This window comes from Mytilus edulis, chromosome 10 (assembly GCF_963676685.1).
Source record: "Mytilus edulis chromosome 10, xbMytEdul2.2, whole genome shotgun sequence".
In the NCBI taxonomy this organism is placed as follows: domain Eukaryota; kingdom Metazoa; phylum Mollusca; class Bivalvia; order Mytilida; family Mytilidae; genus Mytilus; species Mytilus edulis.
Window position 1 is genome coordinate 44,274,553 of NC_092353.1, and position 229,938 is coordinate 44,504,490.

Genomic DNA, 229,938 nt, shown 5'->3' on the forward strand with positions numbered 1-229,938 from the left:
TAATTTGAATGTGAGAACTCAGGGGATAGGTTCGTTGGCGTGATATATGCGTTGGTTGCAGAGAAAGGATATCGAAAACAATCATTTAAATGTCTGATAAAATAGTTATTAGACATAAATAACATATAGTTCGGAAGGGTGCAAATGCACTAAAAAAATGTTTAATTTAGAGTTCAATGCATTTTTATCGTCTTTTAGAGATTCTACAGAACAGTAGTTTTGCCCAGTAGACGTCATTTTGTTCTTAAAGGACGTAACAAACATTATTAAAGTATCATCTCGTCTGTACATTTTCAGGAAAGAAAATTAGACAGAATTAATACACTTGGAAATACACTATTATAACCTTTATTAGATTTGTACAGAGATCACTGCCACCATTGTTTCATAGGAGACTGAAAAAGCGTTGAAGTTGCAGAGTATATTTTTAATCTGCTGAACAGAATATTACACCAATAGACTTTTAGATATACTGTTTGTTGGTTAGTTTTCGACTGGAATAACAAGATTTTCAGTAGATGATGCGAAAGATAAGTTCTTGCTTGTTATATTTTAGAGCCATACCTCTTACTTTATATATACCTAGGTATATGTATTAAACAATCGCACCTGATACCTTTTTGATAGTATTCTAAGCATAGAATATCTACACACTCTTTTATTTGAGAGACTATTTCAATTGTTAACAACTATAGCTCAGCTGCAGTAGTTCATTAAATTATTTACTAATATATATTGTGATTGTGGTAAAAGCACATATTTTTTTTTATATCATTTCTGTTATAAATATTAACAGTGCCACAAGAACAATAATGAAGTAGATCAGCTGCAACAGATGTATGACCTATAGACATTAGCATAACGACCTAAAGGTAATTCAATGTATCATTTCTGGGTATCATTTGTCAACACATTAAGGCTTTGACTTAGTTGATGTCACATTTCTAAAACTGTTTGTCATTGTTGGCCTACAGTAAAATTGCCAGATGCCAACTACGATTTCAGTAAAAGCAACATTTTCATCATGATTTATAAATAAAACCTAAACCTTTGTATAGACAAAACCAGTAGTTTTTTTTTAGCACATCGTTGTTACGTATTATAGATAATTCAAGTATGTTTTTGCCATCATAATTATTATAAAACTGAGATTACTATAACAATCATGTTAAGGTTATAGCAATACCGATAAACTATTGCCTTTAACGAAGAGGGGTCATCACTTCCTGCTTATTAACTTGATAAATATTTAGTGTGAAGTCTTTCCTTTAAAATACTGGTAAATTCAGCCAAAGGGGGTAAATATTAATTCAACTTGATTTTGAAAACACATTTAATTTGGATGTTAATTCGGAAACAATGCGTTTCGTTACGAACATGTAGCTGGTTCGGCCTTCCGCGGCCTTTTATTTGTCATTTTTCGCATGTTTTGATTATGGTCCTCATAACACCTTTAGAAATGTGTTTTTGTCTGTACAATAAAACGTAGGGATAGAAATTCCATGATCAGAATAACACATGATCTCTGAAGATTTAGACCATTCTTAAAGAGACAACGATATCATATCAAACACCTTGAAATGTTTCATTTGATTCCATTAAACAATTCTGAAAGACACTATCATGACAGAAAAAAGCACAATTTTGAATTCTAAAATATATTAATTTTCAACATGCTGGATGTAACATGTGTAATTGATATCCCTAAAACTATTTATCTAAAATGTACAATTTTGCCTTCAGCTCTTCGAAATCGAAGTTGCCTGACCAAAATACCGTTGAAACAAATGTAATTCCTTGCAGCAACTTTGATAACTTAATTAACAAGTTTGGTGCTAAAAAGTATATAAACTGGACATATTGTTTTTCGTTGCATTGAGATTTTAGCATATCAGGTATTTTGTTATATCAGTTATTTTTGTATATTTTAATTTAATAAGATAGAACTTGTGTATTGTTCTTTTAAGCCAGGAATTAAATTTATATGCACCTTCATGGTTGTAAGTACTAAAGTAATTAAAATCATTTAAATATCTATGTTTTTCCATAAAATATTATCATATACTACATGTCTGTGTCACAAATGATTACGAATACTTTCCAACCGTCGTACGTAAATTCACTGATTGCTTCTGATTGCCGCATTATTCCATTCTACGAAAAACACGAGGGTTGACACAAGTGGATTCGGAACTACGTTACCCTTCGATTTTATGGCACTTGTTTTTCAATCTTTGTTTGTAAGCTGTTTTGCCTTTTTTGTCGTTTTTCTCTTGACCATGCTGTTATGAATAAAAAAAAATGTGGTATGCTTTATGAAGGTATTCGACTTATTATCATTTTTTATTGACGTGGTCCTTTTGGTGTCTTCTCATATAACGGATGTTTTTTTCTCCGAAGCAAGTTACAAGTATCATAATTTGATTTAATCAAATTTAGAAAATAATTCATTTTATGCTTTAATCTTCTTTTATCTTAAAAAAATATACAATATTCCAAGCACTTATAAGTCAGCAGATATGAATAATTGATGGTCTAGATGAGAGTCATTCATTTCTGTATTCTTTAATATTTTTGGGTCGTTTTTCTCTATTCTTTATATTTTTTGCCCATTATTCTCTATTCTGTATAATTTTACAATCCCTTGTTCTTTATTTTTTTAACCTATTTTCCCGAATTCTTTATATTTTTTGCCCATTATTCTGCACCAGTTGCGCATTCTTCTCTATTCTGTAACCCCTTCTAGACCCTCATAATTTCCTACTCTACAAATATAAACAATATTAAAGGTATTTTAGGAAATAGGTTGCTGTCAACCTGACGAGCAACCGGATATCTTTGACAACATGGAAAATGGCTTCCGTTACCGGCAACCGACGGTCATATAATCTAATATAAACATAAATAGAGATATACATAGATAGGAAACACGTGCAATTGTATTTTGTTAGTTTTGGTTTGAGTTCATATTATAGCTTAAAGAAATATGTTAATCGTCGTATTTACCTGTATAAGAATGATTTTTTTGTGGATCAAATCAATGAACCAAATGGTTAACCCTTGTTTCACTTTCAGTGTTGACATTCATTTTCTTTTAGTAGCTGAAAACACATACTCCATGCGTAACCCATCTGAAGCTAAGGAGGTGATTAGAACATTGTAGAAGTCACATGAATACGGATTTCATGAGGTCGAATTATTCACTTGCAAGTAAATAATTCATCAGCAATGTTTCTTGGCTTACATCGAAAAAAAAAATAACCAAAATGGTTGCTAAAAACGAAGGATTATTTCACTTTTTCATTTTAAATGATTTTTTTATATTTTCCCTTTAAGGATTTTTATATAAGGTTTTAGTTAACTTCATGTCAGAAATATGAAAATAACAGAATTATGATATCATTTACTTTTAACATTTTGTGGTTATATTGTTAAACACCAGACTGGCAGTATAAATTTATAGGTACCTATTATCATACGTTTATTACAGAATGTTATGAATTTTAGCTAAAAAATTCTGACATATCAATGTGAAATGATAAATGCTATTTTTAGAATAATACCTGATTATTTTAGGAATAGAAATGAAATCTGTAACATTTGTTTGCTTACTACTGATGTCTACAGTGTGCATTTATAGTGACGAAGATATTGGAGGTAAATTGAACAATTCTCTTATGTTAATCGATGAACCAGCATACAGTTATTTCAAGTTGTACCACGCCATCATAGAATCTAAATTGAGACAAATGTTGTAATCATGTCCTACAAGCTTTGAAAAAATTATATTAAAATTGGTTGTGTCCTGTAAGCACCATTTGGGATTTACAGTCACTATGAATATCCAAAATATTGAAAAGGAACTCATCATAGATACTTTAATTGAAATGTTGTACAATAAAGGCAACAGTAGTATACCGCTGTTTAATAGTCATTCGATTACCTTAAGCAAAATACAAATGCAGGTAACAAACTAAAAGCGAAGGAAACATCGACAACAAAACAACGAAAAAACAGCACTCTGAAATACACATTAAGTAAACGCCAACATACAAAGAAACGGACTGTCAATAACAACGACTTCTGGACATTTTAACAAAAAAAAATGGTGGGTTTAACCTGTACGTCAGACCAGTGACGCTAGAATCAAAAAAATAAAAACACCAAATAAAGTATGAGGTCACGGTTTAAAAAAGTACCTTAACATATGAAAACAATGTTGAAGAGGGTCATACTGATTAAATTCTTGTCCATACCTTTAACAAGTTAACCCCACATGTATTTTTTTTTGTTATGTACGTTTTATGTTATGTAAGCTAAAATATGAACAATCAACCAGTTATTTGGATGCCCAGGATGTAAATGTTTTGTTATATGAAGATTTACTATATGGTGTCTTGAAGACGATACTTCTGTTTGTCACACTATTGAAAGACGGCCAGATTGTATTTGCAGCAGTAGTAACCAATCGGTCTTAGAGGATTTAACTGATCCCTTGAACATTAGTACAGGTTATTTACAAGACTAGCTTGTTTCAACGCTCACATATTTGTCCAGTTTGTATATCAAACAGGAGACAGCAGCTAACAAGGCAATAATTTATGAATAACAAAAAAACAAGTGTGTTTTTCGAGGGGTAACATTCTGCGCTGTAGTTATCTTAGCAGGGACCAATAAATGAATGTATTTATTAGTCTCAGCTCTCAGCTATACGTTAGTTATGAATCTAACACACATAATCTTCTGTTATTGACCCTCCGTATTTAAAATAGCACTCAAATGATAAAGCGTCTCCTTGCAGTGCAATACTAATGAACGCCATGTAAAACTACCTCGTATTTACCAATCACAATATGACATTTTGCGTGAACCCTGGTAAAAAAATGATAAGTAAAAAAAATTAGACAATATCTAACCACCCCAAAAATAAACAACGAAAAGACAAACACCAGTCTATGAAACAATTAAGTAAAACCCTGTGTTCTGTTGTAAAGGAATTATTCATAAATACTATTCTTTTCAAATTTTCAGTTTGTTTCGTTATTCCTGGACCTGGATCCTGTTACAAAGAAAGTAATATCATGGAAACTAAAATCCGATATTCCACTGTACTTGGACGTTGTATATCATTTCTCAGATCGCCTTGTCCTGGAGACGACAACCGTAATGTGTTCAATGATGAAGATTCATGTATGAAAGCATGTGAACATGTGGGAAAAGTATAAACTTGAATATAATATGTGAATTCTATCATTTATTGAAGGGACAAAATCAAATAAATTGAAGAACACTAAAATGCAAAAGTAATTGAGGCTTTACTTCTGGGTTCAATGCACAATACAATACTTGTCTTTTCGTTCGTTCTACAAATATATTTCCTGTCCCTGCCCCTAGGCTACAGATATTAAATATGTACAGATGTATGATGGCGACTTACACATATTGAAGTTATTTTCCATTCCAGTTGTCTTAGTTTTGAATGAAATAAAACTTCTTACTAGTATTCCAACGTTTTCTTTAGAGATGATATTTATATATCGCTGTTAAATATTGGATGTCAGATTATGACGTCGTTTGATATGATTGGTGTTCTTTTGAACTGGATTCCACTTGTATACTATACACTCAAACAAACAAAGTATAGTTGTCAGCCGAGAACCTGCTTAGTGTTAATTTTCACATCTTATTTTCGGAAGACGAATGCATTCGTGTGGTCACCATTTATATGTATCTTTTTAAACTATAGAAATAATATAGACAGAATAGATAGTCCCAGGCTTGAACAAACCTGATCATCGGTATGTATACAGTATACGGAATAAGACATAAGTCTCCAGTCTCCGAAATCAATTGAACGATGATTTCTTTACCATAACTTTAATAACAACTGCTGTCATTCTTCTGTTTTAACAACAGTTATTTTTGTGAAGTATTTGCATTTTGGTTTGAGGTAGAAGATTTCTTACTATGACATTGAAGACAGTCTAATATAACAATTACAGAGAAACACATGGTCAGTATGACAACTCCAGCCAAACCAATTTGTTTACTTGAAGGTCGGGGATCGTACGCACTAATCTTACGTCTTCTATAGGATGATGTTGTCTTTTTGTCTACTTGTAGTTCTTTTTCAATTGAATTCTGGAGTTCTGTTACTTCTTTTTTAGTTAGCATTTCTGAAATAAAAATATACATACAAATCTTTATGAAATTACTTTTATCTGGAACACTGAATTCATTAAAAAACCAGGAATGAAAAATACAAAGAAACACCTATATATGCTTTAGATTCAAAAAGTACAAAAGGAATGGTTAAATTAATCTCGGCTCCACTTGGCTGAAAACATTCTTAATTATATTAACCATGCTGGCTTTTTCAGTTATTGATCAAATATAAATTTTTTTTCCCCTCTGAAATTGATTAAAAATGATGAGAGTATGCTTGCTAATCGTAGAATAAGTAAAAGATGTCTAAAATGGAAAATTGATTGATATAGTCATATTACAATGAAAATAGTATCAAATGTTGAATTATTATTTTAGGAGAATGATTTTTTTATATATATTTTGTGTTAAGGTGGTACCCAACACTTTCACTAAAATTAATTTGGCTCGTTAAATTTTCATAAAACTTTGACAAATTATTTACTTTGACCCTTTTACAAAAATATCAAAAAATCAAAAAATTTGAACCAAGCGTTTTATCAGAAAAATTACACTGGTTATATAGCAGTTTGACAAACACTAATTTTGATCATTGTGAAGCTTTATATTGCCTTCACAAGGCAACGTAATAAAAACGTTTAGCTGATATTACAGAGTTTTCTCCCTGTAGTGTTAGGTACCACCTTAATTCCTCCTTAAAAATAAAACATATACTAAGTGCTGGATCAATTCAATAAGAGAAGTCAAAGTCAAAGCAAATATATAAAAATAAAAAGATGTGATATGATTGTCAATGAAATCATTCTCCACCAGAGACCTTATGACATATTTGTACATTACAAACAGTTGGTTACCTTATTAAAACATGTGCCAAATACAATACACAAAAATATGCTTTAAGAAACTGACATATTTTAAAAGATGTAATTAAAGACTAATAGTTCAAGATTTTCGTCCGTCTACTTAACTTTTATACCTCTACAAACAACAGGTACTCCAATCCAGTTTGGCAGCAAACAGTGATGCCTTACATCTCCAGAAACATGAAAATGTCCATTATTACAAGTATACTCTGCTATACTTCCATCGGTTATACCGTTGAACATGTATGTTGTGTGGTTGTATTCTGGTGGCATATCACAAATACCTGAAGTATAATTAAATAAGGAACATTTCTTGAAAAAATACTTATCTCCTGACTTCAAATGCATTTAAATTTAATCACAGAAAACGTAGAACAAGAGTTATCAAAGGTACCAGGCTTATAATTTGATATGCCAAACGCGCTTTTCGTCTTCACAAAACTCATTAGTGACGCTCAGATCAAAATAGTAAGGAAGCCAAACAAGTTTAAAGTTGACGAGCATTGAAACTAGAAATTAGAAGTTGTACCAAATACGTCTAAGGTTGCCTGGGACAGTTTTTCGAATAATTCGTACTTTTGCAAACAGTAAATTTATCAAAATGACCATATAATTGATATTCATGTCAACACCGGAATTATTTATTACTAGGCTGATGATTCCCTCGTGGACGAAACGTCCACCAGCAGTGGCATCGAACAAGTGGTGTTAATAGTTATCAAACATACCACGCTTATAAGTTGATACGCCAGACGCGCGTTTCGTCTTCATAAGACTCATCAGTGACGCTCAGATCAAAATAGTTAGAAAGCTAACCAAGTATAAAGTTGAAGAGCATTTAGACCAAAAGTTCTAAAAAGTTCTGCAAAAGAAAGGTAAAATCACAAAAATACTGAACTGAAGTAAATTGAAAACGGAAAGTCAAGTTCAAAGGGCAAAATCAAATGATAAAACACATCAAACGAATGGACAACAACTGTCATATTCCTGACATGGTACAGGCATTTACAAATGTAGAAAATGGTGTATTGAATCTGGTTTAATAGCGCTACACCTCTCACTTGTATGACAGTCGCATCAAATTCCATTATTTTTAAAACGATGCGTGAACAAAACAGACATAATAGGTAAAATAGTCAAAATATGGGTACAGCCATCATCACTGTGACACAATCTCAAAACAAACAACTATTTAACAAAAAAAACACCTATCAAATTTAGAAACTGCATTCAATGCATGTTTAACATCAGAAAATGCATACGTCACATAGGAAAAAATGTAAAATAATTTTGTCGTTCAAAGTATTTCCAAAAAAATATTATTTCACATGGGGAATGTTGGTATACAGGGTTAAATCATCAAACGTTATGTCAGAACTAATTTCAGAAACAGACCGAGATTAACCCAGCATCGTAAATAGCAAAAAACAAGAATACTTACTAGAATTTTCTTTTTCGTAAAAGTTGAAAGTGACATATTTGATAAGACTTGTAGAACTGTGTAAAAAAAAGGAAAGACCAGTGGAACAATTCAAATAGCGAGTATAACGTTCAAGTATTTTTTTTTAATCCTGACCAAAATTCCTATTGACTAAATAGTTAAGCTATCTTGCCGAATTTTAAGTTAAGGACATAACAGCTACTACGTCCAGGTTACACCTAGACATCGACAATAAGAATCGGTTTAGAACTAAAATTTACCAAATAAGTAATTTTCCTCGAATGTATTACTTGATTTATTCACTTGACTGCAGGCGCGAGGTTTAACCGGTTCGCTTATCAAAGACTAGTCTATCTATAGACAGGTGTTTCGGAATAAAATCATCAATCATGTGTTCAGTTATTCATCCCATATCATACGCTCAGTTCTTTTGTATATTTGTTTGGTGACACTGATAGGTGATTAGAAATCCCTAATTATTATAACCTCAATCATCCTAATCAGACACATCTTCTTATAAACAGTCCGTATGCAAATTAAAATGTAAGTTCCGCCCGATCAGTTGAAATAACATTAGTAATAACATCACAGAATTTATTCGTGTCATGAGAAACATGACGAGGGTCACATGTTGAGAACAATCTGCTTATATTGAAAACAGAGCATAACATTATCTTTCCACTGAGTAAATCAACTTCTGCAAAGTTTCAAACAAATGAAGGAACCATATACCTCAGCTCGGTTAGAAGATTGTTTAATATGCTTTTGTCTCAGATAGATGATTAATTGGATATATGTAAATGGTCTTGACGTACATGATGGAATAGGTCAATAAATTTGGAAATTAAGATGAAAGAAGCAACAGATTTATCGTTGTTTTTTACCCTTATAATTTTATAACTCACCTTGGCATACAGGGGAATTTCCAACCCAATGTGTAGAGTTACATATTTGTACAAAATTTCCTGATGAAGCAATGAATCCTTCTGCACAAGTATAAGTCACAACGCTCCCATTAGTAAGTCCATCGTATAATCTTGAAGTATTTTGGAACAATGTTGGGATGGCACATGTTTCTGAAAACAATATATTTGTTATATTAAAACTTAGTCTTTGGTAATTTATAATTTAAGTATATAACACATTTAAGAAATTTTAATTCTCTAGATTGATATGGAACTGAAATTCAACATAGTTATTATTCTTCAAAATACACAAATGCATATTAATCTTTAATGTTACCAGTAAATAAAAACAAATGACGATGCCGTGTCGCTTATCTGTCAAAACGTCACTACAATATAATTGATCGAATCTGCTTCATGCAGATTCCTGATTCAGTGACTGTCAAAGAGAAAACATTAAGTACAGATATGACTTAAAACTGTAGTTCATCAATAGAAGGGGATATTGGTGGTCGACATACCTTGACATAATGGACTATTTCCAACCCAGTTTGATGAGTCACATATATGCACAAAGTCTCCAGACAATCTATCGTAACCAGGTTCACAGGCATACACCGCCAAACTTCCTTGTATGGTTCCACTGTAAGTTCTTGTAGAATGTATATATGATGATGGTATCGGACATGTGCCTTAGATTATAGAACGTCGACATGTTTATCATGATTATACGATAAGAGTTATATGTCACTTCAAGATTGTGTTTATATAATGTTTGTTTAATAATCAACCAGGAAAACTTAAATCATTTCTAAAATTGAGATTCCCTAATCAAATAAGAATATGTAAGAATCAAAGACATTTAACTGAAAAAACGGAAGAAAAAGATTGAAAGTCTTAAAAAAATCATTGATTCTTCTGTGTCTAGAAAACCCCCACTATCTCGACATATTTTTTCCATTAGGATTTCATTTCACGCTATCATTCGTGCCTGGCGATAACCCATTTCTCATACTTCTGACCATTTGCTCGTGTCATATAGGTTCATAGGGGTTATTTTTCTAATCACCCATTTATGGGAATTTTTTTATGGTCTGTGTGTCAGTTCAAACGAAATTTCATTGTCTAACCGGATCGATTTACCGGTCGTTGTTAGCAATTTAAAAGAAAGAGAACTTTACCAATGTTAAAATATTAATGATATTTTTAAGTAAATAAACCAAATTGAGACAAATCCTATGAAAATCACATAGCTACTATATTTAAGCTTCTGAAATTTTCAAACCTATCTCACAATGTTAAAAGCTCTCAGCGTCATAGACCATTGCAAGTTATTTTTTAAAGGGAAAATCGTAACGAGTTAAAGAAAAATAAAAGAATATGATTTTGCTTTTTCAGTCATTAATGCAAGTGAAATATTGAAAAAGTGAATAATTCTCTTATATCAGCCGGTTTGTATTAATTTTGTCAAAAGAAACATCGATTATGAATTATTGACTTGCAAGTGAATAATTTGACCTTATCATATCCGTATTTGTGTGTATATACAATACAATTCTTTAGCTCGAGACAGATTACGCATAAAATAGACGTGTTCATTTATTAAAAGGAAAAGTATGTCAACATTAAAGTGAAACAAGGGTAAACCATTTGATTGACTGATTCCATGTTCATAAACTGATTCTGATACCAGTTAAAACGATGATTAACATATATTTAAAGCTTTTGAATCAAACAGTCCTAATTGCACGAGTTCGCTTTTTGTTTATATCTTTATTTATGTTAATGTCAGGTTATGTGACCGTGAGCAGTTTTCGGAGGTACACTCGTTAGTTTATTAAAATTTTAGACTGAAATACACGAAATGTTGAAACATATTGTCGACCCCATGCATTGTAAATTGTATATTTTAGACGTTTTATAATTTGGATATACGTTTTCGTATGTTATAAATAAAATATACTAATTTCAGAATTTAAGTCAAATCGAAGAATGCAATTTTAACAGCTAATGCCTCTTTTAATATTACTGTTGTTCATGAGTTGGTGCAAACACACTTTCTACGGAAATTTCATTGTCATGAACACACTAAATCTAATTATGACTAATATAACGATAGTATATGCATATATTTTATTTTGTTTAAATGTCATGAAAACTTACGAATGCAAACCACTGATTGTCCAATCCAACCGGGTAAATCACAGTAATGTACAAAATCACCAGAATCAATAGTAAACCCTTTATTACATTGATAAACGGCTAAGCTACCATTTGTCATCTCATTATATATCACGTGTGAATTTTCGTACTTCGGAAGATCATTACACGTGGCTAAAATGGACAGAACTTCTTTATTTTACATGTATAAAAAAAAATCAGAACACATTCAGAACCTTTGACTATTGTCAATAAAAATTGTCAACCATGATAATGATTTATCTAGTAAGTATGATCATGTTATCATTATAAGCTTTGGTGGAAAAAACTTAACCTTGAAATATCATATGATTCTTTTAACATTTTGAACTATATATGTCGTCATTATTAGACAATATACGTACAGTGTCTTGAAATATGAAACTTATTTGTATGAGGCTTAGAAACGGGGGAAATGTGAGGTTCTACCGAGCATTTCCCCTGTTTCGTGCCGAATACAAATAAAATTCATATTTCAAGACCCTATACGTATATTGTTTTTATACTGAAATCGATAAAAAAAAAATTAAAAAAAATGTTACAAATATTGTGAAAAAAAGTGTTTGGAAATTCCCTCTTGGGGTACCATTTTTGGGTATTTCCCTATGACCGTAGTCCAGGCGATAAGACATTGACATTTTAATGAATTAAACAGGGAAAATGAACTTAATTAATATCATTTAATAAACATAGTATATAAATTACCAATTTGAAAACATAACAAGTTTAAATTCATAAAAGTTTGACCATTGTTACTACACGTTGTCAAGGTTGTGACGTGACGTTGTTGATGAAATACAGTAGTTCCAGTAAGTAGGCGGGGCTTAAAGGTTAGTTGAGGTCATTGACGTATAAAGCCTACGTTTATACGTTTAGCTTTATCTGTATAGTAAAATAGCTGATTGCAGTATAAATATACGTCTTATGTCGAACATATAATGTTGTCTTCAAACTATACAAATATTATACACGAAACATGAAATATCATTTGAATCGAAGATGGAAACATAAACTTCATAAAAGAGGGACCAAAGATACAAGAGGGACAGTCAAACTCATAAATCGAAAATAAACTGACAACGCCTCGGTAAAAATGAACTGTATCCAGTTGGTTTTAATACTTTTCCCTGGCGTTAATTTGTCTGATACATGTGATATAACCATCATTTTCATCATTATCAGAAAAGTACAATCAGATGACAACAAAATCAAACACCAACCTATTTTCATTTTAAACAGGGAAATGACTGTGATTGAACAACTCGTAAAATATATTAAAAAGGAATAATTATAACCACAGAAAAGATTTTTACGAATGGCAATGATTTAATTTGCCTATATTTTTTGTCTCTTATTTTTGTATGTGTCCGTTTCTATGGTATGTTAGCGTTTGTTTTGGTTGAATCTCAGTGTTTCTGTTGTTCGGTTGTTTTCTTCTTAAAGTTCATGTGTTTAACTCGGGTTTAGTCAGTAACACGGATTTGATTTCTCTAAACCAATTTATCACTTTTGAACAGCGGTATCATAATGTTGACTTTATTTTTTTTCTTTGTTTGTTATTTACTTACAGGCTCAGTATCGGTCTGACGAATGTGAAGGCTAGTTTATGTACGTTGATATTTATATTTAAGTATACCTAGTTAATAACATTGACTTACGAGTTTGACAGAATTCTCCGATGTAATTGATATTTGAACAGTTACATTCAACGGCTATTAGATCATCACTGTCATATGTAGGAGAACACGTTCCATCATTACAGTTTATTCTCTCTAACAAGTTTTATAAAACATATTTAGTTCATATATTATATATAAGTTAGATCAATAAAAAAAAGTTATTTCAGGTGTAACTATATCCATCGAACAGAAAAAAGTTAGACATATTATCTCTAAACAGTGGCAACAGAACTACGCTCAACTGTAACTATGACTTGTAGAACACTGTATGAATTGAGAATCACATAATGATTATCAATAAAATCCGGATTTTTTTAAAAATCGATTCTTTTTATATATTTAATTTATACAGTTCTGTCATATGGTCTGACAATATTCAAATAGTTATCATCAGTACCAGGATTATAATTTTATACGCCAGACGCGCGTTTCGTCTACATAAGACTCATCAGTGACGCTCAAATCAAAAGTCTTAGCTAATAACTCTTGCAACCGCACAAAAACATTTGAAAACTTTTAGTGCTATAAACCGTGATGAAATATCGACTCTTTCAGTGCTCATTGTAGCATTGGAAGTGGCATTACATGAAGAAAAAAATATCGATGAAAGATTAAAAGGTTCAATATCAATCTTGTTAGAAATTAACACGGCTGGTTATAATGATATACTAAGTACTAGTAGTAGATGAAAAAAAAATATAAATGCAATGCATGTGTTTACTCCTAGAACATTCAAATAAAAGTATACGATGCACTTTCACTGGTTTTTTTTTATATAGATTAGACCGTTGGTTTCCTCAGTTCATGGTTTTACACTAGTAATTTTTGGGCCCTTTATAGCTTGCTGTTCGGTGTGAGCCAAGGCTCCGTTTTGAAGACCGTGCTTTGACCTATAATGGTTCATTTTTATAAATGTGACTTGGAATGAGAGTTGTCTCATTATCACTCATACCACATCTTCTTAAATCTATTCATTTTCAACATAAAAATATCTAGCAATAATATATAAAAAAAATACACACATCAACCCACAAGAAAGTAGGAAGTGTTCAAACAATATCTCACCATACTGTGTAAATCCGAACTGCTTTACCCTGATCCTCCCAGTTTCGTCATTGTAGCTATATTCGCCATTTCCCCAGAGGTTGTCTACATATATTATATTACCATGCAAACTTGGAACCCAGAATTCTATACTACTGTTAGTATAAACGTAAACAATCCCTCCATAGAAGGTATCATAGTTTGTCATGGCTGATCCTGCACCAGGAAACCGGAAACCATCAACATTTGATTCTACCTGAAAATTTGGGAGCTTTAAAACACATTCAAACTACACAATAAGAACTTTATTCAGATAGAATATGAAAAAATGTAATGTTAGCTTCTATTTCGAATGAATTGTTAGAGTATCAGTCACGTCACTTCGCTTGATTAAAAGATACATTTTAATCGGAGGTTTCCTGGTAACACGATTATATAACTGTACTAAAATAACGGTTCAATTACAGGAAAAAAAGTAAAATCACAAAAATTCTGAACTACGAGTAAAATTCAATCGTAAAGTCCCTAATCAAATGGCAAAAATAAATGACAAAACACATCAAACGAATCGACAACTGCCATATTCCTGACTTGGTACAGGCATTTTCAAATGCAGAAATGGTGGATTGAACCATTTTGTATAGCGCTAAACCTCTCACTTGTATGACTGTCGCATCAAATTCCTAAATTTAAAAAATTTACAACGAAAATGTGGTTGTTTCGGTTACCCTTGGTACTTAATGTTTTAAATATTTTATTTATTTGACTTCTTAAAATTTCAAAGTTACATGTTTAATATTATTCAGTTAATATATCATGTGTGAAACCTTATTATATGATACGTTTTCATTTTATCTATAGGTCTAATAAAAATGGAAAAATAGAACTAAAAATGTCATAGCCCTTCTCTCATATTGATTGAATTTTTCGAAAAACTAAGGATTTTTTTATCCCAGGAATAGATTATCTTAGCCGTATTTGACACAACTTTTTTGGAATTTTTGGTCCTCAATGCTCTTCAACTTTGTTTTTGTTTGGCTTCATAACTATCTTGATATGAGCGTCACTGATAAGTCTTATGTAGACGAAACGCGCGTCTGGCGTATTAAATTAAAATTCTGGTACCTTAGATAACAATTGTATTTTTGTCTAAATCTAAGTTTTGCGGTTAGAAATCCAAATGGAATCAAAACCAAAAATGAAGTTGCATAGTGTTAATAGATTTTGGGGATTCTGGAAAAGAGTTCCAATACATGCTACATACCACCCCATTTTTGGTACATTAAAAATAATGAAAAAAAAACAGTTTAAAGGAAGCAATGAAAATTTGAACAATGGTGAGTCGAATGGAAGATAACTAGAAGGGAAGATGTTCAACAATAGCATGGGAACGTTCAATGGACATACATAACGTATGAATCAAAGAATGCCTTTACAAATAATTTTGTTTATAATTATACACCATTCAATGCTTGATTACTATTTGAAAAGAATAAAAAATGTAGGTGTTATGATTAGCATTAACATTTTGTTAGGGAAGAAATATTTATAACTTTGTTTCACGGTACTATACTACTCAAAAAGGATATTTGTTTATATACAAAATATTAATGGATTGTTGCGGATATTTTTTTTTTATCTTTTCTGATAAATTTACATACTTTCTTGTGTAACACTATATACATGACAAAATACGGCAACCTTTTTAAAAGCCTTTAGTTGCTTCCAACTGTTATTTTTTTCTTAGGATGATTTTACTTTTCTGTTGTTTATTTAATTGTATGTCAGGATCACATTTTTCATGATCAAATTTTTCATGTCTAACCCTAACTCATCACCAATTTCATCAACCATTGTAACTGGTCAAATCTATTGAAATTGTTGGACGCTTTTAAAAGGTTTGTTTGATTTATTTTAACGTTTATATAAATTGGTAGATAATAAAATCGGATCAATATATATCTTTTACAATATAAGTTGATAATTGCCAGAAAACTTTTCAACACATTGCATTGGTTATACTTTTGCCAAACAAAAAATACATGATCTAACATTACAATAGTATCATACCTCTACCACCACATAGAACTCTGAAAGATACCAGGGAGAAAATATTACATGTTGTGCTGCGGAGAATGTATCGATCTCTCGGTGTGCTTTGACAAAACTATATGTGGTATCAAATTTCCAAAACAAAATGTGCACAATCCCACTTCTTTTTTTCAGTTTACTACTCCAGTCTTGAAATGTACAGCAAACCAAAGCTGGAATAATTAGTAGATGATTATATCAATGGCACCGTAACTGATAAAAAGTCATACGCACACAAACACAAATGTTTATAAATACCGAGCAACTTACCCTCACATGTGCCCTGTCCTGAAAAGTATTGAGGAATCCAAATACGTACATACGTCTGATTGTAACCATAAATTAATCCAGAAAAACAATTGTCTTGTGTAGGAGGGATGCCATTGAATACCGCTCCTAAAACATGAAAGATATATAAAGTTAAACTGCAAGAGAAGATAAATATCCTATTGTAAAGCATAAGACTTGTTGCTGAATCTGTTCCTCTAATGATGTATAGACGTTATGCAAACCAACTTAATACTTTTTTCAATGATATGCATGAAGAAGTGTTCTTTCTATGTTACAGTAATGTTATCAAACTTTTGTTTCGTTATGTCACTATATAATTGGATTTGATTGGATTTTTTTGTGTTTTAACGATACTTTTACGTCCTTCGATAGGAAAACTGACAATCCTAGTCAATTAAGATTGAAGTCGAGTGTACCCGACAAAATGAAAAGGGTTAGACAAATATTTTGGCGCAAAAAATGCGCTTCATCAGTGTCATTTTCTTTTAAAAAAATGTGATAATACAATACGTTCTTTGTATATTAAAAGAGATCACCCATTCATTCATGTGATATTGTGCATTATCCAGCTTAAAAGAAGAAGAGAATGTTTTTCAATACTAAGTAGACATGACTGCTTATGTTGATATCTATATATTAGTATATAAAACAATCACAAATGTTCTCTTTTATTTGATAAAAGACTAAAAGTTAAGTCTGTCATATGCTCTTATATCGTATGAAAAACAACCCCAAAACCGTATAAAAGCAACGAAAAAGCTCTGTCTGCATAATAAAATCAACATCATATTTTCATATTGTTCGTGTTCTTCGTACACATGATTATATTTTTATCACAATTGAAAATCTTACAAATTTGAAAAAAAGTTATTGACATTTTATCTTGTAAATATGGATAATTTTTATGAAGATATTGTAATAAATTATTATCCCATGAAGAAATGAATTCAAAATATAAATTGCCTTACTGAATTTACAGAGGATTTTGTTTCCATTCTGTGATTTCACAAAAATAAAATACGTCTTGAAATATCTCAAAGTGGAGAACAGGATTCCTCTAAACGATTAGTAGGTCATATATATAGTTCTTTATAGAAAAAAAATCCAAGGCTATGGATTCTGAAAAGAAATTCCTAAATACACATACGCTTAAAATAATTCAAACTGTGAAAGATGAAAACGATGATATGTAAAATTGCTAAAGCTACTTAGACATCTATCTATTTTATTGTGTAATGAAGTTGCTTAAGGAATAACGCGTGATTGCAGTGTAGCCAATCAGAATAACGTATAATAATGCAACATATTATATATATATTCATACAAAACTTTTTTGTCATTCTAGAATTTAATTCCTTTCTTACCTTGACCGTCAGACATGAAGCCATTATCTAACATTATCCGGACAGAAACCAAGTCAGGATAGTAATCAAGTCCGTGTTCCAGTTGAAAGAAGGAAGCATTCAGTGCTGTAGAAGAGATCAGAAAATGTGGTTAATGGATGAAAATATAGATAGAGCACTTAACAAAACTGTTTCAGGTAAAATCATGGTTTATTGGCAGTTTTTAATATCTGTCTCATGAACCATCAATTGTCACAACCATTACATCGTCCTTTAATGTCGATTGTACACAGTACCGAAGGGAAAACAATGAAATGAAAAAGTGGAGTCCTTTGTTTTTAATCTTTATTCTTTCTTACTTTTGGCAGGGGTCCATGTTGCCTAATTTTCTTTTTTTCTATGTAATATTTTGCAATTGTTGTTATTATTTTTTTCTACAACGATGTTGTCTGTTTTAATTGGGCTTTGATATTGGTATCTGATGTTCCTATCACCAATTTGAGTTAGATCAACATCTGTGCCCAGAAAAGATATTTACTTATGTATCTGGTTATATTGTTTATTTTTTTGTATTCATAAATTCAGCCATTGACACATTTTGCTCAAATTTGTATTGCTGGTGTATATCATATATATATATATATATATATATATAACAAGTCAAAAAGGGTTAAATAACTATAAAATGAACAAATATTAGATATTTCGGATAACAGACATCCTTCTTCGGAAATAGCTCGATGTCAAATGAATCATATTAATATATTCAAATTGAGAAACTATCAAAATCTTGAAAGTTTATACAATTTTAGCGTACTTCACAGACGCTGGTACAATTTTGAAATTTCCAAACACGGCGCAAAGATAACAAAGATATGCCAAATACAAATAGTTATTTGCGATGTGAACTAGCACAACTCTAAATTTCCAAAGGTTGTGACAGTTGATATGTTATAACTGCATGGAGAGCAGTCCCCATATAAAAAAAAAATATGCCCTAAACGATCCAAGTTGGTATAATATTTCAAATTTGACAACGGTAGGGCAATTGCAACAGAAACTACATATTTACGCCTCCCAAACGAATAGCAGTTTAATAATGATTAGAAAAATAAGTTTTATTTAATAAGGTGAAATAATTGAACGTGGCTATGTACTTGTACATCCAACCCAAAATGAATGGAGCCCTATAATCTAAACTGGTATTTAAACAAATCTTCAAACTGTAAAGCCAGTCCGGAAACCGGAGTTACTGGAAGCAAGTGATGACAGGAAAATGAGTGACTCATTTTATGTTTTTTTTTCATTTATGCCCTCTGGGGAAACTGTCCTTAACTTTCTTATCCAAAATCTTTCCCGAGCGACCCTCTTTGTGGTTTATGTTTGTGATGGTAAGGTTTTTGAGATCAGCGTGGGCATGCCCAGGTGATCTTAAATGACGACTTACGGGTATGTCGGGCTTGCAAGTGTAGTCACTTCGATGACCATTCATGCGTTTGTTGAATGGCTGCTCTGTCTCACCAACATACTGCATGCCACATCGACACTGAAGGAGGTATACAACATTCTGGGTTTTGCAAGTTACATTGCAAAATTATAGTGTACACAGACCCAGTCAAGTGGCAATTAAATGTTTGAGGATTTAGTATTTGTTGACAAGTCAGACATCGTCTGTTACCACAGGACTTGCATCATCCTGCAGTTGAACAGCTTTAATTTGAGGAGACGTCAGCTCTTACAAATAAGTCTTTCAGATTTGCTGGTCTCCAAAAAAGTTAAAAAGGCCAAATAAAGTACAAAGTTGAAGAGCATTGAGGACTTAAATCTCTAAAAGTTTTGCCAAATACAGCTTTGGTAATCTATGCCTGAGGTAGAAAAGCCTTAGTATTTAAAAAAAATCAAAACTTTGTAAACAGTTAGTTTATAAATATAACCATATCAATGACAATTCATGTCAGCATAAAAAGTGCTGACTACTGGGCTTGTGATACCTTCGGGGAAATAAATCACCACCAGCAGTAAGCAGCTGGACTAAACATGCAGTGGGTGGTTCTAAAGTGTTGTGCGAGTCCGATATTTCCCTACAAGATTGTATGTCGTCATCATGAGGTATGTTGGTATACAATGAGGTGACATCTAAAGTGACAAGGAGGGTTTCCGAAGAAAGAGGGTTCATGGATTCCATTTTACGAAGACAATCTGTAGTGTCTTGAATGTGGGAAGGAAGATTTTCTACATGAAATCTTAAATGAAAATCTACGAATTCCGAGATTTTCTCAATCGGATGGGCGTTTGCGGATAAAAGGGGTCTACCAGGGCTGTTTACCTTGTGTATTTTGGGAAGAAGATACAATCGACCAGGCTTGGCGTTCTCTGGTTTTAAATAATCGATTGTATCCTCATCTATGTGACCGTCATCGTACATGGTTTGTAACGCAGTGATAATTTTGGAACTAAACTCGGAAGTAGGGTCATAGTCTAGCTTCTTCTAAAATCTCTCATCAGAGAGCTGACACACTGCTTCCGCGATGTTGTTAGCTTTGTCCATTACAACAACGGCACTGCCCTTGTCTGCTGGTTTTATCACAATATCATCCCGGTTTCTCAGCGATTGTATGGCTTTTTTTCTCGTCAGGAGAGGTGTATTAAAATGACGAGTACTTGTTGCTAGCTAGATGAACAACATCTGATTTGATTTTGTCGATAACATCTTCCAGTGTAGCAGATTTTTTAGGTTTTGGAATCCATGAACTCTTCTTTTTAAAATGCAGAATTCTGATTTCTTCCTCCGAGTCAGAAGTGTCTAATTCTTTCTCTTTATTCTTATTACCAAAATATTCTTTGATTCTGAGGATTCTGGCAAAGTTATCAAGGTCATCTCCCAGTTTCATATTTTCTATGTTACTGGGAGTAGGGCAAAAATGCAAACCCTTAGACAAGACTTTAATTTTGTCCTCAGATAAAGAGACTGTGGATTAATTGACAACCGTGTTGTTGGGATTGGTCGGAACTCGATTTTTTCTTTGAAATCTACGGTTGCGAGGCTTTTTATTTGCATTTTTTGAAGGTCTGATTAAAGGGTGGTTAATTTGTACACCATCACGTTTATATTTGTTAATCTGTTTGACGTGGAGCTTTTGTTATTCAATGCGGTTGATATCACCAAGACGTACTTGAATTTTGTCAAGTTCAGGATCAGACAATTGTTCACGAGATCGGCAGTGCAAATTACCACGTAGTTTATATAAATAATTTACTTGATGAATTGCTTCTCGGCGTAAAAGATCCATCATACTAAAAGAACTGTTGTATCGAATGTTATTCGTGTTGTTTATTCTTTAGTTTTCTATGTTGTGTCATGTGTACTATTGTTTTTCTGTTTGTCTTTTTCATTTTTAGCCATGGCGTTGTCAGTTTGTTTTAGATTTATGAGTTTGACTGTCCCTTTGGTATCTTTCGTCCCTCTTTTATTCCATCTATGGAAAAATCTGTTTTACTTTTCTCCTGTTGTAAGTGGGGATGCTTTTAAAACTAATCCTTTCGGAATAATTCCTTGATCAATGTAGGTTTCCAAATTTGAAATGTGATGTTCTGTTTTGATAATTTTGATAGTAGAAGATCTTAATTTCTTAAAATAAAATTGCAAATGCATGATGGAATATGCAGTAAGAAAATCGGATCGGATGAACACACTCGATGCAGACTACCAAAAAAGGTAATATATATATATAGCTATTTTTTTATCTTGTGTAAAGTAGTAGCTGTTACCTCATGAAGTAGTGGGCTTTATTACCTATGATTTATTTCAAAAACAAACAATGATCACAGTTTTAATTCAGAAAATACAAACATTAAACAAAAATAACATAGTTATTGAGAGCAGTAACATGTGCATCATTAAAAGAATAGTGGATTTTGTGTTATATATACAAAGATTAATGACTAATAATATAATTACCGTTCATGCTAGTGTTATGTGTAAATACAGGGACTGGAAGGTCACATGCTGTCCAAAGTCTGGCTCGCACTTTACCTGAGGTGAAAAACATCGAAGTCCGTCCCGCATAGTGTTCTCCACTACCTAGAAAGAATTATAGAATAAGATTAAAAGGGCAACAACAGCACAATGATGAAGCGGATTGAGATATTGAGACATCAACGTTTGTGTTTATGAATAATTTACGGTAATTATCATATAAAGAGTAATCAATTACTTAAAATATGAAAAACACTATACAAATTTACAAGACTTCTTTTTATGTTCGCCAGACGCACGTATGTATTGGCTACAGACGACATCAGACGCACGTATGTATTGGCTACAGACGACATCAGACGCACGTATGTATTGGCTACAGACGACATCAGTCGCACGTGTGTATTGACTACAGACGACATCAGACGCACGTATGTATTGACTACAGACGACATCAGACGCATGTATGTATTGGCTACAGACGACATCAGACGCACGTATGTATTGGCTACAGACGACATCAGACGCACGTATGTATTGGCTACAGACGACATCAGTCGCACGTGTGTATTGACAACAGACGACATCAGACGCACGTATGTATTGACTACAGACGACATCAGACGCACGTGTGTATTGGCTACAGACGACATCAGTCGCACGTGTGTATTGACTACAGACGACATATCAGCAGAGATAAAACATAACATATGATAGGTTTAATCAAATCAAATACGAATGTGTTGAGAACTAGATACCAAAAATTCCTAAAAGTTGTACCAAATACGGCTACGGTAATATGTATCCGGGATAAGAGATAAACTTTAGTGTTTCGAATTATTCAACATTTTATATAGTTAATTTAAAGAAAATGACCATATTAATGATATGTCATGTCAACACCAAAGGGATGACTACTAGGCTGGTGATACCTTGGAGATAAAATGTTCACCGGCATATTTTTACGTAGAAAATGATGAATTCAACCTGGTTTTATAGCGAGATTAACCTCTTGCTGGTACGACAGTTGAATACAATTCCATTATATTGACAACAATGTGTGAACAAAACAAACAGACATAATAGGTGAAAACTGTACCTGTGTATGCAATACCAGCATAAATAGAAGTTGTCTGTGGTACAATGATTTGTACAATATCTGTGTTATATATATAAACAAGTCCACCATAGAAATATTCGTTGTCATCGTTTCTCTGAGCGGCTCCAGTTGCAGTGAATATATAATCTTCACCGTTTTCATTCACTAAAATCTGGACATCAACTTTGACCGGATAAACTCCTAGACTGTGAAGTATATCTATAGAACTATTTCCAACGGACACATCAAACCAGTTACTTACAAAGGAAGGTTTGCTAAACGCATCAATGGTTGCAACTGAAAAATGATAAAAGACAGTATCAATTACTTATTTCTTCTTTTTTAATGTGTCGTTTGTCTTCAATTATTGTTTGTTACTTTTATTTGTCTCTTCCTAGTCGCTATACATTAATTGAACATCGGTTAACTACTTTCGCCTTGTTTTATCTTTCATTTGATGGTGAGTTTCTGCCATTTTCCCATAGCGAAGGAAAACAATTTCAAAGTTACCATTCTATTTATCAAAATATCGGGCGAAACGTTTAAAATTCGTTTTCATAAAACCTAAAAGTTGTGAATTTTGAATTGTAATGAGTGAAAATATATAGTACTTACAACAATACAAAATGAAAATCATAAAGATCTGTGTAATCAACTGTGCAATTTTCTGAATCATGTTAGACAAATTTATATATGAAAATGAATAAGAATAAACCCAGAAATGCTATGTTCAAAACAAAGTTTAATATATAAACATTCAAACGGAAATACTTTCATCATCGCATTTTATTTCAAAAACAACACTAAAACCATTAACCCGAAAAGGAAGCATCTATTTACATAACTAATGGGAATGATTGATATAAAGGAAAACGTAAGTGGAAGTAAATAGAAATTTAAAAAGGACACAATGGCACTATAGACATTTAAGTGAACTTTAAACATGTATTGTAATACAAAATGTATAAACATGACATCTTTTTGATTTATATGTAGTATATTCGAGAAAATTCTCACGGTAGAGATGATAGCAAACAGCCCAAATGCTACTAGTTGTTCTCTTAAATTCAAACAGAAGGAATATCATCAATATTCAATATTGTTAAACAGTAAGAACAATCGCGATATATACAATAATAATAAAAGAATCTCTAAAAAAAAATGGAAGACATATTAAACAACACATCACATACAAAACTGATATGTAAAATATTTTATCGTGAAGCTAAAGACATGAATTACCGTTTTTCTTGAAAAATTTGTGTTGCAGATTTTGATAGGTTATAAAATAAGACCAAAATGTGTTTCAACCGATACATATTTCTCATTGTTTTTTTGGAAATGTCATTTAGTATTTCCTGTAGGATGTTTTCCAACAGTTCATATCCTAACATTTTCTAAAGATTTTAGTGCAAACTGACAAAGAATAATGGCAGAAATTACAGACCATTTTAAAATTTATTGCTCAGTAATCTTTAATAACATTGGAATAAAAGAAAGTAAAGTTAAAGTTAATTAAAATTTGGTGTTGAGCCTTCCAAGTGACTATTACTCCAATATTCAGAAAATCACCCAACATTTCAAATGATTGGTTTCTAAAAAAAGCTTTTCAGTCTAAATAAAAGCATCAGTAGTATACTACTGTTCAAAGGTAATAAATTCATTGACAGAAAACAAATCTGGGCTACAAACCAAAATCAAAGGAAACACATAAACTATAAGAAGAAAACAAATGAACAACAGAAACACTCAATTGCAACATTCATAGAAAAAAAAACTACTGCTATGCAAAAGAGTAAACAATTTCAATGCAACGTATTTTTATATTACTAGAAGGCTAATTGTTTGTTTTGCAAATGAGACAACTATCAACTGTAACAGAAAGCCTTCTACAACAGCAAACCCATACTAAATCCATACAGTAAAGTAAGCTATAATAGCTCATGAAATAACAAAATGTGAATCAATTCAATAAAACAAAGAAAAGACTGCCCGATTATAAAATTTCATAAGACAAACATTCAAAAATAGCTCATAATGATAACCACTGAACTTCAGTCTCAAGACCTCAAAACATGTAATAGGCAAATAAAGAATTTGGTAAGTTTAATCGTGTTGTCAACGCGCAATCGTCCTGAACTTTATATGATTGTACTGATTGTACTGAGACTAAGAACAGAATAACAAAAAAAAAACAACACTTAGAATCGTTCCAGTATTTGCTATTGCTAAATAATATTTTTTCTAAACATAAAAATGAGACAACTCTCAACACGATGACCAAAATGACACAGAAACTATAGGTTGCCGTACAGCCTTTTTTAATCATATTTATTATTCATTTTTTTTTCAAGAGAACATATCAATCATTTCATCAAAATCGATTTTATTGTAGAGACAGCATACGCCGTCTGGAAAGTAAGTAAGGTATTGTAAAATAAAAGAAACACATATCAACATGATGATGAACGGTAAGTATTCTTCATTGGATTTCAATTTTGAGTGATTGTGTATGAAATTATTGCGCTTAAAATCAAGTTAGAACCAAGAACGACAATATCCAAAAGATGCAACGTAAAATTTAAACAGCGAAAAGGACGCTAGCACTTGGTAGGTATCCCTGCTGTTGGAACGTAAGTATATATCTCCCAATCGATACGATATTCCCGTGATTGTATTTTTTATCATAATGTCCTTGATAATGGGTTGCTGATCACAAGGAAGCTTTTTGCTTAGTCTTTAGTTTTCTATGTTTTGTCATGTGGACTAATATTTGTCTGTTTGTCTTTTTCATTTTTAAGCCATTGCGTTGTCAGTTCATTGTCGATCTATGTTTTTGACTGTCCCTCTGGTATCTGTCACCCCTCTTTCCTTACGTAAGAACAAGTCCAGTAGTCAGTGGTTCCCCACTGACATGATTTAGTACATTTCTTAAGTTTCCTTTGCTATCCTAAGAAATTTAAAGAGGCTGTTTGGCTCTTCTTTGCCTTTTATATAGCTCATATACCCCGTAAAGTATTAATACATCCTTGTTTTCAAATACTTGGGTTTGAACGATCCTGTTAAAGGCAGATCTCTATCAATTTATAACGTGTTATTTTTTCTAACTAGCTTTGGATTGAGCATGAATCAGTACAATTTAGTCAGTTTTTTTACTGAAAATGTTAAATAACAAACAGATCGAACTCCGTGGAAAATTCAGATCTGAAAATCCCTAAACAAATGGCAAAATTAAAATCTAAAACACATCAAAACAATGAAAAACAGCTGTCCTATTCCTTCCGTGGCACATACATTTTCTTTTAAAGAAAAAGGAAGATTAAACCTGTTTTAGCTTGTTAAAGCTCTTACTTGTATGACAGTCGCCTAAAATTAAATTATATTGACAACAATGTGTGAAAAAAGGCGTAAGTAATAGAAAATTGGGTCAGCCAACATTGTGTTAATCGTAACCAATTTAAAAGCAAATAAATATGTCAACAAAGAAAACTAAAAGGATTGTAGACACTTTATAGGTAATAAAGCAATAATGTGACCATAGTACACGGATGTCCCACTCGCACTATCATTTTCTATGTTTTCTACGGACGGACGAACGAACGGACGGATGGACGAACAGACGAACGGACCCACAGACCAGTACACACAATGCCCCTTTACTATCGTAGGTGTGGCATTAAAAAAAAAAACCAAAAAGAAAAGCAATACCAAAACGATAATACCAAAAATGGCTTAACTTTACATGTTGAAAATATACAAAGACAAATAAAAAGAATAATTGATCGTTAATAAGATGATAAACAGCGTCAGTACCCATAATCTGCACTCTTAGACCATGGTTTATTATTTATCAAGTTGATACGGACTATTTTTCAACAATGTCTTGGTATCTTCCGATGAACTATTTTAGAAGGAGGCCGATACATTCTTTGACATACGCCTGGTTCATCAACTTTGTGTTATAAAGTCTTATTATCAGCTGCAAACTCTTGTATAAGGAATGAGAAGGGAAATTTAAATCCCATATGTGAACTTGATTCAGCTTCCGTTTTTTAATTGCATGTCCGTATTCATTTAATATTTTTTTTAAATCGAGTTAGAAACTATCAAAAGAGGGACGAAAGATACCAAAGGAACAGTCAAACTCATAAATCTAAAACAAACTGACAACGCCATGGCTAAAAATGAAAAAGACAAACAAACAACAGCACACACGACACAACATAGAAAACTAAAGAATAAAAAATACGAACCCCACCAAAAAACTAAGGGTGATCTCAGGTGCTACGGAAGGATAAGCAGATCCTGCGCTCTCTTATGCGGCACCCGTCGGTTTTCAAACTTTGACTTGAAAACCGTGATAATTAAATTAACGCCTTATGAAGTAAAACTGGATGCACCGGCAGGTGATCATTTACTGTTATTCAAAACTCAATCGTCAAACGACTCATTAGTGATTAGGTAATTAAAACAAATGAACCATGGTAAACATGCCGAATCTTGGACTAAGCTTATAAAACGTAACGGATGATATAGGTTGCATTTCTGTAAATATTTACAATGCAATTTCCCATAGGAACTCCTTTTACGGCTAAAACTGTACCACTTTTACTATGAAGTTTTGAAAAAAATCTTATCCTAGAATTGAAAGTTCATATGCACCACAATTTTTTTCAAAGGTCAAAATATATAGGGCTGTGCGGCATATTTTCAACGTTTATATGGCCTGAACTTCTTAGAGTTTAAACTTACACTAATTTTCTTAACTACCCCTACCTCGAATGAAAGGTTACCACAGATTTCAATGTAAACAATATGCACGTGTTTATTTACTGGTAACATTTCCAAGTTCTGTCTCTGCGATATGGAACACAGAGAGCATAACTGGGAACCAGTATGTAAACAAAATTTATTTTCTATGAATATTCAATTACTCCCCAAAAGAGGCGTGTTTTGAGAAACAGCTGTATTTACAAAGTGCAACCTATAATAACCGTGGGTACAACATGCTTTTCTCGATTAGCTTTCATCAAGTACGCATACACTTGAGACCAGTCATTTGAAGCATAACAAATTTGAAAAGTTAAAAAGATTTTGAAAACTTAACGGTCTTTTATTGAACGATCAAAACCAAGAAACGTGAATTTCGGAAGAGATAGCTGCAACTTATATAAAATAAATTTGAAAAATTGTATGAACTGGAACTTAAAAATATATTACATGAATCTTGAAAATACGGAGGCACAAGCTACTGGACTTCTGGTATCCTAAGAGAATATTAATTAAATATAATATAATATAAAAATTATAATCAACGAACACCGGTACATGGTTACTAGTAAATTAAAGAAATACACTGTACTAAACAGCAATTGGTAATGGCGATCGAAGAAATTAGAAACGAAAACTTGTAGTCACTTCTGCTTTGTTTTGATTTTTAAAATGATATTAAATAGTTATCAAAAGTACCAGGATTATAATTTCGTGCGCCAAACGCTTTCTACATAAGACTCATAAGTGACGCTCATATAAAAATAGTTATAAGACGCGTGTTTCGTGTACATAAGACTCATCAGTGACGCTCATATAAAAATAGTTATAAAGCCAAACAATACAAAGTTGGAGAGCATAATTGATCCAAAATTCCAAAAAGTTGTGCCAAATACGGCTATTAAAAGCGACAATAATTTGTTTGCGAAGTGTTGATCCAACGGCGGAGTGCATGAAAAGTTTTCAGCTGCTGAATTGAGTATTTGAAAAATATTGTAGTCATATTCCTGCTTTTGTTTTGACCCTTTTGACCCTTTTGACCTAAATAGTGTATTATAAAAAAAAAAGTTGTCGACACATTATTAGAAACACAATTCATGTATACCTACACAAGTCTTTGTCTTTTATCTCACTATAAATACAAGGTGAATTGTTAAAAAAGATTTTTATCTGAATTATTATAACATGTTAGCAATTGGACGCTAGGAAACATTAAACACCTAATTAGATTGGTGAATAGTAGGCGACAACCATTACAATACATGGACTAACACATAGGTGTATATGAAATTCCTGGTCTTTTATCATGATTCTTCAATTATCTAGTCCTTACTAAGACGGCTTTTGTCTTTTACAATGAGAATGATAGTTGGATTTTGAGACATGCAGGGAGTTTAGTCATATATACCAACATATGAATTGGTGTTTTAGCAGCATTATCACGAACTTTGGTTGAAATGTATAATTTGATATCATGTGACATGTGTCCTGTTTCTTTAAATCTAATTCATATTAAATAGATGTATGTATTTTTTGGTTAAGTGAAATCAATCCTCTGTTAATCTACTCACTGCAGTGTTTGAGAGAGAAAATAATTAACACACCCAAGTTGTGATTAATGAAATATTTATATTTTTGCGGTGTGTTTAGTACATTAAAAACCTAAATTCCATTGATATTTTGTTTACTAACTGAATTTTGATAATTGATATATGTTTGTTTATTTTGAGAGAAAGAGATTGAGGGTTGAGATCTCAAAAGAACTGTTTAACCCCGCTGTATATTTGTACTTGTCCAAAGTCAGGTATGTCAAGCCTTTGTTGGATTTTAATGTTGCTTCCTTCTCAATTTTAGTTCATTTGTATGCTTGAGAGTTTAGCGTGGAGTCTGAACTAGATCACAATATTATTCAGACGCCATCTAAAGCTTTACTCCAGATCGCGTTTATTTTAGCTGCGTTGATGACACATGGCCAGTTGTGGCTTTGGGCTGTTTTCTGCAGTTTTGTGGGGTCGTTGTCTCTTTGGAACATTTCCCGTATATAGTTTTAATTCTAGTATCAAACTTTCGAATGTTTTAAGAACATCGCATATATTTGCAAAGACTTACAAAAATAAATGTTAAAACAAGTAGTAAATCGTTTTGTGATCAGTAAATACATCAATAGTTGTTTAATAGAATTTCAAATAAAGGCATGTAAAAGATTTTCAAATGCGAAACATTTATAATTGCATATGCTTAATTACTATACACTTGCATTTAAACTTTGGCTGATTAATTGATTAATTGATTGATTGATTTGGGCTGGTCTACACACATGATTAGCGCACAAGTTTACAAGGTTTTTACAAAGGCATTTGCGAAAAGAAATCGTCATCTGACAGCAAATAAAAGGGTTATCTTTAAATAACAAATACTAAAAAGCTTTTTATCACTTGTGAAACATTCACCAATGGATTAAAGGAGGAGGAAATTTAATAAGATGGACAAACCCATTTATTAATTTTGCAAAAACATATGTTACAGTTAAACAATTTGAACATGAAGAGGGAATAATTTATCAGAATGAAAGACCATTTACAAATTTTCTACAAGTTGATCAGGTGCTCTGTCCAAGGAACAGTTTGTCGTCAATCTTATAAACTATATTACGAAAATAAAATCATTCCGAAGCATTGAAAACAGGTTGTCATTTGGAAGATACTGAAATTGCACTTATTACTGTTTCAGTCTATTATCTTCTAAACGGTCATACGCTTTCTTCCGCATCCAATGCAGTCTAGTATCTTCTAAACTTTCACTCCTTTCTTCCGCCTCCAATGCAATCCAATATTAGAATCAAACAGAAATAAACTGTCATGATAAACATGCCTATCAAACCAATTTTTTTACTGGATGGCCGTGGATCTTCAGCACAATTTTTACGTCTGTGAAATGTAGAAGTTGTCTTTTTGTCGACGGTTAGTTCTTTTTCTATCTTGTTTATCATTTCTGTTACTTCTTTGGTTGAAAGCACGTCTGAAAATAATAAAAACTTGTCGATTAATAAACTAGCAAACTTATCTGTTAGACTTGAAATCAAATTTTTCCCCATTGGTACAATAATGTCGAAGGTAAATTTTACAATATCTGAGTTGACTGAGGAACATGGTAACTCTTGTTGAGGTTTTGTTTCGCATCTTGAATATTCTAACGTCTAACACGTACTGTATATGGTTTTTTTCAAGACACGTACAGTTTGAACGTTAGTAAAATAAAGCTTCTATGTCAATACTTGTTTAAGCGACAAATGAATATTTCACTATTTCGTTCATGTGGATTTGAATGATGGGTGAATCATACGTAGAAGCAGACGCTTATCCAGTCCATGTAAATGTAATTGCTCCAAATGGAGTTCATGAAACTTCCTGAGTTTTTGTGTTTTAATTTGATCTTGATCATCTCAATTTTTAACGAATTTTTGAAGACATTATGTAATCTACTGTTTTTTTTTAATAGTGGCGGTAGGATGAGTCGTTTTCCCGAATTCCCAGGGAAAATCAATATTTCCCGGTTCCCGACAAAAAATAATTTATTCCAGAGTACCCATTTGGTATTTTATCAAGAATTCCCGCAAAAATAAAAGCCATTCCCAAAATTCCCATAGACGTCACGAAAAATGTCCTTCCGTCCCTCTTCTCAGCTTTCATAAATCAAACCACAATGTAAAAGTTTTCAGTAAATCTGGTACAAATTATAATAAAAATTTAAGACAGTCAAATAGAATTTTGAATTCATATATTTCAAGATGTCAAAAACGGCATGTACTTAAAGATGTTCTCTCCGCTAGGATTCGAAATAACGTACTTGTATCATGAAAAGTCGTTTTCACCACAAAAGGTTTAGATTATCCAATTAACGCACAATTAAAAAAAATCGTCTGCTGTTTTTGAAATTGAAGTTGCTTTTGAAAATTCGAAGAACAAACATTCTAAAAATGTAACTTTCGATTTTCGTAATTGATATTTAAATTCGGGAATAAAATGAGAGTTTAGTAAGTGTTTTACCTTTACACACTACAGGGTTTCCAATCCAGTTTGGTGAAAAACACTGGTGCTGGATACTTCCTGAAGTAAATGCATATCCAAAGTTACATTTAAACTCCGCGATACTCCCGCTTGTCACTCCAGTGTAGGACTGTGTTGTAAAATTATATGTAGGAGGTAATCCGCATGTACCTACAATGACATAAACAGTTTCTGAAAAGTCCGCCAACTGCTTAGTGACAAAGAATTATGAAAATATTCTATCAGTAGATCATCCCTGAACGCCGTTTTGCAGAAAAATGAGATATTTAATTTTGATATTGTTCTTGTAACTTTTTCTTATGATTATAAAACAAATAATTATTTGCACCATTTCAAATGAACTTATTAAGTGCTGATTACGTCTTGATATCACACACTCAAACGAAAAATACCATCTTGAGGGTCACAAAAACAAATCGACAAATTGATAACGCCATTGCATGATAAGAGACAGACAAAAAGACAATTGAGATAATAAAACACTACACAGAAAACCAAAGACTGAGCAACAGCTACCCTTCCACACCCTAGAGTGGATATAAGAAATGGTAAGAAGACTCTTTTCCTAAAGTGGCATTCGTTTTGTTGCTCATATTTATAAACTCATTATAGAAATACATTGACATGTGAAATTTTAACCTATTTGCAGGAATTAAGTGAAAAGTGATGCGTCACACTTTCATCTTGAAATCTACATAAAACACAAAGAAAAGAATTCGATATTGATGACAGTTTCTCTCCTTGTAATCATAGAACACAGATACGTTCTTTTACTTATTTTTTGCTTGAAATTCGCACGAGTTTCAAATACTATTGCTATAAAATCATTTTGGTAGTTTTATCACTAAACATATTGAAAAATATGCAGTACACGTTTGTTTATGTACCTGTACATACAGGAGGAACACCATCCCATGTTCCATCAGACTGACAGGTGCGTGTCAGAAATCCCGCTTCGTACATATACCCTGTGTTACATGCATATGTTACTGTTGATCCTTCGGATTGACCATGCAAGGTATATGTGGCATTAGCAACTCCTCCTGGGTTATGACATTGCATTGCTGTTGCTAAAAAATTATGCATTATTCGAGCAAATTATATAAAATTGTCGTTTTTTAATATCTATCATCACAATATGAAATGTAGTTCATTGCCGAAAGAACATTTATGCAGAGTACGAAGGTTTTATTGAAAGAATACATAAGTCAACCTACTTGAACAAACAGGAGGAACACCATGAACTGTTCACTCAGTTTAATGACATATTGTGTATTGCCTTTTGACGGGATGCTAAAGAAATGAAGATTTGTACAAGTGAGAGTTTTGTCTAGTTTCAAAACCAGGTTTAATCCACCCTTTTCTATATGAAATGCCTGTATCAAGTCAGTAATATAAAAATTATTTGATGTGTTTTGGCTTTTGGGCTTGCCTTTGGATAAAGGTTTTCTCCAATTTAGATTTTCCTTGGAATCGGTATTTTTGTTATTTTAGTTCTTATGCAATACTCACAATTTCTTTCCGTATCATTTACAGCAATATGGTCAAGTCATAGAAGAACAAAAACAAATTTCAATAGTAGAGAGACCGAATACAAACTCATTTAACGGTAAAGTTAGTTTTGATAAATGTTAAAATAAATTGCCTTTCTTCAACGAAACCCTTACCTGTGCATACTGGAGGATAACCATTCCATGTACCATTAGACTGACATGTACGGGTTAAATTTCCTGTCTCATGTGTGTATCCAGGATGACAAGTATATGTTACTTTAGAACCATTCATCGTAAAAAAGGCATTTGCAACTGTGACAGGATCTTCACATTCTACTGAAATTGTTTAAAAAAACTATCTTTTCAATATAATTTTGTGGTATAAGAACTGGTAGACATTTTCATTTACAAAATTACTTTTAGTAATTGCATTAAACCTCTAGCACAGAGAGATGCATAAATAGAAAATTACTTCATGATAACCATAGAAAAATATAGACAGCACAGGACACCACAGTATCGTTTTTTGCGTATATATATAATCTTGAAAATAGCTTAAAAAAATAGGTTGAAATGCATTTTTTTTATTCCAATCGTTTAACTTGTTTTTTGAATAACAGCGAATCCACTTAAAGGCTGAACGCAAAATGAGGACCGCAAATTAAATGTGCAAATTTAAACACTTTAAGGTCAAAGTAGACTGTTAACGTAAATTATCTGTTGATCGCTTCTTAGTAAACTACAACAGGATAAATTTCTTTGTTGGATAATTTGATTTGTAAAATAAAATTGTTAAACTTGTATTTAGCATGTGATATTTGTAAATTTCTTTGTATTGTTCGTAAAACAACAATGAAGTATTTTTATTGTTTGTGTTTGTAAGACAACAATGAAGTATTTTTATTGCTTTTGTTTGTAAGATAACAATGAAGTATTTATCTTTTTTTATATGCTATTTGAAATGAATAGGTAAATTAATAAACTACTCACTTAAATCCCGAAAAGTATACACTTTAACAATAAGTTGACCATAATCGCATATACTATCCTGTGCTCTATCCCCCCATCGTCCTCCTACGAATTGCACATGACCTTTGTTGTTTGAATTTGGTATCCAAACCATCACACTATTGTTTGTATAAACATAAATTAGTCCACCATAATCACCATCTACAGTGCCCAACATGGCTGAGCCAGCTGCACCAAATATATACTGTGAGTTGTCACCATAACTAGTGAGCACCTAAAATTGTTGCATAAAGTTCAAAGTTATATGACAAAAAGTATAGCAAAAATACCAGTAATCCCAGGCAAATAAAAAAGGGGAGGTCAGTAAAAAATCAAGTGTTTTTAGCGGAACAAGTGAATAAAAACAACTGACATATTGCTATTTTAAATTTTTCTACCTGAATTAACGACACATTTTTATTTCTTAATAAAGGGTCATATTAACATAGAAATGTAAGATACACATTTTGTTTCAGTTTTTTTTTTTTTTTTGGTTTATTTAAATAAATGATGAAAAATGAAACATCAAGGTAATACTTCGCTTTTAGCAGCCAGTTTTAATAATTTTGTTAAAATGAGCTAAGAAACATCGTCGATGAATTATTTTATGCAAGTAAATAATTCCATTTCATGGTATTTGTCTTCATGTTTCACTTAAATTCTCTAACAATAGCACTGGTGAGGATAAGACGATAACTACCCAAGTTTCGTTATAAGAAAAAAAGGAATGTAAATATTGTTTTTTTTTTACCTCAACATTGATGTAGAAATCTGAAAAATCCATTTCAGGAAATAATATTGGACTCTCTCCACTGAAAATGTTAACCTCTTGAGTGGCAACTGTGAAATCATGAAAATTATGGTCAAGTAACCAAGCATGGATGTGAACTGTGCCATTAGTCATAACTAAAGTTGTGCTCCAACCATCAATGCTACAACAAACATATCCTGTTAAAAGAAACTAATTCATTATTCATGACTATCAAACATATTTAGTACAATCTTACTATGAAATGCCTAATACTAAACACTGCATATGTAATTCATCCCATGTTATTCCTTTATCGATTCGTGTATTACCAATTATGCATCTTCTGTGCAAATTTTAACATGTATTTCAAAAAAATCAGTGCTGGCGTTTAGTTAGACATTTCCATTCACTTTTTATGAATCTTATGTTGTTGTTCCTTTAAGTATGTGCAGTGAAATATCTTACGACTTACATGTATTATAGGTAAAACACAACATTAACGATACCAAGCTTATAATTCAATAAGCCAGAAATGCGTTTCGTCTTCATAAGACCAAATAATGGCGCTTGAATTAAAACACTTGCAAAAAAGCATTAATAACCAGAAATTTGGGAAATGACAAGCGCAATCATTACTTTGGGTAGGAAAACCCTAGAATCCACCTATTAATATTAATTTCGAACAATTACCCCTAAAACGCATTGAAATATTTTTTCTTTCTTTCATAGATTTTGTAGCAACGTGAGCGTTAATGATTTGCAAATGAAAAAACCAAACAACATGGAGACGCACCTTAGAAAATGAGCTAAAGGAAAGAGGATATACCTGGGGCACAGTGGAAAGAAAAGAGAACAACCGAGAAGAGTGGAGGAAACTTGTCCTTGCCCTATGTGCCATAAGGCATAGCAAGGACTTACATGTAGTAAGTAAGTAAATGTACTTACCAAAATGAGGATGATCCCCTGGGAGTCTATATGGTATCCATACTCGTACATTTTCGTTATTATATCCATATAATACTCCGGATAGAGAGTTCGAGGACACATTTAAGGCTTGAAACACCACTCCTGTAATTTTATGTTAAGCATTCACGCTATCATATATTTTTTTAACAATTTAAGGACTCTTAATCAAATTCAACCGCTTTTATTCTTATTCATCGGACACATTTTTAAAACTAGATACCCCAATGATGATTGTGCCTACGTTTGCTTAAATTTGTCTGAGTAGTTTCAGAGGACAAGATGTTTGTAAAAGTTTATACCATTTTGGCCAGGTGACATAACAAGCTACCAAGAGCCTGTATCGCACACTTGTACCTACTGTTGTTTTCAAAATCATGTCAAATTGGGTTAAAATCATTATTAATAGCATTTGTTATCCTGATTACTATTCAGGCAAAAAGGTTAATTTGGCTCCGTAGTTAAATTAAAAGTAAGTATTTGGTATTTTCCATTCAGAGCACATCATTTTCTAAATAGCATACATATTGCAACTGCAGATTCTGGATTTGTCGATCGGTTGGTATAGCTAGTATTCATGGGCTGGCGTTTCTGACCAGGATGACTTTAATAGAGGTTTGCTAGTTTCACAAACCAAGGGTTTACATTTTAACGTTTTATTCATCTTTTCTCAAACTTTATAAATTCCATGATTTACTTGACCATTCTTTATTATCTGTTTCATATTTCTTTTCCTGTTAATGACATCATAGAGTGCTACTTATCAATGGAAATGTGAAATGTGTCAAAGAGACAACATCACGAAGAGCAGAAAACGTCATAAGACCACCAATGGGTCTACAACACAACGAGAAAATCGCGGATCCGTGTTTCAGCTGGCATTTATCTGTAATGTGTAATGTTAATATAACACGTAGGATACTATCTATTTGAAAAGAAATACTTATTATCTTGAGACATATTCGTTTTAATTTCTCATTCATCGGACACATTTTAAAACTGGATACCCCAATGATGATTGTGAGAACGTTTGATTAGTCTTTAGTTTTTAGTTTTCTATGTTGTGTCTTGTGTACTATTATTTGTCAATTTTTCTTTTTCTTTTTTAGCCATGGAGTTTTCAGTTTATTTTCGATCTAAGAGTGTTAATAAACTCATCATAGATACCAGGGTAAGACTGTCCCTTTAGTATCTTTCGCCCCTCTTTTATAAGCGTGACAGGTGTTTCTTATTCTTAAGGTAACTATTTATATAAAACTTTTACTTCCTACCTTGACCATCTGACATAAAGCCATTATCAAGTTGTATTCGAACAGACACCATGTCTGGATACTTTCCTAGTCCATGCGAAACTTCTTTGAACGTATTGTATTTATCTGTAAGAAGACCAGGATACGTATTGCAAAACAAAAAGGGAAACAGTTTATGATGTTCATGTGTCCGAAGCGCCTTTCTAGGTTTGACTTTATCGGGAAAGCTCTAAGCCGAATATTTGAAAACCACGCATGTATTAGCGGTATGGGCTTTGCTCATTGTTGAAGGCCGTACGGTTATCTATAGTTGTCAATTTTTGTGTCATTTTGGGCTCTTGTTGAGAGTTGTCTCATTGGCAATTACATATCACATCTTCGTTTTTTATATATAAGAACCGAAAGTTTCAAGTTGTTAATAAATCCTTTTTGTGACATGTGGTGGACGCCATTTAACCATATCATTTAAAATGTTTGTCATACAATACAATCAACACCTTTATTAAATAGTCCTCTGTTGCCTACAGGTATGAAATGCAATCAGCTGATTATTGATTTTCTGTCAAAATTTTAACGAGTTCATGGTGATTTCCGAGTATTGTCTGATCAGGCAAAGTCCGACCCCCCCCCCCCCCCCCACCAAAAAAAACCAAGATGGCTGAAATTAAAATCGTTATATATATTTCTTTCGCCAAATTCCTTCGCAAATGATGAATTTTAATCGCCACAATTATTATATTTTCGCAATATTCGAAAATAGCGGAAACCCTGCGAAACTGTTAAAGTCCTGTATGACCAAAAAGGACTTTATCAAAAGATGGTAACGAAAGATTATTATGGAAAAGAATAGAATAAAACGAAAATAATCACTTGGAAAAAGACATCATGTTTTATTTCAGTGACATTAATCTACCGGTTTCAAACTCGTCAATGTATTACGAAAAGCTAAAAAAACAAACATGAACTATGGCATTCGCATGAACTCCAAGTGAGCAAGACAGGTTGCGCCGACATGCTATATCTTCAGCTATGCTTGTAAAAAGCCAAATGATTGTTATTAATTTTCAGTTGACGATAGAAGTCTGAGAAATAAGTAACTTTATTCATATTCAATGAAAACTAGCGATAAATGTTCCCTTATTTTAGTTATCAAACTCATAAGATTTATTGACTGGCTTTAAATTTTACACGAGTTTACTACTTAATTGATTTCATTTTATCAAACTTAATGGTATGGACATTTGTAATACTGAAAAAAGTCATGTGCAATTTTAAAGGGGCACTACCTACGAGATATATAAAAAATATAAAATATGTTTTTTTTTGTTCAATCATTAATTAAAAGTAAAATAGTGAAATGATATATTGCTTTTAGCAGCCAGTAAGGGTTCATTATTGTCAAAATAAGCTACGAAACATTGATGATGAATTATTCCCTTGCAAGTGAACATTTCGACCTCACTGTCTGCGTATTCATGTTTCCTTCAATTTAACCCCTTATCAAGAGATGGATAACGCAGGATTGATGCTTGTTCGATTATAAAAAGAAAATAATTTTGAACATTGAAAATGAAACAAAGGTAAATTATTGATTTATTGATTCGATCCACCAAAAAAAAACATTCCTATAAAGGTAAAAACAATAATATACATATATTTTTAATCTATTATATGAAATCAAACAAACATAGAAAAATACAAATGCACGAGTCTGATATCTATTTATATCTATATTTGTGTTTATCTCGCTTATATGGCAATCGAAGATCTTCGGGTGCCAAATCGAAATTTAATTAGATGGCGTCTAGACTAAAATACACACGAAACGAAGCTACATATCATAGAGTCTATGCCCGGTATATTGTTTATTTATGACTTTTTAAGAATTGGATAAATGTTTAACATTGTTATGAATCAAATATGAAAATTTTAGTCAAATCGGTGAACAAGAATTTTATAGCTACTGCACCTTTAACAAAGTTATTCAACACAAACAAAAAAAATCGATCAATCAGTGTCATTATTTGAATTACTTAGGATCGTTATTGAATACGCTTCGGTCGTAATTTACATACGAATATTGTAAATAAGACGAAAGATAAATTTCTTTCATGTTTTGCCCCTTGTTCGAATTCTAATTTGATATTAATAGTCGATATATTGTCTCTTTATTGTGTACAAAATGTTTTATTCAAGGAATTCATATCATTTCATATTTTTGATATTAAAGCAGAATCTAAAACCAGCTTGTATATTTCAATCAATGAATACAACGTTTGTAAACATGTTTTCTTTAAGCAGCAAATGCTCCCTTGATTCAAACATTGCAAACAAAATGATTACATTTAAATGAAAATATTTATGAAATGAATATATAAGAATATTAGTTATTTTTGAATACATTTCCTAGTAAGGACATTCCGTATCTACATTTGTTTGCTTTATATTTAATCAAGCAATTAACGAGTATATACAGAATCTGATGATAAACTGTTCCCTGAATTGTTTTATTGCTTTCCTTTTGCAAGCTTCAGTGCTTAAACGTGCAAAATTAGGAATAGAAACATTGTCCAAGTCAAAACATTTAGATATGTCGTGTTAAATGTTAACCTATTGTATGATTAAGATTAAACTGTTTATATTTTAAAATTAGTTAAATCTGACCAAAAAAAAACCAGCTTGATCTGAGAAGTCTGCTTGTTAAAAAAACACCATTTCTATAAATTGAATCTGTCGGTTTTTAATTCAAAATCTAATGATAGATATTTCATCAATTGAACTCTTCTGTGATTTTATATTAATAGCAAAAACTGAAATATCGATTACACAATTTTAACTCGCAGTTGAAAGACTTTGTGGTAATGTCAACAATATGGGCTTTTATTCGAAACCCTAAATATAGAGCAATAAATGTATTATCTTCCAACGATTTTATGAAAAACACAACCATTTATACATAAGCAATTTCCTCCGAAAATTTTGTTTAGCACTTGTGTACTAATTTTGCAATGAAAGCTACACCTTCCAAACATCAACAAAAAATAACACCCTTTTATTTTAGTTTTGTTAGACGTAACATTTGATTTAAGAGAAATTCCTGTACAGATGGCATATACAATTATGGTGTGTCTTCCGTGTTTTATTGCATGAATACAAACAGTATATGTGGATGAGGGACCCATATGGACACTTCTAAGCACGAAGGTCCGTATATTCTATATAATAATATAGAATATTGATCGAGTTATAAAATAATTACCCGTTGTGTCCATATTAAATGCGTTCGTAAAATCTGGTTCGGGAAAGTCATTGGCCGTCCACAGTCTAACTTGAACTTGTCCACTTGTGGCCAGGATTGTTGGTCCTCCGTTGTAGTATTGATGAGACCCTAAATAGTCAAACATGGCCTGGTAATATCAATATATCCATTTTAATAAATAGTGAATCAAGAGGAATCTGATACTAAATCACTACGTCTTTATTCTTACATCAATAAATGTATGAATCTTGTAAATATTTGCATATCAAATTAAAAAGAAATGAAAATCTGAACCTTCAAATTTGGAAAGCTCGTTGCCTTAGTACAGTTCAATACAGCAGCTGACAATGTGGTAGTGGTAATACGAAAATATATACGTATATACAATTTTCTGTGACTGTCATACAACTGAGAGGTTTGGTCAGCTATAAAATAGTAAACCGCTGTTCGAAAGTCATAAATCGATTGAGAGAAAACAAATCAAGATTACAAGCTAAAACTGAGGTAAACACATTAACTATAAAGGGAAAACAACGAAACAACAGAAACAAAAACCAAACGACAATGATACATTTTTATAAATTTCCTGTTTACAAAACTTTGAATTTTCGAAAAACTAAGGATTTTCTTATCCCAGGCATAGATTACCTTAGCCGTATTTGGCACAACTTTTTGGAATTTTGGATCCTCATTGCTCTTCAACTTTTTACTTGTTTGGATTTATAAATATTTTGATATGAGCGTCACTGATGAGTCTTATGTAGACGAAACGCGCGTCTGGCGTACTAAATTATAATCCTGGTACCTTTGATAACTATTAACACCACTGGGTCGATACCACTGCTGGTGGAAGTTTCTTCCCCGAGCGTATCACCAGCCCAGTAGTCAACATTTCGGTGTTGACATGAATATCAATATTGTGATCATTTTTATAAATTTCCTGTTTACAAAACTTTGAATTTTTCGAAAAACTAAGGATTTTCTTATCCTAGGCATAGATTACTTAGCCGTATTTGGCACAACTTTTTGGAATTTTGGATCCTCATTGCTCTTCAACTTTTTACTTGTTTGGATTTATAAATATTTTGATATGAGTGTCACTGATGAGTCTTATGTAGACGAAACGCGCGTCTGGCGTACTAAATTATAATCCTGGTACCTTTGATAACTTTATACAGACACACAGAAACGAACTATAAGATTACACATGTCATTTTCCTGACTTCACTTGGTTCGGGATATTTTAAGAAAAAATGGGGGTTGAACATTGTTTTACGGGTAGCCAAACCTCGCGCTTTAACGGCAATATTAAACATAACATGAAAATGGCAACATTTCATGACAGTACACATAAATGCAAGAACATTTAGGACAGAAAAAATACACAAATAACATTACAATAGGACATTTCGACATGCTACATAAGGAAATGTTTGTGCCAAAACGTAAAACAATGAAATTACTGATTTCCAAGGGAAATTCAAAACGGAGAAACCTTTACAACTGAGGAATATGACAGTTTTTTCCGTTCGTTCGATGTTTTTGAGCTTTTTCTATTTGAGAAGGGACTTTCCGTTTTGAAAAAAGTAAAATGGCAAAAATCAAAAGCTCAAACACATCAAACAATATAATAGGATAACAACTGTCATATTCCGGACTGATACCGGCATTTTCTTTTGATGAAAATGGTGGATAAAACCTGTTTTTTTTAGCTAGATCAACCTCTCATTTGTATGACAGTCTCATAGAATTCCATTATATTGACAACGATGTATGAACAAAACTAGGTTAGGGAGTGTTGGCATCCCGCTATCATGTTTAACCCCGCCACATTCTGTATGTATGTGCCTGTCCCAAGTCAGGAGCCTGTTATTCAGTGGTTGTCGTTTGTTGATGAGTCACCTTATTGTTTTTCTTTCATTTTTGTAAGTAAGTTTTCGCGTTTGAATTGTTTTGCATTTGTCATTCGGGGCCTTTTATAGCTGACAATGCGGTATGGGCTTTGCTCTTTGGTACATGCCTTACGGTGACCTATAGTTGTTAATTTCTGTGTCATTTGGTCTCTTGTACAGATTTGTATCATTGGCAATCATACCACATCTTCTTTTTTTATATACATTACGAATAATGTCAAAAATAGGGGTACAGCAGTCAACATTGTCTTATTATCTCATTCACAATATATAAAAACAAACATGTAAAAATAACCTTATACCATGGCACAATAATACAATGACGGGATGTATAAGTAAAGAGCCACTTCATATACATCAAAGAAACACAAAAAGGCATATAGACAAAGTATATGAGCAAAAATAAACGATAACAATACAAAAATTATCATACAACAATGAACGTCTGTGTAGACTTAAAACCTTTGTAAGACGATCAGTTTTTATAGGTTACACGCAACATTAATATAAATTTATCCTAAAATATGATTGTGTTTTCTAGAAGTTTAAAGTCGTATTTCAGAAGAAAATAGTTCTAGAGAGAATAAATGGAAAAATAAGCTTCACATTCAGAAAGTTAGCACATATTATGATATCGAACCTGTATAGGCAACTCCTGCATTTGACTTTTCATTCTCGTACAGGTCTTTCCGACTCCAATTCGGTGTTATTATTCTGACGATCTCTGTGTCATATATATAGACAACTCCTCCGTATGACAATGGCAAATCATTGTCCCTCTGAGCAGCTCCGGTACCAGTGAAAATATAATCTACTCCTTCCTTAGTAACACGTATTTGAACATCAACCTTAGCTGGATACACTCCGAGGTTGTGTGGTATATCTATAGTTTCAATAGCTATTGAAACAGTTTTCCAGCCACTCTCGAAAGTAGGCCTTTTTAAAGCTTTGATGATAGGGACTGAAAAGATACAAACAATAAGTTTGGTTTTTTTAATCGTTAGCAAGTTGCGCATGACTCTTCATTTTCAATTCAACTGGCTAATTTGAATTATGTTAAATGTAAAATATATATTCGAGTTGAATTGGCTAGTAATGTTTTCAAAAATATACAAGTTTAGTGTTTACAAGACACCAACTATTCAACGTAAGTAAACTAAGTTAGACATCCAAAACCAAACGGTCTTCAATGATGATTTAAACTCATGAGCGAATATTGAAGAGAATGGAAAAGCACCTGACAATGATATTTCAGATTTGGGATAGCCATTACTCAACTCCCCTTTGAAAAAATGATATAAACAGTAAATGAATAATAAAAATGACAGGTATCAAGTGCAATAATTTGTATAAGCATATCTTATTTAAAAACACGATATATCATATGATTCGATGCAATAGCGCTAGCAGTGCAAACATTCAAAGTCAAATAATATAACGTGTTATTGCTCTTTTCAGTCTTTTTTATTTTTTACGGTAAAAGCGATGGAAACGAGTTTTAATACTGGCATTTCTTTGTGCTGGTTTAAGAATTTCAGATGTCATCTATATATATATATATATATATAAACGCCTAAAAAGTGTACATAACAACACCAATGATATAAAAAGGAACTATAAATATATATATATTGCGTAACTAACTAGGGATACATGTGTTGTAATTTATACATTTCAGAAGACAGGCTATCTTGCACAGTTGTGCATTATACGATATGTTCTGACCAGTAGTCAGCCCTTCTGTGTTGACATGAATTATCGTTGATATGGCCGAAATGGTAAATTAACTGTTTACAACACTTTTTAAAATACTAAGGCTTTTCTACCCCAGGAATAGATTACTTTAACTATATTTGGCAAACATTTTAGGACAATTTGGTCCTCAATGCCCTTCAACTTCGTACTTTTTTTGGCCTTTTTTTTATTATTCGAGCATCACTGATGTGTCTTTTGTAGACGAAACGAGCGTCATACGCAAATACAAAATTTTAATCCTTTTATCTAGGATGAGTTTATTATGAACTAGATGAACTACACATGTATACTCTGTTATACTATTTGAAAAGTACATCAATTACTGATTATTTAGCGGGTATTATAAGACATAACAAAATTGTGCAAAGATTTGTTTTTATTGTTGACCATAATTTTACGCTTAAAAATTGTATATACATGACAGATATATTTATTAAGATCTTTCCTCTACGCAAGGAAAGACCTTATTGTTTTTCTAATGTTTTTTTTCTTGTTTTTTTTCTTCAAGCAATTTTTTGGCACGCCCTACTACCGCTTCTATTGGAGTTATCAATACCAAATTCAAACCATCGATAGAAATCATCATGAACTTTTACCAGATGAACTTTTGTAGGATTTCATTATCCCCTTTAGAAGTTATCTCCCTTTAATTGATTTTTTTCAACATGGCCTCCCCTCGTTGTTTTTAAAGATATCATGAATTTCTTTGGACAAAAGGTATATCTCATCATGATGTATTACCATATGAGGCTGAAAATGATTTCATCGTCTCCTATGAGTAATATCCTCTTTAAACAATTTCCTTCCTTTGCATTTCTCTCAAAAAGTATTAGAGATAGAATCGATTTGAAAACGGCAAAATGTACAGGAACAGATGACAATGTTAATGAACATATACAATCATTTTGTTATTAACCTTTATAAGGAGTTATTCCCCTTGAAAAATTGTATTTCGAGAACCGAAAGTCGTAGAGACTTGGGGCCTACATCAGTAATCTTACGTTCAAGTGACCTTCAATTTGCAACCAAGGTCAAAGGTCACTGAGTGCAAAACAAACGCTGCAATTTCAAGCTTAGATATTAAGAAAACGATAGAGTTTGCTGCATACATACTGCGTATGAAATGTTGTTCTTGACGAGTTGTACATTTTATACATTAAGCTAAAAAATGTCCGACCGTCTGTTCAGAAGTTACGTCCACGTAACTCTTAAAACTATAGTAACATGTGTATATCTTTTATAAGGTAACATATATCAACCTACTATAAACTGTAAAGATGATCAGTAATTCAAGACCTTCAACTTGAGGTCAATGTCGGATCTTGATGAAATTTAACCTTGACCTTCTAAGTGAACTATGACCTTGACCTTGTGATATTTGAAAGGTCAAGTGGTCCTCAGTTGAATGGTGGTAGTCTTATGTCTCTACGACTTCCGGTTCTCATGTTTGGTATTGCATCATATATTTGATGATTCATAGTGACCTTGATGAACTTCGGACTTTTTTTACAATGTTGTCCTTTAACTGCAGATCATTTATCATTTAACAGATGTGAGATATCTATTGTCGTTTTAGAGATAATGCAGTTTGAAATTTTGCGAGCGGACGCATGTATTTCTGATTCACTTACAGCTAACTACCTAAATTTTCAGAAATTGAAGAGTTTAAAATAGCTATATGTTTGACGAATTACCAAAAACTTTCAATGAAATTTAAAAAAAAAAAAAGTCATTTTTTTACATTGACTCAGTTCTATTTATATACTTGATATTGCATCATTTTTGGCACTTTGCCAAATGCGGTCATTATGTATATCGAATTAAACGTCCAAATGAGCTCTACTCAAAAATGAAAATTTTAAACTCCTTTTTTATCCCAGTGGGCAGGGTGGGGTCATTAAGTGCAACAAATTCAATATTTTTCAGATGGTTAGGTTGTCGCAGATCAAATGAAAGTCCATAAAGAGTACATTTCAAATATCAAATTGACGTTCCAAAAAATGGGTTGGTTGAGGTCATTTAGTGCAAAACATAAATTTTCTTTTAAGATAAGGTTGTTGTATATCAAATGAAAGGTCATAACGTGTACATTTCAAATATCAAATTCCTGTCCTCCAAAACATAGTTTAAAGGGGTTAATAAGTGCAAAAATCTAACTTTCTAGAACATGGCGTTGTCGCATATCAAATGAAAGATCATCAAGTTTACATTACAAATATCGTACTAACAATCTCAAAAAGGTTAGCTGGATGGGGTCATTAAGTGTAAAAAGTGAAAGGATTCAGAAGGTAAGCTTTTCGTATTTCAAACGAAAGGTCGTAACGAGTACATTACGAAAACATCAGTTTTACAGGAAAGACATTTCAATTGTTTAACAAACAATTGAGATACTAGTTATTTTTCGTTTTTGTCTAACTTATACACTGTAAGGTTAATGTTTGGAATTTATTGCAAGAAATCAAGATCGTTTCATTGTGTAACCAATATAAAGGTCCTTTGTAGTGTATATCAGTTGAGGGTGATCACATTGTTTTAAATTATAGATCCTGATCCTTTTCAAAGTTGTAAAAGCAAAAGAAGATCGGGGCTAAATCAAGGAAAGTATATCCCTAAAGAAAAAAAGTAAAAATTTAGTGTTTTTTGTTTTTGATTTGATGTAATTTTTAAATCTTAATGAACAAAATAACAGTCTAATAGGAAGTACACCACTAATTCATGGTCCCATTGCTTTCTATGTTAAATTCCTCCGTTTCAAGCAGGCACACCTCTTTTATTTTAAGTTCAAATAAAGTGGCAATCATTGCATTTCAAAGCAACACTTTATGGTGTCTTGTACTGAAAAAATCAACATACCTTACATTGCATATAAGAAAGAACTGGTTCCCGGAACTTCAGATGTACCAAAACAGGTACTTCAGATCTGACAAACAGACAAAATGTACCCTCTTTTTAAAATTTGGTGCAGTTTTTTTACTATTCAAAATTAAAAGTCCAAAAGTGTTCTACAATGATCACCAGTCCTTCAGCTTTCATTTGATACCAAAAATACCTAAATATTCTACATATTTTGAAAGTTACACTCATGCGTAGGAACTATTTTGTGTTAAATATGTACTACTTTCTGGTATGTGCTTTCTGGCCGGGCCTGAATTAGTGGTGTTACACCTATAACAGAACCAAACTTGCTATATTGACTTGAGCATTACTTTATTTCATTCTATGATCTATTTCAAGCAATAAAAAACATATAAAGCCTTAGTCCAAATACTATTTTATTAATTTAAAGCTCAAATTGGACTGGTAGTAACATATGGGTTATTCAAAGAAAACTGCATATGTATATTACCATTGGCCAATATATTTTTTTTATTCTCAATATCATTGTTTTATTTATTAATTTCTATTAGGAAAGCTATGTGCTTACTAATAGTCATATTTTTATCAGAGGTTCTTCATTAAATAACAATACATTAGTCCAAACTTAAGACATAAATGAGAAATTATCCCCCCTTTTTTCTTGAAATTGAAAAAAGGCTTTTTTTTTGCATGAAATATAATTCTGTGGTAAAACATAGATTAATAAGAGCAATTTATATATCCCTCAGCTAGATAACTTACTAAACTGGTCCAAAATTACATGTACAGTGAGATTTAAGAATTCTTATATGAGTATATACCATTTGCCTAGATTGTAAAAGGCTACCATAAGAAAAACAAAAAAACTTGAAAAATCATGAGATTATTTTGACCAAGAGCTATTTTGTTCCATAAACAAGTCATAAAATACATGTTTTATTGATTTGAATCAGAAAAAATGCAAAAATGAGAACTTGGAGTCAAGTCTTAACTGCATGCATGTTGTATGACCATAAAAGGCTAACATATTTGAGTATGCCAATTTAAGAGCTTAAATTTCCCATAAGCAGGACGGTTGACCCAAAAAAGATGATTAGACATGATTACTAACATCCTATTTGACTTATTTTCATTGGAATAGGTACAACTTCTAAAAATTGGATTTCTGGTGATTCTCTGTAATAGGAAGTACACCACTAATTCATGGTCCCATTGCTTTCTATGTTAAATTCCTCCGTTTCAAGCAGGCACACCTCTTTTATTTTAAGTTCAAATAAAGTGGCAATCATTGCATTTCAAAGCAACACTTTATGGTGTCTTGTACTGAAAAAATCAACATACCTTACATTGCATATAAGAAAGAACTGGTTCCCGGAACTTCAGATGTACCAAAACAGGTACTTCAGATCTGACAAACAGACAAAATGTACCCTCTTTTTAAAATTTGGTGCAGTTTTTTTACTATTCAAAATTAAAAGTCCAAAAGTGTTCTACAATGATCACCAGTCCTTCAGCTTTCATTTGATACCAAAAATACCTAAATATTCTACATATTTTGAAAGTTACACTCATGCGTAGGAACTATTTTGTGTTAAATATGTACTACTTTCTGGTATGTGCTTTCTGGCCGGGCCTGAATTAGTGGTGTTACACCTTGAGTATTTTTTTTTTACAAATATTCTATGAATATTTCTCAATTTATTTACTATGTTTGGTTTTATAGCAAAGTAACAAAAAAATGTTCCAGATAGGTTTGTATTCACAAAATGTATTTCAGTTATAAAGAGGAAATGACAAATTTATTTAAAAGAAGTTACAAGAACAATTATTTTCAGTTCGAAAATGAGAATCAAGCACATAAACATGAAAGAATCTACTGAAATGATGGATAAACTTTATTGAAATCATACTTCATTCAAACAAAAATAGACATGAGGAGCCTTTGCATAAACATAGAAAAAGTTATCACGCAGAGCTCATAATTTCAAAATAATTGATGACTTTGTATAAATTATATAAAGATACATTATGATAGTTGTTATCCATTCAATTGTTGTGTTTGAACTTTTGATTTTGCCGTTTGATTAGGGACTTTCCCTTTTTGAATTTTCCCGGGAGTTCAGTATTTTTGTGATTTTATTCTTAAATATACTTTTTTTTTGTAATATTATGATTTGTTTACAATTTAAGCCTTGATAATATAATACTACAGTGTTTATGATATCATTTTCCCTAAAATTAGAAAATAACAAATATTGAACACAACAAATTCTAACCTCTACTTTAAGCATTGTACTTCTATCTTTTCTTTCTATTTTTCAATATTTATAGAGAAATTTTTTTTTTTTTAAAGTAGATGCTCACCACAGTAAATAATGTAAGCATAAACAACTACTGTTAATCCAAATATCCTCTTCATCACTTGTTGAATGCTGTGACATGTATTACAAAACTATATAAAGATGAAGATGCTGGTACCTGAAGACCAAGAGCCACAGAATGACACCAACTCAAAATAATCAGTGTGCATATAAATCTTTTCAAATATAATCAAAACAATGAAAACACACATTGCAATTTCTAACTAACAAAAAATTACTTAAGTTGAAAATTTGGTCCAAAACCAGGAGAATGATGTTAATAGCCAATGTGTTTACAGTGATAATGGTACCATTGATTTTAAGTAAAATTGAAAACGAAGTTTTTCTAAAACACTCAAAAACATGTTCTGATGATCAAAAGTATTAAATAGAAACTCTTCTGTACATATTTACTTATTGTTGCTGCGCTGATGATCCTTTTATAATATATATGTAGTTTATATAAGTCATTGATTAAAGCGTACCAATAACTTTTATGTGTCTTTAGTATTCATAACTTCAATACTTATTACTTAGACCTTTTATGACATTAAAGGGGAATTAGTTACGAGATGTTATATAAAATAAATAGAATATGATTGTTTTTGTTCAATAATAAATTTAAGTGAAATAGTGAAATAATAATTCTCTTTTAATAAGCAGTTAGTTTAATTTTGTCCAAATAAGCTAAGAAGCATTGCTTGTGAATTATTCACTTGCAAGTGAATAATTTGACCTCATTGAATTTTAACTCATGTAACTTTTAAATTAACCCTTTATCTACAAATTGGTTATGCATGTTAAAGCAGTGTTCGTAAAAAAGGAAATATGTCAACATTGAAAGTGAAACAAAGGTGGACCATTTCGTTTCCTGATTTGATCCACAAAATAACATTCTTATACAGTTAAAACGATAATTAACTTACTTTCTTAAACTATAACATGAAATCAAACAGAGCTAGAAAATTCCAATTACACGAGGTTGCTATCTAATTTGGGTCAAATATGTGAAAATAATTTTGACAGCTTATGGCCCATTGAGGACAATGAAAATTGTTTTGTTTATCAACATTTTTATCGTTTTAATGCGAGTTTACATCATCGATATAATATACAACAGAAACCTTGTAACACCTCTCTGTGGACATAAACGTGCAGCTATCATCACGGATATTGACCGTCACTTATTATTGAGACCGATTAACATTAGAAAAAATATATTTACTGCGTATACAGGTGCTGTTGAAATAATGCTACATAGAAATGGAAAGTTCACAATTGGGTAGCTGAAATCATCTCTTTTGTCGTAGAGTTCTGTTTTCAACCGACCCTAATGGCAAATTTTTAGATATAAGTCAAGGAGAGGGACGAAAGATACCAAAGGGACAGTCAAAAAATTGCTGCGCTGATGATCCTTTTATAATATATATATATTTATAATATAGATGATGTAAAGTTATTTCAACAGCACCTCATCAAGATATGAGACAAACTCAACTGTATCTGTTCTATCATTCATCTCTAGTTCGATGGATTAGATGCGTTCAACATAGTCACCAAAGTTTGAATTATTTAGTGACAGAACAAAATCAAAATAGCAGAGAGCAAAGTTGAAGGATATTGCTAACTTCTTTTCTTCCTTCCTAAGAACTTCCTGTATGAAGTCAGCCTTATAAGGATAGAGAAACAAGTCAGCAAGAAGAAGGATACAATTGGTTCCAACGTGAATGTCGATAGTTTTTTGAAAACACGTACTTCAAACGTAACAAATATGTTGTCAATCAATAAATCAAGCATTTTGATAATGTCAGTTTCGAGAATTTTTTGTTTGAATAAGAGTGATTTTTTTACAAAGTAGGATTTATCCCTCCCTTGTATCTACGTTGGCCATTCTTTTGTATTAAACAAAGCAATACCAACTCTTTCAATTTGTCTATTAGTTTGGAATGAGGAATACTTGTGTAAAGTGTAGAAAAGTCCAACATTTCAAATCTATTGCAAGATAAAGGAGTCCTAGATTGTATGTTCTCAAAAAGATCTTTGGAACATTTAGTATCCACATCTGATTCAAGCCTTCTCATGGAGCATCTGGAAGACCCAGCAGTATACCGTTGTTTGTAAGGACACTTGCTTAGTGATGGAAGTGAAATTTCAAAGTAACATAGAACAGACATATGATTATCCAGGATTTTCTCTTTAGTAAGTGTCGTGGGGGTACATGTTGAGTTTTCAAGTGAATTGTCAATACCTAGTTCATTTATTAAGCACTTTATGTAATGAGATTTACACAACAAAACTGTGTTGTTTTTGGGCCTTATCTGTGGGGACAACAACATATTGTCATGGCGGTAGGACAAGTGTTTTACCCCATTTGGGGTTTTTAAAGATTGACGTAGTATGCATGCGTTGCCAAACGCCTGCCTTACTTCCATGACAAATATGATGATGTCCACTCTTTTTAAAGCTAGTTACATTTTTTGCCTTTGTTTGTTAACCACGTTATATAAACTGCTGAGTAAAAGAATAAAGTATTAATACCTTTTCTCTAAATTAGTACCTATTATATCACTAATCATGGCCGGAATTCCGAACCTGCTGTGAATTCCTAACTTGTAGCTTTTGGGATGTTACACAACACTGTGTGTGTACCCTTATTAAAGTTTTAAGAATTTCACTAAGCAGTTTTTATTTGATAATTTCAAAGAACATCAATCCATTCCATATATATTATTAAGAAAGGGAATCAAAAACTTCAAACTGTTCAATATTAAACACATCCTCTGTAAAAGCAATTTATTGATTTCACCATTGTTTGCAAATGTTTGTTTTCCTTTGTTAGTTAACATAAGTGTCGTTTAAATAGCCTATATTCATGTAGACTTTCCATATTGATAATTCAATGCTTTCGATGTTATAAAAGAATACAAAAAAGAGCAACTTCAACATTCTATTCGATTTCACTCAGACTCATCCTTGATTCTTTTTGTCTAAGTTTCATTACAAATCTTTTAGACACAAAATTCATGCCAGAGAAATGTATTTTAGGTATGGATCGAATTTTCCATATTTGTACATGAGACAAAGACATATACAGCATACTAGTCAATGAATTAAAAGAGATGTGAGACATACGCCGATTAGACTTTGTATCATAAAATCAAATTGAAACAGCAACCTCACAACACGAATCAATGCATTGTCGGCGCTGTCATTCCGCTATTTGTTTGCTATGGTAGGTAGAAAGATTTTTGTCTGGTCTTTTGATAAAAAAAAATAAAAAATGGACATGTTCCTTAAAGACATTTTGAGACAATGGTGTATAAAGTCATAAAATCACATAATTAGTTTCACATGTCTCCAACTTCTATCAATTGAGATAAAACAAATCCGTGCTACAAACAAGAAGCGAAGGTAACACATCAACTGTAAAAGGAAAACAAAGGAAAAACAGAAACACTCAAGCGCAACATGCATAAAAACAAATCATTCCATAACAACTGCCATATAAAAGAGTAAACAACTTTCATGACACGTATTATTATATTCCTAGAATAAGCATACTTGTTTGTTTGCAAATGAGCCATAAATCAATTGAATCGGTAAGCCTATAATGAACAAACCCATAAGAAACGCACACCGTTAAGATATAAAAGTCCCTTGAAATAACACAAAGTAAATCATTTCAATAAAATAAAACGACTACCCGGTTATGAAATAAGACAAACAATTAAAGACACATAACGGTAAACATTGAACTTCAGTCTCAGAACCTCAAAACATTAAATAACAAATAAAAAAATTGTTAAGTTTAATCGAGTTTCTCGACTCTAAAACCTCAAGAACTTAAGATGATTGTACTAGGACAAAGAACAAAATAACAAAAAAACACGTAGAACCGTTCTAATAGTACTGGCCACTTCGAAATAATATTTCTACGCCTTATTTTATCAAATTTATAAACCATGTTATTTCAAGAGGTAAATATCAATCATAACATCTAAATTGATTTTATTGTAGAGACACCATATGCCGTCTGGAAAAAAGCATGGTATTGTCAAATTAAAGAAAAAAATCAAAAGGATTATGTACCGTAAGTATTATCAATAAGTTTGCAATTTTTGATCAGTTATGTATGCATTTATTGTATTCAAAATCATGTTTTCACCGATTACGACAATATCCAAAAGATCGTATTACAATGTTAAAATTACAACAACGCGTTGGACGCTAGCAATGGGTAGGTCTTCTTGCTGTTGGAATGTCCCGACCTATAGAACAAGCCCAGTACTCAGTGGTTTAACCCTGACATGATTTAGTACGTTTTCTAAGTTTCCATTACTATCTTTAGAAACTTAACAGAATCTGAGATTCATACTCCCTCGGACAAATACTTTCTAAGACTATTTTGGCTCTTCTTTGCGTGTCTATTTAGGTCATATACCACGTCAAGTATTAATGCATCCTAGTTTTTTCAAATTCTTTGGCTTTACGATCCTGCAAAGGTAGATCTTTACGATTTATAAGGTGCAATTTTCCCTCACTAGCACTGTATCGAGCTTATTGTTAGTACAATAGTCAATATGACTGAAAAGGTTGAATAAGAAAAAGATCGATCCTCACGGAAAATTCAGAACGGAAAATCCCTAAACAAATGACAAAATCAAAATCTCAAACAACCAATGGAAAACAACTATCCTATTTCTTACTCGGTACATGCATTACCATATAAAGAAAATGGAGGGTTAAACCTGTTTTTATAGCTTATTAAAGCTCTCAGTTTTATACCAGTTTATTCCATTATATTGACAACAATGTGTGAAAAAAGCATAACTAATAGGAACAAGTTCTTATATTAGGTTAGCCAACATTGCGTTATAATCGATACCAATTTAAAAACAAATAACTATGTCAACAAAGAAAAGGGAATGTAGACACAAGAAACAACCAAAAAGAAAGACAATAATACCACGCCTAAAGGATCATATCATAAATGGACTAGACAGTACAGATTAAAAATATACAAAGACAAAGAAAAAGAAAACTACAACACGTTATTAAGCTTATTAAGATGATAAACATCATCAGTACCTAGACAATTAGGTCATCGTGTACTATTTGTGAAGTTGATACCGACTATTTTCAAGAAGGTCATAGTATGTTCCGATGAACTATTCTAGAAGAAGGACGATGCGTTCTTTGACATAACCCTGTTTCATTAACTTTCTGCTAAGACACTGGTAACATTTTATAAATGTCTCAGTATCAGCTGCAAACTCTTGAATAACAAATGAGTTGGGAAATGTATATCCAATTTGCCGGTGAAGTTGATTTAGCATTTTCTTTTTTTGAATTGTCCGTAATCGTGGTGATATTTAAAAAAATCGAGAAAGAAACTAATTAACTTTGACTTGAAAACCATGTATTTTGGTTACAATGAATTGTATTTACTATTTCCTATGAAGTAAACTAGGTGCACCGGCAGGTGATCATTTATCAGAAAAATTAGGTGCACCGGCTGGTGATCATTTATCAGTATTTTTGTGATGTTTCTTTTAACTGTTGTTCAAGATTCAATCGTCAAACGACTCATTAGTGATTAGGTAACAAAACTGTTTATAATATCAGATGAACCATTGTTAACATGCAGAATCTTTGACAAAGCTTTTTAAAAAAACGTATGATATAATTACTGTGCGTACAAGATGCATTTTTCGATTAACCTCTATCAAGTACACAATACGATTGAGACCAAAATCATGAAAGCAGAATTTTTTTTTTTATCTGAATTATTATAACATATTACCAATTGGACGCTAGCAAACATTAAACACCAAATTAGATTGGTGAATAGTAGGCGACAACCATTCCAATGTTGAGAATTTTAAGATATGTACTTTTTTGTGTCAGATCGCACCAAGCTTATATGTGAGTCAGGAATATGGCCGTTGTTATATTATAGTTCGTTTCTGTGTGTGTTACATTTTAACGTTGCGCCGTTTGTTTTCTCTTATTTTTGAGTGTAAATTCACATTGCGTTAAGACGGGTCACAGTACTTGTCTATCCCAAATTCATGTATTTGGTTTTGATGTTATATTTTGATATTCTCGTGGGATTTTGTCTGATGTTTGGTCCGTTTCTGTGTGTGTTACATTGTAGTGTTGTGTCGTTGTTCTCCTCTTATATTTAATGCGTTTCCCTCAGTTTTAGTTTGTTACCCCGAATTTGTTTTTTGTCCATGGATTTATGAGTTTGAACAGCGGTATACTACTGTTGCCTTTATTTATATGCAGAGTAATAACTTAGGTTCAGAGAGAACATCGGAATGGACTAATAATAGGTGAATGTAAAATTCCTGGTCTTTTATTTTGGTTCTTCAATTATCAAGTCCTTACAAAGAAGGCTTTTCTCTTTTTCAATGTGAATGATTGTTTGATTTTGAGACATGCAGGGAGTGTAGGGTTATATACCAACAAATGAATCGGTGTTTAGGCAGCATTATCACGAACTGTGGTTCAAATGTACATCTTGATATCCTTGTCCTGTTTCTTAAAATCTTATCATATTAAATAGATGTATGTATTTTTTTGGTTGAGTTAAATCGTTCCTCTGTTAATCCATTCACTACAGTGTATAAGAGAGAAAAGAAAAGACACCCAAGTTGTGATTAATGAAATAAATATATTTTTGCGGTGTATTTAGTACATTAAAAACCTCAATTCCATTGATATTTTATTTACTAACTGAATTTCGCTAATTGATTATTGTTTATTTTTTAGAAAAAGAGATGGCGAATTGAGATCTCAAAAGAACTTTTTAACCCCGCTGTACCTGTCCAAAGTGTCAGGTATGTCTAGCCTTTGTTGGTTTTTTTTTTATGTTGTTTCTTTTTCAATTTTAATTCATTTGTATGCTTGAGAGTTTTGCATGGAGTCTGAACTAGGTCACAATACGTCATCAGACGCCGGCTAAAGCTTTACTCCATATCGCGTTAATTTTAGCTGCGTTGAAGACACATGAACCGCTGTGGACTTGGGCTGTTTTCTGTTTTTTTGTGGGGTCGTTGTCTCTTTGGAACATTTCCCGTATCCAATTCAATTTTAGTAACAAACTTTCGAATTTTTCAAGAACATCGGATATATTTGCAAAGACTTACAAAATAAATATTAAAACAAGTAGTAAATCATTATGTGATCAGTGAATAAATCAATAGTTGAAAAACAGAATTTCAGATAAATGCATGTAAAAGGTTTTCAAATGCGAAACATTTATAATTGCATATGTTTAATTTCTATATACTTGCATTAAACTTTGGCTGATTAATTTATTAATTGATTGATTGATTTGGGCTGGTCAACACATGATTAGCGCACAAGTTTACATCGTTTTGACATTTGCGAAAGGAAATCGTCATCTGACAGCAAATAAAAGGTTTTTCTTTAAATAACAAATACTAAAAAGCTTTTTATCACTTGTAAAACATTCACCAATGGATTAAAGGAGGAGGAATTCAATAAGGTGAACAAACCCATTCATTAATTTTGCAAAAAAAATATTTTACAGTTAAACAATTCGAACATGAAGAGGGAATAATTTATCAGAATGAAATGATCATTTACAAATTTTCTACAAGTTGATCAGGTGCTCTGTCCAAGGAGGAGTTTGTCGTCAATCTTATAAAAGAGGGACAAAAGATACCAAAGGGACAGTCAAACTCATAAATCTAAAACAAACTGACAACGTCATGGCTAAAAATGAAAAAGACAAACAGAAAAACAATAGTAAACATGACACAACATAGAAAACTAAAGAATAAACAACACGAACCCCGCCAAAAACTAGGGGTGATCTCAGGTGCTCCGGAAGGGTAAGCAGATCCTGCTCCACATGTGGTACCCGTCGTGTTGCTTATGTGATTACAAAATTAAATAGTATAATTCGGTAGGTCACATTCATGAAAGGGAAGGGAATTGTAGTTACGACGTAAGGAACATATCCGATATCATTTGTGAAACGGTTATTCCATAACGGTCAACCAACTCGTGATGGCGTCCGTAAAATTTACGAAGGGATGATTTCAACTTCACCATTTGGAACTCTTGGTTTAATAGCTTCCTTGTGAGCAGCAACCCTCTATCAAGAAAATCATGATAGGAAATGCAAGCAAGGAATATCGTATCAATTGGGAGATATATACCCCGTATGCAGGTGCTGCTGGAATGTTGCTACTTAGAAATGGAAAGTTCACAATTGGAAAGCTGAAATCATCTTTTTTGTCGTAAAGTTTTGTTTTCAACCGACCCTCATTGTCAATTTCTAGATGTAAGTTATAAACTACATTTCGAAAATAAAATCATCGTCGAAGCAATGGAAACAGGTTGTCATCTGGAAGAAGATACTCAAATTGCACTTATTACTGTTTCAGTCTAGTATCTTCTAAATGGTCGTACTCTTTCTTCCGCATTCAATGCAGTCTAGTATCTTCTAAACTTTCACTCCTTTCTTCCGCCTCCAATGCAATCCATTATTAGAATCAAAGAGAAATAAACTGTCATGATAAACATGCCTATCAAACCAATTTGTTTACTGGATGGCCGTGGATCTTCAGCACAATTTTTACGTCTGTGAAATGTAGAAGTTGTCTTTTTGTCGACGGTTAGTTCTTTTTCTATCTTGTTTATCATTTCTGTTACTTCTTTGGTTGAAAGCACGTCTGAAAATAATTAAAACTTGTCGATTAATAAACTAGCAAACTTATCTTTTAGACTTGAAATCAAATTTTTCCCCATTGGTACAATAATGTCGAAGGTAAATTTTACAATATCTGAGTTGACTGAGGAACATGGTAACTCTTGTTGAGGTTTTGTTTCGCTCCTTGAATATTCTAACGTCTAACACGTACTGTATATGGTTTTTTTCAAGACATGTACAGTTTGAACGTTAGTAAAATAAAGCTTCTATGTCAATACTTGTTTAAGCGACAAATGAATATTACACTATTTCGTTCATGTGGATTTGAATGATGGGTGAATCATACGTAGAAGAAGACGCTTATCTAGTCCATGTAAATTTAATTGCTCCAAATGGAGTTCATGAAACTTCCTGAGTTTTTGTGTTTTAATTTGATCTTGATCATCTCAATTATTAACGAATTTTTGAAGACATTATGTAATCTACTGGTTTTTTTTAATAGGGGCGGTAGGATGAGTCGTTTTCCCGAATTCCCAGGGAAAATCAATATTTCCCGGTTCCCGACAAAAAATAATTTATTCCAGTGTACCCATTTGGTATTTTATCAAGAATTCCCGCAAAAATAAAAGCCATTCCCAAAATTCCCATAAAACAAAGGCCTTATCCCGACGTCACGAAAAGTGTCCTTCCGTACCTCTTCTCATCTTTCATAAATCAAATCACAATGTAAAAGTTTTCAGTAAATCTGGTACAAATTATAATAAAAATTTAAGATAGTCAAACAGAATTTTGAATTCATATCTTTCAAGATGTCAAAAACGGCATGTACTTAAAGATGTTATCTCCGCTGGGATTCGAAATAACGTACTAGTATCATGAAAAGTCGTTTTCACCAGAAAAGGTTTAGATTATCCAATTAACGCACAATTTAAAAAAGTCGTCTGCTGTTTTTGAAATTGAAGTTGCTTTTGAAAATTCGAAGAACAAACATTCTAAAAATGTAACTTTCGATTTTCATAATTGATATTTAAATTCGGGAATAAAATGAGAGTTTAAGTGTTTTACCTTTACACAATACAGGGTTTCCAATCCAGTTTGGTGAAAAACACTGGTGCTGGATACTTCCTGAAGTGAATGCATATCCAAAGTGACATTTAAACTCCGCGATACTTCCGCTTGTCACTCCAGTGTAGGACTGTGTTGTAAAATCATATGTAGGAGGTAATCCGCATGTACCTACAATGACATAAACAGTTTCTGAAAAAGTCCGCCAACTGCTTAGTGACAAATAATTATGAAAATATTCTATCAGTAGATCATCCCTGAACGCCGTTTTGCAGAAAAATGAGATATTTAGCTTTTATATTGTTCTTGTAATTTTTTTATGATTATAAAACAAATAATTATTTGCACCATTTCAAATGAACTTATTAAGTGCTGATTAAGTCTTGATATCACACACTCAAACGAAAGATACCATCCTTAGGGTCATAAAAACAAATCGACAAATTGATAACGCCATTGCATATTAAGAGACAGACAAAAAGACAATTGAGATAATAAAACACTACACAGAAAACTAAGGACTGAGCAACAGCTACCCTTCCACACCCTAGAGTGGATATAAGAAATGGTAAGAAGAACCTTTTCCTAAAGTGGCATCCGTTTTGTTGCTCATATTCATAAACTCATATAGGAATACATTGACATGTGAAATTTTAACCTATTTGCAGGAATTGAGTGAAAAGTGGTGTCGTCACACTTTTATCTTGAAATCTACATAAAACTCGAAGAAAGGAATTCGGGGTTGCTGACAGTTTCTCAATCAAAAATCTTCGAATGCAGATATGTTCCTTTACTAATATGTGGTTTAAAACTTGCATGAGTTTGAAAAAGAATGGTGGTTTTAATATCATTTAAAATAGTGACACATGTGTATAGTACGTTTCTTTATGTACCTGTACATACAGGAGGAACACCATCCAATGTTCCATCAGACTGACAGGTGCGTGTCAGAAATCCTGCTTCGTACATATACCCTGTGTTACATGCATATGTTACTGTTGATCCTTGGGATTGACCATGCAAGGTATATGTGGCATTAGCAACTGCTCCTGGGTCATGACACTGCATTGTTGTTGCTTGAAAATATGCATTATTCAAGTAAATTATGTTAAACTGTTGTTTTTTAATATCTACCAATGCAATGTCTCATTTGCAAAAAAAATCTAAAAGAATACGAAGGTTATATTGTCAGAATATATAAGTCTACCTACTTGAGATGTAATACCAACAAATCATAATACGTCACTTCCGGTTGCATACGAAAAATAGTTAAAAAAAATATAGTGATGCCCGAACCTAAAAAAAAAGTCTGAAAGGTCAAATAAAGAAGGAAGTTCGAAGTTCGAAGAGCATTGAGGACCAAAAAATTATAAAAAGTTTTAAATTCTGGCGTATGAAATTATAAGCCTAGTACCTTTGGTAACTATTGCAAAATACAGCCAAGGAAATTTATTCCGGCGGTAGAAAAGCGTTAGTAGTTTCAAAATTTAAAATTTTGTAATCAGTTGATTTAAAAAAAATGACCAAATCATATAATAATTCATGTCAACACAGAAGTGCTGACTACTGGGCTGATGATACCTTCGGGGAATAAAAAGTCTATCAGCAGTGGCATCGACCCAGTGGTTGTAAATAAACTCATCATAGCTATCAGGATTGAAATTTTGTAATTGCGACAGACACGAGTTCCGTTTTAAAAAGACACATCATGGACGCTCAAACCTGAAAAAGTTTAAAAGATAATTGATCCTACATTTAATTGCAGTAAAACATGCCTGGGTCATACAAATATATCCTGGGTGTTTAAAAACACCATTACTTTTTTATTTGGTGTTTCTTTAGAATATTTTGGAAACTTGAGGGTTACATGGTTACCAAAGCTTGTACACAGATAAAAAAAAAGAGGTGAACATTTGTTTGGTTAACTTCCAGTGATGGTTATTTTCTTATTGTTGTGCAATACTAACAATTTCTTATCGCTATCATTTACAGCAATATGGTCAATATGGTCAAGTCAAAGACGAGAAGACAAACTGTCAATAGTAGTTACACCGAATACCAACTCATTTAACGGTAAAGTTAGTTTGATAAATGTTAAAATAAATTGTCTTTCTTCAATAAAACCTTTACCTGTGCATACTGGAGGAAAACCATTCCATGTGCCATTAGACTGACATGTACGGGTTAAATTTCCTGTCTCATGTGTGTATCCAGGATGACAATCATATGTTACTTTAGAACCATTCATCGTAAAAAAGGCATTTGCCACTGTGACAGGATCTTCACATTCTACTGAAATTGTTTCAAAAACTATCTTTTCAAAGACATCTTGTGTATTGACTTTTGACGGGATGCTAAAGAAATGAAGATTTGTACAAGTGAGAGTTTCGTCTAGTTTCAAAACCAGGTTGAATCCACCCTTTTCTATATAAAATGCCTGTACCAAGTCAGTAATATGAAAGTTGTTTGATGTGTTTTGGCTTTTGGGCTTGCCTTTGGATAAAGGTTTTTTCCTATTTAGATTTTCCTTGGAATCCGTATTTTTGTTATTTTAGTTCTTATGCAATACTCACAATTTCTTTCCGTATCATTTACAGCAATATGGTCAAGTCATAGAAGAACAAAAACAAATTTCAATAGTAGAGAGACCGAATACCAACTCATTTAACGGTAAAGTTAGTTTTGATAAATGTTAAAATAAATTGTCTTTCTTCAATGAACCTTTACCTGTGCATACTGGAGGATAACCATTCCATGTACCATTAGACTGACATGTACGGGTTAAATTTCCTGTCTCATGTGTGCATCCAGGATGACAAGTATATGTTACTTTAGAACCATTCATCGTAAAAAAGGCATTTGCAACTGTGACAGGATCTTCACATTCTACTGAAATTGTTTCAAAAACAATCCTTTTAATATAATTTTGTGGTATAAGAACTGGTAGAAATTTTCATTTACAAAATTACTTTTAATAATTGCATTAAACCTCTAGCACAAAGAGATGCATAAATAGAAAATTACTACATGTTAACAATAGAAAAAATGAACGACAGCACAGGACACCACAGTATCTGTTTTGCGTATATATATAATCTTGATAATAGCTTAAAAAATTTAGGCTGGAATGCATTTTTTGTTATCCCAATCATTAAACTTGTTTTTTTTGAATGACATCGACACCACTTAAAGGCGGAACGCAAAACGAGGACTGCAAATTAAATGTGATATATAAACAATAATGTAACCACTTTTTTTGCAGCAGAAGCAGGTCAAAGTAGACTGTGAACGTAGAGTATCTGTTGATCGCTTCGTAGTAAACTACAACAGGATAAAATTCTTTGTTGGATAATTTCATTTGTAAAATGAATAACCTTGTATTTAGCATTTGATATTTGTAAATTTCTTTGTATTGTTTGTGTACGTAAAACAACAGTGAAGTATTTGTATTGTTTTTGTTCGTAAGACAACAATGAAGTATTTATCCTTTTTTTAAATGCTATTTGAAATGTATAGCTAGATTAATAAACTACTCACTTAAATCCCGAAAAGTATACACTTTAACAATAAGTTGACCATTATCGCATCTACTATTCTGTGCTCTATCCCCCCATCGTCCTCCTACGAATTGCACATGACCCTGGTTGGCTGAATTTGGTATCCAAACCATCACACTATTGTTTGTATAAACATAGATTAGTCCACCATAATCACCATCTACAGTGCCCAACATGGCTGAACCAGCTGCGCCAAATAAATACTCTGAGTTGTTACCATAACCAGTGAGCACCTAAAATTGATGCATAAAGTGCAAAGTTATATGACAAAAAGTATAACAAAAATACCAGAAATCCCAGGCAAATTAAAAAAAGGGGGGAGGTCAGTAAAAACTAACAAAATCAAGCGTTTTTAGTGGAACAAGTGAAAACCAGATGCTCCTCAGGGCTTTATACGACCGCAGAGGTTAAACCCTGAACGGTTGGGGCAAGTATGGACACAACATTCAAGCTGGATTCAGCTCTGAATTTGGATTGCGATTAAATAGTTGACACAGCATAGGTTTCTGACACAGAATGAATGTGGTCTAATGAACTTAAAATTATTTATTTTTTTGCCTTTGAGCAATTCATTATGTTGTTGCTGAATACTGTGCAATTGAAAATTTCTTGCTATTGAACAATACTTAATATAATAATTTTGGATCCTGATTTTGACCAACTTGAAAACTGGGCCCATAATCAAAAATCTAAGTACATGTTTAGATTCAGCATATCAAAGAACCCAAGGATTCAATTTTTGTTAAAATCAAACTAAGTTTAATTTTGGACCCTTTGGACCTTAATGTAGACCAATTTGAAAACGGGACCAACAATTAAGAATCTACATACACAGTTAGATTTGGCATATCAAAGAACCCCATTAATTCAATTTTTGATGAAATCAAACAAAGTTTAATTTTGGACCCTTTAGGCCCCTTATTCCTAAACTGTTGGGACAAAAACTCCCAAAATCAATCCAAACATTCCTTTTATGGTCATAAACGTTGTGTTTTAATTTCAAAGATTTCTATTAACTTATACTAAAGTTATGGTGCGAAAACCAAGAAAATGCTTATTTGGGCCCCTTTTTGGCCCCTTATTCCTAAACTGTTGGGACCTCAACTCCCAAAATCAATCCCAACCTTCCTTTTGTGGTCATAAACCTTGTGTTTAAATTTCATTGATTTCTATTTACTTATACTAAAGAAATTGTGCGAAAACCAAGAATAATGCTTATTTGGGCCCTTTTTTGGCTCCATATTCCTAAACTAATGAAACCGAAACTTCCAAAATACATCCCAACCTTTCTTTTGTGGTCATAAACCTTGTGTCAAAATCTCATAGATTTCTATTTACTTAAACTAAAGTTATAGTGCGACAACCAAGAAAAATGCTTATTTGGGCCCTTTTTGGCCCCTAACTCCTAAACTGTTGGAACCAAAACTTCTAAAATCAATCCCAACCTTCCTTTCATGGTCATAAACCTTGTGTTTAAATTTCAAAGATTTCTATTGACTTAAACTAAAGTTAGAGTGCGAAAACTAAAAGTATTCGGACGACGATAACGACGACGCCGACGACGACGACGCAGACGACGAAACAATTTACGACCCAAAAAATTTCAATTTTTGCGGTCGTATAAAAAAACCAGCTGACATATTGCTATTTTAAATTTGTCTACCTAAATTAACAACGACACATTGTTATTTCTTAATAAAGGGTCATATTAACATAGAAATATAAGATACACATTGTGTTTCAGTTTTGTTTTTTTTTGGTTTTGTTTAAATAAATGATGAAAAATGAAACATCAAGATGATACTTCGCTTTTAGCAGCCAGTTTGAATAATTTTGTTAAAATGTGTTAAGAAACATCGCCGATGAATTATTTTATGCAAGTAAATTATTCCATTTCATGGTATTTGGCTTCATGTTTCACTTAAATTCTCTAACAATAGCACTAGTGAGGATAAGACAATAACTACCCAAGTTTCGTTATAAAAAAAAACCTAAAGGAATGTATACGTGGTGTATATTGTTTTCTTTCACCTCAACATTGATGTAGAAATCTGAAAAATCCATTTCAGGAAATAATATTGGACTCTCTCCACTGAAAATGTTAACCTCTTGAGTGGCAACTGTGAAATCATGAAAATTATGGTCAAGTAACCAAGCATGGATGTGAACTGTGCCATTAGTCTTAATTAAAGTTGTGCTCCAACCATCAATGCTACAACAAACATATCCTGTTAAAAGAAACTGATTCATTATTCATGACTATCAAACATCTTTCGTGCAATCTTACTATGAAATGCCCAATATTAAACACTGCATATGTAAATCATAACATGTTATTCCTTTATCGATTCGTGTATTACCAATTGTTCATCTTCTATGCAAATTTTACCATGTATTTCAAGAAAATAAGTGCTGGCCTTTAGTTAGACATTTCCATTCATTTTTTATGAATTTTATTTTGTTGTTCCTTTAAGTATTTGCAGTGAAATTTCTTTCGACTTACATGTATTATAGGTGAAACACAACATTAACGATACCAAGCTTATAATTCGGTAAGCCAGAAATACGTTTCGTCTTCATACGACCCATTAATGGCGCTTGAATTAAAACACTTACAAAAAAAACCCATTTATTGTAACGAATTTAAAAGCATTAATAACCAAACATTTGAGAAATGACAAGGGCAATCATTTCTTTGGAAAACCCTAGAATCCACATATTAATATTAATTTCGAACAATTATCCCTAAAACGCATTGAAATATTTTTTCTTTGTTTTTTAGATTTCGTAGCAACGTGAGCGTTAATGATTTGCAAATGTAAAAGTAAAACAACATGGAGACGCACCATAAAAAATGAGCTAAAGGAAAGAGGATATATCTGGGGCACAGTGAAAAGAAAAGCAAACAACCGAGTAGAGTGGAGGAAACTTGTCTTTGCCCTATGTGCCATAAGGCATAGCAAGGACTTACATGTATAAGTAAGTAAATGTACTTACCAAAACAAGAATAATCCCCTGAGAGTCTATGTGGTATCCAGACTCGTACATTTTCGTTATTATATCCATATAATACTCCGGATAGAGAGTTCGAGGACACAGGTAAGGCATGAAACACCACTCCTGTAATTTTATGTTAAGCATTCACGTTATCATATTTTTTTTTAACAATTTAAGGACTCTTTATAAATTCAACCGCTTTAATTCTTATTCATCGGACACATTTTTAAAACTAGATACCCCAATTATGATTGTGCCTACGTTTGCTTAAATTTGTCTGAGTTGTTTCAGAGGACAAGATGTTTGTAAAAGTTTATGGACGCAGACACTCTGTGATGAGAAAAGCTCACTTGGACCATTTTGGACAGGTGACATAACAAGCTACCATGAGCCTGTATCGCTCACTTGTACCTACTGTTGTTTTCAAATCATGTCAAATTGGGTTCAAATCATTATTAATAGCTTTTGATACCCTGATTACCATTCAGGCCAAAAGGTTTAATTTGGCTCCGTAGTTAAATTAAAAGTAAGTATTTGGTATTTTCCATTTAGAGCTCATCATTTTCTAAATAACATACATATTGCAACTGCAGATTCTGGATTTGTCGATCGGTTGGTATAGCTAGTATTCATGGGCTGGCGTTTCTGACCAGGATGACTTTAATAGAGGTTTGCTAGTTTCACAAACCAAGGGTTTACATTTTAACGTTTTATACATCTTTTCTCAAACTTTATAAATTTCATGATTCATATTTCTTTTCCTGTAAATGACATCATAGAGTGCTACTTATCAATGGAAATGTGGAATGTGTCAAAGAGACAACATCACGAAGAGCAGAAAACATCATAAGACCACCAATGGGTCTACAACACAACGAGAAAATCGAGGATCCGTGTTTCAGCTGGCATTTATCTGTAATGTGAAATGTTAATATAACACGTAGGATACTATCTATTTGAAAAGAATTACTTATTATCTTGAGACATATTCGTTTTTATTTCTCATTCATCGGACACATTTTAAAACTGGATAACCCAATGATGATTGTGAGAACGTTTGATTAGTCTTTTGTTTTTAGTCTTCTATGTTGTGTCTTGTGTACTATTATTTGTCAATTTGTCTTTTTCTTTTTTAGCCATGGAGTTGTCAGTTTATTTTCGATCTAAGAGTGTTAATAAACTCATCATAGATACCAGGGTAAGACTGTCCCTTTAGTATCTTTCGCCCCTCTTTTATAAGCGTGACAGGTGTATCTTATTCTTAAGTTAACTATTTATATAAAACTTTTACTTCCTACCTTGACCATCTGACATAAAGCCATTATCAAGTTGTATTCGAACAGACACCATGTCTGGATACTTTCCTAGTCCATGCGAAACTTCTTTGAACGTATTGTATTTATCTGTAAGAAGACGCATTGCAAAACAAAAAGGGAAACAGTTTATGATGTTCATGCGTCCGAAGCGCCTTTTAGGTTTGACTTTATCGGGAAAGCTCTAAGCCGAATATTTGAAAACCACGCATGTATTAGCGGTATGGGCTTTGCTCATTGTTGAAGGCCGTACGGTTATCTATAGTTGTCAATTTCTGTGTCATTTTGGGCTCTTGTTGAGAGTTGTCTCATTGGCAATTACATATCACATCTTCGTTTTTTATATATAAGAACCGAAAGTTTCAAGTTGTTAATAAATCCTTTTTGTGACATGTGGTGGACGCCATTTAACCATATCATTTAAAATGTTTGTCAAACAATACAATCAACACCTTTATTAAATAGTCCTCTGTTGCCTACAGGTATGAAATGCAATCAGCTGATTATTGATTTTCTGTCAAAATTTTAACGAGTTCAAGGTGATTTCCGAGTATTGTCTGATCAGGCAAAGTCCGACCCCCCCCCCCCCCCCCAAAAAAAAAAAACCAAGATGGCTGAAATTAAAATCGTTATATATATTTCTTTCGCCAAATTCCTTCGCAAATGATGAATTTTAATCGCCACAATTATTATATTTTCGCGAAAATAGCGGAAACCCTGCGAAACTGTTTAAGTCCTGTATGACCAAAAAGGACTTTATCAAAAGATGGTAACGAAAGATTATTATGAAAAAGAATAGAATAAAACGAAAATAATCACTTGGAAAAAGACATCATGTTTTATTTCAGTGACATTAACCTACCGGTTTCAAACTCGTCAATGTATTACGAAAAGCTAAAAAACAAACATGAACTATGGTATTCGCATGAACTCCAAGTGAGCAAGACAGGTTGCGCCGACATGCTATATCTTCAGCTATGCTTGTAAAAAGCCAAATAATTGTTATTAATTTTCAGTTGACAATAGAAGTCTGAGAAATAAGTAACTTCATTCATGTTCAATGAAAACTAGCGATAAATGTTCCCTTATTTTAGTTATCAAACTCATAAGATTTATTGACTGGCTTTAAATTTTACACGAGTTTACTACTTAATTGATTTCATTTTATCAAACTTAATGGTATGGACATTTGTAATACTGAAAAAAGTCATGTGCAATTTTAAAGGGGCACTACCTACGAGATATATAAAAAATATAAAATATATTTTTTTTGTTCAATCATTAATGAAAGTAAAATAGTGAAATGATATATTGCTTTTAGCAGCCAGTAAGGGTTCATTATTGTCAAAATAAGCTACGAAACATTGATGATGAATTATTTCCTTGCAAGTGAACATTTCGACCTCACTGTCTGCGTATTCATGTTTCCTTCAATTTAACCCCTTATCAAGAGATGGATAACGCATGATTGATGCTTGTTCGATTATAAAAAGAAAATAATTTTGAACATTGAAAATGAAACAAAGGTAAATTATTGATTTATTGATTCGATCCACCAAAAAAACCCCATTCCTATAAAGGTAAAAACAATACATATATTTTTAATCTATTATATGAAATCAAACAAACATAGAAAAATACAAATGCACGAGTCTGATATCTATTTATATCTATATTTGTGTTTATCTCGCTTATATGGCAATCGAAGGTCTTCGGGTGCCAACTCGAAATTTAATTAGATGGCGTCTAGACTAAAATACACACGAAACGAAGCTACATATCATAGAGTCTATGCCCGGTATATTGTTTATTTATGACTTTTTAAGAATTGGATAAATGTTTTACATTGTTATGAATCAAATATGAGAATTTTAGTCAAATCGGTGAACAAGAATTTTACAGCTACTGCACCTTTAACAAAGTTATTCAACACAAACAAAAGAAATCGATCAATCAGTGTCATTATTTGAATTACTTAGGATCGTTATTGAATACGCTTCGGTCGTAATTTACATACGAATATTGTAAATAAGACGAAAGATAAATTTCTTTCATGTTTTGCCCCTTGTTCGAATTCTAATTTGATATTAATAGTCGATATATTGTCTCTTTATTGTGTACAAAATGTTTAATTCAAGGAATTCATATCATTTCATATTTTTGATATTAAAGCAGAATCTAAAACCAGCTTGTATATTTAAATCAATGAATACAACGTTTGTAAACATGTTTTCTTTAAGCAGCAAATGCTCCCTTGATTCAAACATTGCAAACAAAATGATTACATTTAAATGAAAATATTTATGAAATGAATATATAAGAATATTAGTTATTTTTGAATACATTTCCTAGTAAGGACATTCCGTATCTACATTTGTTTGCTTTATAGTTAATCAAGCAATTAACGAGTATGTACAGCATCTGATGATAAACTGTTCCCTGAATTGTTTTATTGCTTTCCTTTTGCTAGCTTCAGTGCTTAAACGTGCAAAATTAGGAATAGAAACATTGTCCAAGTCAAAACATTTAGATATGTCGTGTTAAATGTTAACCTATTGTATGAATAAGATTAAACTGTTTATATTTTAAAATAAGTTAAATCTGACCAAAAAAACCTACCTTGATCTGAGAAGTCTGCTTGTTAAAAAACGCAATTTCTATAAATTGAATCTGTCGGTTTTTAATTCAAAATCTAATGATAGATATTTCATCAATTGAACTCTTCTGTGATTTTGTATTAATATCAAAAACTGAAATATCGATTACACAATTTTAACTCGCAGTTGAATAGCTTGTGGTAGTGTCAACAATATGGGCTTTTATTCGAAACCCTAAATATAGAGCAATAAATGTATTATCTTCCAACGATTTTATGAAAAACACAACCATTTATACATAAGCAATTTCCTCCGAAAATTTTGTTTAGCACTTGTGTACTAATTTTGCAATGAAAGCTACACCTTCCAAACATCAACAAAAAAGAACACCCTTTTATTTTAGTTTTGTTAGACGTAACATTTGATTTAAGAAATTCCTGTACAGATGGCATATACAATTATGGTGTGTCTTCCGTGTTTTATTGCATGAATACAAACAGTATATGTGGATGAGGGATCCATATGGACACTTCTAAGCACGAAGGTCCGTATATTCTATATAATAATATAGAATATTGATCGAGTTATAAAATAATTACCCGTTGTGTCCATATTAAATGCGTTCGTAAAATCTGGTTCGGGAAAGTCATTGGCCGTCCACAGTCTAACTTGAACTTGTCCACTTGTAGCCAGGATTGTTGGTCCTCCGTTGTAGTATTGATGAGACCCTAAATAGTCAAACATGGCCTGGTAATATCAATATATCCATTTTAATAAAAAATATCTTTCATTTGATGGTGAGTTTCTGCCGGTTTCCCATAGCGAAGTAAAACAATTTCAAAGTTACCATCCTATTTATCAAAATATCGGGCGAAACGTTTAAAATTCGTTTTCATAAAACCTAAAAGTTGTGAATTTTGAATTGTAATGAGTGAAAATATATAGTACTTACAACAATACAAAATGAAAATCATAAAGATCTGTGTAATCATCTGTGCAATTTTCTGAATCATGTTAGACAAATTTATATATGAAAATGAATTAGAATAAACCCAGAAATGCTATGTTCAAAACAAAGTTTAGTATATAAACATTCAAACGGAAATACTTTCTGCATCGCATTTTATTTCAAAAACAATACTGAAACCATTAACCCGAAAAGGAAGCATCTATTTACATAACTAATGGGAATGATTGATATAAAGGAAAACGTAAGTGGAAGTAAATAGAAATTTAAAAAGGACACAATGGCACTATAGACATTTAAGTGAACCTTAAACATGTATTGTAATACAAAATGTATAAACATGACATCTTTTTGATTTATATGTAGTATATTCGAGAAAAATCTCACGGTAGAGATGATAGCAAACAGCCCAAATGCTACTAGTTGTTCTCTTAAATTCAAACAGAAGGAATATCATCAATATTCAATATTGTTAAACAGTAAGAACAATCGCGATATATACAATAATAATAAAAGAATCTCTAAAAAAAAAAATGGAAGACATATTAAACAACACATCACATACAAAACTGATATGTAAAATATTTTATTGTGAAGCTAAAGACATGAATTACCGTTTTTCTTGAAAAAATTGTGTTGCAGATTTTGATAGGTTATAAAATAAGACCAAAATGTGTTTCAACCGATACATATTTCTCATTGTTTTTTGGGAAATGTCATTTAGTATTTCCTGTACGATGTTTTCCAACAGTTCATATTCTAACATTTTCTAAAGATTTTCGTGCAAACTGACAAAGAATAATGGCAGAAATTACAGACCGTTTTAAAATTTATTGCTCAATAATCTTTAATAACATTGGAATAAAAGAAAGTAAAGTTAAAGTTAATTAAAATTTGGTGTTGAGCCTTCCAGGTGACTATTAATCCAATAATCCGAAAAACGCACTTCGTTATTCAAATTATTCATTTTAAATATGTACAATCAAACTTATCACCCAACATTTCAAATAATTGGTTTCGAAAAAAAGCTTTTCAGTCTAAATAATAGCATCAGTAGTATACTGCTGTTCAAAGGTAATAAATCCATTGAAAGAAAACAAATCTGGGCTACAAACCAAAATCGAAGGAAACACATAAACTATAAGAGGAAAACAAAGAAACAACAGAAACACTCAATTGCAACATTCATAGAAAAAAAAACTACTGCTATGCAAAAGAGTAAACAATTTCAATGCAACGTATTTTTATATTCCTAGAAGGCAAATTGTTTGTTTTGCAAATGAGACAACTATCAACTGCAACAGAAAGCCTTCTACAACAGCAAACCCATACTAAACCCATACTGTAAAGTAAGCTATAATAGCCCATGAAATAACAAAATGTGAATCAATTCAACATAAAAAAAAAACGACTGCTCGATTAGAAAATTTCATAAGACAAACATTTAAAATAGCACATAATGATAACCACTGAACTTCAGTCTCAAGACCTCAAAACATGTAATAGGCAAATACAGAATTTGGTAAGTTTAATCGTGTTGTCAACGCGCAATCGTCCTGAACTTTATATGATTGTACTGATTGTACTGAGACTAAGAACAGAATAACAAAAAAAAACCCACATAGAATCGTTCCAGTATTTGCTATTACTAAATAATATTTTTTCTAAACATAAAAAATGAGACAACTCTCAACAAGATGACCAAAATGACACAAAAACTATAGGTTGCCGTACAGCCTTTTTTATCATATTTATTATTCATGTTTTTTCAAGAGAACATATCAATCATTTCATCTAAATCGATTTTATTGTAGAGACAGCATACGCCGTCTGGAAAAAAAGTATGGTATTGTAAAATAAAAGAAACACATATCAACATGATGGTGAACGGTAAGTATTATTCATTGGATTTCAATTTTGAGTGATTGTGTATGAAATTATTGCGCTTAAAATCAAGTTAGAACCGAGAACGACAATATCCAAAAGATGCAACGTAAAATTTAAACAACGAAAAGGACGCTAGCACTTGGTAGGTATCCCTGCTGTTGGAACGTAAGTATATATCTCCCAATCGATACGATATTCCCGTGATTGTATTTTCTATCATAATGTCCTTGATAGTGGGTTGCTGATCACAAGGAAGCTTTTTGCTTAGTCTTTAGTTTTCTATGTTTTGTCATGTGTACTAATATTTGTCTGTTTGTCTTTTTCATTTTTAAGCCATTGCGTTGTCAGTTCATTGTCGATCTATGTTTTTGACTGTCCCTCTGGTATCTTTCACCCCTCTTTCCTTACTTAAGAACAAGTCCAGTAGTCAGGGGTTCCCCACTGACATGATTTAGTACATTTCTTAAGTTTCCTTTGCTATCCTCAGAAATTTAAAGAGGCTGTTTGGCTCTTCTTTGCCTTTCTATATAGCTCATATACCCCGTAAAGTATTATTACATCCTTGTTTTCAAATACTTGGGTTTGAACGATCCTGTTAAAGGCAGATCTCTATGAATTTATAACGTGTTAATTTTTCTAACTAGCTTTGGATTGAGCATGAATCAGTACAATTTAGTCAGTTTTTTTTTTACTGAAAACGTTAAATAACAAACAGATCGAACTCCGTGGAAAATTCAGATCCGAAAATCCCTAAACAAATGGCAAAATTAAAATCTAAAACACATCAAAACAATGAAAAACAGCTGTCCTATTCCTTCCGTGGCACATGCATTTTCTTTTAAAGAAAAAGGAAGATTAAACCTGTTTTAGCTTGTTAAACCTCTTACTTGTATGGCAGTCGCCTAAAATTCAATTATATTGACAACAATGAGTGAAAAAAGGCATAAGTAATAGAAAATTGGGTCAGCCAACATTCACTGGTGGTAAGCGGATGGTCGTACAGCCAACATTGTGTTAATCGTAACCAATTTAAAAGCAAATAACTATGTCAACAAAGAAAACTAAAAGGATTGTAGACACTTTATAGGTAAAAAAAAGCAATAATGTGCCCATAGTACACGGATGTCCCACTCGCACTATCATTTTCTATGTTATCTACAGACGGACGAACGAACGGACGGATGGACGAACAGACGAACGGACCCACAGACCAGTACACACAATGCCCCTTTACTATCGTAGGTGTGGCATTAAAAACATAACCAAAAAGAAAAACAATACCAAAACGATAATACCAAAAATGGCTTAACTTTACATGTTGAAAATATACAAAGACAAATAAAAAGAATAATTGATCGTTATTAAGATGATAAACAGCGTCAGTACCCATTATCTGCACTCTTATACCATGGTGTATTATTTGTCAAGTTGATACGGCCATTTTTCAACAATGTCTTGGTATCTTCCGATGAACTATTTTAGAAGGAGGCCGATACATTCTTTGACATACGCCTGGTTCATCCACTTTGTGTTATAAAGTCTTAGTATCAGCTGCAAACTCTTGTATAAGGAATGAGAAGGGAAATTTAAATCCCATATGTGAACTTGATTCAGCTTCCGTTTTTCAATTGCCAGTATTCATTTAATATTTTTAAAAAATCGAGTTAGAAACTAACAAACTTTGACTTGAAAACCGTGATAATTATCGCCTTATGAAGTAAAACTGGGTGCACCGGCATGTGATCATTTACTGTTATTCAAAACTCAGTCGTCAAACGACTCATTAGTGATTAGGTAATTAAAACAGATGAACCATGGTAAACATGCCGAATCTTTGACTAAGCTTATAAAACGTAACAGATGATATAATAACCGTGCATGGGTACAACATGCGTTTCTCGATTAGCTTTCATCAAGTACGCATACACTTGAGACCAGTCATTCAAAGCATAACAAATTTGAAAAATTAAAAAGATTTTGAAAACTCAACGGTCTTTTTATTGAACGATCAAAACCAATAAAGATGAATTTCGGAAGAGATGGCTGCAACTTATATAAAATAAATTTGAAAAATTGTATGAACTTGAACTTAACAGCAAAAATATATATTATATGAATGTTGAAAATACGGAGGCACCAGCTACTGGACTTCTAGTAACCTAAGAGACTTATAATCAACGTACACCGGTACATGGTTACTAGTAAATTCAAAAATGACACTGTACTAAACTGCAATTTGTAAAGGCGATCGAAGAAATTAGAAACAAAAACTTGTAGTCACTTCTGCTTTGTTTTGATCTTTGAAATGATATTAAAAGCCTCAATAAGTTGTTCGGAAGTGTTGATTAAATGGTGGGGTGCACGAAAAATTTTCAGCTGCTGAATTGAGTATCTGGAAACATTCTGATCATATCCCTGTTTTTGTTTTTAACACTTTTTGACATTAATATTGTATTATAAAAAAAACTTAGTTGTCGACACATTGTTAGAAACACAATTCATATATACCTACAGAAGTCTTTGTCTTTTATCTCACTATGAATACAAGGCGTATTTGTAAAATAGATTTTTTTATCTGAATTATTATAACATATTAGCAATTGGACGCAAAAAAACATTAAACACCTAATCAGATTGGTGAATAGTGGGCGACAACCATTCCAATGTTGAGAATTTTAAGATGTGTACTTTATTTTGTGTTAGATCGCACCAAGCTAATATGCCGAGTAATAACTTAGGTTCAGGTAGAACATCGACATGGACCAACACATAGGTGTATGTAAAATTCCTGGTCTTTTATCTTGATTCTTCAATTAGCAAGTCCTTACTAAGAAGGCTTTTGTCTATAACAATGAGAATGATTGTTGGATTTTGAGACATGCAGGGAGTTAAGTCTTATATACCAACATATGAATTGGTGTTTTAGAAGCATTATCACGAACTTTGGTTAAAATGTACATCTTGATATCCTTGTCCTGTTTCTTAAAATCTAATCATATTAAATAGATGTATGTATTTTTTGGTTGAGTAAAATCCACTGTTAATCTACTCACTCCAGTGTATGAGAGAGAAAAGAAAACACACCAAAGTTGTGATTAATGAAATGAATATATTTTTGCGGTATGTTAAGTACATTAAAAACCTTAATTCCATTGATATTTTGTTTACTAACTGAATTTCGCTAATTGATGTGTGTTTGTTTGTTTTAGAGAATGAGATGGAGAGTTGAGATCTCAAAAGAACTGTTTAACCCCGCTATATTTGTACCTGTCCTAAGTCAGGTATGTCTAGACTTTGTTGGTTTTTGTGTTGCTTCTTAATATTTATAAAGTCAAACAATAGCAATTATTGCTTATCAGATAATTGAATTTAATGAGGCTACTGGCGTATGTTGTTTTTGGATTTGTACACGTGTTTGTATTGTAAATCAAAAGTGTCCGTTTACACTGTCTTACATTTTGGGAACGCCTCTTGTTAAGAATGATTACTATCACGTGCATTTTGTTCTTAAGAGTGTAAAGCACGTTATAACTTTCTCACATAGCATCTGTTTAGCTTTATACAAACATTTTGTTATCACAAAAAAAAAATAATTTCGACTTAGTCTATATTCTTAGTTTTATGTGCAATTTCCACCTGCGTAGTTATTTTCGGAGTATCATCGCAAACAAACATTTTGTTGACTTAAGAGTTTTTATAACGAAGAAACATTAGCCGTATATAAGTGTGACGTTCTTTGTCTTAATTACGAACTATCCTAGCTGTTTGTTTGCTGCCAGTTTCCAGATCTAGTGCCATCCTAGTTTTTCATTTGCTGACCAGTTTTCTAATATACCATGCCAAGAGGAAATTCAAAGAAAGGGACTCCAGCTAGAGGGCAGGGGGTCAAACGACGAAGAATGGCCGACCCTAAGGAGAAGGAACAACCTTTAGCTAGTGTAGTTAATCCAAGATCATCTGTGGTCCCGTTTCCGGAACCTAGCACCAAATGCATCTCTGACACCAACTCCAATTCCGAACCAAGTATGGATTCTATAACAGAGGAATCAGCTAGACTTTTTTCTGATTCGTTAGCCGGAAATACATGGAAAAGCTATTCAAGAGCGAGATCTGTTCTTGATTCATTCCAACTTCTATATACACTGGATAAAGTATGGCCAGTTCCTGTTCAACAGTTAGTACAATTCATCGCTTATTTATCATTGAAGCATTTTTCTCCAGCTACAGTTCGATTATATATAAGTGGCATTTCTTTTTCTCACAAGGAACGTAATTTAGAGGATACTACTAAGAATTTTGTGGTATCAAAAATGCTTGAAGGTTTACACAGAAATCACCCACAGAGAGACAATAGGGCCCCGGTAACATTACCATTATTACGACAGATTACAGACGCTCTCCCTAGTATTTGTTCATCTACTTATGAATCTTTATTATTTAAATCTTCATTTATTTTGGCATTTTTCGCTATGTTACGTGTAAGTGAATTTACGACAAAAAATAAATCTGATTCTAGTACCGAGGCACTGCAATTGTCGGATGTGGTCGTGTCAGATTGTCAATTAAAAATTAACATTAAGAAAAGTAAAACGGATCAGAGAGGTTATTCAACGTTCATTGTGATAAATAAATACAGAGATAACGCGAACATTTGCCCTGTGTTAACCTTGAAGAAATATTTAGCTGCACGTCCTGCGGTTTCAGGCTGTTATCATTTATTTATGCATTTTGACGGATCACCGCTTACCCGTTATCAACTGTCAGCCATGCTAAGAAAGTCAGTTAATTTTTGTAACATTCCAAACCCTAACCTTTTGAAATCTCATTCATTTAGAATTGGAGCCGCCACAGAGGCGAGCAAACGTGGTATTAATGACGAAACTATCAAAAAATGGGGAAGGTGGTCGTCAGGTGCATTTGAGCGTTACATCAGGATTCCGTGGTGAAAATAATTTCAAAATTTTTCAATTTCTTTATATGTACATATAGAACAGAAGTATACAACATTATAACAAACTCCTTAAATAGTTTTCGGTTTGTAGGTCATGAGCTGCAGTCAACTATTTGGATAATGGGATCTTCTATTCCCCATTGGGCTGGCATAACAGCTGCTAGCCGATCTGGTGGGAAAAACCTTAATTTGGAAAGGCTTGGAGTACAAGTTAAATGGATAAATAAATCAGGAATGAAATGGAAAGATCTGGATTCATCTTTTGAAAGTGAAATCAAAAAGTGGCCAGCCCCTAATTATATTTTTATACATCTAGGTGCAAATGATTTAGTTTCTATGAAATCAAAAGAGCTAATAGAGAACATCAAATGTTCAATTTTGAGAATAAAGGTTTTTGCACCTGACATTAGAATAATTTGGTCAGACATTTTACCAAGGCCCTATTGGCATGGAACATTAAGGCCAAAGTTAGTGGAAATAGCTAGAAAAAGAGTCAATTGTGCCGTAAGATCATTTATAAAGACCGAAGGCCAATATATTTCGAGGTATCCAACTATCAAAGCCTCTGAGCACAATTTATTTAGACATGACGGCTGCCACCTGTCACAAGTCGGTATTGGCATTTTCCTAAATAACATTCAGGCTGCCATTGAAACTTTCGTACTCGGTGTTGCTAAGGTTTTCCCACAAGATAAATGAGCGCAGAGAATGTTTGGCGGTGAATGGGGATTTATAAGACCCCCATTCATTTGGCGGTTCAGGGAGACAATAAACGGACTTGGAACTGTCCCCCTCTGGCACATATCTCTACCCTACCGGCTCTTTAGTGGAGGGTATCAAATAATTTCCATGGGTTCACTCTTGTCATCAAGAGGAATCCCCTCCACTTCTGGTATCAGAAGGGAGGTGTCATCTCCGCAGTACACGTAATTCAGGTTGTTTGCATTTAAAAAATCGGAGAGACTGTTGTTTTCAGAGGTCTGTGTAAACAGAGGGGGGTTCTCCGTCCAGTCCACTCTTGCACGTAGGAGGGATGTTTTGACACTTATGTTATCATAGGGTCACCGATATGCTCTTTTCAATCCTTTGGCTATCGGTTTGTTTGTCTCCCTGGAACTGGTTAAACATTTTATCTGCGGCCTATCAAATATCCACACATACATATTTTGTACATATACTTGTTGTATTATTAGTAATAAATATTCTATATTCTTTCTACAATTTGTATTGTCTGTTTTTAAGCGCCAGTAGTCCGTTTATTAATAGCAATTATTGTTTATCAGATAATTGAATTTAATGAGGCTACTGGCGTATGTTGTTTTTGGATTTGTACACGTGTTTGTATTGTAAATCAAAAGTGTCCGTTTACACTGTCTTACATTTTGGGAACGCCTCTTGTTAAGAATGATTACTATCACGTGCATTTTGTTCTTAAGAGTGTAAAGCACGTTATAACTTTCTCACATAGCATCTGTTTAGCTTTATACAAACATTTTGTTATCACAAAAAATCCCACCCACGCCTCCCAATGAATCTATTTTTAAATATTTTAATTACTACTTATCTATTATATCTTTTTGTAGTGAATGCATTTATTTGAACGATATTGCTGTGCCAGTTTGTTGTATTTTTCAGCTTCACGCTGTGTGACAGATGTTGATGTCTCGATGGACTTTGTTTACTGAGAAGATATGGAGAAAAGTGTAGATTAATTGATAAAAAGACATTTTTATTCCTTTGAATGCTGATAAGACATTAGCAGTGTATGATTGACTTTTAATTTGTCTGCGTTGATTAGACACTATCAGTTTATAATTGACTTATTACTTTAGCGTAGTAGAAATTTACACTTAATTTTTGTTTATGAATCTAACTTTAAATTTAAAGATTATATTTTGGTTATACAAAATCTTGGATGTCGCAGATCCTTTAGGGGGCGGTTCAGGGAGACAATAAACGGACTTGGAACTGTCCCCCTCTGGCACATATCTCTACCCTACCGGCTCTTTAGTGGAGGGTATCAAATAATTTCCTAGGGTTCACTCTTGTCATCAAGAGGAATCCCCTCCACTTCTGGTATCAGAAGGGAGGTGTCATCTCCGCAGTACACGTAATTCAGGTTGTTTGCATTTAAAAAATCGGAGAGACTGTTGTTTTCAGAGGTCTGTGTAAACAGAGGGGGGTTCTCCGTCCAGTCCACTCTTGCACGTAGGAGGGATGTTTTGACACTTATGTTATCATAGGGTCACCGATATGCTCTTTTCAATCCTTTGGCTATCGGTTTGTTTGTCTCCCTGGAACTGGTTAAACATTTTATCTGCGGCCTATCAAATATCCACACATACATATTTTGTACATATACTTGTTGTATTATTAGTAATAAATATTCTATATTCTTTCTACAATTTGTATTGTCTGTTTTTAAGCGCCAGTAGTCCGTTTATTAAGTACAAAGTTAAAGAGCATTGAGGACCCAACATTCCAAAAAAGTTGTTCTTTACTCCAGATTGCGTTTATTTAGCTGCGTTGAAGACACATCGCCAGTTGCGGCCTTGGGCTGTTTTTTGCGGTTATGTGGGATCGGTGTCTCTTTGGAATATTCAATTTCAATTCTAGTATCGAACTTTCTCGATTTTTTTAAGAAACATCGCATATATTTGCAAAGACTTACAAAATAAATACTAAAACAAGTAATTAATTATTTTGTGATCAGTAAATAAATCAATAGTTGTAAACATAATTTCAGATACATGCATGTAAAAGGTATTCAAATGCGAAACATTTATAATTGCACATGTTTAATTACTATAGGTGTCATACCACCAATTAAAAGTCCCTATCTGTTCAACCAAATTTTACAATTTTCACAGCTTTCTAAAAATTTTACCTGAAGTTTAACTTCATAGAAACCAGGTATATCTTGAATCGTGCATGTATCAGCTTTCTACATGCCAATTTTCAACAGGTGTTTAAAATCATATAAAAAAAGAAAAGGTCTTCCGAATAGAGGTACCACTAAAAATAACCCCTGGTTTTCTGGAAATCTTAAATTAGTATACTATGGAGTGCATTAATCCTCAATTTTGAATGCAAACTCATAAACAAGTAAATTTTAGCTCAAAATGGTCTCAATATATTTCTCTTTCACCAAAAGTTTCATTTCTGCCAATTTGTTGGTTAGTTTAAGTAAACAATGACATTAAATGCACTATTTTTTTTCCGAGTAGGCCTACTTTCACATACGTTCTAAAATTGAGGGAGTAATTGGTGGTATGACACCTATATACTAGTATTGAATTTTGGCTGATTGATTGATAAATTGATTCGGTCTACTCTATAACATGATCAGTGCAAAAGGTTACATCGTTTTGACATAGACATTTGCGAAAGGCAATAGTCATCTGACAGCAAATAAAGGGGTTTTCTTTAAATAATAAATACTTGTAATCTTCTTTTTTTTCACTTGTGAAACATTCACCAATGGATTAAAGGGGGGGGGGGGAAATTCAATAAGGTGGACAAACCCATTTATTAATTTTGCAAAAAATATGTTACAGTTAAACAATTTGAACATGAAGAGGGAATAATCTATCAGAATGAAATTACCATTTACAAATTTTCTACAAGGTGATCAAGTGCTCTGCAAGGAGGTTTTTGTTGTCAATCTTATTAACTATATTACGTAAATAAAATCATCACCGAAGCTTAGAAAACAGGTTGTCATTTGGTAGAAGATACTGAAATTGCACTTATTACTGTTTCTGTCTATTATCTTCTAAACGGTCATACGCTTTCTTCCGCGTCCAATGCAGTTTAGTATCTTCTAAACTTTCACTCCTTTCTTCCGCCTCCAATGCAATCCATTATTAGAATCAAAGAGAAATAAACTGTCATGATAAACATGCCTATCAAACCAATTTGTTTACTGGATGGCCGTGGATCTTCAGCACAATTTTTACGTCTGTGAAATGTAGAAGTTGTCTTTTTGTCGACGGTTAGCTCTTTTTCTATCTTGTTTATCATTGCTGTCACTTCTTTGGTTGAAAGCACGTCTGGAAATAATGTAAACTTGTCGATTAATAAACTAGCTGAGTACACTTATATTCTTAAACCTGAAAATTCGTTTTTTCACATTGCTAAAATAATGTCACAAATAAATTTTACCATATCTGACTTCCTGCTGAGGAACATTGCAACTGTTTTCGTTGAGGTTTTATTTTTCTCTAGGTATCTTCTATCTTTTAACACTGTAAATGTTTTCCCAAAAGTCAAGTACAGTTTGAACTTTAGTAAGATAAAGCTTATATGTCAATAATTGTATAAGCGACAAATTAATACTACACATTTTCATTCATGTTGATTTGCATGATGGGTGAATCATTCATAGAAGAAGACGCTTATTTTGTCCATGTAAGAGAACTTTCTCCAAATGAATTTCTTGCAATTTGTTGAGTTTTTTTAATTTGATTTGTATCATCTCAATTATTAAACAATTTTTTAACATATAATGTATATAATTAGTGTTTCTTATTGTGGCGGTAGGAGAGATCGTTTTTCCAAATACCCGGGAAAAATTAATAGTTCCCGGTCCCCGAAAAAATAATAATTTATTCCCGAGTACCCATTTGGTATTAAATACCGAAATCCCCCGAAAATGAAAGCAATTCCCCAAATTCCCACATAAGCAAAGGCCTTATCCTGATGTCACGAAAAGTGTCCTTCCGTCCATCTTCTAAGCCTTCATAAATAAATACACAATGTAAAAGTTTCAGAAAATCGGCTACACATTATAATAAAATTCAAGACAGTCCAATTAAATTTTGAATTCACAAATTTGAAGATGTCTTCAGATCACTTCAAAAAAAAAATAACATGACCTTAAAGATGTTCTCGCAGCTGGGATTAAAAATAACGTATTATGAAAAGTCGTATTAAACAGAAAAGGTTTTAGATTATCAATAAAGCAGACAATTTAGAAAACAAAAACGTCTGCATTTTTTCGAGATTCACTCATTTAAAGAACTACTCTTTTGGCTGGAAAGGGATTATCTGGATTTTATTATTTAATATGTAAGTGGAAAAATGAATATGACATCTTAATTTTGACAAGACAGGGGATTAATATTTCAATGTACTGTTATCAAGGAAAATACATAATATCAAGTTGCTTTTGAAAATGTAAAGAACAAATATCCTTAACATGTACTTTTAATTTTCATTATTGATATTTAAATTCGGGAAAAAATTGAGAGTTTTTAAAAGTATTTTACCTTTACACACAACAGGGTTTCCAATCCACTTTGGAGGAAAACACTGGTGCTGGATACTTCCTGAAGCAAATGCATATCCAAAGTTGCATTTAAACTCTGCAATACTTCCACTTGTCACTCCAGTGAAGGACTGTGTTGTAAAATTATACGTAGGAGGTAATCCACATGTACCTAAAATGACATAAACAGTTTCTGATTAGTGTAGTTTAGTTTAAAACATATTTAGTTATAGTGGATATGTAATCAAGTTTTGCAACTTATATTAATCCTTTTTCACGTTGCGGGTGCGAGTGCTGCCTTGTAGCGGCATTAACCTGCTCTTTTTTGAAATCTACAAAGGTTTCTTTTACGTGCATGATATATGGCTCTCTCTTAACACGGGTAAGCCATTTATCGTCCCCTACTGACGGACGATCATCGTTTCCTTAAGACCAAACTCGCAAATGGTGTCAAGGGAGAGCCGAAAATTCAGTCCCTGAAATTTTCATCCCGGAACGGGAATCGAACCAGGAACCTCTGTATAAGTAGTCCGATTGTTTTTGATGAAGTCCGCCAACTACTTAGTGACAATAAAATATGAAATATTCTAACAGTAGACCATCCCTGAATTTCTATTTGCAGAAAATGTACATTTTAAATATTTAGATTTTATATTGTTCTTGTTTGTTTTATTTTGCTTATGATTATGAAAAACACAATTATTTGCACCACATCAAATGAATTTATTATGTGCCTGCTGGGTGTACGAACACCTGATCTACTCGTTATAGAAGTAACTTTATCTTTATTATTAATCGATTATTAGGTTTTTTTCATCTTGATATCACAATGTTAAACCATAATATAATTATCATAATTTAATGATAAGCTGGACAACTTCACAATACATAATGTTGAATGTTCTCCTTTACATTTTCCCGGTAATCTGATGTCTTTTTTGGTCGTCTCAAATACTAACTCAAAACTCTACTGATATTATGACTTGTAGTAAATGTAATGAAAAAACATGCGGAAGAGACCACGGGGACATATAAAATTACAAGTCAAGAAATTGATAACGTTATGCCATAAAACGAGGAAGACAAAAAGACAACAAAGATCATAAAACACTACAAAGTAAACTAAAGACTAAACAAAAGCTATCCCGCCAAACTCTGGTGCTGATATACAAGTCTCCAGAATGGTAAGGAGATCCTTTTCAAAAAGTTGCAACTATCATGTTGCTCATGTTTATAAACTCTATAAACTCATTATAGGAATACATTGCAGGAATTGAGTGAAAAGTGCATGGTGCGTCACACTTGCATCTTGAAATCTACAAAAAAAACTAAAGAAAGGAATTCGGTGTTGATAGCACTTTCTCACTTGATAATCTTCGAATGCAGATACATTCCTTTACTAATATTTGGCATACATTTTACACGAGCGAGTTTCAAATAATATTGCTATAAAAAAATTTTGATGGTTTTATCTATTTACATCGTGAAAAATGTTTATCACATGTTTCTTTATATACCTGTACATACAGGAGGAACACCATCCCATGTTCCATCAGACTGACAGGTACGTGTCAGAAAACCTGCTTCGTACATATACCCTGTGTTACATGCATAGTTTACTGTTGATCCTTCGGATAGACCACTATAGGTATATGTAGCATTAGCAACTCCTCCTGGGTTGTGACACTGCATTGCTGTTGCTAAAAAATATGCATTATTCAGGTACATTATGTTAACTGTTGTTGTTTTGATATCTACCAATATCTCAGTTACAGAACAATCTATTCAGAATACGAAGGTTTTATTGACAGAATATATAAGTCGACCTTCTTGAAAAAAACAGGAGCAACACTATGATCTGTTCAATCAGTTCAATGACATATTGTGTATTGCCTTTGACCGGGTTCTAAATAAATGAAGCTTTTGTAAAAGGTTTAACTAGTTACAAAACCAATTTTAATCCAACCTTTTCTACATAAGGAAATGCCTGTACTAAGTAGGGAATATGACAGTTGTTTTCTGTATGTTTGATGTGTTTGAGCATTTGATTTTCGCCATTGGATGAAGGTATTTCCTATTAACAATTTCCTTTGGTTCATTATTTTTTACTATTTTAATTCTTTTGGCATACTAATAATTTCTTTTCGGTATCAGTAGCAGCAGTATGGTCAGTTCATAGATGAAAAGACAAAATGCCAATATAAGTGTGACCGAAAACCAAATCATTTAACAGTCAAGTTCGTTTTGAAAAAAATTTCAAATGAATTGTCTTTCTTCAATGAAACCCTTACCTGTGCATACTGGAGGATAACCATTCCATGTGCCATTAGACTGACATGTACGGGTTAAATTTCCTGTCGCATATGCGTATCCAGGATGACAAGTATATGTTACTTTAGAACCATTCATCGTAAAAAAGGCATTTGCCACTGTGACAGGATCTTCGCATTCTACTGAAATTGTTTCAAAAACAATTTTTTTAATATAATTTTGTGGTATAAGAACTGGTAGAAATTTTCATTTACAAAATTACTTTTCACATTGCTAAAATAATGTCACAAATACATTTTATCATATTTGACTTGCTGTAGAGGAACATTGCAACTGTTTTCGTTGAGGTTTTGTGTTGCTCTTGGTATCTTCTAGCTTTTAACATTGTATATGTTTTTCCCAAAAGTCACGTACAGTTTGAACTTTAGTAAGATAAAGCTTATATGTCAATAATTGTATGAGCGACAAATTAATAGTACACAATTTCATTCCTGTGGATTTGCGTGATGGGTGAATCATTCATAGAAGAAGACGCTTATTTTGTCCATGTAAGAGAACTTGCTCCAAATGAATTTTATGCAATTTCCTGAGTTTTTTTAATTTGATTTGTATCATCTCAATTATTAAAGAATTTTTGAACATATTATTTATCCTACTAGTATTTCTTATTGTGGCGGTAGGAGAGATCGTTTTTCCAAATACCCGGGAAAAATCAATATTTCCCGGTTCCCGAAAAAATAATAATTTATTCCCGAGTACCCATTCGGTATTAAATCCCGAAATCCCCCGAAACTGAAAGCAATTCCCCAAATTCCCACATAAACAAAGGCCTTATCCTGACGTCACGAAAAGTGTCCTTCTGTCCCTCTTTTAAGCCTTCATCAATAAATACACAATGTAAAAGTTTCAGAAAATCGGTTACACATTATAATAAAATTTAAGACAGTCCAATAAAATTTTGAATTCACAAATTTGAAGATGTCTTGACATCACTTCAAAACAAAAATAACATGACCTTAAAGGTCTTCTCACAGCTGGGATTCAAAATAACGTATTATGAAAAGTCGTATTCAACAGAAAAGGTTTTAGATTATCAATATAGCAGACAATTTAGAAAACAAAAACGTCTGCATTTTTTCGAGATTCACTCATTTAAAGAACCACTCTTTTGGCTAGAAAAAGATTATCTGGATTTTATTATTTAATATGTAATTTGAAAAATGAATATGACATCTTAATTTTGACAAGACAGGGGATTAATATTTCAATGTACTGTTATCACGGAAAATACATAATATCAAGTTGCTTTTGAAAATGTAAAGAACAAATATCCTTAACATGTACTTTTGATTTTCGTTATTGATATTTAAATTCGGGAATACATTGAGAGTTTAAGTGTTTTACCTTTACACTCAACAGGGTTTCCAATCCACTTTGGAGGAAAACACTGGTGCTGGATACTTCCTGAAGCAAATGCATATCCAAAGTTGCATTTAAACTCTGCAATACTTCCACTTGTCACTCCAGTGAAGGACTGTGTTGTAAAATTATACGTAGGAGGTAATCCACATGTACCTAAAATGACATAAACAGTTTCTGATTAGTGTAGTTTAGTTTAAAACATATTTAGTTATAGTGGATATGTAATCAAGTTTTGCAACTTATATTAATCCTTTTCCACGTTGCGGGTGCGAGTGCTGCCTTGTAGTGGCATAAACCTGCTCTTTTTTTGAAATCTACAAAGGTTTCTTTTACGTGCAAGATATATGGCTCTCTCTTAACACGGGTAAGTCATTTATCGTCCCCTACCGACGGACGATCATCGTTTCCTCAAGACCATACTCGCAAATGGTGTCAAGGGAGAGCCGAAAATTCAGTCCCTGAAATTTTCATCCCGGAACGGGAATCGAACCAGGAACCTCTGTGTTAGTAGTCCGATTGTTTCTGATGAAGTCCGCCAACTACTTAGTGACAAAAAAATATGAAATATTCTAACAGCAGACCATCCCTGAATTTCTATTTGCAATAAATGTACATTTTAAATATTTAGATTTTATATTGTTCTTGTTTTTTTTTTTTGCTTATGATTATGAAAAACACAATTATTTGCACCACATCAAATGAATTTAGTATGTGCCTGCTGGGTGTACGAACACCTGATCTACTCGTTATAGAAGTAACTTTAACTTTATTATTAATCGATTATTAGTTTTTTTTATCTTGATATCACAATTTAAAACCATAATCTAGTTATCATAATTTATGAAAAGCTGGACAACTTCACAATACATAATGTTGAATGTTCTCCTTTACATTTTCTCGGTAATCTGACGTCTTTTTTGGTCGTCTCAAATACTAACTCAAAACTGTACTTATATTATGACTTGTAGTAAATGTAATGAAAAAACATGCAGAAGAGACCACGGGGACATATAAAATTACAAGTCAAGAAATTGATAACGTAATGCCATAAAACAAGGAAGACAAAAAGACAACAAAGATCATAAAACACTACAAATTAAACTAAAGACTAAACACAAGCTATCAACTGCTCTTTCAGTTCTAAATTCTGGAATTCATCCATCAATTTTAAACCCTTTGACGTGTTCCAAGATAATATTTCAAATATGTTACAGCAAAGCTCTATATGGTTGTGAGTTATGGAACAATTTGACTCAAACAGAACTTACGATGTTAGAAAGATCTCACAGATTTGTGTGTAAAATTATTCAAGGGCTTCCAAAACGAACCCGTTCTGACAAGTGTACAAGTCTTCGAGGTTGGTTTTCAGTTGAAAGCATTATCAACAGATGTAAACTTTTATTTTTTGGTAGACTATGTAGGTTAAAGTCTTCTGCGTTACCAAAACGAATAATGATAAGCAGACTTATGGAATTCAAACATAAATGTGTTCCAGAACAACTTGGTTTTATACCTGACATCTATAAAGCAGCCGAAAAATATAACATTACAGATTATATTGTTAATTTTGCAAATACTGGTTCTTTCCCATCAAAAAAACTTTGGTCAATTATTGTAAATCAGAATATAAATGCAAGTGAAGAAACATGGTGGTCTTACCGAATTTCATGCGATAATGACTTTTATATGTTTAGACATATTCATTCGGCAATCAAACCGCATAAAGCATGGACAATTGCGAAACAGTTTCCCGAACTTCGTGTCTCCGCCAAGTATGTGATTGACTTATGTTCTATAGTACGCTACGAAGATGAACATTTACTTTGCGACAAATGTGGAAAGTTCTTCTTGAATATCGTTGAACACTAACTGGTATCCTGTGATTTTATTCAAGACAAAAGAGATAATCTATGGGAAGACATTATTAACATTAATCCCATTCAGTTCAGTGTTTATATGGACAGTCTTTCGGCACATGAATTCACAACAACAATTCTCTCTTGCAATACGTCATATGAATTAGAAAATGATGAATTAACTTTTTTCTCTAAGACTTGTGTTCGTCACGTTGAAACAATCTGCAGAGATTTCTACAATCGATAGAAGATGTGTCCGTTACCGATATTATAGACAGTGCTAATTTTTTTTCTCATATTAACGTTAAACGGTGACTTTAATTCTTTGTTTTTTGTAATTTTCTGATTTATATATTTCATGTACACCAAATCTCTATAATAGAGGAAATAAAGTTATAAAGTTATATATATCCCGCAAAACTCTGGTTTGATATACAAGTCTCCATAATGTTAAGGAGATCCTTTTCAAAAAGTTGCCACTATCATGTTGCTCATGTTTATAAACTCTATAAACTCATTATAGGAATACATTGCAGGAATTGAGTGAAAAGTGGTGCGTCACACTTGTATCTTGAAATCTACAAAAAACACTAAAGAAAAGAATTCGGTGTTGATAGCACTTTCTCACTTGATAATCTTCGAATGCAGATACATTCCTTTACTAATATTTGGCTTACAATTTACACGAGCGAGTTTCAAATAATATTGCTATAAAATCATTTTGATTGTTTTATCAATTTACATCGTGAAAAATGTTTATCACACGTTTCTTTATGTACCTGTACATACAGGAGGAACACCATCCCATGTTCCATCAGACTGACAGGTACGTGTCAGAAAACCTGCTTCGTACATATACCCTGTGTTACATGCATAGTTTACTGTTGATCCTTCAGATAGACCATTATAGGTATATGTAGCATTAGCAACTCCTCCTGGGTTATGACACTGCATTGCTGTTGCTAAAAAATATGCATTATTCAGGTACATTATGTTAACTGTTGTTGTTTTGATATCTACCAATATCTCAGTTACAAAACAATCTATACAGAATACGAAGGTTCTATTGACAGAATATATAAGTCGACCTTCTTGAAAAAAAACCAGGAGCAACACTATGATCTGTTCAATCAATTCAATGACATATTGTGTATTGCCTTTTGACCGGGTTCTAAATAAATGAAGCTTTTGTAAAAGGTTTAACTAGTTACAAAACCATTTTTAATCCAACCTTTTCTACATAAGGAAATGCCTATACTAAGTAGGGAATATGACAGTTGTTTTCTGTATGTTTGATGTGTTTGAGCATTTGATTTTGGCCATTGGATGAAGGTATTTCCTATTAACAATTTCCTTTGGTTCATTATTTTTTGCTATTTTAATTCTTTTGCAAAACTAACAATTTCTTTTCGGTATCAGTTACAGCAATATGGTCAGTTCATAGATGAAAAGACAAAATGCCAATATTAGTGTGACCGAAAACCAACTCATTTGACAGTCGAGTTCGTTTTGAAAAAAATGTTCAAATGAATTGTCTTTCTTCAATGCAACCCTTACCTGTGCATACTGGAGGATAACCATTCCATGTGCCATTAGACTGACATGTACGGGTTAAATTTCCTGTCGCATATGTGTATCCAGGATGACAAGTATATGTTACTTTAGAACCATTCATCGTAAAAAAGGCATTTGTCACTGTGACAGGATCTTCGCATTCTACTGAAATTGTTTCAAAAACAATCTTTTTAATATAATTTTGTGGTATAAGAACTGGTAGAAATTTTCATTTACAAAATTACTTTTAATAATTGCATTAAACCTCTAGCACAAAGAGATGCATAAATAGAAAATTACTACATGTAAACAATAGAAAAAATGAACGACAGCACAGGACACCACAGTATCTGTTTTTGCGTATATATATAATCTTGATAATAGCTTAAAAAATGTAGGCTGGAATGCATTTTTTGTTATCCCAATCATTAAACTTGTTTTTTTTAATGACATCGACACCACTTAAAGGCGGAACGCAATACGGCGACTGCAAATTAAATGTGATATATAAACAATAATATAAACACTTTTTTTGCAGCAGAAGCAGGTCAAAGTAGACTGTGAACGTAAAGTATCTGTTGATCGCTTCGTAGTAAACTACACCAGGATAAATTTCTTTGTTGGATAATTTGATTTGTAAAATTATTAACCTTGTATTTAGCATTTGATATTTGTAAATTTCTTTGTATTGTTTGTGTTCGTAAGACAACAATGAAGTATTTTTATTGTTTTTGTTTGTAAGATAACAATGAAGTATTTATCCTTTTTTAAATGTTGTAAATGCTATTTGAAATGTATAGCTAGATTAATAAACTACTCACTTAAATCCCGAAAAGTATACACTTTAACAATTAGTTGACCAACATCGCATCTACTATCCTGTGCTCTATCACCCCATCGTTTTCCTACAAATTGCACATGACCATCATTGTCTGCATTTGGTATCCAAACCATCACACTATTATTTGTATAAACATAGATTAGTCCACCATAATGATCATATACAGTGCCCAACATTGCTGAACCAGCTCCGCCAAATATATATTTTGAGTTGTCACCATAACTAGTGAGCACCTAAAATTATTGAATAAAGTGCAATGTAATATGATAAAAAGTATAACAAAAATACCAGAAATCCCAGGCAAATAAAAAAAAGGGGGGAGGTCAGTAAAAAATAATAAAATCAAGCGTTGTGAGCGGAACAAGTGCAAAAATACAACTGTCATATTGTTATTTTTATTTTTCTATCTGAATTAATAATGACACATTTTTATTTCTTAATAATTTAATTTTGGATGTAACGCGTCTTCTGATTGGCTGACGTTATTTTGTTATGAGCCCATAGACATAATTTAGTCATGTGACCGTGACATCATCAACGTTTTTTCATGGTTTTCTACGGTTTTAAATTGAATTTAGAATTAAATTATAAGAAATGACTGTAATATTTTTTCTGTCTATTCGAAATAACATAAAAAATGTGGTGCACACTGTTATATAACCCGCTACGCGCGTGATTCAGTGTGCACCAAATTTTTTATGTTATTTCTTCATAGACAGAAAAAAATATTACGGTCATTCCTTAAATAAAGGGCCATATTAACAACAGAATTTTAAGAATTGTTTTTTTTTTAATTATTATTTATTTGGTTCAATCATCATGAAAGTGAATCATTATGAATAATGCTTCGTCTTTAGCAGCCAGTTTGTATAACTTTGTTAATATACTTAATAAGTTAAGAAACATGCTAATGAATTATTTCATGCAGGTAAAAAATTCAATCTGATTGAATTAGTATTCATGTGACCTTCTATTTATCCTTAGCTAGAGATGGGTGACCATGTAACTACATGTATGCGTGTTCAGTTATAAAAAAAAACAATGTCAACATTGAATTTGAACCAAAGGTAAAACATTTGGTTGACTTTGTTCGATCCACTGAAACATTTTCTTATACTGGTAAAATCGATAATAAACATATTTTTTAATCCTTTAAAATGAAATCAAACAGAACTAGAAAAATCCAATTGCAAGTGTTTGATATCTATTTATATCGATAGTCATGTTTATGTCAGGTTGTTTGACCGTCGGCATACTTCGGAGTACGCCTCGCTGTCGGTTAATTAGATGGCGTCCAGACTCAGATAAACACATAATGCTGATACGTATAATCGAGTTAATGCATCGTAAATTGTGTATTTTTGACTATGTATAAGTTGGATATACTCTCTATTAATAAGCTATAAATGAAAAAAAGAGAATTTGAGTCCAATCGAGACATGAATTTGACAGCTTATTTCATTTAAGCTGTGTATTTATACTTGAAATTTTTTATTTTGCAGAGAGTGTGAGCCGTTATAGAATGCTTTTATAAAATGACATATTTAAAACAATCATTTTATGTTACATTTAAATTTTAAAACACAAGCACTCGTGTGGATAAGACAATAACAAACCAAGTTTCATGTTAAAAAAAATCCAAAGTAAAAAAATAAATATGTTTTTCTATTACCTCTACATTGATATAGAAATCTGAAAAATCCATAACAGGAAATAATATTGGACTAGCTCCACTTGTAATGTTAACCTCTCGAGTGTCAACTGTGAAATCATGAAAAGTTTGGTCAAGTAACCAAGCCCGGATGTGAACTGTGCCATTAGTCCTTACTAAACGTGTGTTCCAACCATCATAGCAACAACATACAGTGCCTGTAAAAATAGACTGTTTCATTATTTAGTTGACTATCCCATAAAAAGAAATCAAGTGAACCTGGTATACTAGTAATCATGCTTTCGATATTATATCTTCTCTAAAGATTTCTTACAACCAGTTTGTTATTATATTGATTAATGTAAATACTGGCATAAAGATTAAAATTCCATGCATTTATGATGAAATATGCTTTTTCATTACTATAATGGAAATTTCCAATAAATTACATGTATAAAAAAAAGTAAAAACTTATCAAAAATACCACGCTGAGCATTAGGTAGACCAGACGCGCGTTATGTCTACTTTAAAAGACTTATCAGTGGCGCTAGAATAAAAAAAAATATTGCATTATCAAATCAAAAGTTGAAGAGCATTAGTAAACGAAAAGATGTGTCAAATACTGCAAAAGCAATATATGTCTAGGATATAAAAACCTTAGAATGTAATGTATTTATGTAAAATAACAGTAGTTTCACAAAAGTGCCAATCTTTCGAAATTGATATAAAGAAATCATCCTGAAAAATACAATTTCTTTTTTTCTTTTTACAGATTCAAATGTAAAGTAGATGTTAATGCTATGCAAATCTGCTTACCAAGACCATCAGAATCATCTGAGTGTTTATATGGTACCCATACTCGTACATTTGCATCATCATATCCATATAATACTCCGGATAAAGATTGCCAGCTGGACTCAGGAGATGATCGAAACACTACTCCTATAATGTTAAGTTGGGCATTCACGTAAACAGCTAAAATTTTACTTATATTTCAAAACTTCTTTATCAAATTAAATGTATAGTTTTAGTTAATAGAACAAATTTTATACCCAATTGAATTTAGTGGTCTCTTATGAATTGATGTTGCAAACTTCATTAACGATTTATGAGAGAATGAAATACAATAGGAAAAATCTGAGACACAGTTTTAGAGGTCAAACTGTGTTGTGCAAGAATCTATAAAATATTTTGGGATGCTATGAATAACAAAGAAGCTAAATTCATTCAAGTATAGACATCACAATATGGCAACTAATTACATAACAATTAATGATGTAATAATTATGTCATAATGAAATTATCATAATTTGAAAGATTAATCCTTCTTCTTTCTTTTGGTACCTCATTTATAAAACTTAAAGAAAGATGAGTGGAATTACATCAGTTTAAAGATGTCTGATTGGGGATGAAAAATCTTTGTATTGTGCTACCTTAACTTTCGAATAAAGATAAGTGGATTGATATTTTTGCAAGTTTAGATAATAATCACATATACTATAAACGGTACCTGTTTTTCTTAACCAGATGCGCATTTCGACAATCAACGTATCTTCAGTGATGCTGGAAGCCAAAGCTTTTGAAAAATCATATATCAAGTATGTTATTGTATTTTTATCCATCTAATGAGTTTAGCCTTTTTCAACTGATTTTTATAGTTCGTTCTTATGTTGTACTAATACACCACTGTCCCAGGTTAGGGGAGGGTTGGGATCTGCTAACATGATTAACCCCGCCACATTCTCTATGGATGTGCCTGTCCCAAGTCAGGAGTCTGTAATTCAGTGGTTGTCGTTTGTTTATGAGTTACAAATTTTCGTTAATCTTTGTACATAGATAAGGCTTTAAGTTTCTCGTTTGAATTGTTTTATTTTGTAATATCGGGGCCTTTTATAGCTAACTATGCGGTATAGGCTTTGCTAATTTTTGAAGGCATTACGGTGACCTATAGTTGCTAATTCTGTGTCATTTTGGTCTCGTTCGAAGAGTTATCTCATTGGCAATCACACCACATCTTCTGTTTTTCCCTTCATAAATGTCATATCGAATTCGAAGTATATGAATACAGTAAAACAATCATAATATCATGTTATGAAAATAGAACAGGACAGTTGTTATGAGTTATTTATTGACAGTGAAAGAAACTTTGATGAAATGCATTTATTTCAACGACTTGTCAGGAGTAAACACATACATTTTGTAAGATTTATAGATATTTTAGGAAATTATCATTGAATCAAAGAAACATTATAGTATAGTTTTTTCTTCAACATCAAGGTGCCCTAGGTTGAATTGAAATTTTGTTTCCAGTTTCCTTTGTTTACTGATTGCTAGCTCCCCATACAAAAATTATTTAAAGAACTTCAGGATGAATATCAAAGATAAAAAGATTGATAGGTGTTGCTTGTTTCAAGCAACCCAATGATTTAAATAGAGATGTTAAATGTATTATTCTTGATAAAAATGATGTTTTGTCCCAGGCGGATAACCCTGGCCGTATTATTCCAACCTTTTTGAACTTTTGGTCCTCGGCTATCTTCAATTTTGTACTTGTTTTGGCTTTCAAACTTTTTTCATCTGAGCATAGTTTTTGTGTACGCACGTCTGGCGTATATTTTTTTTAACCTGGTACCTTTTGATGGCTATTATTCGTTTGTTTCACTTGTCCTATATTTTCTTCCATTTATTTTGTCTAGCCCGGTCGTGTAATGTTGTCATTTTAATGTTATAATTAACATTGCCATTAAAGCGGGAGGTTTGGCATGCCACAAAACCAGGTTCAACCCACCAATTTTTCATAAAATGCTCTGTACCAAGCCAGGAAAATGGCCATTGTTACATCATAGTTCGTTTCTGTGTGTGTTACATTTCGGTGTTTTGTTTCTGTTGTGGTGTAGTTTTCTCATATTTGATACGTTTCCCTCAGTTTTAGTTTTTAACCCGGATTTGTTTTTTCTCTATAGATTTATGAATTTCGAACAGCGGTATACTACTGTTGTCTTTATATTCATCACTTGGAAAGTTTAACGATTTCCCTAATAATTTACTTTGTTGTTCTTGAATTTATGTGTTATATTTGTCTTTTCTGGTTCATAACATCACATTGTGCTACTTTCAACTGGACATTTACTGGTACTTGGCAACACGAAGGGTGCACTGGATTGTAAATCATTGTTAACTTTTTATCTCGCCTGGCTCAAAGGGCCAAGTGAGCTTTTCTGGCGTCCGTCGTCCATCGTCCGTCGTCGTCGTCGTCGTCCGCCGTTTTACAAAAATCTTCTCCTCTGAAAATAACAGGTCAATTTTAACCAAACATTGCCGCAATCCTCATCCTCCTCCTCCTCCTCCTCCTCATCATCATCATCATCATCATCAGTTAAAATCAATATTATTACTATTGTATCATGAAATTAATTAACGCTATGTAATATAGCAATTCAACATTTATTTTTTACCTTGCCCATCTGACATAAATCCGTCATCCAACTGTATTCGAACAGAAACCATGCCTGGATATTTTCCTAGTCCATGTGACACTTCATTGAAGGTTTTGTACCCAACTGTAAGAAGACCAGGATAACACAATACACAAATGAAAACAGTACAGTATGAATTGCATACAAGTCTGAAGCGCGTTTGTTATATATACATTCATCAGGAACGTCAAGCCAAATTATTGATGGCAAAAGATGTACGATAACCGAAACAGTTGAGGGTCGGTTGAAAACAAAACTTTACGACAAAAGAGATGATTTCAGCTTCCAAACTGTGAACTTTCCATTTATATGTAGCAACATTCCAGCAGCGCATGCATACGGAGTATATATCTCCCAATTGATACAATATTATCGGGCTTGCATTTCCTATCATGATTACCTCGATAGAGGATTGCTGCTCACAACGAGACTACTAAACCAAGAGTTCCAAATGGTGAAGTTTAAATCATCCCTTCGTTAAATGTACGGACGTCATTACGAGTTGGTTGACCGTTATGGAATAACTGTTTCACAGATGATATCGGATATGTTCCTTATGTCGTAACTACAATACATTTTCCTTTTCACGAACGTGACCTACCAAATTCAAAATTTAGGGAATGACATGAACTCAAAAAGAAGCGAGACTTTGTGCTTTGATATAACAACGTGTTCAGATACATGTAAAAAGTTAAATAATTGTCATAAATATTCAGTTGACATTTGAGTTTCGAATAAGAAATAAGTAACTATGTTCATGTCCATAGAATATTAGCGATAGATTTTTCCTCTAGTTTTGGTTATCTATCTTATGATATCTACTGACTCGCGATATACCCTACATAAATTAACTCCTAAATTGATCTCATTTGATCAAAATATATATTATGGACATATGCAATACTGAAAAAGGAATGTGCAATGCTAAGAATTTCCTTCGATACAAAAAAAAGAAATAAAGGATTCAGTGTTATCATTTGAATTACTTAAGGTGGTATGGGAGTCTAAAATAAAAATGATAGAATTTGTTCATACTTTGCCAAAATGTAGTATCTATTGATACATGTTCAAAAATATTATAAAAATGATAGGTCACCGTGCATTTTCTCAAGCTACAAGTTGTGACAAAATGACAGATTTTGTATGGATTATACAGGAAAAAACACAATTTTGTGAATAGAAACTAAACAAAATGATAGAATTGTTAAATACTTTAGAAAAAGATAGCTTTCAGACAATGCTTTGAGAATATCAAAAGAAAAGATAGGGTCACCGTACGTTTTTTCCGGCTAAAAGACAAAATAGGAAAATTCCATGTATAGTCCTTCAGAAAATGCACTGTTTTAGAGTTATCTCCCCTTAAAATGCCAATTTGAAAATATTTAAAAACAGCCAAAAATAATCAACACTTGTAACAATATTAATATTTATAAGTTATGTTTTTATAAATTGGTTCTTATAAAATGAAAATTCACATTAAATATCTGCATTCCCGCATCAAATTTTGCTAACTTAATACAAAATACGGACCTTAGATTCTCTGTTTTTTACAATCCAAGACACCCATACCACCTTAATATCTTTTTTGAACACTTTAAGATTATTGTTTAGCTATGAATGCTGTAAATAAGATGAATGACAAATTAAATATATGTTGTTTTTACCCTTTTCAAATTCTGATTAATGATTCTCATACGTTAAACTAGTTGACTGATTGTCTGCAATTTGTGTGCAAAAATGTTCTTTTCGTGAAATTAATATCATGTCATACTATAGATATTGAAGCAGAAACTAAAACACAGTTTCTTAATTTCACAGAATACAACGTTTACTTTTTAGCATTTTTTTGTGTACTGTCCTAAATTAATTTTAGTTATTCATTGTTATTCTGTGATTAAGGTTTAATACCCCTTCTGTAGCCATTTTTGTACAAATTTTTCAAACATCAATTGTATCAAAACTACAGATATAATGAATAATAGAGACAGGCCATTTAGTGCATATACTAGGGGGAAACTTGATGGAATGCATTATAATTTACTGTTTCATTGCCTTTAAAAGAAAAAGAGTACTTTGTTGCAAATAAACCAAGATTTTTATAGAAAATCCACAGCCTTTAATACAGAGATTTTTGTTATAAAATTTGAAACATAGATTACTCACTTGCTTTTCAATGATGTGCTAGTGTTTATTTTTTACAAAAAGTTCTAACCAACCTGTAAATTCCAAAATACCTCGTGCTGAGTCACTAAAGTCGAACACACCTTAAAAGGTGTACTTGATTTGGTCCATATTTTTATTTGTTTTAACCAATAACTACATTAATAAACTTGTTTTAAGGAAATCGATCCTAGCACTGCATGCAATTATCCTATATCTATCAGTCATCAAATTGCCAAATATCACAGTACAAGGATAAAGGCTGTGGATTTTCTATAAAATTTCCATATGTTTAGCATTGAATCAACAGAAGGGTACATAATCCTGAACATGTCGAAATGTACTATTATATTATTTATGTATGTATTTCTATGTCTTTTTGGTGTTCTTGCATTTATTTGTACTGTATTGCCGTCATGTAATGTCATTTTAGTTGTATATCTAACATTACCATAAAGCGTGGAGGTTTGGCCACAAAAACAGGTTCAACCCCCCTTTTTATTCTTAAAATGTCCTGTACCAAGTCAGGAATATGACAGTTGTTAATTGATAGTTCGTTTCTATGTATGTTGCATTGTTGTTTGATTTTGTCGTACCTCAGTTTTCTGTTGTTTCGTTGTTTCCTTTTATAGTTGATGTGTTTACCTCGGTTTTAGTTTGAAAACTCGATTTGTTTTCTCTCAATCCATTAAAGATTTTTGAACAGCGGTAAACTATTACTGCCTTTATTAACTAGTATTCTTTACACAGGCATTGCTCCCTTGATTCAATAATTGAAAAAGATAAAAATTTTATGATAAATTTTTTCCAGGTTTTTGTTAATTCATCGAAACCCAGTAAAATAAAAAAAATACATAACTCAGAGGAAAATTCAAAACGGAAAGTCCATACTCAAATGGCAAAATCAAAAGTTCAAACGAATGGGTAACAACTTTGTATGACAGTCGCATTACATTTTATTATATTATATTGACAACGAGGTGTGAACAAAACAAACAGACATAATAAAATAGGTGAAAAGTCAACATAGCGTTATAATCTTAATTACTAGAAGAGCCGTGGTGTAGTGGTTAGTGCTTCGGACTACTAACACAAAGGTTCCTGGTTCGATTCCCGTTTGGGATGAAAATTTCAGGAACTTAATTTTCGGCTCTCCCTTGACACCATCTGCGAGTATGGTCTCGGGGAAACGATGATAGTCCGTCGGAAGGGGACTATAAATGGCTGACCCGTGTTAAGAGAGAGCCATATCTCTTGCACGTTAAAGACACCCTTGTAGATTTCGAAAAAGAGTAGGCTAATGTCGCTACAAGGCAGCACTCGCACCCGCAAAGTGGAAAGGGATTAATATAAATTGCAAAACTTGTTTCCCAATCCACTATAAATAAATATGTTTAAACTAATTACTAGAAGAAGAAAAAACAAATATGTAATAAGAAACACAAACTAGAGGCTCTAAAGAGCCTGTGTCGCTCACCTTGGTCTATGTGATATTAAACAAAGGACACAGATGGATTCATGACAAAATTGTGTTTTGGTGATGGCGATGTGTTTGTAGATCTTACTTTACTGAACATTCTTGCTGCTTACAATTATCTCTATCTATAATGATTGGCCCAGTAGTTTCAGTGGAAAATGTTAGTAAAAATTTACAAAGTTTATGAAAATTGTTAAAAATTGACTATAAAGGACAATGACTCCTTATGGGGGTAAATTGACCATTTCAATCATGTTGACTTATTTGTAAATCTTACTTTGCTGAACATTATTGCTGTTTACAGTTTATCTCTATCTATAATAATATTCAAGATAATAACCAAAAACAGCAAAATTTCTTTAAAATTACAAATTCAGGGGCAGCAACCCAACAATGGGTTGTCCAATTCATCTGGAAATTTCAGGGCAAATAGATGTTGACCTGATTAACAATTTTATCCCATGTCAGATTTGCTCTAAATGCTTTGGTTTTTGAGTTATAAGCCAAAAACTGTATTTTACCCCTATGTTCTATTTTTAGCCGTGGCAGCCATCTTGGTTGGATGGCCAGGTCACCGGACGACACATTTTTTTAAACTAGATACCCCACAAATGATTGTGGCCAAGTTTGGATTAATTTGGCCCAGTAGTTTCAGAGGAGAAGATTTTTGTAAAAGATTACTAAGATTTACGAAAAATGGTTAAAAATTGACTATAAAGGGAAATAACTCTTAAAGGGGTCAACTGACCATTTTGGTTATGTTGGCTTATTTATAAATCTTGCTTTGCTGAACATTATTGCTGTTTACAGTTTATCTCTATCTATAATAATATTCAAGATAATAACCAAAAACTGTAAAATTTCCTTAAAATTACCAATTCAGGGGCAGCAACCCAACAACGGGTTGTCCGATTCATCTGAAAATTTAAGGGCAGATAGATCTTGACCTGATAAACAATTTTACCCCAGTTAGATTTGCTCTAAATGCTTTGGTTTTTGAGTTATAAGCCAAAAACCACATTTTACCCCTATGTTCTATTTTTAGCCATGGTGGCCATCTTGGTTGGTTGACCGGATCACCGGACACATTTTTTAAACTAGATACCCCACTGATGATTGTGACCAAGTTTGGTTAAATTTGGCTTAGTAGTTTCAGAGGAGAAGATTTTTGTAAAAGTTAACGCCGGACGACGGACGCCGGACGCCAAGTGATGGGAAAAGCTCACTTGGCCCTTCGGGCCAGGTGAGCTAAAAAGGCATAAAGTCAATGAACATTAGCAAAATGAAAGACATTATACAAAAGTTTACCATAACACAATAACAAAACGATAGGAATAAATACTGAGCTGCGTCATATGTAACAAAGAAACACAAAAAAGGCATAACTATATAGACAAAGCACTAAAGTTAAATTGTGAATATTATTTTTTTTGGTAAACACGTTTCCTAGGAGGGACATTCCATACCTACATTTGTTTGATTCATACTAAATCAAGGAAATAACGCTTATGCACAGAATATACTGATAAATTGTTCCCAAAATTTCTTTAATTTAACAAGTTTAAATGCCTAAACGTGTTTTGAGCAAATGAATAGAAACATCGTCCAAGTCAAAACATTAAGGTTCGTTGAAAAATAATTCCTTGTATGATTAAGGTTTACCTGTTTATGTTGTAAAATTAAATCTGGCAAAAAAAACTAATATTTTGATTTGAAAACTCTGTGCATGAGAACTCAATATTCGCGAGATTGAACTTTTGTGATTCATTTAAGAATATAATGATAAATATTTCATTAATTGAACACGGTGTGTACTTTGTATTTATTTTGAAAACTGCATTATATGTTGCACAGTCTTATATCTCAGTCAAATAATTGTAGCGTATACAATAAGGGGATTGGTGTGTATTCCATGTCTAATTGTATGAATATAAGCACTATTTGTGGCTCAGGGACCCATATGAAAATACTTACCACGAAGCTACGTATCGTCTATACGACATAATAAGCGAAAGCTGATCGAAATAGTAATCATTTACCCGTTGTGTCCATACTGAATGTCTTCGAAAAATTTGGTTCTGGAAAATTATTAGCCGTCCACAGTCTAACTCGAACATGTCCACTTGTGGCCCAGATTGTTGATCCTCCGTTATAATATTGTCTAGCCCCTAAAAAAGTCGAATATCAGACAATAATAATACGACACTAAAAGATATGAATATCGCCTAATCATATCAAAATGTTTCTTTTATTCATTTTAGAAATAGTGAATCGGGAGGAAGCTGATACACAATCACTACGTCTTGATTTATATTTCAATAAATGAGTTTAAATCAATCCAATTTCTATAATTTAGTTCCCAATGACTGTGTTTCATATTCTATATATTAACAAAATCTGTCATGTTGTATAACTGAAAAAAATTACTTAAAGGGGCATTTTAGCTGTCAAATATTTATTTACCGATGTGACTAAATTTCTCATTAATTTTTTTATGTTGAATAAACGATTTACAATACATTGGCTCGATAATATAGACCCTCATTTTGTTATAATGTTAACCTACACGCTATATAATTAACCACCGAAGACTGCCTACGATCATTTAACCCAATATTAACATACACATACATATAAATTGATAGCAAACTGTCTTATTGGATTATTTTTAGGTTTGTTTGCTTTCTTGTAATATGTTAATCGTCTTTTTTTATATACTTTTACAAAAATGAGTTTTCGTGGATCTAATCAGTCAAACACAGGGTTTGCCTTAGTTTCATTTTCACTGTTGACATTTTTTTTCCATTTAATAATTGAACAGGGCGCATGCATACGTATTTAACAACTTTCACTAAGGGTTAAAAAGAAGTTCACAAGAATACTCATTCAGTTAAGTCGAATATTCACTTGCAAGTGAATTATTCATCATTGATGATTGATAGCTTATTTTGACAAAATTTAACTAAACTGGATGCTAAAAGCGAATTAATATTTCACTTTTTTACTTTCATAAATGTTTCATGATATCATTATTTTATTTTTAAATCTCGTAGATTATGCCCCTTTAAAAGTTACCAACTTAATATTGTAGTAATATTTTTGAATATTGTCTTTATAATTATGTAGTACTATCATTAATTTCAGCACAAACCTAATCTTGAACTAAAACCTTTTTTTTTTTTTTTAAATTTTTAGATATTTTTAGAAATTTAAATGTGCCATTTTGTGCGTTGATCTCTTCGGCTAACATATAATACGTTGTTCGGCTGTGCCTTTTTTATGTGATGATTTAGGTTGTTTTACGTATTCCTTTTTATTCTTTAGTTAGTCACCACTTCGGTGGTAACATGTATATATATTATATAGTCATTTTATCAAATTTACTGTTTGAAAAGTTTGAATTATTCTAAACACTGAGGATTTTCTTATCCCAGGCAGATAACATAGCCGTATTTGGCACAACTTTTTGGAACTTTTGATCCTTAATGCTCTTCGACTTTGTAATTGTTTTGGGTCTTGATTTTTTTAATCTGAGCGTCACTGATCGGTCTTGTGTAAACGAGGTGTGCGTCTGGCGTATTAAATTATAAGCCTGGTACATTTTGATAGCTATTATTTGTGTGTTTCTCTGTCCTGTAAGTTCTCCCATTTATTTGTATTGTAGTCCTGTCATGTAAAGTTGTCATCTTAATTTTATATTTAATATTGTCATAGAAGCGGGAGGTTTGGATAGCCATAAAACCAGGTTCAACCCACTATTTTTTTAAATGTCCTGTACCAAGTCAGTAAAATGGCTATTGTTATAATATAATTCGTTTCTGTGTGTGTTACATTTCAGTGTTGTGTTTCTGTTGTGTCATTGTAACCCTCTTATATTTGATTAGTTTCCCTCAGTTTTAGTTGGTAACACCCGGATTTGTTTGTTTTTTCTCAATCGATTTATGAATTTCGAACAGCGGTTTACTACTGTTGCCTTTATTTACTTTTTAATGTGTTAATACAGAATTGTAATTAAACTCATCATAGATACCAGGACTAAATTTAGTACATACGCCGACGCGCGTTTCGTCTACGAATTATTCATCAGTGACGAAAGTTATAAGTATTGATTTATTAACAGATATGGTTGTACATTTTTATTTTTGTGTAAATAAATTGCATGCATCATTTAAATTCTTATCTATATTTACAGAATAAGCGACAAATTAAATACTTATTATTTAATAAATCACGATTTGAGAGCGAATGGCAAAAACATAATACATGGTACGATGACCTATAGTTGTTTATGTCTGTGTCATTTTGATCTCTTGTGGATAGTTGTCTCATTGGCCATCATACCACATCTTCTTTTAAGGAGAATTTTCAAACCATGCATAAACCAGAAACATATGTATACCAACAATACCACAGTAAATATGTGTACTTTGAACGGTACGTAAATTTGGAACTTAATCTGTTGTAACTGAAAGGCTGTCTAAACTTGACAAAATTTTACTCCGAAATGGAATAAATTTTAATCGGTTTCACAAGATATTAATATTAAAAAATAATGAAATATGATTGTGTTTTCTAAAAGTTGAAAGTCGTCTTTCAGAAGAAAATTATTGAAGAGAATAACTGACAAAATATTCTTCACATTTAAAGTTAGCACAAATTATGATACCAAACCTGTATAGGCAATTCCAACATCAGCGTTAGAATCTCTCCCATCCGGTGTGATTAACCTGACGATCTCTGTGTCATATATATAAACAATCCCTCCGTATGATAAACCTATATCATCGTCCCTCTGAGCAGCTCCAGTTCCGGTGAAAATATAATCTACTCCTTCCTTAGTTACACGTATCTGAACATCGACCTTAGCTGGATATACTCCGAGGTTGTGTGGTATATCTATAGTACTTTCTATTGAAATAACTCTCCAGCTACTCTCGAAAGAAGGTCTATTCAAAGCTTTGATGATAAGGGCTTAAAGATAAAAGCAATAAGTTTTGGTTTTTCTTTATCAAACTACAAATGACTGTTTACTGTTAATTCATCTGTCTAATTTAAAGCCACTAAGTATGGGAAATTGTACGCCGAATTGTAGCAGTAATTTTATCAAAGATTAAGCAAAATGTTAATGTATACAATACACTAGACATGCAACACCAGGAAACCAAATTAGACATCCAAATTCAAACGGTCTTCAAGATGATTCAAACTGACAAGAAAATATCAGCCATAACCCCGAAAAACTGGAAGAGGCGTGAAAATGAGTGAAATATATTTCTGATTTGGGACAAACATTACTAAACTCTCACAAGAACAAAAAAATTATGATATAAACAGTAAATAGTTATAAAAATAAAATAAAGAGACATACTGTGTAATACGTTTAATAAACACATCTTAATCTAATATAAATTTTGATTGATGGAATACCAGTATCATGCAACATAGACAAATAATATAACGTGTTTTGTGCTTTCGGGATGTACAAATGTGAGGTATTGGACTTTGTGTCAGATGTTCAGACTCCTTGGTTTTTTCCCAACGATACAAGGTTACGTAAAATATTTTCCCCCATAACACCAAGTTATCTTTTCATATGAGACTTAATAGCTCATAATAGTCATTTACCAAAATTTAAGCAGATTCTAGATTTTTTTCTTTTGATTAGATTAAATTCCGAGTCAGCCTTTTCCCCGCCATATTTAAAAAAACAAAAACTCGAAAACGCCTCCATGACCTATCAATATTTTTAGCTTATTTTGTTCCTTAATAACTTATGCTGTTCCAACTTATAATAACAATTTTAAATTCTTGATTTTTTTTAATTTCAACTGAATACATCCTTAACGTCTTTTTATTTTAAGACAAATAGCTGAAAACGAGTATTAATACTGACAAATCTTTGAGTTGCATTTTGAACTATTTTGTACTGTTGTCTTCTTATGCGATATCTTCTGACTAGAAGTCAGCGATTCTGTGTTGACATTAGCTATCATTGATATGGTCATATAATCATAAATTAACTGTTTACAAAACTTTTTTGAAATACTATATATATATTAAGGCCTTTCTACCTCAGGAATAAATTACCTTGGCTACATTTGACAAACATGTTAGGAATATTTTGTCCTCAATGCTCTTCAACTTCGTACTTTAGTCGGCCTTTTTATTTTATTTTTTTCATTCGAGCGTCTCTGATGAGTCTAGTGTAGACTAAACGAAAAGTCTGGTGAAAGTACAAAATTTTAATCCTAACAACTAGGATAAGTTTATTCTGAATTATGAACAACACATGTATACTCTGTTATACATGTGTTGTTTATAATTCAGAATAAACTACTTTTTTGAATTTTGGATCCTAATGCTCTTCAAATAAATACTTGATTGGCTTTAAAAATATTTTGATTTGAGCGTCACTGATGAGTCTTATGTAGACGAAACGCGCGTCTGGCGTACTAAATTATAATCCTGGTACCTTTAATAACTATATTTACACCACTGGGTCGATGCCACTGCTGGTGGACGTTTTGTCCCCGAGGGTATCACCGGCCCAGTAGTCAACACTTCGGTGTTGTCATGAATATCAATAATGTGGTCATTGTTATAAATTTCCTGTTTACAAAACTTTGAATTTTTGGAAAAACTAAGGATTTTCTTATCCCAGGCATAGATTACCTTAGCACTATTTGGCACAACTTTTTGGAATTTTGGATCCTAATGCTCTTCAACTTTGTACTTGTTTGGCTTTATAAATATTTTGATATGAGCGTCACTGGTGAGTCTTATGTAGACGAAACGCGCGTCTGGCGTACTAAATTATAATCCTGGTACCTTTGATAACTATATATATATGTATATGTACGATCGACAAAGTACGGTAACTGTACATCTGTGACTGGTTATAGTTGAATTTATGTTTTTTGGCGGGTATTATAAGACATAACATATGCGGATTCAGGGGTGGATTGGGGAGGTTGGAGTGGGGGCTTATTTGAAAACATTTTCAGTAGACGATATGGTGAACAATGTAATTTAAATCTACAAAAAAAAAGTATAGCTCTTTAGCAGGTTTTTGAATTTGTTTGGATTTTATTTTAAACTCTTTTCATTTACAATAAAATTGCGAATGGGAATTGGGAATGTGTCAAAGAGACAACAACCCAACCATAGAATAGACAACAACAGAAGGTCACCCATAGGTCTTCAATGCAGAGAGAAACTCCCGCACCCGGAGGCGTCCTTCACCTGGCCCCTTAACAAATAGATATACTAGTTGTTTGTTATTTTAGCAAAATAACAAAATAAAGAAAAATGTATGTGATGCACAAAATGTGTTTCGGTTATAAAATGGAAATAACAAATTCATTTAAAGGGAAGTGACAAGAACAATAATTTTCAGTTCGAAAAAATTATTCCCATACATAAATATTAATTAAGGAGAAACTTTATTGAAAACCTATTTAAAACAAACCAAAAAAAATATAAGGAGCCTATTGCATAAAGCAAGAAAAACTGATCACGCAGAGGTCACAATTTCATACCTCCGCTCAATTTATATTAGATATTGCAAAATAATTGATGACTTTGTATAAATTGTATATAGTAATAAAATTGCACAGTGTTTATAACATCTATTTTCCAAAAATTACAAAATAACAATTATGGAACACAACAAAAATATTATCTGTAAATTATATATGTATATATTATATGTTTCGTATAAGCATTGTTGTAATTGAAAAAGTTGAAGTCTTTCGATCTTTTCTCTCTATTTTTCAATATATAAAGATACATTACAAGTTTATAAAGTAAATGCTCACCACAGTAAATAATGTACGCATAAACAACTACTGTTAATCCAAATATCCTGTCCATCGCTAGTTGAACGCTGAGACAAGACTATATAAAAGATAAAGATACTGGTATCTGGAGACTGTTAAAAGACACCAATTCAAAAATTGTGCAGTGTGCATATAAATTTTCAAATATAAAAAAAAACACGTTTTACAATTTATAACAAAAAATACTTAAGTTGAAAATTTGGTCCAAAATCAGGAGAACGATCTTAATAGCGAATGTATTTACATTAATATTGGTACCATTGATTTTAAGTTTAAATTGAAAACAATGTTTTTCTAAAACACTCCAAAACGTGTTCTGATGATAAAAAGTATTTAATAGAAACTCTGCTGTACATATTAATTTAATGTTGTTGCACTTATGATGCTTTTAAAAGCATGTTTTATATAAGTTCTTGATAAAAGCGTACAAATTACTTTTATGTGTCTTTATTATTTATAACCTCAATACTCATTACGTAACCATTTTGTGACATTTAAGGAGCATTAGTAACCTGGTAACGAGATGTTATATGAAAAATAGCATATGATTTTTTTTTTGTTCAATAATAAATTCAAGTGAAATAGTGAAATAATAATTCGCTTTTAGCAACAGTTAGTTCAATTTTGGGGTCTCACTAATTAGCGACAACAAGCGTCAAGAAGCAACAACAAGCGTCAACAAGCGACAAGAAGCGACAACAAGAATTATTTTAGCGACAAGAAGACTATTTAGCGACAAGAAAACATTTTTTTTTTTTATTAGATATAAATAAATTTGTATTTAATGTTTTTTTTTTAAATATACGAGCAGATATGTCTAATTAAAATGTTTTATTATATAGATAGACGAAGAAAGGAAACATTTGTGAGGAAGAAAGAGATTGTGAAGTTTATATTAGTATATTGGTAGATGAAGAAATTAAACATTTGTGAAGAAGAAAGAGATTGAGCTTCTTTTTTTTATTTTTAAATATGAAGAATATGTATAAGATAATGTATGTATCTGTTTTCATCAAAGTCAAAGTATGAATAAACGAATGGAGATATATATGGAGCGGGCAGAATGGAATATAATATGTTGATTCATTTGCTTAATACTATGCTCTAAGTGTACTCTTGTTATGTCAATTCGATGCTTTATTTGTAGAACTCTCAGCCACGCTTTGCCATCTTTATTATTTAAGCGTGTTTCCAGACCCCACGACGAGGACGTGGTTCTACCTTGGGGTCCATATAATTTTTTTTTTTTTTTTAATTATTTTTAGTCATTATATAGTAATATGTACATTCCTATCTAACATAATATTTATACATTTTGTACATGGTGGTCCCATTTTGATAAGCCGTAGATTTTTACCACTAAGGTTCACTGTATTTTTGCCCTTTTTGAAGTTGTAGTTTTAGCATTTTTAATACGTTTCCGTTGGCAAGGTTTACGTGCATATGTACTTGTTTTGGGGATTGTCAGCCCACCATCTGTTGAAGTGGTGGACTCTGGGATTGCGTTCAACTTTCTCCCATGAGTCAAGAATTTTTGCAATGCAAAGCAAAAGCCTTTTCTTTCTCCGATTTAATCTGCCATAGAGCTTTTGTGCATTGAAAATGGCTTACTGAGGAGCTTAGCTCAAAGTCTCCATGTCCATAAAGTGCGCCATTGACAAGACTTTCTTGCAACTTTATTTCTTTGTGAATTTTATTAATTAACTCTGGAAGTTTCTCAGGCTTCCAATCTTGATTTAGTTTCAAGATGTGATTGATTGATTCACAATTATTGTTTTTCCATTGCAATGGAATTCTCGACTCTGTTTTTCGAGCATTGTACACGTAATCCCTTATAGTAGGAATAACTTTTTGCGTAAGATATGGACCAACGAGGTCTTCATATTTTCTTTCAATATCAGTAACCTTAGTGGAAAAATCTACCGTCGTATCTGCTTCTATCAGACCGTTATCCCCAAATAAGTCTGATAAAATTTGTTTTGCGTTCTTGTCATTAACGCCGACCTTTGTTCTCAAATGCCTTGTAACATTTTCACTCTCAAGTGCCTTGTGCACAATGTGAGTTCAGATGTTGGAAAACTGTCTTTGATAGCTTTTACTAAAGCCTTTTTCTCATCTGAACCAATCACAAGATTGCTATAACTAACCAAATAAGCTAAGAAGCATTGCTTGTGAATTATTCCTTGCAAGTGAATAATTCAACCTCATTGAATTTGAATTCATGTGACCTTCAATGTAACCCCTCAACTACAATTTGGTTATGCATGTTAAAGCCATGATCGTAGATGAAAAGGAAATGTCAACATTGAAAGTGAAACACAAAGGTGAACCATTTCATTGACTAATTCGAACCACTAAATAACATACTTATAGAGGTAAAACGATGATTAACTTATTTTCTTAACTATAACATGAAATCAAACAGACCTAGACTGAGAGAACATAATCTTAATAGCGGAGAGCAAAATTAACGGATATTGCTCACTTCTTTTCTTTCTTCCTCAGAACATCCTGCATGAAGTCAGCCTCATAAGAATAAAGGAACAAGTCATCAAGAAGAGGGGTACAATTGGTTCCCACGTGAATGCCAATAGTTTGTCCTTCAAACGTAACAAATATGTTGTCAATCAAGAAATCAAGCATTTTGATAATGTCAGTTTCAGAGAATTTTTTGTTTGAATTAGAGTGAATTTTTACAAAGTAGGATTTATCCCTCCCTAAGACAAGATACTTGTATTTACGTTGGCCCTTTTTATTTTTTTTGTATGAAACAAAGCAATACCTACTCTTTCAATTTGTCTTTAAGTTTTGAATGGGGAATACTTGTGAGAAGTGTAGAAAAGTCAAACATTTTAATTGTATTGCAAGGTAAAAAGAGTGTTAGATTGTGTGTACTCTAAAAGATCCTTGGAATTTTTTGGTATTCACATCTGAGTGATTCACGCAATCTCTAGAATAGGTAGTTTCACAATAACTTTGAAGCGCCCGGCTTTGATTACTGATAAAATTGATGTTAATAATTTAGAAAGAAGTTTCGTGGAGCATTTGGAATACCCAGCAATACACCGTTGTTTGTAAGGACACTTGTTTTGTTTATGTATCTAATACAGTGATGGAAGATCCAGTTCTTTGTCTTTGGTTGAAATTCCCAAGGAACATAGAACATATGATTATTCAGGATTTACTCTTTAGTTAGTGTTGTGGGGTATATGTTGAGTTTCCAAGTGAATTGTCAATACCTAGTTCATGTATCAAGCAGTTTATGTAATGAGATTTACACCCCAAACTAAGCTGTTTTTCGGCCTTATCAGCAAGGACAACATATTGTCATGGAGGTAGGACAAGTGTTTTATCACATTTGTTTTGGTTTTTTTTAAATTGTCGAAGTCATTGCATGAAAAATATGATGATGTCCACTCTATTACAGCTTGTAACATTTTTTCTTTTGTTTGTTAACAAGATTGATCGTTTATATAAATATACAGTATTAATTTCCATTGTTTAACGCAAGCGTACATTTTAGATAAATAAATTGATTGAACTTCGATTCCTTATTTGTGCATTAAAAATTGGTATGTATCATTAATTTCATTTGTTTACAACTCTGTCTTGTATTGTTCTGGTCGTACTATTGCAAATATTATATTTCATGACTGTATCATGTGTTTCCATCAGTTTACCATAGAACTAGCACATGGTTAGGTTTGAAATTAATGGTAAACCCTAGTTTTTAGTGCCTACCGTTATAATTTATTGACATAACTGCACGACTCGATTCTCTATTGATAGTGGTAAGATAATAAAATTAACGGTACCAATTTTCTTGCACCAGATGCGCATTTCGACAATACCTGTCTCTTCAGTGATGCTCGTGGCCAAAATATTTGAAATCCAAAGCTTATATAAAAGATGAAGAGCTATAATCCAAAAGGTCCAAAAAGTATAGCCAAATCCGTTGAAGGAATCATTGCAAAGAATCCTGTTAAACTTTTGTGAAAGACGGTTTTAATTTTGCAGTGTTGGGAGAAATATGTTCTATTTTGAAGCAATTGTAGTGACCTGCAATACAAGTACCGTTCCGTTTGAGTTTAGTTATATGTCTTGTGTTTCTGTCTCTGACCTAGGTTTTCTGTATTTGGCATGTGTAGTACATCATGACATAAGACATTGTTACGTGTACTATGATGAACTTTCGTGCAGGACTGCTGTGTATATTTTTGACATGGAACTATTGACCAGAATATGACTTTTTGACTCTTGACCTATGCACGTTGGGAACGTGTGTGTCATCGGGATACAGTGTGTATATTACCTTGCCTCAATGTACAACTTGTATTTTTTGTTTGAATTAAATGAGGAATTGTCTGATTGGCACTCATACCACATCTTATATCTATTTTAGATATATAAAGATATATTTGTTAGTTTTGTGTAGCACGATTACCCTTTCCTCAAAATCTGCTTTGTGTTTTTTTTATAAGGAACTCTTGACCAGACAATGACTTTTTGACACTTGACCTCTTCATATTGGGTGTGTCTCTTGGTATGATTACCTTGACGACAAGTCAGGAGTCTCTGATTTTTGTTGATCTTGTATGTTTTTAATTGTAAGTTCAGTTTTATGTTTTGGAGTTTGAACTAGTACACACTTTGTTTTGGGATCATCTGAAGCCCGCCTCCGGTTTTCACGCTTTGTTGAAGACCCATTGGTGGCCTTCGACTGCTTTCTGCTCTTTTGTCATGTTAATGTCTCTTTTATACATGTACATTCCACATTTTCATTCCCAATTTTTAAGAATGTTAGGTTCAAATGAAAACTAAATCCTTTAATTTCCGTGAAAAATTTGAGCTTGTCTCATTGGAGTCTAAGTGTGACGCGGGATTGATGACTTTTTGTAAGCGTTACACGTGAAAGTCAAATTATTGTGCCGTGAAAACGGGAATTGAAATCTAGCGGGACACGGGAATTTACAAAAAATGAGAATTGCTTACGTACATAGTGTAAGCGGGATATGGGAGTCTGACAAAACAGTAAGCGGGATCCGGGATCAGAACCCCAACGAGACCCCAATTAGAGAGAACATTTACTGCCAGTTGTGATAGATAATGCAAAATGTTTTAATCAGTTTACCTTAGATTTCATTTCATTTCATGGACATGCAGATATGGATAGTCTGTTTTTACATCTTAAAAATTCACACAGAAGGTATACGTATATCAATAAACTGAACTCAATGCACAGAACCTTTAAAGTGCACTTAGACAGAGAGCTCAATCTAGTGAAACACTTTGTTATGCTGGTCACATGTACATGAAACTTGAAATATCGTTGTCTGTTACCAAACTGCACCGAGATCCTGAAAAAATATGCAAGTTAATTTTAGTAGTAGAATTCAATGGAAGTAAATAAGCTGTTAATAAATGTTAAATATGTAAATGGGCCACATATGCCCCTGCTTTTGAAAAAAAACATCAGTAAACGTCCACATATAGATGCAGGATTTACGTTATTTTGACCGTTTTGTGACCATAAGCATTATGTATAAGTTTCAAAATATTTGGTTAAGGCAAACTGAAGTTGAAGAACGGTAACAACAGATTTAACACTGTTCTATCGTAAGACTCCGTGTTGACATTTGTATCATTGGTACTCGTACCACATCTTACATCTAATGACTCATGAACAGTAAAGTGACGCCACCCAATATCGAACTTCATAGATTTGTAATTGGGTAATAAGCATTGCGTATAAGGTTTATAACGTTAATTGAGTAAAACTTATTTAAGAGAACGGAAACGGAAAATTCCGCATTTTCTATGTTTTTATAGGGACACGAATTCTCATAAACGGTAAAAGTGACGCTACCAAATTTCAAATTTTATTTTGTGTTGTGTGGTAATAAGCATTGTCCCAGGTTAGGGGGTGGTGGGGATCCCTTATTCGGTATGTATGTGCCTGTCGCATGTCAGGAACCTGTAATTCAGTGTTTGTCGTTTGTTTATGTGTTACATATTTGTTTTTCGTTCATTTTTTGTTCATGAATTTGTCCGTTTCTATTCTCGTTTGAATTGTTTTACATTGTCATTTCGGTACCTTTTATGAGTGACTATGAGGTATGACCTTTGCTCATTGTTGAAGACCGTATTGTGACCTATAGTTGTTAATTCCTGTGTCATCTGATCTCTTGTGCAGAGTTCTCATTGGCACTCAAGCCATATAAGGTAAAGGTAGGGCCGGCTCCCGTTAACAAATTTAACCCCGCCTTATTCTGTTTGTATGTGCCTGTCCCAAGTCAGGAGCCTGTAATTCAGTGATAGTTGTTTGTTTATGTGTTACATATTTGTTTTTTGTACATAAATTAGGCCGTTAGTTCTCTCGTTTGAATTGTTTTTCATTGTCATTTCGTAGCCTTGTATAGCTATTGTGTATGGACTTTGCACATTGTTGAAGGCCATATGGTGACCTATAGTTGTTCTGAGTCATTTGGTCTCTTGTGGAGATATCTCATTGACACTTATGCCACATTTTCTTTTTTATATTGTGTATAAGTTTTGTAGTATTTCCCAATATTGGTGGAGGCAAACTAAAGTTAGGAGAACGGGACTCATTTTTTGGTATGTTCGGGAAGGACGGCCTAGGGTAACACCTTATGCCTCTCCACTATGGCACCAACACTGAAGTTCCGAGGCTATTGTGCTGGTAATACTAATCCCACTGGCACTGTCATTAACACACACAAGAATTGTATAGCTTATTTTTCAACGAATTAAAGGCTTACAAACTTAAATTGATCATCTCTTTCTTTTTATATGTCTTTTAACATTTTGTTTTGAACAAAACGATTTGTTACATTTACTTCACATGTATAATTTTTCTATCAAATCTAGCATTATTACAAAGCCAATTAAATAAAATTCAGTCGAACTTGAAAATAAATATGCAATCATTCAAATATATATGCAAGTCGTTAACTGGTCAAGTGGCTAGATGCGCATATCGTCGGCAAATTGAAAAACAATGTCGTTTTAAAACTTCTAGAAATATTAACGGAAATAAGGGATGAGTAAAGAAAAATAAATGAAAACAGAACGCCTGAATTAAATAAAAGATGTTCGATATACTGTATATTTCAGTTTATTTTTAAAATCTATACGATGCTTTATTTTTATCTAGTTTCCTAATGAAAATAATTAAAAGAGAAGATAAATACCTTACAGCTTTACCGCCGATGCTGAAATGTTTAATGTTATAAAACAATTTTAGCGTCTTTGACCTTCTTTATCTTTTTATTCGGATACTTGCGGTTATCATCTCCAAGTTCAACGGGAACATTAGAATGATCTAGAATATAACCCAGATTGAACCAAAAAGTTGGGTTGCTATGACCAAAAAACCCGGATGTTGAACCAGTTTCCATGGTTTTCGAACCAAAGAACCAAGGTTCAGAACCAAAAAACTCAGATGGAACCAAGGTTTAGAACCAGAGTGCCCGGATAGAACCTAATTGCATTCAGAATTCTCTTGACTTTTTATACCTTCAACGTATTTTCCAAATCATTTATTTATTTAGTATATAATATAATAATTAACCACGTTATGTAAACTGCTTAGTAAAAGAATAAAATATAAACAATTTTTTTCCAATTATGACATTGATGCCGAATTCGAACCAGCTGTAAATTCCTGACTTGTAGCTTTTGAGATGTAACACAAACACTGTTTTTGTACCCTTATTAAAGTTATAAGAATTTTACTTAGCAGTGTTTATGCCCCACCTACGATAGTAGAGGGGCATTATGTTATCTGGTCTGTGCGTCCGTTCGTCCGTTCGTCTGTCCCGCTTCAGGTTAAAGTTTTTGGTCAAGGTAGTTTTCGATGAAGTTGAAGTCCAATCGACTTCAAACTTAGTATACATGTTCCCTATGATATGATCTTTTTAATTTTAATGCCAAATTAGAGGGTTTACCCCAATTTCACGGTCCACTGAACATAGAAAATGATAGTGCGAGTGGGGCATTCGTGTACTGGGGACACATTCTTGTTATTTGATATTTTCAATGAACATCCATCCAATTCATATCTTTAAGAAAGGAAATCAAAAACTTCAAACTGTTTAATACTAAACAAATCCTATTTAAAAGCAATTTATTGATTGCACCATTTGTTTAGAAATGTTTGTTTTACTTTGTTAATTAACATAAGTGTCTTTAAATACCTTATAATCAGGTTGTCTTTCTATATTGATAATTAAATGCTTTCGATGTTATAAAATAAAATACAAACATTCTATTTGATTTCACTTAGACTCATCTTTGATTCTTTTTGTCTTAATTTCAGTTCAAATATTTTAGATACAAAATTCATGCCATAGAAATGTATTTTAGGTAAAGAGCGGACTTTCCATATTTGTACAATAGACAAAGACATATACAACATACTAGTCAATGAATCAAAAGAGATGTGGGACATACGTCATTTAGACTGTGGATCATTAAATCAAGTTGATACAGCAACCTAAAAAAACGAATCAATGCATTGTCGGCGCTGTCATTCAGCTATTTTTATCCTATGGTAGGTAGACACACCTTTTCTGGTCTCATTTTTAATTTTAAAAAAACAAAAATCTGCATGTTCCTGTAGGAAATTTTGATACAATGGTGTATAAAGTTTCTGCAAGTCATAAAATCACAAAATTAGTTTCATTATATTTCTTCAACTTCTACTCTGTAACATTTTCATATTCGGAGTGATCGCAAACCATGGCTGAATCAAAAATCATGACAGCGTAAAGTCAACATATCACAGTCTTCAACAAAAAAAATAGTGTTAACATGATATGTTGAGGTTATAGTCGCCAAGACTTAACTGATTCTAATAAATATAACAGAGACTACCAAAGATCTTTTGGTATATACCAACACCGAATTCTACAAAAGACAACCACTGATGAGGTTCTTTTATTAGGACAGACACATGATCATACATGTATGGATAGTTTTAAGAAATATGGAAAGCCTAGATGAAAAAGTTGATGAAAAACAGACAGAAACATGTCTTCAAGAGTCAGAAATTGAAATCACTGGTAGAAAGATTGGATGAGTTGTGTGCCTAATTTCAAATATATTTAAACTTCCACTGAGAACAGTGGATGTCAAAAATCTTATTACCAAGTATATTGCTATGGCATTTTCTGTTGCTATGTTTTTCAACATTTTTGGTGTTTTCGTTGAAGAACATACATCTCATTAATCCTTAATCACTCATCTTTGAGACAGAATTTACTTATTATTCTGTGCATGTGTAAATCGAAAGTGATTGGTAAATAATTAAATCTATCATTTCTATGTATCAAACCCCTTAAATATGCCTTTGAGATCATGAATTTGTGTGTAATATTGAGTTTTGCAATTAAGTTTAAACAAATATAAAATTTCAAACCTGGTATATGTGTATCTATGATGAATTTGTGTAGTTTTGAAATTCAAAGGCAAAGTAACTTTGGTCAACTAAGATTGCCTTTAAAGGTAAGTGGATTCTAAAGAATACATTGCCTTGTGCCGAGGCATCTCCTGATCATGACAGTTGTCAATCTAACTAGTATTGTATCAGTACTCTGATTAAATATATATAAGTCCAGAATAGTCAGTAAAAGCTACTGAATTTCATACTTTAATAAACTGGCCCACAGATTTAACTTAAAATTTATCACAGTAAATTTGTGCAAATCACAATAACATGAGAAGTATTTGGAACTATATTTCAGTGTGTATACCTTTTGTGGCTTACATGGCTAATGGAATAATTTAACACATATGCATTAAAACAAAAACAAAATCTTAATAAATGAATAGTCTTTAAAAAAGTACAAATATTTAATTAAAGCAAATTGTTTCATATATTGTTTATACTTTTGTTCTTTGATCACAGTTTTGTTTCATAAGAAATTACATCTTCTAAGATCCACTAACATCAACTTTCTTTGTTCCTGTAAAATAACAAAATTAACTTAAGTTCTACATTTTGTAGTAGTAAAGCTCGTCATAGTGTATAAACAATTTATTTAATAATAAGGCATAAACTGCATTGGAAATATTTTCTTAATATTGTAGACCTTTAATAGCATAGTGTCAGATGATGAATCAATAAATGTGATACATATGTTAAATAAACAGATCTGTAGTTCTACACATAGCTAATTTTAAACAATAATAAAGAACATAATGGTAACATTACTTCCAGTTAACAGCTAATAAGCGCAAAATATGAACTTCACGGTTTTATTTAACGTATATACTTGTCCTAAAGACTGCACACTTGCTTGCTAAACATGTCGACCAAGTAAACTAGTAACATACTGTAAAATTTAAATGTTGTGGTCTTTCATGTTAATATAATCGTATTTATTTAAGACAACTGTGAATAAGTAGAGATAACAACTCTTTTTCACTTTATAATCACCACTCCATTTTGTTCGCTTGTAGAAGTACAATAACAATGTAAAGTGACTGAGAAATTGCCCAGAACACAAAAAATCATGAAAATAATGTCAACATCAGTTGACTCATGTCTAGAACTGGCATATACACTAAACAATTATATTTATATTTTATACTGTAAACTAACTTATTTACATAGATATTTTATTTTGGGTCAGACCTTTCTTTTTTGAGGATGCTTTTATCCTTAACAATATGCATCATTTCAGTTATATGAATACAAGTCCCTCTGTAGTCTTTCTTTACTTCTGAGCCTTTACATCTAAGTTTGTTAATATTTTATATAAGACTAATTACACAACTTCAAACTTATGTTTGTTGACAAACTTATGATTGTTGACTAGCTAGCTGCTACCTAATTATATGGTTTCTAGTCTTTAAAGATGCATTTTAGGAAATTTTGATAAATATCTACCGATAATCAGGTTGTCTGCATGTTGATATTGTAAAATATCAGCTGCGAGTCACAATATGAAGCTTTTTGTCCAGTGAGCACAGCGAAAGAGATAAAAAAATGTCTTCATATTGTGTCATGCAGCTGATATTTTAAAATATCAATATGCAGATAACCTGATAACTTATCGGGCTGTATTTGCGTCTTTTTTAAGTGTTTTCTGAGTTTCAACAGCACCCAGAAGTTGACTTGATGAGTTTGGTTAAATTTATCAACATCGGTTCAAACAATATGATGTCATTGATATGTCCTGGGTCAAAGTTATTAAGGCCAGGTCAATGTACTCTAAGTCACAAAGCCTTGATGCCGAATAATATTAAGAGCTGAGCAGAGTGATATAGACAGTGTGACGACCAATAATATAGATTACCTGTAATCCCATTCACTTATACCCCATCCTGTCTGTCCATTCACATCATATGTACTAAACCTTTCATGTATTTTAGCATCTCTACCTTCTCCTATATAAAATATTGGTGCTTCAAGAACTGTTATCTTCATGCTATATGTTTCATCACCTAAAAAGAAATGATATATATTGCTGCCTGTACGAACTGTGACGCCCGTATACGACACGGAAACCAGGCGTAAAAATCATACTTTATCCTGGCGGCATTGCAGTGTTTACAAAATGCATGTCCAGGCGTCAACCAGGTGTAAACCAGGCGTAAATGAGGCGTAAACTAGGCGTAAAATTAGGCGTAATATTTAAATGAGTACGCCTGGTTTACAAAAAAATAGGCGTAATATGCAAATGAGTATGCCTGGTCAATAAATAAACCAGGCGTAATATCCTTACATAATACTACACTTATTTTAGTTCAGTGTATTAACCTAGCTGTGTACTTTTGTGTATTTGATACAAACTTCTGTACTGTTGCTTTTGTTTCTTATTGTTTGACAAAAAACTTGAAATATCAACCATTGAAGAAGCTAATATAGAAATAAATACGATTTAAGCAGACACTGGCTCAAATAAGTTTAAAAATTAAGTTTAAATTTAAGAATATTGACAATTAATTTATCTCAATAAAAGTAGCATTTTAACTAAGTTGTTTTTGAAAGTTATTGTCTTTTGAATTAAAATATAAATGATAATACTGCAATTTAACTTCAAGTAAAAGATTTTAATGTTATTATCCAAGAATAAAGGTTTTGGGATTTCAAAATTTCTGATAGAACATAATACTTAATAACTTAGTTATACTCACATTATTATTATTTACCATGTATTACTACTTTCCTTTTATTTCACAATTTCATTAATTTATTTGATTCAGTATTTCCAATTTAAGATTCTTCCAAAAAGCACAAAACAAGCTAATTATCCCTGAATATATGAAGCTGCTATGTGTCTAACTCTTGCAAACTAAAACCAAAGAGCCAAATTTTGAAAAAAATCCCATGATCCTTTAAACAAAGGATTATGGGTATTTCTATTTACGCCATACCAACAGTTTTACGCCCGTAAGAAAACCTTACGCCTTGCTTATTTCAATTTACGCCAGGTTTACTGCTTTTTCTACGCCCGTAAGGACTACAAATTTACGTTTCCTGCTCCCTTACGCCTGGATCTAGACACGTAAATACCACTTATGCCTGGTTTACGCCTTATTTCCATACGGGTGCTTTTAGTGACAGTTGTTTTATGCAGATGTTCTTTTTAAGTAAGTTTAGATCACAATTATTACTGTTCTAATAAAACTTGAAATATATTTTGTGAAGGTGTTCTTTTTCAGTAAGTTCAGATCACAATTATGACTGTTCTAATAAATACTGACATAATTGTACAAAGCTGTTCTTTTATAGTAAGTCTAGCTCACAATTAAAACCATTATATATATGTATATTGATATAAAACTGAAGATGTGGTATGATTGCCAATGAGAGAACTTTCCACAAGAGACCAAATGACACAGAAATTAACAACTGTAGGTCACTGTGTTACGGCATTCAACAATGAGCAAAGCCCATATGGCAGAGTCAGCTATAAATGGCCCCGAAATGACAAATGTAAAACAATTCAAACGGCCTAATTTATGTACAAAAAATTTAGTCTTTATTCACATGGTACATTTTCTGTACAAAGGCAAAAATATAAACAAAGTCAGCAAACAAGAAAAATGTGAACTCAATACAATGTTGTCAAGTTTGCAAAGAGTCAAGTCACATGATTAGTCACAAAAGTCATGATTAGTCAAATGATGGTAATGATAAGTCACATGATGGTAAATGAAGCAAACTGTTCATCAAACAATGATGAAGAAAGTAGAGCTACTTTGATCTCTTCTTACCGAACCTGATTTTCTAAATGGAATATTCAAATTTGATCTAGGGTTATGCAGATGATATTTACTCAAGGCTTCTTACTTCTTAAACAAATTGCTATTTTAATTCAAAGTCAATATCAAAAGTTTTATTGAAAGTCAATGCGCAAAATTCACAAATAACATTAGCTCTGTAAAGCTTCTGCATCAACAACATAAAACAAAACTAAGTCGCTCACCATGGTCTATGTGCATATTAAACTAAGGACACATGATTCATGACAAAATTGTGTTTTGGTGATGGTGAATACCGTGATGTGTTTGTAGATCTTACTTTACTGAACATTCTTGCTGCTCACAATTATCTCTATCTATAATGAACTTGGCCCAGTAGTTACAGTGGAAAATATTTTGTAATAATTTACAAAATTTATGAAAATTTTTAAAAATTGACTATAAAGGGCAATAACTCCTTAAGGGGCCAATTGACCATTTTATTAATGTTGACTTATTTTTGGGTCTTACTTTGCAGTACATTTTTGCTGTTTACAGTTTATCTCTATCTGTAATAATGATCAATAATATTCAAGATAATAACCAAAAGCTGCAAAAAAAACAAACAACAAGTTGTCTGAATGGTCTGAAATTTTAGGGCAGATAGATCTTAACCTAATGAACAATTTTGTTTGTCAGATTTGCTTTAAATCTTCGGTTTCAGAGATATGAGCCAAAAACTGCATTTTACCCTATGTACTATTTTTAGCTATGGCAGCCATCTTGGTTTGCGGACAGGATCATCAGACACATTTTTTAAACTAGATATCCTAATGATGATTGTGGACAAGTTTGGTTAAATTTGTCTTTGTAGTTTCACAGGAGAAGATTTTTGTAAAGATTACAAAAATTTATGAAAAATTGTTAAAAATTGACTATAAAGGGCAATAACATTTTGGTCATGTTGACTTATTTGTAGATCTTACTTTGCTGAACATTATTGCTGTTTACACTTTATCTCTATCTATAATAATATTCAAGATAATGACCAAAAACTTCAAAATTTCCTTAAAATTACCAATTCAGGGGCAGCAACCTAACAACGGGTTGTCCAATTCATCTGAAAATTTCAGAGCAGATAGATCTTGACATGATAAACAATTTTACGCCTGTCAGATTTGCTCTAAATGTTATGGTTTCAGAGATATTAGCAAAACTCTACACATTACCCCTATGTTCTATTATTAACTATGGTGGCCGTCTTGATTGGTTGGCCGGGTCACAGGACAAATCTTTTAAACTAGATACCCCAATGATGATTGTGGCCAAGTTTGGTTAAATTTGGCCTAGTAGTTTCAGATGAGAAGATTTTTGTAAAAGTTAATGACAACGGACAACGGACGCCAAGTGATGAGAAAAGCTCACTTGGCCCATTGGGCCAGGTGAGCTAACAATACACATAATGTTAAAAATGAAAAATAGTAAGTTGGACAACAATAAATCACCAAGGTGCCGGGTGCAGTCTCTGTCTTATCGACAAGTAGAATAACAAATTATTATAACAAAGCAACAATATATACCTGCAGTAAATTTTAGGGTCATTTCCTTTGGAGGTTTGCCATCTTCTCCATAGTCGTAGAATTCAAAATCGCACCAAGATACAGAATCCATTTTACCATCAGGATGCAAAACATACCCCACTAATAATCTGATAAAAAATGAAATAAATAAAAAAAAAAAAAATTATGTGAATTAAATGATACTTTTTAAAAATTGCTCAAATACAATACAAAATATAGACATGAAGGAAAGGAATTCTTCTAATTTCGAAAAAAGACACTCATCAGATGTCCTTTATATTTATGCAAACAAAACTTATGGCATTTGGTTTAATATGTACTGTTATATTTTGATACAGTTGAATGGCTGGTAAAGGTTTAGGCTATGTTAAACAAATTTGCAAGATATCATTTTAATAACCTATAACACACTACAAGTATTCTTTCCAATGTTATTGTACCGAATGATTTTCTTAAACATGTTCAACTTAAAATATTCTAATATGTAACTTATTAACCATTTATATGTTCTACTTGTACAAATGATCTTCCTTAATGATGCCTTGTGAATGACATGTTGTAGGACCTAAAACGAATCGGATTGAGGTTAGGAATACGCAGGTGAGGGACAACATATAAAACTGCATTAGTAATGGTAGATAAGACAATTTTTTTAAATTGAGTTGTCTACCTTTTGCAAGAAAATAAATTAATAGGTTCTTTTTACATTTGTTCAGTATAAATTGCTCTTAGTTCTGTGAGGCACTAAAATACTAAGACAATACAGCAAATTGATGCTTTAAATAATTTAGGGTCAGCAGTTCAGTTAAAAGGGAATTTTGGATGTTACTGCTCAAGGTGGTTGGTAATACCATTGTTGGTGGTAATTTGACAATATTTTGGGTGGGGTTCCATTGAAGGGTGGCATCATAACAAAATCCTAAATTACCAGTTTGTACTGCGTTAGCTGCTTCCTTTTAAATTTATGTTTATTTGTGTGAAACAAGCACTATCTAGATATCTCCCTCTGAGAATTTTTTAATATGTAAAATCACTGATTGATAATTATTGGATATGGCCTTGCAACCCTAGTATAAGTGAAAGCTTGCCATGCATACACTGTTGCATAACAAAGACCTAACTATAAATTCATAAATTCCTCTATTTAAGTGCAAAAAACAAAACAACTTTGTCCATTTATGTCTTTCAAGGTCTGTAGTATATAGCTAGGATAACAGAATCCCTAGATTGAATATGAAATATTCCTTTTACAGCATATTTAATATCAACAAAATGGATAAGGCATCCTACACTTCAAGAGGAATAACCAAATGAAGTGGCTCATCTGGAAAAGGTGGAATGTACAGAATAGGTAACAGGTAACACAATCAGTAGGACACAATATTTTACCACAACAATAATGCCAGATAATCAATACCTTATCTTGAATATTGCAACAAAGAAAGATATAACACTTTTCACAGCAAAGGATTTAAGGGGGGGGTTCATGGGTCTAAGTCAATTTTTTTTTTAATATAGGATTTCGCTATATTTTTCTATAAATGAACTTTATCTTATACTTAATAGAAAAATAAAATGAAAAAATGGGGTCACCATTCACTTACGCTCACAATCTGCCTTTGAAAGAAGCATACATTTTTGTAAAGGTACTTTTTTTCTGTTGAACTAATAGGAGAAATAGAGGTAATATCGAAATAAAAAAAGAATTTAAATACAGAAATCGCTCAAATTTTACAATAGTTTAGTTTAAGTACAGCTTATTTGAAAATTATAATAAAAATATAGGTCACCGATGAGTTAAAAAAGATATTTCAATTTTAATGCCAAAAAATGGCATTTTTGCACCAAAGGGAGATAATTTGGAGCTTTTTCATTGATATATACATTTTAAAAGTCATCTGGTGCCAGCACGAATAGATTTTTTGGAATGATTTTTGTACCATATGATAGAGTTACAACTAATATAGGTAATTAATAAAATTTTAATCAAATGTTTTATTTTTTTCTGAAATTTTTATACCCTCGATCCTCCTTAACAGTAAGTCATATTGGCTAAATAATATATACAAATACTTCTTTTAACTGAACGATGTTGTGCATCATTTATACAATCGACAGAAAAATTGCTTTCTTTTATGGAAGCTAACAATTATTACCCTTGTTTTCTAAGTACCAAATTTGTATTGATAATGGTCAATTTTATAACAAAATCATGATATTGCATACTCTCAGGGTTTAATCTGTTCTTTTTTCAGATAAAAATATACCTAGACATGGTCATTGGCATACAGATAGTTCCAACACAAATTGCTGTCCTATCTTCTAATGTACAATACTGTAAAGCATATCTATGGAAGTACTTCCAGTCTCTTATATTACCTAAAATCAAACATGTGCATAAATCAAAGATCTTGCCCTATTTGTTGAATGCAAACTTAGTAAAATATTAATGAGTGGGAGGTTAGGGCACCTGCTAAAATGTTTAACCTGCTACATTCTATATGTGAAAGTCCCAAGTCAGGATTCTCTAATAAAGTGATTGTTGTTTGTTTCTGTATATCATATTTGTTTTTTTCGTTTGTTTTGTACATAAATTTTCTTGTTTGAATAGTTTTTCATTTGTAATTTCAGGGCATTTTAAAGCTTGCTATGCAGTACAGGTGTTGCTTGTTGTTGAAGGCTGTATGGTGTCTGTAAGAGTGATACTGGGAAGTTGATTTTATGTCATTTTGTCAATGGTGGCAATCAAACCACATATGCTTGTTATTATACATAAACAGGTGTGAATTAAAAACACAGGTAAAGAGATTAGCGATCATTAGCCAATATTTCACTGAGGCATTAATATAGTTATTAGGAGGGCCCTCAGGATTATAACACTATACTGGAGTGGCAGTTTTATTACAGGAAAAAGATAACAAAAAAACAAAATATTCAAAATGGCGATTAAGAAACTCGATCTCAACCAAATGACCGAAATTATTTCTGTAAAAATATAAAATTTGTCCTAAATCCCAATTACTCATTTAGGACAAAATACTTTCAGTTTAGGACAAGACTGGCATATATGACCGTTTCCAAACCCTTGTACACAACTTACCATAAGAATGATCACGCACACCATCTACTTTAATAAACTTCTCGTCACCAGATATATTAACAGTTCCTGAAATCTCCCCAAATTGTTCATAATGAGTCTGGTGAACACTGTAATATACAATGTGTACATTGCAAGATTATAAATCTGAGCTTATTGTAAACAGGAATTTTTTACTAGATGGATAGATCTTTTTTGTGATTTTGCAATCATGATAAGATTATGAAAAATTCCCCCTCATGTAAATTTGATCATAAAGAAAATCTGCTAACTTTTATGGTTTTAGAAATTGATAAATCTAAACTCTGTGAAATTAAACTCATTTTTCCAGGTGCAATATAACTACAAAACAAAACAAAATTTAAATTACAGTTCTACCTTTTCAATACATCAAAATATTTTCTTGACCATTTCTCTCTAGCAATTGCATCAGCCATAGCATTAGGGTGGAGGTCTGTATCAAAGTCAAAATACTTTGTAAAGGCTACCCATTCAAGGTCAAATGTTACATCGACTAATTTATCTGTTGTCCTATTTCTGTAAAAGACAAAAAATTATTCATATTTCAAATTAATTTCAAATTACTACTTAGAATCAATAGCCTATCTTTATACATTGGGTAAATTTGACAAAATTAAATTTAACAAGAGCCTGTCAAAATCATGTTTTTTTTTAACATTTTTTGGTGTTTTTTTAAGCAATCAAGGGCCACAACTCACAAACAGCATTAGTTGAGATTGTCAAAATCAAATTTCAAGTTGAAAATTGAAACGTATTCGTTAGATATGGTTGTCCAGTTATTGTACAGAAACAATTTCTAGCACCATATTCCAATCAATCAAGGACCATATAACTCCTGGGTGACAAAAGGGAAATTCACAAAACAAGCTTGTCTTTATTTTGTCATGAGAAACAACATATTGAAATTTAAATTGGAAAGATTAATTTGATTAACCAATAAAAAATCTTATTATTTATTTGGGGTGGTACCTGATGTATAGTGTTTAGCCCTGTTTAAACATTTGAAGACCATCTTCTTCAAGCAACAATTCATCATTCATAAAACAACGCTTGAAACTATGTTTAAAAGTATTCTATAAAAAAATAACCTCATTTTGCCATTATATGATAATTTCCATTTTTTCATTGGCTCCACAACATCAAATCTAAGACCACCAGCAGCAAAAGCATTCTTCTCTGTTCCTTGTAACCTTGTATCAGGCAAAGAGGGTATCTCAAGAAAGCCAATCTCTGGTATCTATAAAATCAAAACATTGAAAGTTGTATCAGGCAAAGAAGGTATCTCAAAAAAGCCAATCTCTGGTATCTATAAAATCAAAACATTGTATTCTGTATCAGACAAGAAGATATCTCAATAAAGCCAATCTCTGGTATCTGTTAACAAACAAAGCAAAGTAACCTTGTATCAGACAAAGAAGGCATCTCTAGAAAGCCAATCTTTGGTATCTATAAACAAGAATGTGTCCCACTCACACTATAATTTTCTATGTAAGTGGACTGTGAAATAGCTATAGGGGTCAAAACTATAAAAACCTCCAGGAAACGTGTACTAAGTTTCAAGATAATTTGACTTCAACTTTATTATAAACTAACTTGACCAAAAACTTAAACCTGAAGCGGGACAAATGTACCAACAAACAGACGAACGAAAGACAGTGGGGCAAAAAAAAACAATCATGAAAAAAAAGATTTAAAACTGACCCTTGTGTAATCATAACTGGCATACATGAAATCCCAAAAATGTTTTCTGAACAAAATAATAGGATCATCATTGGTTAAAGAAAAAGGAAAAAAAGAGACTTCAAAATTGAAACACAGCTGAAAATTCTAATTAACATAGATTTCAAGAGTCAAAGCAGGAAATGATTTATAAATTGTTTATATGATTGACTTCCAGTGGCAAATATTTCATTCACATAAAATACAACAACAGGATTATACTCAAATGCTTAGTAGAAACTCACAAACAGGATGTAAAAAAACTTTTTTCACTTAAAAATTCTTTTCATCTGAGAGTTCTACAATTTTAATGATTAAAATATCAATGTTGGGTTTCTTTACTTCTCTAAAATGGAATTTTCCATATATATAGCTCATACAGGAACTAAACATAAATCCATATTACATGTAGGTGTTAAATATAGCCAATAATACACATGAACTTATCAACCTTAGTTAAGTCATCTTAAACTGTGAAGGATAGTCTTGACTATTGTATAATGTAACCCAAATTTAAATCATTAAAATATATTTAGAATTATTTACATTGACTTCATTGTATTAATAATTTCAGAAAGGATGCAATTATCAAATAATGTGAATTATTAGTCATATAATGTATTTAAAACATTTAAATGCAACAGAGACTAACAGATATAAAATATATATATATTCTATACGTATTACATAAAACTAGGAACGGCTTTTGATTGTAAGTAAATGTTAGTAGTTATACCTCAGAGTTATACATTGTACAAGTAAGTACTCTATGAAAATTCTTTCTACACTACAGGTACCATAAATTATAAATGCCTTAAGTAACAACATCAGTCAACAATTATTTCTTGATCAATTATATTGTATGCCTGTAAAATTCAATAAAGAATAATCCATTTTCTCAAAAGGGAGATTATCATAACTTGATATACAATTCATCTAATATTCTCATTACATAATTATTCTAGGTAACAAATTTCTTAGTTAGAGATAAAATTTGCTGAAACAGTGATATACAATATTAGGTCAATGTCAGAAAAATATCAACTTTTTTGTATGAGGCTGAGAAACTGGGCAAGGGCGAGGTTCTACCGAGGCCAGTTTTGCGCCGAGTACAAAAAAGTTGATATTTTTCTGACATTGACCTAATATTGTTTTTATACTGCAACTTAAATAAATAAATTCATAACTTTTTAAATTGTTACACAAATTTCAAACTTATTTTCATCCCTTAATGAACCCTGACTGTGGAAAAAGTGTTCCATGATGAAATTGACATTGCACAAAATATAGCTGTGTTACTAGCTATATTTAGGAAATAATCACAACTAGTTGCAGTATAAATACATGGAATTGTATTTTGGTAGGCATAACAGTATACTGTGGATTTAATATTATTCGTTGGATACCAATTTTCGTTGGTTTCGTGGATACAGGTGAACCAAGAATTCAAATGTTCAACAAAGATGAAAACGAAAGTTTTCAGCAATTCACAAACATCGATACCGACGAAAATAAATGAATCCACAGTATAGCATAAGTTGCCTATGAGTCTTTTTATTTGTGAATTTTCTATATGAAAGCTTTGTAGAACACTAAAACATGAATGTCACATAATTCACCCTGTCTCCTGAATGATACAATATGTATTTTTAAAATGTAGTATGGGTCTTTTTTTCTTTCTATTTCAGTATATTCTATTATATTTGTTATACCCATATACATGATATACATTCAAATTGTTCAGTTGAATTTTGTTTTCTTACTTAATTTTTAAATGAAGAGCTTTTATGTGTTTTTTAAAGATAAAATAGTCAGGGTCATGTGGGTTGCAATCTCACATACGCTGTTCATGTAACTCACCAAAAATGTATATCTATATTATTCTGTCTTCTTACTTTAACATAACATACCCTTAGATAAAGTATAGTCTGGACAATATTATTCTGTCTACGTGCTGTAGCTGCCACCAAATACTGTCCGTCTTTATTACCACCATTGAAATAAACAGCATCAACTGCCTGAAATCAAGGATTTGTATAGTTACTTTTAAACTTGTAACACGCAATAACCTAATTTGTAACATGCAATTACTTAATTTGTAACATGCTATTACTTAATTTGTAAAATGTATTTTCTAAATTTGTAAAATATAATTACTTAATTTGTAAAATGCATTTTCCTATAATTTGTCAAATGCAATTTCTTAATTTGAAAAATGTAATTTCTTAATTTGTAACATAAAATTGAGAATGGAAATGGGGAATGTGCCAAAGAGAACAACCCGACCATAGAAAAAAAAAGACAGCAGAAGGTCACCAACAGGTCTTCAATGTAGTGAGAAATTCCCGCACCCGGAGGCGTCCTTCAGCTGGCCCCTAAACAAATATATACTAGTTCAGTGTATTTTTTTAATGCTTTTCTTGATTTTCTACATTTCTTGATTGGTGAAATGTAACTTCTTAATTTGTTAGACTCATGCCAGTCATGGTCCTTAGGATATTGCTTTTAATAAAAAAAAAAAAAAAAAAAAAAAAAACATATATAAGTTATATATTTATACTAACAAGAGGTTTCTCGTTGGGCAAAGTTTGTGCTTTGTCCATATCTTCTGGTGAATTTCTTGATCTCATTCCATAGCCTGCATTACTTCCTGATGCAACTTTTGCATTTTGATTTCGTCTTTTTCTCAAATACAGCATAAACCTCAGAAACCAAAACTTCACGAAATACCATTTGTTTTTCTGGTTATAAATGCCACACACTGGAGGTGGATCTTTTGCTGTCAACCATTTTATAAAAAATATAGCAGAAATCGAACCTATTATATAAATAATCATCGCGAATTTTTAGAGTTAAACCTGGGGCATAGTTATAATATATCTACATCTCCATCTCCATCGTACGACGATCCATCAGCACATAAGGATAACAAAACCAAAGGTCAAGAATTATGTTGCAAGGGAAGTAACTCTAAAATAAACCGCGGGAAATTAAAAACTGTGTCCGCAATGGAAGAAAAATATTTAAAACGATTAATACTAATTAAGCAAAACTTGTTTCAGTATGTTTCTTTAATAGTATTGTGTTTACAAATTCAAAAATCATCTTTATAGTCATAGATGTTACTGTTTGTAATTATTCAGTCACATACAGTGGCGGATGCAGGAATTTTCGAAAGGGGGGGTGCTAGCCCAGGGCAAAGGGGGGGAGCAGGGGGGGTGCAAAATTGTCCCGATTCAAATGCATTGATCGGCCAAAATAAAGGGGGGGTGCGGACCCCCGGAACCCCCCCTCTGGATCCGCCACTGACATACCTCAGATGGGGTCTAGAGGACTCTTTCAATTAACAGCCTCAAAAATAGGTACCTGCAAAATAGATTATATGCTCATAGGCGGATCCAGAGGGGTAGGGGGGAGGGGGTGGCCTTTTTGTGGTAAATTTTTTTTGGTAGATTATAAAGGGAATCACTGAAGCACGACTGAAAAGTTCTGGATCTGCCACTGATGCTATTTCGCCGGCTCTGATTAAGGCCAGTATATCAATTCAAGCCGGCAAAATAGCATGTTTCCATATAATTATTATTTTTAACACTCCAAAGCTAAATGAGAACCTTACATAGGCGGATCTAGGAGGGGGGGCTGGGCCCCCCTCTCTAGTCGTGGGAAAATTTTAGGTGTCAGCGCCCCCTCCCTTTTTATGAAACGTTCTGGATCCCCCACTGCCTTATAGATAATAGTTTATGATAAGCACGTTCCCCTAATGAAAGCCAGTATATCTTCACAAGATGCAGTTAAAGCAGAAAACAATATAAAGAAGAGATCAGAAATAATTCATCACAGCCAGCTATCCCAAAAAAACACCATAACATTCTAACCTCAATTTACTTTTCAAATGTATAATATCAGAGACATATAATACAATTGTATTATATGTCTCTGATAATATGTCACAAGGAGTGGGAGAAAAAACATCTTGTATCAATTCGGTTATTAAAGTTTGAAAAAAGACTGCAATGCATCGCTCCTTTGAACAGCTTGTATTTCTAATACTGAAATTGGTACGTATATTTACTTTGCACTGCTGACATGGAATATAAACTCAGAATATCATCAAGTTATTTTTTTTATAATTCAAAAGGACATCGGTACTTTCTGTCTCACAAATTATGTCCTTTTGTAAGTCAACTGAGTTCCAAGACCAATTTTGCTCAGAAAAGTTTTCTTATATAACTGATCTTTGTCGACACGGTTTGTTTTTATTTTGGTACTTCCTTAAAAAAATATAGGTCATAGAATACATTTTTTAAGATGGAGAAAACGGCAATTTTCCCCAAAAGACTAAAACGAACCTTAACTTTCCCCTTATATTAGGCACAAGAACAAGTGGTTGATTTATTTACTCGATATAAATATAGTCGGTGTCCCAGCCATACTTTTTGAAAAATATAACGGATAAATAGAATAACACATTCACAACGTTTATTATCGGATTTTATACTGTCAGGAAACTCGTAGTTGAATAACGAAGCGTTCAAAACAAGAGATACCTCATTACCTGTTGTGCATATAGAGATTTGCGTTCATTGCACGAACATAAAACTCGCAAGTCGGTGGAAAAGGAACTGACGAGACATGCAATGCAGCTTGAATACAAAAAAAAGCCATTAAGACCACACAGTAAATTAAGAAAATTGTTTTAAAAGCATACATCGTGCACGTGCTTTTGTAATCTCAATAGATATGTCACAATGCTCTCCAATTACTAAGGACTTCAAAATTTGTAGTCGAGCATATAACATAATGTTTGTTTTGGAAATGTTACCATCTTAATTGTTTTATAATTTACAAAGTACATTTTCTAGAAAAAAAATTATTGAATCAGAGAAAATAGTGGATATACATTTGCAGGTATAATAATAAAAGAGAAGTGAACCTATAGTGTAAAAATGAATGAAATTTGTTACAAAAATAAACATTCGATGTTTTCTCCCTAGTTAATCATCAACAAGGAATTAAGACTTCAAGTTTATATCATCCCTCTGTGATTTCTAAAATTTACCTGATGACTCCTCTTTAGTATTATCATCGGCGTCTCTTGGCATATCTTGTAGTGTTATTTCCATTTCTACCCATGCACAGCAGGCCCGTAGCCAGGATTTTCCAAAGGGGGGTTCGTTTGACTCACAAACTCGACTTTAACAGTCACAATTCGAACAGAACATCGACTTTAACAGTGCTTATTAGTTTTCAAGGGGGGGTTCGTCCGAACCCCTCGAACCCCCCCTGGCTACGGGTATGCACAGGCACTTGCCTTTGATTTCCCTCTATATATCAGTACCTTCATATAACACTTATACATATCTACAATACTAAAATTACGAGGTCCAATGTGTCAGCCGTCATCACGTAAAAACGACAAATCACAGAATTCAACTTTATATATAACTAATATAGTACAAAGGTGTAGATTAAAAATTACACCACTCCAGGTCCTTTTGTTTTCCACGTAATTAATATTGCCAAAAATTAAGAAGTTCCGGGTCGAGTCCGCTACCGATACCAATAGTATATTCACCTGTTACCTATTACCTTATCTGTACGTTCCGCATCTGACAGGCACACCACCATTGTATTCAGGATTAATATGCTATATACACGGGTCATAACCACAGGGTTGACACTACTAAATTGTCAAATTGTTACCTTTTGTAGTATTTCAGAAAGACTTTCTAAGATAACAATACAAATACTAAAAATCTGGACTAAAAATAAGGCGTATAGGTACAGTTTTCAATTTGTTAGTGGGCATGACGTAAAACAGCGAAGCAAAGAATTCAACTTTATTTATAACTTATATAGGACAATGCTGTTGATTAAAAAATACTCCATTCCAGGACCTTTTGTTTTCCAAAAAATTAATATTATTGTTTCAGTTCGACGGGTTCAAACAGAAAGACTTGAAAGCAGAGAAAAACTGTGTATCTTTTAATCGGCACGACTTTATGAGATGACAATACTAATACTAAAATAAGGCTTGCGCATAGTTATATACTTTAATTCAGTCACGGACCCGTGATAGGGTGTGTTCTAGTATGTTATATTATGGTTGATAGGATTTTTTCAGAGACAATTGCCTGCGCTAAGGACGATGGCTTCAGTGATTTTTTTTTAATAAACCAATCACTCATATATATATATTGGAGATTTATGTTTTAGCATCGAATACCGTTGCTATTGATGTATATATTACATGACAATTTCAAGATACTTTTACATTATTCATCATTTTTTTTTTATATATTTTTTAAATTATTTCAATTGCAAAAATTTAATATCAGCAGGGTATGCCTGAAATTCTTACTAGTCCAAAATAGGATTATGCACTTGGATTTTACCTCTGTTTTATTTCAGTTTTAAAGTAGCTGTAATAAACCTTTATAAAATTGTATCAAATAAAGGACTATATGCAAGTATACAGGAGCTATCTTCATGTATCGTCGTATGGGTGTCACCGCGTACTCATGATGCTGTGATATTTCATGTACCATTTTTTTCAAATATTGGAAAACTAGATACTAGTTTGATGTTTTAAAAAGCACGGTATCATGACTATCTGACTGAGATACAACTCGAATTGATGAACTAGAAGAGCAACCCTTATCTCCATTGTTTAAAAAAAAACCCACAAAACTTTAAAAGAAAAGGCATCCCTTACTGGGAATATAGAACGCTACAATACATGCCAAAACAAATTTCAACGTCAATTCATTTACCATATTTCTACTGAAGTAAGACATTGTTTAGAGCAAACTGAATATGTGAAAATTATAGACATACAACAGTGGAGATACAACACTATATAAAAATATTGTTCTCTGCTACATACCTGCGAACTGTCACTATTTGCGGGGGATTTCCCCCATGGAGGCTCCCAAATTGAAATTTTGAAAGAGCAATTTTGTCCTCAATTAAAACAAAACAATTAATTTTGCAATGACTTTAGGCTAAAAAAGTATAAAGAAGCAAAAAAAAAAAAAACAACGTTAGAATTGTTGCAGGCCCCCTGGAAGTTTTTTTTTAAGGACTATGACAGCCATCTAGCACGCAAAACCCCCATGGGCAATGAAAAGTTGGCAGGTACGCTGCTATTTCAATTCGAATACATTTTTGTTCAACTAGAGGATAGGATATATCTACGTTTACATGGGAAGTGGGAGATAGACCAATATAGTCTAAAAAAACAACCTCGCAGAAAGTGGAAATTTCGTATGGTAGACATTTCCTAGTTTTACAGGAAGACAGACTGATCAATTATAAATCAAACACAACCATTGATATTTTGTGTGTTCGGGTGGATTTCAGCACTAAGTTTGACTTTCGTGATGGCCAGGTTTTATTGATGAAGGGAGCCGGAGAGACGGAGAGAACCATCGACCTTCTGTCGGAAAACTGGAAATCCTTGACAGTTACGATTGGAGTCGTACGTATCTGAAAAGAGTTGAACTATTTAGACCACTCGGTCACTGAGGCAATCGTTGGATTTGTAATAAACGTCCTGCGCTGCAATTACTTATTATTAAAGCAAATATATAAATATATTAATAAACTGGTAAAAAAAAGTTTAACAGGCATATTTTTATTTCCACTTCTTTCAATTTATTATCTAATGATCTAACAATTCATCATCTTTCAGTGTTTTATAAACAACATATTGATTTCACGGTCCACCTAACACACAAGCAAACTTAAGTACACACTCAGACAGAAAAGCTATACTACCATTATAAATGAAACCTTATAAATGGACAATCCGAATATGTTCGAAACGGGGACATTATAATTTTGTTAAGGTGAGGGGAGTGTTAACATGTTAAAAACATTTAACAATCTTTTTCTTAATTCTGATTAAATTTTATAAGAAATGTTGGATTCGAAAATCAGCCATTTCCTTATTCCCTATTTGGGGTTAGTAAGATTTTGATTAGTTCATTCTCTCTACAGTTAGAATATACCCAATATGGCACGCAAACATGATGATTTGGTTATGTGGTTCATAAGAGAACATCATTATTTTTATGTATATGAAAGAAACTCAATCATAGTTCTTTGTTTCCGTGACTGTAACTTAATTTAGACAAGGAAAACATGAATGATGTTTAATTTGTTCAAGAATCTCCCAATTGATTTTATGTCTACAGGAAAATGTACGATTATTACATGTCTACAGATAAAACAAATGTTACTTAAATTGTAAATTATTTCTCATAATATTTACTTTTGGGATGGCACCGTAAAAAATAATCAGATTAATTTAGGAGAAGAAATGTATTAACGTTTTACTGTTATATTGTATCGTTTTGCTTGATTTAGGCCAGTAACTGTAATTTCAATTATTGTACGGTTAATTTTGAGATTTTGGTGAAATTTGATATAGAAAGAAGATTGTACTACAACATTTACCATTCGTACAAATCCAAGGTGAAACAGATAAATAATTTTGACACTCTCTGCAAGGCCAAACAGATAATTGTAGATATTGATCAATTTGAAACAGGTAAGATAAATTTATTTTATTCTCTTCATGATTTCTCAAATATATAAGCATAGAAAAAGCTATTTATAACTTTCATAAAAAAGGCACGCAATTTGGATTTGTGTTTGACTAATCATGGTTTAATTTTAAATTAAAATGAAGTTTCACGCCAAAAAAATATATTCAACTGTTAAAAATGTTCACATATTTCACCATATTGATGAAATAAAACCTGTTATTCGGAGTCTCGAGACAATGTTATATAAGAAAATAGAAGAACTTAAGATAATTTATGCATAGATTCATTTTTGAACCCCTTAAACACATAGGACAAAAAGGTAAAATTAAAACAAACATGGTATAATTCGAAACAGAAATTTTAAAACTATATGAAATAGGCAATGTGTTTTAGTTGGGATTATTATACTAACTGTCCAGGCTTTAGCTTAACTCGGTTCAATCATTAATTTTGTAACAGTTGGTCCTTTTTTATCTGCCAAAATAGCCCGTTCGTTCAAAAAACCGACCATTTCTATACATTTGAACTATAATCGTTTTGTGAAACAAACGGCATAAATTGAATAAAAACTTAGTTTTCTTACTTTTGAAAATACTTGATAAATGCATTTAATTATTAATGATGTTGCAAATAGTTTTTAAAGTTTCTAGTATTGATAAAAAAAACCCGGATTGTGGTAGATTTTCCGCACACGATGACACAATCTTTCAGCAAGTTTAACTGAAGTCTGGAGCTTGCATGCTAGAAGTCATTAATTATGTTTATACTTGTCATTTTGCTAAGTTGCTTCTGTTTCCTATTTTAATATCGGACTTTTTCTGAACCATCAATTGTCGCGCCGCATTTTTGCGCATGTCGGTCCCAAGTCAGAAACTTCTTGCTTGCGTGGTTTTAATTTTGACTAATTTGTATGTTTACGAGTTGAGTGTGTCGCTGAACTAGCTTTTTGTTTAAGGCCAGCTTAATCCCGTCTTTTGGTGCGGGCTTTTTTCCAGAGGCGGATTTAGTCCGTTTCTGCTCTTTCATCGGGTTTTTGTCTTTTTGACATGTACCCCATTTCCTGATAAGTCCGTAATCTATATGATATCCTATATGTCGGGGAGAAGTTCACTTTTACAAAAAAACATAACTATTTCCCTATATTTAGCTATGCATTAACTACAGAGTCCGTGCGGAACTCCTGTGAGAAATCAAGCACACCTACTCGGAATTATTACATTTTATATTGTATAAACCGCAAGAAGTAGAAATGCAATAAAATAAATATACTAAATCAAATTGCTTCACATAAATATTTCTGATATTAGATCTATTTTAATAATTCAATATGTGAAATAAACTGGTTGTGGGATACTTAAAAATCGCAATCGAGCGCTGCAATTAAAGGGAGACAACTTACCAAATGTCAAGGAAAGCCTGAGTGTCACTGATGAGATGTAGAGTGGGGTGCTCATTTTCGCCATATCTTTCCATGTTTTCTACAGTTTATGTTCAGGTCTATATGTTTTTGAAGTATACTGATATTTCTATATGAAGATAACTTCAAATGCAAAACATTCCTAAGCATGAAAACATGTTTGTTTGCAAATAATCATCTGTAAAGTTAGATTAAAAGGTGTTTGAAATTTCCTGAAGTTTTGTCAATGGGGGACACATATTCGCCGTTTTTACACATCTATTTAAAACCAAAAAACTGCAGCTTTATATAATATTTATCAAATAAATTTCATTATAGATGAACAGCAGACATTTCAAAGGTGTAAAAATCAGAAATTTAGGCCAATCAGTCAAAAAAATGCTAAGAAAAAAATCTATGAAAATCCTGTTTTTCATTCAGGAAATTGACCAAAAATCGTTGTCCCTTTTTCGATCTTTTGCAGTAAGTGCCGTAATTTTGTTTAAGCTTAAAAGATAATCATATTTGTTATAAAATTATAATTTATTGGCATATTTCTACCATTTCAGCCATCCTTTGAAGTGTTTACACCTCAAAATCATAAAACGGCGAAATTGTGTCCCCGGCGAATATGGGCCCCCCACTCTATGATTTTTCTTAAGGAATGATAAGCTCGATCGATTAAAACACTAACTATGGTTTCGTCTATTGTCGATATGTACTATAAATTCATACACAGCACAGTGTAGGGTAGCTTTACCACATCGTCATGAATCTTAAATTATTTAGAAAAAAATAATGAATTATCTCCCCATTATGGACAGTGTTTATCACTTACATTTTTACTTCAGAACAATGGTCAGGCCTACATGCAAAATAGTTTTAAAATTTTTACCATATACAATTTTTTGTTTACTAATTAGAAGATATATATTTGTATTGCAATTGTCTGAGATAAAAAGGGGTTGGGTTATACATTTTTTTTACTAAAAAAATTATTCTGATCTCAAATTTGAGGAAAAAATATTCTGGTCAAGCAAATGACAAAAAAATATATTTTGAAACCATATTTTCCCCATACCTTAAATATTGAAGAAACAAATATTGATAGAGAAGAGTAACTAAATAAAATTCAGTGATTTATTGTGCGAAACAATTTTTCTGACTCAGACTAAATAACATCATAAGTTCAATGGTTGCCCCCAAAACAGAAGATAAAAATGGGGCGCCTAATTTATTCTTGTAGCCCTAGAAAGTACATATTTATGTATGATTAATACTCTTCCTCAATCCTGGACTAACTTTATTGCAGACACAAAACATGTTAATTGAGGTTTTTGGTAAAGTGATGTTAAATTTGCTTGAGGTTGTTTGTAGGACTAACTTTAATGTTCATGTGGAATCTTTGTTGTTGAATTTTTGGCTAATATGTCATTGGTTTTTTTTCAATTTTTTTATGAACACAAGCATTTTCATTATAACACTTGTAACCAGAGAAGAATTCCAAGTTTGATGGAGACAAGCAATTTTGTAATGAAATGCATGCTCTCTTCATGCATTTCATTACAAAATTGCTTGTCTCCATCAAACTTGGAACTCTGTGTTACAAGGCAGTTACAGTAACAGCTGACTAAGTATCTACTACATTTTCTAAGGGAAGCAATTCTGTCACATTTCCCTTACCTCAAAAGTCATTATACTCTATAATGATGATACTGTTTTACCTTTGTCTGTCCGTCTGTTCATCTCATGACTATTTCGTCGCCCCTTTTTCTCAGGAAATACATCATTAGGATTTCTGAAATTTGGTTTTAGGGTTAATATGAGTCAGCTATACTATGTGATGCTTTATTAGATTCATCACTCAACAACTTCCTGTTTATAATACAGGGTGGGGTATTATATCAGTGTGCAGCAGCTCACAGTGAGTGTTTCACTTATTTTGGTCTGTCTGTCTTCCCATGATCAACAGTGAGTTATTTCAAATTTTTAGGTATGTTTAAGATATAATGAAAATTAATTGATTATTTTTTTGGTAGCCTAATTAATGGGAAAGTTCTGACCATTTGAAAGAAGCTAGAAAAAAGCAAATAAACATTTATTGAATTATTGAAGATATAGCTAATAACTTTGATTGATTTATTATTATTTCTATAAAAGTATGACAAATTGGTGTAGTTGACCTTTCTGTAAAAAGTTAACATATATATCTTTATCTTGAAACTTTTGAATCAGGATTTTTAGCAAAAACAGCCATTTAATTAATCTATTTTCTTTAAAATGGATTAAATCGCTTGGACCAAAAGTAAAATTGGAAAACAAATTAGTTTTTCCGATATATATTTTTACAATAAATAGGCTTACTAAATGTGCATATCAATTTCTCAAAGTGCATTTAAAACATGAAAATAACATTTTTGAAGATTGACAACAAATGTTAAACAGGATATAAAAAGTTAAAAGAACTCAAACCGACAATTAAAAGATTTATAAACTTCTCTAAATTAAGAAATATCAGTATTAAAGATCAGTATCTTTTTCCTTAGGCATAGCTTTTAAATGCCTTGTCCTTCTTTAAAATATTTAATAAATAAATTCTTGTGGTTTACATTTCTTGCACTAAGCAATTAATACACATGATTTATTATGATATTTATTTAAGTATAGGTACAGTACAAGCACAGTGGAGTTTAACATTGGGAGCATGGTGTTTTTAATAACAGTCGTGCAAAATAGTACAAATCCTATATGTTATGAGAACAAAATTTTCTAGTGTAATTCCACTTTTGCATTTATAAAATTTTAGTTGTAATGGGAGTAAGAAATTGTTATTAAAGTTTACGAAAATAATCCAAATTCTATTGAGTTATAGACGGGAACAGAGGAGTCATGTGACTGCTACTCACATGGTATCTTAGTGCCTGGTTAATCTAAGAAAAACAATGATTATATTTATGGTATATTTAAGGAGTAACCATTAAACTGTATCACATACCAGTAGATAAAATGTGCTATGCCATTTTTGTGCCAAAATAATTTATTTACAAAACTTGGTTTGGTGAAAACTAAATTATGAAGTTAGGATAGACACTAAAGCTTTTGAGGTTAACAGGTCAGTCTATGCCATGGTCACAGTGCTCAGCTATTGTAAGACCTAAGTTTTAGTTTCTCAATGATATCTTTTGAACTTAATGTTCAATTGTTACAAAAGTTGGTCTGGTGATGTACCACAGGTCAAGAAAGACCTTATTAATTTGGAGTCAATAGGTCAAAGATCAAGGTTACAAGATCAATTTTATGGATAGATTTAAATTTGTGCAAAAATTATGGTTTTAGAATTTTATATTAATCTTAAACTTGGTGTGATAATGGCCCAAGTAAGAAGAAGACCCATATTGTTTTTGAGGTCACTTGGTCAAAGTTCAAGGTCACAACAACAAGTTGTAGACCATTATTTAATTATACTGCATGCACTGTATGAAAATAAAACTTTTTGGCAGGTATTTTTCAGAAGAATAAAAAAAATAGCTGACAATTACATGAAGATTTCTTCTCTGTGTACATTTTTTTTTTATTATAAAAGTAGTTGTTCAATTTTAAATATATAGTTCTCTTTAATTAGATGAATATAAGTTATTAAAAACAAAAGTGAAGATATTTATGTGAGAAAAAAAATATTTCCTATTAGAATAATTTATTTTTATTAAACTTTAAAGTTAATTTCAATATTTTAGAGACAGAAAAAAATACTGTCAAGACCATATCATAAGATAATCTTTATTTTGTAAGTGGGATGTCTTTTAAATATATATACAAATATTATATTTTTGGCCTGACAAGAACTTGGAGTGAAAGTGAACATAACACCTGCATAGTACTGTATAGTATCTCATCCTTTAAATTTATTTTACAGTTGAATTAACTTGGAGACAATAGATGAACTTTTACGTCACAGTGTCATTTCAGTGAAGAAAATGGCAGACGACATAAGACTTTACGAATCTGGATCTTCCCAAACTATTCAAAGTTTGAAAAATAATTCTTATATGACAGACATTGATGATGTTATAATTGACCAGATTAATTTTGATGCAGAAAAGGATAATTTTACAAGGGTAAGTAGACAATATTAATTAAATATGTAAATTTATAGTTTACTTCTGTGTGCAGGTAGGCATGAAAAAGATTTAAACAGGAGTTGTAAACATAAGCACGTTAATTAAAGAGCAAACATATTTTTTTTACTATGATTTATTCCCATTTTATTATTATTTGTGAATAATCCTTTTCATTTTTTTTTTCATAGCAAGCTTGTGAATTTCATTGATATCTAAGGTTTTATCGTATCTGTAGGGTTCAAATGTACAACAAGGTGCAATCATTAGAATTCATAACATGTCCTACAACTAAAATTCATTGTCTTGTTTTCTAATTCATCAATTCCTACATTGACGTCAAATATTGTCCTATGAAAAGCAGATTAAATCAGTCAAAAGAAAAAAGTCGAAAAATATAAGATCCATTTTTTTGTTGTTGGTTGTTTACAATTTAAATTACACTTTTTCCATTTATAAACACAATTTCTCTATTTAAATGGTTATCAGATCAATTTAACTTCTTCATTGGAGTGTAATTGAATTGGACTGTATAAATCTATTAATTATCAAGATCTTAGTTTAAACACATGAAATTAAAGCCCACAATGTCACTTTTGTTGTAATTTTTCTCTCTTTCATCTTACCTGCATTTTTTTAATAACATAGCTATTATACAAGTAAAGCAACATGTATATAGATGTACAACGAAATAACATTGCATATAACAAGATGATTTAGTAATAGACATTAGAATCATTAATGAAGTCGAGGGGAGCAATACTGACATATTGATCAGAGAGAAATTATCCTTTCATACAGCCACTTAAAATGTCTTTTTAGCGGGAGTTAGTTAGATTGTTGACCTTACGTATTATTTTGATTCAACAATGCTCTGTTTGACGGATTTCTTGTCATTTTTAATACTGATACTAGGGAGAAAAAGTTGTTAGTTACCTGTGAGGTGTAGATTTCACTAACGACTCTATGGAATTTATGTTTTTGTTTTATATTTGATTAGTATCGGGAGAAACAAGTGGCTTCTGTGACAGTTTGAGTATTTTTTTTGTTTTAGCCGATAAATACATTGACAATGACAGTGAGTATAGTGTTTCTAAGCTACAATTGAATTTTTTGTTTTGTTAAATTTTGCAAGTTTTTGACGTCGCTTTTTGCATTTTTTTAAACTGACAAGTGTTCTTTGTTGTACATGCAGCATTTGCTTCTGGCTGAATTTTGCAATCATCAACAAATTTTTAAAAAGATAAATTCATTTTAGCATTTGCTATTTTGTATTTATTTGGTAAATGAATGTATTTGATGATGTAAATGAGATAATTAGTGTAAACATATTTTATTACAGAATTTGTTGTGTACAGCTACAAAGAGTGAATACATAAATAAGAATATACAAGTTATTCAGTAATTAGAACTAGAAAACAACAACAGTACATTTATACGAATCTGTCTCCCTGGGGTTAATTAACTCATCCTATTCTGGGGGGGGGGGGGGGGAGGGGGAGGTGTGTACGGGGTCCTGATCCCGAAATCCTGGGCTTAAAAACATGAAATCCCAAGGTCCTGATTTTTAATAAATTGAAATCTCAAAATCCCAAAATTTAAATAAAAGAATTCCCTGATCCCGAAAGGGTCAATCCTGAAACCATGAGCTTAAAAACACCCGATCCAAGAGTTCCGATAAAGGGCCTATCCCCCTCTATTCTGATTTGAAATTTGGTGAAAACATCTAAACATTTTTGGTATGATGTAAAATGATTTTATATACAAACCATTTGTCAATTTATATTTTTAAAATAGAATTTACCAATTCTCAATATTAGTTTTAAGAGTTTATTATAGTTGAGAGCCAAAAGTGAATTAAAGAGAGTGTGACATCTCCCTCTCCCTTGATAGAAATATAAAATTGTTAATGTCTTTTAGCTTTACATAACCATTTAAGAGTCATATTAACAAGTGGCAAATTGATCCACATTTCTCATCCTATTTTAACCTTTTAACCTTTTAAAATGCTTACAGACAGATATTGGAATGTGTTCAGCATACTCTTCAGGGGGCCCACTGACTGCCCCTGAAAGGGGGCCCGCTCCTGTCATGCTTCAGTGATTTCCTTTTAATCAACCAAAATTTTTCCAGAAAAGTGACCCCTCCCTCTTTAAATACACGGCGTCTCTGGTTCCAAGTCTTATGATTTTTACCTTTACCGTACCTATCTGCTTTATCTTCTTTGAAAAGAAATTCGGTCATTATAATGATTTTTCCTAGTATTCTTATATAAGTATCACCATCAATTACCTGTCAGTAAGATTTGTCAGGGAAATCTGTCATTTTTTCTATGATCATTCTGTGATAATGATCAAGTATGTCCAGGATTCAAGATTTTTCTCTTTACAGCAAAACTATATTCTTCTGTGTTTACTTCCAATGTCAACAAATAGATTGATGGTTGTTGAGTAGGTCATATCCTTTAGTTAGTCAGTATTTTGGCACCATCTCTGTCCCAATTAATTTTCACTTATTTTACATTTGTTAAGACACTGCAAAAATTTTCCCCATCAGACTGTTCCATAAATATACATGTGAAGAAATATTAAGAAAACTAAAATTTACCCATTTAAAATGTTTTTGCTGAAATAAAAAAATAAAAATTGATAAAAATAGTCTTGATAAAATTTCATATGTCAGAACAAAATTAAAACATATTATACACTATCAATTTTTTTTCAGATTTCAACATTTGTAGCTTTTACAGAAATTAAGGTTCACCCTGCTTACTTTATAAGGCTTTTGTAAAAACAATTGTATCTAAAGACCTCTAAAGGATATCCTGAAGTTGAATTGTGGAGATCCTTAAATATTTCAGGATATCATGAAAACAAAAATAGGGAGATCCTGAAATCCAATTATGAAAGTTGCGAAATATTTTTTTAATCCTGATATATTATAATTAGTCCAATTTAGGTCACTATATCCTGCATTTTGTACTTGAGTAACTGTTTCAAAGTTGACTTAAATTTGTTCTACAGTGCTCATAAATCTAAAGTTGGAGCAACTATGTTCTACAGATGCAACTATAATCAAAAAGGACTGTCAAGCCTCCTTTTAAACTCATTAAACTTATAATATTTCATAGCTGTAAAAAATCTATGTATAGTTCTTTTGAAACTATAGAAGTCTTAAAGAAAATAAGTGCAAAAATGTTTTAAAATATTTCACTGGAAGGGGTCTATGTACCACCACATCAAAATTGAAAGTTTGTATCTAAAATCTAAAATGGGAGCCATTTTTACAATTTTATTTTGAGAAATTAGTGAAATGTATGAAAATGTCATTATAAATACATTACATTAGTAGTAAGTAAATGATATTGTAGGGATCATTACCCAATGAGTGATTTTAGTGAAGGTTACTATTCATTAATACATCCTCTTTTTAACTTGTTTTGCTGTCTGAATCCACAATATTTGTTTTTATGCCCCACCTATATATTAGAGGGCCATTATGTTTTCTGGTCTCAGAGTCCATTCATTTGTTTTTTCCTCCGTCTGTCTGTCTATCCAGCTTCAGGTTTAAGTTTTTAATTAAATTTTTGGTCAAGGTAGTTTTTGAAGAAGTTGAAGTCCAATCAACTTAAAAACTTACTACACATGCACCGTCCCTGTGATATTATCTTTCTAATTTTAATGCCAAATTAGATTTTTGACCCCAATTTCACAGTCCACTGAACAAAGAAAATCAAAGTGCGAGTGGAGTATCTGTGTACTATGGACACATTCTTGTTTGTAAAGTGTTTTGTCATAAATCAGATCCTTGCCAGTTTGTTTTTCTCATTTGAATTGTTTTCATATTTTGTCCTGTCTGGGCCTTTTTACATTTGATGTGACCATGAGAGGTCATATTGTTGTTATGTTGCTGCACAAATAATGGCACTCTTCCCTTGCCCTTTTGACTGCTTACTCAAGAGCGGATCTAGCCATTTTCTAAAAAGGGGTTCCAACCCCTGGACACCTTGGATCCACCACTGTAACTAAAAGTATTTTGTATAAATACATGGACATTATCAAGTGCAAAATAACATTCCTTTTCGCCTGTTAATTATCCATCATCCAACATAACTTGTGGTCATCTGATGTTCAATACTTCAGAACTTTGATTATATCTTGCTATACTGTAATGGTTTTGGTCATTGTTGAAGGTTGTGCTTACATATTGTTCCACATTATATGGACTCTGGTTGTTAGTTGGGCCACCCTAACCTTCTCTGTTTGGTGTTGCTTTCTCAGGACTTGTAAGTTTGGGTAAGTTAGTAGGGATTTTTTATTTATGTCATATTAGTTTCATATTTTAGACAGAAAAATAACTTTAGAGCAAAAAATCTTTAAAACAAAATTTTTGAAACAATTTCTATAAATTTTTTTTTGGTAGGCTACAATTGTACTTGTTAGGTGGGTAGGTCTACGCAACATCAAATAATATAAATTTTATTTTTGGCCTCGTCTAAATGACAAGCATTATTCTTATATTCGTTAACAAATTTCTATAGGAAGATGTTTACAAGCAATTTAACTTGAAATGACAGATTTTAAAGTGAGTGGCGGAAAATTTGCCTTACAGCTCTACAGCATTTGCATAATAACTTAAACAAGTTGTCATGCCGAATTTATACAGGTCTAAACAAATAGGAAGCATGTCAGTACCACCTGACTTAGTAATGAATTTAAACCATATTTATAATTCTTTACATATATATGCATTTTACTGCCATTGACTTTAAAACACATCAGCATACATCATTTAGAATGGTTCCTTGTACATTTTATTTCCTTTTACAGACAAAAATCACTGATTAAGACTTTTGTACAAATTATTTCAAACTGAGTTAACTTTGAATGTAGAATGTTTGTAGTCTGCCCGGAGACATAGAAAGACTTTGAGAACCTATTTGTCTTTTTTTATTGGTGCCGAGCTAAAGAAATTGATCAGTTGATGGCCATTAATATAATTTTTGTGTGTATACATTTGGTATAAACCATTCTTTTGACATAAAACAATTTTTCTCAGATATCTAATTCAAATATATTTCAAAGTCTTTTCATTATCGAACAGAAAGAAGGCATCAGTTCTGGGGTTTTGCATTTATTGAATAGTTTTTCATATGTAGGTCTTTAGACAGGAATCAAGAACAGTGTCTCTGATTCTGATCTGCCTGTAATTTTAGTGAGTTCAGGAAAAAAACATTGATTTACTAGTATGATATTTTCTGATGGGTTGAAAATAAAATTTTGTATGGCTATGCAAATACCGGTACTGTTATTAAATCTGGATTCATTCCTGGGAAATAAATTGAAAAGAACCATTATTTTAGATGCAGTTAATTAATATATCAATCAAAGGAGATGTTGGGTATATACATGTATTAAGGAGTTAAAAACACTTGATTTAAGGCAGTATAGACCTTAGTTAAGGGTCATAGCTCTTTAAGATTGCTGGTACTTTTATGTCATCAGTTTTCATAAATATTCTCAAATTCAACAAGTGGTGTTAAAAACAACCAATCAATCAATCAATCAGTCAATCTAAGCTGCTATTTTATGCCCCACCTACGATAGTAGAGGGCATTATGTTTTCTGGTCTGTGCCTCCGTCCGTCCTTTCGTCTGTCCGTACGTCCGTTCGCTTCAGGTTAAAGTTTTTGGTCAAGATAGTTTTTGATGAAGTTGAAGTCCAATCAACTTGAAACTTAGTACACATGTTCCCCATGATATGATCTTTCTAATTTTAATGCCAAATTATAGTTTTGACCCCAATTTCATGGTCCATTGAACATAGAAAATGATAGTGCGAAGTTCAGGTTAAAGTTTTTGGTTAAGGTAGTTTTTGATGAAGTTAAAGTTACATCAACTTGAAACTTAGTACACATGTTCTCTATGATATGATCTTTCTAATTTTAATTCCAAATTAAAGTTTTGACCCCAATTTCATGGTCCACTGAACATAGAAAATGATAGTGCGAGTGGTACTATGGACACATTCTTGTTAATTATGTTTCACATGAATGCTTAAAGCATTGATGAACCTGACAAATACAAACACATTACTGATGTAAAGAGTTGTCTTCCTAGATACAGTTCTGAATGGGCTTCATGATGCCCAGAAAATTGCAAATTGCCTGTTATTTCCCTTCAAGTAGACAATACTGTGGATTCATTTATTTTGGTGGGTATCAATTTTTGTGAACTCCGTTAAAATTGCATTTTCGTGGATATTTAATTTCGTGATTTTGACAAAGCTTGCTCATTGGTGGCCTTTGGTTGTTGTCTGCTCTTTGGTCAGGTTTTTTTCTGCTCTTTGGTAGGATTGTTGTCTGCTCTTTGGTCGGGTTGTTGTCTCTTTGACACAATCCCCATTTTCATTCTCAATTTTATAATAGCCTATAGAACATTTGTATTTCGTTAAATGTTTGAATCTACAAAAATTGATATTCCACGAATAATTATGAATCTACAGTACTGGTCCTACTCAATAGTCATGTTCATAGATATTCAGGAATACTTAACTGTAGGTCTATTATTTCAACTAAGAATGATTTGCTCAATTTTCTAACACCCATGGGTCAAAATTAATCATTGTCTCATTGCTGACCTTTGGTTAGAAATATTTCTTTGATAGTCCTAATTGATCGAGTGACCATGGCCAGTTTGTAACTTGGACAATGATTTGAAGAGAAAAATTGAGCTGTCTCTTATATTGATATAAGTATCATATGAGAGAATCAATACTGTAGACTGTTCGTGGATAGCTACAATAATGACTATTTATTACATAGATAATAGTACAGATAGACTAACAGCTTGACAGCTTCTTACATCATTATATCAACATGAATGTGTAAACAATCATCACTGTAACATAATATAGACAATTGTTCTTGTAACTTATTCTTTTCCTCAATTGTTGTGGTAGTCATTCGCCAAAATTGTTATTTAATTTTGTGATGGAATCATAAATTTCTAACAAGTTGCCAAGTTGGTTTGTTTAGTGACTAGGTATTTGTAGTAGACAGGTGCTAGACTGTTACCCTCCCACAACATACTTTGAGGTGTTGAAAGTGGCAAAATCATTGGCTTATAACCACCATTCTGACATTTTATTTCCTCATTGATTATTTCAGTAACTAGGGGTATCTGTTGCTGTCAGTTTTTCCGATTATTCATAATTTTTTTATAATGTGGACTCATTATCTAACCATGGAATATCAATTTCCATGGATTTTGTTGGAAATGACATTTGAATATAAGACATAGCTTGTTTAAATTTAGGTTTATATCAAGGAAAATACAAGTTTCCCTAAATCACAAAAAATAAAGGAATCCAAAGTATGATATAAGTTTAGTATTGCCAGCCATATAGAATGGACTCAGCAGATAATCATGTATAGAATGTTTTTATCTACCAGCCTTTAAAACATCTTTAGAGCTTACACACACTACAGAGCATGAAACATTGCCATCTATTCTAAATCTCCAATCCAACAGCATAACATAGTAGTCCCTTCATAGATGGTCCCTTCTGATTTATGGAACTACATATATATTTATGATAAAAACATTGACTTTTTATAAGTCTCACTTCAAATGTTGACTTGCCATGACAATCCCCCTTTTTTCGAAATGGATCCGCAGCTCTTATTACTGGTATAAATCAACATTTATGCGGTATTTTCAAAATTGAAAATTCTGATGTTTTGAGGTCATGGAGCAATGCAATATTTTGTTGAAGTTTGCTCAACTTAAGCAAAATTTTTATTGCAGGTATTCAATTTGTGGTATTAAAACATACAAACCACTGCCTAGATTTGACCTTGAATAACATACAAACTACTGCCTAGATTTGACCTTGAATAACATACAAACCACTGCCTAGATTTGACCTTGAATAACATACAAACTACTGCCTAGATTTGACCTTGAATAACATACAAACCACTGCCTAGATTTGACCTTGAATAACTTTTCTAGTTTTACCATCATTCCTGTCCGCTAACCTATCCCTCATTTCTTCTTTACTATGAAAGATATGTATTATATAATTATATTACTTTGTTTTTCTTACAAAAAATCCATTAATAGAAAGTCATTATCATATTATCACAGTGGTACAAAATGGGAAAATTGCTGAAGACAAATCAGTTGTCATGTTTTGCTAAGATTAGATATGTTCAGCATATTTCTGTACTGTGTTTTGTGAATTACACAGAAAATTAACCAAATAACAATAGATATGGCTACAAAAAGTTTCTATAATTGCAGAAATCTGAATTACACAGAAAATTAACCAAATAACAAAAGATATGGCTACAAAAAATTTCTATAATTGCAGAAATCTTTTATCTATTTGAAATATTGTTAAGTAAAAAAATGTTAACGTGGTAAAAATATCAGAATTCTTCAAAGCCTGTTTGTTCTTTGAGATATGTGCTGTGTTGCATTTTGAATGTATCATTTACTGTAATAACCTTTACTAAGGATCCTCAAAGTCAAAAGTTTAAAAAAACAAAATTTATGAAAATTATTTTGAATAGAAGGACTTGAAATGTTTAATTATCATCATAGAAAGCCAACTTTTGTATTGTAGATTGTCAAAAGGGTATGCCGTTTTTTAACTGTTAGTATACGTTGATTTTGGCCAACTTGAATTGGTTTTTAGAATCTCATGCCATATTTAATTTTAGTTTTTAAATTATTCTTTAAAATTCTCAAAAAAGCATTAAAAAAATAGAAAAAAAATAATTTCTATTCTCCATGCAATTTTCATGGGAAAAAAGCGGAGGAGCAAAAAGTGTTATGGCATACAACTAAGAATGGATATTTATTTATGGTGTTCATTTATTTTTTCATTTAATTCATTTTTAGACTCTCATGTCATGTTATATTTCACATTTTCAAAAAAAACCTCCAAAAAATGAAAATTTGACCTTTCTGTCCTACTATGAATCAGAATGTGTAAAAGGAAGCTGAGAAACCAAAATTTTTATTACATAACATAAGGTTAAGAAAAGACAATTATAGATTTTTGTCAAATTTTCAGAACAGAAGTGGTTGAATTCTCAAAATGAAGATGTTTACTTTTTCTTAATTTATTCTGTGTATAAGTGTCTTTTAAATAGATTCAAGAGATGGCTGAGGGCAAATAAGTTAAAACTGAGACTACTATAACACATATGTGTTATAGTAGTCTCAGGTTAAAATGAAGGTTGGGGAAAAAAAGGGGGGGGGGAGATATCTATGAAAAACATTTTAATGTGCCTTGACATTGCACTATGAAATTTTTGTGTTCTCAATTTATTATGCAATAAGGAAGCACGACCAATCCAATTGTTTTCAAAGAACAACACTATCAGATATATGGATTACTGATATCTTGTTAACCGATTTATTTCCAACCTTTTTGAATTGGTTTTATTCAAAACATACATTTTATTCTTGATCCATTATTGATTTAATGATGACCGTATTTAGAGGTATTTAAAAAAACAGATAAATACCAGCAGAAATGTTGTAAGGTATCAACAGGTGACAATTGTACAGGTATATGTGGCTTTGATCTTTTGGTAACATGGATTTCAATCAAAACGTACCATTATCTGTATGTAATCAGTAGGTCGGGAAGGGTTAATTTAAGTCTAATGTCCTGTATCACATTAAAGTTTTACTTTCATTTAAAATGAATTAAAATTTTGATAAGGTGTATGCCTAGCTTGTTCAGTTTATATAATTAAAATTCATGTACAGTTCTATAATATGTAAATTGGTAATTACAATATAGCAATGATGTCTTCTGGAAATTTGTTTTCTTCTTTGGAAATAAAAATTCCAGATATCATAATTTCATGTGATGAGGTAGGCGTATTTTGCTTATTTACAATAAATTATTTTTTCATAGTTGGTAATAAAATTGAGAATGGAAATGGGGAATATATCAAAGAGACAACTAATTGACCAACAGCAGATAACAGCTGAAGGTCACCTAAATGGGTCTTTGACGCAGTTAGAAAATCCCACAACAAGCAGTGGTCCTCAGCTGGCCCAGAAATAAAATTGTGTACTAGTTCAGTGAAAATGGACTTCATACTAAACTCCATAAATTTCATAGCTTATTTCTGTCTAGAGATTTTCCCAGTTTGATGCCTATATAATGTGATAAAACAAATTCTGAAGGTCATCAAAATCTTTTAAGTAAAAGTAGAAACCACACAATCCTCTTTCCCTTTAAAAAACAGAACAGGCTTGTTTATCATGTTGTAATTGGATCCTTAACAAAATGGTTTACTTTTCAGAGAGACTTATTTGATGTTGGAGATTTAATCCCATGGCCATGCACTTCTTTCTCTCCCAATTTTGGGAAAAACATATATAGACATCTCAATCCCTAAACACCAGTGGATCCAGGTGGAGGTTTCTGGGGGTTGGAACCTATTTTTTTTAGGACGATCAATGCATTTGATGCAAACATATAGTTGGAACCCCCTTTTGAAAATGGCTGGATCCGTCCTGGCTAAACACCATGTTGGTGGTCTTGTGGTAGTGTGCTCAAATGTGGGAGGTGCGGAATTGAACCCAAGCAGCCTGGTCAAACCCAAAATTTGAAAATTAGCTTTTGCTGCTTCTCCACTAAAGTATACAGCATTAAGAAAAAAAATGCAAAAACTGGTTGACCCAGAGTTTGAATTATGAGTCAGCTTGGGATATAAACATGTCTCCTGCAGACTGCTACCTTGTAAACCTAAGCAAGTTATATATCTGCATCAGCCTGTGGGCCTAATACAGAGCAGGATTCACATTTATACAATGTAATTATATAAAAAACGAAGATGTGGTATGATTGACAATGAGACAACTCTCCACAAGAGACCGAATGTTCTCGTCCTTCATATCTTTAAATGTGCCACTGGATGTTGAACAGTTGTCCATCTATCCATCAATAGGTTCAGAAAATTAGAAAAAGAATTAAATGCTTAGTATAGCAACATTTTTTCTTACTCCTAGTCCTTGGCAGGGTGATCAATCTTTGATGCATTCCTCTAAAAAATAGAATTTGTTATAATTTTTCACAGAAGTGTTAAATCTGATGCATTTCTTTAAGGTCATGTAACAAAGGGTATAAACAGAGGAAGTCAACACACATAAGTTATTAGTTGTCCATTCTTGATTGTTCTCCTCATTTCCAGACTTAATACAAATTCAAGCTGAAAATGTTAATTGCTTATATGATAGTTATTAATTTTGATTTTATTTTTGTTATATTGTCATAATTAAGAATTAATGATGAGCAAAAATTTCTGAGATCATAGATAGGTTTCTTTGCAACATGTTTCTTTTGCATATTCTTTACAGAAACATGATTTAGTGTATTACAATAAAAAAAAAACATCTGGAACTTGTAATTTTCAAATCAGCAAGCTATACAGATACTGCTGATGAAGACTAAACTGGCAATTTTTTGAAATGAGAATGAAACTTTATAAAATATTTACTAATGAAGCAGCTCTTTTATCTTATTGCAAGTGAAGGTTTGATCAAACAAACGTCAGTCAATTAGAGAAACTTCTATTAAAATTAGAAAATCGGAAAAGTGGACTATAGGAAATATTGGCATAATGTTGATTATCAGAGGTATTTGCAATAACAAGCTTGGGAAACTCCACGTTCAACTTTTAAAATTGTGTTGTAACAGATTTTGCTGAAAAGGCTTTTTATTACAAATACCAGTGACATAGCTTATTTATACAGAAAATTGTTTCAATCTTATGTTTAGTCTGACAGACACAGCCCTTGGGATATTTGGTTTTAAATCTAGACTGGTGAAATTGTTGACCTTAACTGACCAGACACTGACCATACTATCAATTACATGTATTGGTAGACTGTTGTTTCTGTAAACTTTTACACAATCATCATGATAGTATTATGCAGCTAGAAAATTATGGGTGGTCAAATATGTTATAATTGTATAATACCCTGAAGGGCATCCTTGGCTGAACGGTCTTAGCAGTGCATCTACTGTTATAACTAGGTTTTGAGTTCGAACCTTGCTAATGACAAGGACGTTTGACTATGATCTTTAATGCCTATGATTGAAAGTTTTCCCGTTACATGTTGAGGAATCTTTTCTTCATACTCTGGCTTCCTCCACAAATTAAAACTGGCCGCCTAATACAGTAAAGTGTGATAAAAATGGTGTTAAACCCCAAACTAGTAATCAATCAAGCTGTCCTTGTTTATTTATAGGGCGATCATGGGAGGCGCATGGCCTAGGCCTTCCCGGTTTTTAGAGAAAATTTTGGTAGCTTTAGTAGAAAATCGCAGAAATATGACTGGAACGTGCCTCTTTTTTCCAGTCATAGTATAGCCACTGCCCCTCCCCCCACCCCCACCCACCCACTTTTTCTGAAATCCTATATCTGCCACTGATTACTGTCTATTATTCACAAAATGTCACAAAATGTTATTTTTATCAAATTTTGAGGTGAGGGGGTATTAGGCTTTGATTTGGCCCAAAATAATGTGCAAATATAAAAGTCGGCAAACAAGATAATGAACCTGTTATCAACCAGTTATTTGCCTTTAGCAGAGAGTGACAAGGGTTATTCTTAGTCTACAGTTGTAACATATACATTTTATATGCAAAACACAATGTTTTCACAACAAATATGTGATTATATCTTTTTCATAATCATGAATCATTAGTCTTTTAAATATCAGTGATAAAATATATTATGAATTATGTCTTGCATAATATAAATTACCTTCAAACAATAAGTACTTAAGAAGACCTGCAAAATCTACTAGAACCCCTCAAGTTGATATCATCCTTTCCAGAAAAGATATTTTGCCACTATATCTAAGTAAAGATGTCGCTGCCAAATAACTTTTCGGGTAAAGGAGTTGCTAATATCTAATTTCACAAAAAACATGCATTAAGAGACTATTTTTTTGTCAGATATGTCATATGTGCATTGTTATTATTACATCACAATGACAAACGACATTTTTGCACTAAATTAAACAGAAATTATGCACAGTACAACTTAACAACAGCATTGCTATTTATCTCAAGTGACAGCATATAATTTGGTTGGATGAGTAAAGAAAAAACTCATCATTAATTGTAAGCTAGGTAAGTTAGCTATAGCATTGTGTTAAAGATCATTGATCATTCATTCTGTATTTGATATTCATTCACAGGTGACTTTTCAAGCTGGGTCGCACCCAGTGCAGAGCATACCCTCAGTTATTCCTCTAAAAACAAAGCTAAAAGGTAAAAAAAAACAGAAAATTTTGTGTCAAAATAGGGTTCTCTAATACTTAATTCTCTGGCGAGCATCCGCCTTAAACAATCCTAAATCCAAGCCTGATTCATTCATTCTAGATTATGTTAGGTCCTCAATGGCTTTATGTATCTTTCATTATATTCTAAATATAATGCTGGATAATAAAAACTGCTGATAAATTTATCATAGAATTAGCTCAATATTCGATTACACTTCAAATAGCTAAATAAACTTCCAGTCAATTGCTATATATAGTTCAAAGATTATGGGCTAGTTGAGACCCATTACAACTCTATAAATGCATAAATAGATGGTATTTTAACATTGATTATTGGTGTAATAAACCTTATCAAGCCCATAGCAATAGAGGAGATTTAATACCTTGATATTACAACTTATTGAAGAACTACAAGCTTTGACCATTAGAGATAATAAACCTTCCAGTGACTGCTGAGGGGAAGTACAATTAATTGGGTCAAAATCTGATGTTCAAATACTGTGAAATAACATTTCAATGCTGATAATAAATATAAAAAAGAAGATGTGGTATGATTGCCAATGAGACAACTCTCCATAAGAGACCAAAATGACACAGATATTAACAACTATAGGTCACCGAACGACCTTGTTGAGCAAAGCCCATAAAGTAACTAATAAAGAATAAAGTAGCCTAATGGCTATGGTTGTTTTTCTGTTTATTAATGAATTTCAAAAAAAGTTGTCCATGAATTTTAAAGATTTGTAATTTACACTCATTCCATCTCCTTAACTTAATGTATTCTATGGACATAATATTGACAGAAAATATGATTCGATATTAAATGAAGTCTTAACTGAGTCATGAATCATTATATGTCAGAAATGGTATAATATTGGGATAATTGTTGTTGTCAATGAATGAATCTTATTGTGACAACCAAAGGGGTCATTGAAAGTTATGTAGTCAAGTCTTGAAAGATACATTAGAGCAAATTTCCTAATGCTTGTGGAGTAAAACTTTGTTTGACTTGCTTGCTTTGTTGGTATAAATGTTTATTCAAGCTTTGTAATTAAGATTGACAACTTCAAACAATATATATAAGCATAGTTAAAATTGTATATATTATATTTAAATTTTATGGGATGTTATCCCAATTATAATTGTACAATATACAAACATTAAGCAAGCAGCTTACCAAATTCTTGCTCTACCTGCAGTAGGAAATTAGCTGTAAAACAAATATATATTTTTAGATATTTAATTAATGTATGTGGTTTATAGGAATGACTAAATTATGATTATCATACATACAATTATGAAAGACTGTGACGAAAATAGACACATGTAGTTGGGGGAAGAACAGCTTAAAGTGCATCAATGTTTGTATTAACATTATAAATGCTGCAAAATTTATCGCACCACTAGTTAGGAATGAGCAGCTAAAAGTACATAAAGTTGTTAGGAATAATCAAATAATATTAGATACATGTAGTTAGACATAAGCATTTAAATGCAGGTATAATTAAAAAAAAACTTAATTTTTTTGCAGTTGAAAATGATTAAAGTAATAGTAAATGCATTTTGTTACGATAAACTATGTACTTTATGTCACTTTGATGTCATTTCAGATCTAAAATGAAAAGTTGTTTTAATTGCAATAATTAGTGTTTTGACTTTGTCAGTTCTTTTAAGTCTTTGCTCTATTGGTGGGTGTCTAATTGGCAGTTATCTCTTATATTATATTTTTGGATGGATACAAAAAATAAGGAGTAAACAAAAAAATGTGTATGCTTACATTATGAAATGAAAAAACCACTGAAGATGCAAATTAAAGATGTTGATTAGTAGTGCTTAGCCACTTGTAAAATATTCCTGTGTCATTTAGGTTAGACAATGTTAGACTCTCACTGTGTAGTGATCTGTCAGTTCCAGAGAGAAGTAATTATACTGTCTGCTTGATGAAATGATTACTTTAAACTATGGATTATACTAATAGAACCTTTGTAGCTAAATTTAGAAAATAAAAAGAAATGCTGCACTAAGCTATTATGCAATATTTTTTTCTTCTCACAATTTTTTACTTTGGAAACCCCTCAAAATCATAAATAAAGAATAACAAAAAAACATGCCCTTCTCATCTACTAAGCTTGAGGACATTAGGTGCATGCTTATATTAAATATTCTCAACAGAAGTTGCATTGATATATACCCCACATTTGCTTTTATTCATAGTTTTTAAAAGCCTTCCTGACCCTACTGGATTACTATATGGTCTTTAGTCAAGGAATTTATGATGTTTTTGGGATCTTACATACACACTACAGATTTTAACCCACAGCTCATTAAATCCATTAAAGTTAAAGATAATAAATTTCTTTATGTATGAAAATATTATTTTTACGCCTTTTAGTAATACAATAACTTACATAGTATAGAACTAAAGTATATCATATGGGGAAATCTCACTGTAGAAAATGATTATATCATAGTCGAAAATCTCAACCTTTTATAATGCTGCTTTTGTATTACTTAACTTTTTACAGTGTCAAGGACAGTGGAAAGCAGGCAAAGAATGTGAAATTGATAAATTTTGTCACACCCAGTATTTTTTTGTAAAATTGATTAAATTTCTTTTTTACCCAATTAAAGTCAGTTGTTTCTTTTTTCACTGTATTTAGGCATTTCTTTTCAGATAAGCTGCATAAATCTGTTAATATTAGGCTAATTTTTTTTGCAATTTTTAAAATGTCTTTTTTATTGCAGTCAGACACTTTATTAGTGGATGGAACATTTTTATAAAAATTAGAAGATGAGATATGATTGCCAATCAGTCAACTATCCTCTAGACAGCAAATGATGAAGATGTTTAAATATGTAAAGACACAGTTATATAGTTTTGATTTGACTATACATCTGTTTTATTCATAAATATGAAAATAAGAAAATGTTATATAATTGCCAATGAGACTGATCACCACCAGAGACTAAAAGAAATCACAATTTGAAACCAACATCATCTTTATACCCAGATCAAAACTGCACATAGCTAAATTGAAAAGAGATTTTGTCTTCTTTGAAAAATTATGTGTTTTGAATATTTTGAAAACAGTATATTTAAGTGAATGTAGTTGGGAAGTTATATATATATGTTTGACTGTTTCAGTTGTACTAACAGCAATTTTAATTAGAATACAGTGGAATTATTCCAACAGTACAGCAATAATACAGAAATTAAATTTGAAATTGATTTGAAACAAATGTTTTCTCACATATGCTGCTAACCATTAAAGTAATTAAAGTAATAATAATACTTTGTTGAACGTTTTCCGTCAAGAATGATATTCTGTAACGACCACTTTAGCTACACTATAACTGTGATAAATACATATTTATAGAACAGAACGAAATGTGTTGATCAAAGACATTGAACGACATGCTTACAAATTGACTCACTACATCATTTTGACGCTGTGTTAGCTTTGTTTGCTATAATTATGTCGAGGATCTAAATTCATCAGGCTATTTGACGTGTAAACATTTCTTAGCAAACACGATACTCCAATATCGTAGAAATTGAGCCTTGGTAGTGGATCGTAGAGAGGTTTTGATGGCTGGTTTTCATTGTTTTTTAATCTGATGGTTTTGCAATAGTAATTAAGGTTCTTATAAAGAGATCAATAGAACTGGATAACTGTTCTGTTTTAGAAACATGTAGAAATGAGTACATTTGTTCTAACTATTGGACACTTCGTATGCTAGTTTTTCTCTTAAAACATCTAGTAGAAGAAGAAGACAATTTTAAGAGATTAAAGACATAAAGATGTAGAAAATAAAACATAGAATAGAGTACATTTGTTCTAACTTTTTGACATTTTATATGCTAGTTTATGTCTTAAAACTTCAAGCAAAAATTGTGAAAAAATGTATTTTAAGCTCTTAATTTTACGATTTTGGTATTATTTCGTGATCGTATATTGTGTCTCTATTTATCCTCAACAATTCGTTCATTATTATATCACTTTCTTACTGTACATATTCAAAAAGATTTGTCCTTTCACAAAATCAATTGACCGAATTGTTTTTGCAAGGTTGCAGTATGCATGAACTGAGATTGACAGAGTTTCATTAGTAAAGGGCTTCACAAATTTTCACAAGTTGATTAGTTTGAAGAGTTGATTTCAAATTGCAATTGGTATGATTAATTGGAGAAAACGTTTCAGCCAATTGGTAATATGAAATGGCAAACCAGGCATGGATTCATACAAGGTCTCACCTGGCATATGCTCCCCTAAAAAAAACATGTAATTTAAAATCACAGAATTTTTTGGGTAAAATTAACATTTTGTAGGATTATTCAAGATTCATTAAGCTAATTTCCCAATGCATGTAAAGCAATACTTTGGTTAGCTTGCTTGCTTTGTTTGTATATTGTAATTGGGATAACTTCCAATCAAATTTAAATACAGAATGTATAATATATACAGGTTAGATATGCCTATATATATTGTTTGAAGATGTCAATGTTAATTACAAAGTTTGAATTAAGTTTTATGCAAACAGAGCAAATATAGCCTACCAATGTTTTACTCTACAAGCATTATGAAATTAGCTGTAAAACATTTTGACATATACTGTAAAATTGATATCACTACAGAACCAATGGGTATCTTTTGCATCAGTAATGTTTCAGCTTTTGTCTTTAAGACCTACAAGAGTTTCTGATAGATTTTTCATTAGTGATATAGACAGTAAGCTAGCTATGATACAAAGTAGACTTATCAGATGACCTCTGACCATGATGAAATATTTTCAATAATCATTGATTTACTTTTTCTGAATACTGGTATTAAGCTCCTAGGTAAACCAGATACGAATTTTAGCTTCCCAAACAATAGAAAGCAAGATTCATTTAATATCATAAATACAGTTTTGTAAATAAAAAATAAAGAAAGTTGTATTACAATAAATTCAGTAATTTGTTGATTAAAGGCCTATCCATATAAGCTAGTATCACTTAAAACAAAAATTTACCGATTCTCAACTGAAGTTATTATTGGAAGAGAAAATTGTTAGATAAATGAGAAAGATACAAGTTTATCATGGTGTAATATAGCATCCTATTTAATGCTGTCATTTAACAAGGAAGTCGATCCTGTCATTTGGTTTAATCTTCAGACAACAGAGAAGATTTTACGTTGATTACCGATACTATTTTCCTACTATTCTGAAGACAGACGCATGTAATTCGTTTTGTACCTAAGGCTTAGACATGGCACTTCTTGTCTGATAAATTATTTTAAATTAAACCTGGAAATAGATTAAAAGGTTGAATTTTTTGCTTTCATTTTCAAAGAAAAGTCAAGATATATTTTTTGATGCCTTCTGTACACTTTGATATTGAACATGAATGTTACTCTTTTATTTTAATTAAATAAGAAATGGAAGACAACTTTGAGATTTTATATAAAAAAAAAATCAATTAATCATCTGTTCTAATCCTATACAAATGTCATTTATTTGTGCATCATGTTCTGATTCATAATTTTTGATTTTCATGCCTTTTGATATAAATGGTAAAATCTTTGAAAATTATTAACATCAATAGCACATGTAGTAGATTTGAGAAAATTCATTAATGGTAAGAGTTAAACAAGGGTTTGTAAAAGGTTCCAAGTTAAGGTTAAAGCCCGGTAAGGAAAGTGTAAGAGTTTGGTATGAGTTATGGTTCAGGTTTAGGTTTAAAGTTAATTAAGGGTAGCTTTTACATTGGGACCTCCTAATTAAGAAGTTGAAATTTTTATTTCCAGATTTATTTTCATGTTAAGAAGGAACCCTGAAATTCTGGAAAATTGATACCTCACTAAGGATTATACTTTCAAAGTACATTGCACAAAGTACATTGTACATCAGTATAATTTTGAATTGACATTGAAAATGATTGTAAAGTTGCCTACTTCAGCGCTTTACAGTGGCGGATCCTGAAATTTTCATAAGTGGGGCCCACTGACTGTTTAAGAGGGGGACTGTCGCTCCGGTCAAGCTTCAGTGATTCCCTATATAATCAACCTATTTTTTCCAGAAAAGGAGGGGGGCCAGTGTCCCCCTGGCCTCCCCCCTAAATCTGCCTTTGCTTTATATCCAAATGACAGCAAATATGTTGGTTTTTGAACATAGTTAAATAGATAGACTATCAGTTTTATTTCCAAATTGAAAGTAACCAACTTTTAAGATAAAGAAGCCTTAATTTTTATGCTGCTGTCATAGAATATTTTGTTTTGCTGTAAGGTCCTTCAGTAGAAGAAAGAAATATTGTAATGAAAAAAAACTCTACATTAAACCACAAGAAGGTAAATTATTTTAAGTGGATAATACAATAAGTAATTATTTGGATGACCTAGTACATTAGCCACTTTTATTATGGTAGAGTTCTCAACAAAGTATAAAGTACTGTAAGGAGATAAATACTTTCAAGGTTACGCTTGCTTTGTTACTTTACTTTTGGTCATTTTAGGTTATATTAACTTCAATGTTTGTATTGTTGTTGGATTTTTATGTCCCATTTATGAGCATTATGTTTTCTGGTCTGTGCATCTGTCCCGCTTCAGGTTAAAGTTTTTGGTCGAGGTAGTTTTTGATGAAGTTGAAGTCCAATCAACTTGAAACTTAGTAAACTTGTTCCCTATGATATGATCTTTCTAATTTTAATGCCAAATTAGAGTTTTTACCCCATTTTCACGGTCCACTGAACATAGAAAATGATAGTGCAGATGGGGGCATCCATGTACTTGCTACACATTTTTGTTTACATTCATTTTGGCCTTGAGCATCATTGAAAAGACACTAATTATCAAAATGTGCATCTGGTGCAATAGAATTGGTACAGTTCATGTTATAATTCTTTACAATTAATTATACTGAAACTCTCCTCCTCCCTGGGTTGAATTTATACATGTAATAAGTAAAATCACAAAATTACTGAACACAGAGGAAAATTCTAAACTGAAAGTTCGTAATCAAATGGCTCAAACAAATCAAACAAATGGATAACAACAGTCATATTCCTGATTTGGTACAGGCAATTTTTTATGTAGAAAATGGTGGATTAAACCTGGGTTTATAGCTAGCTAAACCTTTCACTTGTATGACAGTTGCATCAAATTCCATAAATGTATTTTAATTGTGTCATAGATAAAACTTATTCATTCAGTGTATGTTTACTTGCTTTGTTACATGTACTATGTCTTTTGATTGAGTTGATATTTCCATGTTGTGATGTCACACTGTTATTTCAGGTAAGGGTGAATGTTGGCACCTGTTAAAACATTGTAAAGTGGCTGCATTTATTTGTAACTGTCCTAAGTCAATGAGTGATGTACTAAATGTAATTTCTAATGTATGTTGTCATTACATTATTTATCCCCATCTTCTCAGAAATTTAATGGATACCAACTAAAGGGGGTCTCATTGGGGGGTTCTGATCTCGGATCCTACTTACTGTTTTGTCAGATTCCTGTATCCCGCTTACGCTATGTACGTATGCAATTCTCATTTTTTTGTAATCCCCTATTGCAGTAGACTTCATTTCCAGTTTTCACGGCACACTAATTTGACTTTCACGTGTCACCCTAATGAGACCCACACTAAACATTAACAATGATCTTAGAATTAAGGTATTTATTATACAAACTGCATGGTACTTACGATGGACCCTTAGGGTTTCTGTTACTCAGGAAGTATTGAATGATTTACAAAATACACTTAACATGCATTTTTCCCCATGAGGATACATGCTTTAAATAAGTAAGGGAGATAACTCCGAATTATTTGGATGTCTGTTGGTTACCCCACCATCCTAATTAGTTCTGTCTGTCTGTTATGTGTCATTTGGGGAATGATTGCCAGTTATGGTTTACAGTTAAGAAAATATTATGTTTTGGTATCAATAATGGAAACTGATACAAACTGATAGCTGCCAATAAGGATCAGCCATCTTTTATCAAATCTCTGATGTATCAAATTCAGTTGATGTAATTCCTTTTGCATTTAATCTTTTGAAATGTAGCAGGATTTGTTCTAAAAAAAAATATCTATTGTCAAAGAACTAGTTTGAATAGGCCTTTTATTCATCATTTCTTCTAAAATTAGCAATATTATTATAGTAAAAATCAAAATTTGTCATTATAATTTCAAAGTTTTTCCAGGATTAATGGCCACATTATATTTGCCAAACAAGTTTATGATGATCACATATTTAAAAGTCAAGCAAAATTGGTTTATTTATATTGACAAAACCTTCATATTTTAGACCTTAAACTGTTACTTATTTTTCTCTGTTCTTTTTCAAAAGTACCCAAAAATAATTTAAATAGAAAAAATGTCATAAAGGTTTTTGCGGTAATATAACAGTAATTCTTAATGTCAAGGACACAGAAAAAAACTTTGAAATAAACAATAAATTGATCTATAATGATTAGGGACATCTCGGTTTTTAGTATAAATATATGTCACATTAATTTGGTCAATATATGGAAATGTGTGAGGAAAATTTATTCAATTGAAAAAAAAATTATGGAAAAACTACTGCACTTAGTAATTGCTTGAGTAATTTGCATTGAAAAATTGTTCTGACATTGAAGGCCAAATTATCCATCGAATATAGATTTTCACCATTTTTACATTGAAATTAAAAGTGTTATTGCAATAATATCCAAACATGTCCTTCAAACATTTTTCTGATCTCCTGGATTCATTTCAAAATTAGAAAAATAAAATAAAATCAATTTTCTGTCCTACTGTTACAAAACAAATATATTTTTCGAGTGTAAATGTTTGTGTTAGTAATTTTTATTCGAAATTGATTTCTATAATTCAACTTTACATCTTGAGATCTGTAGAAAAAATAATTCAACAAGTTGTTTTGTGATTGATTAATTTAATGCTAACCAATACACCATAAATCATATTAGAAGATTCAATTTGTTTTTATTTTGTCAGAAAGTTGTTCCATGTGATGTATTAAGAGGTGTAAGTTGACAAATTGATTATTAGTTTTACAGAAGTCGTAATTAGATATGTCAGAAGAATATCTACGATTTAAATTGATTATAAATCAAGGAGTCCATGACCATCTCGAGAGAGAGAAAAGTCGAGGTTTCTACCATTTACAGCTGAAACACTCCTCTGGGTGCGGGATTTTCTCGCTGTATTGAAGAACAATTGGTAGCCTTCGGCTGTTTTCTGCAATTTGGTCAGGTTGTTGTCTCTGACACATACCCCAATTTCGTTCTTGATTTTATTTACTGCATAATGCAGCAGGGGTTTTAACACTTAGGTAGGATTAGCAACATTTTTTTCCAAGACTTTCTTTGCATGGCTTGTTCAAATTCCTGGAATGGTTAAATTTAACTCACTTAAATGTAAAATTCTTTTGTACACTTTTATGGGGGTTTCAAACTTCAAAGAATTGTAAAATACGAAAAAAGACAGCATCTTCTGTTGATTTACTTAAATTTACTCCTTTTATTAGAATATAAAAAAAGTCACTGGTTTTGATTATTGTTGAAGGCCATGTTGTCTTTTTGCTATTTGGTCTCTGGTGGAGAGTTGTCTCATTTGCAATCATACCACATCGTCTTATTTTTATATAAGACAGGAAAGATTTTGGTGGTTTTAGCCATTAGCTCTAACCAAATCTAAGAGAAATAGCATATGATATTAAAATGGGATTATGATGGCAGCTTAAGAGGTTATAGTACTTTTATTATACCGTATATCGGGTTATTTTTGCGGTGTAAAATTTTGCGGTTTTCAATGAATAAGGTAAAAATATTTTAGCAGATTGAATTTTTTTTATCAATACCTTTGCATGTACACTTTTAAATTGGTGAAATTTATTTTGGCGATTTTATTCTATCAGCGAAAATAAGCGAAAATTTACATCCCGCGAAAATAAACCGCTATACGGTAATACTTGTTTTTTATGTAAATTGTAGGTAGCTAAATGACCGTCTGCTGAAGGAAATAATTAAACAAATTATCTGTTAGATAAATTACTATTCATATAATGATGATGTTTTTCACATTATTGATATGAATGATTGAGGACAGTTAGTTCATATCTTTATATAAATCTAAATCACTTAATGATCACCTCCAAACTTCACAAGATAATCTCACCTCCAAATTCACCAGATAATCTCAGAAAGTGAATTATTTTCCACACATCATAGTATATATATATATAAGCATGTTTGAAGTTCTAGAAATTTTTGTCTAAACTTGTGAAGCTAAATCGTTAAAAAATCAAAGAGATGTGCAATCCATGGAAAAAGATGAAATAAATTTTTAGAAGGTAGAAACATTATATATTTCTTTAATTTTGTAACACCTGCATAACTAGTTATGCTTGGGTGGAATTTTTAAAGTTGTTAGTTTTTATGAATGTTCATCTTTTATGAATTAAAAAAATATTTGATGAGAAATGCTGACTCTGCATCTTTCAGTTCATAAGAAATTAGTATACATGTATGTATACAGTATGGCAAAATGTTTTAAAACAACACATTGAAACATCAGAGTTCTCTAAAAACTTATGAAAGTATCTTTTGTCTGTTTGGCTCTTCAAACAGAATTCAACAATGTTTCTAACAAAATTTTGAAGTTAAAAGAGGATGCATTCATGGTAACATAATCTTAAGACCTAAAGTTTAACAATGTGAATTATTAAAAGTGATGTCTTGTAAAGTTATATAAAGAACTGCTCCTAAGCCTTGTGGAATTTACCGTTGTCAGCAAACTTCATAAATGGAGAAAATTTTACATATGCCTCTTCAACAAGAATTGAAAAGTTCACAGCAAAGTGTTACTAACTGTATATATATGAATAAATTACAAACGAAAGTGAACCAACACCTGGTGAATCTGTAGTACTGTAGAGTCCATAAAGTGGATACCTCGGGTATGCAGGGTCATTATGATAAAAAACATAAAATGAAGAGTCTTATAACAACAACACTTTAGGGACTGCTGCAGAAATTTATTGATCGACATGTTTCGGTACCTAGGGCATCGTCATCAGGATAAAAAACAATACATAAAATCATGCTGATGTACAAAATCAGGTTGTAAAAATTTAAATGTCACAATGTTACAATATTATAAGACTCTCTACATATATAAATAAAGATCGATATGAAAATAATGAATTCATCTAATTTTTTTTCCAGGAGATCATAGTTGAAGAAGTTGATGAAGGACAGCCATGTTTAGCGTGTGTAGAAAGGTGTTCTGGATTTTCACGACACAAATGGAGGTACATGTTTATAAGATCTATATTCAGATACTATGGATTGATTTATCTTCATGGATACCATTTTTCGTGGTTTGAGGAAAACTTGAATATTTGTGGAAATTTTATTTTGTGGTTTTGGCAAAGTCTGCATTCATTCCTTTAGAAAATGTGTAATTTGTTGAATATTTCAATTCATGGTTTCCCTGTACCTACAAAAATGTGTATCCAACAAATATTAATGAATCCACAGTATGTCTGCATTTGTATTACTGGTAGAGCTAGAACACTTAAGTCTTACACATATTGTTTTAAGTTTTAACTAGTGATGTCGTATATCTCACGGGGCTTCATGGCCGAGTGGTCTAAGTAGTTACTACATTAATCACTAGCAAGTCAACACTGAGGTAGTGATTTTGAACCCAGCTAGTGCGGGGATGCACTTGACTCCAATCTAAATTGACCAGGATAGTCAGTTTTCCTAGCAAAGGTCATGGTTTTCTCTTGGCACTCTGGCTTCCTCCACCAATAAAAACTAGCCGCCACGAAATATCCCAAAAGCGGTGATTAAAAGTGGTATTAAAACACCAAAAATCAAATCTTACCTATACCTCACCTATTAAGCATGTAAACAGGGTCTTTAACAGTTAGGACTCTGGAGCCTGGTGGTCAGTGATTGTTGTTTGTTGATGTGGTTCATAAGTGTTTCTCAATCCTTGTTTTTATGCCCCATTTATGGGCATTATATTTTCTGGTCTATGCATCTGTTCATTCGTCCCTCTGTCATCTGTCTGTTTATTCGTCACTCTGTCCAATTAAAATTTTTGGTCGATGTAGTTTTTGATGTAGTTGGATTCCAATCAACTTGAAACTTAGTACACATGTTTCCTATGATATGTTCTTTCTAATTTGAATACCAAATTAGAGTTTTCACCCCATTTTCATGGTCCACTGAACATAGAAAATGATAGTGCAGATGGGGCATCTTTGTGCTATGGAAACATTCTTTTTAAAGCAGCAAGTTGGGCATCCATGTACTATGGACACATTCTTGTTTTAAAATGTTTTTGAGTAAGTAAAGTGTTTAAGAAAAATGTATACGTTTGAAAAATTCATTAATAGAAAATCTAAGTTAGATTTAGATGCAGATGTTATTTAATTAACAAAAACTATAATTTCCCATTTTCGATTTAACTGTTTTGTGAATAGTGACACATGTTGCTCAAGTAGTAGTCTGAAAATAGCTAACACCCACTGGTGATTTACTAAAGTGTTAAACATGTTAAAAGTAGAGAATCCTTCACTTAGTATCTAAAACATATGTATGATGTCATAAAATAATAATAAACATATGATGGACTCAAAATATAAAAACACAAAATCTAAAGAAAAATCCCCTTCAATTTATAGAGTTATCTCCCATTGGTAAGACTTAAATTCACTCTCTACTTATCATAGTATCTTTAATATATGTATGATGTCATAAAATAATAATAAACATATGATGGACTCAAAATATAAAAACACAAAATCTTAAGAAAAATCCCCTTCAATTTATAGAGTTATCTCCCATTGGTAAGACTTAAATTCACTCTCTACTAACCATAGTATCTTAAATATATGTATGTTGTCATAAAATAATAATAAACATATGGAGGACTCAAAATATAAAAACACAAAATCTAAAGAAAAATCCCGTTCAATTTATAGAGTTATCTCCCATTGGTAAGAATGCATATTGAAGAGGTTATAGTATAGTACTGTATATGCATATAGTAATACCCTATCTATTTGTTTTAAAAAAAACCTTAGTATATCTATTGATATGTGTTTCTTTAAATTTTTGTTCCATCCATTCAGTGAACAACAGACTGAAAATTTCTAGAAGCTTACAATTTGTAGTAAGAAAAATTAATGGATTCCACAATGCAATAGATTTTTTTAGAGATTTATAGGTTGTTGGTTGGCTTAAGTCTATATTGAAAGCCCTTACATGGTACAGGTAATTCATTTATTTTCATGGATACCAATTTTCTGGGTGGAGGAAAACTTTTAAATTTTGTGTGTGTTCATAAGTCTGTAGGCAATCTCATATAAAATAAAGTTATAAGCTAGACAAATTATGTTACGTAAAATGTATTTCTTATTCTTTTAGAAACACCTGTCAAAATTGCAAGTGCCCAAGGGAATTACATGACATATACAACTTAAACTTTGTTAATGTGCGAGATCGACTAGGATGGAAGCGGATTGATGATCCACTCAATTGTGCCACAAAGGAAGATACTGTATCGTTAGGGTATACCTGGGTACCACCAGCGTTAAGTCCTGAACAGGTAAACAATAGGCATGAAGATACTGTATCGTTAGGGTATACCTGGGTACCACCAGCGTTAAGTCCTGAACAGGTAAAGAATAGGCATGAAGATACTGTATCGTTAGGGTATACCTGGGTACCACCAGCGTTGAGTCCTGAACAGGTAAACAATAGTCATGAAGATACTGTATCGTTAGGGTATACCTGGGTACCACCAGCGTTGAGTCCTGAACAGGTAAACAATAGTCATGAAGATACTGTATCGTTAGGGTATACCTGGGTACCACCAGCGTTGAGTCCTGAACAGGTAAAGAATAGGCATGAAGATACTGTATCGTTAGGGTATACCTGGGTACCACCAGCGTTAAGTCCTGAACAGGTAAACAATAGGCATGAAGATACTGTATCGTTAGGGTACACCTGGGTACCACCAGCGTTAAGTCCTGAACAGGTAAACAATAGGCATGAAGATACTGTATCGTTAGGGTATACCTGGGTACCACCAGCGTTGAGTCCTGAACAGGTAAACAATAGGCATGAAGATACTGTATCGTTAGGGTATACCTGGGTACCACCAGCGTTAAGTCCTGAACAGGTAAACAAAAGGCATGAAGATACTGTATCGTTAGGGTACACCTGGGTACCACCAGCGTTGAGTCCTGAACAGGTAAAGAATAGGCATGGTTGGCCTCAGAGAAAACTGGTCTTTTAGAATGCACACTATACTGTGTTAGCATTTTGCAGCGAACTTTAAATTAGAAATAAGAAAATGTGGATATTATTGCCAATGAGACAAATGTCCACTAAATTCAATTTGATGCGGATTTAAGTAACTTTTGATCACTGTATTGCCTATAAAAGTGCTAAATCTATTAATTCAGCTATACATTGCCATGATATGAAAAAATGTAAAAAAAACAGAAACCAACGATATCAACTGGAATGCTGGCTTCTGACTTGGGACATGCACATTCAGAATATGGCAGGTTAATATAGAAATAAGAAGATGTATATGATTGCCAATGAGATAACTCTTCATCATAGACCAAATGACATAGAAATTAACAGATATAGGTCACTGTACAGCCTTCAACATTGATCAAAACCTATACCACATAGTCAGCTATAAAAGGCCCTGAAATGACAAATGTAAAACGAGAAATCTTTGGCCTGATTTCTGTACAAAACCATGAATAAAAAACAAATATGTAACACATCAACAAACTACAACCACTGAATTGCAGGTTCCTGATTTGGTACAGGCACATACAGTATGTGGCGGGGCGGGGTAAATATATTTGTGAACACTCAAAGGTATCTCTGACCTGGGACAGTAGTGTTTTAAGTCCATAATTTAAACTTAGAGATTAATGGATAGCATAGTTATAAGAGTGCATTAGAAAAACATAATGTTTCAAATATGATAATAAACTATATTGAATCAGTATCCAAAGAATGAAGGGCCTCGGTGGCTGAGTGGTCTAAGTAGTTACTACTGTAATAACTAGCCAGTCAACACTGAGGTTGTAAGTTCGAACCCCGCTCGTGTTGGTGCACTTGAATCCAATCTTGATTGACTAGGATTGTCAGTTTTCCTATCAAAGGTGACTTAGGTAGTTGGTTTTCTCCGGGCACTCCTGCTTCCTCCACCAATAAAAACTGGCCGCCATGAAATAGCCTAAATGTGGGGCTTAAAGTGGCGTTAAAACACCAAAAATCAAATCAAATCCAAAGCAACAACAAAAAGTAAGCATGGGGGAGGTTTTTTTTTATGTCAAAGTTCTCAAATAATTCAATTTTAAAATCTACTGACATGCTGCTATCATCATGAATTTACATCTTCGACATTTATGACAATCTAATTTATGACAATCTAATTTTAAAATTTAATGTCGTCGCTTGTCAAATGTGTACAGATGATCAATAAATTAGAGATGAAGACAACATTTGTTTAAAAATTGTTGAAATAGTGAATAGTGTGCACAAAAAGACAAGTTGTTTCTTGAAAGAAATAAAAATATTGATTAGATGAGAGAAGAAAAAAAAACAATTTGTTGTCCATATATTAATTGAACATTTTGACTATTTTGTTTTTTATGTCCCTTTTATGGGCATTATGTTTTCTATGTCCCATTTATGGGCATTATGTTTTCTGGTCAGTGCGTCTGTCCGTTCGTCCATTTGTCCATCCGTTTGTCTGTCCCGCTTTAGGTTAAAGTTTTAAGTTGAGGTAGTTTATGATGAAGTTTATGTTCAATCATCTTGAAACTTAGTAAACATGTTCCCTATGATATGATCTTTTGGGCATCCATGTACTTGGGACGCATACTTGTTCTTCCTTATATATTAACTTGAAATAATGGAAAAATGAAGATATGAAAAAGTGTTTTTTACTGAATTTAGTTTTTGATCTGAATAATATTTTTTTACATTGCATAAACCTGTGTTGATAATTTGCAGCATTCAGACCAATCAAAACAAGCTATCAACTCATTAGTCTGGATGTTTAAGTCTTTCCATTTCTACAATTTCCCCATTTTAAGTCATGTTATTAAATTATTACTATTTTTGTCTTTCATTGCAGGTAGAAGATTACATGGATCAACTCCCTAATCATAAAATTCCAAGAATTGGTTCAGCTGGTGAACGATACAGAGATCTACAATTAATACGACAACTGCCAAAACAAGACTTAGCTCATGTTCACTGTAGAATGATTCATAACGACATAGAAATAAAGGAATATAATATCTTTCGAGAACTACGTGACAGTATAGCTTTAGATATTGGACTTGTTAAAGAATCAGAACACGAAACGGTAAAGATATGCTTGAAAATTCGGAAAATACTAAATTAATCATCTTGCATTTAGCTTGTCTTAGAATGAATACAGTTAACTTCCTATTTTTCAAGAATTTCAGGATTAGTTTTCTTTTGTAATACCGTTGAATTTAAGCTGCTTTAAATTGAAATTTAAAATCCTTCTCAAAACGCACATAAATTCATCAGCACATTTTTTGGAGTTGCTTGAATAAAAAAAGTAATTTATTGTACTAGACTAATTTTTTGAGGGATTTTACTAAAAACTTAAATGTATGAAATGAAGTATGTGTAAACATGAATAAGACATTAACTCAAAAAAACCTAAAACGACATTAGGAGGTCGCTATGCATCTTAGAACAATGAACCAGTTACCATATAAATTATTCTGATTTCGATGAATAATTTTCAAAAATTTAAGGCTCGCTAGAAACTGAAAGAAGAAGAAAAAATACTTTTATTCTGATTGGTGACATGTTGTGAATATATTAAACAGAGAAATTTAAATAATTGAAACCAACTTACCCAGTACAAAAAAAAACAACCTCAAAAGACAAAAACATGAAAAGCATAAACAAATGTTATGTTTTCAGTATTTTGCTCTTTACAAATCTTGCGAAAAAACATTTTGATAAAAATCATTTATTGAAAATTAGGTCAAAAGGAAGAATATGAAATAAGAATAGCTCCAACTGATGTGAAAAAAAGTGAACAATAGTCTTTTCTCTCATAAATCCAACTCATCATGAACAATAACTTGTCTTGAGGAAAGAATAGGTAGTAAAATGAATAGTTTGTAAATATGTATCTGAAGCAAGCCTCCGGTTGCTGGATTTTCTCACTGTATTGAAGACCTATTGTTGGCTTTTGTCTGTTTTCTGCTCTTTGGTCAGGTTGTTGTTTCTTTAACACATTCCCAATTTCCATTCTCAATTTTATTGATATTTTACAGAGTTGTTATCACTGCCATGGAGAAATACAAGGAGAGGATTTAGTTGTCTTTGCTCCCAAGTTTGGTAAAGATGTATGTTGGCATCCTGCTTGTTTTGTATGCACCACTTGTGAAGAACTCTTGGTGGATTTAGTGTATGGATGTCATGCCAAACAACTTCTTTGCGAAAGACATTATGCAGAAAAAATACGTCCAAGATGTCCTGCCTGCGATGAGGTAAGAGATTTGTTAAAAGCAAGCTATGAATTTTGTAGGATAATACAGCTCATATTGAACTAGCCTTTTAGGAGGGTGATAATGGGGGTACCTTCATGACAAATAACAGTAAAAATTCTTGCCAAATGATGTTAATGGTAATTTTTGGTGTATGACGATAAAATATGCACTTTCTTTTTTACGATAAAAAAATCTATTGATTTTGACGAATCACATTAAATTTTTTCCAAAAATAACGGTAACGATAATTATTTGAATCCTCTGACAAATAAGATAAGGATATTTTGATGAATCTTGGTAAAATTTAACACTAACGGTAGCGGAAAATGGCTGTTTGATGCCTGACTGTAAAGGCATTACTACTCTCTTCTAGTTGTCAGGCAAGGCAAACTAGTACATTGGGCATGTTATTATGTATATAAGCAAGGAAAGCATAGCTTACCGAGTATGCATTACCAAATATATTGCTCAGTAGTTGTGAGTTTGAAACCTGCATATGGCAGGTGCGTTTGACTCCCATCTTAATTGAATAGGACTGTTTGTTTTTCTCCAGAAGATTGGTGGTTTTCTCTGGAACTTTGGCTTCCTCCATCAATAGAAACTGATTGTCACTATATAGCAATTAGATGCTGCAAAATCAAACAATTTATCAATCAATCAGTTGTCAAATCAACCATGGTGTTATAGGAATCTTGTACCAAAGCCACCAAACCATGAAAATAGATACAATGAAAAATTAGATTAATTTTAATTTACTGTGGATTCAATTATTTTCGTGGGTACCAATTTTCGTGGATAAGGGAAAACAACATGTTAGTGAATATTTGATTTCGTGGTTCTGATGAAGTCTACATAGAAGTCTACAGAAAATTTGTCATTCGTTGAACATATAATTTCGTGGTTCACCTGTAGCCACCAAATGCACGAAAATTGGTATCCAACGAATAATAATGAAGTACTTATTGTCTAGGTAGGTAATAAATAAATAAATTGACACTTCTCATGTTTCTCATTAAATGTATCATTATTAGTTCTGTGTAATTATATTAATTACATCATATGGCATTAGTTTGAGGAACAAAAATAGATCTCTTTGAAGTTGAGTATGTTATTCTGTTAAAAAAAACTTAAGTTAAGAGGTTGCTCATCATCTTCAATAACAGAACATATTTGTTGTATAAATGTATTCTCAATAACAAAAACTGAAAATTATTACAATCTAGACATTCTTTTATTATCATTTCCTTTGAGATTTGTATAAATAGAGCTAATAATTAGTAAAGTATAAGTAAAACATGAAATAATTGATAAAACCTGTCTGTAGAACCTGAGTTAGCAATCTCTTTCTCAAATGAAGAATAATTGCTAATTTTATATAGAAAGGGGAATAACTCTAATTGTCTTGGTAATTTAACAAGTGTATAAAAATCCAATTCAAAAAATAATATTCATGAGATTTTCTTGATCTTAGTTTTTAATACTTCTGTCAGTTAAACAAAATGACTTTCCAATACAAGTTAACTATTTTACCTTTGGATCTTCTTAACTTAAAATTTAAAAATTCTTGTCTATATGTATTTCTTTTGAAAGGATGAAATAAGTGCACAAAGATTTATATTTTAATAGTCATAACATGATGAAATATTTTATTTTGTTGCCCACTATTTCCAGCTTCAGCAACACATTGAGATTTGTCGCCTTTGGTGATGTTGATGATGTTGCTTAAAAGTTTGTTAATCTGCAACTCTGTGAAAAAGTCTCAAAAAATTTCAAGCAAACTAGCCTTTATTCTTCTACATGATATTAAGGTCTTAATCTGTTATTTTGATTTTTTTATCAGTGAGATTTTTTTTGGGTTCTCTAATACCATATATGGAATGAAGACATTTCAACTTTTATAATCAGTAATTCCTTGAAAATGGGACTGTAAATTCAGAAATTATTGAATGCATTTATTGTAATAATTGTGATTTTTGAAATATTGACAAAAAAATTGAGTTTGAGTTAATTAGCCTTGAAAACAAATATTATCTTTAAGGTACATTATAGGCTCAAAAGCACAATTTGAAGATGATGTAAAAAAAATAATGATTTTGTGCATTTTCAAACCTAGTTGAACTCCTCATATAATATGAATAAGAATGAATGACCAATGTCAACATTTCAGTTTCTGGACAAGTCTTTCGAGTCATAAAACAATATCTTGTACTTTTAACTTGGTTTGATAATTTCTGTAGAGCTTAAGTTTTTTGGTCAATCATTCAAAGGTCAAGGCCACAAAATTAATTGATATATTGAAATGGGGGCACAATTAAAGCTTCCAATAATATCTTGAACAATTTGGCTAACCTTCATAGATTAAAATTTTGGGGAAAGTTTTGTTTGTAGACAATTTGTTTTGTGTTATGTATCAGATCTTTTCCAATCTTTAGTGCCTTCAGTTAAAATAACGTTTATTAGTAATGAGGTCAAGGTTAATGGATAATATCTCTTGAACTTTGCATACAATCATTAAAAAAAATAGTTTGAAAATGTCCCTTTGGGAAGATCCTATTGATTTGATGTGATCATGTCACTAGAATGAAGTTTTACCAGATTTTACTGATGACAACTTTTCAAATTTATATGTTCTACCTTAGCCAAAATAATATCTTGAAAATATCCCTTGGAAGGAAAGAGAGCCTAACTCAATTTTTTTACTCAGTAAAAAGGAATTTAATTGTAGAGAAGTTTCTTTCCAGATAATATTTTTCATTCGTAACTCGGATATTTACCAATCTTTAGTGAATAGGCTCTTTGATGTAAAAAAAAAAAAGAAGGATATTTTAGAATTTGAGGTTACCTAATAAAAGGTCAAGGTCACAAGAGCAATTTTGTCAAACTATTGTTTGCTTATAGAATCTTTTAATCCATACATACACTGATTATAAATGTACCTTGGAAAGACAAAAATGAAAGAAGAGAAAAGAAAAAAATTCTGGAAAACTTTCTTTTAATACAAATCCAGAAGAGCACAGAAATAATCTTCAGTTAAAACAGCAGAAACTTAGTTTTTTAAATAAGAAAAGAACACAAATTGAATCAACAACAAAAGGAATACATAGAAATGGCATTTAAGACAAAAACATCTTAAATTGGGGGAGGGTGTGACCAAGGCAGCATAACGAGGAGTACTTGTAAAAAGTCTATTCATTATCCATATATTTAGCTTCCAAGTTATTAGTGATTGCTCGCTTTATAAATGGATAAAAGTAGTATTGATTTTCTAAGCTGATAATTTTTTATATCAAATCAATCTTGCTGATAACTTTTAATTGAAAAATCAATGGTTATAAATATATATCAGTATCAGTATGGAATAAGTATGTTGCATGTCTATATACACTTTTAAAACATTAATAGTATGTCGGTCACTATATTTCTATTGCCTGAGAAAATTAATACTTTATCATTCCAGTTGAACAATTTACACCTAAGGTATTGTAAATAAAAAACAGACAGGAAAAATAATGCCATTTTTTTTATACAATAATGAAATACATTGTTGTAATTATATGGTTAAAGCCCAAAGGTAAATAAGACAGATTCAATTAAGCATGACAACAGAAGACTTTACATACTGTATAGGTAGTATTAGTAGGATGAGGGATTACCAATTAGATTTTACCCTGTGTAGGGCCGGAGACAGGTGTTACCTGGATAAACTTTATCTCTTGTAGAATGTGAAGTGGTCTAAAAATACAGTACTGGCATGGCTGTAACTTCCTTACTGTAGCTGTTACATGTAGAGTGATTTAAAAATAAAGTACTGGCATGATCATACCTTCCTAACTGTAGGTGTTTTATGTTCAGTGGAAGTGTGAATGAATGAACATTCTTAGAGTGTTCAAATACAGTTCTTCATAGGCTGAAGTTGTCGTAAAATACAGTTCTTTAAGGGCTGAAGTTTTGAGAAATATAAAGAATATGTAATTTTGAATATACGTTCTTAATTTTTTTAACTTTAATTTCATATGATCAGTCTAGGGTTTGCCATTCCAAAATATGGCCTTATATGGTCAGGATAAAACACATATTTTCTTTGATCCATCAGTCTAAAGCATGATCTATTAAAGTGAAATTGTTGTGGTTTGTTTTTTTTGCAACTTAAAAAAAAGAAAGATAAACAGTCAATAATTGAGGCTGTCATATGTGTTTTAATTAAAAACAGAACCAATTAAAAGAAGCATGATCGAAAAAAAAAAATATATACCTTATTTTCTTTTGTGTTTGTTTAAATGAATATATGTCATTTGATAAAAAAAATTAGAACAAAACCATCAATATCCCTTTGACCTAGTTCTTACCTATGACATACATTTTCCATGAATAATTAAAATGTAGGCTGGACACTTAAATCAATAAACAAGATAGTTTACAACAGCTTAGTACTGTACTTTCTATCAGACACTGAATGAGTCATTCCGGTTTAATGATTTTACTACTATAAATTTTACCTGTATTTAAGAAGTGATTTTATTTTCAAAAAGTTTTAAAATGGGTGACTTGAAGATGTCAGCTGTCGAATCCACGACAGACATGGATGTATTTAAACGATTGGAAGAAGAAAAAGCTCCACAGGTATTTAATATGAACATATTGTTTGATGATATTTGAGAAAATTTCATTCAGAAATTTGAATATTGATCTTAATGTTTACTTCTACTACAAGGGGATTAACTTTCGTAATCTTCTGTAATTTAATAATAACAATACTTAATATGTCAAGTTGATTTAAGGAATCCTATTCAAAGTCTGCGATCCTTGAAAACAGATTGTAAAATATGTGATTTGGCTTTAGATTAAAAAGGGGTACATACAAAATGACACAACTTTAAGATGAGGAGTGTTTTCCAAGGATTGGTACCTGTATTCATTGATTTTAAATACTCTGATAAATATGCAAAATATTGCATGTTCCTGAATAACTATTTTTAGGGTATTCATAAAAGGTCAACATTTTCTTCGAAGCCCATTGTTGTTGTTTTTTTTATTACATAATTTTATTCACAAACTTATATAGTAAATCAGATAAGTTTTACAAGTATGAATACATGCAAGAAACAAATATTTCAAGTTGTTGAATGGCAATGCCTTTATTTGCGTTTTGAAAGTCAAATTAAAATTTACAATGCGTTTAAGTCATATTTATTATAAGGGTTTCAATTTATCATTAAAATACAATTGATATTATATAACATTTATGTTAAAATATAGAGTTATAAAATGGTGCTTTTTGTACCAAGTTTTGTTTTCATAAAAATTATTCCTTTAAAGATGACATATAAGGATTATGGAATTCTGGCCCTAGAGATAGCTATCAGTTGAGTTGGAGGAAATTGGTCGACCTCAGTGCGATAAGGGAACAACTTGTTTGGTCCCTACCAGAATAAAGGGAAAAGGGGGGTGTAATTGTGACAAATTTAAAAAAAAAATTGTAATGATACAAATTAAATTTCATTATATCTTTTAAATTTTACAAGCTTTAATCAACATATTAATTAATTAAGATTCTGAATCTCAAGATGACTTCTAACGAAAATTGGTAGAAAAATTCAATAACTTGAAGGGAAAGATAGAATTTAAACTAATAGAACATTTTTAAACAGGCTGTAGTCTGTCATGCTTAGCAGTAAATATTGCAGTTGGCGCAAAGGCAACAAATATCTTGTATTTAACACACTAAGGATTGATAATTGTTTCAAGTTTTTAGCAGTAGGAAATTCCTGTGATATGAATCACTAAATTTGAATAGAAGATGGAAAATAATCAGACTTATATTATTTGTGTAATTATAAGTTCATCCTCAATTACCTACCCTTGATTGTATCAAACTTTTCTGATAGAAAGTATTTTTCAGTATTTACTTTATATAAAAAGAAATAAGTTTGATCCGCAATCTGAAGATAAAAAGCTTCCTTATAATGTACTTAAAACATGTGGCTAGCATGTCAACTTGTCACAAATTATTTTAGTGTGTGATTAAATGTAAATAAGAGTCTACTTCAAGATAAGAGAACATGAAAGACTGATCTTTTAACCTTGATAGTTTTTTGTAAGCAATTGCAGGAAGCAAATACTAAAAATTCAAAGATTTCTGAAATTAAAAAATACTCCAAACTTTAAGTGTATTCAGATGATGACACATTCCTTACCTCCCCAGCTAGACAAAGTACTAAAGTTCTATTTTATGATTTTTCTATACAGTTTATATCTCTCCTAAAACCTCTTTAAGTAAAGAAAAAGTATTTATTTTGAAAGATTAAGTAAAAATCTTGGATTTAACAGACAATTGTAAATGTTTAAGTACTCTGTCAAAATTATTTAAACTTCTTTGTAAAGTCTAAAATATGAGTATTTGACTTTTTACCTAATTGTGAAGGTGTGTTGATTTATAGTTATGTGATGAAAGAATGTAGGGTTTTAATTCTTCCTTTTAAAACTTTATTAATTTACAATAACCTAACAACTTTGGTCAAGCCTCTTTTGAACAGCAAAGTAAATATGTACAATGGGGTGTCATATCTTCTGTCAAAATAATAAAAATTTACTGCTTTATTATCATGTAATTTGTCACATATACCTGGGAGGATTCGGAGATACAATTGTCCGATAAAAAGTAACAGGTGACCTGCAGGTGAAAAGTTTGACCTGTGTTCCCATTAAAAGATGTAGATAAATAAAAGTGTAATAGTGGTCATTAAGACCTTTATCTTTTGTCTGTTTTTTTTAATGATGTATTTTTTTCAATGGGCAGAAAAATGGGTTGACTGATGTCTTATTTGCTTATATATACATAGCCAAAAGAACTGAGATCTTTTGTCTTCACTATATGTTATTTCTGTCTGTTTGTTGTAAAACAAATAGCTATTTCAACAGTCTTTTGAAATCCAGTGGCGGATCTAGAAATTTTCATAAGTGGGGTCGTCCTACTGACTGCCTAAGAGGGGGCCCTCTCCAGTCATTCTTCACTGATTTCCTATATAGTCAATCTATTTTTTCCAACAAATATGGCTCTGAAATCAATGGAATTATTCAAAAACATAGCTAGACTAGTATAGATTGATGTTTTTATCAAATTCACCATTTTGTTATGGCTTATGGAAAATAATGTCAACCAGAACAGATTTTAATTCCTTCTTCAACTTTTTTCCCCTCTGAAATCTGTGCTTATCATGTAGAAGGAATGCTATGGACACAACAAGTTATCTGTATTTTACTCTGTTGGAGAAACATCAGACTTGACGGATGTATCATGATTAAGACACCCACTATATATATAAAGACATGTGCACTGTTTTGTGCTAGATAAACCTCAATTGAATAATATGTGAAATCAATTTATTTATTTTGATAATTCTTTACCCTATCTGAATCAAATGTTGAGATATTGTGTATTTAAGGTTGGTTATATAAAAGTCCTTTTTAACTTTGCTTAAACTGCCCAACTAGATCTCCTAATCAACTTCATAGGAATAATCTCTGAAATGATTTCTTATTTTCTGCTGTTTATGACAGCTGTTATTATAGGTAGCTATCGGATCCATTTGTCCCTTATAAGAATTTGCTTTTGTTCAAAAATTTTGTTCTTATGATTAAAATTATCATGTCAATATTGAAAATCTAGACATGTAAGTGAATGATTTAGGCACTTTAGAACTTTTTATTCATACACTCCAATGTTGCCACCATTTGGTACTGCACCACCCTGAAAGAAAACATTCAATCGTTAGCTATTTTGTATGTTTCCTCTCTAGGTATTGTAAACTCATTAAAGATACCAGGCTTGTAAACCTCCTGAATTCCTCTGTATTAGCACCTATCTGAATGTCTATTAATTAAAAATCTTACAAATTACAAATACATCTTCCTGTCATTATGTAATGTAATTTCACTCAACTGTACAGGTAAATGCTCTCATCTGTACAGGTAACTGCCCTGATTTGTACAGGTAGCTGCCCTGATCTACCTACTGCATGTTCTTTAGAAGGTAAAGTGAATGTCGGAAATTTGTTGTCTTGGCTTCTTTTCAGCCTCTTTGGCATCCAATTCTGTTATATATCAGATAATGATGGTGTACTTTATGTTCTATAAAGAAGGGCTATGACCAGTCATTCTCATGTATAAATGATATTTTTATATAAGTGCAAAGTATATCACTTATTTCTTGGTAATTAACTACTTGTCAAAAGACTATAGATAATATAGAAAGCATTAAATCTGACTTCAAAGAATTAATTAATTCTCTAGGAATAGCATTGCATTATCACCGAGAGTGATATTAGATAAGATAATATAAGAATATTATTCTGATCAAGAACCCATAAAGGACATCATTTTACAACAACAATATGCACAATATGATTATATGATATATAAAGGGGGTTGTGTGCAAAGAAAAACATGACATTAAGAATAAATTAGAAGCAACATTGCATTTCTATCAATATGATCCTAGGCAGAGATAGTATTTTTATTCTTGTATGAAAATTTCCAAAGAGTAAAATTTCATCTCAATGTGATCGTCTGATATATGACAAGTTTGTAAAGGGGTTAAGGTTTCATTCTTTAGAAAATAGTTTTGTTTTGCAAGCTTCTCATTTAGCATTTTTCATCTTTGAAGAAAAGTCATGTTATTCAATCTTTTTATATCTTATTTGTCCATGTATCTTTAAAACATTTAAAGTAAACTCCTTATATTAAGCATTTTTTTTTAAATTCATACAATGATGAAAAACTATCAATTATAATGTTGGAGTCAAGACTATAGAAGTTCTCATGCGAACTGAAAGTTAATAAGTGCTGACTTTTTCATTAAATGAAGAATACAAATAAATTGATAAAACATCTGTTTTCTGTGCAGGTAGTATTTAATATAATATTAAGGTCTGTTTGATTACTCAGTATAGTTGGAAGCATAAGATATCTGTCAGGAAACGAAGACAGATCATATCAGACAGATCTAACAAGGTCTGGCATTACAGCATCTAGGAATGCAACAGATGGTCAGAAGCCATCACAATACTATTGATAATTACATACATAATTGATTAACTAATGACGTTAAAAACCTTTTAAAAATACATTACATGCATAGGGAGTAGATAAGTAATTGTCAATACTGAATAAAGAATGTTGTGGGAAGGAGTTAGTTATAACTATTACAGAAGATTTGTTACAAATATGGATTAATATGTATCTTGTAATTGAATTTTACAAAGAATAAAACTATTTTTCCAAATTTAACAAAACAAAATGACTATCTGTATGAAACAAGATTCATAAATGAACCTTCAACATGCAGTCACATAAGTTGATAGAAAAGGGGTCAACAAGTTTTAAAAAAATTCTATATACTACTCCTTAAAAAAACTTGAGCATGTATGGTCATTAAATGTTCAAAAACCTTGTCATAGTTTGTTTTGTTTGATACATGAATCTGTAAATTCTAAGTCCTTAAACAAGGGGGGGCAGGACCTTCTTCGGGACCTTGGGATCTGGTGTATTTAAGCTCGGGATTTCAGGATTGATCCTTTCTGGATCCAGTAATTCCTTTTTCTTTTAATTTTGGGATGTCGGGATTTTAGTTTTTGTCGAGCCTGCAAATTTTGTTGCAGAAAGGTCGACATAGGGATAGTGATCCGGCGGCGGCGGCGGCTACGGCGGCGGCGGCGGCGGCGGCGGCGGCGGCGGCGGTGTTAGCTCACTTCTTAAAAGCTTTATATTTTAGAAGGTGGAAGACCTGGATGCTTCATACTTTGTATATAGATGCTTCATGTTACGAAGTTTCCGTCAGTCACATGCCCAATGTCCTTGACCTCATTTTCATGGTTCAGTGACCACTTGAAAAAAAAGTTCAAATTTTTTGTAATGTTGAATTCTCTCTTATTATAAGTAATAGGATAATTAAATTTAATATGTGCGTACCTTGCAAGGTCCTCATGTCTGTCAGACAGTTTTCACTTGACCTCGACCTCATTTCATGGATCAGTGAACAAGGTTAAGTTTTCGTGGTCAAGTCCATATCTCAGATACTATAAGCAATAGGGCTAGTATATTCGGTGTATGGAAGGACTGTAAGGTGTACATGTCCAACTGGCAGGTGTCATCTGACCTTGACCTCATTTTCATGGTTCAGTGGTTATAGTTAAATTTTTGTGTTTTGGTCTATTTTTCTCATACTATATGCAATAGGTCTACTATATTTGTTGTATGGAATGATTGTAAGGTGTACATATATAGCGGGCAGATGTCATGTGACGTTGACCTCATTTTCATGGTTCAGTGGTCAAAGTTAAGTTTTTGAGTTTCGGTCTTTTTATCTAATACTGTATGCCATAGGTCAACTATATTTGGTGTATGGAAATATTTTATGATCTTTATGTCAGTTGCGCAGGTTTTATTTGACCGTGACCTCATTTTTACAGTTCATTGCACAGTGTTAAGTTTTTGTGTTTTGGTCTATTTTTCTTAAACTATAAGTAATGGGTCAACTATATATGTTGTATAGAAGCATTGTTAGCTGTACATGTCTGCCTGGCTTGGTTCATCTGACCTTGACCTCATTTTCAAGGTTCATTGGTCTTTGTTTAGTTATCTTGGTTAATGTTAAGTTTATGTGACAGTTGTAATAAAGCTTAGCTTTATACTTAGGACTATCAACATAATATCAATGATTAGTATAGAAGGCGAGACATTTCAGTGTGTGCACTCTTGTTTTAAATGGGGATCTCAGGATTTCATGTTTTTAAGCCCAGGATTTCGGGATCAGGACCCTCGGAACCCCCCCCCTACCCCCTCTTAAACGGAGAATGGGTTCAATGAAACTTACTGTAAAATACAGAATGTAACAACAGTTTAAAATTTGAGTGTTCCACCTACATTAGAGTGTTATAACATACATTTTCTTGTATATTCCTCAATTTAAAGTGAAGCACTCACTATCCAACAGTATTGTGTTACAATAAATCTATCTTGACATATTTGTTGATAAGGTGCATTTCAATTAACATCTATTTTGTTTTAACTTCATCTACATTTAACATTTAACCTCTTGTTGTCGTAGGAGTTGGGCCAACTTCAAACAAAAGTACCTTCTCTCTCTAATGTACTTTTAACTCAGATATATTGCCTTGTTGTGACACAGCTAAGCAGATTTATCAACCTCCTAAACAATTGTTATGTAATTATAGGTCTGAGGTAATTGGAAAAGATTGTGATATTGTTAGTTACAGGTGTATCTTTACAGGTGTGTCCTCAGTTATCTGTCTGACAATTTTAAAGTGGTATTTTCCAGTTATCAAGAGGTGAAGGTCGATGATCCTGAAAATTATAACCTTCAAAATGCTTTAAAATCCACTGAACACAGTTAGCTTTATATTGAATGAATAAAACCAGCAGAAAATACTTGGGTAGACATATACTAGCTGTAAACCAACTATTTTTCTGACTTATTAACCTGGTATTTATGGACAGTAGAAAAATAACCAGAATATAGATTATAGTAAATGTCTAATTTCTAATTTGGTCTCTTTATAGTGGATTGTTATTGGCAGATCCGGGGGGCGGGGGATTGCATCCCCCCTTTTTTTTGGCTGATCAATGGATTTGAATGGGAACATATAGTTGGAACCCCCCCTTTTGTCCTGGGTTGGGAACACCCCCTTTTTTAAATGGCTGGATCCGCCACTGATAGTTGTCTCATTAGCAATCATACCAGTATGGAGTTATACCTCCAACTTAATCATCTCTAATCATGATTCCAGTCAAATTTCTGATCATGATTCATGTCTTGAATCACAATCTGTATCTCTGTTCAGATACCTCATTGACTATTTTCCAGTCAATTTCTTTGTACTAGTAGTTCAAATACAAATCTCTTATCTACAATCTGTAATTATGGTACCTGAACACTTTTGATTATTATCAATTACTACATACTTTAGCTATCATTTTCTCTGATCAACAGATCATGATTGTCATCTTATATCTCTAATCATGATGTTATACCTTTTACTGTTCCAATCTGTAATCATGATTGCAATCAAAAATTTATGTTGTTAACCATTTCTTTTTATGAAAATAACACTTCATAAATATGGTGCGTCTGATGTGCTTTTCTAAATTAAACTTCAACTTCCCTTACTACAATTCCAGACACTTAAAAAATCGACAGAAAGTATTATATTGAAAACTTGAAATTTGTATCCCCATATGACTTTAAACTAGGAAGAGAATTTGATATCTAATATGATGAATATTAAGGACTCTACTAAAAACCTGACTTATGCATATTCCTTAAAATTCAAAGAATTGTGCATAAAATTAACATTTATTTAGAAAAATAATGAAGAAAGAAATGTAAATGGTTGATTCCAATATTCTGCCCCATATACTATTTCAGAAGCCAATATCCTTTGTTGCATAACTCTTCCTTTCATTAACATGCAATATCCTTTCATTAATAGCACTTAGATACATATTTCAGAGTTTCATGTTACACATCGCACTTCAGTTTATCAAGTTTATCAGGAAATAATCAATTTCCTATTAGTTTATTGGCAAAATATTTAGAAAATGTTTACAACAATCCATGTAAATGTTAAAGGATAAACAAAATATAAACATAGGATTTTATCTGTGAGATATTGATACCTGGTATATCACAATACCAGGAACAGGTCAGATTGTTTATTTATATCATTCAAACTGAGGCTTCCACTTATTTTGATGAGTATTCATTTTTGTTAGATAAAAATGTTGATAAAAAAAAAAAACTTCCTCAAACTTTCTTTATCTATTGTAAAAATTGTGAGATACGTAGTTATTCATTGTCCTGCTTAATAATCTGGTATGTAATCACATATTTTTATTTTTTTGTAGAGGGTGGTACATTTTTTGTAAAGAGTTATTTTTATTCAATGAGAATGCCAATTCATGCTGAAAGACAGTTATTTTGGCTGTTTGAGCATTAAAGTATCTGTAGTTCATCCAGACATCATTTATACAAAGCCCCCCTCCCCTTTATGAAGCTTCATATATGAAAAATGCATTGCTTTTTTACTAGTATTTACTCTAAACATTGGTCTACCACAACCCCCAGCCCCTGAGCCCCATACCTCTGGCATCCCTGTTTCCAACCTTCTTCATATTCTGGGTTTCTTTTTGTATTTGTTTAAGAAGAATTGTGCTAAATGCTTGCTGTTATTCACTAGAAATGGAGTGGAATACATTACTGAATTCATGATATTAACAGATCATAATATTTTGCTGATAAGGGTAAATTGCTGAAAGGTCAATCTCCCTTCTAAATTATTGAAAGCTTTTATCCTGCATTAACCATTATTTTCTGTTGAAAGTTAGATACATCAAATAGAGAAAATATTGTCCCCCAACACAATATTTCACAATTATATATCTCTGCATTTTGTCTCCATCTATGAAAAAGGTCCAGCCATAGGCGGATCCTGGGGGGTCCAGCCCCCCCCCCCCCTTGCATGGGAAAAATTTGGTTGATTATATAGGGAATCATTGAAGCATGACTGGAGCCCCCCCCCCCCCCCCCCCCCCCTAGAAAAAGTTCTCGATCTGCCACTGCCAGCATAAGACAAAATTTTGTATGAAATATTGTTTATATTGGACAATATGTTATTTTGTCTTGTTAAAGGGAGGTTATCCAAATTTATATTTTGTGTATAGTGAGACAAAATTTCATGGATGGAGTGTCACAAAGTTTTGTCTTATGAAAGGACATTTAATATTTTGGACAAGTATATCATCAAAGTATTATATATTTGATATATAAAAACATATATATGCCTAACAAGAATATAAAGATGTGCATGCCTCATGCTTGTATACTGTAGGTGAGAATTTTTATGAAGCAGCATTTCACAGTATTGCACATACTTTTCAAGAATTGTATTTAAAGATTCCAGTAAGACTTACAATTTCATGGCATAGGATTCCTAATGTAATACTTTGATTTAGAATTATTGTCAAGGACAGTATTGAGGGGGGTATGACCTTTATCGGGACTCCGGGATCAAGTGTTTTTAAGCTCATATTTTTGGGATTGACCCTTATGGGATCCGGGAATTTTTTTTCTTCAAATTTTTGATATCGATATTTAAATTTATTTAAATTCAGAACCATGGGATTTCGTGTTTCTAAGCCCGGGATTTGGAATCAGGACCCCTCTTACCCCCTTCAGTATTTCACTGTAAAATATAATCATGGGAAGAAATTCAGGGACAGTATTTTGCACTGAAATATCATCCTAAAAATCTTAACAAACACAATGTTGGACTAAAGCTTCTTTGTAATCTGGGTTAAATTTTATCTTTTTTCTGTATTTTACTGATAAACGAACTTTTTTGGGCAGCCATCACAACACTACTACAGAAGTTGCAGACCCACTGAGGGTTTGACAGATTTTAATGAAAGTTATGAATTTCATAGGAAGGGCAAATATGAATCTTTATATTTAACAAGAAAGCTGATTAGTAAGAATGAAATGATAAAACCACAATTAATGCACATAATTACCATTTATTTCCATAACCACAGAGAATAATGCTAATTATGAAATAACCAGTATGCAGTAAACCAGAGGTGCATTAAATTATTGGGTAATAGTTAGTGATGCTATTTTGAGGGGAGAAAGGACAATGACACAAACATCCCTGAAAAACACAAACAACTGTAAAGAAAAATTGCAATAATAAGTTTCCAAGTCATAAGTTTTTTTGAGACAAACAAATTGAAATTGATCTTTGGTAAATTATACATGTTTATGTATGACAAGTTTTTCAAATAATTGTAGATGAACATTCAAAGAATTGACCATTGTCCCCTGTCCTCCTATATACACAACTGTCTATGACCTTTAAGAATATGAGTAATTTTTTGTCTAGAATATGCTAATCAACCTGAATGTGAATGAAATATTTGCCACTGTATAAGAGTAAATTTTCATCTTTAATATGCTTATGGGTAAAATATCAACCTGAATATGCATGAAATATTTGCCACTGGATATGAATCAAACCTCAATCATTTAGTAAAGGTATAGGAAGGCTGTTCTGCAGCAGGAGCATTTGACCTTGTGACCATTAAGAAATATGAGATATTTTCATCTAGCATATGCTTATGGGGAAAACATCAACCTCAATATGCGTGAAATATTTGCCACTGGTTATGAATCAAACCTGAATCAGTTAGGTTAGGTATAGGATGGCTGTCCTGCAGCAGTAGCATCTGACCTTCTGAATCAGTTAGTATAGGTATAGGAAGGATGTCCTATAGCAGTAACATCTGAAATATTTGCCACTGGACATAAATCAAACCACAATCAGTTGGTATAGGATGTCCTTCAGCAGTAGCATCTGACCTTCTAAATAAACTGCACTAAATATTAGCGACAACTAACCTTAGAGATATGCAGATGTTCTGCAGTCAGATTAATCTGTCTGATTGATTATGAAGATTTATCATAAAGAATGTTACTGTTTACTCTCACTATTTTATGTAGGAATAGTTTGCACACAGTTTTGCACACTTCCCTAAATTCACAGATCTTACTTATATAGAAATTATGGAGATTTCTCTTTAGCATCTTCACTTTCTTGGTTTCTTCATTATCTCCAGGTAAATTACAGGTGAGAAGATTTTTTTGTCTATTTTTTAATTAATTGTATTCTGGTTTCATTAATGTTGTAGAATCAGATAAAGATTATAGTTTTGGAAAAAAGTGTCTGATAAATTATACATAGTTAAAAAAACTTAATTTGTAAATTGTTAAAAAATGTAATTTATGTTGAAATGAATGGCTTTTTTTTTTTATATAAAGCTGATTGTTTACACTGCAAATTATTTTTTTATAAATTTTGTGATAAATTACATTTTTGTTTTTTACATGGTTCTGCGTGGGACAAGTACATGTAAATAGCACACCTGAACTGCACGAATTAACTAAATTTTATGGACTTTCCCTCATTTTATTTTTGTTCATAATTGCTAAGGGTTACTGTTTTGTATATAAGTTTCATTTAGATGAACACTGTTAAGAATCTGTGATGTATTTTTGCTGTTAGAAATTTATGCTTACTTTGCACTAAGAATATGAAACTTACTATGCTTAAGGGGGTTATATTTTACCTCCTTGTTGTGTTCTATTTATTAAAGTGGACCCTTAAGGATTGGATCAGATTGAATCTTTTACTTCCTGGTCCGGATGGTATAATTTTTAATGATTTGAAATATTGTCATTGACACCTTTTCATGGTTTCAAGGCATAAGAATTGTCACACCTATAACATAGTTGTGAAATTTGTCAGTCTTTTCTGCATTGAAAGACTCATTTTGTTGGTGATTTGTGTTAGGTTCCTGTCTTTATAATGTTTACTCCCTAATCTTTTTTACTCGGTGTACAATTTGTATGTGTAACTTCATTTGGAAATAACTGATTTTTCTGTAATTATATGCTGTGAAATCATTATTACTCATGGGATATTAATTTTAGTGTATGTTGTGGGTTTATTACCACAAATTAAACAGTTCGATTAATGCACATTTCCTGAAGGCTTACATGCAGAATTTGTTAAAACCTGAAAATAAGGTATCTTGGAAAACACAAATTTTTCCAATCCATGAAAAATTGGTACCTACAAAAATGAGTGAACTTGGAGGGGGCATGGACTGAGATTGATGAGGAAATAATCTATTAATGACTCCAGATCATTGTCAGCTGTGTAATCCCACGATAATCCTCATAGTTTGCCATCCATAGTGAAAGTATGTGTTTGTTTAATCTTTCTAATAATGTTTAGCTCATTTATTTACTTTAAGTTGTAGTTTTATATAATTGTTTTACCAAATATTTACTGATAATAAGATGATGAATGTGATATGGATCAAATGATATTATTTGATGAAAAGGATTGAAGAGGGATTTAATTTCATTGTTCGCCATTATTTAACATTAGTTTTCTGTATCCCATTTTAAGTTGGCCTGTAGGAACATAGTATTTTAACATCAAATCTGCATCCAGGGGCCTCAGTGGCTAAGTGGTCGAGTAGTTGCTACTGTAATCACTAGCCAGTCAACCAGTGGCGGATCATGGGGGGGGGCTCTGGGGGTTGGAACCCCCCCCCCCCCCTTTTTTTTGGCCAATCAATGCATTTGAATGGGAGCATATAGTTGGAATCCCCCCTTTACTCTGGGTTTGGAACCCCCCCTTTTAAAATGGCTGGATCCGCCACTGTCAACACTGAAGTTTTAAGTTTGAACTCTGTTGGTGCAAGTGCACTCATCATCAATATTAATTGACTAAGGATTGCCAGTTTTCCTAATGAAGGTCTTGGTTTTCTCTGGGCTCTCTGGCTTCCTCCACCAATGAAAACTGTCCACCATGAAACCGCCAAAATTTGGTGCTTAAAAGTGGCGTTAAAACTAAAAAATCAATTCCAAAATGCCATCCAAAATGACCTACATCAATGAAAATTTAGATGGAAAAATTTCTTTTATTGATCAATTGGATTTATTTTTTTACCTTCAATGACCATATTCCTAAAACAGAGAAAAGAATAAATAGAAGACTTGAATATTTGAAACTGAAATAACTTGATGTTATTACTGGAATAAGCGTCTTTTTGACCAATTGAGTTTGTCTTAAATTAACGAGGCCATGTGGATTTACATAGTAAACATTGGCAGATCCAGAACTTTTATAAAAGGGGAAAGGGGACACTAACTGACCTAGAAGGGGGCTTCAGTCAAGCTTCAGTGATTCCCTTTAAAATCAACCAAATTTTTCTAACTAAAAGGCGGGGCCCTGGTCACCACCCCACCCCTCATAGATCAGCCTAATGTAAAGTTAGCTAATAAACTCAATAGTTGGTTTGATTGATGTCTATATAGAACTATGTCCAATAAAACAATTTGTGTGTTGAGACTGAATTAGTTTTGTAGTTTGTATCCTGGTGATATATCTGAATTATCTGTCTCATTGATTTTATTGAGTCTATAAGATCAGTCAATTAATGATATTACCTAATGTTCCTCTGTGTACATTATATAACATATAACAGGCTGACTTGATGAATGGATGTATGTATGTTTATTGTTGATAAAATAAAGTATGATACTGTTAATCATGTGTATAGGACACAGTGGCTGATCCAGGGGGTCCAGAGGTTGGAACCCACCACTCCCTTTTTTTGACGATCAATCCATTTTTATAGGAACATAAAGTTGGAACCCCCTTTATCTTTGGTGAGAACCCCCCCCCCCTTCCCCCCTTTCCCCCCCCCTTTTTCCCTTCTTTTATTAATGGCTGGACCCCCGCCCTCTGATAGGGCATATGTTTCTGGAATTAAATTCCTAAGGGAATCAGTTTTTAACCCTATAACAGAACATGTTTATTTGGAATGATGTTCGGAAACAGGTTTTTAATGTCTCTCCAAGCACACCAGATTCCTGCATCAATAAGAACTGGCTGCCAGTTATAATCAATAAGTGTTGAAAGTGTTGTTAAATGCCAAAAAAATGTCGTCTGTACAATTAACAGATTAAACTTTTGGTTTTAGGTAGTTGTGGCCACATCAAGTTGAACCTTAGAACACATGCTCATTACTGTAGATTCTTTAATATTCGTTTATTCATTGGGTTCCAAATTTTCGTGGGAAAAGCAGAACCAGGAATTCAAATGTTAAAGGAATAACATGAATGCCTGAAGACTTTGTCGAAACCATGAAATTGAATATCCACAAGTATGCAATTTTTCCTCAATCCATGAAATTTGGTCCCCATGAAATTTTACGCCTTAGATTTTTGCTTTTCACAAAAAGATATAAGAAGATGTGGTATGAGTCCCAACAAGACAAATCTCCATCCAAGTCAAAATTTTTAAAAGTAAACTGTTAAAGGTCAAAAGTACGGCCTTAGAACATTGAACTGTGATATTGAAAGGGGACATCAGGTGTCAAATGGATCCCTTGATTTATGTTACTGTTACTAATTTACTGACTGATCCGAGGACTGATCTTTGATCTAGACATGAAAGTTTCAAACAGTCAATGTGTCTTTCTTTTTAAACAAACTTTTGCTGTTCAGTGTGTCTCAGCCAAGACTCTATGTTAAATGCAGTACTTAGACCTATAATGGTTTACTTTTACAAAATGTGACTTGGATGGAGAGTTAACTCAGTGGCACTCATATTCTTATATCTATTTTTATGCCCCACCTACGATAGTAGAGGGGCATTATGTTTTCTGGTCTGTGCCTCTGTTCGTTCGTTCGTTCGTTCGTCCGTTCGTTCGTCCCGCTTCAGGTTAAAGTTTTTGGTCGAGGTAGTTTTTGAATATAAGTTGAAGTCCAATCAATTTGAAACTTAGTACACATGTTCCCTATGATATGATCTTTCTAGTTTTAATGTCAAATTAAAGTATTGACCCCAATTTCATGGTCCACTGAACAAAGAAGAAGATAGTGTGAAGCTCAGGTTAAAGTTTTTGGTCAAGGTAGTTTTTGATGAAGTTGAAGTCCAATCAACTTGAAACTTATATAGTACACATGTTTACTATGATATTATCTTTCTAATTTTAATGCCAAATTAAAGTATTGACCCCAATTTCACGGTCCAGTGAACATGTAAAATGATAGTGCGAGTGGGCACTCATTATCCGTGTACTATGGACACATTCTTGTTTTAAATATAATATATAGGGAAAATAAGAAAAAAAATATAGTATATACAGATGAATTGCTTGACATTTTTTTAACAGTTTATTTGACATCTTTTAGCAGATACTGTAACAACATTTTAATTGAGCTTAATAAATCAAATCGATATTGTGTAGATTTTATGTTATATTTTCTAACATAATTTCATTACCTATAGAGTTTTCTTCAAATGTTAAAGTTTACCGCTGAGAATTGCTGGTTAAGGTTAATTTTGAATAATGACGAAATAGGCGAGTTATTCGTTTGTTGTGATGTCTTTTTTTTTAGATCAATAGAAATTTATTATCTGATCTATTTTATTCAAGCTGAGGATGTAACATTGTCAGAATCGCTGTAAATGTCATCAATATCATAAAAGATAAAGTAATAGTTTTATTTGTGCAGAACATGTAGGCTGTCTTCGGTCATATGAGGGTCAATTTAATATATACTTATGTTGTTGCTTATATAATATATCAGATTTGTAGTTATTATCTCAAATTACGGAAAATGCATCATATTCAAACAAGGATTTAAATGAAAATTATTGTCGTTAAGTTTCTATGTTATGTAATAAATTGCCAAAAATTTAATGAAGATGGGTATTTATGAGTAAAATAAGTTCAGATAAATTAATACTCATTATATCTTGAAAGGAATTGAGTTACTCAAATGATCTAGCTTCCAAAAGGATTGTATTTAATTGTGTATGTACATAACGCAGGACTGAATTATTGCGCTGTCAGACAAATCGCTGTGGAGGATATCGAAATGGTGTAATTTATCCTTTTATAGAATCAGTTGTTACAAGTAATAAGATTGATGAAGATAAGGTTATATGTTAAACATAAATCAAAATCGGCTGCAAATTGAATAAAGAAGCTGACACTGAGGTTATTACATGCCGAAATGGGTGCTAGATTTCATGGAATTGACTCAGCTTTGTTATAATATCTAGCACTTTTTGCCAGCTGAATTGACAGACTAATTTGTAAGCATGAACGTTTCAAAGTGATTCTTTCTTTTAAGATTTACAGTTAAAATCGGATTTTTGTCTAGTTTTGCAGTTTGTTTTTTTTTAATTTCAGCTTATATTTTCGGGGGAATACACTAAAGCCATGGACCAGAATTTCCACAAAGATCATCTTGCCTGCCACCACTGTGACAAGAAACTGGTTGCCTGCCGATACATACTGAAGGAAGAACAACCATACTGTATTCCCTGTTACCAGGAACAGTTTGCACATAACTGTGAAGAGTGCAAAAAAGCTATTGGTCCAGATTACAAGGTATGGACCCTTTTAATCACTTCTTTCTTACATATTTGATTTTCTGCTTCTTTTAAAATATTTTTCACTTTTGTACATCAGTCTAAGATGTGATGGTTCAAAATGTCCACTACCTTAAGCATCAACGGTAAATACTTATTAGTCCCCTATCGATGAAGATGAAGTCTGTCTGTCTGTCTGTCCATCGAGCAGACCAGCAAATCAGTTTTCCAAACTTTTTTTCTTCATGTGTGAAGATATTGATTTCATATTTGTTATATTGTTTCATGATGGCAAGTTACAGAGCATGTTCAAATTTTGTTCCAGTCTGTTGATTTTGTGCAGAGTTATAGTCCTTGTCTTAGAACATCCATCTGGTTACTTTTTGAATTTCAACAACAATAATGATCTGGTAAACAACCATATTATTGATTCTTCTGTAACTTCCCCAGATTGGTGTCTCCTTCACTGTTACAAAGCTGCAGATATAAGCTTTCTATATATGCATATTTCATATGGTAATCATATTTTTACAGGAAAGCTTTGAATTATTTACCATATATATATATATATATATAAATGTCTGTTGTATGTTTCCCTGGAGTCTGTCCTTGATAAAGGTCATTATCTTATTATATACTAACAGACTGCATGAAACACAATTTTTAGTTATTTTAACCCGTATATGTATATATATTTATGCTGTACTGAAAGTTGGAGCATATTAAGCACATCAAATATAACTTTAGGAACACAAAAGTAATGTGCATCAAATTTATCGCATTTAACACACATTTTTTGCATAGCTATTTTTTTTAAAGAAAGAAAGAATCATGAAACCGGAGGTTTTGTAACAATAAACTAGACTTGTTGATTTGTTTACTATGGGAATGATGTCAGATCATCTAATGGCATATAATGTGTCAGTATGTTATGCAATAGGGTGTAATCACTGGCAGGAAAACAGCATTTAACATTCAGAAAGACTTTTTATACACACAAGTAAAACACTTTTATGTTTTGAATTATAAACTATGCCAAAACCTTAACATTTTAAAGTCTCAAATGTTTTGAATTCCTAGGCTTCAAAATGACAAATTATATAATGAATCAATAACACACCAATAGTATACCCAAACAATGTCAGGAATAAAATAATGATCTAATTTTCTAAAACTTAAAAGATAATAATTAAACCTTTGTTAAGAATACTCTAGTGTTTACAAAATATACTGTAAATTAAGAAATTATTGCGTGCATTTATTATTGCGAAATTGTCATTTAAGACTAAAATGCAATTTAAATTTTTGCGATATTTAGAAAAATCCTGTTCATTTATACAAAAATTCAAAATGTGAGTTTAAATTATTGCGATTATAACCCTGTCGCAATTTTCACAATAATTAAAGATGAATGCCAGTTTTTGTACCATATTATTCATAACCAACCCAATGACCCAAAATGAAAGTAATTCTAACTTGTCAAAGAAATCAAAGACTACCCATCCTCCACTTCTAAAATTACATAGAAAGCCCATTAAGGCATTTCCCATGTTACAAGGTTTTACTGTAAGTGATTTCAGCACACTTCAGCATCAATATGACATCATCCCAGGTTAATTATTACCACCATGTTACAAGGTTTTACTGTAAGTGATTTCAGCACACTTCAGCATCAATATGACATCATTCTAGGTTAATTATTACCACACTTTCTAATATATTAATGGGGGAAAAGATAAGATAAAAACAGCTGGAAACTTATTTCCTCATTCAAGCTCCTTGATGATGTTTAGATGGTTTTACCAGATGAAAGATGCTGTATCTCTTTCTAATATGATAATCCAAGACTATTGGCTCATAGGACATCATTAACGTTTGTTATCCAAGACTATTGGCTCATAGGACATCATTAATTTGTTTTGTCTGTAAACTAACTACAAGTTTGCATTACTGATTGGTATAGAGATAGAAAGTGTTTACTTAGGCCAAACAATTACATTTTTGAGTGTCTCAAGTTAAAAAAAAACAAAAAAAAAACTAAAGAAATAGGTCATAATAATAAAAAAATTATATTCATCAATTCTTTACTGTTCCTTAAATGTATGTTGAAAAATCATATTTGTTACCAAACTATATAATTTATACAGTTTAATAAGTATCTTATTGATTTATATAATTGGAAGTATTAAAGGAACATTACGTGCAGTATTTCACTAAGAATCATGTGCATTTTACTTTGGCATAGTGACTTAGTCAGTTATCCTCAAAAGAAGGGATAAAGCACTGTGTAACCCACAGACTAACCAGTATACAGTGCTGAGATACAGTGTGTACCACTATATATGAACAGAGGATGAAAAGAAAATTCATTAGTCTCAGAGTCTGACTCATTTAATGGCTCATCAAATTCTAAATTACTCATCACATGTTGTATAGGAAATAAGTTAAAACATATGACCATCATATTTCACAGTTAACTCACAAAATGTTTGTGGTTTCTTGAGAAAGTTTAAATGAAATGACATAATATGATTGAGGAAAACATCCAATTATATTCTTCATCTAAAATAAATAAGACAAAATATATTTATTTATGCATGTGTTGTCTAAACATCAGGATTCACAGGAAAAACAAATATTAGCAGATGATATAGTTTCATTTGATTTCTTTGTTGGAAAGGGAAGTAACTTAGAAAAATTTAGATATTAAATTTTTGTCACATTGGTGTCCAGATTCCTAATCTAACATGTCACATACTCAGTTAAACAAAATGCTACCCCACATCCCAATTTTTCATATTTATGGAAGCAGAAAATAAAAGGTAAATTGGATTCATCATACCAAACAGAAATTAAACAAATTCAAGTCATTTTTATGACAATGTGACATACTTGTTCATAAAATTTTCATGTAAGAGATGTACACTTTTAATTTGGCAGAACTTGTTTTGGCAATTTTGTTCTATACACAAAAATAAGCGAAAATTAACTAACACCCTGTGAAAATAACCAGTTCCAAGGTAATAAAGATTTTTTTATCATGCTTTTCATTGTAATTTGACAGTTGCTATTATGTCAAATTGTAGGTCATAGACATTACAGATCAAGATTTCTATAACTTTCATTTCCCAGTCTGGTTTTGTTTGTGTATTTATTTGTTTTTGGATCACAGATTGGAATCTGAAAACGTATTTGAACTCCAACCATGAAATGTTCAAATGAGAAAAAAAATGCTATACTGTAATACATACAGGTGGATGATAGAGTGAGTAGTGTACTGACATTTGGAAGTCTCTAAACTGTTGATTCCAATGGGTTTTAGTGCTATGAGTTGGAGGATCCAATAATCCTCTCTTTTACTCCTAAGGATGTCTGACGTGGGGTCATTAGGATCGCTCCAGAGGACTTCGATGATTTCAAAAGACATGTGGTGGATGTTGTGCCCTGTTTGTTTGAACTGTTTACAAATGGGTGGGATGACTTATTTTTGATATATGGAGATGTTCGCCTAGTCGAGCTTTATTTTATACATACAGGTGGGTGTTTTTGTAATGTGGTAAAGGAAGGTTATCATAGTATAATCTGCCATAAGTAAGGGCATCATACTGTTGGGAGATCAGGTTTATTGGTAAATGTGCAGTAAGTGGTTTGGGACAGTTAAGTGCTTGATTGGAAGCCCTATCAGAAATCTTGTCAGTATAATCTTGATTTGAGTCTTGTGATTAAAAAAGAGTGAAGAAATTTGTTATTCCTTTCCCCTGGGATGATATAAAGATGCTATATAATAAAGATTATTGATATGGTTGTATGAAAGTATGCATGTACTTAGTAATTTCTGTGCTTAAACAGACCTTTTCCAATTTGGCTGTGATTTAGATTTTTTGTGCTGAGGTAGCGATAAGCAAAATCAATCAATCCAATTTGGTATTTATCTTTTATAAAGGTTTTAGGAGCCAGAGTTATTTGAGAGATCTGATTGATGCCATTGATGTATAAAATTCCTAAGCTTACACAGTAAATGTGCACATTTCACAGATTCTCAAAAAATGACACAATTGCTTTAGATTTACATATATGTGGTAATATATTGTTGTTATAGATTACTACAAACACTCTCCAATTAAATTGAATCACTCAAAATCTTAGATGCAATACGCCCCATGAAAAAATAAACATTCAAGGGTTAAAGACTGTTACCTTCAAAATGTAAGACAATTAATTACTGACACATGAAATTAACTTCAACATTTATGTACTTTGATTTATTTATTTTGCATTATCATTAATAACTAATGGGCTCCTTCAAAACAGCTACTAGAAGGTGTTATTTTTATGTTTTGTTTTTTTTTTTGGTTGCAGCCTCATACATGTGTATTCCATTTGTATTCACACCATTATTCTGAGCTGAAATTGATCATTGCTGACTTTATTTGTAATTTTAAATGAATAACTCTCTGCTTGTCTATGTTATTCAGCTCTTTTAAAAACATTTCATTGTAGCATAAACCTTTTATTTTCTATCAAAGTCTGTGTATATTTTCCTGTAATTATAATTGGCAGTATTTTGATGCAGCTTTCATCACCTGTTTTCAGTTATCATTACTTACAATTACTACTTAATTGTTCATCACAACATTGAAATCTGTCTAAATTGATAATTTTCCAGGTATCTGAATCGCTGATTTAGCAATTTGTTTGATGTTTTTGAAGCAATAACTTGGAATTTTTTAGTAGTTTTGGTTTGCTGGTAAAATGCAGTGTTTATAATTCCTTTCCATTTTGTTTAACAACACAATAATAAATGGCTTTCTTTACATATGTTTATGTACTTCTCATAGCCAAATTCTCTTCATAAACATTGGCTCTTTGTTTTATGATGTGATTAAAGTAGTGTAAATTTACTGTAGTTTAACGATGCTTATAACCTCCCTGATATTTTTGTTACTTGCAGAATAGACTTTCACTTAAACAATGAATTAAATGGTTTGCACATATAGATATAGAAAGATGTGGTGTGAGTGCCAATGAGACAACTCTCCATCCGAATAACAATTTATAAAAGTAAACCATTATAGGTCAATGTACGGCCTTCAACACAAAGCCTTGGCTCACACCGAACAACAAGCTGTAAAGGGCCCTATAGCTTAATTCCATGCAATACATTTAAAAGAGGTCTTTTTTTTTTAAATTTAAAGATCAGACATTTTACAATATATTTTGCATTGTTTTATTTTGAGCAGACTTATCTTACAACAAATTTTAAAATAATAACATGAAGTATGATTGCTAATGAGACAACAGAATTTACCAGAGGTTAACAACTATAGGTCACTGTACAACCTTCATTTATAAAGTCCAGTGACTTATGTACTACACTTACTTGGGTACCTTAACATGTTTAAATTTCTGTTATCTTGTTTTTCGTGGCTTGCTGTCTCATTGACCATTTTAATGTATATTTTTAGTGTTTTGTCATATATATATAGCCTAGATGGTCGAGTTGTCTAGCCCATCAGGAATAGTGCAAGGCAATTTGGTGCTTTGATATCTCAGTTGCATGAGTTCAAATCCCGGCCAGGGAAGAATAAAAACAGATCTAACACTGTTGGGCTGCTATGAAGACGAATTATATATATATATATTTCTATTTCAGGATTTGTCCTACAAAGACCGCCATTGGCATGAATTCTGTTTCAAATGCTGTGAGTGTGGAAAGTCCTTGGTAGACCAAGCTTTTGCTCCTAAGAATGATCAGATTTACTGTTCCGACTGCCATGATAATAAATTTGCTGCTAGGTGCGATGGATGTGGAGAGCCTTTCAGGGGAGGTAATTAACATTAAAGCCTGAGATGTTTTATTATATTGTGGTTAAAATGTATGGTTTATATAATGACAATACATGTATATCTTGCTATGATTATGTGGAATCGTTTTGGGAAGGAGAGACCATCTTTTATATAGAAAGAGAGAATGATTGTATTAAAGTTATACTTCTATCAGATGCTATGAACCATTATAATTTTGCATATGTAAATATTATGCATGATTCACAAAATATATAAAATGAAAGCCTTATAAGAATTATGATAATGAAGTGTATGTATAGAACTTTTTATTTGTTGCAATTTGTGCCAACAGACAGACAGACAGAGAAATGACAAGTCCGTTCTTTTTTTACACAGTGCACATAGCAATCAATAGTGGATTATAGAAACCTTTGTTTTCTGAGTCAAACAGTGTAATCTTGAATAAAATTTCAGAACTTTTTAAACTGAAAAATATTATTTCATTTGTTCAATTAGTTTAAAATACAGGCAACTGTCATTCCATTCAAATTAGCTGTATGCCTGTTCAAATTTGAAAATTTTAACAAACATTTAACATAAGGAATGAATCAAATGCCAATAGTTAAAATAGTTTTGCTGACTTGTTATTTTTTTGTGATGATTAGGAAGAAATGATACATCAGAAATGCATGCCAAAGTCTTCTAAATTTATATATATATATTTGCATGCAGGACTTTAAAAATAAATACATTTGGCATTAATGAGTGCATTTTTATAAATGAACAATCTTAGACAATGATTCATATAAAAACATCTCTAATGTAGAGGCTGAAAAACATAAATAAATTAAAAGATGCAGTAATTTGTTTCTGCTGCAACCTTTATGATGTATTTCTTGTAGGAGGTATATACTTGTCTTCTTTACTTGTTAATTATACGTTAACATGTTAATTAGTGTATGAATCGTCCCTTACACCAAATGTCATAATAGTACCGTGTGCAAAACATTTATCGCCCAATTTTATTCTGACGTCACCTGATCGAATGATATAGTATCAACCTTTTTTGTTTGTTTGCACTTTTATCAAGGTTGTATGATCAAAAGATCATTTCTACCTGTTTGTTTTCTTGGTTAATTGGAAGCAATGTCTTACTACAACAATGGTTAAACAGAATGACTTTTAAAATAGTTTGGCAATGTTTCTACACAGATGGTGTTTTTAGAATTTTTCATCTGGTTTTTTTTCCGGTCCAGTTTATTTTTTTAGGAAATCCATAATGATACATCAAAGATTTTTCAGTACATTGTACCACAAACCCGGAATAAAGTTGTCAAAAAAAATAAACCATACGAGTTATCCTATCACACAATTCAATCTCATGGTAGATTTGAAGAATTTAGCCACTGACCTATATTTCACACTTCAGCAATTTTGAATAATAAAAAAGTTTCAGATAGGTAAAGGAGTGTGTTCTGTAAGGTCCTAAAATGGCCCCCATTTTTAGCGTCAACTTCAAATTCGGATTTATTGACCAATATCACAATAAATTATAGCTTATACAGTGACTAGATAGGAAATAATCCATTTTGTTGAAAATTTTACGTTTTTGCATTTCATTATGACGTCACAAGTTGTACTCATATTGATTTTTCACGAAAAAGTCAATGAAAATGGGTAGATTTCCCATAGATTATTAGACAGGAAACATAGAGTGCATACGTCGACAACAAAGATCTTTTAATATAATGTTTGTGAAGACATTTCACATGTTTTATTTATATATTAAGTTTGTCCACGACTGCGCTCTATCTTTCCTGGTCCTTAAATTGGTTGAAATCTAGCTGCTTTTGTCAAATTTCACCAAAACCCTTTATTTTGACCTATTTGGGATGTAAAAATCAACGTGTTAGAATATAATTTTGACAAAAACAGTTCTGTTAAACTTTCTCACATATCTTTAAGGCAATTTAAAACATTTATTGTCTTGTAAGTATGAACTTTATAATTTGGGCCAAATATGGCCCTTAATTACCAAACTTACTCCTTTTTGTATCACATTTTTTCATCAGAAAAATACATTCCTTGGTCATATCTGTACCAGTTTTCTAAGTTTTTTGACAAAACTGGGTTTGACGTCTCACTGTGCGCTCTGCATTTTGACGTTTTTAAATGAGTTTTCTTCTTTTTTGAAATATTTATAAAACAATGATCTTAAAATGGTAATTGATTTTCATTCATTGAGGCACATGCAAAATAAAAAGTTTGATTTAACACATTTTTGATAGATAGGATCCCAGGAGTTTGAATATACAGCTGATTATCATTGTTTTGAATAGTGGTTATTGGGTAGAACTAGTTTGAACTCCCAAACTGTCTCCACTTAGTGGTAGAAATCTAAAAAATAGTTAATTGGATGCTATTGACATACTAACTGCCATGCATGTAATTATTGTTAACTATCTTTTTAATGTTAAATACATTAATCCTGATAATATGTATTTTTAGTTGGTTTGCAGCCAGTAATTAATAAACATCTATTATTTCTTTTATTAGAAGATGAAAATTAATATCATTCTTAATTACAACAGACATGCAAGTTTTCTGATCCAGTACCAAGTTTGGCACACAGGTGCCGTGTGCAAACTATTTTGTATTTTAACGTCTCTGCATTGATTACAGTAATTAGAACAGACACAATGTTGTGTCATCAATCATTGGTACAAAACAAAAGTCTTTTATAACAAACTTAGTTATCCCAGGAGCACTAAAGTCAATGTATTGATAATAGAATTGTTGTTTTCTTAAATGCCATACCAGTATGCTTATTTGTTTCTCTTGGACTTTAGTTTAATTAGTTTTAAATTAAAGTTATCATACTGGTTTTGATAGAGATTATATAAGTCAGAGTTTAGATGCTTGAAATGGAAGTCAGGGGTTAATTGCTAAATTTGAAATTTTGTACTTTGTACTCTTTTGAACAAATTGTGTCCAGCTTTGACCAAACTCAGTTTGACAATGTCCCTTGGGATGAAAAAGATCTCTATTGATTTTGAGGTCCATTGATAGACTGAAATATCTTGATTGGTAAAAAAATAAAATAAAGACCCTAATAATTTTGAAATTAGTAGGTCAAATGTCAAGGTCACGATAGTAATTGATTGTTTGAAATTTGTTAAATATAGAACTTGGATCAGTGGGTCAAAGGTCCAAAAATATCTACAAATTGACTGAAAACAAAATATCTTTTCAGCCCAAAATAAGATCTTCTCTAATTTTTTGTGAGTAACGTGCCTGGACTCCTATACTATAGATCTTGAGGTAACTATTTCAAAGGTCAAGTTTACTGCAGCAATTAGATGGACTGAAATCTTGATCATTCTACATAAATTTTGCCTGTCAGATTTTAAAAAATGTATATTTTCCTTTTATGATGCATTGTCATAGTGACATTGCATTATCAAAATTGAAATGTTCAAATTTGAATGATTAGAAAGTGTTTTGTATAGCCATCTTATAGGGATTGCTGTCCATGCATTGGTCTAGGAATTGCTGGTTTCACAAACTTAGTCAAACTTTTTTTGAAACATCAATTTAAATATTCTTAATTAGTTTCTCATTACATTAGAATAATGCTACAAGATGAACAGATGCCTGTTCTGTCCTTTAAATGCCAGTTTTGTTTCGCTATGTTTTCCCTGTCTGACTGAATTCCTCCAAAATTATTTTTAACTTAATGGTTTGTGAATTTTGAGATGCTTTTTCAGTAAAGTTTGGCTCTGTCAACAAGTATTCAGTAAAAGTACTTTGTCCCACTTCATTATAGACTTACATTATAGTAGGCTAGATTACAAAACATTGTCAATTGTTGTGAAGTAAGAGTCAGGCATTCCTCTCAGTGTTATTACATCAGTACTTAGTAAACTATAATTTGACAAAAAGCATGTAGATATCTTGTAACAAGTTATTTGCAATGTTATTTAAAACATTAACTGTTTTTATTTTAAGAGCTCTCTAGTAAAGGATTAAATAATGTTTACAGGTTCTGATGTTAAGAGTTAACTAGAGTAGTGGTACATTACAAGTTTTTTACAAAGAATATTTAAATAATATATAGATTCTGTCCAATAATGAGTTACATCAATATATGACTTGTGTCACCTGACAGTGTCCAGATATAGCTAGTGACACCTAGGGATCACTCTTTAAACACATGTCATCACCATCTGTGTCACTTTTTATAAAAATATAAACACCTTGAAATGGGTGGACAGAATTCAACCAAACTTGTTTCTTCTACAGAACATGAAATTGTGCATCTGCTATTGTAAATTTTTATCTAAGCGATGTTTGGGGGTTCCCCATACCAAAACATGGCCATACTTTTGGGAGACAGCAGGTGACACATGTCTTCTATGGAAGACTCACACATTGTATGTCAAGTTTATTCAAATATATACAATTGAGATCATTTAAACAAACAGGTCTAAACATTTTTTTTTACGAAGGGTTAGTTGCAATAATAGCTTGCAACAGCTGTCAAGGTACTGATATTACAATATTCTAAAAAGAACCTGGTGACTTAAGATCTGTTACATAATCAGGATGTCTTGAGAAATTTTTGTTTTTATCAAAATAAATGGAAATATTTTCATACAATCTATCATTATGTATTGCTTCCATTACTGGTTACATAACTCACAATAAAGACTGCTATCTTGAATTTTCAAAACTAACAGAAATATTTTCATACAATCTATTGTTATGTATTGTTTCCATTAGTTTAAAATTACATAATATTCACAATAAAAGCTGGTATCTTGAGTAACTTTCAGACCTATATACAATTTGGTCAATATATATGCTGCATTGATTTTATGTTTCAGCAAAACATAACATTGACGTATTTAATTAATTTTGCTTTTGTTGCAGCAAATTTGTGGCTTTCTGAGTTCCATATAATATCTATATTTTTTCTAAGGTTATGCAATAATTGTGTTCCTTATTGATCAGATCGTTTTTGTCTCTCACTCATTAGGCAGTGAAAATGACAATGATTAATTATACGCTGCAGAAAGCTTTTTAAAAAAGCTGTGTTTTTGAAATATTTAGATTGGCTATTTTTAATACAGTTTTTAAGCATAATAAGGAACCAATTAATTTAAAGTCATAACAATACTACTTGTTTGTCCTTTCTGGACCAATAGTACAGTGCTCCTTCTTTATATTGTAGGGTAACTTCATTTGATAAATTTGTCAATCATTCCACATCTCCTTATTTTTATAGGGTATGCTGAGGAAATTTGAAATAATCCAATAGATTCATTGCAACTAGTGCAATTTTTTATTTTTTTTTAATCTCAATTTTACAAGAATCCAAAAGAGGCTGCACTGTATTATAGAAATTTCCTTTATCCAATCTTGGTCTTTGAAAAAACAGTCATTGGAAAAATAAAGTTTAATTGTACATTACATTATTTTGTCATGAAAAAGCACATGCAATGCTGTATTTATTTGTTAATAAGAAAAATAAACTAACGAAATTTAAAAAAAAAAGCAAGTCAGCATAAAAGCCTCGTCAGGATACAAGAAGTTTCAGTGATACATGTATTATCATTAATAAATAATGAGTGTGACAAATAAGCGCAGCGACATTTTAAGATGTGTCTTTAGGGGTCATCTTTTAACAGATACAATGTCTAGTTAATGGACATAGATTTGAAACGGATAAAACTTTTGTTACCTTAGCTTTCTGTTTTTGAGGTAAGTGAAGTGGCCCTTGGATAATGGTTCACATGGTTTTGATGTGTCAATGAATCTGAAGCTGGAAGCCACATTGAAATTAAATGAACTATCAATCCAAGTGGCAAAGTCTTCCTATAACTCATTTTATTAAAAAAAAAAAAGTATTTTTCAAATCAACCAACATTTTTTTTAATTTTTTTTTTTTTTTAACTTTAAATATTTTATTTCACTACTGGTTGTGAACAATGTCCCTTAGCTCGACCAAAATAAAGTGTATTATGCAAAAAAGATGACCTCTTTAATGTCTTGTATGATTGCTAAATGTTTTTCTTTACTGCTCACACAGGGGATGAAAAATTAGGAACAGAAGGTCAGTGAATAGCATGCCGCTCAATGTGGCTTCATTTCAGCTTGGTCAACAGCATCATGTTTTATTTCATTTTCTGGTCTGGTTCTAGGCTCTGGCTTTATTGCGCCAATCACTTGGCAGTCGTCAGTTCATTATCACAAATATTACAGACTGAAAATAGATCTAGGTGGGAAGTGGGTAATTTATATCTAATCCAGTTGAATTCATGATAAATTTGCTGGTTCAGAATCTAAAGGACCATGGGTAATGTTATGAGGCAATCTAAAATGAAAACAATGTATTATCATTGATTGAATACCAATGTTATGGACATTTTGGTGTATGCTTTTAGAAATATTACCCAAAATGCATTAGATTCTGAAGCAGCAGATTTCAATCTGGTTATGAAATCACAGTTGATTCATTTTTTTTTTATCTTTAATCTAAAAATCATAGGTTTGCTTTTTCTCAGTAGCTGAATTTTACTGAAATTCAGTGAATTGGACGAAACAAAATTTATATTAAAACTTTCAAATAAAAGCACAAAATCAGCTATCAGGTGGGCAGTACACATCTATTCAATTCTTAGAGAATTTCGGTCTTTTTGCCTGTTTTACTTCAAATTTCCAATCTTCATTGCTTGGCATCTGTTAATATTTAACATAAATTAATATTTGTTCAGAATTTTGGTTTTCAGTAACTGTTTGCAGTTTAAACTGTTCTAAATTCAGTTAAAAAAAGTTTGTTCTCAAATCCCTCGTGTTTCAGCTATATTAAGGCTGCTATAACAGAAATCCATTATTCTGGATCTGAGCTATAAATGACATATCATTTGATAGGAATAATTCTACTGGCAGATTTCTTGTAAAATTGACATACTTATATAGTAAGATATTGACTTTTTGATACCTTTTGAAAATTCCTGGAAAATATACAGTGAAATGATGTAATTTTGGTTTTTTTTACCATTTGAAATTTGAGGATGGTAAAATTGCAGAATCTAAATATTCCAAACTTCATTACTTATTTTAGAGAAAATATGTTCTTCACAAATAAAATTGAAGAAAATTTTACTGTGTCATTAATCTAGGAAATTTTCGTCTAAATTACATTTATTTTTTTATTAGAATGTTTTAAATTGACTAAGTCATCTGCCGTGTAAAAAATGACAGACTTCAAATTGGGTGAGAGATACAAGTACACGAGATAGGCTGGTGATTAACTATTTCTTGACATGACTATTTCTCACAAAAAAATCTCTGCACACTTCACGATAGTACATGTAGTTATAATAATTAAATGTATGAACAGGTCTATGTTATAAGTAAGTTGTAGGAGCATGTCCTTGTTTAGAAAAATGTATACAAATAATATGTTTAAAGTATATGTTTATAGATTGTAAAATGTAGGACAGTAAATGTTAATAAGTTATATATGTAGTTAAATTAGAAACTGTTGTTTCTTGAAGCAAGTTGTCCACATCAACTGGTTACATGTAGAATTGCAATGTAAATTAATCATTCTTGCTTTGTTAAATTTTACACATGCAATGTTATACACCCCCATAAAAAAAAGTTGGTGGAAATTCCATGAGTGGGTGGTCTAATCAGACCATGCCCATTTGAAGAAATTTAGGGAATCTTTTGGTCCAAGAAACAGCTAATCACAAAAATTGGTACACACATAAAATGAATGAACCCATGAACCCATATTAATTAATCAAAGGGAAAAAATTGATAATGCAATATGGCCACCATTTTCACATCAAATTTTAAAATTATAAAGTTATGACTTATTGACCAATATCACAATGCACAATAGTTAAAAAAAGTGTTCTTTAATGATGTCACAAATAGCACAAAATTTGATATTCAACTAAAATGCAACTTAATTATCTGAGCCAAATATGACACTTACTGAACATAGTCCTTTTGAAACAGCATTGGTGTATATGTTTAAAATTGTGTCTTTTAACAAGGTTAATAACTTTAATGCAGCGATTTTCCCATATGTTGATATATCTGTATATTTTAATGGTTTGAATCGTTTGATTTGAGACTGTTAATAACGTTGAGAGTTATTGTGGTGGTTGAATTTGTTTACCCTAATTGATTGTTTTATGTTTCACATGTTTTAAATAATTAATCTGCATTAATTTGATTTTTAGGTTATCAGATGTTTTTTTCGTAACTAAAGAAACTATGATAATTAAAAGATGTATTTAGTTATACAGTCTTGTTAAATTTGGAGCAGTGACAAATTAAATGTTTCAGTATTAAATTCTCGTTTGCATGTTCCTTTTCTTAAGTCTGTCAGAGTTTGCTTTTGCAATGAATAGGATCAACAAATTCCAAATAAGTAAATATGCTATAAATTTTTCACTACATATAACTTTAAAGTTTGATCATTTATTAAATTAACTTTCTTTGCTTATGTTTTATGGACATTTTTTTCTGTGTGTCGGCCAATCTTCTAATGATATACTTCCTGTTTAACACTTTTGTTTTACCATCTCTAATTTTCTTTTTTATAAGATAACTGATTTCATTTTGTGTATGAAAATCGTGAAAATGTTAAATTAAGAATTTTACAAACTGCAGAAATATGCACACAATGTTCATTGAAAATGGTGAAATAATTTTTAATTTTAGTACATGAGTTGTCTGCCTTGCTTTAGATCTGGGAATTTGTACTGTTTCCAGAATTTCTACATTTTAAAACAGATGTAACTTTGTACAATAACACAATATGTTTTAAATAATAATTCCTCAAGGCCAACAACTACATTTAAAACTCAAAGATTTCACAGAATTGTCACCAACCAAATATTTTGAGCCAACATAGAATAAATATAGTTTTATTTCTTTAGTCACAATATCTTTTGATAGCTACCTCAACATTATGATTTACTCAGATATCGAACAACAAAAAAGTCCTTATAGGCTCTTTAAGGCCCAAATCAATTGTAGAACAATTCTGAGGAAAGGATCATTAATGTATAATAGGCAAACAAACAAAAAACTGACAGACTTTAATAATGACCCCTGAACTTTGTGTTTCTTGTTTTGGGTTGATAAAGCAAATTTAGTTGAGGATGACAAACTAACTTGTGGTTGCTCAGTCCTTCCCCCAAACTGGACTAAATCAAATAAATAGTCAAAATAACTTTCAGTATAAAAAGTCAACAAACACTTGAATTTTTGTAGTTTTTAGACATTTTTACTTCAAAATATTTGGCACACCTTTGATGCTGTACATCATTAATGTAGGAATAATTGTCCCTTTACACAGGAACAGCAAAAACTGGTAGTTTTGTTACAAATTGAATCTCTCCTCAGCAAGTGAAAAATATCATATAGATGCAAACATTGTGAAATTATCTCCCTTTTATTGTTGCAGTTTTAAAATTCATTTTCATATTGTTTATGTTTCAGGAATGAAGAAGTTTGAATACAAGGGAAAACAATGGCATGAAGACTGTTTCTGTTGTATGATCTGTAAAGACCCGATTAGAAACAAGAGTTTTATCCCACGTGATAATGAAGTAGTTTGTGTGCCATGTTATGAAGATCAGTTTGCACAGAAGTGTTCTAAATGTAGTGGAGTAAGTATATTACTCGTATAATGTAGATAAAATTGAGAATGGAGATAGGGAATGTGTCAAAGAGACAACAACCCGACCTTAGAGCAGACAGTCGAAGGCCAACAATGGGGCATCAATACAGCGATAAAATCCCACACCTGGAGACGTGTTTCAGCTGACACCTATACAAAAATGTGTACTAGTTCAGTGATAATGAATGTCATACTAAACTTCGAAACATATAAATGAACTAAAACTTAATATCATACAAGACTAACAAAGGCCAGAGGCTCCTGACTTGGGACAAAAGAAAAACTGCAGCAAGGTTAAACATTGTTCATTGGTACTTATTCCTTGTTAGATAAACATTCATGAAATAGTTCCTTATAGATACAAAAGCAGCATAGACACAAAATCAGAAAAGAGGATATGTTTGATAAACTTCAACAAATCAACAAAAATTTCCCAAAATGGTCATAGCCACAATGATATAGTTAACCATAGACTATTTACCAGTCCATATTTGGACAGAAAACACTAAAAACCAATTTTGTAATAAGAACATATCCATTTGAATGTTTGGACTTTATAAAATACATAAACTGTTTGAAGTTAACATGAATTTAAATGGCAAAAATATTTAATTCATGAAGAATTTTTTCTTGAAAATAGTGTCTATTGCAGGTTACTATAAGGGAAAGAAAATACTGTTAAGTGTAAAAACACAGCATTCTTTTTGTACATTAATGGTAATGGTATTTTCAATGCAAACGAGAACATGTGTTGAGGTGGGTGTATATCCTTTCTATCAATCAATTCATTTTACCTATTTATTATTTCCAGGTGATTAACAAGGGAGGTGTGGCTTACAAGAACATGCCATGGCATAGGGAGTGTTTTGTATGTACTAATTGTAATAAAGAGCTAGCTAAAGAAAAGTTTACATCAAGGGAAGATAAACCATACTGTGCTGAGTGCTACGGACAACTATTTGCTAAGAAATGTTGTCGATGTGAACAACCTATTTCAGGTATGGACTTGACCAAAGTAGTTAAAAAAAATGAATACTTTACAGCTTATTTCCTAATGCATGTAGATCAAAGCTTTGGTTAGCTTGCTTGCTTTGTTTGTATATTGTACAATTTTAATTGGTATAACGTCCAATTTAATTTAAATATACTATATACAGGTTTAAGTATGCCTATATATATTGTTGGAAGATGTCATTGTTAATTACAAAGCTTGAGTAAACATTATACAAACAAAACAAGCAAGCCAACGTATTAGGAAATTAGCTGTAAAATGAAAATATGGAGAGATGGTATGATAGCTAAAGAGACAATTTTCAACAAAGACCAACCATCAAGGATGTTTCAGTATAAATGTAAAAAAAAAAGGAGATGTGGTATGATTGCTAGTGAGACAACTATTCTGCAGAGTTAAATGGAGTGGAAGTGAGCAGTTTCAGGCAACTGTAAGGCCTTCAACAACATGAAAACCCATACTATATAGTCAGTTTGACATGAAAATATGAAACAATTGATTTGAGAAAACTAACTGCATAATTTATAACAAAATAATTCACAAAAAAAAACAAATATGACAGACATGTACCAATGGCAATCACTGAACTTCAGGCTCCTGACTTGGGACAGACACATGAAGAATGTGGTAGGGTTTAACATGTTTGATGATCATGGTGTAACGGCCCAACATAGGAACAAACTATCAGGTGAAAACTGATCAGATTGATACAAAGCAGAATAACATCTATCAAAAACACAGAACGTACTAGGCAGATAATTTATACATCCCAAACAAAGAAAAAGACATGTACATATCCAAGAGTACTTGCAGTTACTGACAGCTGTTTCAAAGCCTATAACAACTTACAAAAGAAAATTTATGTATGTAAAATATCAATCACTACACATGCAACATCCAATGGATTTAGTGTAAATAGCAGTAAATAACAGTCTAAACAAGTAGTTCATCTCAACCTTCCAGTTGCCTCTGACGAAGTTAAATGTGAATTTAGGCTTACTTATACATAGGTTGAATTTGAAAATATTTCTTCAAAATAAAATAACAAACAACGAAAAAGGTGAAACGAGTAGTATTTCAGTTTTCTGAATAATTTTTTTTTAATTTTATTTTATAGGTTTCGGAGGAACTAAATTCATATCGTTTGAAGATCGCCATTGGCACAGTGATTGTTTTGTCTGCCATAAGTGTGAGAATTCAATGGTAGGGAAAGGATTCCTATTGAATGAGGGACATGTTGTCTGTCCTGACTGTGGTAGACAGTAAAACATGCTAAATATAGATTTAATCAATTGGAAAAGTTTGCAAATTTAGATTGGATGCTTCTGGTATCTTCCTAGGCTCAGTCTTCATGCTTAACCACAAGTCTTACGGCATTGGCTTGTAAAATTGCTTTTAAGCTTGTAAAATTCTTCTATACAAGCCAACAGAATCCAGCTAGAATTTTCAAAAAAATGAGCTAGCTTGTAGGCTCAATAGTTAAGCGTGAAGGCTGGCTAAGGCTTACAAGAAATATTTCTAATTTTTTTTGTCCTGCCAAAATTAAAACCATGTATGCAGTACTGGAAATGAGAATGCATGGAAAATAGATCTGAGAAAAGAATAAAAAGATTTTTTTTTAATGCAGACTAATTTTTGTGTGCGTACAAAACAGAAAAGTATTAGCTATTCCCTAAATTTCAATTTAGTATAATAAGATACATTTGTTTACAAAGGGAGATAATCCATTTACTTTGGCAAATATTGTTCATCTTTAGGCAATATTGTTCATCTTAAGGCAATATTGTTCATCTTTAGGCAATATTGTTCATCTTTAGGCAATATTTTAAAGTTTTTAGCCAAAGATCTGATTATTTCTTTTAGTCTGACTTTGATCCCTCAATGTGGATAATTTCCATTTTCATTTTGCTTGATAAGGAATATGTAATCTCATTTGGAATTTCTTCTAATAAAAGATCTGCACTTTGTTATTTATTGTTTTAATATTAAATTTATTTATATTCTATATGAGAAGATATTAAAAGTACCTTGTAAACAGTTTTGGGGGGTAATGTTACCTTAAATTATATGCATAAGGCAGAATGTAAGGTTTGATCAAATATAATTTGACTCTCAACTATTTTAGATTCCCAGAAGCATCTTTCTGTAGGACTTTAAAGCTTTGATTGGAGTTGTTTGTGTATATAAAGATTGTTATATTTTTTGTTACTTATTTTAATTAGTTTAAGAATTAGAAAAATTGTTTTCAAAGGACACAGTTTCAAGATCTTATTAAAAGTGATTGTTTTGTAAGGAAGCATTTGTGAAAATTTTCAGATGTTCTCTTGTTTGTTTTGTGCCAGGTAATTTGAAATGCCTTCTTGCCTCATTAAAATAATCAAAATATGCTTAAGAAGCTTTTATTATTTTGTATGGCATTACCTATATAGCAAGAAGATTTTTCACATTCTCCAAATAGTTAGATTTAATTTGTGTCCTTGAAAACAAAGTTATTAGTACAATGTAGTATTAGATGATTATCATCTTCCACATGTTTCTGTCTTCCAAGACAAAGCCATTCACATTTTAAAGAGAAAACTTTATTTTCCTCTTGTTTAGTCTCCACAAAGATTTAAGTTTAAAATGCCTGATTTTTAATTTTTTTTTCTTCCTAGATAAATCTGTTCATATCTGGAAAAAAAAATGATTTTCTTTCCTTTTTTTTCTGAGATGACACAGCTATAAGATTTTTTTTTATCTAATTTTTATTAATTTTTTTGCCTTCATGACATTTAGATTTTATCATTCTGACTTTTTATTTCACTCTTTCATTGTGAGTGTCCGTAAAAGTATTGTTAGGGAGTAATGTCAGTGTTTCCATGGTTACTTTAAAGTATTATACTTGCCTGTGTATTGCTAATGCAGCTTTTTGTCATTAGGAATATGTATATTATATGTTGGACCAGGTAATATAATATTTTACATTTTGAGACATTGCTCCCTCATAGATTGATTAATATCAATTCCAGCATATTTTTGAATGTGTCAGAAAAGGCAGAAGTCTTAACTGAATTCCAATATGTGTTAGAAAACAAGTACAGTAGAGGACTTCATAAGTCTTTGAACATTTTTTTTCATAGAAAGTAATAGCAGGATTAATTTCCTGTTTTGTTTGTGTTTTAAATGTTGAAAAAAATTGTATACTTTACTTATAAATTATTAAGCAATGAAATCAAATGAAGTACCACCTGCAGTCTTTAATCAGATTATATTAATGAGTGTATGATTTAACCATGGTGCACAGTTGACAATGTTTTATAAATAGTTGATATATCAAATTTAAAATTTAAATGAAATTGACGATATATCAAATTTAAAATTTAAATGAAATTGACGTACAACCTATGAATAGAATATTGAACAACTAATTTATTAATTCACTCACCAATTATTGGTTCATTCAAAGAAGTTTATTTAAGAACTTTTTTATTCTTAATTTTGGTTTTGAAGATGCATATTGCTTACAGACTCAATAGTTTTTTTTATTATATGAATATTTCATATTTTAATTAATATCTAACATGATATTTATTCCATAAACAAGAAGTTTTCAATGTTGTCTTTATTAAAAATATATAAACTGTTCTCACAATAACTGTTAAAATATTAAAATAATTTATTTTATTTTTCACTTTTTACAACAAAGGCATTAAATTCCCACCTATACTGTACATATATATATTTGCCTACAAATCAGCATGATAGAATTTATATATGGAAGATGTTTCATTATATTTCTTTTTATTTCTGTGATATTTTCTCTTGAAACTACAAAAGTATTCATGAAAATTTTAATTATACATTGTATATGCATATAATTGTTTATGATTGAGATAAAAATATTGTTATTGCAATAATTTAATATTTGTTTTGTATGATAAATTTGAAAATTTTATAAATTCTTGATACTGCTGATTTTTGAAGACCTTTTGAGAAGTGGTTCACATGGTGACATACTATTCATTTTGATTTAAACATGGACTAATTGTATAAAAAGAAATCAAACTGAATGTTTAAGTTTTTAAACAAAGTTCCAGTTTCCTAAAAAAAAAACTTTTTTCAATATTTCCATTATTTTGTTTTATCCAAGAGAAGCAGTAGTTATTAATTGTAAAAATCTTAGAATGAATTGTAGGATCTCATTGAATTTGTTTATATTAAAGATAAATCCACTTAAAATTGAATATCATTTTAGCATAAAGATATATATATATATGTACGAATGTTCAGTACATTTCGAAAGAGTGTATACATTTATATAACTAAAGTACAAAAAAAAATGAAAAATTTATGCACTGGGCTCTGGGTCATAAAACTTTACTCAGTAATCCGAGTACAAAATAAGTGCTTGAAACACAAAATGCAGTATTTTGATTGGTTGATTCTTGAGTCTGAGTACAAAAATCGTGCTCGAAAGTTTTATGACCGCAAGGCCTAGTGTATAATGCAAATCCACTGAACTGTAATACTTTTATATGGAATAAAGTATTATAGGTATGAAGTTTCTCATTTTCATTTTTTAGTGGAATGTTTTTTAAGTTATATTTAAATGAAATTTAGTGTTTGAATATTTAAAATTGCTTCTTTAACTGTTGTTGTTATGTATCTGTTAAAATTTTAAACACACAAATTGTTAACTTTTACAATTTTTAACAATTTACTTTCACTAATGCTGTTTGTTAGAAGTAAAATTTTAGTGCAAAAAGCTGTTTGTTAACATGAATAAAGCTTTAAGAATTGCTGACATTTATCACTTTATTAAGCCAAAGGAGTAGGTCTGGTAAGGGCCGATTTTGGCCTCAAATTTCAGGTTCATCTAACGAAAGTTCTTGGACACTTTTTAAACACTTAAGTGTCTATTTCAATTGATTCAATTAGTTAATGTGAAAGATTTTAACTGATTTAGTCATTAAATACTCTCTGATTCAAACTTAAATATGAAAAATCTATCAAATATGCCAAAAAACATTACTTTTCAGGTGGTTTTTGTCAAAAATGAAAGTGGCCGCATCCATGTTCATCCTTAACCTTTGTATATGTTTTGTATTATCATCAAATACAACTTATATTTCAATATTATGAATGAACACAAATGCGGCCACTTTCATTTTAGACAGAAACCATCTAAAAATTAACCAAAATGCTAAAATTTTGAAGATTTCAGTAATTTAGCATTACTTAATGATGCTAGAACTCAATTTTTGTGCATTGTATTGTAAACACAGCTCATATTTATGTAGCAGAAGCATTTTGCTTTCCAAAATATAGCTTAAAGATTACATTTCACAATTTTCTAAAACTGCTATATTTTGGGGCCAAAAAGAGGTCTTACTGAACCTTCTCCTTTCCGTACCTTCATTGGCTTCATCTGTATCCTCTGACACTATTGTTTAGCTCACTGTCTAAGCCTCTGGAACAGTCTCACAGAGTGATATTTTAAGAGGTGTGTTTCTAGACTTTCATTGGCTTCATATATATCCTCTCACTTATCTCACCTTCTAAGCCTCTTTTTTTGGAAGTCTCCCAGAGTGATACTGTAAATTCAGAAATGACTCGGTGCATTTATGTTTGCGATTTTTGATTTGAAGAATGTACAAAAATGCAAGATAAATTATTGCGTTGTAAGGAAAATATGCATTCAGATGTATGCATAAGTTGTCAGAATGTTTTGTTCTCATAATTGTGAAATCACATAATTCCCATTCATTAAAACCTCACAGTTTTTTTCAGAATTTACAAAAATTATTTAATTTAGCCAAATTTCTGGATTTCTGGAACACTGTCACATTTGTTTTGACTCACTTCAAAGCCGCTTCTTTTGAAAAGTCTCATAGAGTGATATTTTATAGAGGTATGTTTCCAGACTTTTAATGCCTTCACCATGTTCACTGGTTTCGTCTGACAACCTCATCTTTGAAACAGTCTCCAGGGTGATAGTGGGTATGATTTAGGGTCTCCTAAATTTTGATATTATAAGGCTGCCCTAGTTATCTAATTGTTAAGAGTCAAGTTTTCTATACACCCAAATGAACTATCTGCTTTAGATTCACATTTAAAAATCCTCACCACTAACATTTTATTAATTATGCCTGTCTTCCTGTCAATTTTAGCAAGAAAAAAAGTAAAAATAACAAAAAAAAACGATCTCCTAGGAAATTTCAAAACGCAAAATCCCTTATCAAGTGGCAAAACGAATGAAAAACAGCTGTCATACACTTGACTTTTTACAGACATTTCCTTATGTAGAGAATGGTGGATGAAATCTGGTTATATTGCTATATGCCTAAACCTCTCACTTGTATGACGTCCACATAACTTCCTTTATATTGACAACAATGTTTGAGCAAGAAAAAAAGATATAATAGGTAAAAAGTGAAATATTGGGGTACAGCAGTCAACATAGTCTTATTATCTTAGTTTTTATAAAACAAACAACAATATATGTCAACAAAGAAAAACAAATTGGTTTATAAACAAGGTCAGTACCTAGAATATATACTTCAACACCGTCATGTATTGGTGAAATTATGTAATATTTATCAACAAGGTGGTGTAATCTTCCACTAAACTTTTTAGAAAAAGGACATGACGTTCTTTTATATAACCATGGTTCATCAACTTTCTGCTCAGACACTGCATGATGACATTTATTAGGTCTGTGTAGCAACTGCAAGCTATTGAATATCGAATGAGTTGGGGGGGAAATGTATATAGTGATCAAAGGTACCAGGATTATAATTTGATACACCAAACGCGCGTTTCGTTTCATAAGACTCTTCAGTGACGCTCAGATCATATATTTAAAAAGCCAACCAAGTATAAAGTTGAAGAGTATTGAGGACCCAAAATTCGATATACTGGTGATGTTTGTATATAGCTGCTAATTAAAGGCAACAGTAGTATACCGCTGTTCGAAAGTCATAAATCGATTGAGAGAAAAAAATCCAGGTTACAAACTAAAACTGAGGAAAACACATCAACTATAAGAGAAAAAACAATGAAATAACAGAAACACTAGCTGAAATAACAAAAAACAAAAACCACAACACACAGAAACGAAATATAAGATAACAACTGCCATTTTCCTGACTTTGTACAGGACATTTTAATTTTTAAAAAAAGGGTGGGTTGAACCTAAGTCTGATCTAATTTTTGACAAGTTGTCTAAGGAATTTTGACTCATAGGACATCATCAATATATTTTAGTATCTGAAAGTAAAATTAAAGAATCGCAAGGTGCTCGAACTCTGTATCTCTTTGTCGCCCTCTTATTTTCATATCACTGAATAACCCATATTTCATTCAGAACATTTTATATCTCCTACTAAACTTGAAATAAAGGATGCTACTGATACTAGAAGGACTGCTTCATACCTTGATCTTTTCCGGAATATTGACAGCAGGAGATCCCTACTGGGTCGATGCACTCTGTCTCACCATTAAGAGTTCATTTAATTCCCTCAACTTGATTAAAAATTTGAATTTACTAGTACATGATTTCGCACGAAAACATTAGAAATCTTTTTACATTTTAAAACTGTGTTCATACTGGTGTTGCCTAGATAATTTCAAAGCACGCATTTAAGTACCCTAAATCTCTTAACAGATTGGCCGACGATTTTGCTGTTGGTAGATTATTTCAATCCCTGATTGTCATTTGGGAGAAAGATTGATCACAGGCATCTGTACAGGTTCTTTCTTGGTAAAGCGGTGTTAACCTCTAGTCAAGTTATGGTTTAGCGTCAGATAAATCATTGATGATCTATATTGAGCAGATTATGGATCGTGAAAAGCATGCATTTATGCACCTGTCCCAATCCAGGAACTTTACCATTTTCTATCTGCGTAGAAGACAAATTCATGGCCTTGGCAAGTTTCCAGTTCTTTGATCGGGTTGGTGTCTCTTGAACACTATGCCCGTTTTCATTTTCAATTTCATAATTTGTTTGTTTTCCTCCGTTGTTCGAGGCTTTCCCATTTTTTCATGTTTTGGTCATATTTGTGACCCGGCCAAGATTTAGGTCTGTTTAGTTATTATTTACAAACCGGGTTTCTCTTTTCTATTGCTTTTATCTTATTTTGGTTTGTTGGTACCATACTGTACCATGCATATACTCTGTAGGTCTTACCAAGGATACAAATGCAAACGCCTATATAATACAGGTTTTGTGCAGACTTTTAGATTGTTTATGATAAATCCTAATGAGGTTAGGAAGTGACTGGTTGTTACTTTTAGGCATTTGCTTGCGTCAACTGTTTTTAGTGCATACCCGTTGAGTTCGTAAGTTCTATGTATTACTGATCGTTTTTTCTGTGATATGTTATAACCAAGCATTTTAGGCGTTGAAATTCATTTGCCATTTTTTTTTAATCATCGACTAATGAGATGTCAGCTTCATCAACACGTTGTTGCATTAATCAGAGCCAATGTTGAACTAAGTGATTTGTGATTTGTTCTGTTCTAGGGAATTGTTTTAGATATCAAACAAAACTCAGCAAAGATGCCATGGTTATAATAGTTATCAAAGGTACTAGGATTATAATTTAATACGCCAGCGCGCGTTTCGTCTATATAAGACTCATCAGTGACGCTCAGATCAAAATAGTTATAAAGCCAAACAAGTACAATAGAATCAAGTATGCTAGACGCGCATGACACTCATCAACTCATCTACATAAAACCTATTAAGAGGGCTCAGATCAAATCAGGTGGAAGGCCAAATAAATAGGACGCTGAACGTAAAACCTCCAAGTAGTTGTGGTACAGAATCTAACTAAGGCAATCATTTTCCCAGGGTAGATACCCTTCTTGTTATAAAGCTTTGACCCATTGGGTCGATGCCACTGCTGGTGGAGATTTATTTCCCCGAGGGTATCACCAGCCCAGTAGTCAGCACTTTTTGTGCTGACATGAATAATCATTGATATGGTTATATTTATAAATTAACTGTTTACAAAATTTAGAATTTTTGAAATACTAAGGCTTTTCTATCTCATGCATAGATTACCTTAGCTGGATTTGGCAAAACTTTTATGAATTTTGGTCCTCAATGCTCTTCAACTTCGTACTTTATTTGGCCTTTTTAACTTTTTTGGATTCGAGAGTCACTGATGAGTCTTTTGTAGACGAAACGCGCGTCTGGCGTATATATAAAATTTAGTCCTGGTATCTATGATGAGTTTATTTGACCCACACAGTGAATGTACGTAAAGAACGGAAAATATTTATGTGAAATGAGTGCCGACTACTGGGATAATGTTTGGGCGAAACTGTTTCAAGCAGCGATAACACCGGTCCTGGAAGTTGTGAAAACTCATCAAATATAGGAGGCTTATGACTTACTTTTTGCCATACAAGACAAACAGAGCTGTAAGAATACTTTAAATTTACAACACACGTATGTTGCATCACATTTCTCAAATACTATTAAAGAGACTTAATTCACACATTTGACCAACAGCTCATCAGTGATGAGTTGTAACGTGTATGCCATTTACTGCCTGTTGAGTCGTATTTTGGGTGGAGATGCGCTTAGCACGACAATATATACATTTTTGTTAAGAAAAACGTAAAATCACAAAAGTACTGAACTCAAACACATCAAACGAATTGATATCATATTCCTGACTTGGAACATGCATTTACTTATGAAGAAAATGGTGGATTAAACCTGGTTTAAACCTATCACTTATAGGGCTATCCTTACTTATTGTCTATGTACTGAACAATTAGCATGCATGTTTTTGTTGTGATTAGATCATTTCAACAGGACTTATTTACATGAAGAGCTGACACGCTTTAGGGTATAGTAAGAAGGGGATAGGGAGTACAAAAAGGGTATATGGGATGTTAGGGGTAAAAAAGTGAGATCTGGGAAATAGAGTTAAAAATATACAACACAACGTGAAATCAAGCAGCCCGTTTTAAATCAGAATACCCGTAATGTCTATTTTATTTTAAAAAAATATTGGGCATTCAACCTCTCACTACCTTTTCTTAATTCATTGTCAATTTAAAAAAAAACATCCAAGTTATCATAATTCTTGACTCAGTGGTCAGTTCAAAAAGACCAACATACGATGAGTTAGTAATATGCTTTAGCATCTACACATGTGATGATAAAAAAAGATATCAAGAACAAACTTTCGTATGTATTGACATCCATGAAAAACGTCAAATTATACATTAAGTCGACTATATAGACAAGCTTTATATTGACTTTTCCTAAAAATCATTTTTAACTCAATTTCATGTTTCTGAACAAAGAGCTTTTTGTAGATTTACCTGAATTCAGTAGGCTCAAACAAGAAAGCATTGGTACAAGAGAAATAGACAATTATAGTATAATATAACATACCGGTAATTAATTTGATTACGTATAGGAATGTATGATTACTAAACCACAGATCAAAGTGTTTTCAACCTTATCAATAACTTCAGACAATCTCTGAACTTAAAATCAAAACATGTATACACGAATGGATTTACCACATGGTGTAAGATGAAGAGTCTATTCAACCAAATATACACGTTAAGTTCAACATCAGCTTGCTTGAACCAATATAACGTATCTTTCGATGTAATTACAAACATTGTAAGTGTGGGAATGAACGACACAAGGTAGAAAAATACCATTGTAAGGAACATAATATTAAAGTTTACTGTGCTTCGTCTAACTCTTTGTAAATCTTGATTGTTTTCCACATATCTTGTATTGTCGCCTTTGTAATTGCCCTCAGAAGTCATCACATGTTTATTTCCTTCATCATTGGCAGATTTGTTGATGTCGTCTGCAACTCCTGGTGAATTGTATAAAAACTTTGTTTTTTCATACCTTTTGTAGATTACTTTCCCTATTGGCGCATAGACAGCAAAGGTTGCAATAATGTTGACGAATAAAAGAATAAGAAGAACAGAATAAAATAACCGGCTGTTGAATCCGGAATGATTTTTATTTCCGGACACCGAGCATGCATATCCAGTTACGTTTTTTCCTTTATAATTCCATTCAAATTCTCTTACTCCACTTGCAATAACGATTGGTATAGAGTAACTTAAACACAAAAATAACAAAATGACAATTGCAATACGTTTCCAAAACAACGTCATTTTGAATCCATGAGGTCTACATATTTTTAAGTACCGTTGTACACCGATAAGAAATAGCATATGTGCAGATGCCGTTGATGTGAAACAGCTTAAAAAATTAAGCGCAACACAAAGTGATTCAGTTGGATAATTGACAAAAAATAAGTAATCCGAAACATGGAGTACTGTACTTAGAAAAGTAGCTATCAGGTCTAAAGATGCAAGTACAGGAATGAAATATCGGTCCTCATTATTGTTTTTCATTTTCAAAGAGTAGACCAGCAATACAGACATATTTCCAACAAATCCAATGATGAGACAAAACATATTAAAGATAATATTAGGGATGAAGCTTTTCACGAAGTGGTTATTCCACGCTTCCAGTGTAATATTCATATCCATCTTAATAAACCGGAATGATTTTTCAAAACTGATACTCTTTTCCTGTCAGTTGCTTAAATAATGGTCCTGAAATGTAGGTTGCAGCTTTAAAACTACCAAACGATGTTGAAATAAAAATGTGTGTGTACCTTTCAATCGTATTTGTTGGCACAGCTAATGGATTTTAAAGTGGATATGCAATCCTTTTGTAAAGCAGTCTTAAATGGACTTCCTTATCTAGGTTGTAAAACCTGATTGCATTTGCTTTGCGGTCAACAGAGACTGGAAATTTCCAAGTGTGTAATTTTTTAACATTTAGGGAAGGTTTATTATTCAAAATATAAGATGCAAATGTTATTTAATACTCAATATGTGCTTTTCGATAATGTATTTCACAAATATGATCTCTGACACTAAATATTAAAAATCAGAAATATCAAAAACGGAATCAAAAATATAAAGACCAACAGAATACCTAAACATACAGAAGGATAATATAAGACTGAACATTTCTTTATCACCGTCGGAAGTTCATTCTGTTCATCAAAGCCATGTTACTCAAATATTCACCCCTCGAAAATGTAATGGCATCTCAAGTGAGGAATTTCAAACCTATACATTGACAACCGAGCAAATTGAAGACAACGATACTACTTCTATCATTGTGTCTTCAGTGGAAAAGGAGACATTGATAACCGAGAAAATTTAAGACAACGATACTACTTCTACTGTGTCTTCAGTGGAAAAGGAGATTTGTCTGTTTTGTATTTAGTCTCAGAAACTGTTCATATTACTTAAAACTTAAAACGTCTAAAAAAAACACCTTCCTTTTACTGTGTATGCCCATTTAAATCACCAATTCCTAATTAAATAAACTTATTGGAATTTCTTGTCTCCGCAACATTAATTAGTACGATGTTTTCAGACGTGAAGATTTTCTTTCAATTTCATAAAAACACCCACGATGAAACCTAACGAATTTGAAGTGCTGTACAACTCAGTGTCAACCTTTTTTGCATTGTTACATCTAAATGTGTAGATCCGAATAAAGCAAGCATCTTTTTGTGATTTTGGTATATTTATGTTTCTGCTTTTTAGCTGAGCTGTCTCGAGGTACAAAACACAAAATCGTTCTTATGTGCAAACAGGGTAACATTAATATTAGTGAGATCACTATCCTGATAAAAACAAATCCGTTTTCCTACTTTGTGTTCTTCGCCGACATGTGTTATATATGTACTAGTATTTTTATATCTGGTATTGTCGCCTTATCTCTCAGAAAATAGTTGTACTGATTTCAATTTGAAGATGATGAAAGTTAGTATTGGTATATTGGTCCTGATCTGAAACGTATATCGACTCTGACCAAAACAATTTTTAAATTTCATTTTGACCGGGTACGTAATTTGAATTGTGTTTTTAAGATGTATAATCGTAACAACGACTGCAGACAAGCATTCAAGCATAAGATAGAAAGCATCAAATATTAACTGATTATGTTTAAGTTGACTTTATGAATTTTGTGAATTTCGTCCACATAAAAAGAAGAGAAAACAGTAATTACAATCAAGAAAATATTGCTTTTCTTAGTCTTAGCTAGCCTATTAATTCAAATGGTCATCTCATCAGATAAACCTAGACCAGCCTTATATTTCCATTATGCTGCACAAACACAACTTGTAAATACTAATGGATTATGTTGAGGATTTGTCTGGACAATTCATTGAGCAAACGTGAAAAAGCAAACAATGATATTTTTATAAATGGGTTGAACCTGTGAGGTCGTTGATAAAAATCACAATTTATAAGCTTAATGGGGTATCTGCGAAGAACTGAATGTTGCAAACCACTAACTTTATTGTAATGAAAAATGCTATTGTCCCGACAGCAAAAGTCCAAACAATATCTCCTCTGTGTGTGTGTGTGTGTGTGTGTGTGAAAACTCATGACATGGTAGTTAAAGAAAAAAGTAATTGACAACTCACTTGGAAACCAAATTCAAATTGAAGAGGGGACTAGTGAACAACATAAGGCCCCAAGATAGATAGACTGTAGTTGTTTACATCCGTCTCGTTAAGTCTTTGGTGGATAGATGTCTCATTGGCAATCATAAAAAATCTACTTATTTTGAAATAAATTTGTGTTATGTTCCTTTTTAACTTCAATATAAGATAAAGAACTCTTTTAAACTTTAATATAAGATAAAGAACTTAATCTTCCTTCTCTTTTCTGGATATCAAAGTTCCAAAGTTGTCCTTACAAAAAAAACGTAAACTTCCATTGTCTTCCAAATGCTCAATAAACCTCTTTCTGGTTTATTAACATTTTTACGTTAACAAAAGTTTTCGGAGTTACTGTAAAACTATTCATCTAAAGGACATTGTGAATCAGATTGGAAACTAATAATTTCAACCAAAAATTATGAGTACATACAGTATTTTTCCTCGGGTTATAAATGACAGCCAAAGAAAGGGATCCCTTCATATCGCCAGATTTATAGAAATAAGGAATTTTGATTTTGTTAAATTGAAAACCACAATGTGAAAAATCGATACATCCGACGCGTTCAAATTAATGCCTGTAGACACCTCACAACGACATATATTCTGTATTGATTGAAGGAACAACTAGTATCATTATACTAAATTTACTTTTGTCTGTCGATCAAGTCCAAGTATTGTGAATACTTTGTCACACGCAGTGTGTCAGTTTGCATAGAACAACTTTCGCATCAAGTTTAGTCTGCACCTTCTTGATCATTTCATCACTTTGAACATCCACTTAAAAGAGTGACGAAAGATACCAAAGAGACAGTCAAACTAAGAAATCTAAAATAAACTGACAACGCCATGGCTAATAATGAAAAAGACAAACAGACAAACAGACAAACAGACAAACAATAGTACACATGACACAACATAGAAAACTAAAGAATAAACAACACGAACCCCCTCCAAAAACTAGGGGTGATCTCAGGTGTTCCGGAAGGGTAAGCAAATCCTGATCCACATGTGGCACCCGTCGTGTTGCTTATGTTATAACAAATCCGGTAAATAGTCTAATTCGGTAGGTCACATTCATGAAAGGGAAAGGGATTGTAGTTACTACGTAAGGAACAAATCCGATATCATTTGTGAAATGGTTATTCCATAACATAATTCTTTTCCATGCCAAGAAATTGCCTCCGTTGAAATTCTGCAAACACCCCATAGAGCAAATTACATGGATGATTAATATTGACCATTTGGTATATGGCTGTGTTCTAAGCGACCCGTACATGAAGGTTATAAATTAATTTCTTCAATGAAATCAAATCTTTAGCTACTATTAAATGACTGCCGTAGGGGGTCGACCGGAATTTTTAGCGAGGATTTCTTGGCATGAATTGTGAACTTTCCATTTCTAAGTCGTAACATTCCATCAGCACCTGCATACGGAGTATATATCTCCCAATTGATACGATATTCACGTGCTTGCATTTCCTATCATGATTTTCTTGATAGAGGGTTGCTGCTCACACGGAAGCTTTTAAACAAAGAGTTCCAAATGGTGAAAATGAAATGATCCCTTCACGCCATCACGAGTTGGTTGACCGTTATGGAATAACCGTTTCAGAAATGATATCGGATTTGTTCTTTATGTAGTAACTACAATCGCTTTCCCGTTTTACCAATGTGACCTACCGCATAAGACTAATTACCTGGTTTGTACTAACATGAGCAGCATGACGAGTGCCACAACTGGAGCAGGAACTCATTACCCTTCCCGAGCACCTGAGAACAACACAGTGTTTCGTGGGGTTCGTTTTGCTTAGTCTTTTGTTATAACTCTTCCAAAGCCAAACCAAGGTACGGTGGTTTTGAGAATTATTATTGGAAGCAATGTTGACAGTCACATTTATTTCTTTTTGTTATAAAAGATCTTAAAATCCTAATTTAAGCATTTCATTAATATATTTTAGATTTAAGCATATTAATTGACTGGATACATCCTGGACTCAAAATTAAATAAAAACAAGATCTTTCTTGACATGTCGTGACTAATATAATTGAAAATGGAAATGGTGTATGTGCCAAAGAGACAACAACCCGACCATAGAAAAAAACAACAGCAGAATGTCACCAACAGGTCTTCAATGTAGCGAGAAATTTCCGCACCCGGAGGCGTCCCTCAGCTGGCCCCTAAACAAATATATACTAGTTCAGTGATAATGAACGCCATACTAATTTCCAAATTTTACACAAGAAACTAAAATTAAAATAATACAAGACTAACAAAGGCCAGAGGCTCCTGACTTGGGACAGGCGCAAAAATGCGGCGGGGTTAAACATGTTTGTGAGATCTCAACCCTCCCCCTATACCTCTAGCCAATGTAGAAAAGTAAACGCATAACACTACGAACATTAAAATTCAGTCCAAGAGACGTCCGAGTCTGATGTCAGAAGATGTAACCAAAGAAAATAAACAAAATGACAATAATACATAAATAACAACAGAATACTAGCATTTAACTGACATGACAGCTCCAGACTTCAATTAAACTGACTGAAAGATTATGATTACATCATTTGAACATCAGGCACAATCCTTCCCTTTAGGGGTTTAGTATCATACCATCATAACATATATGAGAAGAACATAACCCGTGTCATGCCAACAACTGGTTTTTGAATAAATGTGTTTAGTTCCGATGCAAAGACCCTATAAGTGAATCAATATTAACGCCAAAATATGCAATCTTTAATGACCTGACAACAGTATCGTAACTATATCCCTTCTTAATAAGTCTATTCAAAGGTTTTGTTAGTTTTTGAGGTGAATACTGACACCTTTGTGCTTTATAAAGAATATTTCCATAAAAAATTGGATGTGAAATACCTGAACGTATAAGAAGTCTGCATGTTGAGCTATATTTACGAATGATGTCCTTATACCAATGATAAAATTTAGTAAATGATTTGACTAGTTTGTGATATCGAAAACCCTGGTGTAATAATTTTTCAGTAATACATAAATTTCTCTCGTTAAAATCTAAAACATTGTTACATACACGAGCGAATCGTACAAGTTGAGATATATAAACACCGTAAGATGGTGACAAGGGAACGTCACCATCTAAAAATGGATAATTAACGATAGGAAATGAAAAATCTCTTTTATCATAAATTTTAGTATTCAGCTTTCTGTTAGTGATATAGATATCAAGATCGAGGAAAGGACAGTGGTCATTGTTAGTATTAGCTTTATTTAAAGTAAGTTCAGCAGGATAAATTTCTTTAATATACATACTGAAGTCGTCATTATTGAGAGCCAAAATATCATCCAAATATCTAAAAGTATTATTAAATTTGTTTATCAGATGTTGTTTCGATGGGTCTTTGCTTATTTTTGTCATAAATTGTAACTCATAGCAATACAAAAACAGGTCCGCAATAAGTGGTGCACAGTTAGTCCCCATTAGAATTCCAATAATCTGACAATATACGGAATTCCCAAAGCGAACAAAAATGTTATCTAGTAAAAATTCAATGGCATATATAGTATCAAAGCATGTCCAATTGACATAGTGTTTTTGTTTATTGCTACTAAAAAATGACCTAAAAGAGTTTGAACATATATATTCACATTCCAACATTTTTGAAACTGGAACTGAAATTTATGCCCCTATATAATATCTTGTTTGTATATGAAGGTGAGGCTTATATTTTTACAGAAACACATTTGTTTGTTTAATTGCTGTGGTAGAGCTAGATTTCTGTAAATGTTTAAAAAAAACTTAGATAGTTCAGGCATTGATTCTACATGGACCATAGACTTCAGATGCGTATTGCAGATAGATTAAAACCGGAATCTGAGCTTAAAAGAGCGCAAAATGCTCTAGCCTTTTATAGTTTTTTTTAATGAGATATAGATGTAGCTTTAGATACAATATTTACATTGTACAGGTACAGCAAATCATTTTGCCATATATAATTAACCTTGAACATGTAGGTTTGTTTTTGTTTAGGTAGAATCTCATTCGTACATTTGAAGTATATATTTTTATTTTATTTTTTATGACTGCATTTTGGGGATCTTAGACTGCAAACAGTCAACTAGTTCATTTATACAATCTGTTAGCTATTATAATTATAATTGGCCGTATCAATTAATTATTCTTGATTCCCAAAAATTTTGTTGTTTTCATTTAAGTTTGAATGGGCAATTACATTCATCTGTCAATTACTGTAAATTCAGAAATTATTGTGATGTTTTTTTTTATTATTACGAAAAATGCAACAGGGTTATCATCGTATTACAGTGAGTTGACTGTTAGTGTTGCTCTCCACCAATTGCAATTCATTCAAAATTTTGACCCAATTGCAATTTGTTTTATAAAATCAAATTGTTCAACTGGTCAGAAATTTGAACCAACTGCTGTAGAAAACCACAGACAAGTCATGAAAGTGCAAGGTGATAAAAATAAAACATACTTACAGTCCTATAAGACTATAACTCCACTTTAATGATGTTGTGACAAAATTAGTTTATCAGTTTGTATAGTTATATTATATTCATTTCCATGCTGAAGGGGAACTGTTTATTTTGAATTGCTATTAAATTGTCCAAACTAAGCTTTCATATAGTTTATCTTTCTAAAAGTATTCTATATTTATAAGAATCAGATATCATTTTAAATAAAACATCATATATTCAGTAAAATATGTGTGAAATAACAATATGCTATTGATAAGTTTTCAGGGGAGATAACCTAAAATAGGCAAGGATTGTGCCCGATATTCATATGAGGAAATCATAATCTTTCAATCAGTTTAATTGAAGTCTGGAGCTGGCATGTCAGTTAACTGCTAGTAGTCTGTTGTTATTTATGTATTATTGTCATTTTGTTTATTTTCTTTGGTTACATCTTCTGACATCAGACTCGGACTTCTTTTGAATTGAATTTTAAATGTGCGTATTGTTATGCATTTACTTTTCTACATTGGCTAGAGGTATAGGGGGAGGGTTGAGATCTCATAAACATGTTTAACCCGCCGCATTTTTGCGCCTGTCCCAAGTCAGGAGCCTCTGGCCTTTGTTAGTCTTGTATTTTTTAAATTTTAGTTTCTTGTGTACAATTCGGAAATTAGTATGGCGTTCATTATCACTGAACTAGTATATATTTGTTTAGGGGCCAGCTGAAGGACGCCTCCGGGTGCGGGAATGTCTCGCTACATTGAAGACCTGTTAGTGACCTTCTGCTGATGTTTTTTCTATGGTCGGGTTGTTGTCTCTTTGACACATTCCCCATTTCCATTCTCAATTTTATATTTATAAGAATCAGACATTATGTGAATTAAAACATTTCATATTCAGTAAAATATGTGTAAAATTGCAATATATGTTTGCAGGAAGTTTTCATGGGGGAGATAATAACTTTTCTTTCAAAAAGTCTTTATTCAAAAGAATAATATTTTAGGTTATCTCCCCTGAAAACTTATCAATAGCATATTGTTATTTCACACATATTTTACTGAATATATGATGTTTTATTTAAAATGATATCTGATTCTTATAAATATAGAATACTTTTAGAAAGAAAAACTATATGAAAGCTTAGTTTGGACAATTTTATAGCAATTCAAAATAAACAGTTCCTCTTCAGCATGGAAATGACTATAATATATCTATACAAACTGATAAACTAATTTTGTCACAACATAATTAAAGTGGAGTTAAAGTCTTATAGGATTGTAAGTATGTTTTATTTTCTCACCTTGCACTTTCACATTTTGACTGAACAATTTGTTCAATATTCTGACCAGTTCAACAATTTGGTTTATAAAACAAATTGCAATTGGGTCAAAATTTTGAATGAGTTGCAATTGGTGGAGAGCAACACTAACAGTCAACTCACTGTAATAAAAACTCACATTTTGAAATGTTTTATATGAATCCAACAGGATTTTTCTGAAAATTTTTGCTATCTTTCATCCACATCAGTTTGAGCTAATGCTCTTCCTGCTCTAGTTGCACTCTTGGTGACAGATTCTCGTAGTTCTGTCTACATCAAGTACCATATGACCTTGCTTGCAGCTTTGTAGCTATCTACACAGAGTTGAACATTATTTCCGTAAGTTTGAGTCTAACATTGAGCTGTAACTTTGTGTAGCCATATCAATGGGTATGATTTTTGGGATACACCTGACATACTTATGTACTATACAACTAACAAGTACTATTTTATGATAAAAGGCATGCCAAATAATATGAGTACAGTACAAATATGTTCTGCTTTGACCTCAATTGCCATGATTGAATAAACTTGGTTTTCTTTTCTAGTTGGGTATTTACTATATAAAAGGTAATAAATTGAGAACTGGTCAAAGATTTAACTTTCCAAAGAGAGAAATGAATTGAATTTAATATTCCTATCTTGACTTTATCAATATAATGGAGCAACATTCTTTGAGTTGAGTAGATTCCTCTCAGTTGATATGATATTTCAGGAAATATTATTGAACATAGGGTTCTGAATGGTAAAGTTTAAGTCATCTCATCAAAATGTGAACACAGTCTGCCATGATAATAAAGCTAGATGTTTTGAATGTACATGTCCCAATTGATAACATATTTTTTCAACCGGTTGTAGGAACAATACTGTCCTCCATAATGATATTAAATTATGTTTTTTATACTGGATTTTTTTTATTTGCCATGAACAGCACAATGGGCTCCTATCTTACCAGAACACCTTACCATTTTGGTTGAGTTTGTTTTGCTTCAATTGTTGTTTTCTGTGTTATGTTTTGTGAACTGTTGTTTATCTTAACTGGGTTAATGATTTCAGAAAAGAAAAGCTTTAAATTGTTTATGAAGTCCGTTGGACAATAGGTATATGGAGAAGACAGAACTAAATGGAGAAGACAGAACTAAGTT

At 32.0% G+C, this 229,938-nt stretch overlaps 6 protein-coding genes and 1 long non-coding RNA gene across 17 annotated transcripts; 3 read left to right on the top strand and 4 right to left on the bottom strand.

Annotated features, from left to right (window-relative positions):
• The first annotated feature begins 793 nt into the window (after positions 1–793).
• On the top strand, positions 794–5,168 carry LOC139491260 (uncharacterized). Of its 2 annotated transcripts, none has more exons than XR_011656499.1 (3): positions 794–872; positions 3,577–3,657; positions 5,032–5,168. It is a non-coding gene; the product is annotated as an uncharacterized lncRNA (long non-coding RNA). The 2 variants fall into 2 exon arrangements; XR_011656498.1 differs by lacking the exon at positions 794–872 and adding an exon at positions 1,793–1,895.
• Positions 5,169–5,241: 73 nt separating this feature from the next.
• Positions 5,242–22,279, bottom strand: LOC139491258 (uncharacterized). Its single transcript, XM_071278789.1, has 12 exons — positions 22,236–22,279; positions 21,980–22,102; positions 18,043–18,147; positions 16,658–16,783; positions 16,367–16,560; positions 14,318–14,552; positions 13,232–13,345; positions 11,538–11,708; positions 9,896–10,066; positions 9,375–9,545; positions 7,142–7,312; positions 5,242–6,176 (listed from the first exon to the last, which is right to left on the bottom strand). Exons 2-12 carry the CDS (start codon positions 22,068–22,070, stop codon positions 5,917–5,919), a joined length of 1,809 nt encoding a protein of 602 aa, XP_071134890.1. The 5' UTR covers positions 22,071–22,102; positions 22,236–22,279; the 3' UTR covers positions 5,242–5,916.
• Positions 22,280–30,580: 8,301 nt separating this feature from the next.
• On the bottom strand, positions 30,581–32,997 carry LOC139491259 (C4b-binding protein alpha chain-like). Its single transcript, XM_071278790.1, has 3 exons — positions 32,821–32,997; positions 31,913–32,083; positions 30,581–30,884 (listed from the first exon to the last, which is right to left on the bottom strand). Exons 1-3 carry the CDS (start codon positions 32,993–32,995, stop codon positions 30,664–30,666), a joined length of 567 nt encoding a protein of 188 aa, XP_071134891.1. The 5' UTR covers positions 32,996–32,997; the 3' UTR covers positions 30,581–30,663.
• A 43,452-nt stretch (positions 32,998–76,449) lies between these two features.
• LOC139492786 (uncharacterized) lies at positions 76,450–77,559 on the top strand. Its single transcript, XM_071280938.1, has one exon. It carries the CDS (start codon positions 76,450–76,452, stop codon positions 77,557–77,559), a length of 1,110 nt encoding a protein of 369 aa, XP_071137039.1.
• A 2,698-nt stretch (positions 77,560–80,257) lies between these two features.
• LOC139491257 (uncharacterized) lies at positions 80,258–114,622 on the bottom strand. Its single transcript, XM_071278788.1, has 15 exons — positions 114,591–114,622; positions 112,511–112,736; positions 107,359–107,437; positions 104,213–104,512; positions 101,581–101,709; positions 93,245–93,370; positions 92,450–92,646; positions 90,758–91,010; positions 89,940–90,101; positions 89,162–89,344; positions 86,509–86,679; positions 85,125–85,286; positions 84,351–84,533; positions 82,835–83,005; positions 80,258–81,616 (listed from the first exon to the last, which is right to left on the bottom strand). Exons 2-15 carry the CDS (start codon positions 112,520–112,522, stop codon positions 81,396–81,398), a joined length of 2,349 nt encoding a protein of 782 aa, XP_071134889.1. The 5' UTR covers positions 112,523–112,736; positions 114,591–114,622; the 3' UTR covers positions 80,258–81,395.
• A 2,608-nt stretch (positions 114,623–117,230) lies between these two features.
• On the bottom strand, positions 117,231–129,979 carry LOC139491275 (uncharacterized). The gene is made up of 9 exons (XM_071278828.1): positions 129,573–129,979; positions 128,919–129,026; positions 126,378–126,526; positions 125,647–125,805; positions 125,272–125,378; positions 124,439–124,550; positions 122,172–122,299; positions 118,701–118,848; positions 117,231–117,365 (listed from the first exon to the last, which is right to left on the bottom strand). The coding sequence occupies exons 1-9, from the start codon at positions 129,843–129,845 to the stop codon at positions 117,350–117,352; spliced, it is 1,200 nt and encodes a 399-aa protein (XP_071134929.1). The 5' UTR covers positions 129,846–129,979; the 3' UTR covers positions 117,231–117,349.
• On the top strand, positions 127,687–214,290 carry LOC139491274 (four and a half LIM domains protein 2-like). 10 transcript variants are annotated; one of them, XM_071278817.1, is made up of 14 exons: positions 136,961–136,996; positions 140,870–141,071; positions 142,126–142,149; positions 165,603–165,688; positions 167,820–168,000; positions 170,566–170,799; positions 171,755–171,970; positions 192,821–193,021; positions 198,656–198,830; positions 204,881–204,904; positions 208,318–208,487; positions 209,310–209,496; positions 210,628–211,267; positions 211,328–214,290. In XM_071278817.1, the coding sequence occupies exons 2-13, from the start codon at positions 140,931–140,933 to the stop codon at positions 210,774–210,776; spliced, it is 1,788 nt and encodes a 595-aa protein (XP_071134918.1). In that variant the 5' UTR covers positions 136,961–136,996; positions 140,870–140,930; the 3' UTR covers positions 210,777–211,267; positions 211,328–214,290. The 10 variants fall into 10 exon arrangements, with proteins under 10 accessions (XP_071134927.1, XP_071134923.1, XP_071134925.1 ...); XM_071278818.1 differs by lacking the exon at positions 136,961–136,996 and adding an exon at positions 137,619–137,701; XM_071278822.1 differs by lacking the exons at positions 136,961–136,996; positions 204,881–204,904 and adding an exon at positions 127,689–127,720 and having other exon boundaries at positions 210,628–211,246; positions 211,308–214,290.
• The last annotated feature ends 15,648 nt before the right edge of the window (positions 214,291–229,938 follow it).

Excerpts from the sequence above, each read along its gene's own strand:
- LOC139491258 (XM_071278789.1), bottom strand. The coding sequence starts at position 22,070 with ATGTTTTTCACCTCAGGTAAAGTGCGAGCCAGACTTTGGACAGCATGT. Across the intron at positions 11,709-13,231 it reads CGGAGAATTCTGTCAAACTC|CCACGTGTAATGATCTTCCG; the intron begins GTAAGTCAATGT and ends TGTCCATTTTAG. Across the intron at positions 10,067-11,537 it reads ACAATCAGTGGTTTGCATTC|GCACATGTCCGATACCATCA; the intron begins GTAAGTTTTCAT and ends CTATAATCTAAG.
- LOC139491259 (XM_071278790.1), bottom strand. The coding sequence starts at position 32,995 with ATGCAATGTCATAACCCAGGAGGAGTTGCTAATGCCACATATACCTTG. Across the intron at positions 32,084-32,820 it reads TGTTCCTCCTGTATGTACAG|GTACATGCGGATTACCTCCT; the intron begins GTACATAAACAA and ends ATGTCATTGTAG. Across the intron at positions 30,885-31,912 it reads AAACCCTGTAGTGTGTAAAG|ACGTGCTTTCAACCAAAGAA; the intron begins GTAAAACACTTA and ends TATTATTTTCAG.
- LOC139492786 (XM_071280938.1), top strand. The coding sequence starts at position 76,450 with ATGCCAAGAGGAAATTCAAAGAAAGGGACTCCAGCTAGAGGGCAGGGG.
- LOC139491257 (XM_071278788.1), bottom strand. Across the intron at positions 104,513-107,358 it reads TGCGTACATTATTTACTGTG|CCCTTATCATCAAAGCTTTG; the intron begins GTGAGCATTTAC and ends TTTATCTTTAAG. Across the intron at positions 92,647-93,244 it reads AGATGATTCTGATGGTCTTG|GCACTGTATGTTGTTGCTAT; the intron begins GTAAGCAGATTT and ends CTATTTTTACAG.
- LOC139491275 (XM_071278828.1), bottom strand. The coding sequence starts at position 129,845 with ATGATTATTTATATAATAGGTTCGATTTCTGCTATATTTTTTATAAAA. Across the intron at positions 126,527-128,918 it reads AGACTATACTTTATCTAAGG|ATACCAGAGATTGGCTTTCT; the intron begins GTATGTTATGTT and ends TTGATTTTATAG. Across the intron at positions 118,849-122,171 it reads GACCCTAAAATTTACTGCAG|GTGATGAAACATATAGCATG; the intron begins GTATATATTGTT and ends ATTTCTTTTTAG.
- LOC139491274 (XM_071278817.1), top strand. The coding sequence starts at position 140,931 with ATGGCAGACGACATAAGACTTTACGAATCTGGATCTTCCCAAACTATT. Across the intron at positions 142,150-165,602 it reads TAAATACATTGACAATGACA|GAGATCATAGTTGAAGAAGT; the intron begins GTGAGTATAGTG and ends TTTTTTTTCCAG. Across the intron at positions 168,001-170,565 it reads CAGCGTTAAGTCCTGAACAG|GTAGAAGATTACATGGATCA; the intron begins GTAAACAATAGG and ends CTTTCATTGCAG.